General features: G+C 35.9%; 6 protein-coding genes across 8 annotated transcripts in view; 3 read left to right on the top strand and 3 right to left on the bottom strand.

Moving 5' to 3' along the window:
* LOC123677708 (kelch-like protein diablo) overlaps positions 1-3,492 on the bottom strand; it is a 9,464-nt gene extending 5,972 nt beyond the window's left edge. The window contains exons 1-4 of the mRNA XM_045614390.1: positions 3,280-3,492; positions 2,285-3,227; positions 1,551-1,752; positions 27-170 (exon numbers count right to left, since the gene is read on the bottom strand). Coding sequence (XP_045470346.1) covers positions 27-170; positions 1,551-1,752; positions 2,285-3,152 — 1,214 coding nt within the window. The 5' untranslated portion in view covers positions 3,153-3,227; positions 3,280-3,492. The remainder of the gene's footprint in view (positions 1-26; positions 171-1,550; positions 1,753-2,284; positions 3,228-3,279) is intronic.
* Positions 3,493-4,157: 665 nt separating this feature from the next.
* Positions 4,158-15,947, bottom strand: LOC123677689 (UDP-glycosyltransferase UGT5-like). Its single transcript, XM_045614366.1, has 7 exons — positions 15,924-15,947; positions 11,944-12,228; positions 9,682-10,104; positions 8,992-9,193; positions 6,796-7,021; positions 4,612-4,831; positions 4,158-4,554 (listed from the first exon to the last, which is right to left on the bottom strand). Exons 2-7 carry the CDS (start codon positions 12,135-12,137, stop codon positions 4,272-4,274), a joined length of 1,548 nt encoding a protein of 515 aa, XP_045470322.1. The 5' UTR covers positions 12,138-12,228; positions 15,924-15,947; the 3' UTR covers positions 4,158-4,271.
* LOC123677688 lies at positions 7,902-62,779 on the top strand. 2 transcript variants are annotated; one of them, XM_045614365.1, is made up of 24 exons: positions 7,902-8,049; positions 8,181-8,320; positions 27,052-27,467; positions 32,337-32,495; positions 33,503-34,535; positions 34,776-35,032; positions 37,323-37,503; positions 37,820-38,146; positions 39,977-40,218; positions 41,294-41,617; positions 44,149-44,363; positions 46,838-47,002; positions 47,126-47,303; positions 50,238-50,459; positions 51,129-51,305; positions 53,995-54,210; positions 54,758-54,896; positions 55,452-55,653; positions 55,709-55,924; positions 57,504-57,627; positions 59,343-59,484; positions 59,671-59,849; positions 60,269-60,493; positions 62,434-62,779. In XM_045614365.1, the coding sequence occupies exons 3-24, from the start codon at positions 27,060-27,062 to the stop codon at positions 62,677-62,679; spliced, it is 5,577 nt and encodes a 1,858-aa protein (XP_045470321.1). In that variant the 5' UTR covers positions 7,902-8,049; positions 8,181-8,320; positions 27,052-27,059; the 3' UTR covers positions 62,680-62,779. The 2 variants fall into 2 exon arrangements, with proteins under 2 accessions (XP_045470321.1, XP_045470320.1); XM_045614364.1 differs by lacking the exons at positions 7,902-8,049; positions 8,181-8,320 and adding an exon at positions 20,672-21,681.
* Positions 62,780-66,352: 3,573 nt separating this feature from the next.
* On the top strand, positions 66,353-69,709 carry LOC123678448 (retinoic acid receptor RXR-alpha-A). The gene is made up of 4 exons (XM_045615477.1): positions 66,353-66,635; positions 68,371-68,511; positions 68,594-68,689; positions 68,792-69,709. Exons 1-4 carry the CDS (start codon positions 66,434-66,436, stop codon positions 69,397-69,399), a joined length of 1,047 nt encoding a protein of 348 aa, XP_045471433.1. The 5' UTR covers positions 66,353-66,433; the 3' UTR covers positions 69,400-69,709.
* A 7,840-nt stretch (positions 69,710-77,549) lies between these two features.
* On the bottom strand, positions 77,550-241,322 carry LOC123677788 (retinal guanylyl cyclase 2). 2 transcript variants are annotated; one of them, XM_045614492.1, is made up of 16 exons: positions 241,181-241,322; positions 240,949-241,075; positions 197,472-197,624; positions 189,165-189,901; positions 175,941-176,117; positions 171,967-172,218; positions 159,861-160,020; positions 146,192-146,341; positions 135,892-136,204; positions 135,575-135,839; positions 117,109-117,301; positions 110,753-110,930; positions 106,684-106,695; positions 106,362-106,604; positions 90,868-91,159; positions 77,550-77,803 (listed from the first exon to the last, which is right to left on the bottom strand). In XM_045614492.1, the coding sequence occupies exons 2-16, from the start codon at positions 241,073-241,075 to the stop codon at positions 77,645-77,647; spliced, it is 3,411 nt and encodes a 1,136-aa protein (XP_045470448.1). In that variant the 5' UTR covers positions 241,181-241,322; the 3' UTR covers positions 77,550-77,644. The 2 variants fall into 2 exon arrangements, with proteins under 2 accessions (XP_045470448.1, XP_045470449.1); XM_045614493.1 differs by lacking the exon at positions 106,684-106,695.
* A 14,504-nt stretch (positions 241,323-255,826) lies between these two features.
* On the top strand, positions 255,827-258,139 carry LOC123678425. Its single transcript, XM_045615449.1, has 3 exons — positions 255,827-257,480; positions 257,568-257,903; positions 258,002-258,139. Exons 1-3 carry the CDS (start codon positions 255,885-255,887, stop codon positions 258,026-258,028), a joined length of 1,959 nt encoding a protein of 652 aa, XP_045471405.1. The 5' UTR covers positions 255,827-255,884; the 3' UTR covers positions 258,029-258,139.
* Positions 258,140-288,358: the final 30,219 nt, after the last annotated feature.

The following is a 288,358-nucleotide window of genomic DNA, read 5'->3' as shown; positions in this document are numbered from 1 at the left end:
TTTTATCATTATATGTATAGATATACCTTTCAACATGGTTCAAGCATTGTACTCCATCCTGTCCACCAACAGCATACAGCAAATTGTCAAGAACTGCAACACCTACACTTGTTCTACAAGAAGTTGTAGGTGCCACATCACAAGACCACTGGTCAGTTTGAGGATCATATCTGGAAAAAATATAATAATAATAATAATAAATAAGTCATTAATTAATAGGAGATATAAACCTTATATCTATTCTTACATATAATCCAATGAATAAAGAACAAGAAATTGATAAAATACTTATAAGTATAATCTATGTCAATAAATGACATGTTTCTTCAAAACAAATATAATGTACTGTTCAACAGAAACTATTCAATCGAATAATAGTTTTTAGAGAATTGCAAAACTTTAGCCTTTCTTTCAAATGTAGTTGTGTTCTTTTTCTCAATTTTTTCTGACAAGCGAATATACATACAAATTTGGAGCCTAAAAATAAACAGTCTTTTGGGTCTCTTCTTTTTGCAGTACCTTATAGATAGTTATCTGTATCTGATGAGATGAATTTTTGTAGATGTATTTCACACAATTTGAAATGAATACTGAAGGAATAGTAAGTATTTTTAGCTCACTATATGCTTCTGAACAGCATTCCTAGAAACTTTGTTATTAACTGCACCTCCAACAAACAGTATCCTGGTTGATCTTTAAATGGTTTTTATGGAACCATTCATCAGAATCAGCTATCACAACTAACTCTAATACCATCAGTGCTTTGGCATTCCAGATTATCTTGAAGAATGGATCATCTGTTAATAGTTAGGTTGAAACCGTGATCACAAATGTTTAATATTCATATCATTCATGAAAATAATGCACTGAACCTAGTATTGAACCCTGTGGTACACCCCATCGAATTATTTATTTTTTTGGGAAAGTATGCTATTCTACTTTAGTTGTTGCATCTAGTCCAGCAAATAAGATAATAATAAATAAGACTTCCTGATGAGAATTGCTTCCTTATTTATTCCATAATAAAGTTTTTTCAATATGAAATAATTCTTACCCACAATCAAATGCCTTTGAAATATTCTTTGACAGTATTTCCAATATTTTGCCTCTGTTCTCTGATGTTATGTTTTGATTAACTATGATTGTTTAATAAGGCCTTATCTTCAAAAAACGAACTAGATTGTTCTTTACAACTTCTTTAAATATCAATAGTAATATAAATTGAGATTGGTCTGTAGTGTTCAGGACATGTGGTATCTCCTTTTTATGAACTGCTTGTTTTTTATTCTTCTAGGAATACTCTTCCTTCAACATTCATTAAAACTTAAAATTTCCTCATTAACTTCACAAGTATGGTTTACATGCCATATACGTAGGATTGCAAGTGTTATGGTACGTAAAAAATGTATTATATTTTGTATTATATACAATTTTGTTGAATTTTTTGTTACATAAACATTACCATTATTATTATATTCAGAAAGTAAAATTTACTTGGTTAGTAACCTTTAGTTTCAGAAGATGACTTATTGTTACATTTAAAGCCCTACCTTTCAATACTGTTCAGATAACTTTGGCCATCATGTCCTCCTACAGCATATAACAAATCATTCAACACTGCTACCCCAACCCCACATCTTCTTTTGCTCATAGGTGCAACCATCTTCCACTCCATTGTCTGCGGATCGAATTTTTCTACAGATGCTATAGCATCTCCACTACACCATCCTCCAACCGCAAAAAGAACTTCACCTAAAAAATATTTCAAGTAAGTTATGTGTTTTCAACTATATTTTTATTTCAGATATCATTCAAATATATTTTCAGAAATGAAAGCAAAAATAATTGAATATTCAAAATTAATAACAGCACTTCTGAATCGCACAAGTTTTGAGGTCTCTCAAAGGCAAAGGAAGAAATAGGTTTGAGCTATTTGTTTAACATTATAGTGTTTTTTCTTGATTATCTATCAATCTATCTATCTATTTATTTCTTCAACATGTACTTGTTTATATACAAAAAAAAAAAATAAAAGGAGTAAGTCAACAAATCACAGAAATTACTGATTTAGCAAAAATTGTAGTCAATGTTGTTACAAAAAAGATTTGATTATATAATTATGATAATAAGATCAAACTCTATAGAATCAATTGATCAATCATTCAAATTAGTTATGTGAAATTCTACTGCTGCTAAATAATTTTTTTTTGTAATAATTTGTGCTTTTTCTCTCAAATCCTAATGAAATGAATATTTGCAGAACACCAATAAATATATTTCTTACCTCTTCTTGTTGGTTTTCTAGGCCTTGTTCTTGGTCCTTGCATCAAAGGTCTTTCTTGAGGCAAAAGGAGGTAATTCTTTGCTTCATCTACAAGATCTCTACACGACTCATCTGATCTCACTAATAAATCAGATCCAACTGTTCCAACAAGAAATTTGGGACTAAGAAGTGGCAATCTAACATGTTGTAAGACTTGAGGTAAATGCTGCCTGCGTTCTGACACATTGTACTTCACCCATAACATAACAGCATTGAAAACTTGCTCCTCAGTTCTCACATTCAATTCATCACTAGATATAATATCCACCAGTTGGCTAACAGGAAGTAGTAAGAATTCCTCACTATCCATTACTTCTTGAAAATTGTGCTGAGTAAATTTATCAGCAATTCTTAGTAATTCTCTACAAGAATGAGTATCTGCAAAAGCCCTAATTCCTAAACAATTTGAAGGATCTAATTGGCGTTTCAAAAATTCACAACATATATCCTGTATTTCAGTCAGTTGTAATAAACAGGCTGCAGGAAGAAGCATTTGGACATTAGATTCCTCAACTACAATATGAGATGTATAACAAAAATCTATAAGTAAATCCATTGCCAATTCATCAATATCTCTAATTGTAACTTCTGTTTGTCGAGATTCAGCCAATTCGCCAGTGAACATAGCTCTAAAATAAGGACTACATGCACTAAGAATGACTCTATGAGCAAATATTTTTCTAGTGCCCACATTCAAAACTACATCACATAATTCTCGATGCCTTCTGAGTAAATTCAACTCTGTGAGAGTATTTTTGGGATGTTTATCAGAAGTATGTGACAATCTGGCAGGAGATGGGGGTCTATCCCCCAAAGCCATTTCTCCCATTCTACAAGTGCCTCGCAAATGCGAGGCTAATTGAAGACGTAAGGGCGGAGACGCCCAACCCCACCCGGAGTCTATCTGTAAAATAACATCACTATAGAAGTTTTAATGAAGACCTTTCATTATTTACCTTCGTTGCTTTTATTTTCTCTGCAACTGAATACCTTCCAACCACTGGAAAAATCTTTATTATTTATAATGCAGTTACGAAGTTGAATCCATAGTTTTAAATAGTTGGTGAATCCTGAAAACAGTTAAAATGTAATATTTAGCAATATTCAGCTATCAAATATTTTCAATAAATACACTTCGATTCAATTGTGACAATGACAAATATTATGACAGATAGATGTCATATAACTGTTTTCTGCATTGAATAAAGAAACTTACCATGTTCTATGATCTTCTGTGAGTAGTTCAATGAACTGAAGAGAGTTCACTAAAGTAGGTCGAACAAACATTTGTAGTCTGTGGGTTATCAAATGGGGTGTTCCCCGAACAGAGCACAGCGACAGCAGAGAAGTGTTAAACATTAATTTATACTAACATCACGAAAAAACTACTGAGATAAAAAAGCGGAAGATGATGGTAATTTTTCACAGTAGGTAGCACAGAACACTATTAACTATTCATACGTTAAAAAATATTCATCAAATTCTTGAATATTCCAACGAGGGTTTTCGATAAAATATCAATTGTTCTTTTCGTCTTACGAATAGGTCCTAGACAAATTACCTTGATTTATATCAAGTATCTTTTGATTCTCACTTCTTTAAAAAAAAATTATGATTGATTTTAACAGTTTTGTAGGAGAAGAAACGCATATAAATGGCAATAAACATAATTTGACTCACGGTAGGTATAGAAAAACGGCCTTTGCTTCTTAAAACACGTTTCCTCTATATTATAGGTAGGATATCCTTTGGTCTACCGGACATTTTGCCGGGACTCTGAACTTTTTCTCTAGGGGGAGGAGGTGTTGGTAATGTATTGGTCATACTCAGGGTGTTTAATTTTTTTAAATTATAATTTTTTGCTTTTTAGCAAATTTCAATATTTTACTATTTACAGGTATTTCGTTTTATTTTTCTTAATTTTCATGAAGGCATGTGATTTCATGAATTACTGGTTTTTCACTTTATTTCTTATTCTATTTGGCAAGTGGGTCAAAATATACCTAAGTAAGTTATATAAAACAAATGCAATAGATATCAATACTGTTACAATAATTACTGAAATATCAACTAAGTAGTATTGATACCACGACATATCAGCAGATCGGCTTCTCAACTGTGGTGCTCCTTTGTGTCTCAAAACGTATTCAATCCAATAAATTGCTTCTTCTCGTGGCTTCAAGGGTCTATCTTTAAATTGTTCGGATAACTTTCTTGAGTTTTCTTTGTATCTGATATAATAAAAGAAATGATAATATTTGTCACAAGCATACGTACGTTATACTCACTTAGGGTTTCTGATTAAGTCCTCAATTATTTCATAAATTTCTTTTTTTGTCGTGCTTTCAATATTGAGAGTTAATCCAATACCTTTATTTTCAATATTTCTGGCATTCAAAAATTGGTCTGCAAACAAAGGTACACTGAGCATTGGAACTCCACAGAAAATTGCTTCTTGGGTACCCATTAACCCGCTATGAGTTATAAAGAATAGAATATTGGGTTGACCTGAAAATGAACAAAAATGCAATGAAGAAACATGCAAAAAATTGATGAACATTAATTTGTATATGTTTTGGTATCCAGATGAATTGAAACCGCATGCATTATTAGATAAAATAAAAACAACGGAATTTCCACTAAACTATTCATCAGGCTACATTTTTTGACTGTCAGTCGAAATAAATAATTTCGTGTGCTGATAAAATATTGCTTTTTGAAGGGAAATAATATAGTTGAAGTAAAATCTTGATTTTACTTCACTTCACTTTTACTTTACTTTGATGAAGATTTTCCGGGGTCTGCACCAGGAAAAAAAAGTTCACAATGTAATTTTGAATGACCGTAAAGTGAAGTTGATAGAGATAGCAGACACTGTGTAGATATCATCTGATCGTGTACATCATATCAATCACGAATATTTGTATATGAGAAACCTATGTGCGAAATGGGTGCCGCGCGAGCTCACAATCGATCAGAAGCAAAAACGCTTTGGATATTCTGAGCAGTGTTTGAAGCTGTTTAAGTGCAAAAAACCTGAATTTTTGCGTCGATATGTGACAATGGATTAAACATGGCTCCATCATTTCACTCCAGAGTCCAATCGACAGTCAGCAGAGTGGACTGCATACGATGAACCGAATCCAAAGCGAGGAAAACACAACAGTCAGCTGGCAAGGTTATGGTAACAGTATTATATTCATTGATTACCTCCAAAGGGGCCAGACCATCAACAGCGATTATTATATAGCGTTATTGGATCGTTTAAAGGATGAAATAGTTCAAAATGGCCCCATTTGAAGAAAAAAAAGGTGCTGTTGCATCAAGACAACGCGCCAAGTAACAAATCAATGAAAATAATGGCAAAATTGCATGAATTAGGCTTCGAATTGCTTCTGCATCCACCGTATTCGCCAGATCTGGCCCCCAGCGACTTTTTCCTGTTCTCAGACTTCAAAAGAATGCTCGCTGGAAAGAAATTTAGCGCAAATGATGAAGTAATCGCCGAAACTGAGACCTATTTTGAAGCGAAAGACAAATCGTACTACAAAAATGGTACGAAAAGTTGGAAGATCGCTATAATCGCTGTATCGCCCTCGAAAGCAACTATGTTGAATAATAAAATCGAATTTTGCCTAAAAAATGTGTTTTTCTCCAATTCTGTGGTTATTCCGTTCATTCTTCCACATCTTGTAGAACAAAATCGTGCGAGAATATATCAGAAACGCACAGTTTTCATGGTTATATTTTATTATTCTATGTTGGTACTCCGAACTTTCCGCCACGGTTTTATCTGTCAATTCATCAATTTGCCTTAAAGAAATCAGCTCTGCCAACCAACATTTTTCAATGCAAAAATCACTAAATTATATTTATGGAAATATTTAATTAATTTCAATGAAAATGCAATGAATTAGAGAAAATAATGTATAATACTCGTACAGAAGGCTCATTTTAACACTCGTTCATTCCAAAACTCGCCACTTCGTGGCTCGTTTTTGAATTTTGAACTCGTGGAAGAATACCAATGCCTTCTGCACTTGTATTATAAATAACTATACTATGGTAGACCGGGGACTTTTCAATTGCCTGTTAGTTTAGTGGAAATAACATTTTTTTTATTTTATCTAATAATACATAATATATGAGAATTTGGCCAATCGTGCAGTGCAGAACATCGACTCTACATTGATGAGAGAAAGATTGAGACTCCGGTCAGTCCGGTCATGTCCATGTGACCATGAAGGACAGAATAGAGAATTTTGAATTTCAACAAATTATAGAAAAGTATCGATTAGTTCAATAAGAAGCATCAATCAAAACTATGTTGTGTCCGGTCAGCTGATATATCATGCGTCTCCCTCCTATATGTTGGAGTTGGAGTAGTATCAACTGAGTCGATTCTTCTCTCTCTCACTTCGAGCTATTTATACATACTATGAGATCGTTGATTTTATCAAAGGTAAACTTACATAGTATATCCACTTGTGGCATCCATGGTTCCACATGAACATGTTTTGATACAATCAAATCTCCGGGAATCGAAGTTTTGTTTGCTTTCCATAGAACTTTTATATTTTGCTTTTCGAGAGCATCAAGGATGTTTTGAAGTTTATCTAATGGTAATGATTCTGATCCAACTATGGAACCAAATGAGAAGTATACGAATTTTTCGCTTCCTACTACATCTGATAGATCCTATAACAATGAAAACATCAGTTTCACTTCATACGTCTTTCCTGCAATGTATTATCAATTATCGAAATTTCAGAAAATTCTCAATGTTTCTTATATTGAATAACCTTTATCAAGGATGACTCATTTGAATTTTATTATTTGATATGTAAATAATAATTCCCGAATAAGAAAGAATATGCTAGTCAGTCTAATTCAGTGATCTCAACAGATAACTCCAACTGGTCTAACATCTTGAGCCATCAAGTTGAGGTTGGCTCATGATCATGTACAATGATCTAATACTAGGTAAATAGTAAATATAGTAAATAGTAAATTTTATTCGCCATCAAGAAAGAATTACATGGCACGTCATATAAACACATTCAGCAATATTACATAATGAGAAAAAAAAACATACTAACATAAATATAAACATCAGGAACACAGCACAATATATCTCAATGCAAGTTAAAATTTCAATTCATCAACACGCTGAAGACAACACAAGTCAGAACTCGAATCTCAAAAACTCGTCAACAGAATAAAATACGTTCTCCAACAACAAATTCTTGACATTTCTTTGAAGAACTGATTTTGGCAAACTCTTCATAGATTGAGGAAGCTTGTTGTACAGTTTAATGCACCAGTAATTCACTGCAATTTGAGTGGATTTAGCCCTATGAAAATTGCTCCTAAACTCATCTCTGTGTCTGGTGTTGTACGAATGGCAATCGCTGACTTGAGTGAAGCCATTTTTGTTTGAGTGAACAAATTTCAAGCACTCCAGAATGAAAACGGAGACAATGGTAAGTATCCTATGCTTCTTTAATAGTTCTCGACAGCTATGTGTTTTTGGTACACCACTCAAAATTCTTACTGTCTCCTTTTGTTTCAGGAAAATCCGATCAAGACCTGGACTATGCCCCCATATTAGTATCCCATCTGTCGCCACAGAGTGAAAGTTGAAAAAATAAGTCAGCTTACAGACATTATCGGTAGAGATGGCCTTCATACGCCTCATAGTAAAAAGGGCTGTCGACAGTTTCCTGGTAAGTAATGAGATATGCCCCCTCCAACAAAGATCATTCTCCTAGGTTATCTCAAGTAGGTTCAAACTACGTTTTTCTTTTTTGTATAAATTGAAATTCAGTCTTTGAATTTTATCTCTATTCAATTTTAGACCATTAAAGGTAAACCAGTCCTCCGCAACTCGCAGGGTCTCATTACACACACGCTCCAGTTCCTCCTCTGAAGAAGTAATATTGAGAAAAGATGTATCATCTGCATATAAACTCGTTGCGTCGCACGGAACATTTCCTGGTAAGTCATTAATGTACACAACGAACAACAACGGACCCAGTATCGATCCCTGTGGGACTCCCACATTTATCTCTCTAATTCCGGAGTTTATACCCTTCCATGTGACCACCTGCTTCCTATCAGTTAAGTATGATCTGATGAATTTCAAAGCTATACCTCTTACTCCATAGTACTCCATCTTCTCAAGCAGTATTTAGGTAGATAACACATAGAGAGAGAGAGGGAGAGAGAGGAATCGGCTCTAACAGAAAGGTCATCATTTTAAATCACGTTTTTTTTGGATTTCCTTATCATTGGTTGAAATTTAAACATCTTGACACTATGCTCAATCTTTCTCTTTCTAATGTTGGAGTCAATATTCAATTTTCTGCATCGCACGACCACTCAAGGGCACACCCATGTATTATTAGATCATTGATCACGATACAATGATCAGTTGATCGTTTTCATGATATAATGTACCTATTCTTATATCATGATAAGGAACAAATGTAAAAAAAAAATAGGAAAGCTCTGACGTGATACTCTCGAAAGATTTATCAATCTGGATGTTTATTTTATTTATAATTGCCTCTGATAGCAAAATGGATATATTTTAAAGTGTAGGTATTTATTATGTTATGGTAATAATTAGAAAATTTCCTTACATCTCTAATGATCTATATACCTACTTTTGGAAGTTGTTTTGGTTCCTTTATATGGATTCCTGCAATTTCAACAAAATTGGGAACAGTTGGCCTGGGATCATTAAGACTGAAATGACTGTTCACTAACATCAAGCTTGTATTCGATACAATTTCATCTAGAGGGGGTAAATCTTTTCCGAAGAATTTTTGAGCCAATTTGTTTTGATATTCCATGTGCATTTTATGCCTGGAAATGGACATAATATTGTAGTCACGAAGCTTGTTAATGATCGAAAGAAAAACCATAGTTGAGATAATTATTCGTAACTTATACAGGGTGTCCTAGAGTAGATGTAAATCGAAAATATCCTAAATTCAGATTAGAAAAGAGGAGCAGAAAAATAATTTCACTAAACGCTTTGCATAAATAATAAGTACCTATTTGCTGATGAAACTATGTTGAGAATGTGAAATAAAGAAAAAGAACATGTCAATTTTTCTGTATCATACTCGAGGTACTTATTTTTGAGTATATAATAATATCACTCAACTAACAATCTATTAATAGCTACCTCAGATAAGACAGTTCAAGGTCATCCAAATTTAGAAATGTGAGTTTATATTTATTTCAATTGAAACACCCTTGGTCTGAAAATCAGTATTTTCTAGTTGCCTAGACAAACAATTGTTTTCAGAGACTTTTTCCCTACAGTGTACTGAAATTTTGGAACTTACCTATATTTAGCATAGACTAATGTTAAGGTGTTCAAAATTTTCTCATACAGAGTCATATCTTGACCAAATTCTCCGAAATAAGTTGGAATATAGGAAGGGTTGTCGGGATTTCCTATACGATGTGATCCCCAAGGCAGATCTATGCTTGAAGTCAGCGCTACCACTGGTGCATTGAAGATGTGAGAAAAGCCGAAAAAGCAATCATCCACAAATATCTCGAGAAGTATGAGGTCGTAATGTTTTTTGGATTGCTTTAGGTTCTTCATAACATCAGTTTCAAAACTTTTTTCACAAATAAAATGACCACCACCTTCCTCCAAAAACATCAAATCAATCATTGCACGAACTGAATAAGCTCGAAGATCCGTGACTGACAAGGGTGAATCCAATAAATGTATATTTGGGATTTGATTGTGCTTTATCCTAAAAAAAAGTTTGAATCATTGTAACAAAATGTTTGGTTTGAATTCGTGAATTTGTATTCATAGATTTAGTGTGGAAAACTCCACATTTTTTATGAAAAGTAATTCAGGAAAAAAATGTATTTTAAGTGTAATTATTATTTTTCTTTTAAATTAAACAATCAGATGATGAACCATCATTTTCAATCCGAATAAAAGTTGTAGACATTCTCGATGCAAAGATGTTAAGATAAGTGAATTTGATAAAAAAATAATTTGTGAAATTCGTTGAAATCAGAAAAAATTATTCAATTAATTCTTCCAGGAATCCAGATTTCTCGGAAAAAGTAGGTAATACCGCCCTCCATTATTTGCCACCTCTCTAGAGCGGGCCCTGCGGTTTCAGGTTCTTCTGCTCAGTTTTGACTTAATAAAAAGCTTGAACATTTTGTTTTCTTCTCTTTAAGATTATCGAGTAAAACAATCGGATGAACCATTATTGCAAATTCGAATTCACCTACGCCGAACACTAGTTAATTTGATATAAAAAAATAAAAATATTATAAAATAATGGAATGTGGTATGAAATAATGAAACTTCTTATATTTTTTAAGAAATAAAAGTTGGAAATGATGAAATGAAATCGTTTATAGTATATTTTGCATCCCATTCTGAGGAATCGACATTCTGAGCGAAGAACTGAAAAGAAAAATAATCCAGAAGCCGCCCCAAGTGGCAATAAAATTCGGCAACGTTTAGCAAAGCGAACGCCGACAAGCCTGAATAGTGCATGTGTTGTTTTTTTTAGCGTGAATAACTCTTATTCAGCACCATGAAGGGATTACGCGACATTTGGATATTTATGTGTATAATGCATTGATGGTTTTTGATGTTATAATTCATTAAATTTGACGGAATTTCTTCCTGTTGTTGCTGACCGAATTAAATCTCATTCGGTACTTTGAATTTGTAAACATGTGATTTTTGTCGATCAAGATTGTATTTTGCCGCCCTAGGTGACCGCCTCCCCTCTAGCGACGGCCCTGACTGCCTTAAAAAATTAGTATATGGGAATATCTGAAGCAACTAGGCGGTTGCTATTGTAACATTTCGAGGTGAATAAAAACAATATACAGGGTGTTTCCTAAACATGCAGCAAAAATTCAGGGGGTTGTTCCTTGGACTATTTTAAGCATGTTTTGTCCTTGGATGATTTTTGAAAAACCTCTTTGTTTCGAAGATACAGGGCGAACAACATTTTTCATATTTTTAAAATTAATAATAGTTTAAATAAAAATGCGTACCGCACTGTGTTTACTAAGTAGGTACAATTTATTTTTAAATTTGTTTAACAACATTCCAATTACTAAAAACGGCCAGTTTTTTGACTAAAAATTGATAAGTGCAGATGGTAAAGGAATACAGATTAAACACGGTTTTCATTTGAATTCGTTTTGTGATGTATGTATTAGCAATTAACAACAACAATTAAGGGTTCGGCAGTCAATGAGGGGAAGATTGGATGCTTGTACGCTGGCTAGAGGTGGTCATTTTCAACAGTTTTTGTAGGTTGAGTTGAATTTTCATGTAATTTTTCATAATAAAATGTTATTATCTGAAATTTTGTTTCCCCTATATCTTCGAAACAAATAGGTTTTTCAAAAATCATCAAAAGACAAAATATTCTTAGAATAGTCCAAGGAACAACCCCCTGAATTTTTGCCGCATGTTTAGGAAACACCCTGTATAGATTTTGGCTTCAACAAAAGTGATGGACTAGGCATCTCAATGTTTAAGGTTTTACTTTCTCGAATGCCCAGTTTTGGTCTCACCAATGTTACCTACCACCAATGTTACCTACCTTGGTATTCTTTCTTCTTCTGAAAAAATAGTATATAAATCTATATGATGGCCTTTCTCAGCTAGTGATTTCAATATGGTCTTGGTCATCACAAAATGGCTTTTAACCGGAACAGGAAAAATAGCCAAAATATTCGCCCCATCAATATAAACAAAGAATGTCGTCAAAAATAAAATTTCGTTCCAAACCTTCATCCTCTCCTTTGAAGAAAAATTTGTTAATATCAATACCAGCGTAACATTTCTTGAGTTGAAGAATTCTTCATATGACAACACCAAAAAATCTCTGAAAAGTAATAAATATAGTATTTCAAATTTTTATTTTTGTTTAAAATTGAAATGCAATGATTTTTTTTAGTATAATCCCAGAAAACCTCCCTTTTGATGGCAAAACAAAAATATTTCTTGCTAACCAGCACTATTATACAGGGTGTTTCCAAATTAGACGTGAACCTTGGAGGACGTGTTAGTACGACTCATTTGCTGTCGTTTGGGTCATATTTAGTGATAAGTAAAATGAACAGTTTACGAGATATTTGAGTTCTTGTGATTTTCAGAAGATTTCTCCCTTTAACACTTTTTTCGTCATTTTTTTCTACGTTGACCAAATTTGATTATAATTTTGGATTATTTTCGAGGCCAGCGAGAAGTCCGGATCTAACACCGTTAGAAAAGACAAAGCAGCGATAAGATTGAGGATACATTTCAGGCAGAAAGTAACAACTGAAAAAAAAAGAAAGAATGCACAAGCTTGTATAAGGAATGGTAGAGCATAGTTACTAGTTTCTTTCAGTTATACAAGGTGTCTCAACAGAAAGTTTATATTTGTTTAGCTAATTGCGTGAACCAGTGGCGTCACCAATTTTGACGAAGTGTCAGTACAGTTCAGTCAATGGTATTCATAAGCCATATGGTTCCATATGGTTCATCATTTTTAGGCTCAATTTGAACGAATTGTCGGCACTGTGTTTTATTAAGTCACTGTAGGTCAATTCTTTTTATAGCGCCACCTTATAGAGATGAAAAGACGAAAGGGACCCATGCCGAGCCGAGTTGCCAGAATTATCTTAAACAAAATGTAATTAGTGAACACGCCAGTATTTTAGAAATCTTAGATTGCACTTCCGGATTGGGATACTATTCCACTATATTTTTAGTAGGTATAGGAACTTAGAGTGCGCGCCAGTCCTCTTGTTCTTGTGCTTATATGAAATATCAAGGAATATTTCTATTTAATCTTAACTCATTAGAGTATCTTATCTTATTGCGTTAATGGGAGATATTGATTCAATTTACTGATACTATCTGACATTAAAGAAGTTCAGGAGTCGAATCTTTAATTTTTTTCACTTTGCTTCAATATTTTCGGAAAATATGTAAACAATATCTTTTCAAACAGAATAATTACCTGATAACATTAACATTAACATTATAATTTCTTCTAACCAAACTTTTTTTTTCAGATTTTTCAAAGCAAATACCAATAATAGTGTGAAATTCAAACATTATCCATCATAGTTCATTTGTTATGTTATGTTTGTTGATAATAACAATAAGTAGGATATGAATTCATCATTATCTAATATTACGATAGTTAAATGTAACATGATCACAATGCAGTCAGCGTTGTTAGTTTTTACAGTCCAAATTTCATTTCTGAGAAAGAGCGATATCATCTTTCACTCTCATCTTGAAAATTGCTCAAAATTGAGCTCAATCTACCTGTGAAAATCAAAGGGAAATATTTGCAACAGTTTTATAGGTATACAAACAGAAAGAAAATTTGAAAAACGTTTTTTGTATTCTCTTCAAATTCAAACACCTATATCCTTCAGGCCGTTTGTCCGTAAATACGAGAACTCTAGGACGTGAAAACCTAGAATTTCGAATGCTGCTATTAAGTTTATTAATGGGCAAAATCCGACTAGGGCTTCCGTAAATATTGTATTGTTTTCTTGATAATTCCAAAACTACTAATTCGATCGATATGAAATATAAAATATACTTATTAGGCTCCATGCAAACTTTATATGGAATATTTAGAAATATTTGGTGACAGTAGTGAATGATTTTTTTTGGACAATCTTCCACAAGAGGAATAGCTCGGAAGAGTTTAATATTAATGTCATAAGATGCGCTACAAATAATTCTTTGAACATTTGCATTCTGGTCATTGATTGTATTCAACTATTTTTTGTTTTAGGTACCTATATTGAATAAATTGTTGCTGCCAAGCGCGGTACCAGGGGTCAAGGGGGTCATGACCCCCCCAAATGGAACCACCTAACACCACCCTTGGTTGTTGCGTTGTCTTAATTTTTTTACCAGAAATGAAAAGTTTTCATAACTTCGTTATTATCGGTGCTATCAACATGGAAAAAAACTTCCACTTTTTTCAGTAGAATCCATTGGTGTGCTCATTTGTTTTTTATTGCCATCAGTTTTGAAGTTATAGAACAAACTTTTATTTTTTTTATGTAAACCATAACAATTTCTATAACGAAGAAAATCCGTTTTTTTCCCATTTCAAGAATATCTAACATGATATATAATAAATTTCTTATTAAACTATAAAAATCATCAAAAGTTTCAGTTTCACATGGAAAATTAATCTAGTGCCTATTTTTGATATTCAATACAGTAACATTAATAAGCATGATTACCACAGAGGTAATAATTTAATAGATTTAATAAGATAATCTGTGAACTTCAGATAATTAAAATATCGTTAGATTTTTTTTTAATTTCTTCATTTTAAATTGATGAATGTTGTTTTTCAAATGTCATCTAAGGAAAAATCGAACGAAGTTAAATCCGGAGACCTTGGTGGCCATAGAATATTTTAATTATCTGAAGTTCACAGATGATTATAGATTGGCATTAGTTCGATTTGCCGTGTAAAACTGAATGTTTTGATGATTTTTATAGTTTGATAAGGAATTCATATATGTATCATGTTTTTTCGAAAAGGGAAAAAAACCAATAAAATTTGTCAAAGAAATTGTTATGGTTCACATTGAAATTTTGTATTATAACTTCAAAACAAATGGCATTAAAAGTAAATGATTACACCTTTGGATTCTATTGAAAAAAGTGCCTGAAGGATTATTTTGTTCCATGTTAATAGTATCAATAATCAGGAAGTTATGAGAAATTTTCATTTCACGTCATTTTCCATTTCCATTAAAGCTCGAAAAAAGTTGAATTTATGAGGTTGCGGTTTTCACCAAATTAATTCTTTGGAAAAACGAGCCGAATATGTGCCATTCATTTTTTTATAGCTCAAAGGAGTTCTGAGATCCCCCCATCAGACAACGAATTTGGGACACCCGATAAATCTTGATATTCTTACAAGTTCATTATACAACGAAAAATATTTTTGAAAAATATAATACTAATATAATGTCAGCCTATCATTAGTGGGTTCTATTCCCTAGACCAAACCTTTTCTAGGAATATATCTTAAAGGCTATAAAAATCCTAAAAACATAACTTTAAAATTACTATGCCAGCCATCTAGAGATAATTGGTCAATAAAACAACATATATAATTATTTTAAATGTTCGAAATTGTAAAGCCCTCAACTGCTTGCGGAATTGTACACCAACAAATAATCCAAGATTCAAAATATTTTTTTATACATCTGCCATGTAAACTGAAGGTTTGCGCACAAAACACCTGCTTCAAAAGCGGTACTATGCATACAAGGTGCTCTCTAATCAAGATAGACTTGCTCTCTACTCAGGAAGGTGAACAATTAATTCTAAGAGGCGCACATAATAAAATAATGATGGTGAGTTCAACGTGATGTAAAATAGTAGGTGAAAAAATATCCCAAACAATAGACAGGTTGAAATGACCAAATTCCAAACGTACCTTATGTGGTTTTCTGTGAATTGACGTCACTAAACTGATCTATTCCAACCAATATTTATTTTGGTGTCTTCGAATAAAGATAAATCAATATCAGGCACACTCACGTAATCGTTTCCGACAAATTCTGATCTTCAAGGATGAATTGATAAATGGGAAGATTTGAGTACCTATTTAGTTATTCGAACTAGAAATATTTGGGAGGGGGATATATCGGTTATCACAATGTACGGCAAAAGTTATTTATGTAATAACTTTAATTGGATTGAACATTTGGAAATATGAGAAAAGGACTCACTTGGTTATTTTGGAGCTCATATTGCGCATATTGCGCCCTTGGAGACCACATTATTGTAAATAAATATGAAATGGAATGATGTTATTGTTGTCGGTTAGTTTATATACAGGCTGAAACAAAAATAACCCAGCTTTTTCGGGGTGAAAGTTGAAAAATAAGTATAGTTTGATGGCACAAATGCATATATAAGGGAGATATATCCAAAGTTGAAAGAATTAAAAATTAAAATTCTCCGCTTAACTTGCCACCAGATTGGAATTTCGTGAAAGAATGTATATTGTTAAAATCCATTTTTTTAATACACTTCTACATTTCTGATATTATTATAAAGGTTGTTTTTAGAGGGTCAGGATTTTTTTGGGACAACTTCTTTCGTTGTATTCGTTTTGGTAAAAAAATAGAAGCATTCGATGAAGCGAAGAAATTTACATGAAAAGGGGTGCTCTTATCCAAATATAAAAAAATTGAACCGTTTTCGTGATATTTGAGTTTTTGTAGTCACATGATGTCAGCCGATTCATTCATCGCGAGATTCATCGAGAACCGTAGAAGATCTCCCCTAATATGCATTTTTGGCCATGAGTTTATTCATCAAACTATACTTAATTTTCAATGTACTATCACCCTCAGAAAGCTCGGTGCACATTTTTGATCCACCCTGTATATTCTATGATACGAACCTTCTGAAATTAGTCATGCTGCAATTGCAATGTAATTGTTGTTTGTTAGTTTATCTAGGTGGTTGGGTTTGATGATGCGATCCTCCTGAAATTCGGTTTGAACTTTCGAGTGCCTAATTTTTCGGAATATTTTCTTATTTTGTAAAATATGATATCCTGAACAAGAAAGTCTATGGGTCCACCTCAATCCTATGACTAGTTTTCGAAATGCAAGGTGTCGACGTTGGAAAATGGCATTTCTTTAGAGTATAACATTTCTCGTAGGAAAACATCTTGAATGAAACACTTTTGCGACACAAATATTGCTTACCCATAAAGTATAGTTATTTATAATACAAGTGCAGAAGGCATTGATATTCTTCCACGAGTTCAAAATTCAAAAACGAGCCACGAAGTGGCGAGTTTTGGAATGAACGAGTGGTAGAATGAGCCTTCTGTACGAGTATGACATTATTTTCTCTAATTCATTGCATTTTCATTGAAATTAATGAAATATTTCCATAAATATATTTTAGTGATTTTTGCATTGAATAATGTTGGTTGGCAGAACTGATTTCTTTAAGGCAAATTAATGAATTGACAGATAAAGCCGTGGCGGAAAGTTCGGAGTACCAACATAGAATAATAAAATATAACCATGAAAACTGCGTGTTTCTGATATATTCTCGCACGATTTTGTTCTACAAGATGTGGAAGAATGAACGGAATAACCACAGAATTAGAGAAATAATTTTAGACTGCTCTTCGGTGAATCAAACATTATTCAGAAAGAAATTCGTTCAGTTCATAATTTACCTTGTAATTGAAAAAGTCGTCCATGGATTTTCCCAATTTTTGTCATTACTCTTATTATTATAATTGCAAACAGTATTGGCTTCATTATGACCAGTTTTTGAGATACACATGGTATTATATATTAAGAGGGGCGATCGTTATTACAAAAGTTACATACCAATGAAAATTTCATACAGTGTAACCGTAAGAGACACGTTAGCGTTTACTTATTTGGTCATTGTACAATGAAAGGTATTGTCCCAAAATCAATGCTCACTGAAGTATCTCAAGAACTATAAGACTCTAGACAAATCATGATAGACACCCGGTCTCTTTTTCGAAATAATCAGATATCGGAAAGCAGATAATAGATCTGAATTCGTTCGATATGGCATATTGCTGAAATTGTATAAGCTCTATAAGCTATCATATCATGTAATAATATGGTGATATGGCGAGTGCTTATGACTGTTTGTTCAGACCTTTTCTTTTAATAAAACTCGAAAAACTGGGTATTAGAGTTAGTGCAAAAGAGTGGATAGCTTCATATCTTTCCGAGCATTCGCAGAGAAAGTCTATTGTTAAAAATGGCAAAGATGTAAAATCAGATATCATTGAATCAAATTATGGGGTACCTCAAGGCAGTGTTATAGGACCCATCTTATCCATAATTTTTGTAATAGATACATGTGATGTAATTGAAGAAATCCTAAAGTTGTTAACTTCTTTTGTTGATGATTTGATGGTTGGTGGAAATGATTTTGATGATATCAAGGCAAAAACAATATGAAATAAATTAAAATTGTGGTTTACAAAGAACAAATTATTTATGAATGAAAGTAAAACATCAGCTGTGCTATTTAGTGTGCAGATCGCAAAAAATGAGGGAAAATGTTTTGGATTTAAATGGTTGTAATGTCAAGATTGAAGAATCGATTAAATTTTTAGGGGTATATTTAGATAGTTTCCTTAAATGGTCATATCATATAGATTATCTGTCAGGGAAGCTATGTCGTGTACGATTTGGAATCAGAACATTATCAAAGTATTTGAGTCTAAATAATTCAAAAACTGTTTATTCTGCAAATTTTGAATACCTTTTAAGATATGGCATTATATTTTGGGGATCAAGCTCAGAGGTCAACAAATTGTGTTACAAAAAAGAGTGATGAGGTATATTTTTAAAATGACTTCAATTCAATCATGTAGGAGATTATTTAAGAGAAATAAATTGTTAACAATTTTTGGTATTTATGTATTAGAATGTTTGCTTTTTTTTCCAGAATGAAGATATTCTTTCAGTTCACATAATTGAAAGTAATCACCCTTTAAGATCGTAGAACTTACATTATTCTATACATAGGTTGTCTCTATCTGAAAAGCACCCATCTTACATGTGTAAAAATGTACAATAAACTACCCGATAGGATTAAACAGTTGAACGATTTTAAGAATTTTATGAAAAATGTCAAAGAATATTTGATTGTTTTGGAACCATATTCTCTGTATGATTATTTGAGTTAATTTTGGTATTTTAGTAGATTTTGGCAATTTGACACTATTCTTTTCATGTATAGTACATTGTGCAGACATATTTTGAAATGAAGAGTATTATTATTATTCTACTGGGTGTGCCATTTGAAATAAGAAAATGTGTTATATTTGAAATTTAAATTTCGTCCCAAAACCACTGTCACAACTGTCACTAATGTCAGTTATTCAACATGTTACCGAAAAGTAGCATAAAAGAATAGTTATTTATAATACAAGTGCAGAAGGCATTGATATTTTCCACGAGTTCAAAATTCAAAAACGAGCCACGAAGTGGCGAGTTTTTGAATGAACGAGTGGTAGAATGAGCCATCTATACGAGTATTATACATTATTTTCTCTAATTCATTGCATTTTTATTGAAATTAATAAAATATTTCCATAAATATCATTTAGTGATTTTTGCATTGAAAAATTTTGGTTGGCAGAACTGATTTCTTTGAAGCAAATTTATGAATTGACAGATAAAACCGTGGCGGAAAGTTCGTAGTACCAACATATAATAATAAAATATAACGAAAACTGTGTGTTTCTAGTTATTTATAATAAAAGTGCAAAAGGCATTGATATTCTTCCACGAGTTCAAAATTCAAAAACGAGCCACGTAGTGGCGAGTTTTGGAATGAACGAGTGGTAGAATGAGCCTTCTGTACGAGTATTATACATTATTTTCTCTAATTCATTGCATTTCCATTGAAATTAATGAAATATTTCCATAAATATATTTCAGTGATTTTTGCATTGAAAAATGTTTGTTGGCAGAACTGATTTCTGTAAGGCAAATTGATGAATTGACCATATTCACCGTCGCCATATTGTTTTGCGACAATACCAACTACCCAGTGTTCCCAACGGAGAAATTTTGAGTTTACTAGAAAAATACCGCTAATATCAAAAATACTATCAGCCATAGAGACTATTCTTCCACTGACTATTTCCAAAAATGAAGCGAAGCCTCCATTTATACACTCGGCCACAATTAATTTGTTCAGAAAACCACCTTTCACTAATGTTTTTATTTCCAAAAGGTGAAATTTTTGCAAAATATTGTCCCAAACAAGCCTATCTGACGTAGCAGCCAGAAAAGGTACACATAAACTTCACTTAGAAACTTTATATTGTGGAATTTTTCTAGTAAACTCAATATTTCTTCGTTGGGAACACTGGGTAGTTGGTATTGTCGCATAACAATATGGCGACGGTGAATATGGTCAATTGACAGATAAAGCCATGGCGGAAAGTTCGGAGTACCAACTTAGAATAATAAAATATAACCATGAAAACTGTGCGTTTCTGATATATTCTCGCACGGTTTTGTTCTACAAGATGTGGAAGAATGAACGGAATAACCACAGAATTAGAGAATGATATATTCTCGCACGATTTTGTTCTACAAGATGTGAAAGAATGAACGGAATAACCACAAAATTAGAGAAATATTATTGTTCTAAACTCAAAGGTCACGGGAGCCGAGAATCGAGAGAAATGTCAAATATAAACGATGTATTCGCCATCTGAAACAGAGAGAAGTTTTCTACTCATCTTAGGTATATTGATCTAAGAGTCACATTGAAAGTCAAAAAGACAATTTGACAAATTCCAATTAGTGGAATTGATGAAAGAAGATGCATATTTTAAAGGATTTTAAGACAAAATTAACGGAAGATCTTGGGAAAGTCGTTAGAATAAAAGAAGAGAGCCACGTCAAAGGGACCAGTGCACACTTATCGCCGGAAGATGCAAAGCGAATTGAAAGAGATCAACTGTCTTCTATCGACGAAGAAGCAGCAGACTGGTTAAAGCATAACGCAAAGAGAGGAGGCTATTCGGTTGATTCTGAAGACCCAAAAGATATTAAAATTCTCTATACCAGTAAAAAACTCCATTGGACAGATCTCGTCTCCAACATTGTTTTACTGACCGACGATCAATTCTGGAGGATAACCCTTCTTGCCTTCATATACACGGATTACGTGGTCAAGATGTATCAGATATGCTTTATCAAAAAAAATACTAACAACACTGTTTTTTTGATAGAAGTGCTGACTGATATCCTTTTCATTTCCAATTATATATGCTTGGTAACGATTTTTTTCTGGAAGAGACTCGAGCTGTTGGTTCGCCGCAGGTGCAGCATCTACAAATTGGCCTTTGATGGCTTGCTCCTCTTGCCATATCATATGATCTATTATTTCGTTAAAAAAGAAGAAAAAGTATCTTCTGTGTATGCTGGTTTGGCTTCAGTCTCATTCCTAAGGTTGTATTACTTTGAGGAATATTTCAACGAGAAGGCAAATAATGCAGGAGCTCAACATCGGAATTACTTCGTGGTGAAATACATCCTCTATTTGTTCTGGTTCACTCACACAATTGCGTGCATTTTATATCTTCTGGCTTGTCCCTTCGAATGTGAACAACCCACTGGATGGGGCTATGTTGTTAAGACTAAGGAACCAACATATGCCTGGTATATATTTGCTTCATATATGGCATTCATGTGTTTATCAAACAGTGGATTTGCAGAGTTCATTGCCACGAACCATTGGGAGAGGATAGTTATATGTAAGTGTTCATTTAAGCACGATCCATTTTTCTGAATAACTTATGCCCACTGAGCTTAGAGGCTAGAAAGTCAGCTTAAAGTTGAAATTACTTTTAGTGGTGCTTCACCGAGTTTTGTGAACGTCTATGACCTAATACTGTGGTTCTACCATAGTATGAGGAAATGATAGTAAGCCAACCGCCGTTTGACGGCAAGGAAATAGTCACCAGGGGTCGCTACTGTAGTTGGATTTGGATTTGGAGAAGTAACTCGATAATAGATAGCGCTGAAGCATGAGCTATAGATGGCACATAAATAATACGATAATTCATTCAGTGGCGTGGTTGAAAAGGGGTCGCATGACATTGCCAACAATTTTTATGTTATTATTAAGTTATCACAAATACACGCCATTGGCCTAAATGCTTATTACAGAGCAGAAAAAATATCAAAATATAGAAATCATCTGACCACTCTATTTCAAATATTTTAGTTCTTCAAAATAACACCGATTTTTTCAGAGGGCTCCACTTAACGAACCAATTTTTTACAGTAAAATTAGAGTAAAACCTGAGTACAACTAGATGGCGCTCAACATCAACAAAATCGAAAAAAGCACTACACTGGCTTACTATCCTTTCCTTATACTATGGTTCTACTACAGACCAATCCCAATGGGCACAGGTACGTTAATATAAAGTTGTGAAATGGTTATGTGAGCAACCGTTTATTATCAGTAAAAACGACTCGTGAAATAACATTTATTTGATCGAAGTATTATAGAGAGAGAGAGAGAGAGAAAAGTTTATTCAGTCTTAAACTATACAGTGTTGACCTCGTCAACTTACAAAGAAATACAAAGAAAAAAAAAATATAATTCATTTTACATCAGAGTTTACAGCTCCTCGAAGTTACTGTCCTGAAGAAACTCATCTACACTGTAGTAGCATTTTTTCATGAGAAAACGTTTGAGTCCACTCTTCTGTGCATTGAGTGTTCGATTATTAAAATTTTCTGGTAGCTTATTCCAGATTGCTAGTAGGCTATATGTTACGTTTCTCTGTGAGTATGTAAAATTAGCCTTTTCTTCAATGAGATAGTTTTTCCCTCTGGTATTATATGGATGTTCTAAATTTTTAAATTCGCTGATGTTATTGATTACGAATATTACGGATTCATATATATACATACTATATAGGGTTAGTATACCATGATTTTTAAACACTGTCCTACAGGTCTCCATTTGTCGCATTCCAAAAATTACTCTTATACACTTTTTTTGTAATCTGAATATCCTTTCACTTTCTGTAGATCTTGCCCAGAAGATTATTCCATATCTAATTGTTGAATGGATGTATGCATGGTAAGAGGTTAATGCAGCATCTGTTCCCACTGTATCTCGGACAATCCTTAGGGCATAGCAGTGGCGTGCTATAGTTGTTGCAGTCTTGTCTATCTGATCTTTCCAGTCTAGATTTCGATCAATAATTATTCCCAAGAAGGGTGTACTAAAAACTGTTTCAATTTTAGTGTCTTGATGTTTCAGATTGACTTGATCATTCCTTCCTCTGAATAAAACAAGTTTAGTTTTCTTTAAATTGAGCATTAAGTTATTGTTGCTAAACCATTTGTTGATGTTCTTCATGTCGTTCTCAAGACTTAATTGACACTCTTTTCCATCCTCAGCTTCACATACTATTGTGGTATCATCTGCAAACATAACCATATCGTTGTCTGTGGTTTGAACTAGATCATTCGTATATAGTATATGAAGTAGTGGTCCCAGAATAGAACCTTGGGGGACTCCGCTTTCTACTTGTTTTAACTTAGATGTTTTGATCTCTCCATCTTTACTCCTGCTTATTGTCCTTTGAGTTCGGTTGGTTAGATAATTTTTCATTAGGGTTAGTGCCACACCTTTTATTCCATATTTTTCCATTTTCGCTAGCAACCTCTGATGATTAACCATATCGAAAGCTTTTGACAAATCTAAGCATAAGGCCGCTGTGGTATATTGCTGATTCAATGATTTGATGATGGTTTTCAATGCCTGGTATATTGCATTTATAGTAGACCGACCTTTCCTAAAAGCACATTGTTGTTTTACCAGTATGTTGTTATCTTCAAAAAATTTGATAAATTTGTCGAATATTATTCTTTCGAAAATTTTATTGATATTAGATAGAAGTGACATAGGTCTATAGTTATCAAATACTTCCTTCTTGCCTTTCTTATGTATAGGTATTATGAGCGCTTCTTTCAACTTTTGTGGATATATTCCTGTTTGGATGGTTTGGTTAATTATATGTGTTAAGGGTATTGTTATAACTGTTGCACATTTTTTGAGGATTTCCACAGGTATTTCATCATATCCAACCGATTTTTTATTTTTTAGTTTCATGATGTATTGATATACTTCTTGTTCCACGACTGGACTCAGAAAAATAGTTTTACTGCAAGGCTTAATGTTCTTAATATTAGTCTTGATGTTTTTATTCTTGGCATTTGAGTTAATGAAAAATTAATTAATTCTGTCCAGTAAAACTTCTTCGTTTTCTTCAGGAAATGAGTTGAAAATAGTAACATGTGTACTACGTTTATTTGTTGCACTTTTTACTAGATTCCAAGTAGCTTTGCTTTTGTTCTCAGCTTCCATTATATATTTCCTATTACTGAGTAGTTTAGCTTGCTTGATAATCTAATAATATAATCCAATATCAATATTGGACTTTGTTCTTAAACGTACAATTACGGTTTTATTATATCAAGAGAAAAGTTAAAATATATGAACAATTGCTTATATATTTATGTATTTTACATAACAAAAGATAAATATGAATGAATTACTCTGATTCTATTTCTGGTACATTCTGACCATTTCTTAAACGTAGGTACAATTTTTGGCGGATCATACTCGACTCAAAATAATTTTTTGAGGGGATTGCGTTGTTTCATCCTGAGATCACTGATAGAATCGTCAGTTTGGCACTCAGTAATCTCTGCCAAAAACACCTTCAATTTCTATTGCGGAAGACTTTGCCTGTAGGGAATAAACTTAAAACTTACTTCAGTATTCTAACGTAAACTGACAATTTCGGCGTGTTATGGGCGACTTTGTTGGACTAGCAAAGAGTCCCTACAAATGTATATATAATATAGTAAACAACCACTTGTGTAAATGCTTGGATATAATGGATAAATATAAAGAAATATTATTCTTATACTTCCAGGTTACTCAAAATAGTTCTCTGTATCATAGATCATCTTCCTTATAACATACAGATGAGGAGGAAAACCCATTTTATCCAAAATTTTTTGTTGTAAATTCCACCGGTTTCCGAAATTAAATAGTTTAGGGACAATTTCTGAGCATTTTTTTGTCATTTGAACTTTCGGTTTTCTCGTAAATGGAACATTTTTTGAAAGTTTCTGAGGCAATGGTGAAATAACGTTGCTTGGAAATGTACAAATAACTAAGGATAATGGCGCATATAAAAACGTGGTATAGTAACATGATTCGATAGTAGTTTCATCATCCATTCAAAACTTATATTCCATCATCACTATCAACCATTCGAGTCAAAGAAAGGGTTGAGAGGTCGATTAAAAGATATATTCAACATGAGCGATGATATAATGTTGAACACAACAGAAACGTGTATGTTACCGACAGAGAGTATGAATGATATGTTTATATAGGGTGTTTTTTTCGAGGTATATAACTTTAAGTTGGCATTACTGTTCAAGATGACGACCGATTTAACAGCTGTCAAGTGATTTATTCTCAGTTTGGTTTGGCAATTCATCATGAATAGACTCACGCCTGAACAACGCTTGCAAATAGTGCAATTTCATTTCGAAAATAATGGTTCTGTGCGGAATACGTATCGTGCACTACGTCTATTAGCGATGAAGCGTACTTCTGATTGAATGACTACGTCAACAAACAAAACTGCCGCATTTGGAGTGAAGCTAATCCTCAAGTGTATGTCGAAACACCATTACATCCAGAAAAACTGACTGTTTGGTGCATTTTATGGACTGGTGGAATCATTGGTCCGTACTTCTTCAAAAACGATGATGAACAGAACGTTACAGTCAATGGTGATCGGTATAGAGCCATGATTACTAACTATTTCATTTCTGAATTGAACAACCATAATGTCCAGGAGCTGTGATCCCAACAAGACGGCGCAACATGTCACACATCTCGTGCCACAATCGATTTATTGAAAGACACGTTTGGTGACCGCCTAATTTCACGTTTTGAACCTGTGAATTGGCCTCCAAGATCTTGTGATTTAACACCGCTAGACTACTTTCTGTGGAGTATGTAAAAACATTGGTCTATGCGGATAAGTCACAAACCCTTGACCATTTGGAAGACAACAATCGCCGTGTTATTGCCGATATACGGCCACAAATGTTGGGAAAAGTCATCGAAAATTGGACGTCCAGATTGGACTACATCCGAGCCAGCCTTGGCGGTCATATGCCAGAAATCATATTTAAAATGTAATGCCATAAGATTATCTTGCGGACAAATAAAATTCATGTCAATCGAATAATCCATCGTTGTTTTATTGCAATTTAAAGTTCTATAGCTCTTGAAAAAACACCCTTTATCAACTTGGAATGGGAACGTAATGATATAGTTACTAGAAAAAGTGAAATAAATTTGTTCGATAGATAGGTGATTATTGAATGGTTTCAATGCAATGTTGAAATAACGTTCAATATCAGCATGTTAACAGTATATACAAAATAATGTAATATAGTTGAAAAAATACGTTGATAAAGATAAGTGTTTATAAAGAAACACGTTAGATTTTGAAACTGAAATGACAACGTTGAAAATTCAACCGGTAACGTGAATTTCAACGATACAACGTTGAACCAACGTACGTGAGTCTATTGGAATTTGTGTTTTTATTTTTCCTTGTTAACCGTTCGCAGTCTGTTTCCAGATTTCTTTTATTTTTATATCGTTTGCAATCGTTTGATAACATACTCGGCTCAAAATTCATCAATTACTGACATTTGGCAAAATTGTAGCACTCTGTTCCCCTGGATCAAGCTCACAAAAAGCAAAATTTTGGATGGTTATAACTCTGAAATCATTGCTATGATTTCGTCAGATCAGACCTTAAACATACTGTAATAATTTTCATCTTCAATAGCTAGTTCTTTTCTTTCGAATATAATTGTTCTTATAACAATTATGTCATATCGGCGGGTGTTTTGTTGATTGCTTGAAGGCTTTCAATACTGTGTATAGAAGAACGGACGGTATCTCAGAATACTTTCTCTGAAATTTTGCGGAAAACTGGAATAATAGAAATATGTATTACCACTATATGAAGATTATTTTACCTTTCCTAACTCTTCAGGTATCACTATGTGCTGTGGTTTTGTCGTTACAACATTGGTCCTAATAGGTGCCCTGAGTTCAGATACTGTAATCAAGTTGTTCCGTCTTGCCAACATTAGAATTCAGCTCAACGCCATAAAAAAGCACCTGGAGTTGATTGGCATGGAAGACACCGAAAGTGACCAAATTATGAGTTACTATCGTCTGTTTTGGAATAAGAAAAAGGGGGTGAAATATGCCAGTGCCATGAATCTCTTACCTCTACCGTTAAAAATGGAGATATCATTCGATATCAATTACTATTTGCTGCAGTGTTCACTTTTGTTCAGAAGTAAACCGGAACCCTTCTTGAGAACGCTGTCTTTGAACATGAAGCACGAGTTTTTCCAACCCGGGGAGATAATCTTTAAATGGAATGTGATCAAATACAAAATGGTGAGTTAAAATCATAGATTCAATTAGTTATTTTTCAATACGCGATAATCAATTCAGAGAGAAATGTGAATAGGTATAGAGTAATAATTTGGTTTCGGCGAACCACATACTGCGGAAGAAAAGTTAGGGAATTGAGACTTACAAACTTTCAGACTCGATCAACTCACTGTTACCCAGGAACTCATCATTAACTTTCTAATGGTCATACATTGAACGATAGAACTGTTTCATTGGCGTGAGAAATCAGATCGGAAAAGACGTTGGTTTGAAAAAGTAATAAACATTAACGTCCCTAGAACCGTACCTTGAGCAATTCCAATGTGGACAATAATTGATTGAGTATGGATTCTGAAGTTTCATATATTGAGTTCTGGAAAAGTAAGAAAATGAGTCAAGGATTTCAAATACAATTCAAAATTTCATTTTCTGAATTTGCATATGTGTTGAATGAATGCAGCACAATATTGAAAATCTCGAACGTATTGAAAGGGACAAGCACTTTTTAGCTTGTCAGCTTTCTAAATTTTAAACTTACAAGAATTTGAAATGGCATCATTTACTACTCGCGAATATGAAGACATGAATCCAACTAGATATAATAATAATAATAATAATAATAATAATAAATACTCTTTATTTCGGAATCGTCTCAAGTTCACAACATGAAATGAAATGAAATAGTGTCAAAAAAGTAGTATATTTTCTAGTTATTTCCTAAATAATCTTGTAGGCAATAGGGTTCCATATCCATCAACATCGAGAATATTTTCTTCTTAAATATTTTGTAGTTTGTGATGTTCTTTGTTTCATTTGGTAGATGATTGTATAATAGTAGACATCTGTATTCTGCTTGTTGTTGGGTTGTTGTTAGTCTATATTTGGGATAGTTATAATTCTGTGTTCTAGTTTCATATCTTTCCTTCAGATTCTTGTATTGTTCAAATAATTCATTATTCTTATGTATAAACAGAATGCATTCTTGTATGTATAAGCCATATAATGTTAATATCCTTTTCTGCCGGAAAAATCCTCTGCATGATTGGTTGTAATTCAAGCTGCATATTAACCTCACAGCTTTTTTTTGGAGTCTGAAAAGGGATTGTATGTTTCCAGATCCGTAAAATATCAGTCCATATCTCAATTTTGATTCTATCATTGCATAGTATACAGTTTTCGTTACTTCAGGATTTAGATATTTAGCTGTTACTCTGAAAGCATACAATGATGATGCAATTTTGTCTTCTAAGTTTGCTATATGTGTTTTCCATTTCATATCACCATCAATGTATATACCAAGAAATTTTGTGTGTTCTGATATCTTGAATTCTTGTTTGTTTATGTTGATTTTTCTAGGATTTTCTATATTAGAGTGTATTGGATGGAATAATATCATCTTGGTTTTCGTTTTGTTGAGTATTAAGTTGTTATTCTCTAACCATTCTTCAGTGTAGTGCATTATTTTTTCAGTTATACTCCTGAGATCAGGCCATAATGGTTGTACTGTTAGAAGGTTTGTATCATCTACATAGTGAACATTTGTTATTTCTGTTCGGTCCTCGATCAGAGAAATATGACCAAAGTCGTTAATATAAATGAGAAACATTACTGTCCCTGCTACGCTGCCTTGTGGTATCCCCATCTTGATTTGCCGTTCTTCTGATTTAATGTCTGATCCATTTATCCGAATTTTAACCTGCTGCGTACGTCCATAGAAATAGGATTTAATCCATCTTAATGCGTTTCCTTGTATTCCATAGTGTTCAAGTTTTTGGTAGAGGATTTCTGGGTCAAGACAATCATATGCTTTGGACAGGTCCAGAAATATTCCTAGTGCCAGTTCACAATCTTCGAAGGCTTCCATAATTCTTTTTATAAATTGGAATATTGCTGTTTGTGTTGATTTTCCTTTCAAGCATCCATGTTGGTTTGAGCCAAGTAGTCTTTTTGATATGAAGAATTCCATTATTTGCTGGCAGAATGCCTGTTCGAATAATTTGGCAAATGATGAGATTATGCTAATGGGCCTGTAATTTCCATAATCTTCAGGGTCACCAGTTTTGAATTTCGGTCGTATTTCTGCTGTTTTAAGTTTTGATGGGAAATATCCTTCTGTGATAGAGTTATTAATGATATATGTTATTACCTGAATTATTTCCTCTTTGGTATGTTTAATTGTTTTGTTTGAGATTTCATCTATTCCACTTGAGGTTTTATTTTTCAACTTTTTGATAATATCCATTATATTTTGTTCATTAATTTTTTGTGTTGTAAATATATGTTGTGCTTTGGTGTATGTCATTGGCCTTTTTTTCTGGTTTATGTTTTTAGTAAGGTTAGTAGCAGCATGTAAGATGTATTCATTAAATTCATTTGCTAAATTTTCCATGTTTCGTTTCCTAGGAATTTGGGTATCATAATTGTTTTTATGTAGAGAATTTACAATGGACCAGATTGTTTTATTTTTATTGTCTGAATTTTCTATGAGTTTTCCGAAGTTGTCAGTTTTGTTTTTGGTGAGCAGTTTATCATATTTTTGTTTTGTTATTATGTATTTATTCCAGAATTTTTTATTTTTAGTGCTCAGTATAAATAATATATCTAACTCATGTTTTGTTTGTTGAATTTCAATATTGTTGTGTTTTGGTTTGTGTTTTTTAGATTTTATTGGAATTTTTATGAGAGGACAGCTGTTATTGAAGTGTTCAAGATAAATATTATGGAATATATTAAATTGTTCATTAATGTTTTTTTGATCACACTCATAAACTGATGACCAGTTCTGTTGGGATAATGATTTTTTTAAATCGTTGAGGTTTTTTTCAGATAACGCTCTTATGTGAGTATAATTGATAGTTTTATTGAGTGAAAAAGATATTTTTTGTGCGAGGTGATCTGATATATGAGTTTGTAATATCTCTGTGCTATACGGAGAGTTTACTTTGACATAAATACCATCTAAGCATGTTGATGTTGAGTGGGTTATTCTTGTAGGTTCAAATATTGTTTGCTCGATTCCGAAGGTTTTTAGGAAGTTCGTCCAATCTCTTTTTGTTTTGTTTTCTTGTAGCATATTGATGTTGAAATCTCCTGTTATTATTATTTCATAGTTTTCCTTTGTGAGTTTTTCTAAAATAGGTGTTAACTGTGTTGTAATTTGTTCTGTATTTCCATCATTATATACAGCAAGACATATCCATTTTTTGTGGTCTAAGTGGTACTCTATGGCAGCACACTCAAATTGTTTTATTTTTGATATTTTCCCTATATCTTGTCTTTCCCATGATTCTATGTCATTTCTGACAAATATTGCAGTTCCTCCATGTTCTCCTAGTGGTCTACAATATTTAGCCGTTAAAGTGAAGTTTTTTATGGTGTGATGCATGATTTGTTTTTCCGTTTTCCAATGTTCCGAGATGCATACTATTTTTATATCTGGGTTTTCGTCTGTTAGTTTTTCTAGTTTTTCTGTTGTATTTCCAATTGATCTTATATTTTGATGAAAGATTGTGATTTTATATTGATTGTTTTGTTTTTTCTGATCATTTACAGTTGATTGTTTATGGGGGGTCTTTTGTCTAAAAAATGTTGTCCCCTTTTGAAATCAAATCTTGTGTATTTTATTCCAGTTGGCCAGAAATCGTTTTCATATGCAATATCTTTCATTTCAAAAGGGAAACCTAACATGATGCTGTTATAATGTATGTTTTCATTATTCCTCAAGTTCAATATTTTCACTGATATTTTATTCTCTTGTACTTTTCCTTTATTGGCGATAAATTTGATTATATCTGTCTCTGTAACATCTTTATGTATTCTTGATATAAACAGCCAGGCTTTTTTGTCTTCATTCAATTTGGATGATTTTAATGTTGTATTATTATTTATTCCAGTCCCTGTTTTAACTTTATGTCTTTTATTAACTTTATATTTGACTTCTTTAAATCCGTTCACATCATCTATATTTGTGAGCTCATGTTCCATTTGTTTATTTATCGTTTCTTGATTCTGAGTGTTTACATTCTTCGTTTTAAGGTTAAGTTGTTTATTATAGATACAGTCTAAGAGCTAGTGAACGGCAGGCCATACATATTTTAGGAGAATTTAAAATAAAAATGTTGTACCATAGTATAAGGAAAGGATAGTAAGCCAGTGTAGTGCTTTTTTCGATTATGTTGATGTTGAGCGCCATCTAGTTGTACTCACGTTTCACTCGAATTTTACTGTCAAAAATTGGTCCGTAAAGTGGAGCCCTCTGAAAAAATCGGTGTTATTTTAAAGAACTAAAATATTTGAAATAGAGTGGTCAGAAGATTTCTATATTTTGATATTTTTTCTGCTCTGTAATAAGCATTTACGCCAATGGCGTGTATTGGTGATAACTTAATAATAACATAAAAATTGTTGGCAATGTCATGCGACCCCTTTTCAACCACGCCACTGAATGAATTATCGTATTATTTCTGCGCCATCTATAGCTCATGATTCAGTGCCATCTATTATCGAGTTACTTCTCCAAATCCAAATCCAACTACAGTAGCGACCCCTGGTGACTATTTCCTTGCCGTCAAACGGCGGTTGGCTTACTATGCTTTCCTTATACTATGGTTGTACCTACCTACCAACCATGATGCGCGGAAGTGGTGACCTCACATAATTTTATGAACTAAAAAAGTATTTTAAGAAAGCTACCGTTTGGATATGTCAAAATACAGTGTTATAGCTATTCATAAAAGAAACGGCAAACGAGTATCACGGTTTTGAAGTAGTGGCAGTAATTTTCTAAATAAAATTTTTTTTTTCACTTAGGAAATATTAGGCTTTTATACTAATATTCTGATGAGGATAATACACCAAGAATGACTTTTTTAGATTTGCGTAGCTTCTGGAATTATCGAAGTACTTTCGGATGAAGATTACGAAAGTCCCATAATATCTTTTGGTAAAGGTTCTGTACTGGGAGAAGCTGCTCTGATTTTGAATCTACCCTCAAAAACCACAGTTCGAGCAGCAAATTATTGCGAGTTGCAGGTGAGGCTATCTTCAATTTTCTTTCTATTTTACTATACTACAACTCGAATAACTTCGGTGCCGAAAACAAAGTATGAAATAGTATTTCATTAAATTTTCACTGAGAGTTCGGATGAACTCCAATATCTGGGATGGCTTCAAGGAGATTGATTCCTCACTTCTACAAGTTCCTTGTCCAAAACAGATTTTGCGTTGGCTAGTGATGGCGAGGCATTTCGTCACCAGGTGATTCGGAGTTTCTTCCTCCTCCCCACAGAATCTGAACTCGTAATTTTCTGCTAGACCCGTTCTCATGAGGAGTTCCCTAAGGCGACAATGCCTTGTGAGAATCCTGTGAGGAGGTGTAGTATATTCTTGCTAAGATCCAGATACTTCTTGGATCTTGCACTGTCAAAGTTTTGAAGAAACTTTTCGGAATGATCCAAACCAGGAAAATTCCACCAGGTTTTTTTCCTTCTCCTGAAACCATTTCTTGTAAGTACATTTGCCTATGCCAAAGAAAGGTTTAGGGCCGATGAAAGGAGTTTGAGCTCCTTTTTGGGCAAGTGTGTTGGCCTCTTCATTCCCTCTAATTCTCGAGTAGCCGGGAACTCAGACTAAAAACACCTTATTATTCTCGCCTATTTCATTGAGTTTTCTTCGGCACTCCGAGACCATTTTTAGAATCGATGATTTGTGAGCTGAGTGCTTTAATGCAGCCTGACTATCAGAATGTATCTCTATATCACATTTCTGTTAGTTTCTTGTTAGGTTAATTACTACACATCTATCAATTGCAAATATCTTCGCCTGAAAGGCAATTGGACAGCGGCCTAACGATATTGAGCCTCTGTTACCAGTCCCAAATACTCTAGCAGCAGTCTTCCAGTCGTCCAGTGGTTTTGGAACCATCTGCGTACCATTTGATGGTATTTTATTTGAGAACTGGGATTGTGTACCCCCTTCTCTATCTTCTTTTCTTGGTATATGTTAGTGGATCAATGAAGGTTTTATCATTATTATTCCAGGTGCTGTACAAAGTTGATTTCGTGCAAATCATCAAGTTGTTCCCCGAAATCTACCTCCAACTAAGAGAAGCGATACTATCAAGAATAGACAATTTCAGACAGGACGAGTACAAGCTTGAATTCGTCTCAAAATTCACGAGTCTCAACCTTTATGTATCACAAAAAATGAATCTGTCAGCCATCAAAAGGGTTAAAAAGAGACTTTTGGCAGAGCCATTCGAAGACATCATACCGGAAGATCATCATGCCTGTGATCTTTATAAATACGCGGAAAACGTGAAGAAAAAAAAAGGCAGATATATCGCTCTAACCGAAAAGTTTCCCTGGGTTTTATCACCGCACTCTTCATTTTCAAGGGTTTGGGAATTCATTATTTTATTCGATGTTCTTATCATCGCTTTCCTTTATCCTTACTTCATCTCGTATCACAGGGGATTTCCGTACGCAGTGGCCAATGCTTCTTGGATTCTCGAGTTATTCTATTTCGCCGATATTTACATAATTCTGACAACGGCAATAGAAGGAAAAGACTATATCATCAATAAGTTCTCTTTGTTGCTTCACTACCATTTGCGATCATTCAAATTCCATTTGGAATTGCTATCAACCTTTCCGATAGAATATTTCTTCTTCAGAAGTAGCAATCAGATATTTTTCACAATGAAGTTGAATCGTCTGCTGAAATGCTACCGAATTTATACTTTTTTCAAAAAAACCGAAACTCAGTTCCTGGTTGCCAACATTTTAGCTTTGAGGTTGATCAAATACGCCATATATATTATTCTCGTTAATTATTGGTACGGTATTTTGCTTTATTCGAGTACTTGTTTCTCGCCGTTCTGCACCAGAGATGGCTGGTATAGAACACACCTGATATCTGATCAAAAAATGAAATTATCTAGCCCGTGTACTAGTTATCCTACTCTGATGTCCACCTATTTTGGACTCACGGTATTATCTACATTAGGCTTCGATGATATAACTCCAGGAAACGTTCAAGATATGGTCCTAGTGATAGTCGGAGTTGTTATTGGTAAGCGTTTACATAACAATAATACTAGATTATAGTCCAGTCAACTTGTGCTCACAAGGGCCCACTACGAGAAAGTTTAGGGTAGTTTTGATTTCTTATAATATCAGTTTTTCGTGGTTGACCTTCCTATAAAAAATTTCAATTTGTGTATTCTATTGTATAAACCTTACGACAGTATTATTTCCTTGATAACCAAACTGAAATCAAGCTTAACATTATTCATTATTTTTTCTTAACCAGGAATATTCCTATTTGGATTCTGCACATCAGAACTGGCAGCTACCATAACATACCACATTCAGATGAAGATCGATTTCCAATCCCAAATGTTTGCAGTTGAAAAATTTCTTATCGATAATAAGATGAAGCAAAGCATTAGATATAGAGTGATGAGGTATTTCGAGCTGCAATGGTACTATAACAAAGGGGTGTATTTTTGGAAAAAATGCCTTTTCCACAACGCTACAACGAAGATTCAGAAACAAGTTACATTCAAGGTAACAACTTTTTAAATGCGATTCCGTATGATTTTTACAAATTAAAGATATCAAATGATACACACTACAAATCTTCTCAGGGCCGATTCCACAGGTTACTCTTAAATCATAAGCTCAGCTTAAAGGGCTAAAGATTCACTTAGGCCCAGTTTCACCAAACAAGGTAACAACTTTTTAAATGCGATTCCGTATGATTTTTACAAATTAAAGATATCAAATGATACACACTACAAATCTTCTCAGGGCCGATTCCACAGGTTACTCTTAAATCATAAGCTCAGCTTAAAGGGCTAAAGATTCACTTAGGCCCAGTTTCACCAAACAGCACTTGATCCCAGATTGATTAAACTCCGCTTGTTACTAAAGCAGGCTTAACAGTGTTTTCTGTTTCACCATGCATCAACCCGTCCGAAGATGATCCCGATTAACCAAATCGCGATTAAATAGTCAAACCATTTGGCAACGTTGTGAACAAAAAGTTATATAGTGTTCTGTATCGTATTAGCAGTGATGACCACCATTGGCGCTAGGTGTCAGGTGTCATTCATTCATAACTCATAACATTTCAAATCATTTGTCATCTTGTAAACAAAAAACAAAGTTAATTTTTGCCGAAAATGTCGAGTGATGTGCTTCGAAATGTCGGAAACTTGCAGAAGTTGAAAAGAAATTATCCCATTTCACAAAACCACACATTCTGGAAAAAAAACTATATAAGTAATTTTATTAACTTATTTATTTTTATTAACAAGTTTAACTGCTTCTTAAATAATATTTCAATCAAACATATCAATAAATTATTCTTTGCAATGAATTTCATAAAACACAAAAACAAAGTTTACGTGTATTTTAAATGGGAAATATTGAGCCTATACATATAGTCATATTTTGATAAAATTGACCCAAAAATTAGATATTTCCGGAAAAATAATTATATAGACAAGAGTTCCATACTGATAAATAATTATTAATCTCAACTTGAAAGGTTATAATCCTCCAAAAATGGCCGATTAGTGCTAAATCGCGATTGGTCGATTAAATGGCGCTTTGGAGTGTGGTGAAACGCTACATTCCATTAATCGTGATCTAAGGCCTCACTTAAGAGCCAAGTCAAGATTAAAGCATTTGGTGAAACTGGGCCTTAATGCATTCCACGATCGCTAAGGGGATCTTAAATTACTCAGAATTTAACCCTAAGAATTGGGGTTTTAAAATGGAGAGTGACCACACCAGTGTTTTAGACATCCTAGGCTTAACCGTGATAAGTGGAGCTTAAGAAACTAATGAAATCTGTCATGTACAAATGAGTTTGAGAGTATTAGGTTTTTGTGTGTTTATTCTTTTTATGTATTATGTTATGATGATGATGGATAATGATTTTGATTTGGGTGTTGATGCCTATGCATATAGATGAGTTATTGCTATAATCGAACATGGGTTACCGTGACAAATTCGAAATAGAATTGATTTATTCCATTTGTATGATGACTTATTATTCTTTAGAAGATTCAGGTTGATAAAAGAGACTGTTTAGTATTTACTTCCAAGGATAGCACGTAAAATGAATGAAGCGTGGTCTCGTTTTTGGTTGGCTGAGCCTAAATATGGCGGCTTTTTGTTTACATTCTCCATTTACCTGATTTTTGGGATTCATTCAAAATGTAAGGACTATTTTATTCAGAAACTGTAGTATTCAATAGTTAAGAAAATTCGTTCTATATACATTCAAATACTATCAGGCCCAATAATTTTGATTATGACGTGTCAGTTCAGTTCAGTCAATTGTAATCTTAGGTTCTATGGTTCTATGTGCCCATTCGAAATTTTTAGGCTCAATTTGAACGAATTGTCGCCACTTTGTTAATTGAGTCACTATAGTTTGAATTCTGAAGAGCGCCACCTTACAGAACTCTAGTAAGTTCTAGCCAAAGCAACAGGTGGACTATCTCAAAAAGTATGGAACAATATCGAATCAGTGAACACACCAGGGTTTCTAGACATCTTAGATGTGAATAATTTCGGAACAATTGGTTTCCAGCAGTTTTCAAAAGCGAAATCGATACTTAACCTAAAATATATCCTTGGTAGTTGGTGAGATGTAGTCAACGATTTGAGTTACACTTAGTCTAAGCCAAGCTTGGTTGAGCTTGATTTAAGGGTAAACTGCGGAATCAGCATTCAATAGTCACACTGATCTTTAAATTTGCCTGATGGTTCTTTGGGGATATATCCAGAAAATCTAATCAACATAACATACTAAAAATTATGGTCGGGTGAACTCTTCTTTCAGGAGAGACTAGAAATTCTTTCTCATGTGCAGTTTTTCAAAGAGGCCGATGAAGAGTTTGTGGAATTGATAGCTACTGGAGCCAGAACTATAGTCCTTCCACCTGGAGAGATAGTAACATATGCTGGAGGGTCGAGCAGAGATATGTATATCTTACAAAAAGGATTCTGTAGCAAGGAAGTTGGTGAATATTTCACTACAACATTAGTTGATCAATAGAATTGTTTTATTCCGACTTTAGCATTTCCGTGTAGGAGAGAAATCTCATCGCAGTCGGCTTTTTCACTTCCCGAGAAACCTCCACTCATTTCTCATATTTCAAATTTTCGTTGTTAATATACTGACTGACAAAGAAACTGCAACACCCAGAAGGACCTGTTTTAATTTTAATTTTTTTTATGGTGAAACATAGATGATATAGCAAATTTAAACAGCTCCTTTTGGGTATTACAGTTTTTTTGTCAGTGAATATATTTACTATTTAGTAAATGTTTCTTCAGAACCTGGATTGGAGGAGACTCTATCTCCTGGTGAGCAATTTGGAACAAGAAATATTCTTCTTGGTTGGCCGAATCTCTACAAAATTACCACCATAACCCATGTGAAGTTGATAGCTATTAGCGATACTTTGTATTATTCAGCAATATCACTATTCCCTCAACAGAATGCCCTCATTCAAAAATCACTTCCTCCAGAGAATAAAAAGTTATTAGCAGATTTGCGGGCCAACTGGACCAAATGGGATTATAAATTGTCTGCGACCACTGCTGACGAAATAAAAAAGGAAAAACTGAAATTCAAGGCATGGCTAGTGAAGGCAATTAAAGGTGAATTAATATTGCATACTCCAAATTAGCATTAACTATTTTCACTCCATCCCTTTTTCTTTGTTCAAAATTCGCCACGCAATTGTATCGAATTGATATGACTCTAACTTTTCAATAACGCCGTTTTTATAAAAAAAAAATGAATAAAACATCTTAAAGCGTATTATGCCAATTGAAAAGTAGCCTTCTGATGCACAGATGGCGGTGCTAGTATTAAAACCATATGATTTTTAGTTAGTACCAACCTTCAAACGATATTTGTCAAAATTTGACAGCAGTCCGACCATAAATTTGTGAGATATTGCGTTGTGATTGTAGTCACTTTTTTTATTTGAAAAAAAAAATAAAAAAAAAGAATTTCGTATACTGTTAAAATATTGCGTTTTGAAGGGATAAAATACAGTTGAAGCAAAATCTTGGTTTGATGAAAGGTTTCCGGGGTCTGCACCAGGAAAATCAACCATCATTGATTGGTATGCTAAGTTTGAACGTGGTGAAATGAGCACCAAAAACGGAGAACGCAGTGGACGCCCAAAAGTGGCTGTCACCGATGAAAAAATCAAAAAAGTTCACAAAATAATTTTGAATGACCGTTAAGTGAAGTTGATCGAGACAGTAGACATTGTGAGAAACCATCTGAACGTGTACATCATATCATTCACGAATATTTGTACAAGAGAAAGCTGTGTGCAAAATGGGTGCCGCGCAACAACGTGTTAATGATTCTGAGCAGTACTTGAAGCTGTTTAAGTGCAATAAACCTGAATTTTTGCGTCGTTTTATGACAATGGATGATACATGACTCCATCATTTCACTACGGAGTCCTATCGACAGTCAGCTGAAAGAACTGCACACGATGAAGCGAATCCAAAGCGAGGAAAAACACAACAGTCATTTGGCAAGGTTATGACATCAGTATTCTGGGATGCGCAAGGTATAATATTCATTGATTAGCTCCAAAAGAGCCAGACCATCAACAGCGATTATTTAATAGCGTTATTGGATCGTTTAAAGGATGAAATCGTTAAAAAACGGCCCCATTTGAAGAGAAAAAAGGGACTGTTTCATCAAGACAATGCGTCGTATTACAAATTAATGAAAACAATGGCAAAATTGCATGAATTGGGCTTCGAATTGCATCTGCATCCACCGTATTGGCCAGATCTGGCCCCCAGCGAATTTTTCCAGTTCTCAGACTTAAAAAGAATGCTGGCTGGAAAGAAATTTAGCGCCCATGAAGAAATAATCGCCGAAACTGAGGCCTATTTTGAAGCGAAAGACAAATCGTACTACAAAAATGGTATCGAAAAGTTGGCAGATCGCTATAATCGCTGTATCGCCCTCGAAGGCAACAATGTTGAATAATAAAATCGAATTTTGCCAAAAAAATTTGTTTTACTATGGTAGACCGGGGACTTTTCAATTGGCCTGTTATTTTTCGTTACTTCAACACATTATGTTGAAGCGACGCTAATAGGCTACTGCATAATGCCAATATTTTTTCATGCAGAATCACCTCCTGAAGTATATCGCACTTATTCACTAACACCCTGTATTTTGCACGAAAAAAGAAGTATCATCAATTACTCGAAAACCGCTAGGAATAGAAACAAGGGAGTTAATACATAAATAACAAAAAGGTTCTACAAACCGAAAAAATTAATAATATACAGAATGTTCTCTTTGGAATATCGAAGTCTTAGTACTTTTTAATATACCTAAGCGGCAACACAATAGCGCCTAAAATATTTCAAATCGATAGAGCAGTGGTTCCTACCCAAGAAAACAAATTTTCAATAAAATTTTGCCTGAATGAAAATATTTTTTAGAATCCTTCATCTACGTACCTGATTACTGTTACAAAAACGATGAAGATTATGAAGAGCCATTCGAACGGCTTGGATTCTTTTATAGACTGAAATACATTTTACTCCCGATTTGCATTCTACCCCAAGGATGGTTTCTAAAAATATGGATGGGGATTAGAATCACTACCACCATTCTTTATGCACTTTTGATTCCATTTCAGCTGATACAAGCTCCGTATATTCCACAATTAGACCCATTGATGGTGAGTATGAGTCTTTTCTTAATCTCATCAAATGCATTACAAGGGACTACATAATAATATACAGGGTAATTCACCGCGATGGCCTATTATAGGTTTATGGAGAACTAATCATCATTTTGTGCTGAATATTTGCATGTTAGGATTTGAGATAATCTTTCGCCCTAAAATATTTTCAGAGCTCTACAACTTCCGGTTATACCGGAAACATACTAGTACTTCCTTAGTTCAAATGGCACACCCAGTATATTATTACATCATTAAATAGCTTTTTTGATTACAATTTCAGTAGTATGCCATACCTTGGGTAAAAACTCAATTGTTCATGAGTTAAGGGGATTCTTACAACTAAAATTCATCAAAACTCAAGATTTTCAAATTAGAACTTATATTTTGTATTAGGTATTCCAGTCGAATCTACGTAGAAAAATAGTGTGGGTTACTTGAGCAAACCCTAGGTATACCTAAAGTTAATACTGAAATGTGAAATTTAGTTATCGCAATGTCGAATTTAAGTTTCTTTCAGTGTTTACCGGAAGTCACAGACTTCACACATCAGTTAGAAATGGTAATTTTCCTCATTTAAAGTTCTTCATCGATAACTCTTGAAGTATTCATTTTAGGTATAGAGTTTACTTAAGTAACTCTCACTCTTTTCAAATGTAGAATCGTCTGATATAATGAAAAATATAGGTTCTAATTTGAAAATCTTGATTTTTGATGAATTTGAATTGTCCAAGTTCAAGATCTTCTGATAAACACCCTGTACATTTTTTGTCCAAACCGCGAACAGGTTCATAATACTACGGTTTTGTAGAATCGAGAATGATGAAGATTTTTTCGAAAAAATTTTTTTCTGCAGAAATATTCAAATAAATGGGTGTGCCATTAGAAATGAGGAAGTAGTAGACTGTTTCCGGTATAACCGGAAGTTGTAGAGATCTGAAAATATTCTAGGAAGAAAGATTGTCTCAAACCCCAACATGCAAATTTTCAGCATAAAATTGTGATCAGTTTTCCATCCTCATCCTTGAATCTTGATCTGTTGAAGACTTATTTCTAATTATTTCAATTTCAGATTATATTAGATCTCATCTCTTACATTGATCTATACCTGATGCTTTTCGTCGGTTACTATGGCGACGTCAATCAGCTGATCATTCATTCATGCAAAACCTCTGCCCACTATTTGAAAGGATCATTTTTCCTGGACGTCGTCCTGTGCTTTCCTTGGGAACTGATGGTGAAATTCTTGGTTCCTGAACATAATGAAGGTCACTCAGATTTCGGACATAAGATGAGCCCGCATTGGATGCACTGTAGTGTTAGATTGATCAAGATCTTTCAAGCATACAGACTTCCGAGTGTATTTGATTATCTTGAGAGCAATATACGGACGACTGTAAGTAATAATTCAATTAATGAAAATCTGATAAGGCGGTGTAAGAAATGATTTGCAGCTTGCAGCAAGAAAGTTATACATCAAATTGAATCAAGTTAGAGAATACATTGTACCGGGTTTTTCACCATAATTTGACCCCCCCTTTTAACTCTGTTACTGGAAGAGGTACAAAAAAATATTTTCTACAAAAGTTTCACGAAAGTTACTAGTGTTCTCTAAAATGATTTCACAAAACGAAAATGGGCAACATGTTGATTGCAACTTAATTTTTTCAAATGGAACACCCTGTATATTTTTCTATATTTGACTAGATCTTTTTCCCCTGACTTCGAATATATAACATATTTTTGGTTTATCTCTCTTATTCTGAGTACCACATAGTTTCAAATTTTAAGAACCACCTGGCATGCTCAGTAATCAGTTTTCAAGTGGTAGGCTGCGATAATTCAAAATGCCCTTTTTTGAGTTATCTCGTTGGTAACGATATGACATACGTTTCTCATTAAAAATTGGAAGTGGATGATTTAGATGCAACTCTATATTACTCTCCTTGTAGCTTTCTTATTTTTATTGTTCTTCACTTAAAGTGAAAACAATTCAAATTTTTCCACTTCTGTGTAGTGCATATTCGATGAATAGTTTCATTCAATGACTAACGTATGTCATATATGCCAACTCAAAAAAGGGTATTTTGAATTATCGCAGCCTTCCACATAAAAACTGATTACTTAGCTTGCCAGGTGATTCTTAAAATTTGAAACTCTGTAGTCTGTGGTACTCAGAATAAGAGAGATAGGCCAAACATATGTTATATATACGAAGTCAGGGAAAAAAGAGCTAGTTAAATATAGAAAAATATACAGGGTGTTCTATTTGAAAAAATGAAGTTGCAATCAATATCCTGCCCACCCTGTATATATTTCATTTTGTGAAATCATTTTAAAAAACACCAGTCGATTCCATGAAACTTTCGTAAAAAACATTTGTTTGTACCTCTTTTAGTACCAAAGTTAAAGGGGCGGGGTCAAATTATGGTGAAAAACCCGGTACATAGGCCTACAACTTTGATTTCATTATTCAGGGCTTTATTGTGAAAAACTGGTTATACATTTATGATTTAAAGTATTGCCCATCACTGGCCACTACTTTCTCCCATCTTTCGGTCAGCATTCGAATCTCGCGTTGAAAAAACTGGTCATTTTCGAAGCGATCCACGATTCGATTCAATTTTTTACTTCAAAACCGGAAGTGCTGGTTAAACAGGCCGTGTGCCATTGATCGAAACAAAGTGATAGTCCGAGGGAGCAACGTCTGAAGAATATTGCGGGTGGGGTAGGACTTCCCATTTCAACGTTTCCAAGTATGTCTTTACCACTCTCGTAACATGGGGTCGAGCATTATTATGCTGTAAAATCATTTCATCATGTCTCCCGTTGTATTGCGGCCGTTTATCTTACAATTCTCGGCTCAAACGCATTAATTGCGTTCGATAACGATCGCCTGTGATTTTTCAGTTGGTTTTACAAATCACTACGCTGAGCTGGTCCCACCAATACTGAGCATGACCTTGGAACCGTGAATATTCGGTTTGGCCGTCGACGTGGAAGCATGGCCGGGATATCTCTAAGATTTTCTGCAGTTGAGAAATCGTAATGAACCCATTTCTCCAGTCACAATGCGATGCAGAAATTCCTTTCGTCTTCGCCTTGCAAGCAGCTGTTCACAAGCAAACAAACGCTCGGCCTTAACTCTTATGGCACTCAATTTCCTTGTTTATGAATCATTCACATGAATTTCAGGCGTTTTGAAATGACTTGTTGCATCACTCCCAATTATCCTGCCAATTCTTGTTGGGTTTGACACGAGTCTTGATGAAGTAATGCCTCCAATTCTGCATCTTCGAAAACCTTCTCCCTTCTTCCTGCTGGACTTCGACGTCAAAATCACCGTTATTGAACCGTTGAAACCACTTTCGGCACGTTCTTTCACTAATAGTGGCATCACCATAGGTATTGGACAGCATTCGATGAGCCTCAGCCGCAGATTTCTTCATATTGAAGCAGAAAATTAAAACATATTTAATCGAGAATAACTTTATAATGTAGACACAAATCGACTAATATCTCGATGGCGTCTTCTTCATAAATTTTTTTGTTTCTTGTAATTTTAACGCATCTGCAATCGTCATCGAGAAAAAAGTGAAATCTTTTTTCTTCGCTACATTTAATAAAAATTCCAACAAAAGGTAGGAACCATTTATCAAAAAAAAACATTTCGAATTAAATCTTAATATAAGAAAAAAATTTTAAAAAGTCTTGAAACTTTAACGCTCTATACTTCGGTAACGAACCTTTTTCGAAAAAAAAACCGTCTTATTTTTACCTGAAAAATATGCCCTTGAAATCTTGATACTAAATTTTGAAGCACCCTGTATGGTGAGGCTGTTGATGATCTTATACATAAATGAATAAAGAGAAGTAAAAACACGAATATAAATATTGCAGGTTGAAATATTGCTTATTCTTTTTCAGGGTTTATACTTGTCTATCCTCAAATTCGTACCGTTTACAATAATATTTTTGAACGTGTGTGCCGCTCTCATGATGATCACTAGTTGCAAATATTATCATATAACAGAACTGGATCCAAAATACATTGTAGGCTCAATAGCAAAACCCCCAGGAATGGGAATGAAAAAAATTAGGGAATACACCATGTTTTGCAAGAGGGACTCCTGGATAGAAAGGTGAACATTAATTTTAGTAACTTAAGATGTAGTTTATATATTATTGTATATCAATTATTTTTGCTTTTTAGTATTTCGTGGGAAAATTGAAAATATCCTGAGCAATCAGTAGAATTTTCCATCCAGAGAAACTGTTAAATTCAACATTTTTTTTGCCGAAAGTAATATTAAGATTTAATCTGAGGAGGTTTCGATTCACTGCGACCTAATGGTTTGTTGTGCCCCCCATAACGTGATTTACAGCTCGCCTTCCATTTCCAGAGTTTCGATGAACTCCAATATCTGGGATGGCTTCAAGGAAGCTAATTCCTCACTTCTACAAGTTTCGTGTCCAAAGCAGGTTCTGCGTTGGCTAGCCATGGCGAGGCATTCCGTCCCCGGGTGATCCGGAGTTTCTTCCTCCTCCCCATAGAATCTGCACTCGTCATTTTCTGTTAGACCCATTCTCATGAGGTGTTTCCTAAGGCGACAATGCCCTGTGAGGAATCCAGTGAGGAAGACGACTAGCGACTATAGAGTTTGGTTTGCCAAAAGTAACCACAAACCAGACTCTATAGTCGCTGGTCGTCTTCACCTGTGTAGTGGACATGCACAGAAATACTTTCAGCTTTTATAAAATGACGAAGGTCTGTCCATCATGGGCTCTTACTCTAATAGTTTAATACACTGCTCAACAATTGATAGGGATCACTTACTTGTTCTAAATTTATTTCTGAAATATTCGCTCCAAGATTATAAATTTAGTCAGATATCAGAGTATTTTCAGTTGATAATATGGTTCACTTGAGAAAAGAATGAAAAAATGGAAAGTTGGAGAGAAAAAAAGACTTTATTAGGAACACTCAAAATTCTGTGTTTGAATAACATAAAAATTTTATGATGAAACCACAAGAAGGCTGAAGTTTCGGTTAAGCTAGTACCTAGTTGGTCCCCCACGAGCTCGTCTCAAGCATTCTACCCTACGAGGCATACTTTCGATCAAACGATTTATAAAATTTTGGGGCAAATTCGTCCAAATATCCCGTAAAGCGTTAGAAAGGTACTCCAGGTTATTGATCGGTTGTTCTAAGGTTGACAATTGTCTAGACATCTCAGTCCAGAAATGTTCGATGCAATTCATGTCTGGAGAGCGAGCTGACCAGTCCATCCTATCAAATCCTGTTCCCTATTCAAACGGGGATGTTGTACCCTCCTACGTGCTCTCAAACCATGAACATGTAGTCGTCGTCTTACAGTCTGGTTCGAAATTAGAACTCCTGTTGCAACTCTCAGTGATCTATTGAGCCGCGACGCCGGGTAAGTGGGATTTCTCCTAGCATTGAGGATCAAAAGACGATCTTGGGCAGCTGTTGTACTGCGCTGCCGACCTCCCTCATGAACATAAGCTACTGAGTCGTTTTGGATGAACCTATTCCAAGCCCGACTCACAACACTTTGCGAAACATTCAACCGCCGGGACACTTCTCGCTGGGACAAACCTTCCTGTATCCACCGTATGATTTGGTCCAGTTGCACAGGAGCCAAACGTCTTCTCGGCATGACTGATAAGCTGATATTGTTCTCATTTCTTCAATTATCGTCACCTTATGTGTTTGAACGAGAGAAAAAAACAGATTTAATAACAAACACCACATTGCTTTTCACTCCACCTGTAACAGCCTACAGATAATAATCGATTTTGTGAACAAGAGCCGATGAAGTGAGGAAGACTTTGATATAATCAACTCAAAACATCTTCCTTTTTCCTTAGAGAACATATAATGTACAGATATTCACGAGATAACTTGAAAAAAATACAAATGAAGAGAAGTTCATAAGTGATCCCTAGCAATTGTTGATCAGTGTATTTGAAGAACATTACTTGTTCTATTACATTCTGATTGACCCCTATTTTAGATCGGAGAGGATCTTCTGCTAGTGACATGCGCCATAGTTTTTTGAAAGGTTATATCCGTAATGAATTCCTCTGCTATAATGCTAAATAGTTTGAAGCTTTTTCTGTAGGTCGTCCTCATTTTCCGCAAAGAGTACTGCATCAACAGAGGATTGTGAACTCCAGATCGCCCATAATGTAATCTTTGCCAGTTTTGACTTTTCTTATAATATCATTCATTATGATATTGGACAGAAATGGACTCGAAAAGTCGCCTTGTCGGATTCCGTTGTTTACAGTTATTTTTCTGGATAGTTCACCATTTATTCGTGCCCGTACGCTGTTCTCAGAATATATGTTTTTGATGATCTCAATCAGATTCTTTATTGAGTTCGTAATAGACCAATTCTACCCACTGGTTTAGGAGATATTTGAAATTTATCTTTTCCAATAAAACAAAGAAAAATTATGCGATATAATGACACAAAGGCTCATCACAGAAATATTTGCCACAATCTGGTGGAATTTAATGATAGCGAAGGCATTGAAAAAATGAGTTATGCTCATGAATCTATATAAAATGGATTTTAATTTATTACAGATCATTATATCAAGAGTATCATACACCCCAGTCCATTTATATGATAGCAATATATTGGGCTACATCTACTCTGGTGGGTGCTGGTTTTGGTGATTTGACTGCTCAATATATAGATCACCTTATTATCATTTGTATAATGACGATGTGTGGCGTATTTTTCTTCGGGTGAGTTGAATAAATTCCGCCTATGATTATAAGGTGACCGGAGTACGAAACCATTTATTGTCTTATTTGAAACTGCATAAAAAAACTTCAATCCAAACTATCCCGATCTGAATCTTTTTTTAGATATGTTTTCGCCTATATATCGAGTTATACTTCTGACTTGCAAAGTGTGTATTCAATATACCAAGGTATGGTGACAGAAATGAAGAAGTATTTTCAAATAGAATCGATATCGAAGATGGTCAGGGAAATCAGCTTGTCGAATGCTTCATACAGATGGAAGAGAAGCGAGGGAATGGAGGTAAAAACATTCGTTGTACAAGTTCTTAATTTTATGGAAACTCTGAAATCGAATACCATAGTCTGAGTGTACCCTTAAATAGGAAGCATGTGAAGGTTAACTGTGAAATCGGCCCTCAATCAGCCTGATAACCCATAGAGAAAGATAAGGTTAATTGTGTGTGACAAACTCGTTCTACGATATAGTAGCATTAGCAATCTATCAGCATCCTAGCAGCTGCTAGGTAGCTGATTGGACCATGTACAGGGTGGGCAAATAAGCGAGGTAAACGGCTATATCTCAGGATCCACTGATCGTAGAGACTTGCAGTAAAAAATTTTACCATTAAAGTGTACAAGAGAACACACTGGAAATTGTTTTGAAGTTCATACCTCTACCGCTAGGGGACGTAATAGCTACCGTCGAGTAGAAAAATTAATTTTACTCGAAAATGTTTCATACGAAGTTGAAGAAAAAATATCATCAATGTAATCTTTGGAAAATTCTCTATCTTTTTGAATAGTCACTTTCGATTTTACGACATCAAATGAGGGTAGGTGAAAGGGAGAAATCTGACTGATTGAAACGCCTGTAACTTCAGTTTGGCTCAACATTCTTGAGCAAATTAGATCTCGTCTGAAAGATAATATCTCGTTGATTGAGGACAAAATATAGTCATGATAAATTTGTTTTTGCTGCTTTCGATAGGAGGCGCTAAGTCAGAAGTTCATTGTTTTGTTCAATTTAGTCCGAAATTTCAAATATAATGATAGGATTTTCTTAACAGAAACAGAAGTTCCATCAAATTTGCATGAAAAAACCTGGAGGTCCCAAAGCGATAGTTTCAGGCGTTTTGAAGTTATGGCCGACAGAAGATATTCCTCAACTGATGCACTGCGAAAAACCAAATTGTGTCATTAAGTTCCAACAGAAACAGAAATCCCATCAAATTTGTATGAAAAAACCAAAAAGTCGCAAAGCGATAGCTTCAGGCGTTCTGTAGTTATGACCGAAAGAAGACACAATTTAGTTTTTCAGTGCATCAGTTGAAGAATATCTATTTCGTCCATAACACCAGAACGCCTGAAGCTATCGCTTTGCGATCTTCTGGTTTTTTCATGCAAATTTGATGGGATTTCTGTTTCTGTCAGAACTTAAAAACACAATTTGATTTTTCGCAGTGCATCAGTTGAAGAATATCTTCTTTCGGCCATAACTTCTGAAAGCCTGGAATTATGGCTTTGCGACTTTCAGGTTTTTTCATGAAAATTTGATGAAACTTCTGTTTCTGTTAAGAAAATCCTATTATTACATTTGATATTTCGGAATAAAATGAACAAAACAATGAACTTCTGACTTAGCGCCCCCTATCGAAAGCAGCAAAAACAAATTTATCATGACTATATTTTGTCCTCAATCAACAAGCTTTTACCCTTCAGACGAGATGTAATTTGCTCAAAAATGTTGAGCCAAACTGAAGTTACAGGCGTTTCAATCAGTCATATTTCCCCCTTTCACCTACCCTTATTTGATGTCGTAAAATCGAAAGTGACAATTGAGAAAGATAGAGAATTTTCCAAAGATTACAGGGATGATATTTTTTCTTAAACTTCGTATGAAACATTTTCGAGTAAAATTGATTTTTCTACTCGACGGTAGCTATTACGCCCCCTAGCGGTGGAGGTATGAACTTCAAAATAATTTCCAGTGTGTTCTCTTGTACACTTTAATGGTAAAATTTTTTACCGCAAGTCTCTACGATGAGTGGATCCTGAGATATAGCCGCTTACCTCGCTTATTTGCCCACCCTGTACAATGCTTCGATATGAGTTCCCATTCGCGATAAATCTGAAACATAACAAAAACACATGTCTAATACGAAAGGTTGGTAATTCATTCATGAATAATGTTGATTAATATGATGAAATGAAAAATAAAGGGAAAACAGTGACTGATGTTCAATTGACAAACTCACTTTTAGAAAACAGCTAGTCTTCAGAGCTAATTTTTTATGACCACCAGAACCCTCGTCTTCCAAATGTGTGGCAATCTACCCATGCACTTTTTGAAATTGATCCCTAAATAGTCTGAAATAATTATTGAATTTTCTTTCGGAGAATTCAGAACTTAATACAAACTCTCTGTATGATTTTCTTTTGCTTAAATAAGAGCAGCTCTTCCATATTTTTTTCTGACTGTACTGTGTATCAGTGATCCATACCTATCCTGTAAGAGAACTGAGCTAGCAATCTCACCAACAATCTCGGTGACACATTGATATGAACCAGTGCAAGTGGGGTCATGTGCGACGGGCTTTAGCACCTTTCTTAAGTGTCCGGCAATGGATGATGAGATTTCTGAAGTTATTCCAAAGACAATGTTAAAAAATTGAAATTTATACTTCAAGGTACTATTTTATACAAAAAAACGACCAGCGACTATAGAGTTAGGGTTGTGGTTACTTTGGCAGGTAAAAGGGGGTAAACTGTTACCTGCCAAAGTAACCACAACCCTAACTCTATAGAAGCTGAAAGATTTTCTGTGCATGTTTCTTGTACAGGTAAAAACGATCAGCGACTATAGAGTTAGGGTTGTGGTTACTTTGGCAGGTAACAGTTTACCCCCTTTTACCTGCCAAAGTAACCATAACCCTAACTCTATAGACGCTGGTCGTTTTTACCTGTACAAGAAACATGCACAGAAAATCTTTCAGATTTTATGGAATAACAAAGGTCTATTTGTCGTGGGCTCTTGGGATATAGCCCATTGGACAGGATAAACGGACTTGAAGTACTAGTCTGCAGTCGTGATCAATCAGATGACTTTTCTAGTCTAGTGAAGCGTCGAATCCCCGCTGCTCTTGGATTCATCTCTATTCAACTTGTCTCTATTAGATCTGAGGGGGACATGGGTACCATTCATATGATCTTTTGGTAATCTATGCCATTCTTTCAGCCCAATAAAATACTTTCCATTCTCCACCCTGCCCTACACGAGGATTGCATGCTTCATTTATACGAAAATACATTAAAAGAAATTCCTCTTTTTGAAGGGGTGGATAGAACCTTCTTCAGGATAATTGGGAAAAGTTTGAGGGAACGATATTATATAAGAGGATCTTATATATTCAGAGAGGATGATGTAATCGATACGATATTCATTGTTCATAGAGGAAAGGTAAGGAAACGAACTATTTAACTTTTGGCGAGATATTTTAGATGTAAATACTCTGTTCATTCATTTTAGAATCTAAGCCATCTTTCAAATTGTTGAGTTTTCTATAAGAGCTCCATAAATGTTAATATCTACTTTTTAATATTTGAAACATGCAAAGTATGAAACTTGTTAATAATCAATTAAAATATTCTATGCAGGATATCCCGGGAGTAACTGTACATACTGTTATCAGAGGTAGAGTAGGACTAGATTCTTTCTCCGATTCTTTCTCCGATTCTTTCTTGAGATGCTCACAGCGAGCATCGAACACCCTCTATAGAAAAATTTCTAAATCGTTGATAACCATAAATTATTAAGGACTATAAATTTTCATTAAAATTTTTTGAACTCTCTGTTTCAAAACAAATCATAAGTAAATTAAAAATATTTCCAAGGCTGCTATGAATTACAATAATTTATAAAGACCCTATATTATTGTTTATGGTTTAAGCTGTTTTATAGATAGAAGACCATCTCAATCGAATATATAAATATACATATCGATAGTCCAAAGAGTTTTTTGTTACCTATATTGTCAGGAATGTGAATGATAAGTATCAACTTGAGAATAAGTTTTATCAATAAAAATAGCAATAACAAGTTCCAGTTATAATGCTCCGATATTTTCAGCTGGAGATCAAATTCTATCACAACTTTTATGAAGAAATGGTTACTTCCATTGGAGTTGGAGGTATGCTCGGAAATATTGGAAATCATGTGAAATCTAGAATGCTCTCTACAGCCACAGCTTTGACCAATATGGATACTTTGTACATGAAAACAGAAGACTTCTATCGTATTTTGAATGTAAGACAACATAAGAATATAAATTCATACCACACGTGTTAAAAAAAAATAATTATAGAACTTTATTGATAATTTTTATACAATTACGAGGTGTCTCAGAAGGTTTATGCAGGGTGCGGCACGGCCGATTGACGAGTTTTGACAGGTCATTGCTCGGGATGTGGTGGGGACAGGAAGGTACGAAAGGGGACTTTGTGTTCCTTAGAGTCAGTAGTTTTTAGTCAGCACCAGGATTTGGACCGGAGTGCATCGAGACTTTTCCGTTCGCACGTTTTACGAAAATAACCGTTCTATGATCGCCGCGACCCAGAGGGTATTTCGGCATTCCTGTCAACTTTTCAGTCCCCTCTGCAAATACAATCAAAACTTGGGCTCGCCAACTTGGGGAAACAAGAAGTAATCGACGAGGGCGAGGACATGGACCACCGAGAACAGTAAGAACACCGGAAAATGAGAAGGCTGTTCGAGTAGCAGTCGAGCATTCACCAAGACCGATCTTTGAGGATGATTCTGAACGAGGATTCATCATTCCACCCGTATAAAATTATGCTTGTTTTAGATTTGAGTGCTGCTGAACCGCAAAAATCTTTGTGAAGAAATGTTTCAGCGCATCTCCCCAAGAGCAACTTTTTTCAGTTGTGATGAGGTATATTTTCACCTTTCTGGAAGAGTGAATGAGCAAAATTTCCGGTACTGGGCTGCATTTAATTCTCTTCAATTCCATGAAAGACCCACTCCATTCACCTAAGGTCAAAGTTTGGTGGGCTGTGTCTCAATTCGGAGTGATAGGCCCTTATTTTTTCGAGGAGGAAAGTGTCACCGTCACAGTAAATTTCCTCATTATGTGTCAATGTCGGAAACCTTCCTACAGCCTGCACTTCTTGGGAAACACAATCTGGGTTACATCTGGTTCCAGCAGGATGACGCTACAGCCCACACAGCTCGAACTTCATTAGCTGTTTTGAGACAGATGTTCTTAGGGAGACTGGTCTCACTGAGAGGGGACATGGGTTGCCCAGCGCGCTCACCAGATTTTAGCATCTCCAACTTCTTCATTTGGAGCCACCTTAAAGATAAGGTCTTCAAACATCGACCACACACCCTGTCAGAACTCAAGCAGCGAATCACTGAAGAAATCCGGCCATACCGTTCGAGATATACCGAAGAGCGGTCGAAAACATCCAAAATCGACTACATTAGTGTGTCGCTGCTGACGCCTGTCATATTAGTGATATCGTATTCAGAACTTGAGCAAAAAAACTATATTTTTTACTGCTTCGAATGAATGAAACCGTTTTTTTCGAACTTCAACCATTTTTTTCAAATAGCCAGTTGAAACTCGTCAATCGGCTCTGCCGCACCTTGTATTTGTTTTGGCTTACAGTGACAACGTAACGATTCAGAAAGGCTTGGGAATTTAATATTTAGCCGCTATAGTTCATTCCCCTCCGCAGTCCTGATTTGACGCATATGGACATTACCTGTGGGGTTTCTTTGAATCTAAAAGTTACATTAGTATACCAATTGCAGAGGAGTTGGTTAAAATAAAATATTCGTAATTAAATGGAGCCATTATTATTTCACTAAATCGGGGACGTTAGGGCTCTATTAGCCTACCGGGAACTGCGACCAAGTTGATCTTTTGTTCTCACCCTAGCTATTCATACAAACCCAAGAAGGCCGCCGATGCTGTTGATGAAACCAACAACATCCTTAGGAGCCTTGACTATTATTTCGTGAGTATTCACAACTGACACTCATATGAGTGGTTCTTAGGCCAGTCAGCTCCGAGCATTTGCACACAATGTGTTTGGCTGTTTCTACCTCTTTTCCACAGAGTTTGCAGATCTCATCTGCTGACTTACCCATGCGTTACAACCTCAGCTGGTGGTAGCATCAGGAGCTTTCTTGTATAGGTCGGTGAAACCACCGCAAATTTCTTTGCCTGAGCTAGATCCGTATTCCTCCATAGGGTTTTCCTATTGTCCCCCTCCCATTGTTGGACCGCTGTCTCGTATTGGTATTTTTCAAGCTCACAGAAAAGCTCAAGAGCAACACGTGTTAACCTTGATGCCTTTTTTGCAAGTTCATCGGCTTTTTCGTTTCCTTCAATAGCACAATGCCTCGGTACCTATAGTAGAGTTACTTTATTGCCTTTGGTCAGTTCCTTTATGGTATTACGGTACTCTCATGTCAGTAGAGACACCTGGCTATATGATTCTAAGGACCTCAGTGTGGCCTGGCTGTCCCTAGTGATGTAAATACGCACCCCCTTGAGATTTTTTTTTGAAACACTCTTGGGCAAGTGAAGACAGCTAGTGTCTCTGTTTGCAGGATATAGGGCTCACTTCCCAATGATCTAGAGATCCTCAATACCTGTGCTTTTTTTCTGATTTTTATACATCGGTATACCATATGGAGGATTTTTTGTCCAAGCATACTTGCCAAGCCGTTATCAGGCATTCCAGTGTTAGATTGAGTGGGTGCCTTGAATGGAAGGGTATACTTTTGGTGATATTATTTTCAAGAAAATAGTTTATTTTCATAATAAATAAACATTTTTTCGACGAACGACTTTTTTTTATCGCTTCTTCACATTTATAAACTTTCTTTTGAGACATTTTGTAAAGTATTTAACACCTATCACTTGGTCAACTTTAACGAAAAAAATAACTCACTTAACTTTTAGAGATATCCGGAAATCAAGGATAAGATTGCCATGTCGTTCGCCAGAGAGGAACACAAAGACTTTTGTATACCCATAACTATGATCGATGAAGAGTCTGATTCTTTTCCAGATATACCTTCTGAAACATCAGAAGATAATGAAGATGAATCTTTGAAACCTATTTCTTCATTCGAAACCTCTCTATCAGAATCCTTGGGATATGACCAGAAGTCGAAGGTTAGTTCAATACTTTCGTATACATCGAAAATGCTTTCATATGTCAGGATTCTAGAATCGAACTAAATGGAAATTATGCAATTCCAATACAAAAAAAATTGTTCATAATTTGAACAAAAATTAGTTCAGCATTTCCATAAATAAACCTTCGTGAATAACCAAATTTAAATGAATTTTTAAAACTTCCTAGACCATTTAGATAAAGCAAAATAATAATTGAAGAAAATAGGTCAAATTCAGCTTAACTGTTTAAATTATAAATCACGTAATATAAAAAATGCACAATTCATGTTAATTCATACAGGATGGTACTGAATATATGCGACAAGCTTCAGGGGGTGATTCTACATAAAAAAGTGATGAAATGTTACCCTATAACTTTAGTTCGTAAATGCTTCGTATTCCGAGATAAGGGGTGTTGAAGTTTATTTATTTTTCGAGAGAAAAAATTGGCACGCCACTGGAATATTACAAAAAAAAAATCTTTTTTTAATTCCTCGTTCAATTTGTGATAATTTGTGAATCAATTTCATTGTTTCTTCTATAGATGAGTGGAGGAGACCTGAAACCACAGAAGAGACTCAAAGTAGCAAAAACTGAACTCATTACCCTTCTCTTCATATTAACCCCCAAAAGGTGGTTTAATATGGTAATATTACCGGAATCGAAAGTCTTATATGTATTAGGTAAGGATATTATTCATTCCTACTGATATGACAAAGTGGATGATTTTTTTTACTGATTATGGAAATTTTATATTTTACAAGTTAGAATCTGTCGAAGCACAGGTACGGTCTGTATCATTCAGAAAATGCTAACAGTTTCCAGGATCTGTTTCATGTAATTTACGGACCACTCGTTATTAGTCAAAAAAAAACTGAGCCTCTATGAGACACTTATTCTTCCAGAAATGTTATTTTTTAATCTGATAGGTATAGTATATCCAAAGTCACTTGAACTAGTCCATAAAAACGCTTGGTCATAGATGTCCCTTTGAAGAGGATACCGCGATCCGCTGAATACCGAGGTTTATTTGAAAGTATTGCTAGGCAATAAATTCACTGAACCCAAAGGAATCTCTGGGAACTTGGACAACCCTTGTATAATCGAAATATTCAGCTTCCTCCAAGTGACTTTGGATAAACTATAACACTGAAAAACATATTTATATTGTATTTATATGACATTCTTTTTTGGAATATTGATAATTTCTGAATGTTTAATGACATAAATGTTTTCAGCTCTACTTTGTGTAATTTGTGGATACCTTAACTTCATAGTAGTGACATACCAGTTTGCTTTTCAAGATTTTAACTTCATGTTAATTTTAATTATGGTGATTATCGACTTAGTGCATCTTTGGAAAATATTCATGGAACTTCACACAGCATATTTAAATCGTTTCAGCGATTATGTAACCGATAATAAGAGGATAAAGAGAAAGTATAATATAGGAACTAACTTCCAGATATAGAATGCACTGGAAACATTTTTGTAGATATTTCTCCAGAAAGACGAAGAGGATAGTTGACTTTGTGGCAAATGCTCCATTTCCTTATGCGGCTTTCCTTTTGCCAATTATATTCGGAATTGAGCCATACACTACATTCTCCGTTCTGAAACTTTGCACTCTGTTGAGAATTTGGGACGTTAAAGAATTTTTCAGTTGCAAAAGGACAAACTTGATGGTGAATCGTTTGGTGCTTAAGCTATTGTAAGTATGAACATATTCTTGAGAGCTGAAGTTACCACACCTTTGTTATATCGGAATTTATTGGATTTCGAAGACGAGATCCGAAACTAACCTGAAAATTTCAAGTTCATAAGTTTTTACGTTTGGGAGTTATCGTGTTTTTAAATACACATCAATGATCTGTTGGGAGCAACTTCATGTCCAATACACAGTTTCGTGGATGATAGTACCCTCCATACCGCCTTCTCTTCCAGGGCTCCAATACCAGCCCGCCAAATCAGTTACGAACGAGGAAGAAATGTTCATAACATAAATATGGACTTGGCAATAATTCTTGAATGGGGACCGAATAACTTGGTGGATTTCAATGCAGACAAAACACAAATATGTCTTTTCTCTAGAAAGGCCGATCTCAGTATGGCCAACATAAGCTTGTCAGGAGTAACTATATCTTTGAAGTCATCCATCTCGATGCTTGGTATCACCATCAGCAATAACCTTTTTTGGAAAGATCACGTGGGATCAATTGCCAAAAGTGCATCCCAAAAACTTGGTTTTCTGTTTCGTGCTAGGAGTTATTTCACTTCCAGTCAGCTACTTATGATTTATAAAGCACAGATACGACCTGTCCTGGAATACTGTTCCCATGCTTGGAGTGTGGCACCTAACCATGTTCTGAAACTGCTGAATTCTGTCCAAAAAAGGGCAATTCGTCTCATCGGTGATGCCTCGCTTACAAACTCGCTCACCCCTTTGGAACACCGTAGAAAAGTTAGCGATCTGTCTCTATTTTATAGATATTTTCATGGGCGATGCTCTTCTGAAATATCAACAATCGTTCCTCCTTTGGCAGTCTCTTCGAGGTTAATCCGTCAAGTTCAGTCTTCACACCCCTTTGTGGTCGCGTTGGAGACCTGCAGAACATCTCTTTTCAAAGACTCGTTCATCCAACGAACAGCAAGGCTCTGGAACACATTGCCTAGGGATGTGTTCCCCGAGGCATATAACCTTCATAAATTCAAAAAGAACACCGATTCTTATACCTTCTTGCCCTTGGTTCTCACGATGTTCTCTAAATATTACAGGATATCTCCTTTCGTGGGAACCAGAACAAAAAAAAAAGTAATGTATAGATAATCCGAACGAAGTTCGGATTATAGAAACATTTCTAGAGCGTGCAAGCTCATTTTCATAAAGAAATGCTGTACTTTATATAAAAATATGTATTTCTGCCCATCAAAGACATGAATTGAATTATATGGTCGTCTTTCTAGTGGACACTTTCTGAACAGGTTCTTCGTTGTCAGAGGTTTATTTTCTCTACTGACATCAGAAACTATCTCATCATCTTCCTAAAACTCTGTGCCTCAATTTTCTTCGTCATCACCTCGTGTCCATTTTTGATTTTCTCTTTCATCTATTGGATCATAGTACGATTTATTTTGTTCACTAATTCCACTGAATCAAAACCTTAATCTAGTCCTTCTCCTGATACTCTCAAAGGAATCGAATCTTCTGCATTATATTCTTCTGTTCGTATTGCAGAGTTCAAGCTGTTCGGATTATACATATCATTTTACCAATTGGTTTGTTGTTTCAGCTCTATTTTCGTTTGGATAGGCTTGATGGTCCATTTATTTTCGTGTGTTTGGTACATGTTTGCCTGTCCAATATTTGTTTGTTACACAGATTCCTGGGCTAAAATTTTCTACGAACGTCCAAGGGTAAGTTTATTCTTAATATATATAGGTGGGAAACATTTTACGGCTAGTTTACTAAATTTTATGTCCTATGCTGATTAAGAAATGACAAAGTGAAGAAAGCCCAAATTCATTTTTTTAATATATGTTATTTGCAAATGTAAATGGCCTATGTGCCCTCCATCAGAGCTTTTATGGAGTATGGGGCACAATAGACCATTAGATCGCAGTGCAACAGAACCCACTCAATCAAATCTTAATCTATTTGCAAATGTTTTGAGAAAGTGTCACATGAAAAATCATATTCGAACGTATCCCAATTTTAAGCTTCTACAGGTGCTTCTCTCCTTTAAAATGACTATTCTAAGAGATTATCAATTTATGTTATCAAATGCTCTATATAGGCACTGAATTAAGTTACACAGATACACAGTTCAGAAAGAACCCTTAAATGAATTTTACATTAAAAGCCTATCTAATTGATATAAGTACACATTGCTTTGAGAAATGTGCGTGCCTACCTTATATTAGTGTTTCTCTAATTCTGTGGTTATTCCGTTCATTCTTCCACATCTTGTAGAACAAAATCGTGCGAGAATATATCAGAAACGCACAGTTTTCATGGTAATATTTTATTATTCTATGTTGGTACTCCGAACTTTCCGCCACGGCTTTATCTGTCAATTCATCAATTTGCCTTAAAGAAATCAGTTCTGCCAACCAACATTTCTCAATGCAAAAATCACTAAAATATATTTATGGAAATATTTCATTAATTTCAATGAAAATGCAATGAATTAGAGAATAGTTATTTATAATACAAGTGCAGAAGGCATTGATATTCTTCCACGAGTTTAAAATGCAAAAACGAGCCACGAAGTGGCGAGTTTTGGAATGAACGAGTGGTAGAATGAGCCTTCTGTACGAGTATTATACATTATTTTCTCTAATTCATTGCATTTTCATTGAAATTAATAAAATATTTCCATAAATATAATTTAGTGATTTTTGCATTGAAAAATGTTGGTTGGCAGAACTGATTTCTTCAAGGCAAATTGATGAATTGACAGATAAAGCCGTGGCGGAAAGCTCGGAGTACCAACATAGAATAATAAAATATAACCATGAAAACTGTTCGTTTCTGATATATTCTCCCACGATTTTGTTCTACAAGATGTGGAAGAATGAACGGAATAACCACAGAATTAGAGAAAATAATGTATAATACTCGTACAGAAGGCTCATTCTACCACTCGTTCATTCCAAAACTCGTCACTTCGTGGCTCGTTTTTGAATTTTGAACTCGTGGAAGAATATCAATGCCTTCTGCACTTGTATTATAAATAACTATTCTCGGGTTTCTAAAGAAAGAACTCAGAACAATATCGTAATAAAAGTTCTCCTAATTCAACAATTAAGGTACAATTTTCACAATTGAATAGTTAGATGGACGAGAATGTATCAACTTTGTGTTCTATGATGGTTGGTTGATTCTTATCTAAATGAACTTCAATGAGCTGAGAACCATCCATATTGTGTATTCATTTCTGAAGTGATTTTTTTTCAAAAGCATTCAGGATAAATTTTTTTTTGTCCTATTGAAATATTTATTGTAGAATATAACGGATCCATTGTGAATTGCGTGGTGCTAGAAATATGTATTGACGTTTTATATTTTTTATAGTTGTTCAGTGGAAAAATTCTTTTCTGCTTTTACCAAAATTTTGTATATATTTCAGTCACAATTTGAGATGTACGTCATCTGTGTATATTTCATTGTTGGAGTATCAACAAACACTGGAATAGGTGACATATCGCCAAAAAGATACATAGAGATAATTTTCCTGATAATATTGATGTTAACAGCCAAGTTTATGATAGGTAATGAACCACATTTTTTTATTCAAATGATGAAAGTTCTTTCGACTCTCGACAATATTGGAGGGTCTACCAGCTCTATTGGCCCATAGGCTCTCTGAATGTATCAGCTCTATCGATCGCTCGAAAGCGGAGATCCTTACATTGATCAAACGATTCTACCAATTAGACGACTCATTATTTTTCAAGGAATATTCATCGGTATTGCTGCCAATATCGTGAGCTTACATTCGTCCTTTCTAACCAGATATGAGGAGAGAATATATGAATTGAGAGACCATTTGCTCAATGAAAATGTAAGTGATCATCAAATGGAGAAGATGTGGAATTATGTCAAGCAACTGTGGACTAAGAGAAATGGTAGACAGGTAAATGAAGAATTCGAATTTTTCCATTCAGAATGCGCTAAACATGAAGGTTTTAACCATATACTTATATTATATATCTACTGAAAAAGCGTAATATGATAAAGCCAAGTGCGCGTATATCATGATTCTCATATTAAGTAGGTATGATGAAAAATTGGTAACCTTCAGTTATTTTCCAAGTAAAAAATTGGAGGTTTTAAATTATTAAGAAAAAATTCAATAAAAATTTCAGATCAATGTACAGCGACTCTCTTAGACCTCTTAGAAGAACTTTTGTAGTAAGAACCATCAGTTGTTTTTTGTGTATACTTTATTTTTGTTTTCCAGCGCCAGTTCACACACAGCAGTGTTAATTTTTTAATCACCAGCGAATAGAATTTTACTTTCCGAATTGCCACTCACTTATGTTTTTTTTTCAGCTACCTAGAATAATAACTGAAACAATTTCTTATACGAATCAATGTACCCTAAAATACGATGTTTATGGTGAAGAACTTCGTAATTCTTACTTATTTCATAATTTGCAAGAACCTTTTTTGAGACAACTCTCAAATTATATTGTGCCAGTAATGTTTTTCCCTGGAAATTATATTGTTCAACATGGCGATTCTGATCAGTCCATGTATTTTGTTCATCATGGCCAGGTAAGAAAAAAATATATCTGTTTAGATGTTCATATTCTCTGTGATCACTAAATTCTTCATTTAAACGATATTGAAACGAATAGAAAACGTTTGTTTCTATCAACTGTTTTATCAGAGATCATCAAAGTAAAGAGTCGGTAAAACTGAGTAAAAATATTCTGAATAGTTTTTTCAGAATATTCATATTATGAACTTGCTTATAGGAACGGCCTGAGAAATTATTTTGATCATTCGGTACCGAAAGTAGAAGAAGCATTGTGAACTGACAACTTTTGGTATGACAAAATTTTTGGTATCTGATTTCAACCTATTCATCCTGCATAACTTTGGTTCCTTTTGTCTGTATGTATGTGTATCTGATCCGCACATCGTTATATATTGGTGTAGTAAACAGAAATCCATTATTTTTCCAATATATGCCTTTAGTTCTCTGTATCTCGCGTTGTATAAGTCTGATCGGGTTTCACTAGATGGCGTTAGAATTACCGTTCCGGTAATTTCGATATCAAAAATGCACCACCCGCTGGAAGGCCAATTGTCGAAAATGTTGATGAAATTATGGACATTATGGAGTCCAATCGTCATGTAAACACTGTTTCGCTCACCCAAGATCTAAAAATTGCAGATCTGAAAAACCGTTTGGAACCATTTTCATGAGGTTGGTCTCAAGAAGAAACTCGATGTATGGGTCCCACTCGAGTTAACGCAAAAAAAAACTCATGGACCGAATTTCCATCTTTTGAAGCGGTTGGTGACTGGTGATAAAAAGTGAATCACTTACGACAACGTCAAGCATAAACGGTCGTGATCAAAACGCGGTGAGCCGGCGGAAATGGTGTGGCCAAGCTAGGATTTACCACCAGGGAGGTCTTGCTGTATATTTGGTGGGATTGGCAGGAAATTATCTACTATGAACTGCTCCCCTATGGCACAATTGTTAACTCGGAACTCTACTATCAACAATTGGACCTTCTGAAGGAAGTAATCTCCCAAAAGCGGCCAGCTTTGGCTAATAGAAGAGGAGTTGTGTTCCATCAGGACAACTCCAGGCGACTCATATCAATATTGACTCGTCAGAAGCTCCGGGAGCTTCGTTGGAAGGTTCTTATGCATTCACCTTATAGTCCGGACCTAGCACCAAGTGATTATTCTCTGTTCCTGTCCATGGCGAACAATTTTGCTGGTGAAAAATTAGCTTCAATAGAAATTTGTGAAAATAGACTCAATGGTCTCATTTTTTTTGCAAATAGGAACGAGGGCTCCTATCAGAAAGACGTAATGGCAATCAGTTATCTAACAAAATGGCGCATTTTTGACCTAAATTAGATCATTCTAATTATGATTATTGAAGCCTAGATTTTCATGCAAAAATAATGGATTTCTTTTTACTACAGGCAGCTTATATCTACCTGTAGTTCAGCAACACTACACTTTGGACAGCATAAACCACTGATATGAGCCAAAGTATCAGTTAGGATCAGCAGTAATACTATGTTCCCATAATCAAGTAATAGATAAAAGATAAATAAATAAATCGGTCACTGTTGAATTGTTTCTGGGGCCATGGAGTTTAGGATTAACCTATATTATCCCACAAAGACAAACACAGTTAATAATCACAATCTTCAACTTTTACTACGGCTTGCAATGTCATCAATTCACTACTTAATTCATCAAACTATAATAACATTTAAAATTGTTACATAAAATTTAAAGCTCCAAAATGGGACGCAAGGAAATATGGTCGTATCGCGTAACTACAATTTTGGAACTGTAGCAATATTTAGATAGATTGAAAAATCTATTGTTAGTATCTAGTGAAAATTATAAGATAATTGCCATTATTCTCCCATAAAGTGAATATCCATATTATTGGAAATATTCAAATACATCTTTGAAGAAATAGGTATAAAACAAAAATAACTTTATTATTTCTGTAGGTTGATGTACTGACAGTGCATTCAAATTTAACTGAAACAATTCACGATATACTTCATGAAGGTGAAATGTTTGGGCTTCCCCAAGGATTATTTTATGGAATACCACATCACTTTTCATTCAGAGCTAGAACCACAGTTGATATTGGAGTCTTAACTTTGAAGGATTGGACGGATATTATGCTTTTATTCCCGAGAGCGAAGGAAATAATATATAAGAGAGCTTTGGCTATTTATACAATATTATAATGTTTCATATATTTGATAGTTTATAAACCATAAAAAAGAAACCTGCACTTCACTATAATTTTTTGTTATGAATATATCATGAATTAAACTTTTGAAACCATTCATTTCTTTGAATAATTGAAATCGGACATACATGCCCTTAATGTTTTTTGTTGAAATAACTTGATCTTTTATAAGGCAAAGTTTGTCGGTGGGCTATCAGAGCACCCTGTATATTATTTTGGGATTATTATAACTTCAAACAATAAAGTATGTGTAGAAGAATCTCAGTATTAGCAGAGGAAATGTGATAGGGACATCATATATTTCAACATACGAAGAGCAAATATATAAACCTCAGCAAAAACTTTGTCTACCCTTATAGATTTAGTCAATGGTTTGTGTTTTTGTTTATAGAATAAGCTGACATATTTATAGGGAAGGGTGGTGCAAATGAGACACCTTAAGGTTTAATGAGGTATAACTTTTTCAAAAATGCGAATAAAACAATGTTTATTGATTGAGTCACAACTTTAGATACTTATTCAATACATACAACACACAAAATTAACAAAATAATAATTATTAGGTGAGAATTTCTGACTGAAAAAAAAAACCTCAAATGCCTTGCCCCATATCGTGGGGCAAGTGAGTCCTTCTACTCTTCGTTCATCGAGACGCTATATCAATACACATTATTCATTTTTCATGAAAATTGTCTCAATTTGTTTCGTTATATTGTGATTTTTTCTTCATCTGACATTGTTGGTGGTTTTCCGGTAATTTATTTATATTTATTTATTCAGTTCATTCTAATTTTCTCTTTTTTATTCAAAGAACTTGGCCCAACATTCTCAAAGTCCTTATGACTGCTTTCGTTCTCGCTGATTTTGCTTTTTCTTTGAGTTGGTCTTTATAGGATGAATTTGTGATTATTTTAGTTCTCGAGACTCACTTGTCCCAATGTGTCATAAGAAGTGAAATTAATGTTTTGCAAAGTACGCTCATGTTTGGCAACGTACCAAATATCAAGTCTTATAACATGAGTTTGATGTTATATGATATACCTATCTATGAAATATTTAATATTTCCCTATAAATTATGACAAATCCTTGTTTAATTCACCTGAAATATAACAAAACAAATGTTGTATCACGATAAATCTCCATATCTACTCAACTTTCACTATTTTTCATTGACACCACGAGGTAATTGATTCACTCGTGAACTGTATTCATTTTTGCCGGATACATTGCCGGTCAAAGAAGATATTGCGAAAGACGCACTCTTCCCTATTGAAGGGCTTCATCTTCTTCCTAAGAAAATCTGTTACATCCTTCGATAAAAGAAACAGGGGAGTAATAAATGATATAGTTCTCATAAGATTGATTTAGATAAAGTAAGCGACCCATTCTGAAACTGAAAAGAATCTGAAACTGAAGTGGCCTACGTCAAAAAGTACCAGTAAAACGATTAAATGATGACAAGGGGGATATTTCGAAATCAGAATTTCATTGGGATTATGAGTATGAAATAAAAATTGGGCATTTTCAATTGAAAAAACAGGGTGGTATCGTTTTTATCCTTTTCTAACTACCTCACTACCGTGTTGAGTCGAAAATAATTTAAGCTTATGGGCTGAGTACTGTCGTTTACGTCAAAATTTGAATCATTCTCCTAACCCAAAATTTCCAAGAGTACTATTTGTAGTAAAGCGGATATTTGAAAATTATCGAAATTATTAGAATTATTATGCCTAGGGAATATACGTTAAATTCAAAAGAGTGATCGCGACTTATGTAAACTGAGCTTATCTTAGCATAAGGATGTTTTATTTTCCAATCAATGCTTTTCTTAGTTACCGTCTCACGGCCTTGGTGAAATCGATATATTTTTACGGATAAGAAAAATAATTTAGATATGGGGAAATCTTGACTTATCTGAGTTCGATAAATGCGAAAAACCGTCAGGGTCGTTCTCAGATGACGCAGCAAAAAGGTCTTAGGCGGAGTTGAAGTATGTTTCTTGCTGAGATCGACAGAAAAATGTAGTTTGAAGTAGAGGTAAGGACTCTTATTGAAAAAAGATAAAAAATGTTCTAACCAATGATCTAATTGACATGGTATCTTGAGGAGTAGTTGGGGGCGGTCTTAGATAAGAACGATGTTACGATTTTTGGAGAGGTCGAGAGAAGTTAGTATCACTTAGGGTTTTTTATTAAGAACGGTTAAATTAGGTCAGAAATAGTAAACTAGGAATTTTTTGGGATAAAGTTAGAATTTGTTTTGGATTATTTTGGAATAAATTAGGTTAGATCGGAGTTCGCGGATCGGGAGTGAAGTGTTATATAAGGAATTATTTGAGTAGTCCCGATTCTCCCAAATTCAAAGTTGGTATATTGTTTCGTTTGTTTGAATAACAGATTATTTGAGACATTTTTTTGTTTTTTTTTTAGATCGGAGTTCGCGGATCGGGAGTGAAGTGTTATATAAGGAATTACACGTTTCGAGTGAACAGTTTGAAAAAATTAAAACTAGGTTTAGGCAGGGCCTAAAATACTCACCTAGCATCGTGGGATAAGGGCAAGTTTTTTGGCTATTTACTTTTTATTTTATTTGTTGATGTTGGAATGTGTTTTCGATGAAAATAAGTTTGAGTATTCCCGATTCTCCCAAATTCAAAGTTGGTATATTGTTTCGTTTGTTTGAATAACAGATTATTTGAGATATTTTTTTGTTTTTTTATAAAATTTTGGCCGTTGAGTCAACATTCAAGGGATATTGTAACTTTGGTTATTTTTATTTTTCTTTATTATATTTAGTTTTAAAATTTATATTGATTTTCATGGACCCAGTAAACTAATCCTGTCCCAAAGAGAAAGAAAGTCAACTAAAAAAGACCTGTCCATTGAAGCGACGGGCCGGACTCACATAACATCTTAGTGAATTTACATAATTATTAATTCTCCGAGACCTCTGGAAAACCGCTCTTCCAGGGGTTAAAAGAACATCTCAACCGGAGATAAATGAACGAGTGGTCAACATTCTCTGACTAACCCGTTCATGACATATTGACTCACCCTCTCACTCTGACATACCGATCGAGTACTATTGACTCACCATGTATAACTAGGAAGAAATATTCAATAAAAATTCACTAGCCTTCTTTAATTTTTTTGTTCAAACATATCTATCAGTTTGTCGATGGAACTCAGCCATTTCTTGCTGAATGCTGAGTTGGCTCAAGCATGATAGACGCGTTCTTTTTGGTATACGCTAAAATTGTTTCGAATTTTGAAATAATTCATAATTACGCATTAAATTCGTGAATTATGTCTGAGGAAATCGATTTAACACCACCAGAATTAAGAGAAATGCGAATAATGTTGCAAATCATTTCACTATATCTATCCAAATTATATTGACAATTGACGTTTGTTGAAATTTGATAGGATAGAAAGTCAAGTGTAGAGGTAGAGAACCACAAAACGCAAAATATAACTGAAAACAATGATGTAATGAGTTCATTACAGCACTGTTTTTAGTACTGTAATGAACTCATTACGATTCTGAAACGGAGAAATGCATTTTGAAATGTTGTATTCAGAATACTGAAAATCGCATTGAGGAGCGCATTGGAATACATTGCCGAATGAAAAGATCATACTGTACAATCAGCGTCTACAAAAAACTTGACCTAACGATCATTAAAGGTGACGAGTGTTCAAATATTAAGAAGGCTCTTCAGGTGCGTTGAGTGTTGATTATTGTCCGAATGACAGGGAACGTCAAAAGGCCACGTGGCGGGGGTGGAAAACCCTCGAGTTTTCCTGTTTTTCTATTATTTTTAATAAGGCACCTGTCAGTCGCCTTAAATAATGGCAAGAGAGTATATAAGAGCAGTGATTTTTATATTTTTCAGTCACTAACATTACGGCGATTTGCTAAACGGGTATTCCTAGAAAACAGGAGTATGGGTGAGGAAAATCTGTATTTTTTCAAGAATTTGTTATTTTTGTGGATTTGAAGTGTCGAAATTAGGCCATTTTTGAAACAATATGAATAAAAACTTAACTCGGCTTGCAAAAGTTATAGACTCACTCATTAATCTCTTTTCAATCAATTCTGTCCGTCCGTCCGGCTGCAGTGTACCCGATAATTCTTCAAATACCTGGGTCAAGTTCGTTTATAGACAAAATCTCTCGGTTGATTTAGGATAATTTTATTCTATTGATAATTGAAAAATAGTCATAGTCAATTTTAAAATGGGAAAACGAATGTGCATACGAAATTTCGTGAGGATAATATATTTTTTTGTACAATTTTGATATTTCAAAACCTACTTGTCGGGCTCAATTGAAATTTTGTGTGGATTTTCAGCATTTTTTGATTGTAAATCGCTAAGGCGATTTGTAACCATTTCCCAATTATTGAACATAAAAAATTGTAAGTAGCTGGGACACACTGTATAATTGACTAAATGTTACAACACCGAAGAACAATGCTTTTAATAGTATCTCATATTAATGAATCTTCACATCTTGATAACTCAGAATAGTGATGATTATCCAGGATAAGGCTTTGTATTGGTATTGTAACAAAGGAAAATAAATGAGACTTTTCCGGTTCCTCTAGCGTCAGAACTAGCCTATAGAAGAACTTTTGTCTATTGAACTTTTTCTTTGGAATGACTTGGACATATAAAAAATTAAGCCAATTAAGCCACTTTCCTAATAAAGTGTGCGGTATCCTTTCCATTGGATAATTCATTTTTTCCAAAATAGAGAATTTTGAATGAAAAATATTTTTTTCTACATGATTTGGGGCTGATATAACACTTCAATCAACAATTTCCGTTTCTTACCAATAAAAACACTTTTTTTCTTGAAGGTTCGACTTTATTCGTCTACATAGTCACCTTCAAAAGTGATCATGTACCACCTCCAGAGCTCTTTCAACTTTTCAATACCTTTTCTGTAAAAAGATTCGTGTTCGCTTTCAAAATAGGGTTCAATCTTGCCAATCCCCTTCATTTGAGCCAAATTACATTCTCTGAAGCACCTTTAAACCGTCACTGTTGATGGAGTAAAATATGAATAACACTCATCAAAGTATTGCTTTACTTGCACAGTATTTTTTCATGAAAAACATATTTTCATCAATACACGAAACTCTCTTGTATCTTTTTTTCCAATAACAACAATTTTAGCATCGCTAAAGGCGCATTTTCACGATAGTACTATCGTGGTAGTAACTATCGCAGGAATCACCACCATATAAACTTCTTGATAGTTACAACAGCTCTGTCACAACAGTACTCTCGCACTATCACGATAGTACTATCCTGTAAGTTACTATCATCTCGTGAAAATAAGCATCTAACCTTGAATATCTCGATCTAGACAAGACCAGGACTTATTGAGTGAATTGTATCGAAAAAGGTGAATACTCAAAGGTTTCAAATATGTATTTGTTATTTTTATATGGCTTTTCGTTTCTTAAAGAGAATTCTCCCGAAAAATGATGAAGAACGAATGTCGAAAGTATCAAGTCATTCTATGATTTCATGGCATGCCAAATTGGAAGATTTGACTGCAGATTTATATTCAGAAGAATGAATCAAGAATATTCAAGCGAAATTTTGTTGATGAATTGAATGGCTACGAATTAGAATAATCTCATCATATTTTTTTCATTTATATTAATTTTTAGGTCGTACATTACCAATACCAGTGGCTTGCAGAGTATGCGGGGATAAATCCTATGGAAAACACTATGGCGTTTACTGTTGCGATGGCTGTTCGTGCTTCTTCAAGAGGAGTATCAGAAGAAACATTATTTATACTTGTATTTGTAAGTAAATAATCAATCTGAAAATCACCTTTGTTCCGATAATGTCACCAAAACTGAAATGGTTATCGAATAATATTTTCAGCTGGCGAAGGTAGATGCATCATAGACAAATCTAGAAGAAATTGGTGCCCCTACTGTCGCTTGCAGAGATGTTTTGCTGTAAACATGAATGTTAAAGGTGAGTTTAAATTCAACAGACTTAAACAATTATGGACTTTCTACCAAATATGGTCTTTACGTTGACGCTTCAGTAGGTACTAATGATCATTTTTCATTCTAGCTGTCCAGGAAGAACGTGGTCCAAGAAAACCAAGAAGCATGAACAGAACAGTAGATAAGCAACTTCTAGATGCGGATGTTGACATAACCTTCATTCGACTCCAAAAAGAATTGCTCCCAATACACGAGAAAGCCTCTCATGTTTTCCTGACAACAATAAAACAACTTAGGACAAACTCATCCTTCGGTATTCTCAACAAGGTGTCACAGAACAATATTCTGTCCCATCTGTGGGCACCACTCTTCATCTTGAAGTTCTCCTTTTGGTCTCTGGATGCCGACATCGATATTCCAAACTTCAGCAAAGTTTTCATGCGCTTACATGATTTACATCTGGATGTTGTGGATGTTGAACTACTTGAGACTATTATGTTGTGTAGGTCTGACCTTTTGGACGACCCTCAGCAGGTAGATCTGGTGAATTGCGTTCTTCAGAGAAGTATGGATGGTTTGGTGGTTAAATACTCTTATAATTTTAGGAGGTTCACAGCGATTTTATTGATGATTCCTGTTTTATTATCATTTAAGTCATCAGTTCTTTATAATGCACTTTTTCGACCTATTATAGGAGATGTTCCTATCGAAAGAGTTATTGCAACGATTCAGTAGTTGATTTTTTTATTGGAATTTACTTGATGAAATTTAATATTTTCCTGATCAAAACAAGAAACAAATTAATAGAAATAAAAATGACAAGATTGTAAAGCAAGGAGTTTGAATCTGAATTCTTCAAATGATTCACATTTGTTGTGGTATTTTTTTAAATTTTGTCTTTGTTGTTACATACAATATTGAAAGAGGAGTTTTATTCTCGGTTTTAATTGTCCGAATGCCCTGAATACACAATTTTGGAATAAAATTTTATGTGCAAGTCTGGGTAATATTGTTCATTAAATAAATAAATCGAAATGGATATTAGTAGCTAGAGAGTTGACGAGGAGAATGAATGAATAGAAGGTAAGGTTTTACATTGAAATAATACAGGGATTCTCTATTTCACTTTATTATATACATGTAAATTACAAGAACAGATAATATTGTAAATCTATAATAATAAAAAATAACAACACTCAAAATGTGAGAGCATATAACATCAACATTCATTATTCGATCTAAAATTTAGGTATAGACCTGAGATTGTCTATAAAGTTTTGTATCTTTTTTTTTAAGACAACTGTAGGTACATCTAACAGTCAATGTGGACATTAAAACTATGAACAAAACATTTAAAATTGTTCGAATATGTTTAGTCTTTATTGAAGGACACAGAAAAATTGCTTATCGATTTTGAGGACATTGCAAGATGTGGGACATCTCAAAATTTATTCGAAGTAGGCTATTTGACAGAATAAAAAATATTGTCCTATTAGAATGCCGAAGGCTTTACAGACAGAATTGGAAAACTTCTGGCTTTTTAGATTTGGTCTAGTCGTTTTTCACGTAATGTTTCTCTTATTACTGCGGTAAGCATCTTCAGAGGTTTCTGGCTAGCATTGTAACTCGACGCTAGATTTCTCCGATATGAATGATGATTCTCTAATGATGTGGTATTTCGGGTACTTATTCTCTCTCCACCGAGAAGATAAGGGAGTCATCCCCCCCACTGCTAGTAACCAGAGCTGTTGACTGAAAATTTTCAATTCTGGTGATATTGTCTTATTTATTAACATCTTTAGAGTTCATGCTTTCGGAGACGATATTTAATCTGATTGAAAAATCTCTATAACTTAAAAAATTCGTACCAATCGGTACCAATTCACGATGTTATCTCATCACGAAATAACAATCTCGTGATGAAAAACTAACTGTATTGGCCGAGCTTATGGTGAAAACATCGAATTCTTACTTCAAAGACTTTGCTATAGTAAAAATGAACCAAAGTAAGTCATTGAAAACATAGGACATTCTAAACAATCTAAACAACATTGAATTCTAACCTCAAACAGTTAGCTATAACTAGTAAGAATGTGATGAATCATAGTATCCAATTTTCGCAATAGAATTCTAACAAATAATAATTGAGAAATATTCATGCTATTTTGAAATAACCACTTTTTACGTGTTCAAAAATATCATTGAATAGTAGTAGAAAATTTTAAATATCTGTCAAGTAGCCCATTGTTCAGAATCTAGGGAGTAATTCAAGACACCCTCTGGCGCATGAAAAAAATATCGATAAAAACAAGAACGGATTGAGAATCAATGTCTGTTCTCTAATTTTTTGCTTTGTTATTTCCCACATCTTCCAATGCACGAGAAATTATGTGCGTTGGTTGTCTTAACGACAGAAGTAGAGATAGTTAATACTTCCAATATGTAATGGGAATCATCCAAGTTTGGGAGCTTCGGTCCAAACACATTAAACCTAATCGCTCCTAGTGAGAAGTTTTCTTTGAGCGGTGAACAAAATAAACATTTTCTCAGACGGAATGGGAGATAGGGATACGCCTCGATACCGTTGATATTCATTGTTTCCAGCAATGTTTTATCTTTAGGGACCAAAGGAAGGTTTCTTTGTCTCTTTTTTGTGCCATGCAGCGAGGGTAGGTGTATTTACAATCGATCTTTTGTTTGTATTTAAACAGTTCGAACGATACCTTCTTTAGTGTTCTGAACTCGAAGACGTGTAAGAAAAGTAATTATTCTTCAAATGGGAGAGAGTATTAGTCAATTGAAACCTTCAAAAAGTACATTGGATTCCATGAGTGTTAATTTCCAGAAATATGTGAGCCTCTATGTGAAAAAGATTGACTAAGATCGGTTTTGATTTTCTTTGATATCCAGAAACCATAGAATCACTAAAATGGTTCATATTTGATTTGACAGCAGACGTCACGATACCTAGGTTATATCAATCTGACAATCGTTGTCAAGTTTCTTATTATAGGTTAACCACAGTTTGTAAGACATGTTTGGGTAAATATCATAGAATGGGGTGAAAGATAACAATTTATTGATCCACAAAGGTTGTTCTGCAATCAAAAAAATGTTAAAATTACAATTTTGATATGAATTTGTGGCATTTAAACTACCTAAATGTGAATATAATTGAGGAGGCACTATCCTTGAAAGAAGAATCAGATTGAAAAGTAACCTTCACCAATTTGAATTCACTATTTGTAACAGTAAACTTTTTTCACAACAAGTTGTAAATTGAACGTAGTCAAACAGTATAGCGAGCTACGAAGCAGTAAACTATTCAAGTCCAAAGTTTCCACGTTGACTTCGTTGATGTATCAAATTGAAATTGACTTAGTTCAAAGAGGAAACTTTGGAGAAGTTGTTCACAGGCTTCAGAATGGAATGATGGTTTGTATTCGATTAAAAGGAACTCACACCGTTCAAACTATCGAGGTGCTGTTTCGAAATTAAAACAGAACAGTTGATGAATAGTTTCATGAAGCAATATTAAGGGTAGGTACACGCGACATGATTTACCGTACTTTATATCCTTCTTTTATGGAAAGATTAGTTAGTCGTTTCGAATAATTGTTTATTTCAGAACCATGAAGAGCTATGTAAGGCTCAATATACACGATACGATTTAGTGTACAACAATTCTATCGTGTATTTTGACCATTACGACTCATACCTTACGTAATATCGAATCGTTTTTCTTCAAAGAGTTTATGAAGGCTCAGAAAAGTTTCAAGTCATCGATTGCCCCAGTGAAAGACACAACCCTCCGAAATATATAATTCATTCTAAATGACGGTGTTAGGTAAGATAGTGAGTCGAAGATTGTACCTTTCCAAGCTTTTTAATTACAAGAAAAACTTCCTAACGCGTTCGAATACTTCCTTTGTTTCAACAAGAAATTATCAGAGACGAGTTCCAGCCCATAATTGAATTTTAGGGATCCTGTTCCAAGTTCAACGTAGAGGGTCCAAACTAAGCAGCACTGTTGGTTAACGTACTTAATATCTGAGAGAAACGGACAATTAAGGAAAAGTTTCAATCAAGTGCAGAACAGGCAGCATCAAAGGGAATTCTTTCTCTTCTGACTTTTGAGGATTTCAGAGTACGAACTTGTGGTGAACACGAACTGGGACTTTTTTTATTATCGTTGAAACAAAAAGGGTACAGAATTATCAATGGTCGAATTTAAAATGGAATAACATGAGATTTCATGAAAATGTTGGCAAAATTTATGCGAAAAACTGAGTGAACTAAAACCAATTTGGAGAAAAAAATTGTTAAACAAGTCTTGTATTTCATGAATTAAGTTTGAAGTAATCATATCTCATTTAAATTGATTTGAAGATTAATTGATAAGAGTAGTTTTTCCTCCACGATTTCGTGCTAACTTATTATAATTATTTATATATATATATATATATATATAATATTAATTAATAATATTAATTAATATTGCAAACAAATTGAGGAATTCATTCTATGAGTTATTTGAGGTCGGAAATGACTCCAAATAACTCAGAGATTAAAATCTTGAATGTGTTCGCAATGTTTATGGCACATCCTGTAAACTCGGTATCTTCATTCATTTCAATAGAAGTTTTTCGACAACTGGTGATTTTTGGTTCAAAATAAAGAAAAAGATACAAGTCTCGTATAATAGGCTATTTGATAATATTTTTGACATCCCCATAGATCAGATTTTTAAAAACGGTATGCATTCAACAACTGTTATGAAATATGCGATAAAAATTCTTACTCATTACCATGTGATGAAAGATTACCTGGATAAGGCGAACCTACGATGACGTCAATTTTAAGTATATATTCGTATCATTCTCGATCTTTTGTGTTGAGTGTTTTACTACGAATTTCAACATTTTCTTCTATAAAATATAATAATTAATTCGAACGTCTCAGAGTTTTCAATAGAGAAAGATCATTGCATTTAATTAAACAATAAATTTTAACCTCAAAAAGATTGCTATAGTAGAATATAATGAAAGGAAGTAATCTTTGCAATGAATACCTACTATGTTTATGACTTAGATCGAAAATGAAATTCACCAAAGAAAACTGTTGAATTAATAAATAAAACTAACGCTTTCGTTCAAAAACTTTATTGTTTATACTTCCGACTGACGTAACTAAAGCCACGTCACGTGATATTTCATTTTGACTGTCTATTTGAATGTTGTTTTTGAATCGAAAATATCTAATTTTGATGTGCTCAATAAAAATGAAGATTAAGTACTGAATAATTGGAAGAGATTTGAAAAATCTGCCAAATATCCTATTGTGAGAAGAAGCGATTAAATGAAATTCAAGTTTAAATTTTGTGGTTTCAGATCGATCTACCGGGTGTCCCAAGTTATCGTATACTGGTAATATGCACCTATCCAGCTTATTTGGCATGATAATAAAGAAATGAAAAATTGCTTTGAATAACATCAAAGTACCTTTGCAATGATGTACAAAATAGGTTCTTACATTTGACAGTCCTGTGGTAGCTACCCCTCACTTTTTATTTTCAAATGGCACCCCCTGTATATTGTCAGTTATGTTGGGTGTCATTCTATTTGGAATACAACGATAGCACATACTTGGTATTTTTTCAGTAATAACTACAAAAACATCAATATTTTGTGACTTCCCTTACGTTATTTAATTATCCTTAATAAAAATGAAATGCCTCCACCCAAATTTGTACAAACTTCACATATGAGAAGTACATAGATGAATTTTTTATTTTAAAAAAAAACAATGTTTTTTATAACGAAAAACTTGCTTCAAATGTTTCTTCGTTTTTTGAATTGCAAAGTAGGTATTTTGGTTGCAATTCATACTTTACAAAATGTTAATACTTTCGTTGTTATCAATAAAAACTACCCATCAGTATGTGCTATCGTTGTATTCCAAATAGAATGACATGCAGTTTCCACTGACAATATACAGGGGGTGCCATATTTGAAAATGAAATGTGAGGGGTATCTATCACAGGGCTGTCAGATGTACGAACCTTTTTTATACATCATTGGAAGGTACTTTGATGTTATACAAAGCTATTTTTTCATTTTTTAATTATCAAATAAGCTAGATACTGTGATAACTTGGGACACCCGGTATAGGATAGCAGTTTCGTGAGTGTAAACATTTACTCACGTAGTCACGTAAATCTAAAAATTGAAACTTCCGGCTCGGAAAAAAAATTCCGTTGAGGAAGTATAACCCCATAAGGCTCGACGTAACAGAAATGGCTTTAGACCAAAGCCCCTGATAAATCAGCTCGCTGCATGGCCCGAATTTCTTACAGCATCCGGCTGTTCGAGATAACCCCCAAATGAAATAACCATTGCCTATCTCCTCCTTCGATGCCTAGATAAACTGGATATAAATCACCTCGAATTCAGTCTAACGCCCTTGCCGATACAAATTCGTCCTGCGTGGGACAGTGGGATGTAGAGTAGCAGGGCGATTGAAAAGGAAATATCCTCTCGAGATAAATTAGAGGAGGTCAGAGCTGAATAAGTTCAGGATGGAAGAATCCAGTGTAAAACAAGACGTACTGCTTTATTTTATCATCGTTTTTGGTGTTTTGTTATTGTAGAGGGTGGAACTATGGTCCTTTGAGAATTGCATTGGTTGTACAAAGGAGACAGGATGTTTTGTTCACGAGTTTTTCATTTGGTTTTGTTATTTAAATTAGGGATTTATATTTTCAATATACATCAGGGTTTTCCGAAATAAGGGGAGTGGCTATACACAGTTGATCCAGTTCAAGGCTTAAAATAAGAAAAGTTATTCTTGACAGTCCTTTGACAATATCGATGATGTTAAGGCTTACACAGAAAAAAAAAAGAATTTCTTTCGATTAACAAGTCAAATTAAAGAAGTTAAAATCACTCTCGTATTTCTCTTTATCCACAATAATATATTTTAGTGCTTCAAGCAGGATAACCAACATTTTACAGTCCTTCGAACAAAATAAAACATTTTTGGTACTTCGAGCCACAAGAAGCAATCAATCGACCGAAACGTTCTTTGTATCGAACATCGAGTAAACCTCTTTATGCAGGATTTTCAGATCCTTATTCCTTCAGGGAACATTTTCGAACCCATGATAGTATGATAATCACTTACATCTACATGCAAGGAAATGCAGCTAGCTTCACACACTGAAAAATCATCGTGAATGCTAAACTCTAACCAAGATATTGAATCAATTGGATTCCCATGACTGAATCTTCGGAAATAATGCCGATGATTTTTGATTTAGAAACATCATGTATCGGGTCCCAAATTCATTGTCTATTTTCGGGCTTGATTTTTTAGATAATTAATTTGGTGAACACCACAACATTATAAATTCAACTGTTTTCAAGCTACAAGAGAAAATTGGAAAAACAGATGGATTCTACTGAAAAAAATGCCTGTAGAATGTTTTTGTTTCACGTTTCAGTAATGAAGAAGTTATGAGAACATTTCATTTCACGCCATTTTTCAATTTTCTCTTATAGTTTAAAAACAGTTGGATTTATAAGGTTGCCCTTTTCACTATATTGATTCTTTCAACAGTCGACCTTGAAGATTTGCCATTCATTTTTTTCTATCTCAAAGGTATTCTGAGATCCCCTCACTAGACAATGAATTTGGGACACCCAATACAACAGTCATTAGTGATCAACGAAGTGCTGGGAATCTCTTGAATCAACTTGACAATAAGTCAACTATTTGATATTCAGAAGGATCAAAATTAGATGGCAGTTCTGGGTCTCAAATTGAGCTTTCTATCCAACTAGTTAAGGAACATACTGTTTTGCTGACAGAAACCTCCCAATTTCTGTATACGTGCTCAAGAATATTTTGAAAAGGAACAAACGCACACATACATTGAAACAAATAGTCACGCTGACCAGGAAGTGCCGAAATATAATAAAACATTTGGATAATACAGCACATTCTACTATGGATGCAAGAGCATAGTGGTTTTTAAGGCATTGAATAATTCGATGAAAATGCAACAAGGACATCAGAGGTGAATTTGCTGAACCTGAACTCTTCTGGGAAGCAGTTTGGTATTACTAGCTTATGAATTAGATATCCTTTTGGAGGTATACACCTGTTTTTCCACTAGGGATAATATTCATGAAATTTTCTTCATCTTCCATATAGAAGCTCATCGAATGCTCATAGGGCATTGTCAGTATAAATATTTTCTTTTACCATCTGTTGGCAGATTTTACAAATCTGACATGAAAACAGCTGAACCAGAAACTATTCAACGTTAAAAAAGGTCCTGCGTAAAAAGTTCACTTCAAGGATAAATCTTCACGAAGTGCAAGCCAAGTCAACATTCTCATATGATATGTCAATATCGTAGACCTCTTAGATCTCCTTGAAAATTGTTAGCATGGCAAATAAAAAAGATGAAGAGATGATTGAATCTTGAGAGGTTTCTTTCTGTAAAAAAAGGCCCCTCAATTAGAACTGCGATTGCGGGAATTTGGACAGTTTTCTTTTTTCAAATCTTTATTTTAAAACTCGCCGACGTTTCGGAGACAAATTTCTCCTTTTTCAAGGATGTGGGGACAAAAAGTGAAAATAAATGTTATTGGAAATTGAGATCCCTTACTTCAATTTATTATTTCCAATCATATTGGACCCTGCAGCCACCTTATTCTGGAACACCCTGTGACTTCTTGAACCACTAATTGAATAATCTCTTCCAAGTTAAATTTTGGAAAATACTGCTCGCGTTTTTCAATCTCAAATAGACGAATCGATAGCTCACACCAATATTCCAACCTCTTTTGATCTTACCGCCAATTGGACAATTCGCACCCGACCTACCGTAACTTCCATCCGGAACAAATCCAGCTCTAACCCCGTTTCATAGTTGAGGACACAGAGAAAAGATGCATACACCTCTCCTTCAGGCTCAGTGCAGCAGAGAGTCCACCGATATGGAAAAAGATCCCTGCAGGGTGGAGATGCTGGTCGTTGGTGTCGCAAGATTCGTCGGTCTGAGCGGTATCTCCTCGATCTTCTCCAGATCAGCGGCTCCGGCTGAATTCTGCTTGCACAGTTTCGGGCTCATCTGCGAATAAGATTGCGAATTGAAGTGTTTATCTAACACGGTAGGATTGGATGGTGGGGGATTTACAACGCGATTTGTCATGTTACGAGATAAAAATACTGGGGGATAGGTGAGATTGGATTTGGAAAACGTTTCTTGGCTTATTTCCAAGTTTGTGGAAATTATTTGGAAATTTGGAATTGATCTCTTGGATACATTGCTGAAGTCATGAAATATCGATATTGAATGTAACGGATGAAGCATATAAACTGATAATTTTGACAAGTAGACTCATTCAAATTTGGGGAAGATAAACTACTAAAAGATTGAAAGGATGGACTAGTTTAGTGATGTTGATAATACTATATTTGACACGATAGAATTAAAATATAGAGCAAAACTGATAAATCAGTGAAAAAAATTTTGAAAATCCATCAATAAATGACTGAGAAATAGATTATTTAAATTTACGTATTTTAGCACGGAACGTCTTTGGTCTCCGACTCGTCTGTGACGTCACGCCACTTGCCTGTGATCGCTACACCATAAATTACGTTTAAATACTTAGCCGCGCCAAGGCTCTCGCGCCGTTTGTTGTACAGTGTAGTTTTAACTCGAGTTTTGTTTTTATGTCACCATAATGGAAGAAGGCTTCGTGAAAGGACAAAGTGACAATTTGCCTAAGGTAGATATATTCGCAGTTATGGAGTTTTTTTCTTCAAATCCATCTTATGTCAGTGCTGAAATAAAAGGAGTTAAACTTTTCAAGTAAGTATCTATTTTTGAGTTTGCTTCATCATGGTTCAACTTATAACGATGATTTATTAAAAAAACGTTTCATAAACAGTTTGTAGTTGAGCACTGAATGTTGAAGTCTATCCATTATCAATGGCAAAACATATTTATGTGATGAGTTAAAAGTAAAAACAGAAAAAAGTAATGTTTACTGTCCGTATACACACATATGAAGTAGTTTTAGGTCCAATTAAGTCACGCCTCATTAATTTGCACCACTTCTTCCTTTGATTCATGTCATTTGGTACATGAAAAAACAATTTATTGGGGTTTTTAATTGTCGTAATTGCACACATAGGTACAATTCCTATTTAGTAGGATTTTTTTTTATTTCAGCCATCTTGTAACGAACAAAACACGACACGAACGGTACAAGTGATTGTACACCAATGAATTCGTAAGCACTCTGCTAATACCAGTCGCCTCGTGTAAGTGGCATGACGTCACACACTAGACGCTGCGTACTATGAAATTATTCTTCCAAGCGCAACTTCAAAGTCCCATAACTTTTTCATTTCTAGAGATATTTCAATGATTCTTCCACATTTTTGTTTCATTTTACTTACATTTTTAGAATTAATCCTTAACAAAAAAATGAAAACTAGTCCATTCCAGAAAATTTTCACCAAATTGAAGAATAGAATCTTCTAAATTAAATTCTATATTTCAGAATGTTCATCAATTTTGATGTAATATGTCAAGGTGATTTTCTCAAAAATTCATTGAAAGAAGAAGAATATTTTTCATTTCTTGGATAAACAGGGTTTTTCAATAAGAGGTTTCATTTTGAATAGCCAACTATTTGGGCAGCTGTCACTTTTGATGCTGTCATCTTTTCACATTTGACAAGTAATGACGTAGTTTCCTTTTTAATAATGATTAAAAATGAAACGATACAGGCTTCAAGGGTGCATTAAAACTGTTGAAATTCATTAATGTTGACGATAAACCCAGATTAGTCGATTCCTCGTCGATCTTGGGAATTAGGTATTGATAAATTAGTGAATATTGGAATTGAATAAAATTCTTTAAATTAATGGTTTTTATTAATTATTTCTCGATATTAACACACAGTTATATTCATTTTAATCGAATACGAATACAGCTTGCCAAAAGGTAAAGTAACTCGTCAATAATTCTTGTACGAGGAATTATTGAGGAAAATCCTCACACCCGTCGATTTTTAATTTCAAAAGCAATTTATCTTATGCTTTTTTGAATTTGATCTTTCTCACCCCCTACGTCCCGCACCCCTCTACTTAATTTTTTCAAATGGGAATATATGGATTGATACATCAAATGAAAACTCTTAGAGAAATTGTTGAGGGTTAAGGCCGTCAAGGGTAAAAGCCCCCAAATTCAAAACTGCAACCATTTCTCAAACTTCGAAAATATAAATCAGCGGGTAGGAGAATATTTCTCAATATTTATTATTTCAAGAATAAGAACCTGACACCAATCACAAACTGCTAAATTTGTAATAAAAAATAGCTTAACGAATTCTTTTTTCAATAACACCGATCAATGTGCAATCGAATGTCCTTTTATTTGATATATCACAATTCATATATTCCTATTTAGAAAAAAGTAGAAGGATGTGGAGCGTAAATTCAAAGAAGGATTGGGAGATCTGCTATTGAAATTGAAAATCCATGGATTCGTGAAGTTTCCTTAATAATACATAATTAGTAAAAAAATAATGATCTGATTGCAGTTACTCTCTAATCACAAATTGTAATTATTTCCTAAGTTTTTAATAAAAAACGGCACATCCAATTCTACTTTTAGCAACATCGCTGAATAGGTAATCAAATTACCTTTCACTTGATGTATAATAATACATATATTCCCATTTGAAATAATTAAGTTGAGGGATGCGGGGCGTAGGGGGTGAGAAATATCAATTTCAAAAAAGCATACGATAAATTGCTTTTGAAATTAAAAATCGACGTACATATAATTCTTCGTACAAGAATTATTGTCGAGTTATGTTATTTTTTTTGCACTCCCATGTATTCAGTTCGGTATTCAGCATCATTGAGAATGCAATTATTCCTAAATAAATATAGTGTGATATTGAATGATGATGATTATTAGTGGAAATTCAAATGAATTATGTATTTCCATTAAATAAATATTTGTTTGTTCATATGACCAATAAATAATTCATCAATTATTAAGCATTTTCGATAATATCAAGTGAATTTATCTCCCACTGTAGCATTAAAAACGTTCACGAACGCCTGTTCATTGGGACAACGGAACTGTACGTAATATGAATTTCAACTTCAACGAATTTGTTCGTTGACACAATAAAAAGTACATTGTTTTAACGTACGGAAGGTTGATGAACAGCATTAATTGATATTACGAACAATATTTTTTCAGTGATACACCGTATTTTTAAGGCTTAGGTCTTAAGGCTTTTAAAGTTCAGTTAACACAAAATCTCCAGCCGGTATCTTAGCTGATTAGGTCCTTGGTATGCATCAAAAGGATACGGATTTACATCGAAATGTCATCTACAGTTATGAGGCCAATTTTACCTAGTTGCCGTTTATTTTCAAGGAGACGGCGCTACATGCACACAGTCGACGAAACAATCGCAACTTTGTAAGAAAAGAGTCCTGGCCATGGGCCCCTCAGAAATTTTTCTCAGGGGGGCCAAAATGAAAATTATTGAAAAACGATAAGGCGTCCATGATTGTCATTGAAAACCGGAAAATTGTTGAGAATCCATTACTTTCTTTTTTCCATCCCTTTGGATTGAGAAAGTAATATTGAGGGTGTTGTGCTGAAAAATGAGGCAATCAAAATCACAGGGGGGGTCATGCCCCCCCTGCGGGCGCCCATGGTCCTGGCAGTGTCATTTCTCGAAGAGGTTATCACAATTGACCACCGAGATCTTGTGACTCAACATGTTTAGACTTTTTTCTTTGAGACCACGTGAAAGATGAGGTCTATGCCAATACTTCAATCGATTCAAGACTTTAACAATGGAATTCGTGAAGTTATTGAGGACATACAGCAGAAAATGTGGGAATGGTGAAGAATTTCATGGAAAGGATATAATGCTGCAACCGTAACCGTGGCGGCCATTTGACTGATATTGTTTTCTATAGTTAATGGCACACCTTCCTCTTTCCAATGAAATAAATATCCTTTGATTACTCTTAAAATATTATCCTTTGTTTTTCAATATCAAAATGAAATCTCTTATTACCTTTCATTACTTAAAAGAAATTTTCACATTTGATGGAGGAGGTATGAATCCGAATTTTTGAATGATTTATGTTCATCAATTACGAAAAATCCAGCAAAATGTGGAGTATAAATACTGAAATATTTAACATTTTGAAAATATTATTTTTGACCTTCTGATGTTCACAAAATTCCGGTAGAGTTTTCGTGTCGATATTTTTCGAATTATTGGGAAAGACAGAACACAGATTTAGAATCTAGGATGATAATGTATATTCTGAAACAAGTTGCAGAAAAGGCTCCTATTCCAACACGAATGAGAATTTCGAAAGCATAAGTTTTGGAATTGCCTTCTGCAACGATATTTTCTCTATTTCAGTCAATTTTTGTGGAATATTGCCGAAATTCAATGAAAAATTCAGATTATTATTCCTAGTGACTTTTGTATCGTATCTTGGCAGTTGGTGTGACTGTTACGAAAATTGACAGATTATTGAATTCAAATTTGAATCCTACGTCTCGAATTTTGTACCTAATAATCAGTAGTTACGCATTAAATTCAAGTGTGACGAAATCGATTCAACACCACCAGAATTAAGAGAAATTGAGAATAATGTTGCAAATCTAAATTATATTGTATTGCCAATTGAAGTGTGCTGAAATTTGTTAGGATCGGAAGTCATTGTAGACAACCACAAAACGAAAAATAAAACTCATAACAATGCTGTAATGAGTTCATTACAGCCCTGTTTTTAGTACTATTATGAACTCATAACGATACTGAAATAGAGAAAATATATTGTCCATGCTTATCCTGAACAACTCTAACTTGTCAATATTTTCAAAGTTATAAATCAAACTTTCAAGTCCAATTAACAAAATTCTTTCACCGACCAAAAACGAATTCCCGAAAATCAACGCTCATAAAATCCCACAGACAACGGAAAACCAAACATGAAGACATCCCACCAATTTAGGTGGAAATTAACATTTCCCCAGATAGCTCCCGAGCACACGGAGGGCATATCAAGTTCTGACCGGGAGTTCCAATTCAATTACTGGCAAATCCTCTTAGCGAGGCCTGCAGCAGGATCAGGCCGAGTTAGATCCCTGGGTCCAAAGATGACAGATTTCAGACTACAAAGCTCACACAGACTGGATGCTGCGTATTCGTAGACGACGCGATGTCACGTCGAAAAATCCCAGTAATTGACAACATCATCCCGAGTTTCGTGAAGTTCTCCTTTTCTTCATTTTTCGCTCTTCCTTATTCAGCAGTCGGGAGGGATATCGTGAGATGCGATCTCATTGCCATGGAAATCGGAGGAGGAATACGACTCGGCGGAAACGTTCAATTATTAGTGAATGGTGGCAATTTTATTCATCCAACTCGACAGATAATAGTCCAGGAATATTCGGTTCTTATACTCCAGAGTGAATTATCGTTACGTTTTCAGTTGAATTGAATTTTTTTACATAGTTTTTTAGTTCTGCACGGCTTTCGAAATCTGAATGACTGTCTCTTGTGGTGTCTCTCTTTTTAATCTACCCATAAACTTTCCTAGAACTCACGTGAACTAATACTCTGGTATAGTATATCCAAAATAATTTAGAGGAAGCCAGAATCTTTTGATTATACAAGGGTGGCCCAAGTATCCAGAAATTCTTTGGGAGTCATGGTATTCATTACCTGGCAGTATTTTTAAATGAACCTTGGTATTATAGCGAATCACCAGAATGTGTATAGGTATTTGGTTGTGTCTATTGGCTAATATAGTCCACGTTTTACCGCATGCCGATTTGGTCACTTTTATTGGCAGCAGCTGTTACTTTTTTATTATCTTTCTAATAATTCACATACATCTGTGGAGTCCGTAGGTGGAATCATATAATGAGCATGTTCACTAAGTTTTAGTTCCATGTGTAACTGATTTTTTTTATTTGGATGAAGTATACTCAAACTCACTTAAAAAATCAGAATATTTCTAATATTCAGGAGTTTTCCTGAAATTCATTAGGGAGCAGGGTCAGCAGGGAATTTATTATCTTACCAGTCCTTTCCCGGTGTGCTAGTTGATTGTAATATGAAATAGTATGTAACGACATAGTATGAGGAAAGGATAGTAAGCCAGTGTAGTGCTTTTTTCGATTTTGTTGATGTTGAGCGCCATCTAGTTGCACTCACGTTTAACCTCGAATTTTACTGTCAAAAATTGGTCCGTAAAGTGGAGCCCTTTGGAAAAATTGATGTTATTTTGAAGAACTAAAATGTTTGAAATAGAGTGGTCAGAAGATTTCTATATTTTGATATTTTTTCTGCTCTGTAATAAGAATTTACGCCAGTGGCGTGTATTTGTGATAAACAAGTACAATGCTACAAGTTATCATGAAATCACTAATCAGGTCTAGTCGTCATGAAATGATATCTCTAGGTTTTTTCAGGATTTATGAATGGAATAAACTCCATTTTCCGGAATATCGATATTGCAATTGAATGTATTTGAAGAATATTCGATTGATATTGTTTTGTCATAGATTGAGTGAGAATAGGTAAAGTTTCTATCAACATTAATTTCCTAATGTCGTAAGTTCCAATGAAATTTCTCAAAAGCTATATTTAGCATTTGACAGTTGGTTTCGATCATTTTTCCCAACCTTTTACGATTCTTCGAGTTATGTATTTTATTATTCGACTGTAATAATTTTTTCTGACCGAAAAATCAGCCCACGTTTTTATGAATATTTGAAGAAAAGTTTACCTTAAACAACCAAATTATATTGAAATATCTCAAATAAATTATTGAAAATTATTGAAAATAAATAAAATCATGTTTTATTTTTATATTTACCTTATATTTAAAATTGAAATGAATATTTTCGGGTTGTAGTTTGTGGATTGAACATATCAATGGATTTTTAATATAGCTCAGGAGCTTGAAATATTAGAGGTTTCCTAGTAATACATCTTTTTTGGTTAAAATGAAGGAAAAAACTTGAAAATTGGAAAATTCAGTTTTAATATCAAATAAAAGAAATTTTATAAAGAAAAGTTCAAGAGTTGGTAGAGACAGATGGAATTTTAGTTCTTCTATACACATAAGCAAATAGCCACTCTCAGTGCTGTGCAGCTTTTTTTTATAAAGTAAATAAGCTACTTTATTAAATCCAAGCTCAACCATTAACGAAGAAAGAACTAAAAATGATTTTTTAAATCAGAATCGTTGTTATCCGTGTTTAATTTAAACTCTTCCTTATACTATGGTAACGATTTGGTCACTTTCATTGATAGAAATAGTACACGTGCTGTCGCGTAGCGATTAGGTCGCCCCTAATGTTGGTAGTTGTGCTCATTTTCAACATCTCATCATAAGAACTCGTTTGGAAAGTTATTTTAAGAGCCGTAAAAGGAAAGTTATTCATAATATAAGTCAGAAGGCATTCTTTTTCGAATAAAAATTTAAAAAAACGATCCAGCCGCAAGTGGCAAGTTGTTAAATGAACGAATGTTAGAATGAGCCTTCTGTAGGAGTATTAAATATTATTTCTTCTAATTCAATGATTTCCCATTGACATTAATGGAAAATTCCCAGAAGTATAATTCAGTGATTTTTGCATTAAAAAATGTGGGAAGGCCGAACAGTTTTCTGCATTACAAATTCGACAGATAATAGAAAAATCTATCACATTCTAGTTGTTTAGATGCTGCGACAGGGGCGTACTCGGATCAGCTCATTACTTTTTTTAAAACTGAATTCATTGGGTCTTTGACAACAAATTAAAAATCATATATTCCAGGCTGAAAATTTCCAGTGTCTCAATGGAACCTTACAATTGAAAGATTGTTGTATTTTACAATTCAATATATGAAATTCGTTCAAATATTACTTGAAGGGCCTTAAGATATCAGTAACAAATCCCTGGAGCTGTTACTGAATATACTCTCCAAATGTTTTCACTGTTTTATCACCAATTGTACGTTTAGATGAGTGATTATGTTCCATAATATGCCCGTGCAACTTTGTTTTTGTAGTAAGTTTTCACAATTTTTACACATTCAGCAGTAGATAAACGATTCGTATTGTTAAATGACTGTTATTACTATTTCACTAAATTGGAGTTATTATGGCTCTGTTAGCCTACCGAGAACTCCAACCAAATTGATCTTTTGTTCTTAACCTTACCTATTCATACAAACCCAGGGAGGCCGTCGATACTGTTTACGAAAGCGATGACATCCTTGGGAGTCTTGTGGGTGGTTTATAGGCCAGTCAGCCCCGGCTGTTTCTATCTCAATTCCACAGAGACTGAAGATCTCATCTGATGACCCACCCATGCGTTACAACAGGTTTTTGCACCGACAGTGTCTTGCTAGCAGTCCCACCATTACCCGATGCTCAGCTCGTGGTAGCTTCAGAAGTTTTCTGGTATAGGTCAGTGAAAGCATCTTGCCTGAGCAAGACCCGGAGTATTCCTCCAGAGGGTTTTCCTATTGTCCTACTGCCTTTGTTGGACCGCTGTCTTGTATTGGTATTTTTTAAGCTCATAGTAGTGCTCAGGACTGAAAGGTGCCAATCTTTTTTGAAAGTTCATCGGCTGACGTTCCGGATTCATCAAGCCAAGTAGCTTCACATTTTAACCAACTACTTGACTTGAAAAATCAAGCTCGTGAAAAATTACATACTTGAGCTAGACTTGACTTGATTTTAGATATTTTTAGCTTGATTCGATATCAAGCTACTCGATATTACTTGAGCTCAATGTGCACCTGTCGCACGGCATATATTTCTGCAATCTCGTGCGAGCTTAGGCTAAATAAGGGGGGATTCTTCGAGCGCCGAGAGACTGAAGCATTCGCCAGTGTGACTTTGTAGTTTTCCCACATTTCTATGAAATCTATTGGTAGATTTCAGAAATATCTTTGCAAACTTGGAAAAAACGGCCAAGGATTTTTCATCAACGCCAGCAACTTCCTTTGAAAGACAATTTTCCAGAGGTGCTCTTACAGTTACAAAAATCCGCAATATGACAAATCTATAAGATGCCTCATGTGTCTTAGATCCTAGATGGAAAATTATGCATTTAAACAAAGCCTGGAGATTTATCAATACCAAGAAACTTTATTTTTTCATTATTTTTTATTTTGTTGCGTTTAATAGTGATTCAATTTATGTTTCTATTTCAAAAAAACTGATATTTTCTTTCATCCAATAAGTTTAATAAATAAAAGTGTTTTTTGCAAGGTTCCAACTCATTTAATCATTTTTTAATTGATGTGACACTACACAATAAAACTGCTAAAAATCGAGTAGCTTGATATGATTCAAGTACTTGATAAATAAATACTTGATATGACTTGAGATTGAAAAACTACTACTTGACTTGAGCTTGATTTGAAATCAAGTCAATCTCAAGCCAAGTAGCTTCAAAATCAAGCCAAGCCGTGAATTCCTAAGGATTATGCAAACCGGATCACGATATTGACAACCCAGTACTTTCGAAAATCTAAATATATGCGTCACATTTGCCGCAAAAGTCACCATTCTCCACCTCGCTGAGCGTAGACCTCTCGGCGGCCTACTTACATAAAAAAACACCCCTTTGTCAGGTCCGGATCCGGCCAATCGTCACCCACCCGCATAATTTTTTTTCAACAATGGACGCGCGACGTCTTCATATCCGGAGCGGGTCCTAATGACACCAATTTTTTTTTTCGGGGCGCGATTTTTATCGCTCGAACTTTTCGTCGGGCCCGTAGCCCGATTAATCAGATTTATAGTTGGCGAGTTTGTTCGGAGGCCTTAACTTTTCCGTAATGGCGGGAAATTGAAGGAACGGGGACCCAGCCGACTCAGTTTTTGCAAGGCGAGCCATGAATATTGAAGAGTCGATTGGCCTTTCGAGATTTGGATCGATGGAATTTTGTTGCGTTTGCTCAAGGAAAGGGGCAGGGGGGCCCGACTCCCTTAAATTCTGCTGCCTCCCCCCCTAGAATTTGACATACTAAGGCTAAAAGATAATCAGAACTATAGTTTCGCTTTACTCTGGGCCCAAAAAAAAAAACCTATTCGCTCTTGGCCACCCTTGTTTTTGAAAGCTGGAGTCACCACTGCGTTTGCTATTTGTCATTGCAGAACAATTTGGTTTTTCTGAATCAGTGCTGGAAATTGTCCTTAGTCTATTCTTTCATGAGGTACCTACAGGGGGGGGCGTCTTATGCCTTTATCAACACCATAGAGTAATAAACATAGATAGAGGAAGTAAACTCAATTTTTAGATATCCCCAACATAGTTAGATTACGTTGTCGGATTGTGATATACTTTCAAATCTACAATTATTCTATATCATTATGAATGTATACTATATTGAATGAAATATATTTATTTGAGCGATTCCCGATTAAATATGCAAATTTGAATATTTAAAATAGGATATTTTTACTATTTGTCGAATTTATAACAAGCAGAATATTTATTATTTTCTGTATCTACCTGCTGAAATCCGAGGTTTGGCAACTTTTGCTCTTCTTGTGTCATCGGTTGTTTCACGTCGTTTGGCGCGCTTTTAGTTTGTTCGCTGAATTTCTGATATATTTAGATATTTATTTTAATATACTTCGAGTTAATATGAAACGGTGATTAACTTTGGGACATAAGAAGTGCGTTCTTCATGGAGAAATTTGCGAATTGAGTGCATATCGTATAACTGATATGTTTTCATTTCCGCGCACTTTATGTCAAACTTGATAGTTCATTTTGGGGACAAAATTTGCTTACTGAAAATGACGTATGCTCCCTGTATCTATGTTAATTACTCTGAGATCAACACTGATTTAAACTAAACAAATTGCCTCCATTCGTTCTAAAAGCAGATACCTGCAGTTAATTATGGAAACAATCAGTGGCGAACCAAAACATAAGTCTTGAGGAGGGGGGAATAAAACTTGAAAAAAATTGGTTATTCGCTTTCAATGTCCTTTGAATTTACTGACACTTTTTGTGATTGAATTTTCCCTGTCGAAGGGTCAACTGTTGTATTCAAAGTCAAACAACACGAAGGTTCACCAGCATCAATTTTCCTTTTTTTGAAAAAAAAAAATTTGCTCATAAGTTACATTAGTTACATCCAACTAACAGTAAGAGTTAAGCACGGAATATAATAGAGTACATAATAGACAAATTTCACGTCATCCACCTCGAACTTATCAACGGAATATACTAAACCTACTGACCTATCTTTGTGAGTGCAAATGTTAGTGTACTAAGTAAGAGAATCCAAAGTGCCAACAACGATATTTTGTGCGACGAAGAAATAATAAGATATAATATGGTATTATTTATTTACTTTAGGGTCCTAAAAAATTGCTATCAAGTGTGCCGACGATTCAAGTCGAGTAGTTCGGAGCTTTCACTTCAGGAACTCATTGATTTTTACCCGATTGTCTATCATCAATTTGGCATTTATAGCTCGTATGTACATAATGATGATTGTGCCGAAAACTGATCGAGCCCTTGGATATAACCACTGGTTGATGATTTCGTTGATTCAATTTTTGCACGATTAAATTATTGAGCGTTGTTTCTGATAATCGATATAACTCCTAGGAGGGGGATATTTAAAAATAAACGTCGTCCACGTCTATATCTTCCAATTCCGGTCATGAATAATAATTAATCATAACTCGATAGCGCAATCCATTCATCGTTACAGTTGCACCAGTCTCATTTTCGAATAAGTAAGGTCTAATCATATCTAACAGTCGGACGTTGACGACGAAGAGGCTCTTCAACAATCATTCCTGGATTTTCCGAGCCAATAATACTGCTCATTAACGTGGCCTCCAAGATGAAAATAGTCCTCATCACTGAAGATGATTTTCAGATAAGAATCCGGATAATTTTGATGCATTTCAAGGACCCAATCAGCGAAAATACGACGTTGCAGGTGATCGACCGGCTTGAGATCTTGTGTTAACTAAACTTTAAGAGTCTTAAGACCTAAGTCTATATGCAAAATACGGTGTAATGTCGTTTTTAGAATGCCTAATTCCCAAGATCGACGAGAAATGGACAAACTTGGATGCACGTCTACAATAAGGGCTGCAGCAACAATATGTTATTGAACGACACACACGGTTTCGATTCTTCACATCACTATCTAGTCCCAACAGCTCAAATTTTTCAACTCAAGATTTACTACTGCCGGCCGAGAAGTGCTTTAGTTTTGCGTACTTTGACTGCAACATGTTCACCATTTTTGTAGTGGATTCCAAAAATTTCAATGCGTTGTTGAAGCGTGTATTCCATTTCTAGTGTTGGCGTAGTTTTTAACTATAAAATGTCGAATGATGACAGCTTCAAAAGAGACAACTGCCCAGATAGCGAGCTATTCAAAATGAAATCTCTTATTGAAAAACCTTGAATCAACTCAAGGAACTGATAGAAAATTGATATTGATTTTTCGATTTTTTTTTCTTCCGACGGCAATTCCGTTAGTTATCATTATTTGGTAATTTTTTCATGTTACTTACACCTGTAATTGGGCATGTGCCTGTTGGATGTAATACATTTAAATAAATAAATATCGAGAACAGCGCGCACCTGAAATCATGTGTTTATGATCAAAACCCCCGATGGTCAGGGTAGGAAAGAGTGTATACCAACATTAAACCATGTTTCTTTCTCTTTAAATGAATAAACATCATTATTATTATTTATGAATAATCCCATCATTTCTTTGAAAGTTGTGACCTACTTATGAAAGATATGACTTCACCTAGTTTATTTCCTTAAATACTATCGAAAGACCATTTTATATTGTAGAAAAATAATCGATTTTATGATGTTTTGAAAACCATCCAGACCTTCTGCCGCACTCTATCAACTAAAACGTTTAGTGCTTTTCAATTTGCAGTTTTTTTTGTTGTAGTGGCTCTTTGCTAATATGATGGATGGTGCTAAAAGTTGCACACTCCTGCACAACTTTGGATATAATCTCAAAAATTGGCAGAAAACATCTCCCTAAATTATTATAAAGTTTAGAGCTATTGATCCCGGATTGAGATACGCATGAAGCAAAGAAAAGACCTTACCACTCTCAAGTAATCTTCATGTCTCGACTCCTCCGTCCTGTCGAGGCTGAACTGTCTTCTCAGCAACTTCCCCGACCTGTGCTTTGGACTCAGGCACTTGTAATGGTTGTACGGCGTGCTGAGATCCTCATCTTCCACTCTCCTCCTCCTCCTGTAGCCGCAGGACAAGGAGGACGTGGAGGCGCCCAGAAGAGCGGCTGCCACCTCGCTGGCGGACACAGGGGTGCCCAAAGACATGGGAGTGTCGCTGGAGGTGCTCTTGATCATGCTCAAGTTGTGCTTGGAGGCGTAGCTGTTGAGAGAAGAAGAAAGAAGATGATTTGATTTTAGAGTGAAGTCTCAGAGTGGTCGTGTTTCATGATTATTGAAAATATGTGTGGTAATGAGTTCTATTAGTACAGGGTATCCGAAATTCGATTCTCACTGACAGCATCTCGAGAACTGAGAGACTTAGAGAAAAAATCTTCGAGAACCCCCATTCTCGAAATAATAACATATCGGAAAGCAGATCATAGATATTTCTATTCGTTCTTGAGTTATAGGGTGTTTTTGGAAAATCGATGTTTCAAATATTTCGCTATATCTTTGATTCTGTTCGAGATATTAGAAAAATTCTAGAATTTTTTTCAATAATTTTTATGGTTTATACGTACTCATAAAAGATCATAGAAATCAATTATAGTCTTAGAGATATAGAGAAAAGTTGGTGTTGCTTAAATGGGACACCATATTCTTCAAAGTAGTTTTTCATTCGCAGATTTGCCAAAAAGCATTGATATATTGATATTGAGTTTTTCGAGTACATTTTTTTTATGGAACACCCTATATGTATATAAATATTCCTTAATTATTTCGAGATTTGATTTATTTTGTGTCCATTGTAAAATGGTATCAAGTCATATACATATGGAGTGTCCCATTCAAAATATCAACTCTTCTCTAGATCTCTGAAATAATAATTAATTTTTAATTAAATGAGCCATTCTATATATGACTTGATTACAATTATACAATGGACACAAAATGAATTGAATCTCGAAATAAATGAAAGATATTTATATGTTAGGTGTTCTATAAAAAAATTCAGAACAATCAATATCTTTGAAACAGATGGCATTTTTGAAAAACTGATAACGGGATGATTTCCAAAAAAACTGCGTTGTAAAATATAGAATGTTTCATTAGAGAAAAATAATTTTTACTCTATGTCTCTGAAATTGTAATTAATGATGTGTTATGATTAACATATAAAACATAAAAACTACTGAAAAAAATGTTCAACTTTTCTCACGAGTATGGGAATTTCAAGCACAAGCCTAATAGGCGAGTACCGCAAACACACGAGTGAGAAAAAGGACTTTCTCCACATGCGTCACATAATACCTACTTTTCCTACAACTGATATGGAAAGTAGCATATTCTTCATAGCTTCAATTCCAAAACTATGTATTGCTCATACTGTGAGAAATATTATTGCATACGACACTTTGCCCACACCACGCTTGGTAGATCAATGAAAATGGGCTGTTGAGAAGTCGTTTTTAAGGAAACGCAATAAATGAAAATGGCCATTGGTTAACAGTATCTATGCATTTCTTACGTTTCCATAGAAACGACTTTTCAAAGCCCAACTTCATTTATCTATCAATCAAGGTGTGGGCAAAGTGCCGTGAGAAATAATATTTCTCACAGTATGAGCAATCCTACGTAGTTTTGAAATTAGGTAAGCTATGAAAAATACGCTACTCTCTATAACAGTTGTAGGAAAAATATACTGTGCAACATGTGGAGAAAGTCCCTTTTCTCACTAGAGCGTTTGCGGCACTTGCCCTTAAGGCTTGTGCTTCGAATTATCACACTCGCGAGAAAAGTAGAACTTTCTCCACTTGTTGCACAATATACTTTTTTCTACAACTGCACAAATTTAAATAATACAAGTAATGTATAGAATATCCAAAGTCACTAGTCCATAAAAATGCTTGGCCAGATGTCCTTTTGAAGACGATACCGCGATCGACTAAATACCTACCGGGGTTTATTTTGAAGTATTGTTAGGCAATAAATTCACTGGTCCAAAAGGAATTTCTGGAAATTTGGACAACGAAATATTCTGACTTCCTCCAAATGACTTTGGATATACTATACCTGATTCGAATCGAAATGGCGTTCGTTGACAGTATCCTATGCATTTCTTGAGTTTCTATATAAACGACCTTTCAAAAGCCGCCCAATTTCATTGGTCTATCAAGCGAGGTATAGACAAAGTGCGATGGGGAATAATATTTCTCACAGTATGAGCAATACATAGTTTCGAAATTCAGTAAGCTATGAAAAATACGCTACTTTTTATAGCAGTTGTGGGAAAAATTATTGACCACATCATATTTAGCAACGTGTCTTGTATTAGATGTGTTATTGAAGCGATTGATGATCATTACTTATTTATCTTCCTCAAATCGATTTTCCAATAGTGGAGTACTTTCCTCATGATGTATTCACTTTGAGTATGGTCCGTATATCGCCTAGAATTTCAGAGTGGTTTTCAATGTTTCAGGCAACCTGCTTCGTATTTACGGTCCACTTGACAGTTATTGGTCAACTAAATTTTTAATTGACAGAATTTTGGAGGTTATAAATGGTTGATCTCTTTCAATTTGTAAATAACCGATAGTAATTAATGGCTCTGCAGGGTTTTTGTTTCATAATTAAAATAATGAAGTTTTTGAGTGCTAGATGTCATGTAAAATATTCATAAACAATAATCTGAAATTAAAATGACAACTGCCAACCGGAGTGGACGTGGTTGCCGAACCTAACCAGAATAAAAGTACGGTTGCTCTGGTGACAGATAACTCACCGAAGTTTGGGGAAATAGTCACAGGTTTTTGATGAATTTGACATATACGGACCACCAACTTACTAATCATAGTAACCAAGGTGATATACGGAGCATACCCTTTATATGTTATATAGAAGGGGAGAGAGTATTCACACCGGTGTCTGACACCGGTTTCCAACTTGAATGTCTTGGACATCTTTAGTCCTGCTCTGACTTTGGCGTTATTTTATCTTCTCAAACCCTATCTCAAAAGTAAGTTGGGATACACATAGGAACCCTTCTTCCTAAAATAAAATCAGCTAAAGATTTACGCCCCTAAGGCCTATTAACTCATTCCGAAAAAACCCACCCTATGCAATTAATAAAAACCTCACAGCGAATGATACGGCTCAAGGATTTTATTCAAATGATAAGTTTGCCGAGCGAAATCCGCTCCACGGCTAATTCACAGCCTGAGTTTCCTTCATACTTCAGCAGTCGCGCTCCAACACCAGGATGAAAATGACACCCTTTCTCGAGTAATTATGCCCCACTTAATATCCTTTTCAGTTGCGCTTCGAATGTGCTTAAAGTCCTATAATGGTTAACTTTTACGGTTTCACACATTATTCCGGATTTATGCGAGGTGCACTCCGAATTGTTCTGCGCACTACGTTGAGACGCGCGCGACACATACATACTGTAATGATCGCGGATGCTCTAACGGGCGGAAGGGGTTCTGAATGGCTCTATGTTGGGTTCCGAGGCGTTTTTATTTATCGCGCTGGATGAGTGTTGAATAACTCGAATGTTTGTGTAAGATTTATCGTTTGCACTTCGAAATTTCGTGTTGGTGCGTACGCGGGTGTGGATGAGGGAAATATCGTCGTGGGTGGTGAGCCTTAGCTTGTCATTACTAACCAGAAACGAGGGTATAGAAAAAATTTTGTGAGAAATTTATGGGAACCGGAAATTGAACTGTGTCTCCTGTTCAACAACAAACTATCAACTGAAATCTTATAATAATGGGTGTTCTTTTAGCAGAATGAGAAGTTTCGATGGTCGTGGCTCGAAAACTGAGGATGGACGAGTGGGAGCCGGTAAACACGATCCCTCAATCCAATTAGCCATACTAATGAGTTTCTGCCCTTCAGTGTTCCATGCAGAAACTCTTGCCCTAAGGGAGTTCGTTGCGCTTTGAACGGAACGCAACTACCGAAGAGCAGAAATATATATAGTATTCGACAGCAGAGCAGTCTTGCTAGTACTTGACTCCCCACTAGTTAAATCAAAGTTAGTCTGGGAATGTAAAACGCCCTTTAAGGTACTTGGAGAAAGAAACTGAAGGCCAATCTAATTTGGGTGCCTGGCCATTAGGGATTTGCGGCTAGCAACTTGACTGATGCAACCACAGGAATGAAACTTGGCACAACTCTCCGTTCAAGGATTGTGATCTGTAGTGCAAAGTGTAATCACAAACGGATGAGCACTTGCGGAGATTCAGGTCATTTTGTGTCAAAATCAAGTAATTTTTTTCTATGGTTGTGATGCAACCACAGAAATGAAATTAATCACAACTCTTCATTCAAGGACTGTGATCCTCAGTGCAAAGTTTCATCACAATCGGAAGAGTACTTGAGGAGATTCAGGTCATTTTGTGTCAAAATCGAGTAATTTTTTTCTATGGTTGTGATGGAACCACAGAAATGAAACTTGGCACAACACTCCGTTCAAGAATTGTGATCTATAGTGCAGAATGTAATCACAATCGGATGTGTACTTGCGGAGATTCAGGCCATTTCGTTTCGAAATCGAGTATTTTTTTTTATGGTTGTGATGCAACCATAGAAATGAAATTTGGCACAACTCTTCGTACAAGGACTATGATCCTCAGTGCAAAGTTTCATCATAATCGGAAGAGTACTCGAGGAGATTCAGGTCATTTTGTGTCGAAATCGAGCTACTTGACTTGATACTCAAGCTACTTCACTTGGAATCAACTCAAGTTCGAATCAAGTAGTAGTTTTTCAATATTAAGTCAAGTACTTAATAATTGAACTCTTGACTTCACATTGAACTTGAGTTGATTTCAAGTGAAGTAGCTTGAGTATCAAGTCAAGTAGCTTGTATATCAAGTCAAGCCGTGAATCCCTACTGGTCGTTCTGGGATACCCGGCAATGAAACGGCAGGCCGACTGGTCAGGAAAGGGGGTTAGTCTCCTTCACCGTGCCAGAGCCATTTTGTGGCTATCCAGCAAGTCATCAAACGAGGGCAGTTAAGGAAAGGGAACAAAAGAGGAAGCTTGCGTTCGAACAATCGATGGTCGAATACAGGCCAAGTGACTTTCCTCCTACTCGACGAGCTGGACTAAAAAAATGATCTCACTCAGTAAATTGGAACCGATTGGAACTGAGGAAACTGAGGGATGAACTCACGGGACAAGGTCCTGTGGGGTATCATCTGAAAAACATGGGAAAAAGGTCTGAAGATACATGTTGCTTCAAGAAGCCACTGAGACGGACAAGGCTGTTGGTTTTCAAAGCCAGAATAAGTGATGGACGTAGCACCCAGAAAGGTGTTAAAGTTCATCGAGACAATATTGCCTGACTGGTAAACAGCGCGGGGATGCACAATAGATCATTGAGTCAAGTTGCATGCGAGGTCGGATGATCTTTCGACCCTCCTCTAACCTGGTCTAAGGTTTGGCAATTCATCACGAATATTTAAATGCCAGAACAACGCTTCCAAGGGACCTTTGTATGGCTTAATACCTGCCTGCGATCTATCTATTCGACTCGGGAGTGTAGCGATGAATCCATGTTTCATCCACTGTCACATATTGACGCAAAAAATGCTATCGGAATCGACGATTCGTTGTTGATTTCTATTGGTGAGCAAGCACATAGTTTATTCTCCACATCTGGCTCCCAGACTGGCTTTTTACAAACTTCAAAAAAATGCTCCATGGAAAGAAATTTGGCTCTAATGAAAAAAATGATAGCTAAGATGAAATCATATTTCGAAAGCAAAGACGAAACTTTCTACAGAACAGTTAGAGAAACGTTGGAGTTTATGTATCACTCCTGCAGATGACTATGATGACGAATAAGGTCAAATCTCTATGAAAAAATTTGTATTTACTGATGGTAAGGTCCAGGTAGGGATTCATCAAGCCAAGTATCTTGACATTTTAACCAACTACTTGACTGTAAATCAAGGTCGTGAAAAATGACATACTCGAGCTTGACTTGATTTTAGATATTTATTGCTTGACTTGATATCAAGCTACTCGATATTACTTGAGCTTAATATGCACGCGTAGCACTGCAATCTCGTGCGCGCTTATACTAAATAAGGGGATTCCTCGAGCACCCAGAGACTGAGGCATTCGCCAGTCATTAGACTTCATTAGTAGTTTTCTCACATTTCAATGAAATCTATTGGTTATAGATTTTGGTAGTTTCAGAAATATATTGGCCAAAATGGCCAAGTATTTTTCATCAACGCCAGTATCAGATTTATGCTCCATTTTGTCACTAAACTGTGATACTCGCTTGCGCGGTCACAACCTGAAGCTGAAGAAGGAACGATTCAATTCCACTGCGAGGAGAAATTTCCTCCCCAATCGGGTTTTTGAATATTGGAATTCCCTTCCGCCTAGTGTTGTGAATGCTCCATCTAGAAACTTTTTTAAAAATCGATATGACGATATTTAGTTTTTTTTTATCACGCTGGAATACCTTTGCTCTCATCATTGTTCTTCATTTTTTTGTTTTTCTTTTCCTAAATATTTTTGCTGTTTCTATATGTCTGTTAAACACTGCTATGTACTTCTCTTATGCCCAACTGCTCGTATGACTGTAATGCTCTTTATGTATATTGAATCTCACAGGACCATGTCCTTGATTCAAATCAAATTATAATAATAATAATAATATCTCAGCTCCTGTTGAAAGACAATTTTCTAGAGCTGCTCTTACAGTTACAAAACCCGCAATAGGTTAGGCGACAAATCTATAAGATGCCTCATGTGTCTTAGATCCAGGAGGAAAATTATGGAATCAAACAAAGCTTGGAGGTTTCTCATTACGAAGAAACTCTTTTTTTTTATTTTTTCATGATTTATAGTGATTTAATTTAGGTTTCTATCTCAAAAGTTTATATTTTCGATTCTTTTATACAATTAGTTCAATAAATAAAAGTCGTTATCAGTTCAATTTCATATCGTATAGAAGTAAATAATTTTCTCGAAAGTAAAAAGCCAACTTTCAATCTAAGATCACTCCCATTAACGACCCTGATTAAAAATGAAAAAGTCTCCCTGATTGGAAGGGATATAGACAAACGAACTGCTGATTTAAGAGCCGATAACTTGAGAAGCCGTACGCCAGAATTACGGTGCGGCAAACCTACGCGAAAAACGAAAAAGGATTTCTTGGAACTGACGAAAAACCCATTTCATGAATTTCCCGTATTCATTTCCTCCAAGCGACCAAAATCAGATGAAAGGAACTCATAAAGAAGTGGACTTGGCGATCGTTCCCATTTTCCTCCATTCACTGAATCAGAAATCAAACGAGTCGAGTCCAGAAATAGAAATCTCATTGAATAGAGTCTTGCTGGGAGTTTCACAGCAGCATTTGTCGAACGGCGAAATGTGAAATTTATACGATGAAAATTTGGAATTACAGATTGTACAAAGTTCATTGTTTGATTACAATCATAATCCTTTTTAGAGCTTTTGTCATGATGCTCCTGTTCTATTATTAATAAATAATAACAGTACTTTATTGCATATGCAATTGGCCATCGACCAAGGGTCCTTCAGCCTGTATTTCAACAATTTTTAGTACATTGAATTTGTTTAAGGTAAAAGGTTATTATTATTTCATTTTTTTCATATCAAACTTTTGATCTTTGCTATAAGTGGGAGTTCTGGATGTTTTCTCTTAGATGTATTCCTTCTGTCTTCCTGGTATGGAGAAATCACTTCATCCAACTGAAGTAACCTATTATAGAATGCCTTATTCAGTCTGCTCATTCTTATCTCAATAGGTTCTATTCTAGTATTCAGATAAAGTAGATTGTTTGGAGGATTATGGAGTGGATTTCTAGGATGTCTCATTCGGGTTATGGTTCTCAATGCGGTGGTTTCTGCTACTGTGAGATTTTTAATTGCTGGAGGCTTGCAGTTGGCAAACACTGGGTGTGGGTATTCTAATAAAGGTCTACAGATTGTTTTATATATTATTGATGCACTTTTGATGTTAATGCCTTGCTTTCTGTAAACTAATTTGGAAAAATATTTGGCTCTTGATATTGTTTTTCTCTTCATCAACTTGATGTGTAGGTTGCAGTTCAATTTACAATCAATGTTCATTCCAAGGTATTTGATTGCAGGTACAGGTTTTATGCTTTTTCCATTAATCTTTTAATGCAGGAGAGATTTTGTGGTCGAAAATTAAAAACTGCGACTTGTTTGGATTAATCTTCATTCTCCATATCCGGAACCAGTTGGAGAGTTCATCAAGGAGTTCTTGAAGCTTCTGCGTGCAAGTTTTTAATGTTTTTGCATGGGATACCAGAGTTGTGTCGTCTGCGAATTGCAAAATGTAAAGGGAGTTCATATTTTCTCGGATGATATCATGGCAGAAGAAATTGGAAAGTAGTGTCGAAAGAGGAGAACCTTGAGGAGTGCCTTGCTCAGGTAGAAAGTAAAAGGACATAAATAATCCAACTTTGACAGCCAATGTCCTGCTCTCCAGGAAGTGCTTACACAGTTCAATGAGATGGGGTAGGAGGTTGATTTTATGCAACTTGTAGAGTAGTCCTCTATGCCATATACAGACGAAGGCTTTTTGTATATCAAGATTCAACACTGCAGACTTCATTTTCTTAAATAAAAGCAATATTTGTTGTTGAATTTCTGGGTTGTGGTATTATTGTTTGTTGACGATTATTTTGTGTGTGTATAGCAGATGTTGATGGTTCATTGTTGACAACGATTTCCATTTGGGTCGGAATATTTTCGTTGTTATTTTCTATCAATAGTGGTTGTTTGAAAACGATGTCTGGTGATTGATTCTCATTTTTTTTCTTCGTAGTTCGTCCAGTGGTTCTTTTTTTGCGTTTTTTATTTGATATTTGTTTCCGTTTTCCTCTTCATCTGATGCTATAGTTGAAGACGAGCCACTATTTTGAGACATCACTGTCTTGTAGAAGCTTCAACTTCTAAGTAAATTTATTCGATAATTTTAAATCAGTATTCTAATTCGAATTAATCGCTAAATAACTCCTATCGGAACGGCACAGAAGTGATCGCGTCTGTTGCTCGATCGGAACTGTTCTATTATTATTTTTTGCCTTTCTTATCCTCAGCTGCATGTTTTGTCCAGCTTTTTCGAATATAAATTGAATTTCTCCACATATATTTCTCTAGAATTGAATTTCATCTCACCAAAATTGTGAGGTACTTCAAAGTATTCGCTCAAAACTTTGATACGAAATAACCTCATAGTAAAAGTGCAAAGGAGTCAAATCACAACCCCGCCTCCCCCTAGCGACGGCCCTGGCAATGAAGATATTTGATCAGCATCAAGTGTTTTACAATATATGAAAATTCGAGCAAATTCAACGAAAGTCAATTTTTCTTCCATCCCTATCAGCGTGAATTATATTCGACATATTCTTCCAAAACGTTAATTCAAACCACAACGTCTCAGACATTCTTTATGTTGAAGTTCAACCTGAAAATTAGTTGGCTGTATAATTAAAAAGCATGACAAATCCGAAGACAACTACTGAGAGTAACTCAGATTCCTTACGGTTATCAGCCCAGGGGGAGCACTTCGAAAGAAGAACCGCTGAAATAAATTCAAGGCAGTTCGTTGCTGTAATTGTTAACGTCTCATCCCACGACCTGAGTTTTCAAACAATTAACACCGTCTTCTAAAAGGAGGGGGAGAGTCATTCTCGTCTCAGTTTTGTTATTCAGATCGGATTGAAGCAGGGGAAAAGAGAGAACGAAGATGGGGAAAATCACGGATCGAGTCTGACTCCGTAGTTTTTTTTTTTTTTTGTGAAACGGAATGACGATGAGCATTTCTGCGAGTCGTTGTGTTGAAATAAGAGGAATATCGTAAGGAAATATGGAAGTAGAAAATTCCGAGTATGATTACTATGGCAGCGTTCATTTCGAATTTGAATTTCGTAATGAAATATTCGCTTTCATATCTGTTGTGGAAAAAGGACGACTTGTAATTAGTTCTGGGAGTTATATTTCTTCATTCTTTTATTGAATTTGTAGTGGAACATTGTCTTTCACGAATTTAATATTCGTGTCTGTGGGTAGATATGCATGATTTATATATTTTCGAATTTGGGTTTAAGGCGCTTGCTGAAAGTATCAGAATGCCAAAAGTCCAAATCATATTCCGATGGCAGTGAGCTGTAGAAAGAGCGAACACGGTCTATCGCTACTCACCACCAATGGCAGCACGTTTCCCTGTGGTTAACACTTAATCTAGACTTCTGCCAGTCCGATATTTCTTATTTATCTTCGGTTGATTTCCATCATTCCTTTTATAATTTGATGACCCTCCAAAATTCAAACTATGAACACAATCTTCTAAAACATACGTAACGTGTTTTATTGTTGCTCCATAATTCTTTCAGCGAATCTCTCTTTATCTAGTAAAATCAGTTATAAATAATAACTGAAATGGCCTGTATTGATTTTTCACTATTAGATTGCGATAGAATAGTTGAGTTCATTTTCCTGAAATCGCGAATTAAGAATAATAATTAACATAAATATATGCAGACTACCTCGGTAGCGCAGTGGATTAACAGTTGACTGTGGTACCGAAGGTACCGGGTTCGAATCCTGGTTAGGTCATGGATGTTGTGTATGTCTGGTGGTGGATTTGATAGAGTTTAAAATACAAATTTGAATGATGACTGGATAGTGATTCACTAAGGTCAAAAAACTAAAATAAAACATATATGTATTTGCGATTAGATTCTTACTTATCGGATTTGCGTACATCTGTTTGTTAATATATACGATACGCGGTGTGAATTTCCTCATCGAAATATCTTACCTCTGTTTATTAAAAGTTTCATTTTCCGTGGCCTTCACGAGTATTACGGCCCATGAAAGTGAAGTTTGTTCAATCCCTCCTGTTTCTAATTCCGTTAATCTGGTGAATTATAACTTTCTTTCTTTCTTTTTGACAATTTTGTCAAATTTGTGCTCTGGGTATACTATTGACATTAAGAGGATTATTTTTTGCTCAGGTTGCGTTTCGAAGACTAGTTGTTAGCGGGGTATCTCAGGGATCCGTGTCGGAGCCTCTTTTATTTTTGCTCTATTTGTCTGATTTGTTGATTCATCTTCCGCGGCTTTCTTTGATGATGGCAAGGTGTACAATGATCAAAAACTCTGTAGTTCTCCAGCGTGACTTGGACAGTATAAATGAGTGGTGTGCTCTTTGATTATGACCCCTTAACAAAAAAAAATGTTCGGTTCTTCATACTGAAAGAAAACACCCCCACAGAGAATACTTCCTAAACGAAGTCAAGATCATGTGTACTTCTAGCCAGCAGGATTTGGGTATTACCATCAACCAGGATTTAACATGGTCGAATTACATTCATAGTATTCATTCCAAGGCATCCCGACTGGTCTATCTTTTCGAGAAAACGTTCAGGGGGTGTGATCCAAAACTTAAATTCCTTTTATAATGGAATATGGAGATGCTATCTGGTGTCCTGTTTTGAAGATATAAATTTTGATATAGATGTGGTCGAATCCATCCAGCGTAGAGTAACTCGGACTCACTTCCTTTCAGGATCCAAGAACGCGTGGTGATTATTGTGTCTTTCAGAGCGTTGTAGAGGTTGCTGGGTTGTGATTTGTCAACTGTATTCTAATTGAATCTGAACTGCCACTTACACTATTTAAAGAAAATTTCAGGACAACACAACGTTAACATGTTTATCAAATAGAGTATTCGACCTGGAGTCTGTTGGCACGTCCAGTTCGGTGAAAAATTTCAAAAACTCCTACGATGTCTGGTACCTTCGTGGTCATCCATTTGTGCGCGATATGCAGAGAAGTGAAAATAGTTGATAGTTTTGAACATTGGTGCTATCTTTTGGTGTTTTGTTGATTTACGTATTAATGCCACAAAGCCACAAAATTCAGTGACCCGCGTACGCGAAGAAGCGCTCAAATTTCTCGAAATGTCTTCAAACATTTTTGGACTAGACAGAAATAGTCTCGTCACTTATCATATTCCCGAAAAAAAAATGCTAACACCCTGCTAATCAAAAAATGCTCCATTTGATTCCTAGGTCTCTTTGTATGAAAAATCGCTGGCGAACAATCGCTAAATCACGCAGACAATGAGAAGTAGAAGAAGAACAAAGCCTTCGGGAATGAACGTCGAAATTCCTAGCGCTCTAATTCCAGACTGCACACGCCTACGCGAATCAGCTCGGTTAACATGAAAAGTCCCCATACCGCATCTCATAATCCTTGATCCTTCCTCCTGCAATCTCTGAAATGTTCGAGTCCGAGAATGGATCCGTTCTACGTGCCTCGCCAGATCCATAGAAACCCCGTTTTGTCATAAAGCAAGTCTCGCTCTAATTGAAACTCAAATACCCACCAGTTCGCTGCGATACTAATAGAGAATGATGCCAGCCTCCCTAAAGCCAATTTGCTTATGAGCATTAGACAAGCCGTTCCATTCATCCTGTTCTTTCGCGCTTGGGCCGTATTTTGTGCTCGAGGCGGTTTGAATTGGGCCAGGAAATACGTTATGAATGTCTGGATTTTGGACGGAAGCGCAGTTTTAGGATTCCGTTGCATTTATTGCGGGGACGAGAGTTTTATTTTTTGTGTTTGGTATGAGAAGCATATAAGGATATTGAATCAATTGAATAAAAGTTTAATTAGGATATAATACAGACAGTATTTGATTGCTAAAGACTTTTTAGAACTGTGATTAAGGATAGACGAAAACCATGACAGGGACTGGCGATGGAGTCTCAACTGCTGGCACCAAATGTTCACTATCGTTGTCCAAGTATCTTTCAGGCAAAGACACTTGCAATAAAAAGATGTATGGAAATGAACCTAGTGAGGAACTATCAGAAAAGTGATATAACGATACATTCTGATAATCTGCAATCGAAGAATTGAGCTACCATAAATAACATCATAACATAATAACAATAATGGTATTGGAGTGCCGAGGAAAGTCAACGAAAAAGGCAAGAATAACAAGGCCTGTTTACTCTGGGTTCAATGTAACTCGAAATTTAAAGGTAATGAAGAGGAATGCCTGGAAAGGAGCCAAATTCTTTTCGTTGGCACATAATCTTTTTGTGGTATAGGTGCATTTACCTATACCAATACCTATACAAGTAAGAGTTTCAGGAGAAGGAAGCAACCTAAAGAGAAACACCCTGACGGAATCGTTTTGGATTGGATCATTCCAAAAAGTTTCTTCTGCGAGATCTAAGAAGTATCTGGATCTTAGCAAGAATGGACTACACCTTCTCACTAGATTCCTTACCACCTCAGTAAGCAACTCATGAGAATGATTTTATCAGAAAATGACGTGTGCAGATTTTGTCGGAAGGAGGAAGAAATTCTGGAGTCACTGGTGACCGAATGTCTTGCCATCGCTAGCCAACGCAAAAAACGCTTGTAGAAGTGATGAATTAAACTCCTTGAAGTCGTCTCAAATACTAGAGTTCATTACAACTCTGGAGCTGGAGGGCCAGCTGTAGATTACGGCAACTAATAGCCAGAACAGCTTTGATGGGACACAATAAACCCTAAGGTTGTGGTGGAATGAAACTCCCCTTAAATCTACATCTATAGGGACCGTTGAAATATTGTGGATTTTGTGAATCAACCAAATCCATTATACGTTGTAAAATGTACTAATATGGTAGAGATCTTTGTGGGAATTATTAGGCTGGTTATAGGAAAATTTTTTGTTTTTCCAACATGATTGCATGCAGATAACTTTCAGATTTAAACCATATAAACGAATGAAACTCCCCTTAAATCTACATCTATAGGGACCGTTGAAATATTGTGGATTTTGTGAATCAACCAAATCCATTATACGTTGTAAAATGTACTAATATGGTAGAGATCTTTGTGGGAATTATTAGGCTGGTTATAGGAAAATTTTTTGTTTTTCCAACATGATTGCATGCAGATAACTTTCAGATTTAAACCATATAAACGAATGAATCTTTATTCGAAAAATTATACTATACTGGTTATTTGTGTAAGAGAGAATTATGGAATTCGATCTCGATCGCGAAATATCATAGGCTTGCGCGTAAACAATGTCGATACTGATGGCTCGGTCCATAACGCAAGATACATATGTATCGAATATAGATTTGAAGATTGATTCGTACCTAGGTCGCAAAATTGTGCTTAACTTTTCTCGATATTTTCTGACCTTCCGCTCTATTTTCTTGAATGTTTACGCTTTGAAACACCCGCATTATTCATCGCTTTTGTCTTTTCGCTTTCGCTGGAGCTGATAATCTGCACCAAGGGTCCTGTGAAGAGCTGGGATTTGTTCCAGAGATGATTTGTTCTTCAACCAGATGCCCCATTTGGTAAGTCATTATTGTTGACCTCAAATTTTACATTATTATTTTGCAACATTATTAGATATTTCGATGTCGCTCCAATTTCATACGCTCGCAGATACAGTCCATTTTTCTCTTAAATCTTACTGCGCTATCGGACGTAACATTGGTAGAAAAGAAGATAGTGGAAGACGAAGATACTTCGGATATTGTTTTGATCAAAGCGGTCAACAACTATGACGATAAGTGCAGAATACGGAAATTCTTATCTCCACGAAATAACTAAAATTGATAAAAAACTCAAGATGTTATCTATGGTACCATTGACATGTTCTTTCATTATTAAGCACAATCTTTCTTGTGATAGAGCATATTTTTGGTGTCACGATTTTCATGGAACTTGGCCAACTTGGAACATTGAAGAATTTTGAATTTTGCTAGAGGAGAACAAAAAAGAAACACTATCTGGAAGAGAGAGACTTGTGTAAAGATAAAATATCCGCGCCGTGTTTTAAACATAGCGTTTGCAAAAAAGCTGCTTTTCCGTGAGCAAATAGTAATTTACGTAACAAGTCCGGATAATATATTTTTTTTAGACGAATAGACCAAATTCCAGGACGAGCGTAAGCTCGTCCTGGAAGTCTGTGAGTCCAAAGAAACCATTTTCGGGCGTGTTGCGTACAATATTTTTTCGGCAACCATGTAAAATAACACTATCGCTGCTGCTTTCCATATTTTATTGCGATTGCTATCAAAAAACATGCAAATTTTTGACAACTAATTTCATATGAACTGTCAGCCATTATCTCGGTTGCTATGGATTCTATGATTCTTTTCCGGCCTAGTCCGGGAAGTACGTACTTTCCGGACTAGGCCGGGAAATACTACTTTCTCAGAGAAGAAGCGTCCGGGAAGTGCTCACTTCCCGGACGGTTGACGAAAAACATTATTTTCTGAGGCATCCGCATAAAGAGTTTATGTACTTTCTTTCATTTCCAGAATAATTATAAGTAGATTACCAATTCACATGCATAAAACACTTACATCTCGGCCAGCTGTCCAACATTCTCTTCCAAGGCTTTGGCGGAGGCCAAACTTGAAAACTTGGACGATTCCATCGACTTGATGAAGGAAGGATTTGTGTCCACTTTCTTAGCATGTCGTTGGTCATCCGGTGGTTTCAGGGACTCCTTCGACGCTGCCAAGCTGCTCGCAGAGTTTTCTGGTGGATCGAAAGACGAGGTCTTCAACATCTGTTCTTGGTTTATGATGAGACTCTCGTCCAGTCTACAAAAGGGGAATTAAAACCTTATAATATCTATTGGTTCTATTGGTTTTTTAGCTTTTTGAATTATGGTAAACTCACCCATGACTTTCCCTGTACGCAGCAAAAAAAAAAGAATTTAGTGAAACCAATGATGAAGAGAGCTGAGATAGATCAATGTATCAATAAAGGTTGATATTTACTTAGAGGTCTGAATGAGCGGCAATTTTAAGAGTGTAAGATTTCCTTCAGACAATTTTTTCCTATTTATTTTTTAGACTATAGAGTAGATATTTGCCTATTATTTGAGAAACAACATCTCATGAATGATGGCCTGAAATTTCCAAAATCATAATGAAGATACATAGAGACATAATTTTAAAATGATTATTGATAGATTTCATCAACAATCCTTTTTATTATTTTGAAGTATTACCTGTGAATTTTGTACTTATTTAATAGCTTGATTTGATAGTACATTCAAGTTCTAAGTGTGGAGGAATCCTTTCGAAAAAAATTTAAATCCTGCATTTCCGTTTTATTCCTAAGAAAGAATCACCATTGCAATTCCAGAACATTCTGAGCATATAAGGGTAGGTATCGATGCATAACAATAGCAAAACAAGAAAAAAGGCGATAATAAATTGCAACAAGCGTTCCTGGAAGCCCCACATGAAATCTAGAGGCACGTCGACGCATAAAGATCATCCTAGAATTAATTCCGGGAATTGGAACGACAAAAAGTATATACGTGATGTTTCTGCTAACGAGTTTTGGGGGTGGAACGGACGGACACGTAGAACCGTCGAATGGTAATTCCGATCGGAGTTCGAGGGATCTTTTGTAGCCAAGGGCGATAATGGTTAAGCTGGAGAGGTGAAAAGAACCCCGGGAAATCTCAAGATTCTGACCTGGCTAGAGGTTTAGACTAGGGCTGGGACATTTTCGCCTTTTTGTATTCGAATATTCATCCATAACTTTATTCGATTATTCGAATAATTCATTCAAACAACTATTCATGCTTGATTATTCATGAGTAGTCATGAATATTCAACTATTCGTTGATTATTCAGTGATTATTCAATGATTATTCAGTGATTATTCAATGATTATTCAGTGATTATTCAATGATTTTTCAGTGATTATTCAATGATTATTCAGTGATTATTCAATGATTATTCAGTGATTATTCAGTGATTATTCAATGAATATTCAGTCAATATTCAGTGATTGAACTCATGTTTTAATGAACCAATAAAATCCGAGCGTTTTGATGAGTGAATATACCCTTTGCGACGTGGTATAATCGTTTTGGTGTTTTGCCTCTCGCCATATACGCTCTATTAGTGTGACGTCACACACCGCCATTTTTGGTTCTCCTGTCAGTGTTCGGAATCCAAACAAATAAATTGTTATTCAAATTAGTACGGTCTCTTTTAAGGATTGGCTTATTTTCATAAATAAGAGTATTTGAGGAACGATTTCAGTATTAATTGATAGACCGAAGGAACGAGGTTAATACCAGTAACTTTGAATCCTGTATCATTCCCCAGATTTTGTAAAAAGCCGTGTTTATTAGTTGAATCTCAAGTTCGAACTTAAGGCATTAATATCGTTTCTTCTGTCTATCAATTAATAGTAAAATCGTTCCTCAAATAATCTTATTTATCAAAATAAGCCAATTTCTTCAACGACAACGTACTAATTTGAATGACAATTTGTTTGTTTGGATTCCGAACACTGACAGGAGTTTATTTATAAGTTTAATTCAATGGTATCTATCAATTTCAATATTATGTAATTCCCAGTAATTTTAATATTAATAAAACGATTTGTCCATAGTGAATCACAAAACCTTGTTTTAATCATTCCTGAATAGTGAGTCAAGTGATCATTCAAACTTTCATTCGTAACTTCATAAATATCCAATTACTCACTGAATAGAAAACTATTCACTGAATAATCAGTGAATACTCAACTATTCACTGATTATTCATGAATAGAAAAGTAGTCATTGATTATTCAACTATTCAGTGAATATTCATGATTATTCGAATAATGCAAAATGCAATTATTCGAATAATTATTCAATGATTATTCGAATATTCAAATCATTCATTCATGATTCCCAGCCCTAGTTTAGACTGAACTGGCTGTAGATCGTTTCATCATAATTGTAAGTTTTTGATTCAGCTGAGAATATTCTCAAAATATAAGGTTCAGTTCATTGATGACGACTTTGTCCTCATATTCGATTCTGTCCGTCCGTCTGTCTGTGAACACCATAAGTCCCGGACGGAATGATTTAAAAACTTGAAATTGTCAGGGTAGATTCGGAACTTAAATGACATTCTTAGTTGAGTTTGTTAATGGGCAGATTCTGATTAGGGGTTCCGTCAATATGGTCGATCGAAGTTTTGTTTTTTTGCTGATGATTTCAAAACTGCAAATTCGATCGAGATGAAAATTGGCACTAGGGTGTAGAAGGACTGACTTCAAGACCCACGCAAAATTTCAAGTTAATGAAATAATCAGAAATTTGGAAAATTCAAGAAGAATATTGGGGAATAAATACCCGATATTTCCGTGATTACATATTCCATATCAGGTTGAGATTTCGCGTGTGTATTTAGAATAATTATTTCAAACAGAATTTCGTGTTTATAGAGTCACCAAACATAAAGAAAAACTCGATCAGGATATCGAAAAAAACAATAATTACGTTGAAATAGATCGTCGACCTAATTGAAATGACATAAAACAACAACCCTGAGCTTTATGCAAAATGCAAAAGAATTTCGAAAAAACTGAGTTGTACTCAAAGGTAGTACATTCATGAGCCAATTGAGAAGATCATGAAGTTCATTTGAATTCATCAGAACCCAGGATTTTAAAATTAAAACCTACATTTTTTATTATTCAAGTCAATTCTACGTTTGAAAAGTGGAGGTTACTTGAACGTAGCCTAGACCTTAAATGAATACTTCAAAAGTTATCGAGGAAGAACTTTAATTGAGGAAAAACCATAATTTCTAACTGTGTGGAGAAGTCTGTGACTTCCGGAAAATACAGTCAGTAACTTAAATTCGATGCTTCGATAACTAAATTGGACATTTCATGAATTGCAATTAATTATTCGTAATTGAAAATTTCATTGGGTTATGGATTTCTCAACAATCCCAACGAACAATTAATTACAATTCATGAAGTGTTGAATTTAGTTTTCGAAACATCGAATTTCAGTTACTTTCTGTGTTTTCCGGAAGTCACAAACTATTCCGCACAGTTAGAATTTGCGGTTTTTCCTCATTTAAAGTTCTTCTACATTTGAGGTATAAGGTATGTTTAAATAAACCATTCCCCCTCTTTTTATACGTAGAATTGACTGAAATAATAAAATATATAGGCTTCAATTTGTGAATCTTGAGTTTTGATGAATTTGAATTGTACAACTTCATGATCATCTCATAAACACCCTGTATATTTTTGGTCCAAACCACAAACAGTCTTATATAGTACGTATTTGCAAAATAAAAAATGAAAAATATTTTTTGAAAAAAAATCCTGCAGGAATATTCAAAACAATGTGAGTCCTTGTCGCTACCATTTTTTGCATATAAGAATCCTATTAACTTATGAACCGTTGAGTTTATACCCAAGAGTCCCAAGGTATGGCATAATGCTGAAATTGCCATCAGAAGAGCTATCTAATGATGCAATAATACACTATTACCACCATTTGAAATAAGGTAGTGTTCTGTTTCCGGTATAAGCGAAAGTTTTAGAGATCTGAAAATATTTTAGGGAAAAAGATCATTATCTCAAACACGAACATGCAAATTTTCAGTACAAACTCATGATTAGTTTTCCATAAACGTATAATATGCCATCGCGGTGAATCATCCTGTATAGGAGGGCCACGGTCGATGGCACCCTAGATTTTAACGAAAGGTACGATTTATTGAAAATTTTGTTTCTTGGATAGCAAACTACTTTATCGATCTAAAATATTTTCAGCGCCGCTGTGTACCGCTTATATCAAAAAGTACTGGCAACGTTCACCATCAAAACATTCACATAATAGCAATTTTTCACTTCAATTATAAGGAATACACAAATATCTGAAATTTCTTCCATAAGTGTCACTTATGTGACCTTAACATCTACTCACTCGACCGGGGGAGGATCAGGCAGCTTCTTGTCGAAACCTTCCTTGCCGAGCAACCAGTACGTGTGCATCGTACCCTTGCCCTTCACCTCCGTAGGGCCCCTGTACTCCAGCTGATACCCTCCTGCTTTTTCCAGCTTAACCTTGGTGGCCTCGGACAAGTGGATGCGCCAGGCCGCTCCTGAAAATGGAAGACAGGATGCTGGATGAGTGTCCGAGTTGGGAGAGATAATGTCAACAACGATCAGTAGAGGTTTTAGCGTCGCTTTTTTTCTTCTAGAGGATGATGTACGAGAGACATTGGCGTTGATTCTTGAGATATCGATTTGGGTTTTCTTTTAGATTTCAGAGGATAAAGAGGAAAGAGGCTGAAAGCGAGAGTCTTGGAGTTTAGGAAGGATCTATGAATGAGAATTCCAGAAGGACAGTGACAGAAATTTTTTCGCGCTCATTGAGTAATAACAGAAAGCATTTCAGGGTTACTAAATCTGTAAAATTGGGTTTCTAGAAATCGTGATTATTTTATCATTTATTATGTGTGTATAGAATTCTTCATTACATAAAAGGTTGTACAACAGCTTATTAAAAAGTGCTATAGATACATCACAAAGCGATATTGCATTGTATGTTGCTGATCGATCACATTAAGTTTGTGGTTTTTTGTTTTATGAAACCAATATGAAAATTTGGAAAAAATCGATGTTGATTTAGTACCGAATATGATTTTTTTCACGAACACAATATATTGTGTTGCCTATAAGAAACTTTTTAATTTAAAAATTTCTAGCTTGATCTGGCACATCATATAAACCATAATTTTTTTTCTCTATTTCTGTATCGTAATGAGTTCATTACAGTTCTGAAAAACAGTGCTGTAATGAACTCATTACAGCATCGTTTTCAGATATATTTTTCGTTTTGTGGTTGTCTATGCTGACTTCCAATCCTATCAAATTTCAACAAACGTCAATAATTGTCAATATAATATAATTTGGGGATATAGAGAAATGATTCGCTACATATTCCCAAATTCTCATAATTCTGGTAGTGTTCAATCGATTTCGTCAGACATAATTCACGAATTTAATGTGTAATTGTAAATTATGTCTAAATTCGAAACATACGATTCATATTCAAATTCCGTAATTTTCCGTCAATTTTCGTAACAGTCACACCAACTGCCAAGATACAATACAAAAGTCACTAGGATATATAATCTGAATTTTTCATTGAATTTCGACAATATTCCGCAAAACTTTACTAAAATAGAGAAAATATCGTCTAATACTCGTTGCAGAAGGCAATTCCAACACTCATGCGTTCCAAAACTCGCTCCTTCGTCGCTCGTTTTCGAATTTCGCATTCGTGTTGGAATAGGAGCCAATTCTGCAACTTGTTTTAGAATATACTATTCTCTATTTCAGTATCGTAATAAGTTCCTTACAGTTCTAAAAACAGTGCTGTAATGAATTCATTACAGCATCGTTTTCAGTTATATTTTTCGTTTTGTGGTTGTCTATACTGACTTCCAATCCTATCAAATTATTTTCAATAATGGTAAATATAGTGGATGGATATAGTGAAATGATTTATAAATTATTCACAATTTCTCTTAATTCTGGTGGTGTTAAATCGATTTCGTCAGACATAATTCACGAATTTAATGCGTAATTGTAAATTATTTCAAAATTCTAAACGTACGATTCATATTCAAATTCCGTAATCTGTCAATTTTTGTAACAATCATACCAACTACCAAGATAATAATAATAATAATAATAATAACGTTCATTCATTTGTAAAGAAATGAATGATTCATTTGTAAAGAAATGAAGGATAACGTTCATTCATTTGTAAAGAAAAAAAAATACATTTTTGTACCATCATAGGTTGAATAAACTCAAACTATCGAAAAGTGTAAAGATACAATAAAAAAGCCACTAGGATATATAATCTGAATTTTTCATTGAATTTCTTCAATATTTCACAAAACTTGACTGAAATAGAGAAAATATCGTCTAATACTCGTTGCAGGAGGCAATTCCAACACTCTTGCGTTCGAATTTTGCATTCGTGTTGGAATATGTGCCCATTCTGTAACTTATGTTAGAATATACTATTCTCTAATTCTGTGGTTATTCCGTTCATTCTTCCACATCTTGTAGAACAAAATCAACAACAATATCAGAAACGCACAGTTTTCATGGTTATATTTTGTTATTCTATGTTGGTACTCCGAACTTTCCGCCACGGCTTTATCTGTCAATTCATCAATTTGCCTTAAAGAAATCAGTTCTGCCAACCAACATTTTTCAATGCAAAAATCACTAAAATATATTTATGGAAATATTTCATTAATTTCAATGATAATGCAATGAATTAGAGAAAATAATGTATAATACTCGTACAGAAGGCTCATTCTACCACTCGTTCATTCCAAAACTCGCCACTTCGTGGCTCGTTTTTGAATTTTGAACTCGTGGAAGAATATCAATGCCTTCTGCACTTGTATTATAAATAACTATTATTTAACACCCAGTTATAGAAAGCAATTCATTAAATCAGAATCAGTTAATGACCAATCAAATTTTATGCCTCCATTATTTCAATGGCAGTTGCACGAAAGTCATTCTCTGTAATTTTCGCTCCATTAGTTATTGACTTGCTAACTAGCGCATTAAAATTTAATGAGCGTTCCTGCAACTGGATGTAAGTCTTATAGTTCTCGAGATGCTTGCAGTGGGCATTGAATTTGTGACACCCTGTACAATCGTTAACCGTAAATGGAGGATTTTTCGAAATTCGTTATTCTAAACTTTATATCTTCAGAACTATAGGTTACAGACTTTTTAAATATAAACGTTTTTCTTAGATTAACATACTAAAATGTGGTGTCCGTATCTGGCCTCCTCCGAAAATGACAGTCTGAGAGGAATAATCTGTTTACTTCCGAAATAATAGACAATTGAGAGCATTTTTGTAATATAGTACTTTAAATCAACGAACAAGGTGGTACAATCTACATATTGGAACTTTTTTGACAAAGAATTTCTAGCAATTTCTGCAGTCTAGTCCAAATATCATCCGTACATTCTTCCAAAGATATTCCACTAGTTTGCTCGTAATTTGCAGGTGATTCTTGTTGCTTGTTATTTTTATAAGGAATAATGTTCTTCAAAAATTAGCTGGCTCTTCAGGGGGGCTGATGACACAACTTTTCGTAATGCAGCTTTGGCCTTGATATTTCTACAGCTGAATACTGTTGTTCTATTTGGTTTAATATTGCCCATGTTCGTAAAATTGTTTCACAGCTTGAATCGGAATTATTAAATTCACACCTTTAAATTGGTTGCTAGTGCTATCACTTATACTTCCACCTCATATTCGTAGACAGGTTGCAGTCACGAAATTTTGGGATAAGTTTCATTTCTAGTATTTTCTCAAGATAATACACGGTAAGCCAAAAATATTCCCAAGTAAACAACTCTATGAACTAGCCAAAGTACCCGATATTAGGCAGATATTTGCGCTGAAGATCATTATGAACATCTTTGAGGGAAAAATTCATATAAAAAAGAAGGATCACCGATATCGTACCAGAGCAGCTGATAGAAATTTTGAACGCCCAAGATCAAAGAAAAGGCTTGGTCAAGGATGCTGCGACTACATAGCCCCAAGGCTGTACCCCTTAGTACCCGATGAAATAACTAAACTAAAAAATAAGAGATCTTTCAAACTAGAAACAAAAAATGGATTATGAAATTTGATAGAACAAAATTACATGAAATAATTAATCAAAAAACTTTATAAAATACTCGATTTCGACATTAATACAAAATGGATTTGACACATACCCGGACTTGACAAAGAAAAAAAAGAAAAAAAACCGTTACATGATCTTCGATTTTCACAAATGCAAGCTCGTATCTACGATGGATAACACGATTTATGGGAGTGTATATAATTAGAAAAACATATATTTTGTGGCAGAATTAAAGAAAAATATTTATGTTAGCACTGTGCACAGTTAACTTAAAAAAATTAACTCTACAGTAGTTTAGAGTTTGTTTAATGTATTTATATTTCTTGAATAAACTCTCTTATTATTATTATTATTATCCGAACTTATTACCAATTGTATCTTACCTCCCAGATACCAGTCTGTCAGATAAAAGTCACGCAAACCTTTATGGATTGAGATGCTCCTTCAATATAATGAAAGTGACAAGGAAATTTGGCTTTCGGAATATTATGAGAAGGTTTATACAATAAAATATTTCCGAAAAAATCGTACGGAAGAGGAAAAAGGCTTTCCTCTTTCCTCCGACCGAGCGAACTATCATAGAGTATAATTTGACACTTCGAAGGATGTATTTTTGGTTGCCTGACAGAAAGTAGGAGATTGAATTGAAAGGAAAATGATTGTTTCTCATTGTATTTTTATTTCATATTTTAAGGTGTACAACTTTACGTCCGCCATTTTGCAATAGAAGGCTGAAGCGGTAAGTGGTAGTCGAAATAAATAGATCTCAGATGTCAAACAATAAGTTTGGGTATTTGTAAACACAACGCAACCGAAATATTAATCGTTTCAGCATCATAAAGTTATTCTCTATTTACATATCAGCTTACGAGCCAAATTCTCTGGAGGTTTTAATTTTCTGTTTTAATATGAAGAAATCTGAGGCTGAGGCTCATCAAATGCTCTCAAATACCTATGGTGAGCCGCTATTAGTGAAAGAACGTGCCGAGAGTGGTTTCAACGTTTCAAGAACGGTGATTTTGACATCGGAGACTAGTATGGTGATGGACGAGAAAAGGTGTTCGAAGATGCAGAATTGGGACATTACTTGATCAAAACTCGTGATGCAACAAGACATTTCAAAATTCCCGAAAGTTGTGGGAATGATTCAGAAACAAGGAAATTGGGTGCCGTACGAGTTGAAGCAGAGAGATGTTGAACGGCGATCTTTTGCTTGTGAACAGCTTCCTGCAAGACAAAGACGGAGAGGATTTCTGAATAACAATGTAACTAAAGACAAAAAATGGGTTCATTGCCATAATCCCAAGCGCAGAAAATCATGGGGATATACCGGCCATGCTTCCACGTCGACGGCCAAACCGAATATTCACTGTTCCAAGGTCATGCTCAGTATTTTGTGGGACAAGCTCGGCGTAGTCTATCATCACTTTTTAAAGCAATCACAGGCGATCGTTAACGAACGCAATTAATGCCTTTGAGTCGAGCATTGAAAGACAAACGTCGGCAATACAACGAGAGACATGATAAAGTGATTTTATATCATGACAATGCTCGACCCCATGTTGCGAAAGTGGTCAAGACATAGGTACCTACTTGGAAACTTCGAAATTGGAAGTCCTACCCCACCCGCCGTATTGCTGCCTCGAACCATCACTTGTCCAGATCAATGGCAAACGACCTGGCTGACCAAAATTTCCGGAACGGATCGGTTCGGGGATCGCTTCAAAAAAAGACCAGTTTTCTCAACGCGGGATTCGTACGCTGCTCGAAAGATGGGAGAAAGTAGTGGCCAGCGATGGACAATACTTGGATCATAATAGTTATTTATAATACAAGTGCAGAAGGCATAGATATTCTTCCAAGAGTTCAAAATTCAAAAACGAGCCACGCAGTGGCGAGTTTTGGAATGAACGAGTGGTAGAATGAGCCTACTGTACGAGTATTATACATTATTTTCTCTAATCCATTGCATTTTTATTGAAATCAATGAATTATTTCCATAAATATCATTTAGTGATTTTTGCATTGAAAAATGTTGGTTGGCAGAACTGATTTCTTTAAGGCAAATTTCAAATGAATTGACAGATAAAGCCGTGGCGGAAAGTACGGAGTACCAACAAATAATAATAGAATATAACCATGAAAACTGTGCGTTTCTGATATATTCTCGCACGATTTTGTTCTACAAGATGTGCAAGAATGAACGGAATAACCACAGAATTAGAGAAATATATAACCAGTTTCTCACAATAAAGCCTTGAATTTCGGAAAAAAAACCGGCGAAAGCAAAGTTGTTTCTCCAATTTTTTTTCATAAGTTACACCACCTAGGCGAAGGCCAGTCTAGTTAGTTATTAATATAAGAATTATGAGAAAAATTTACGACAAAACCAACGCAGTAGATTAAGGATTAAAATTAAACCACCTTCAAACATTCCCAGCGTCTCAATCACCAATCCAAACAAAGTTCACCCTAAAAACGGCAGCGTCTAATCAGTCCGTACCATAACGAGCGAAACACCAACCCCTCCAACCCTTAGTCCATAATCTACCCCTTATCACGCGACGCCCGGGTGCGCGCCCACATACACACTCACCTGTTGATTCCATCCTAGAAGCCGTGTTGACGGTGTCGCCAAAGAGGCAGTAGCGGGGCATGGTGAGGCCCACGACGCCCGAACAGCAGGGGCCCGTGTGCAGCCCTATGCGTAGCTTGAGGGGCGTGCAGGGCAGATGTCTGATCCGGAACTTGCCGCTCTGGTGGAGCAGATCCAGGGCCATCGTGGCGATCTGAAACGGAATCGATCGGTTAGAAGTTAGAACTTCGGTTTTTCTATATACATACTAGGTGAACCAGTAATGATGAATATTCTTTATGTACTCAAAAAATAAATACACAATATATTAAGCCAATTGAACAGCCCCCGGCTGATGCACAGATGGCGGTGCTAGTATTAAATCCATATGATTTTTAGTTAGTACCAACCTTCAAATGGGGGTGCTAGTATTAAATCCATATGATTTTTAGTTAGTATTTGATATCAACCTTCAAACGATACGTGTCAAAATTTGATAGCAGTCAGACCATAAGTTTGTGAGATATTGCGTTGTGAGTGTAGCTACTTTTGTTATTTGAAGAAAAAGATGGAAAAAATGAATGTCGTGTACTGATGCAATATTGCTTTTTGAAGGGAAAAAATACAGTTGGAGCGAAATCTTGTCTTGATGAAGAGTTTCCGGTGTCTGCACCAGGAAAATCAACCATCATTGATTAGTCTGCTAAATTTAAACGTGGTGGAATGAGCACCGAAGACAGCGAACGCAGTGGATGCCCAAAAGATGCTGTCAGCGACTAAAAAATCAAAAAATTCACAATATAATTTGAATGACCCTAAAGTGAAGTTTATCGAGATAGCAGACATTGTGAATATATCATCTGAACGTGTACATCATATCATTCACGAATATTTTTACATGAAATGTGTTAATGATTCTGAGCAGTGTTTGAAGATGTTTAAGTGCAATAAACCTGAATTTTTGCGTCGATATGTGACAATGGATGAAACATGGCTCCATCATTTCACGCCGGAGTCCAATCGACAGTCAGCAGAGTGGACTGCACACGATGAACCGAATCCAAAGCGAGGAAAAACACAACAGTCAGCTGGCAAGGTTATGGCAATAGTATTCTGGGATGCGTAAGGTATAATATTCATTGATAACCTCCAAAAGGACTAGACAACAGCGATTATTATGTAGCGTTATTGGATCGTTTGAATTATGAAATCGTTAAAAATGGCCCCATTTGAAAAAAAGGTGCTGTTTCATCAAGACAATGCGCCGTGTCACAATGGCAAAATTGCATGAATTGGGCTTCGCATTGTTTCTGCATCCACCATATTCGCTAGATCGGGCCCCCAGCCACTTTTTCCTGTTCTTAGCCTTTAAAGGATGCTCGCTGTAAAGAAATTTTGACGTCTATTTTGAAGCGAAAGACAAATCGTACTACAAAAATGGTATCGAAAAGTTGGAAGATCGCTATAATTGTTGTATTGGCCTTGAAGGCAACGTTGAATAATAAAATCGAATTTTGCCAAAAAAATGTGTTTAAACTTTGGTAGACCGGGGACTTTTCAATTGGCCTGTTAGAAAGACGAATATTCTTTATTCATTCAAAATATAAATTTCTTCATCGCTGTATATAGGAGTCATCATATTCTTGAATATTTCAAGACCCCAACTGATTATCTTCGCCACTGGTAGAAATAAAATTTTTTCGTCAAAGAACAATTTGATACAGTAGACCCTCGTTAACTCGAAGCACTAGGGGGTCAATATTTCTATTCGAGTTATACAGTTATTGATTAAATTCGACTAACAGGGGTAAATCAAATGAAAATTTAGTTATAGAAATGAAGAATAGTGATAATTATTCCTTATAGCAGGAGTATAATGTACATATTTGGATGAATTTAAGGAAAAATGAATTGATATTAGAAAATTGCAAAATGAAATAAATCAACGTTTCTGTGCGTTGACAATAATGTCAATTGACAAATTCTGAATATTTTAAGAGTTTGTCTAAAATAGTGGTTTGTTCTCTGGTTAGATAATTCTGGCGACTCGACTCGGCATGGGTCCCTTTTCTTTTTATTTCCTTAAGGTGGCGTTATAGAAAGTATTCACCAATCAATTGATTTAATTAATTCAATCAACGGCATCATTTCAAAATGTTCATTTGTTCTGTCAGAAGTAGTTCATTGTTGATTCAACTTCAAAATGACATTGCCAGAAAAACGACGTGAGCGCCGCCATAAGAAATAAAATAAGGAAATCAAGTGAAAAGGAGCCAATGCTATTCAAAAAGGATGATCCCTTCAAAAATCGCCACTTAAATCTCAAGGTCTTACAAGAGTTAGTGAGCACACCGGTGTTTCAGACATATTAAGATTGTCTGATGAAGGAGTCTGATTTAGATAAGATGTCTAAAATACTGGTGTGTTCACTGATTAGACATTGTTTCAGTTTAAGATAATTCTGGCCACTCATCTCGGCATGGGTCCTTTTTTTCCTTAAGGTGGTGCTATAAAAAGAATTGACAAATCAACGGCATCATTTCAAAATTTTCATTTGTTCAGTCAAAAGTTGATCAACTTTTGATTCAACCTCAAAACGACATTGGCAGAAAGACGACGTGAGTGCCATGAGAAACGATACGGTAATCAACTGAAAAAGAACCAATACCATTTAAGTCTAAGTAGAAGAATCAAAAGTCGCCACTTTAATCTTTAATTTTTCAAGAGTGAGTGAGCACAACAGTGTTTTAGACATGTTAGATTTAGATTCCAAAACGTCAAAAGAGTCAATTATTTCAGAGTGCTATTGTTCGTTTATTTTTAGGCAACAGTTTCAACTAATTTTTCCTGACAAATTAGTGCAGGAGAAATTCATTCGAATTTTTTAAGATTGTTTCAGAAATTTGGCGTCAAGACCCATTTCGAACAAGCTCAACACCTCTGAGAGGTCGCACTCGCACAGAATCTCAGGAAAATCGGAATAAAAACATAAAACATTAAACAAAAAATGTATTTCCTATCGTTTTCACAAAACTAAACGATGATAGATTAAATATTATCGATTCACCGACACGTTGCGACTTGCGCGTTTAAAATTAACTGCTGACTTGACTTCGAGTTATTGAGGTAAGAAGGTAAGAATAGTAAAATATAATCGCATAATAATTTCGAGTTATACTTGTGAATTTTTTCTACTTGGAAAGGATTTTTTGAAGGGATTGAAAATAATTCGAATATTTCGAGTTAACAAGTATATTCAAATATCCCTGAGTACTGAATTTCATTGGAATCCGCCATGTTTTGACAGAATAGTTCCAAAATCATTGTTTTTTAGCGAATCTTTCTCTTCAAGGTTACCCGTTAGGATGCAAGTTAGTAGATGAATTAGATGATGAATCTGAATACCGCGTATACATGTATGGTTTATGTGTATTGTGTGTTGCCTATATGAAATCATTAATTTGAATTTTCATGAATGTTTTGGCATATAATTCGAAATTTGTAGACATCTAGTCTTCATAATTTAGCTTTTAATTTGTATTTCAGGACTATTTTCGCAGTAAAATCCTTTTATTGGCGATTATTCTCAGTAAGAGCACCTTACATAATACTCACTAGTACAAAAGCGATCTCAGTTCAAATAGCAGTATGCTACTTTTATACTTGTCCTTCCGTTACTAGCCACGGGATTACTAACTGAGTACTTGTTACTCTGAATTGTCCTGAGGAAGGTCCCCGGACCCACGTTAGAAAGTAACGCTGGTCGTAGCCAGTCAGACACGTACTCATCCAGCCAGCCCAGGTTAAGGTGTAACTGGTAGAGCATGTGTTGTTCGTCGGAGCAAAGTAATGCTAGTATCACTTTCGTGACAACACAATGGGGCCTAGACCGGAAGGACTTTTTTGATCAATGAAGCTTTGAAAAACGACGAGAAAAAAAAAGATACGAATATTAAATTTTCGCACCTGTAATTGGAAAAATTTTACAAAATTTTAAAATATTACTAGCTTGATTATCGAGTAGCTGGAACGCGTGATATTAATATTACTGATCTTCAAAGCTATAAAAATGTTAAAAACCATTCTTCAGTAACGATGACACCGGCGAATACCCGGATATTTTCACGCTGCATCGATATTCAAAAATATTGTATCGTTGCTAAGTGATTTGTATTTTATGCGTTAATATGATTGGTTGGAATTTTTTGAGGGAAATAGCCATTAATATTTATGTGCCCATTTCTAACCTTCAAAACCGTTTGGTCAGTTTGTTCAAACATGGAAATACCGAAAAATCTATTAAAAAAAAATCAAATACTCTGAATATTCGAGAAACAATCCACGCGCCGAACAATTATGACAGTTAATTCAATAGAGTATGTCACAAAAATTCGCAATTGAAATGATGAACTACGCTATTCGAGTAATGGAACATAGACTGGTGCGCTGCTGGGGAAGTTGGACCTCTGTGTAACTCAATTCTAGCCAAAATTGAATCAGGGATTATGCAATTATCATTTGGACGATGAAGTTAGTTTGGCAGGGCTCCAGAGCTATGGAGTTTGATTAACCTCAGCCAATTTGAACACAGGTGTTCGAGGTTATATCAAACCCGATTGTGTATTCCGGTTATTATATTCTGGGATAGAAAAATTTTTTAATATCGATGTTGCAAATGGATAAAAATTGATGATGTGGGAAGTTTCCATTTAACTATTTAACATGACAATGGAACTTTGTGATTTTTGTTGAATGATAAGCCTGGAATTATATAAATTTTGTATACAGCAAATATCGATTGCATTACATACCACGGATTGTTCTGTTATATTCGGGTCCCACTTGATAATATAGAAATGAAATAAATAAAAAAAAAATAATTGCAATGAATGGGCAGGGCTGTCGCTAGCCAAACTGCCGCCCTAGGCAGAGACCCATTTTACCGCTCTAACTCTGCAGAATGTTAAAATGTTGGTTTGGGAATTTTTTTTCGAAGATTTTGTTTGGAAGTTTGTAGAACTCCACACTTTTTCATACAAAGTATTTCAGGAAAGAAAAAATTCAAGTATAATTATTTTTTATGGATTCAAATTTTATATTTATTATGATATTATTATATTTTTATTATTTCAGTCGATTCTACTTAGAAAACTAGTGGGGGTTACTTGAGCAAACCCTATAGCTAAAATGAATACTTCATGAGTTATCGAAGAAGAACCTTAAATGAGGAAAAACTACAATTCCTAACTGTGTGGAGTAGTCTGTGACTTCCGGAAAACCCAGAAAGAAACTAAAATTCGAAAACTAAATTTTACATTGCATTAATTACAATTTATTTTTCGTTGGGCTTGTTGAGAAATCCATAAACCAATACAATTTTCAATTACGAATAATTCATTACAATTCTTGAAATATCAAATTCAGTTATGGAAACATCGAATTTCACAGACTACTCGACACAGTTATAAATTGCGGTTTTTCCTCATTTTAAGTTCTTCCTTGATAACACTTAAAGAACTCATTTCAGGTATAGGGTTCACTTAAGTAACTCCCAATATTTTTGTACGTTGAATCGACTGAAATAATAAAAAAAAAAAGGTTCCAATTTGAAAATCTTGAGTTTTGATGAATTTGAGTTGTCCAAGTTCATGATCTTCTTATAAACGCCCTGTACATTTTTGGTCCAAACTGCAAACAGTTTTGTAATAGTACGTATTTGAAGAATAAAAAAAATTCGAAAGAAGCTTTTTCTGCCGAGATATTAAAAAAAAGTGAGTCTTCATCACCACCATTTTTTTAAAAGAATCCCATTAACTCAAAACCGTTGAGATTTTACCCAAGGTATGGCATATTGTCATTAAAAAAGCTGTCTAATGATGCAATAATATACCGGGTGTGCCATTTCAAAGCTGGAAGTTCTAGAGGTCTGAAAATATTTTAGGGAGAAAGATGATTTTATTTCTCTTTCATTATAATTCACTTTGAGTCAATAGTTTGTAGGCATGTTATATTTATGTTTTTTCTGTTTATTGTGAACACAAAATAAATAAACGTTTTCTTGAAGGAAGAAATATTATTCTTGATTTTAAAATGTTCCTTGTTTTATAAGTATTTATTTTTGATATAATAATTTATTTATTTTATTTATTTATTTAAATTAACGTGTCTCGACAGCTATGGTCATTGACACAAGATCACATTGAAAGTAGTCAATATTACATCAAAAAAGATTTAAATAATAGAGTACAGTTCATTATCTTTGAGAAATCGTATGGTTGCTTCGATCTGGGTGGGTGAACTTAGTACATCATGCAGGTGCTCTTTGATACCATATCGTCGGCGTGCATCTCCATAGTATGGGCATAAAGTTATTAGGTGTTTCACAGTCAGACGTTCGTCGGGGCAGTGTTCACAGTTAGGAGCATCTCCTGAAGACATAAGAAAGCCGTGGGTTAGCTTTGTGTGTCCCATTCTAAGTCTTCTCGCCACTATTTTATCCTGTCTCTTCATATCTAACTTTATGGGGTCGTGCACCATTGGTTGGATAGCGTGCAGTTTTTGATCGGTTGCATCCCATTGCGCCTGCCAGGCATGAAGAGCTTCCAACTTGATTTTATTTCTCAGATCGGTGTGGAGCTGCATATCTATTACAGGGGAGTCAGAGGTTCGCGCTAAATTGGCTGCTGTGTCTGCTTGATCATTTCCAAGTATGCCCACATGGAGTTGAAGCCCACACAATAGTGATTGAGGCGTTTCTGTCTTCCATAATATTATGACACTCTTCTTGGATTTTTTACACCAGTGGGTTCTTGGAGAAAATATTGGTGATGGACTGTATTGAAGACAGCGAATCTGTGAGGATTCCAACTTTGCTACCAGATGTTATAGGCGTAAAGAGTGATTTGTAGATTGCATACAGCTCTCCTGTATGTATACTGCAGATGGGTGGTATCTTAAATGTTTTTGGAGCTCCGATATAATAATTGATGTAGGTATACCAAATTTTTTCTTCAGTACTTCAATAACATCTCAGAATCCATTAAAATATGTGTGCCCAAGCTCAATGCTTGTCTACAATACAACAAACGTAGTCGATTAACTGAATAATGTTGTCCATAAATTCCTCCCGAATTCGAGTATCTTTCCATGCTCAAATGGAATAACATGGAAGACAAATGACGTAAGGAACGTCAAAAAATAATATACAGTGTTGCCATTACAACCCTTTCAAATTGTATCATTCCGATTCATATGAACATTTCTCGCGGAATGGTCTAAAATCGAAATTAATAAACCAAAATCGGATTATCTAGAGCTATTCCTATCTGGGTCGAGCTGAATTATTCTGCTCGTTTCGAATTCGAATGGGCTAAATCGGATCGAAAAACCCAGACCGAGCGAAAGAGAGAGAGAGAGAGAGAGAGAGAGAGAGTAAGCGTTAAATTGTGTTTCGTTTGAAACAAATCCAGTCGGAGTTTTGGGCGTTCATATTTCTTTAATATTTTATTGTTCCAGTGAATGCTCACGAACCGACGCCGTACGTTATTCTCGTGTCGACGCCTCCATGATTTACCCTCCTTTTTGGACCGTTCAAGGGTTGTGCCCTGGTTTACGCAGTGAGCGTTCAAAACTTAAAGACTCAATTTAAAGATTGACGCTCACTTATAGTCTAATCTAACATATTGGACATTGGAGGCTCTAGAAGATTCTGATATTGGGACGGCTGTCTTTCTGGATCTTTCGAAAGCTTTTGGTATTCTAACTACGGACACATACTGCATAAAATGAATTCCTATGGAATAAGAGGTATCCCACTTGAATGGTTTAGATACATCCTCTCAAATAAAGTTTTCTTGACCAACGAGGAAACGCAGGTCATCTCAGATCCACTTCCAGTTGAATTAGGTGTTCCACAAGGGGAAATTTTGGGTCCATTCATTTTCATAATTTTTATGAATTATCTAATTGCTGAAACAGCCCCAATCACTTATTGTTCCCTAATAAATTATGCAGATATGACCCACATCTTTTTAAAAGCCACAAAAATTAGTGCTTCAAAAAGCCTCGTTGAATCTACCATCAAGAGTGTAAATGAGTGGTTTCTAAAAAATCAATTATGTATGAATATTCAGAAGACAAGGGCTTTTATGTTTCATACCAACCATGCAAAAATTTAAATTCCTCAATGCATTAGGACAGTTGATTTTGAGCTCCCACTGGAAGCAAACAATAATTTCCTGTGTTTGACCATAGATCAGAATTTGATCTGGGGTGATAATATCACCAACTTACGTGGGAAACTCGGCTCCATCTGTTACTCCCTGGGTGTCTTGAGTAAGTACCTTGATTCAACATCCTTGAAAACAGTCTATCAAGCTGTTTTTGAATCTAAGATAAAATACGGTATCATTTTCTATGGGGCCTCTTCTGGGACTATTTTCAAAACTCCAAAAGACCATATTCAAACTGGAATTTAGAGAATCATGTAGAAGAAAATTTTGCGAAAATAAATTACTAACAGCGTTCGCCATTTACATCGAGGAATGTCTGTTATTTGTCTATAGGAATATAAAATATTTTGAGGAGAAAACCATTACTAAATATAACACAAGAAGAACTGAATTGAAATACCTAAGACATAGGTTGACTTGAACTGAGCGAAACGCTGAGTACTGCTGTACAAAATTTTTCAATAAACTATCACCCCAAATAATATAATAAGTTTATTTACCATAAACTACATACATCCACAGAGTCATTTCGACTGTACGTGGTAGGAATTCGTTTACAGGTTGCAAACTTAAAACTAAATGATCTATTCTGACAAAACATCACTTTGTGTAAAAAAAAAAACAAGATTTTCTATTTAAGTCGTAATCGGTTTAGAAAGTCACAATCGGTATAAAAAGTCATAATCGGTTCAACAAGTCGCAATTGGTGTAATAAAAAGTCACAATCAGTACATAAGGTCACAATCGGAACAAAACATTGAAAAAATTACATACTGCTCAGGTTAATGATTCCGTGAATAGTTTTTTTATCTGTATTCAATATCCATTGTTTAGCACTTTTTTTGAATTTCACATAGTTCTTAATTAACATGAGTTCTCCCGGAATGAGATCCATCAATCTTGGGGCAATATGTGCGTAGTACCGCTGCCCAATTTTTTTTTTGCTCCTAGGCCTGCCATATCTATTTTCTCCTCTTGTGTTGTAGTGATGCTGTAATGTATCCATGGGAAGTTTTTTCCTGTATATATCGCATACAATTTTGAGAGTGTATATTTGCCGGGCGTCCAAAACTTTTGACAATTCATATATCAGGTGGCTGGGGTAAGTAATTTCTTTTTGATACATTATTTTCAAAATGCGTTTCTGCAATATGTTGACTTTTTTCAGTTGATTATCATAGATTCCAAATTCCATATGATATTTGCGAGCTCACCAAACCATCGTATAATATATGCAAGTTTTTTCTGTCCTCCACATATCTTGTAACATATTTAAATCTATACAGCAATCCTCTCAGTTTTCTGTTTATATATTTCACGTGCTCATCCCACTTCAAATGTCGGTCTATAACAATGCCGAGATATTTTATAGAGGCTGTTTCTGGAATAGATACTGTAGATGAAATATTCAGTTCTTTGAAATTTGGTAATCCTGGGGTGTATGACGTGAACGGCAGGTATCTGGTCTTTTCTACATTTAAAGTGAGCAAATTATATTGAAGCCATTGCATAATTTCCGAAAAGTCTACCTCGCTTATGTGTTTGAGATTTTCCCAAGTTTCACCTTGATGGAATACGGCAACATCGTCAGCAAACCCAACCATTTCCCCTCTAGTCCGTAGCTCGAATAGGCTATTCACATATATCAAAAATAATAGTGGTCCAAGAACAGTTCCTTGAGGAACTCCATAAGTAACCACACGCTCTCCACTTCTATGTCCGTTAATTTCCACTATTTGTTTTCGGTTAGACAGGTAACTCTTCATCAAATTATATGCGACACCACGAAAACCATATGCATAGAGTTTATCTAAAAGTTTATCATGAGATACCGTATCAAATGCTTTCGAAAGATCTATAAAAATTCCCAAGCAAGGTTGTTGTTCATCCATACAATTATAGATCTTTCCTATCAGAGCCTTCAGCGCATCCTCTGTAGATTTACCTTCCCTAAACCCAAATTGATTTTTTGAAAGAATCTCATATTTCCCCAGAAATTTCACCATTCTTACCTTCAATATTCTTTCAACTACCTTAGCTAAGGTGCTCAGCAGTGTTATGGGTCTGTAGTTGTTTATTCTGGATTTATCTCCATTTTTATAAATCGGTCTTATAATGCCGATTTTAAGTATGTCCGGAAAGATTCCCTCAGATATATAAAGATTCACCAGATGTGACAGAGGTTGTGCAATTTCTCTTCTTATCCGTTTTAAGGTTTCTGCTCGCAATCCATCAAATCCCACTGCCTTTTTCGATTTCAACTCAGCAATTATTTTTTCCACCTCAGTAGGATCAGTCGGGGAAATGAAGAACGAATGCGACAAAAATGGTATTTCAGGAGGGATTTTTTTTGGCGATTGAATTTTCTCAGCGTAAGACCTGCCCAATGAAGTGTAGTAATTATTGAATTTCTCAGCAACATCAGTACTATCAGAGATTTCATCATCAAGAAGCTCAGCAAACTGAACATCTGGTTCGGGTTTCCTGTCATTACATAAATCTTTCACTTGGGCCCAAAGTGCCTTCGAGTCAGACTGTTCATTATGTATATATTCTTGCAAGTATTTTTTCTTTGCTCCAATTATTTCATACTTCAATCTGTTTCTGACCGATACATATTCCTGTTGAAGAGATTCATTGAGTGGTGTTCTTCTCAGCCTCATGTACAGTGAATTTTTCTTATTTATCAACTTGAGCAAAGCAGGTGTCATCCATTTCTTCCGTCCGACCTTCTTGTTATTGAATTGAATTGTCTTGGTGTTGTCTTCTATATATTTTTTTAAAAGCAGAGATAAGATAAGAGCAGAGATGATCCTGAACAGTTAAAAGAAGCGGATTTTTTTAGCTGTTACTAAAGATAGAACCATATTCACTGAATGATTTTTTTTAATGTTCAATGAAGATCAAATATTTTGACCCTGTTTTATTTCGAGGTATGTGTAACCTTTCTCTATTTCGAAATAAAGAATATTTCTATTCTATTTTGAATTTTTGCATGTGGTAGAAAAGGACGGTTAATCAGAGAAACGTTTGAGATTGCTTCACTCATTTTGAAAAGTGATGAGTTCTCGAAAACGCTAAGAAGAGAGGAGTAGTTATACTTTGGCAGATCACGAGATTTCCATGTAGTATAAACCCCTCTTAAATTTCTCTCAGTATTTACAAATGATCACTGATTGTGATACAAAATTTAACAATTTCTAAACGTTGTTGAAGTCTGTATCTTTCCATGATCGAATGACATAACCTCTGTACACAAATAATGCAAATGACATAAGAAATGTCAAAAAATTGTACACAGTGATGCCATTATAACCCATTGAAATTATATCAATTCTTTTGCAAACCCCTTTATGTTTAAGTATACAGGGCGCAATATGCGCATGAATGACCAGCGCTCCGAACTTTTTGAAGTCAAAGTGCTACTTCCGCATTTTCTTTCCCCTATTCGAAACATTTCGCTTTCGAAACAAAATAATAATCCATTGCGTATAACTCACAGTGTGCGGAAAGTTATCCAAGAAACCGAAAATTGAATATTCCCGGAATTTTCCGCCCAAAACTATCCAACAATTTCCGGTCGGATTCATTCAAATTCCGAGCTATTCGGAAGATAGATAAAAGTGCCGGGTCGATGAATAGGACCTACGTCTGTTTCCGGACGTGCCCCGAATTCCAACGCGGCGTTCTTCTCCGAGAGAGGTGGTGGGGTGGTGTAGGGGGGGGGGGGGGTTGAAACATCGCCCCCCCCGACGCAGCCGATGGAAATCCGATTATGCCGACTGGGAAGGGGAGAAAATGAATTTCCAAATTGCTAACGACGGGGGATGAGCTGTTATTGTCCGATTACTAATTTTGACGCTCTCTTCAGCAGTCTGCGAACATTGCAACTGACACCCCGTTATTCATTTGTTTTTATTGCCGTTCGCGATCGTTTTCTGTCCGCGACAGTGTATACGGGGACGTCGATAGCGCGATGGCTGGAAAAACAAGGATTTTCTTACGAGGAGGGAGAAAGCCGTATAAACGTCGGAGGTAGTTTGTGTTGTTTATCCGATGTTTCGTGCATTTATAACTTATACTGGGTTATCCTCAGAGGAAAGAAAAGATAGAGGTGCCCTTAGAAGTAAATAGCGTTGGATTGTAATCAATTGCAACAGCATGATGATAAAGTGAGATAGGACAACAACAAACCTGCAAAATTGACAACTAGAGGGGCGGTAAACATTTCAGTGGCGTAGTCAATGGTTCTCTTACTGCCTCTTATTAAGTTTTCGGTGCTGAAATGTTTGGAACAAACATATGCATATTTCGGCAAATTGTTCATTTGCAATATTAATACGTGGCACAATATTTTGCTAAATTCTCTATTTGAAGGAAACCTACAAATGTTAGCATTGAATTAAGTTTTCGATATCTCACAAATACTACGCCATAGACGAGATATATTCTACGCCTATGGACTCAAAACGTGAACTAACCTATGATAGGTTAGGTTTTCATTTCCGATGTTTCACACACTATACATGTTTTTCGAGTGAATGATTAAAATTAACAATATGTAACTTAAAATTCACAAACTTGTATGAAATAACGCCGATTACAAACGTGAAATTAAAATGAACAGTTAACCCTTTACGCACCTCTAGTTGACACGTGCAATAACAACAACAGAACCGTGTTGCCAAATTCTCAGAATATTCGCAAAACATCTATGCCACAGAACGGAGAAAAGATTACTTCTTTCTCAGAATGGCAACGCAGTACATTATAAGTGTTTGTAAACAAAAATGTTATAGCGATGTCCACAAATGCTATAAGGCACCTCTATCTTTTCTTTCCTCTGAGGGGTTATCCAAGTCGTGATCTTGTTACAATGACATACGTCAAACAGAACTGTCATCTGAAGCGTCATATGTCAGTATTCAAGATGGCTTCTAGTGAAGATGATGTGGAGTTAGATAAAAGTGAAAAAAAATGCACCCATTGTACGAGAAAAAGACAATGTTCAGTGTGGAAAATGCCTGAAAATTTTTTATCCATCATGCCTGGATCAGGCAGCAAACCGTTAAGATGAGGTTTGTAAAAATATACAAGTGGGGAAGATGCCGACGGGAAGACCCAAGGTCTATAGATTTAGACAGGTTGTCTCGTAACTTTCAACCAATCAGCGTCAACCATTCGTGACGTCACTCGGTTTACACATTCAAATAAATAACATTTGATTGCAATAAAATCGTGGGTTTTCACGGATTTTCTTATTAGATTGATCGCGTATATCGTTTGTAGCCTATCCTAAATTGTCTTTAATATCTTCAATCATAAAATAGCTACGATAAAATGTCTGTCAATGATGGCCAATAGCTATACAGACACTCTATAGACCTTGACAGACACCGGATGACGTGTTACCCCACTCTTCAACCTAAGTTACGAGACAACCTGTGTAATCTACAGACCTTGGGGAATACCTATGCCATACGGAGATTTAATTGTCCAGTATAGAACCGTGATTTCAGAAAACGAATATCTGAAGAAATTGTTGAAAGAACGCCTAGAAGAACAATGTTAGTTCATTAGAAAAGAAACCCGACAAAAATTGTATAATCAGATTGTACAAAAAAATATAAATATAACGTTTATCGAAAAAAATACCATCGGTCTCAAAATGGAGGAAATGTCATCGCCACTAACAATAATAACCCCAATTCGGAGGTTGCCAAAAGTAAACGAACGAACAACAATACCAACAACACAAGAAAAGATTCAAATAATAGGAAAATAAAATGGAAGAGAATAGTAAAGAAACGAACAAGAATGATTGGCACATCGGAATCTGCAACAAATAATGAGATACATGCGAAATTTCAAGGCAGGGATACTCAGAATAAAAAATTATGGCTTCTCATTTCGAAAATCAAGGAGTAGACTACTGGGAGCCAAACATTTACAACAAGCTCACCAATGCATGTAAATTTTTGATGCTGAGAATAAATTTTATTATTTAGTAAACGATTTAACAATATGGATCGTTTATTAACTGTTTTGTGCATAACGAGCAGATTATGGTCGACATAATCTTCCATCTGAGCCAGTGGCGGCTCGTAGCACAGGCGAGGCTAGATGAAGGAATAAATTTCCACGCCACCTTCGTGCTTAGACACCTGAAATATTTTTTCTTGAAGCAAGAACTGAAACTTATAAATGAAAAACATAATATTGTGTATTTATGAAACAACAAAATTAAACTTTTGCTTCTTTGGAGTAAAATGAAAAGTTGAAAAATCCGTTTCGGAGATATTCAATTTTTTGACTACATTCATTGAAATGTCACGACTTCTATATAATTATTCTTCCTTAAGTTTTTTGTCTTTTCAAGTTTTTCCTCATAGCACTTTCCTTTCACAAGATATTTAACTTTAATTGTCATAGATATTCCGATTTAAAGTTTTCATCTTGTGATGCTAATTTTGAATGCAAATCTACAGGTTGATATTTTTTTGGAAGGGTACCCACTTCTTTCCTCCAGAACTATTTTTCGGTGAACCACTGGTCGTTTTTGAAAAAATGTAAAAATAAACTCTGGTTTAGTCCAACACTTTTTGTTTTGTTGTCTCGATAACGAGAAAAAATTCAAAATAGCTCTGTGGTAATCTTTTTATTCTTAAAATTATCCAAAAGATCTCTCATTTTCCTTCGTAACTCCATTCACGGAAAACCCTGTATAAGGTGTGAATTGGTAATAAAAAAAATTATTTTGAGTAATTCGGTTCAAACTTCGTTATCAAACCTCATTATCTCACATAACACATATGAGAACACCTCCCCTAAAAAAAGGTCCTACATCCCTACACCCTTTGTTATTGGTGAGATAATTTTGCCCAAAATGTGTCGACCTCATGATGATCGAGTCCTTTAAGAGATAACTCGTAGGAGATTTTAACGATGTTGTACTCCGCACATAATGGAAAAGTCCAAGCGTTAAATCGAAATAAAAATTTGATCTATATCCCAAATGAAAGTATGTTTTATTTACGTTTACTTTCGGAATCATAAAATGGATAACCCTTCATAATTGATCACAGGTCTTGAACATTACTCTTCTCAAAAATGATGAATTATACCCTTATTTTATTAGCTCGGAGAATGTGAAAGGCAGCTGGCGTTTAACCTCATTCCCTAGGGAAAAAAGGTGTAAAAATGGCGAAAGAGCATGAAGAATAATTTATAATCAATCCCATTTTGTCGAAAAAAACACAAGGTGGGCAAAGACATCAGTTCCATTAATATTAATTATTGAAAATAAAACTTAATATTGCTTTTTCTGTGAATACTTACTAGAGAAACAGTTACGTTTAGTTAGTTTGAAGTTCTTCAATTGCAGTTTTCGTGAAGTAGATATACAAGTGGTGAGTTGGTAAATTCAGTGAATTTGTTGAACTATAAGGATCTGATGAGGAAAAATTGTATTATTAAATACAAAAATTCCGAAACGTACGTCTGTGTTCATGTTAATTTAGTTATTCAATTTGTCAACCGTCTACTCAATTTGTACAGTTTTAGTTATTTTGGATTTTTTTTTGGTTGGTTACTAATTTTGTCATTTTCAGAATTGAAATTTTATTCCAAGACAAAAATGAACCAAATATATCATGAAGATATATTATTCTGAAGGAATAGACACAAAGTTGTCAATATTTGGTTATTATTGTGGGTTGTGGTCCTTATACTGTGACTAAAGTAGTTCATGGCCAAGGACAAATCAGGGAAATAAAAGAACGGGATAAAAACACTTATTCAATTCATTTCCAACCCACTAAAAATGTGTGAAGAAGATGATATTTAGATCTAATCGTTTTTAAGGGTCGCTGGACACTTGAGTCGTTGCAAGTACTTTTTCGTCGGTCTCGGAAACATATGTGACAATCTTAAATCTTCTCGTTGTCGGTGCAAGTGTTGAACATATGTTGTAGTTGTAGACTGGTCTGAACTCAATTGAATTATTCGCCCTGAAATGCCGATTTTTATGGGCATTCAGACCGTTTTAGATTCGACCGTTAGTAAAGCCTTTCTACAGATCCTTTAGGGGTTTGGCTTTGGTAATTCTAAGTTTGTACACCGAACTCTTCAGTTAATAGGATTTCTCTTCGAAATTCATCTTTCGGACTTATATTACATTATAATGAATATCCTTCATCAAGTAGACTGAATAAACTCTTTCATAAAAATAACACTAATCCCGATTTGAGTCCTATACGATTGTACAAAAATTCAAGAAGAAGAAGGAGGGAATTCCGTCAGTTCGACTCTTTATAACTATAAACCGAGCTGTAAACCCTTATTGGAAGTCAGACAGAACTCCAACGCTTTACTGTTGGAGAGCCTCCAAACGAAAAAAAAATTCGTACCATCCGGAATTAAACGCAGACATTTTCCACGATACAACCACGATCCTCAACACGAAACGACGTTTTTCCATTTTAACGCCAGACTCTTTATTAGTTCTCGAACGAGCTTTTCAACGCCGTCGGAAAAATGCGCCGTATCAGCGCTCCCAGAGGTGATATATCAATTTCAGACCGTTGACAGTGTATTTCGTCGAGCGACGTCGCTCAAAGGAAGACGGATGCACCATTATACATCATGCATTTCGATATTTCCTACATCACCTCCTTCGAGACGCGCAATATGCCCATTTGCGTGAGTCGAAAATCATCATTTTCCCTTTTAAACGATCAAAGGAAAGAGAGTGGAAGATCTAGCTTTGATGTCTTCCGCCTCGACAACGTGAACGACGCGATGCTGTTATTCTTGAAACATACCGGAGATGGCCTTTGGAAGACGTAAAATATTCTGTCAATCATATTTGGAGTTATCTTACTTTCAAACTAATGGGTCTTTTTTACATAGGCGTACAACTTTGCTTCCGCCGTTTTTTTCCTTATTTCGAGGCTTTATTGTGAAAAACAGGTTATACATTTATGATTCGTATTGTCCATCGCTGGCCACTACTTTCTGCCATCTTTTGTGCAACGTACAAATCCCGCGTTGTAAAAGCTGGTCATCTTTTGAAGCGATCCACGAATCGATCAAATTTTTTACTTCTTCACGAGACCGAAAGTGCTGGACAGCTCGGCCGTGTGCTATTGATCGAAACGAGGTAGCAACGTCTGGAGAATACGGTGGATGGGTTAGGACTTCTCCCATTTCAATGATTCCAAGTATGTCTTGACCACTTTCGCAACATGGTGTCGAGCATTGACATGCTGTAAAATCACCTTATCATGTCTCTCGTTGTATTGCGGCCATTTGTCTTTTAATTCTCGGCTCAAACGCATCAATTAACCGAGCATGACCTTGGAACCGTGAATATTCAGTTTGGCCGTCGACGTGGAAGTATGACCGGGATATCCCTATGATTTTCTGCGCTTGGGATTATCGTAATGAATCATTTCCATGACTTTCAGGCGTTTCGGAATGGCTTGTTGCGTCACTCCCAATGACCCTGCCAATTCTTGTTGCGTTTGACACGAGTCTTGGGTCAAGTAATTCATCCAATTCTGCATCTTAGATAACCTTCTCTCTTTCACCGCCATGCTGGTCTTTGACGTAAAAATCACCGTTCTTGAAGCGTTGAAACCACTCTCCTCACGTTCTTTCACTAATAGTGGCCTCACCATAGGTATTTGAGAGCATTCGATGAGCGAATAGCTTTGCGATGCAGACACAAATTGGCCAATACTTCGATGGCGTTGTGTTTACAAACACCTAAGCTTATGAAAGCTACGATCTATTTATTTTCAATACCACTTACCGCTACAGCCATCTATTTCAAAACGGTGGAAGCAAAGTTGTACACCTATAATATATAAGACAGAAATATTGTTGGAATGAATTTTTTATTATTATAGTATAGAAGATTATTTTATGGCATTTATTTTTTAATATTTATTGTTCGTATATGTCGCTGCGGCTAAGAGTTACAATCATAGATACCAATTTTTTGCGGTTCTACCAGTATTGAGCTAGAGACTGTGGATCTACCAGCTATTAATCTAGCGTTTTGTTGATATACCAACTATTAAGATACATATTAAGGTTTTTCCAGGTATTGAGCTAAATATTGTGGAACCACCAGCTGTTAATCCAGCGATTAGATGTTGATCAACCAACTGTTAAGCTATATATTTCGATTATATCAGCCCTCGATCTGCAGCTTTCGATCTAATTCAATCTTCAACCGAGATCTAACTCACCTGCTCTGCGTGATCTGTAATCCTTACAGGCAATCCTCCGACTACCATATAGGCGTCGCCGATCGTCTCCACCTTGTAGACGTTGTAAGCGTTTATCGTGGCGTCGAAACAGGTATACAGGTCGTTCAGAAGGTCGACCACCTGAAACGGTGTAGAGTGGGCAGATATGGTGGTGAATCCTACGATGTCCGAGAAGTATATTGTGACCTCATCATATTCCTCAGGGTCCACCGGCAGGCCTATCTTCAGTTTGTCGGCCACCGAGCTAAAACACGGGTCAAAATGAGTTTCTTGCAACAATAAGTGGTAGTTCTTACCTGGGCAACATCCTGTTGAGCAACTGTTCCGTCTTCTTCTTCTCGATGTCAAGCTGTTCCGTTCTTTCCCTAATAAGCTCCTCCAGGTTGTTGGAGTACTTCTCAAGCATTTGAAACATGGTGTCCACAATGTTCACCTTCCTGCCGTGGTTCAGCTTCTTGAACTGGTCATTGATATCGTTGAAATCTGGCCTCTTATCTGACTGTTCTGCCCAGCACTGTCGCATTATGTTTATTGCTTCGGGGGGAGCTGCGCCCTTGCTGACCGAAGGTCGAATCAGGGGTGGGGGTTTCTTCACCTTCTCTATGATTTCTGGAAAGGTTTAGAGGTTTTCTTAGGATCAAGTATGATAATGATTAAAAAGTAAAATAACTTATTTCCGCTTTATATATTTATTTTCACAACAATTGTTTCGTCATGATAACATGACTTCGTCAGGTGAGCATGGTAACTGATAAGTATGATAAGGTTGAGTTGAGATTGAATGTGGGGATCTATTGATGAAGTAAACTTTGGTTCTACATATGTCTACCATAATTATAAATGTGAACACGTCCATAGAAGATTTGGTGAGAATTCAGAAATGTTTTGCCCAAAAGTGTACAGATAATAAGAATAAAAGTCTTTATTCCAAAAAATATACATAAGATTACATAGAGTGAAATGTTTACTATCTTATCGAAATGGCGAGATCCAGTGCACCAACGGTCAACTGTTCAATCTAATCTGAACACAAAAAAAAAATTAATTTGTAAAATCCTTAAGAAACATGAAAAGAATGTCAAAAATATTCCCTTACTTCGTTCAGATAACTTGGCTCTACTCATATTAAATTCTGAATTCTTGTTTTTTTTTTCCTGAAAGAATCCTTTGTTGAATGAAAATTGTCGAAGCATTCTTGACCTGTGGCCAAAAAGATTCATTGTAAACCTGTTTGTAGGCCGTTTTATTCACTCCAATGCTGAAAGCAGAATTCTGACTAATTGAATCTAATTTCTTGACCAGAATTTGGTCATTGCCGTTAACCTAACCTAACCTATCCTAAACTTCTTCAAAAAAGTCTTGATATTGGTTTCCGAAATTTCCAAAGCTATTCGACCTACGTAGATCCATCGTATTCGTACAGCTCCTTGGATAGGACGATCCTTGTTGAATGCTCTGGTACCATGAGAAACTTTCCTGAAAGTTCTGCTGATTTCGCTATTTTCGTTTTGTAACGAGTCAATATAACGATCTTTATTTGTTGTTGTTTTGTTTACATAAACGATAACCTTCGAATCAGATGACAATTGTGTTTGCGCATGTGCAGCATGCGTAGAAGGATGCGCCTCCCCTACCATAGATTTGCACGATTTTATATTTTTTAATCCAGCTAGGCTTGTCCATCTACACAGCGAACATTTCGTTACCTTTAGGACTCTATCGAATTCATCAACCACCACCAGACATACACGACATCCATGACCCGAACCCGGTACATTCGGCGCCATAGTCGATTCTTCAGTTGACCATACCGAAGATTGTTTGCACAGGTTATCTAATCTTGTTTATTATTTCTCTCGGTTTTTTGTTTCGAACTTGCCTTTTTTGTAAGGATTTATATGTTTTGGATTTTCTTTTAGCAATCTATTGTTTTCAATCAGGATTAGATTTTCGCTATTAGATTAACTCAAGATATGCTACCTCAATTTTAATAATCCTGTTTTCAGTTGGAAGTTTCTTCTACCGGCTACTTTTCATCTAATGTTGTTTCCTGTTGGCACTTGGTAGTTTTTCAGTTGCAGTTTTAATCAAACACATTTTATGTATTTCGTCACTTATATAGTATAGTACTTCGCAGGGCGTGGTTGGTGATACCTGGCCGGCTGCTGTCACTGTACAACTGCTTTCTGCTCACTGGACATTTTCCCGACAGTTGGAAGGAGGCCTCGGTCTGTTTTCTTTTGAAGTCTGGGGAGCGTCCTCTACAGGATCCACCGTCTTACCGTCCTATAAGCCTGATTTCGATTTTAGGCAAAACCCTTGAGCGACTGATGCTTTCTCGACTTGCTCGGGTCTTACTGGATCCTGATAAGTCCTCCCCTCTTCAGTTCGGATTCAGGCCTGGCCTCTCTACGGAGGATGCTGTTCTTAAACTAGTCGACTTTGTCCGGAATTCCCCGGGTAAATATGCGGCCGCTTTATTTTTAGACATTGATGGTGCCTTTGATAATCTTTGGTAGCCTTGCATCCTCCGTCGTTCTCGGTTGGTTGGGGTTCCTCTGGATCAGTTGCGTCTGCTCGAGAGCTATCTTTCTGGCCGGCAGGTCACTTTTTCCCGCCAGTCGGTTTTCCTTCGACGTGCTTTGTCCCAAGGCTGCCCCCAAGGTTCCATTCTGGGACCTTTTCTTTGAAATCTGGTTTTTGATGAGCTGCTATTTCTCCTGGCGGGGGACTGTGGCCTTGCCATAGCGTATGCAGACGATCTAGCCCTGGTTGTTAGCGCTGACAGCCGGCGCTTGCTCGAAGAAGTTGTTCAGCGCCTTATTGATTTGGTGCTTGAGTGGCTTTGCCGTAACAGGCTTTCCATCTCCCAGGGCAAGTCTGTGGCAGTGCTGTTGAGGGCTCTCTCGACCGTAGACGTCCTCCGACAATTCGATCACCTATGGGCTCGTTTCGGTGGTCATCGGATTATAGATACCTTGGCGTGGTGGTTGACTCTGGCCTAACTTTTATTCCTCACGCTGAGGCCTTGTGTCAAAAGACCCAGGTGATGGCTTCCGGGCTGTTCCGTCTTCGACGAGCACTAGGAGGTGATCAGGTTCGGTCTCTGATCATCTTCTATAAAGGTATTTTTCTGCCAATAATTTCTTATTGCGCCTCCGCATGGTATCACCGCCTGGGTCATTTCCATGTCCGACGGATCATTCTTTCGGCACAGCGGCATTTCCTCCTCCTTATTTTTGGATCGTATCGAACTGCAGCCACATCTTTTCTTCAAGTTGTGACGGGTAATTTACCCGCACTAGTGTGCATCGTCGTTCATCGGGCTGCAGCTTATTTTCTGAGGAGAGGATTTGAATTTCGTTTCGGAGAGCTCTACATTCCATCCGTGTCCTTGGACGACCCTGGTAGGGCCTCTGCGATCCGTCGGTCCATGGATGTGTCACTGCGCCATTTCTTCTCTTGTTGGCAGTCGGACTGGGAGACGTCTGACTCGGGACGTTGTACCTTCGACTGGATCCCCTCTGTTCATTCTATTTCCAACAACCCTTGGTTCCGCCCAAGTTTCCCTCCGTCCTGTTTTATTTCAGGCCATGGTCCCTTCAAAGGCAATCTGTTCAGGCTGGGTCTGGTCGAAGAGGAACATTGTCCATGTGGACGCCCACAGTTCAGCGACCACATCCTTAGGAACGGTCCCTTGTTTAGTGACCTCAGGGTCATTTACGGTCTATCTGTTCTCGAGTCGCCGGATCTCAGAATGGCCGATTTCTGTACATCTCGGATTAATTTTGGCCCTTTGTCAGCATTCGCGGCTGACGCTATATGTCGTCTCAACTCCTGGCATTCGTCCAAATCTGACATTCTTCCCCGGACAGCAATAATGTGAATGAGCCTAAGCGTAGTGATGAGCACTGCTTACGAACTACATTTTGCACTGCTGAGTATATTTACACTTATATGGTAAAACAATTGCACTTATTTTCACAATTTTCGTCCATAACTCTTCGCAACTCTACAGCGACGTGTAATCAACAACACCTTGAGCTTGAATGATAGTTAATGAAAAATCTTGTCTGACTCTCCTAGGGGCTTCTCAGAAAGTTAGAGCTTGTACGAGAGAATCGAATGTGTTCGATGTAGGCTTCATTACTATACGCCTGGGCACACCAACAAAGGGTAGTTGAACAATCCTATCCCTGGGCTCGAACTTCTGACTCTAAGCTTAGGATCTACTCACCACTGGATCAAGAATGAAAGAATGAATGAGTTGTTTATTCGCTCAAAAATATACAGCAGAAACATTGAATTAAGGAATAAACAATAGTGTCTCGATAGTTGTTTCGAGATAATAAAAAAGGAAAAAAATATAGATACATGAATTAAGCAGGGCAAGCAAACAGTCCAAAATCAACAATGACAACCTGGAACAATAAGACCCACAACCACCAACAGCAATTCATAATCCACCAAAACAGCAGCATCATCTGCAATAACCCAATTTCCAGATTACACACACGCACACACCTGGTCACACCTTAGCTTCGCATTTGAACCAGATCAGCAACCGTTTCATGATTTAGTCTCATAATAAAAGACCTCAACTACTTCCTGAACCGTGGTAACCCAGTGACAAGTTGAATCTACCGAGCGATAGAATTGTACAAATTTTATGTTCACTCTATTTCAGGTTATAATCCATCATAACACCCAAATATTTTTCTTAGGTAGTATGGTATGCCGTTCCCCCATCGTATGAACCTCAATGGAGTCGAATGTAGGAGTCCTAGATTCATTACAACTGAATGGCAGGTAGTATGTTTCCTCCGGTTAACGGTTAATAGGTGATGTTCAAGCCAGAGGCACAACGGTCCTGAGCTCTTCCCAAGTATTTGCCTTATAAAAAACTACAGTATCATCAGCAAATACCAGAATCTTCCCTCCATAACGTACTGCAAACACTCCATTGATGTATAACTGAATATTATTGGACCCAGACTTGTGCCCTGGGGAATCCCGAACTAGACTGACCTCCCATCGCTCATTTTGCCGCCCACCCTCACAGACTGGGTTGTACCAGCTAGGTAGCTTCTCAACAAATTCAAGGTACTGCCTCTTATACCGATACCTTCAACGTCCGCAGCAGTAACTCATGGCTAACGGTATCGAAAGCTTAGGACAGATCTATGAGCAAACACAAATTGGGCCTGCCCTCATCCAAAGCCGTGGACACCATCGAAGTCAGAGCCAGCATAGCATCCTCCGTGGACACCCCCTTCCTGAAACCAAAGCTGCTAATCTTCTTTGAAGAACCTTCTCCATTATTTTCGCAAGATGAGTTATTGGTGAAACCTTTCCAATGATTCCTTTAGGTCCTCTTGAGTGAAAAATTCGAAATTTTTGGATCTCTAATTGGAACTGGACCATTTTTAACACATCATATATCAATTTTGAATCCATATAATCCCAAACGAGTTTGGTAATGTTCGAAGGAAAATATAACAAGAGCAAATATAAGCCCCGTTAGGAAGTGGTGGTGGTTTTAATGAAGCGATATTTTCTAATCCCCGGATATCGGAACGGTGATATGCGTTCTCGGAATGTTCGGTGACCTTTCGCCCCTACGGCGATCGATTTTTGTCTGGGAAACAACTGGAAAACGCGTGTCAATTAGACAACTATGGTAATTTGCACGTAATTTGATACGTAGCGGTGGTGCACGTACAATAATAGATGTGGAGGCAGTTTTGGATCTTTCTTATTTATTGATTCACTCGTGTATAAAGTGCTTTTTGAATACGTATCATAACTTCCTTCAGGGATGTGGTCTGAATTTAGTGAATACACTGTGCAACAACGTAACAATTTTTGCGAATAGAGTTCGATAGCAAAAGAGGTTGCAGTATAGGGGTCCATCGACCTTAATTGTGTCAATCCTTACTTCTGGGTCTGGAATGTTTATCTTGCATACAGAAACTCCAGCTGTAAGAATATGCACTAAAGGGTGTTTCAAAAGAAACCTCAATGATGTGCACATTTACCAAACCTTCAAGAAGGATAGTCAGGTTAAGCTGAAGACCACATAGCAAAAAATTTTTATCGACTTGTGAGTGCTGTAAAACAACTGAATACAGATCACAAATTTACTTTTTTATGGATGCCAGGGCATAGTGGTATTCGAGGTAATGAATAAGGCTATGAAATTGGATGTTCCGACATGAATCTCCTATGTGTTTAAAAGAAAGATATCACTTAATGACTACATTTCAGCAATTGCAGCTGAGGAATAAGATATCCCTCTAGAGGAATATACTTAGGCTTACGCTAGCTAACATATTTGCTTCCTTTTACTTAAAAAAGCTCATGCACCTACCATGAACTCTCTTGATTCCGGCCATAATCATAAATCGTAGCGTGATAGCGCAACTCATTCACTGTAACAGTTGTATAGTATATCCAAAGTCACTTGAATTAGTCCAAAAAAACTTTTGACTAGATGTCCCTTCGAAGTGAATACAACGATCCGCTAAATACCGGGTTTTATTTAAAAGTATTGCTTAGCAATAAATTCACTGGCTCCAAATGAATTTCTGGAAACGTGGACAACCCTTGTGTTATCTAAATATTCTGACTTCCTTCAAGTAACTTTGGATTTACTATACCAGTTTCATTTTCGAATTAGTAAAGTCCAATCGAACCAATATTCCAAAAACCGCGCCAAAGATTGAAACCTTGAAGATGGAGAGGCTTTTTAACAGCCATTTTTGAATTTTCTGGGCCCCAAATGCAGTAATTCTGCTTATTAAACTAGCAACCGAGGTAAAAATGCGCCTCATCACTGAAGATAATTTTTCGATGAAAATTCGAAACATTTTCAAGAATCATTTCAACAACCGAATCAGGGACATTGTTGGTGATCGATCGGCTTGAGTTAGGTACTGTTTCGACTTAACTTTAAAAGCCGTAGGCGATTGAATATTGGTATCTATTGCATGATCTAATGCTCAACCACGATAAAACTGAGCTCATCTTCTTTTCTAACTCAGAAAATTGGAAATCTTATCAAATTCTTCAAATGATGAGCCGATTGAACTGAAAGATCATATCAAATTTCTTGGCATAATCATTAACAAACGCCTCGAGTGGGCCAAACATATCGTCGAAATAAAAAAAAATAAAATAAAATAATGATAATAATAAAAATAATTTATTCCTCCTTCAAGACATCATACAAATGTATAGGAATAGTCAACGAGAAAAAAAAACACAACATATTGAAAATATAAACAAAAACACACCTGGTAAGAGTGAGTATTAAAAAAGTCTCAAATGATAGAATTAGCAGAGAACTCTTGAATAGTATAAAAGCAATTTTCAATCAAAATTGATTTTACTCTTTTTTTGAATTGTTTTTCACCAATTCTCTTGAAATGTTTAGGCAAGTGATTATTGTATATGTGCATTGAATTGAACAATGCAAATGCAATACATAGAAAACATGAAAAGAGATTGACAAGTTCAATACTTTACATCACCAACTTGTCTAAACATTTCAAATTTTTCTACCAGTTTCAATATTGCCGCTTCACGATGACCTACAAGTGCTTTTGTTTTGCGGACTGTGACTTCAATGTTTTCACCATCTTTGTAACGAATTTCAACAATTTCAATGCGTTTTTGAAGAATTCGACGTGATAGACGCATATGATTCGACGTAAAATATAGTAAACGCAGCGAGTTAGATAATTCGATAATTAGACTATTAACAATTAGACGGAATAAAATAGCTTCGATAGTTCGATAGACGAAAGTTCAGTGGCTGTACATTCAATTGAAGTTGAATTGTACATTGTGTAAATAAACAATAGTTAAGTTCCGGCGGCTTTTTTATATAAACTCCTAGGCAACGATATAAAAACCCTACATAAATGTATCAAAAGTATTTAAACTCCAAAAGAGGGTTCGTATTTCCCTCCACGACCGCTACAAAACCTTCATCATCGAAAACAACAATCCCAAAAACCCACCCTTTGTATTTCTACATCCATCTGTTGTTTTCGCAGCGGGATTCATTTGATTCAAAATCGGATTTATCTGTTATTCTAATCGCAGAGCGTCGTGGCACGATCTCAGATCCTCCGCCATCCCCCTCTCCTCGCCTCCCTTATCCGCGTCGCAGGGCGATTTCCCGCAGGGGAAGTGAAAATGTCCAGATGTTTCCACGGGCAAAAAAGGAACCGGAAATAGCGGTCGAACCGGCTCTTTTATGCCCGGTAACCACCACCCTCATTATCATTTATTCCATCCGCCTCGTTCTCGGCGTCGCGACGCCTTCGGGAACGGGACCGTAAATTTTGAGTTTTTCCATTGTTGCGACATTTTCACCCTCAATACTGGCGGTTTGGAGAAGTGAGAGGGGGGTGTTGCATCGTTTTGTGGTACTAGCAAGAGGTCTGTTAGATGGTCTACCTTCGAAGTGGTTGCACGTTTTTGTATTTTTTTCATGAGACTCCCTACGAAATGGGGTTTAGTCTACGGAAAACTCCTTTCGGAAGTGAATTCGGTTCCAAGCACATACCAAGTGCAGAACACTTTGCACGTGTTTTGACACATCATCATACCTCTAGTATCTTTAGTACCGAGCTACAAAGATGGACAGTTGTATTCGGCAGGGATTACTGAGTGTCAAACTGATGATTCCATCAGGTACTCTGGGATGAAACACTGCAAAACTCTAAGGGAGAGCACACCCTCAAAATTGCCTGAACATGCCTCGACAGAGTTGAAACACTGTTTTTGTTTGTGGAAAAAATACTATGCTAGCAAAGCAATGACTTCATAAGTGTTATTCAGGCTGATCTCCATCGACAACAACGGTTAAGGGGTAGTTTGCTGACTTTAAACGTGGTCGAAGAACCATCCACGATGTCGAACGCTTTGGTTGCCCGAATTCGGTAGTTGTTTCAGAAAATATCAAAAAAGTCCACGGAATGGTTTCGAGCGATTGTAAATTGAAGTTAGGTGAGATAGCGATGGAGTTGGTGATATTAGAAGACTAGCATTTATAAATCCATAAGAAAGCTACAACGCATCGTCGATTCCGAACGCAGTTTGAAGCAAAATGAATAGGAGATTTTTGGAACGAGTGACAGTTGATGAAACATGGATTCATCGCTACACTTCAGAGTCCAAGAGAGCGTCAGCTGGATGGAAAGTAGCCCGTGAAAGCCGTTCAACATGATCAAAACGTCGAACCTCATTTCGCAAGGTTATGTCTTCCTTTTTTGGAAGTTGCATCCAAAAAAACTCAATAAACGTTTACGAAACCGCCTTAACGTATTTTCACTTTATATTATTTTCCATTGAGAATGAGCATTCTAGAATGATTCTTAATAATTTTTCAATGATGGCAAACTATTATTTATGCGAATTTGTCTTTGGGTAAGAATCTTCGAAGAAACGTTATGAAAATGGTGAATTCAAAGTACGTTCACTCTTGAAAATCTCAGAAATGTAAAGATTGATGACGTAATTCTCAAATGAATTTCATGATATTTTTTTAATTTGAAGAAGAATCGTAGTTATCTAATTTTCCATCAAACCATCAAGATTCATTCCTAACCTAACCTTACCTAACCTATTAATATCTGTTAGGTAAGTGATACAGGGGAGAAGGAATATCGGAAGAAGGAGAATCTCCTGGTTAAACAACTTGAGACAGTGGTACAAGTGCAGTTCTGTTGAACTGTTTAGGGCTGCAGTGTCAAAGATGATGGTAGCCATTTTGATAGCCAAACTTCTTAGAGGAGATGGAACCCGAAGAAGAAGGTTAGGCCCGCCATCAAAACCAAAACCATCAAAAATCATTTACTAACCTAAAATCTATATAAGGTTAGGTTAGGAATGATTTTTGATGGCCTTTAATGATGGCGGAAAAGTTTTTATGCAGAAGTTCACGGTTCTCTCACAAATTGAAAAATAGTATCAAACTATTAGTACGCCATCATTGAAAACCATCAAGAATCATTCTAGAATGCTGATTCTCTTCAAAAAATAATAAAAAAGTGAAATATAGGAGGCAGCGGTTTTGTAAACATTTACCAAAATCTCTTCAAAAAAACACCAAGACCTTATTACAAACTAATGAGAACTATGGTCAAATCCTACTTCCAATTGATTCACTAGCAAGCTTGTTCGTTAGTATCTGGCTCCTAGTGATTACTGGCTCTTTCCAGACCTCAGAAGAATGCTAAAAAAAAATTGGCTCTAATGAAGAAAGAGTGATTGCAGAGGATGAAGCCTACTTCGAAACCAAATGAAAATCTTTCTACAGGAAAGGTATTGAAAATTTTTCACTCTTAAAAGTTGACTATGTTGACTAATAGAGTCGAATTTTTTAGAAAAAATGTGTTTTTGCTAGTAAGACCCTGGATTTATTGAGTAAAATGTTAAATACTACTCAGCTCGAAATATTTAATCAATCATCGAATAGGTAACCTCGGGAGGCTCTGGACTCTAGCTCAGATTCCAAAACAAACTTCTATACGAATCCCTTCATCCTCAAAACCCCAACATTCCATCGATTAGCTCAAAACTCACCTTCAGGCGTCAATGCCAACATGCAGAAGGGTTCGCCACGCACCACAACCTCCTGAAGGATGATCCCGAAGGAGTACACGTCACCTGGCTGCGTCCCCTTCTTCCTCAGGCTAGAATGCCTCAGCAACTCGGGAGCGGTCCACAACAACTCTGAAACAAACGGACAAACAGGTCAGCAAGGGTTCTGCAAGCTACGGTCGCTCGAATAGAAAAGTTGTTGAAAAAGCGGGCAATTAGATAGTATGTACCTTCGTTTGTGCATCTTAGGAATCAATAATATACAAGGGGAATACTAAAAATTTTCATTTACACGATTTGGCAAGCTGTTCATCATAACCTGTATATCACTGGTCCATATCAGATATACCGTTTGAGAAAGTATGCGTTAGTCTTGGCACCTCTAGGTTTCTCGTTTCTCAAGGCTAACAATCTAAACAATCTATGTTTTGGAAATGAGATGAATATTTTCCTCTATTTCAACTGCAATATATATATATATTTTTTTTTTTTTTTTATTAACTGTTTATTGCATATTTACAATCTACTTATATAGTAATTAGTAAATGTTATAAGTATTGGTTCATGGCTTGAGTCGGGTACCATCCATCAATGGTTCTCCGTACAATCATTCCTCCAAGAGGTCTTCGGGCCAGGTTCTTTTCAATCTCTTCTCCAAGAGGGGTTGGGCGAAAAGATTGCTTATCATTATATTTTCATGATTTGTGGTTCGGTCCTTGTATTTGTTGATTCTTGGCGTTATTGTATCTTTTATTGATTTTATTCTCAGATCAATATATTTGAAAAAAAATCTTTGTTACTCTTTGTTCTATGCAGGATGATGCAAAATAGGAAAAAGTAGTAGTTATTCCACAACTGAATTCAAATTCAATAGTCCGCCTTACCAATACGCCTAAGCATCCCTAGAATCAAGTCATTAATAAAATTTTCAGGCATATCTTTCCATTCTGAAAAATTGAAGTTGAGTTTTGGCGATTAGATATTATTCTCCCCTCCCTTAGTAATCACATGCCATGCTCAATTGGATTTTAATCTGGTGAGTTTGCTGGCCATTTTGTTCTCTTGAAGAATGTTTTGAAACCTTCGTGTGCGGTGTGGTGAGGCGTTATCATCCTGATAAATGGAATTATCCCTAAAATCGTTTTGAAGAGGAGCAAAATGATTGGTTCAATGATGTTTTCTAGGTAGATGGCGCAAGTCATTGTTCGTTCAACGATGATGAGTGGGGTAGATTATACTCCCCCAGCTTATTATTGATCTACTTTGAAAGGGCACAACTTTTCGGGCGAAACTAGTCGCTGTAGTCTGCCTGGACCTCTCCAAACCCTTTCTCGTCGACTATCACTTTGTAAACCGAATCCTGACTAGTCCGGGAAAAGTACGAAAAAGCCATTGTAGTAAAAGCCAGTCTTAGTGGTGTTCTACCGAGTGCCGATGCTACAGATAAAAAAGCTGAAGACACCTTACATTTAAAATAGAAAAGTACAATGTCACCATACGGAAAATGAATTAAGTATGTTTTGATCCAAGCCTTGATCACACTTGTGACATTGTACAGTGGAATGTTCATGTTAGGAAAAATATTATTAACTATTGATCTTCAGAGCAAACTATGACAGGACCTCACGCAATAGTTGCGCCAACTGGTAGCAGAAAAACGGTAGCCCCCATTCGAACTTATAACGACATACAAGACAATAGCACTCCGATCAAAATCAATCAAGACGAACGAACAGGACAGCCAACATGAAGAAGCGCTTGGGCTTAGCCTTGAGCCAAAGATACCAACACGAAAAAACTACCTCTACGAAAAACTGTGGAAATCCACTCAATCCTCCGAATCAAAGTTCGAAACAGATTATGCCCGAGTAGAAAAAGCAGTTGGAAAAGACCCTTCCAATTAATACAGTCGAAACTGCACCACCAGACTTTCCATTAAAACTTTTCCCTAAATGAAATATAGCGCTCTTGTTTTGACGTAGCTGGAGAGGCGTCCAATGTTGACAAACATCAGTTCGATCCGAGGCTTTCTATCGGAATCGAGAGAGAATGGAAAACAGGTTTGGAAACGCGGCGTTTTCCATATCGCGCTGAAATTAATTTGAGATCGACTAAGATGGAACAATTCGTATCTGGGAGTGTTTGCTAATCGGGAGAAAATTCAATTTCCAAATAGGCAAGTTGTTGGGAAATGAGTTTCTGGAGTGGCTTGAATCTGGGGTGATTGATTGTTCAAAGGGAGCGGGAGAAAAAATGTGAGAAATGTGAAAAGCACGCGAAATTCAAATTTGTATTCATGTGAAGGGTTATCCATTTCTGTGATCCGGAAGTAAACGTAAATAAAACATACTTCCATTTAGAATATCGATCGAATTTTTATTTCAATATGCTCGGACCTTGCCAATGTTTATTATAAGACATCATTCAATTGTCCTTCGCGTTGCGTGATCTTTTTCAGGAATCCATCTTTGTCAGACAATAGTCCGATGATTCATAATCACGATCCTTAGCATAATCCCACAAAAAAAATTCAAAGGCGATAAATCACAAGATCTTGGTTCCAATTCACATTGTCGAAATGAGAAATAACACGTCCTGGAAAATATTCTTGCAGTCTTGCATTCTTGCGGGTCTTTTTGTGTGGCTTTTTGCCTCCTGATGGACAACATCTCTACCAATTCCATATAATTTATTTCAGGTCAAAAAATCGGTAATCATTTGCCTATAACGATGAGAATTGACGGTTCGGGTGACACCTTTTTGATTTTCAAAGAAGTCAGGAACAATCACTTCACCAGACTAAATTGTACACCATACAGAGACTTTTTGTGTATGAAATGGTCTCTCAGTAGTCACATGAGGATTTTTTCTACCCTATATGCGACAATTTTACTTGGTACATAGCCACCGAGTAAAATATGTGCTTCGTCGCTGAAGAAAAATCGTCATCCAACAAACATTTTTGTTCTATCACCCAATCGGTATATGTTCTCCGCATTCCAGTGTGAGCTATATTCAGTTCTTATGTCAACTGAACCTTATAAGGATGGAGATGTTAAGCCAAATGCAGAATACGACATAGCGTGCCGTAAGAGAGGCACAAATTCTATGCGCGACGAGAAATAGATACAACACTTTCAATTACAGCAGTGATATATTCGATCGAGCGTGCATTTTGATGATATATGGGCCTTAAGACATCCTAACATATCCAATATCTTAAAATTTTTCCACTGTCTTACCAATTTTGGCCCAATTGTCGATGTCGACCATTATCTGCTCGTAATGCACGAACGTACCTATTACATAATCATTATTTTTTAGGTAAGTTCTCACATCTTTCACAAGTTCAGCAGTAGATGAACGATGCATATTGTTAAATGGCTAACTTTCAACTAAACATATGACGCTTCGTTTGACAGTTCTATAATTGACATATTTGGATACATGGATTTTCTGCCGTGGCTATTGCATTCATTGGGAGTTATCTGGAGGGTCGTCAGCAGTATGTAGAAACAGATCGAGATACGTCTGGGGTAGGAAATGTGGATTGTGGCGTCCCGCAAGGTTCTGTGTTGGGGTCTCTTCTGTTTTGTATCTATACAATTTACATAACACGTGATATGAAATTCTGTAGAGAATTCAGGTATGCTGATAACACGCAGATTTTGCATTCATTTCTTTCCAGCTTGGTACGTGATGCTAATAATAAAATAAACCATGATCTTGACTCCTTGGTACAGGTGTCAAGAAGGCATCAACTCACATTGAATCCACTGAAAACTAAAATCGTGATTTTTGGGTGTCCTTATAGACAAGGAGCTTCGATTCAGTGGTCATGTTCAGTCTTGTATTCAAAAGGATTATGCTAGTCTGAGGATGCTTTACCCTCATAGGCACTCTCTCTCGACAAAACTTAAAATTTTGTTCACAGATGCTTTGGTCTTGAGCCACTTCAATTACTGCGACGCAGTTTACGGGCCATGTTTAACTAAAGTAGATTGTGACAGGATACAGAGAGTACAAAGATCTTGCCTACGATTCATGATTCATTTATGGTATAAGGAAGTATGATCCTGTTATACATAAACTTAAGACATGTAAATGGCTTGATATGGAGTCTAGGCGTGAACTGCATGCTGCTGTGTTGTTCCATTCGGTTATTATAAATAAGTGTCCACCGTATCTATATAATAAGGTTCGTTTTCGTACTGATGTCCATTCTCTGAACTTGAGATTTAGGGGACTCCTTACTCCACCACAGCATTCTACAGCTTCATTCACTCGTTCCTTCTCATACAGAATTTATCTACTTTATAACCGAATTCCAGTTAACTTCAAGTCTTTGCGTCTTGCCAGTTTCAGGCGGAATTATATGGAATGGCTGCGCGGACGTCTGTATTAGTCAGATGTAATTTTTATTTTCATTTTTAGAATGGTTTTAATATTGAGAATGTATGACACCTTTGATTTTTGCTTTTTTCTCTTGTACGGAACATTATTTTGCATGTTTTTTTCTCCAAATTGTTTTTTCGGGACTTGATCTTATATCAGTTTTACTGCCTCAAGTTCCTTTCTACATCATTGAAAATGAGCTTATCTCTTGATATAATGTTACTTTATTGTATGTTGTGGATAAATTGAGATTCTTATTATTATTATTATTATATGTCATTGAAACAGGGCTGTAAAATACGGACCAAGAATGGATAACCCACTAATTTTGTCACGGAATTTCGTATATAGAAACTTTCCAATAAAAACGATAGAATTTGAAGTTGCAATTCATTCATTCATTTGTGTTTAGTAGGTTAGGTTAGATTATGCCCTCTCCCGAAGTCAGCACCATGTCGTGGTGGAAGGTCTTCTAGTAACTTCCTGCTGAGAAGTAGACAGTGAAACTAAGACTGACTAGAAAATGTAGCGTAGCTAATACCAGCCTGCTACACTCCCATATCTCAACAATCCCGAGTTCCTCAAAAAACCACATTCCTGGCAATACCTCGCCCACTGCTAAGAACATCCTCTAATCTCTACCCTTTCAAGCGACAGGTTCTAGCCTAACGGGAGACACGAGAAGAGAAACAGAGCAGCCAGCCAGTCGACCAGAGAGGGAGATAGAGGCGCAGAACCAACCGGACAGGGACCATGAACGTAGGTGGAAATCATTTACAGGTCTAGCAGAACGAGGAACAAGACGCCGAGAAGAAAGTTTAATTCTCGGTATTCACTATTCGAGCAGTAACCATGACATCAATGCCCTCGAATCTTAGGAAACGAGGATAACAAAATAGTTATTTATAATAAAAGTGCAGAAGGCATTGATATTCTTCCACGAGTTCAAAATTCAAAAACGAGCCACGAAGTGGCGAGTTTTTGAATGAACGAGTGGTAGAATGAGCCTTCTGTACGAGTATTATACATTATTTTCTCTAATTCATTGCATTTTTATTGAAATCAATAAAATATTTCCATAAATATCATTTAGTGATTTTTGCATTGAAAAATGTTGGTTGGCAGAACTGATTTCTTTAAGGCAAATTGATGAATTGACAGATAAAGCCGTGGCGGAAAGTTCGGAGTACCAACATATAATAATAAAATATAACCATGAAAACTGTGCGTTTCTGATATATTCTCGCACGATTTTGTTCTACAAGATGTGGAAGAATGAACGGAATAACCACAGAATTAGAGAAAAGTACGTTAAGTCTCTGCTCAACCCCACTTCTCACAGTCGAAAGTACTAAACTCCCTTTAAAAACCCCCATCCTTATAACTTCCCCCCACAAACTGAGGCTGTTCATATGCTGTGAAGACTTACGGTTTGCGTTAGTTGTGCAAGTTCGCAAAACCAGGACCAAGAGTCTCCTCGTGGTGATAAGTTCTAAGGGAGGAAGTTTGCCTACCAAGTCCCTGTGGGGAACTACCTCAGGCTTGTTTTACGTAATCAGAAGTATGGGGGAAACCTCGGAACGAAGGAGGTCATAGGTGGGTAGATGCCCCACATTTTTCATTACCTACTAGATGACTCTACCACCTTCAACGAATTGTTCCTCTTTTATCACATACCCCACTACTGCAGGACAGCATGAATTAAGAAAGTTTTTCTACCGTAGAATACCAAACCCTTGCTGAGCCGGCCATACTGGGGCCGAACGTGAAAGAGGAAGGTTGGCGTCCTTTCTCTACGAGTTCGGCGGAGGTATGATAGAGGTTTTTAGTGAGTATGCCTTTAAGGACAGCCTCACATTACACAACAGCTGCCGACAGAGTTTCACAATTGTGGAGATTTGTTGGGTGTCCATAAGTTGAATTTCCCTCCATTAAAAAAATGAGGTTAGGTCAGATTATTCCAGTAGGTTATACCAATGAATCATGGAAGATACAAGCATCAACAACGCAACGTTTAGAAATTGTTGCAACAAAATCATTGCTCGTTCGTGAATACTGAGAGAATTAGAATAATTCATGAACGACATTATTCAGTTAATCGACTCACCATTCGTCGTATTGTAGACAAAATTTTCAACAGAAATCTATCTTACCCGGCATGTACGAAATTGTTAGATGATATTGATATACTATTCCTCCTATACAGGTTGAATAAGGGGCAACACCAAATTGTTTTTTCTTTTTGAAATTCTAATAAAAGCCATATTTAATTAATTTCTAATCAATCATCTTCCCTCGATCTTAATAACTCATCATAACACCGTCAAAAATAGTGTCGAAATTTACAAGTGGAAAATTCCACCCTGTACAGGGGTTGATAACCAAACAATGAGAGGAAATCGATTAGCTCCCATTCATGGCCCGAGATTCTCATTTGGTAATAATTAGGGATCAGCTGCTTTACATCCGTTTCGCTATAGTGTTCGAGATTCCAATTTCTATGGATTTACCTGATTACACATTATGCAGATGTAGGATAAAGTCGTAAAACGCTAGTGGAATTCGATGCTCACAATGCCATTACCCCTCATGTTATCCAATATTCAGGGAGCACAATCGCATCACCAAATACATACGATACAGATTCAAATCAATTATTACCAGTAATGACAATCGGTCTAGCTGTGGAGTCCTTTATTATGGCAAATGCATGTCGTTATTGTCATCGTAAGCGATTTATGAACGCATTATCTTGTAGATATTTCAACAGATGATTCCAGGGATGATATCTAGGGATTCACGGCTTGACTTGATATTCAAGCTACTTGACTTGGGTTTGACTTTGAACTAGGGATTCATCAAGCCAAGTAGCTTGACATTTCAACTAACTACTTGACTTGAAAATCAAGTTCGTGAAAAATTACATACTTGAGCTTGACTTGACTTGATTTTATGTTTTTATCGCTTGATTTGATATCAAGCTACTTTATATCTCTTCGGCGAGACCTGTTGGAAGTGGAGTTCCACAGGGTTCTGTTTTGGGTCCACTACTTTTTCTCCTCTACATCTCTGATTTACCCAAGATCTTCAACTCTCAGTGCTCCCAATTTGCCGACGATACCAAATTATTCGGTAACCCCAACGTGGCAGCTCATCTGATTCAGGAAGACATGGAGAAATTGAACCATTGGTGCCAGGATTGGAGGTTGCCTCTGAACTACGAGAAGTGTGTTGTTCTACACTTGGGTGCTCGCAATCCCCGTCGTCAGTACTATATAAACAACAACCCCATCGCTACTTGTAGTAGTCATGCTGACCTTGGTGTAATTGTGTCAGAGAATCTAAGCTGGTCCGACCACATTCTTCAGGCGGTAAACAAGGCCAAAAGAACTTTATTTATGGTTCAGAAAGCTTTTGGTAGATGTGATCCCTCGACCTGTGCTTTCCTCTACAAACTTTACGTGAGACCCATACTGGAGTTTGCTGGCCCTGTGTGGAGTCCATCATTGAGTAGAGACTCGGCATTGTTGGAGAGCGTCCAGCGACGGGCAACTCGTTTGCCCTACGGCATCTTACGTCCCAGTTATGGTGAAAGACTGTCCATCATGAATCTGTCCACGTTTGATGACAGGAGGCTGCGTGGTGATCTCATCATAACTTTTCGTGCTCTCCACAACTTTTTTGGAGTTGACCTCAGTGGTCTCTTCAAGTTGAACCTGGACGACCGTCTGCGAGGTCACGCTTTCAAGCTGAGGAAGGAAAGTTTCAAAACATCCCAAAGACAGTTCTTCATCACAAACCGCGTGTTTACCGTTTGGAACTCTTTACCTTCATCGGTGGTGAACTCAGTTTCTGTGAACTCTTTCAAGAACAACTATGACACCTGGTTTCGTCGCGAGTGAGTGCTACTTGTGGAGCTGTGAATTACTTTTTCTTTTGTAATGCATTTTTTTTTAAGTTTCGGTGTATTTTTTCATATATTTCAATTTTTGTGAGTTTATAGGCTTGGACTCAACTCTTTACCTTGTAATAATAATAATAATAATAATAAGGTAGCGGTAGGTGAATCTCTAGCGATTCACCTATCAGGAGAGTTGAATCGACTCCTGCCCACCGCAGATTCCAGGAGCTCTCTGACCCGGGAAGCTGAAACCTGTCGAAGGGTCCCTGTCCAGGGTAACGGACGAAGCCGTGTGGAAAGCAGCTCAAGAATTCTCCCACCGTAGCTCTGCGGATCGTAAAAAGCGATCAAAGGCCGTCTCCTCCACGACACGGAGGAACCCATGAATGATGGTGAATTTAAGGAATAGGAATATAGAGCCGCTGCCTGAGGTTCGTCAGGGCGTGTCTGGAGCCGGCGCTGGACATGACAGTATGCGGGACGTCGGTGACAGAGTGCTAAGGAGACGGGCGTCTGTCGAACAAAATGCTACGCCTCCACAATCTCAACATTCTAGGAGAAGAATAACACGAGTTTCTCCGACCGCTGAAGGTGCTGCGCAGGATCCCCAACCAGCACTCACCCAAGCAGGTCTACCAAGAAGACGCATGAAATGGACAAGTTCGATAAATGAAACGATCATGCGCATATATTATGAAGTGACTAATATGGAAGAGGATAAAATAGGCTACCGTCAAAAATTATTTGCAGAATTCCACAGAAACTATCCCGAACTTCAAGTTTCTGAGCAAAGAGTAGCCGACCAATACCGGGTCATATTGAGAAATAAACTTGTACCCGATGAGAGACTTAACACCATGAAAAATGAAGTCCAACTGAGGCTACAGAATAGGAACCTCACTAACAACGAAACGACAATTGAAGAAAACTACGATTGTGCTGAAAACCAACACAACGTCAATGCACAAATGAATTCTGAGGAACAAAACAACGCAGATGTGTTAGCAATAAGTGATGCTCAACGACGGAATATATATGCTGCACCCGTCGTAAATCCAGAAGAAGGCCAAAGAGAACTACTGGAGCGATTATTTGCCACAATGAATAGATGCGTTATAGATTTTGAGGGCACAGATCCATTGAGACGACCGCTTCTACCAAGATTGAGGACATCTAAAAAACTATCTCATCTTCTGGTCATGACCAACAAGGAGATTATACCCAAGTATCTTTCTGACTACCATGATCTCGAATCATTACACCTCATCATATACTGTGCAGCATTTTCAATAGCAACAGTGCTAGGTGTGAAGCCAAAACCTAAAAGTCAGCAACCAGCCAGAGAAAAACAACAAAATAAACCACATTGGCAAAAAAGGCTAGAAGACAAAGTTCATAGCATCCGCCAAGAAATTGGGAGGCTCACCCAATTTGCAAAAGGTTCGCCGTCTAGAAGATTACAAAAAATGGTGAATATAATAATGGATCGTCACCGGCAACATACAACGTATGATCCAAACAATGAAAATGCTCAACAAATTTTAGACACACTGAAACAAAAACTCAGTGTGTACTCCGAAAGACTCAGAAGATACAATGAGAGCTATAGAAGAAAACAGGATAATATGATTTTTGAAAATTCCGAAAGAAAATTCTATAGAATGTTAAACAATAATATGTCAGCAACACCAGGAAGTTATCCAACCGTCGAGGATATTGAGAAATTTTGGACAGATCAACTGGCTACACCAACCCCCTACAACTCCCAGGCTGATTGGATAAGAAATGAAGAGAAATCCTGTGAGACAATGGAACAAATGCCGCATAACGCAGTTTCTATAGAAGAATTCAATGAAATATTGAAAAACACACACAATTGGAAATCACCCGGCCCAGATGGAATCCACAACTTTTGGTTGAAAAAATTTTGGTGTATACACGGCAGGCTAGTTGAAACCATAAATGATGTTATAAGTAATCCAACGGAAATACCCAAATTTTTAACAACAGGGACCACTTACCTCTTACCGAAGGATATGCAACACTCAGCGGATCCATCAAAATACAGACCAATTACATGTCTACCAACAATATATAAAATCGTCACATCATGTATAGCATCTCGTATCTACAAACATTGCGAGACAAATAATATAATGACAGCACAGCAGAAAGGATGTTCCAAGAATGCACTAGGATCGAAGGAACTGCTGATAATAGATTCCATCATATGCAACCAAGCCTTCAAAAAACACAGAAATCTTTTTATGACATATTTTGACTATAAGAAGGCCTTCGACTCTATTCCACATGGGTGGCTGACAAAAATTTTGGAAATATACAAGATCGATCCAATTACAATAAACTTTCTGAAGTATGCAATGTGCAACTGGAGAACGAATATCGAACTCTCTACAGCGAACATAATTACTAAAGATATTCCAATAAAAAGGGGAATTTTCCAAGGAGATTCGTTGAGTCCCTTATGGTTCTGCTTGGCGCTGAACCCCCTTTCTAAACAACTGAATGCTACTGAAAAAGGTTTCAATGTGAAAGGAAACAGAAATAATATTGCACTCAATCATTTGCTATACATGGATGACCTCAAACTTATAACAGGCAACAAAAACCACTTGCAAATTATGGTCAAACTGGTGGAAAATTTTTCGGAAGACGTGGGGATGAAATTCGGATTGGACAAGTGTCGTACTATTAGCGTAGTGCGTGGAAAAATCCAAGATGAACCGATAGCTCTCTCCAATGGACAGGAGATAGAAGCAATGAAATCGGACGATCTTTATAAATACCTAGGAATGAAACAAAACCGACGAATAAACCATCAAAGAATGAAGGAAGACTTAACAACTGAGTTCATTAGGAGAATCAACAAAATTTTGAAAACAAACCTCAACAGCAAGAACATGACGAGAGCTATCAATACATATGCATGTTCAATTCTTACATACTCTTTCGGTATCATTCCATGGACCAAAACAGATATGGAAAACCTGCAACGCAAAATGAGAACCTTGATGACGAAAGCACACAAGCACCATCCGAAAAGTAGCATTGAGAGGACGACACTGCCGAGGAATAAAGGAGGCAGAGGTCTGCTAGACATCATGGAACTTGCCCATGGTCAAATTGAATGCCTACGAACATACTTCAAAGACAAATCAGGCACGTCAGAGATCTACAAAGTACTGTGTGAAGCAGACGAATCAACACCTTTACAACTGCACAAGGAGCAATTGTCATACAACCACCAGACAATCCAAGAAAAACTGCAAAGATGGAGAGAAAAGCCCCTACATGGACGACATTTCAACGAGGTGAACCAGGATCATGTCGACATTGAAGCGTCGAACTATTGGCTCACATCAGGTGCGATGTATCCAGAAACGGAAGGATTTCTTTTAGCCATCCAAGATCAAGTGATCTCAACAAAAAATTACTGCAAACATATCATAAAGGATCGAACTATTACTGACGATCGTTGCCGTTATGGGTGTCCAACGAACGAGACAATCCAACATATCACGGGAGGATGTCAAATGTTTGCAGGAAATGAATATAAAGAGAGACACGATGCAGTAGGAAAGATACTACACCAAGAAATGGCAACTAAATTAACACTAATTAATTCTGAAAAAGTGCCATACTACAAGTACCGACCGGAAACCATCCTGGAAAACGAACGCTATAAACTCTACTGGGATCGTACAGTTTTGACTGATAAAACAGTCCCTCACAACAGGCCAGATATATTGCTAGTTGATAAACATCAAAAGGCAGCAATACTCATCGACGTAGCAATACCTAATAACAACAACATGCGTCAAAAAGAGGTCGAAAAAATTTCAAAATATAGGGACCTCGAATTTCAGATAAAGCGCCAGTGGGGAATGATATCAACGAGAACTATTCCAATTATCATCTCAACAACAGGAATAGTACCCAAAAATCTCAAGAGAAATATCAAGCAACTAGGACTTAGTGAGTATATATGTAATATAATGCAAAAAGCTGTTCTTTTAGGTACTGCAAGGACGGTGAGAAAATTCCTAGGAAGCGAAGGACAGGTCCAGGGATCGCGTGTAAGAGGACCAGAAGTTCGACGAGAACCAGGGGGACCACAAGGACCGGACACGACCGAGCTCTGCCCTTCTGATATTTTAAATATCTGGGATTGAGTGAATGTTCCTCTTAGCGAGGAGTGAGAAGCCGACGGCGAGGAGAAATCCTACGCGTATAGGCAAAAGTCGGGATAATAATATTACTTGAGCTTGATAAGCACGCGTCGCACGGCATATAATTCTGCAATCTCGTGAGCATATAGACTTAATAAGCAATAAGTCAAGCAATAAAAATCTAAAATCAAATCAAGTCAAGCGACGAGAGACTGAAGCATTCGCCAGTGGGATTTTATAAGTAGTTTTCTCACATTTCTATGAAATCTATTAGTAGAATTAGAACTATGATTTCGGGAATTTGGACAGTTGTTTTCTTTTTCATAGTTCTAATTTTGATTCCATGGATGCTAATAGTAACAGTATATTAGTAGATTTTGGTAGTTTCAGAAATATCTTTCCAAACTTGGCTAAAATGGGCAAGGATTTTTTATCAACTCCAGCATCTTCAACTCCTGTTGAAAGACAATTTTCCAAAGCTGCTCTTACAGATACAAAAACCCGCAATAGGTTAGGCGACAAATCTATAAAATGCCTAATGTGTCTTAGATCCTGAATGGAGAATTATGAAATCAAACGAAGCCTGGAGGTTTCTCAATATTGAGAAACTTCATTTTTTGTATTATTTTTTATTTCGTTTCTTTTTCAAAAGTTGATATTTCAGGTTTTTTATTGATGTGGTACTACACAATAAAACTGCCAAAAATCAAGTAGCTCGATATGATTCAAGTACTTGATAAATAAATACTTGACTTGACTTGAGATTGAAAAACTCCAACTTGACTTGAGCTTGAGTTGAAATCAAGTGAAGCTCAAGCCAAGTAGCTTGAAAATCAAGTCAAACCATGAATCCCTACTTTGAACTCAAGTTCAAGTCAAGTAGTAGTTCGACCATGAATGTTAAGTCAAGTATTTGATAAATTAATACTTGATTTCACATCGAAATACTACTACTTGACTTGATTTCAAGTCAAGACCATGTTAAGCAGCTTGAATATCAAGTCAAGCCGTGAATACCGCACCGAGTAGTGCACCTCCTGAAGGGGATGGAAGACACAATAACAAAGCCTAGATGAAACTAACACAATGCATTCTGAAGCATTTTGGCGCTCCAGAAGAGTATGGAAAGGACACTAGTCTAGCACCTTGAATATGAAATATTTACCTTTGGCTGTCTTGGTTGGTGGCGGGATGCCTTGGGATTCGTAGAAATCCGGAAGGCCATAATCTGCGATCTTAAGGACCCATCTGGCATCAATGACACAATTTCTGGATGTGAGGTAACCATGAACTTTGATGGGAGTTGAATGAAGATACTTCATACCCTGCGAAAAAATTATGATCTATATTTAAACTTCAACGAATTCATTTCGTGTTTTCAATGAACATAAAATGTGATATCTCGAATAAAGGTAAAGCTTCGCTCGTATAACTTCCATAAAATAATTGAAAAACCTCAGTAATTGATAGAAGATGCCTATGAATCCAACGTTGTCGCTCAACGGAAAAGATATGATTGAGAAATGTAAGAGACAGAAGAGCATAGACTTTATATCATATTTTTCATTGGATTGGTTGTTCAAGCTATCCCACAAGGCATTGTTGCCAATTTGTGCATAGATTCCACTATTTTTGAACACTTCATTCAAATACTTCCTATGGTTTATTTTTGAAATATCATGAATGAAACCCATATGAATTGATTTTAAATTTGCATTTCAAGTAATAACCCAAAGAGAATTTCCTATTCAAAGTAAAATGAATATTTTAATTTTACCAAGAAGAGTGTGATTTTTCGCGAAAATTTATCCTTTTCGGGTTTTTACAATTACATAATTGAAAAAAACATTTCCATTCTATAATCTAAAATAGTGTGGGATTTTCATTTTGAATTTATATAATTTTATGTTTAAGACATTGCTGTGTCAATAGGACTGTCATGTATAGTCAAATTGTTCGTTTACTTTTCTCATCTAAGAAGAAACCACACTTGTGGTGTGAAGTGGTTGAAGTTACCTCGAGCGCCAGCTATTCGAGCTATTTCGAGTAGAGAAAAAGCAAACCTCACCAGGGTAACCTCAATCCAAATACAAGGTTCATGGGCGTAACGAGGGGGGGGTTATTGGGGACGTAACCCCCCCCCATTGATCAGAAGGAAAAATTTTTTTTGGCAGAACAATAAAAAAATAACTTGGAAGATTTGCTTTTTCAAAGTTGTTATTGTGGAATTACAGAAGTATCATTGTGAGAACAAAAATATTTTCAAATTGTACTACATGAAAAAATGCTTATTTGAAGTGTAAGCAATTTTCTCATTCATCAGCTATTTAAGCAAGAATGTTGAAGAAATTGGTTGAGATGGTCAATTCCGCGAAATGTTTTACTGTTCTTGCAGATGTAACGACAGACATCTCAACACAAGAACAAGCATCAATCGGCGTTAGATACCTCTATACAACAATGATATTAAGGAAGATTTCCTTCAGTTTGTACCTGTTTCTGATTTAACTGGTAAAAACCGTGCGACAGTCATTTTGAAATCATTACGCGAGTTTGGAATTGATACAAAGTATTTGAGGGGGCAAGGATATGATGGGGCCGCTGCAATGAGTGGAAAATTCAACGGAGCACAGGCATATGTAATGGAAGAGCATCCAACTACAATATATGTCCATTGTGTATCACATAGCTTAAACCTTGCTATAAGAGCATCATGTTCAATTTCTGAGATCAGAAATTGCTGTGGGACTGCAACAAAACTATGTGTGTTTTTTAACACCCCAAAAAGAATGGAGGTTATTACAAGAGCAATTGATAAACTGGTAATCTACTCGTCTAAAACAACTCTGTCCAACTAGGTGGGTTGAGCGCCATGATTCAATATTACTAGTTCAAGAAATTTTACTGCTGTCCAGGAGGCTCTTGAAGAAGTTTCACAGTGGAAGGATGTAGAATCAGCATCGATGGCATTGCAGCTTTTATGTGCACTTCAGAGTTCATCCTTTATAATCAGTTTGCAAGTGATGGCTAGAGTATTTTCCTTAAGTTTACCCCTTGCTCGATTTTTGCAGCATGAACATATCGATCTTTTAAATGCTATGAACATGGTGACTAATCTAAAAGGGACGATAGAAAAAAATCAGAACCAATGCTGAAGAAGAATTCGCAACCATATTTAACGCATCAGAGACTATGGCTGAATTACTCAGTACCTCAATAAAAGCCCCAAGAAGAACTGGACGACAAACTCTTAGGTGCAACATTGAAACCGACAATCCTCAATCATACTTTAAGATATCCCTACTTTTGCCATTTTTAGATCACTTTTTAAGCGAATTAAATAGTCGCTTTCTGAAACATCAAGACGTACTGAAAAGTTTTGAGTGTCTTATACCGACCTCTACCAGTAATGCTGAAGTCACCAGAACACAGGAAGAAAGTTTTAAAAAGCTCCTGAATTTCTATCAGGAAGATATTCAAATTGGTGACATCGCTGCCATTGGGCAACTCCATATGTGGTACGAGAGGGTGAAAGATTTGAAAATTAGCTCAAGGAAGGCAATCAATTATTACACTGCCTGCCATCAGGATGTTTTCCCCATTATCAACACCCCCCTGAAAATTCTTATCACTCTTCCTGTATCGACATCATCCAGTGAAAGGTCCTTCTCATCTCTTAGAAGATTGAAAACATACTTAAGGAACACAACTGCCCAGAAAAGGTTGAACGGGCTTGCTATGCTCAATACTCACAGAGAGCTAGATATCAATGCTGCTGAAGTGTTGGACGAGCTGCCAAAAACACCTCGCCGTCTTGAATTTAGACTTTCTTGAATGATTGTATAGAGGAGCGTGATAGCAATTTTCACTTATACATTCATATTTTAGAATATTTTCAATCTTTTTTTAATTCTTACACGTATTTCATTGTTTATTGAGTGTAGCATTCAATAGTAGAATATATATTGTGCCTGTATGATGAAATAATTTTTTTAAAAGAGTTTTTCTCACAAATCTTCGAATGGAAACGATATCTAACCCCCCCCCCCTCTTTTCACTTCAGTTCAGGTCACTCGCTAAAACTTGCCACTACCCATAACCCCCCCCATGAGTCAACTCTAGTTACGCCACTGACAAGGTTTCCTGTGTTATCTGGGGTGGAAGCGATAAGAATGAAACAAAAATCGAATTTTTCAATAAATTACCCCCTCTGAACTGTAAATTATTCATAAGAATTTTACTTTGTTACATACCGAAGTGAGACTAATTGAAAATTAGACCAGATTGCGAGCTCTTTCAATTAACAATGGCCAGCCAGGATTATGTTCTGGGTTAGCTCAGTAATGGAAATGGTCTGGACTCTCGACACCTCTCTCACCTACCCTTATGTTTGCACATATATGAGAAAAGCGACACGTGTAACACCCCAACCCACAGAAAGCTAGTTTTCTAGAATATTCTCTTTAGGAAAACAACCATTTCATCTGTACTAACTGTTATCGGTTGCAAAATGCTCATATCTCTTCGATTCACGTTGTTTAATTCTTGATTACACAGTGTTTTTGTGTGCCAAGAACGCTAGTTTTGGAACTTGGAATAAAATTAATCAATCATATCCAAAAAATGTAATAAATGAAAAAAAAAACGATGAATATTTAAAAGGAAAAAAAACAAATCAAACTTCTTTACATTAAAATAGTAATAAGGTACAGTAACATTTATTTGCAATGGCTTATTGTAGCTTACCGATTGAATTCAATATTAACTCTTGGGGGTTGCTCAGGGTTCCGTGTTGGTGCCTTCGTGTTTTATACTCTTCATTAATAATTTGCCTTATTTCATTATATGATACTAATTATGATACTTAGATGTCGGTCTCAGCTCGCTAATTGTCTCATTATTAATATTCCTTAGTCTGAATTGATAATTTTATATACATCATGAATGTAGAAAACTAAGCTCGTTCTTCTAATCTATTTGACAGATAAGGGACTAGATCCCTCATTGAATCCGTTATAAATACTCATTACAGCTTGTGTTATACCCATATTGCCTATAACAACATAATTTGGGGAAATTCTGTGGATTATAATTCATATCCCAGAAACGTCTCATTAGAATAATTTTCCGAGTTGGTTTTCCTCTGTAAACCTCTATTTGTTGCCAATAGTATTTTGACTGTGCCTTCTATATTTATGTATAAAAGCTTATTATATGTGAGAGACAACATATCTGCTTTTAACAAGATGTCTAATTTGCATTCTTACTTTCCGAGAAGTACCAAAACTCTATCTTCGCGTTCAGGAAATTTGAAACATTTTCATTTCATTTCTGCATCAAGCTTTATAATCAGTTGCCTGATTCTGTCAAAGTGAATAGAATTCATACATCGTCAAAAGTCTTTTCGAGGTTTGGAGAGGTTCAGGCAGACTAGAGAGACTCAATTTCACCAGTGAAGTTATGACCTTTCAAGTAGGGATTCACGGCTTGGCTTGATCTTCAAACTACTTGGTTCAAGTTCAAACTCAAGAAGCTTGAGCTTGACTTGAGAACAATGTCAAGTCAAGTATTTATTTATTGAGTACTTGACGTAACATTGAAATACTACTATTTGACTCGAACTTGAGTTTATTTTGAGTCATCAAGCTCAAGCTACTTCAGCTTGTATATCAGTAGTTTGAATATAAAGCCAAGCCGTGAATCCCTAATTTCAAGGGGGAACGACTGGTGCCATCTACGTAGAAAACATCATTGAACTAACTATTGTTCCTCTGCGCAACGAATTTGGAGATAATTTCATCTATCAGGATGATAACGCCCCATCAAACCACACTCGAAGGGTTCAAAACATTTTTCAAGAGAACAATATCCAGGGAATGAACTGGCCAGCAAACTCAACAGTCATAATTCCAATTGAGCACGTAGGGGATTACATAGGGAGAGCAATATCCAATAGCCTTTTCAGGAATTAAGTTCAGCCCTTCAGGAATAATGGAACGATATGTCTGAAAATTTCAATTGATGCCTAGGCGCTTTGGCATTTGATTGAAAGAAGAGGTGGTATTACGGGCTATTGAATTTGAATTCAGTTCTAGAATCAATATAAGCAATCAAAAATAAATAATCGATAAATTTAGATTTTTTCGCATTTTTCTTTTTTGTCTCATTCTTCATGAAACAAAGATTTTCTATCATATAGATATATTGCAGTTGAAATGGAGGAAACAATTCATCTCATTTCCAGAACATAGATTGTTTATTTCTTGAGCAACCTAGAGGGACCAAGACTCTTTACGAAGTGTGTAGTATAATCGCTGATGATTCGTAAGGCACATTATGTTGTGAAAGAGTATTTGGATGACAGAAATATGTTTTCCTAAAACTGCTATGAAAAGTGGCGTATTCTTCATAGCTTCTCAATTTCAAAACTATGTATCGCTCATACTGTGGGAAATATCATTTCTCACGGCACTTTGCCCACAGCTCCTTTTGTAAACCAATGAAATTGGGCTTTTGAGTCGTTTCTATGGAAACGTAATAAATTAGCACATACTGTCAACGAAGGCCATTTTGATTTGAATCAAGTTCATTACTTGAATTATTGAAATTTGTGCAGTTGTAGAAAATAGTATAATGTGCAACAAGTGGGGAAAGTCTAACTTTTCTCGCGAGTGTGGAAGTTTGTGGCACGAGCCTGAAAGGCAAGTGCCGCAATCACACGAGCGAGAAAAGGACTTTCTCCACATGTTGCACATTATACTATTTTCTACAACTGCACAAATTTCAATAATTCAAGTAATGAACTTGATTCAAATCAAAATGGCCTTCGTTGACAGTATGTGCTAATTTATTACGTTTCCATAGAAACGATGAAAGGCCCAATTTCATTGGTCTACCAAGCGAGGTGTGGGCAAAGTGCCGTGGGGAATAATATTTCTCACAGTATGAGCAATCCATAGTTATGAAATTAAGTAAGCTATGAAGAATACGCTACTTTCCATAGCAGTGGTAGGAAAAGTATAGTGTGCAACAAGTGGAGAAAGTCCTTTTCTCGCTCGTGTGTTTGCGGCACTCGCCTTTCAGACTCGTGTCACAAACTTCCACACTCGCGAGAAAAGTTGAATTTTCCCCACTTGTTGCACAATATACTATTTAATTATTTTATAATCATATGACTTATTTTACGGAAAAAATATAGATTATATGACTTGTCCTACATTATGTCCAAGAGAATCAATAAATAATAATCCGACTTTTGCCTATACGCGTAGGATTTCTCCTCGCCGTCGGCTTCTCACTCCTCGCTAAGAGGAACATTCACTCAGTCCCATATATTTAAAATATCAGAAGGGTAGAGCTCGGTCGTGTCCGGTCCTTGTGGTCCCTCTGGTTCTCGTCGAACTTCTGGTCCTCTTACACGCGATCCTTGGACCTGTCCTTCGCATCCTAGGAATTTTCTCACCGTCCTTGCAGTACCTAAAAGAACAGCTTTTTGCATTATATTACATATATACTCACTAAGTCCTAGTTGCTTGATATTTCTCTTGAGATTTTTGGGTACTATTCCTGTTGTTGAGATGATAATTGGAATATTTCTCGTTGATATCATTCCCCACTGGCGCTTTATCTGAAATTCGAGGTCCCTATATTTTGAAATTTTTTCGACCTCTTTTTGACGCATGTTGTTGTTATTAGGTATTGCTACGTCGATGAGTATTGCTGCCTTTTGATGTTTATCAACTAGCAATATATCTGGCCTGTTGTGGGGGACTGTTTTATCAGTCAAAACTGTACGATCCCAGTACATTTTATAGTGTTCGTTTTCCAGGATGGTTTCCGGTCGGTACTTGTAGTATGGCACTTTTTCAGAATGAATTAGCGTTAATTTAGTTGCCATTTCTTGGTGTAGTATCTTTCCTACTGCATCGTGTCGCTCTTCATATTCATTTCCTGCAAACATTTGACATCCTCCCGTGATATGTTGGATTGTCTCATTTGTTGGACATCCATAACGGCATAGATCGTCAGTAATAGTTCGATCCTTTATCATATGCTTGCAGTAATTTTTTGTTGAGATCACTTGATCTTGGATGGATAAAAGGAATCCTTCCGTTTCTGGATACATCGCACCTGATGTGAGCCAATAGTTCGACGCTTCAATGTCGACATGATCCTGGTTCACCTCGTTGAAATGTCGTCGATGTAGGGGCTTTTCTCTCCATCTTTGCAGTTTTTCTTGGATTGTCTGTTGGTTGTATGACAATTGCTCCTTGTGCAGTTGTAAAGGTGTTGATTCGTCTGCTTCACACAGTACTTTGTAGATCTCTGACGTGCCTGATTTGTCTTTGAAGTATGTTCATAGGCATTCAATTTGACCATGGGCAAGTTCCATGATGTCTAGCAGACCTCTGCCTCCTTTATTCCTCGGCAGTGTCGTCCTCTCAATGCTACTTTTCGGATGGTGCTTTTGTGCTTTCGTCATCAAGGTTCTCATTTTGCGTTGCAGGTTTTCCATATCTGTTTTGCTCCATGGAATGATACCGAAAGAGTATGTAAGAATTGAACATGCATATGTGTTGATGGCTCTCGTCATGTTCTTGCTGTTGAGGTTTGTTTTTAAAATTTTGTTGATTCTCCTAATAAACTCAGTTGTTAAGTCTTCCTTCATTTTTTGATGGTTTATTCGTCGGTTTTGTTTCATTCCTAGGTATTTATAAAGATCGTCCGATTTCATTGCTTCTATCTCCTGTCCATTGGAGAGAGCTATCGGTTCATCTTGGATTTTTCCACGCACTACGCTAATCGTACGACACTTGTCCAATCCGAATTTCATCCCCACGTCTTTCGAAAAATTTTCCACCAGTTTGACCATAATTTGCAAGTGGTTTTTGTTGCCTGTGTTAGGTCATCCATGTATAGCAAATGAGTGCAATAGTATATCTATTTCCTTTGACATTGAAACCTTTTTCAGTAGCATTCAGTTTTTAGAAAGGGGGTTCAGCGCCAAGCAGAACCATAAGGGACTCAATGAATCTCCTTGGAAAATTCCCCTTTTTATTGGAATCTCTTTAGTAGTTATGTTCGCCGTAGAGAGTTCGATATTCGTTCTCCAGTTGCATATTGCATACTTCAGAAAGTTTATTGTAATTGGATCGATCTTGTATATTTCCAAAATTTTTGTCAGCCACCCATGTGGAATAGAGTCGAAGGCCTTCTTATAGTCAAATAATAATAATAATAATTATTATTATTATTGTGTACACCGATATAAACTCAGAGATATCGATCATACCCGAAACGCTACCTTGTCTACGCACAAAGAAGCAGACTGGAAGACAATATATCTTTTATCTTCAGTATATCTGAAGAGACTTGTAGTCCCGTGCGTGCCTAATTCATCTGAAATACGACCTTGCCAGCCTTCCAGTTTCCGCTAGAACGGGCAACATCGACCGTTGTAGCATACGTTATTAAAATATGAAGGGGGGCTCGGGAACACACATACCATTCCTGCAGGATGTATTTATATACTTCCAATAACCTGCCGATGAAACATGCCGTTATTGATACGATACGACGGTGTATCCCGAGGGCATCGTGGACAGGGCCGTCGCTATGGGGTGGGCGGTCGCCTAGAGCGTCGAAATTCAGGGGCGGCATTCAAAGCGAAACAAAATTTCAAGTGTAGAAATTGTACCAAATAATGAGAATGTAATTCAGTTTCGTAGGCGTTTTTTCGCATATTCGAGGCTTTATTGTAAAAAACTGGTTATACATTTATATTTCAAAGTAATGTCCATCGCTGGCCACAACTTTCGGGCAGCGTACGAATCCCGTATTGAAAAAACTGGTCATCTTTCGAAGCGATACACGAATCGATCCAATTTTTTACTTCTTCATTCATAAGACCGGAAGTGCTGGTCAGCTAGGACGTGTACCATTGATCGAAACAAGTAATAGTCTCGCTCCTTCGTCGCTTGTTTTCGTATTTCGCATTCGTATTGGATTAGGAGCCCAATCTGCAACTTGTTTTATAGTATACTATTATCATGTCTTTCGTTGTATTGCGGTAGTTTGTCGTTCATTGCTCGGCTCAATGGCACTAATTGCTTTCGATAACGATCGTCTCTGATTGTTTCAGTCGGTTTTAATAACTCATAATACACTCCGCCAAGCTGGTCTCACCAAATACTGAGCATGACCTTGGAATCGTGAATATTGGATTTGTCCGTCGACGTGCAAGCATGGCCGGGATATCCTCAAGATTTTCTGCGCCAATTTTTGGTCTCCAGTCACAATGCGATGAAGAAATCCCTTCTATCTTTACCTTGCAAGCAGCTGTTCACAAGCAAACAAACGCCGTTCAACATCTCTCGGCTTCAACTCGTACGGCACCAAATTCCTTGTTTCTGAATCATTTCCATGACTTTCAGGCGATTTGAAATGGCTTATTGCGTCACCCCCAATGATCCTGCCAATTCGTTTTGCGTTTGACACGAGTCTCGATCAAGTAATGCCTCCAATTCTGCTTATTCGAAAACCTCCTCTCTTCCACCGCCATGCTGGTCTTCGACGTCTTGAAGCTTTGAAACCACTCTCGGCACGTTCTTTCACAATGAGCGGCCTCACCATAGGCATTCAATGAGCCTCAGCCGCAGATTTCTTCATATTAAAGCCGACAATTAAAATCCCAGCAAATGACGATAATTTGACTCGTGAGCTGACATGTTTTATCGAGAATAACTTTATGATGCAGACTCGAATCGACTAAAATTTCGAAGGCGTTATGTTTACAAACACCTAAGCTTATTGCATGATATCTGCGATCTATTTATTCCGACTACCACCTACTGCTATAGCCATCTATTGCAAAACGGCGGAAGCAAGGTGTACACCTAATAGAAACAACAGACAAATTTAACATAAAAAACCTTCAAAAGTACCGCATTATGCGTTTCATTCATAAATATCTCAGATCCCCTTTATAATACCTACTTTTTCCGAGTTATTGACGCTGAATCAACAGGCTTGATTCAGGAATAATTTTTAATTTCAAATTTCGAAAAAGAATGTTGATCCCTCCGAGAAGAGCAAAATTTTGGAGAAACGAACTCAATTTCTTCAAACTTTTTTTCGGCACTGAGAAGTACTTACCAAGGAAGTAAGTCATGTTGAATAAATGGCATTTATAAAAAGATTCGCTGGTATACCAAAGCGTTACACAAATAGTTTTGTGTCTAATGATAAAAAAGGAATTATGAGAATCGGGGAGTATTCTTTAGGAATTGTTCCTTTAGGAAAAACGGTTGGAGCTGATTTTGAAAAATCGAACTAAAAAAAATGTCTCTACCATTCAAAAATATCGGAGTAGGTACAGAGATACGATAATGCGAGTAATTCCTATGAAGGGAAAAGACAAAGCTTTATTGGCTCAGCAATCCTAGAATAAATTTAATTTTCTGTGAAGGTTTGCAATTTCTTTTGTGTGTATCAAAAACATTTTTCAAAAATATGCCTTGAAGTATTTCATTCTGGAGAGTTGAGATCTGTTAGGGTGGCAAGAAAAATCTGCATAGCGTGGCAGTTTGGTTAGCGACGGCTCTGATCGTGGAAATGGAAGAAGGGTTGCCGGTTATTATTATTATTGTCGAGGGGGTAATCAGAGACAACATCGAAAATCAAACATGTACTGATAATAACAGTGATGATATTAATGTTTATACAGGGTGTTTCCTAAACATGCGGCAAAAATTCAGGGGGTTGTTCCTTGGACTATTTTAAGCATGTTTTGTCCTTGGATGATTTTTGAAAAACCTCTTTGTTTCGAAGATACAGGGCGAACAACATTTTTCATATTTTTAAAATTGATAATAGTTTAAATAAAGATGCGTACCGCACTGTGTTTACTAAGTAGGTACAATTTATTTTTAAATGTGTTTAAGAACATTCCAATTACTAAAAACCCTTAGATTATTTCCTATGGGGCCATCTAAAATCATTAGTTTATACCACTCCAGTAGAAAATGTGGAAGACTTGCGAAATCGGATCATTGCTGGGTGTAACTTAATAAGAAATGATCCTGGTGTTTTTGAAAGGGTTCGGCAGTCAATGAGGAGAAGATTGGATGCTTGTATGCTGGCTAGAGGTGGTCATTTTCAACAGTTTTTGTAGGTTGAGTTGAATTTTCATGTAATTTTTCATAATAAAATGTTATTATCTGAAATTTTGTTTCCCCTATATCTTCGAAACAAATAGGTTTTTCAAAAATCATCAAAGGACAAAATATTCTTAGAATAGTCCAAGGAACAACCCCCTGAATTTTTGCCGCATGTTTAGGAAACACCCTGTATAAAGAGTGTAAGTGAATGCGTTCTGTATGAAATAATGATTACTGTTTGCTATATAGAGTGTTTCATCATAAACTGGAAAGTCTAAACCGAGAGAATCATTTTTGCCTTATGACATACCGGGTGTCCCGGGAATAACTGTACATACTCTTATCAAAGGTAGAATAGGACTAGGGGAGTACGGATTGATTATAAAAAATTCATTTCTGCCTTTCCTCAGAAAACTTCAGGGTGACTCATATTCACGTAAATAATAAACCATCTTCTGAAGCAAACTTATCGGCGAAATTTGTTGAAACTTGGGATGTTATTGACACATGTCAAGGCCGAGTCAGATAGATATTGATTATTTCCAGGAGCAGACTCACTCATTTAAAGTTTTCACGTTGAAAATATCACTTTGTATTTCGAATTTGATAGGAAGTAAATCGATTATTACATTAGAAGTATGCCTAGACCTGTATATGAATTTTTAAGGCATCATATTATAAGTTTTTGATATTTTGGATTTTTCTGAAATTTTGATCAAACCTAACTCTAAGACACAATTATACACAAAATTGTTGTAATTAAATCATTATTATTGGAGCTTCATTCTTGTTTGTTACTCAGTATACAAAGGGATTCCTCGAGTCGGCCTGTTCTGTCTTTGCAGTACTGTATCAAATTTAAGTGGGCATAATTCAATGTGACATGCCTTTGCTGTAATCTACTCTGAGTAATCATTCGATTTCTCAGCTCGATCTCTCAATGAAAACTAGGAAGAAAACAACAAACACTCCAATTTCCACAAATAAACGAACATACAACGTACCATCAATTAGTTACGCGATACAGTCGCTAGAGGGCGTCGAGTGTCGAGCGTCAAGACTCTCACCTCGTCTACACGGCTAATCCGGGTCGAGGGACCAAGTGGCACTCACCCTAACTAGATCCGTGAGTAGACTCAGCCTGAAGGACCAATCCAGCTTGATGTCGTCCTGTTGCAACACGTCTTGCAACGATCCCCTGGCGCAGTACTCCGACACCAGCGCTGCCCTCGGCGGTTCGGCGAGACACCCGATCAGCGGGTTCAGGTTCTCGTGTCTGAGCCCGTGCAACACGATCAGCAGCTCGATGGCCTTGTCTTTGATCTCGCCGGCCTGGCGCACGGGTTTCATTTGGACCAGATCGCCCTGGAATAGAGACGTCGGTTAGGGAAATTGAACGTTCGACAGCTTGGGGACTTAGATTTTATAGAGAAGGGAGTGGATGATACGGTGTTTTGGGATTTTCGATCGCTAAACTCTTTATCGTCCGTTGGAACGTTCTGGAGCTTAGCCAGAGACCGTTCAACCCAATTCTTGTTATTTTTAAATCCTTGAAAAATTTGTTCACAGAGAATTAACAAGGTACCTCCCAAATAGCACTTCATTGAAGCCATGTTGCAGATTTTTTAACAATGCTATCAGTTGTGGAAACACTTCATTATTTCAAAAGTTATAGAGTAAAAACTATGATTTAGATTAATTTAGAAAAAATTTTTGAAACATTTTTCCGAGAGAGTCAACTCTTGTTGATACCAGATACATATTCGAAATTTAAGTATGTTTTAGATGAGCGTTCCATCTACAAAACACATTGTATTTGAGGGGTCTGTGACCTATATTTTCTGAGATATAACGTTTCTTGTAGAGGTGCAATTTTTATACTTAATTTTTTCAACTTGCGAGTTCGAAAGTTTTGAAAACTGCAAATGCAAGAAAGAAAATATTGAATTTTTTAAAATCAACCTTTCCAAATTGATCAATTATCAATCTAAAGGAAATATCAAAAAACAAATAATTTTTTGCGAATTCGAAAAAAAAATTTTAGCGAACCATTTCGCCATACAACAATAACACTACTTTATGTCCTAATTCGAGATCGTAGATCACAAAGATGTCATCAGTTTGATATAATTTCATTATTCCAGAAGTTATAACGTGAAAATTTAAAATTTGAAAAAAATTATAAATCATATTCATTTCCTCAAGGCGGTCTTCTGCTAGTGTTATGTACGGTTAATAATTTTTGGTATGTCCTAGATCTATTTTCATTTATGAAGAACGTTTATATTCAAGCGGTGTAGGTTATTTTTTTTTCAACTTAGGATATAGAAATTTTGATTGAAATTGATATAAAAATTGTATTTAATTTACTTCACAAATTTGTCTATCAAATGTGAACACCCCACACTAATCAGTGCTTTGAGCATTCTGACAAGTGACGGATGTGGCATGAAAAGTTATATCAGAATATATTCGATTCAAAATACTTATGATGACCCAAGAAAGAACTTATCGTCGTGCATAAAAGTAGTATTTCACCAGCACATTTTCAAAATTTATTACACAGGTAAAGTCATAATATGAATGATATACTCACGAACCTAAAAATAATTTATTTGTCGAATGCCCAGAGTAATAAACATAGATAGAGGGAGCATTTATATCAAATTTGAAATGAAGTGCGCGGAAATGAAAACATATCTTCAGTGTTACGATATTTCACTAAATTCGCGAGTTTCTCCACAAAGAACGCACTTCTTATGTCCCATAGTGAATCAACTCTTCATATAAACTCAAACTATATTGAAATGAATAAATCAACAATTCAGAAAACAAACTTCAAGCGCACAAAACGACGTGCAACAACGGATGGCATTAGGAGAGCAATAGTTGCCAAACCTTGGATATCAACAGTTAGATACAAAAAATAATAAATATTCTGCATGATATAAATTCAACAATTAGGAAAAATATTGGATTCCAAATATCTATTTCAATTTGCATATTAAATATATATATTTCTTTCAATATTATATACATTCATAATGATATAGTAAAATTGTGGATTTGAAAATACACTGCGTAAAAAAATTAATGCACATTCTGAAAATCTCAATTTCAGTGAAAGTTAACTCTACACTGACTTTATAACTTATTTTTATGTTCTCTCGGGAAGGTTTTGAACGAAACAAGACACATTAAATGGAAAAAAAATTCAGGATTTCACCGAAACTTATGTGAAAGAAGAGAAATAAACAATTTTCAAAATACTGGAATGCTGATAAGTGATTTAATACTTGGTATTTCCACCCCTTGCGTTAATTACAGCTCGGCAACGACGGTTCATACTCAAAATGAGTGATCTTAAAATGTTCTGATCTAATCCTTCCTAGATTTCTCTGAGTTGGATTCCTAAGTCATTAAGATGATTTTCTGAACTTCTCAGCCTTCTATTGAGGTTGTTCCCAGCCTGCTCAATCGGATTGTGATCTGGACTTCTTGCTGGCCATTCCATTCGAGAGACTTCAACCTCTTCAAGGTACTCCTGAACGATGCTTGCACGATGGGGTCTGGCATTATCGTCCATAAAAGTGAAATGTTCACCAATATATGGGGCAAATGACACTACATGCTCTTCAAGAATGTTCCTTATATACCTATCAGCATTCATAGCTCCATTATCAACAACCACTAGGTCTGTTCGAGCAGTCAGAGGTATTCCACCCCATACCATTATCGATCCTCCCCCGAAACCAGTAGTATTCAGGAAATTGCACTGAGCATATCTTTCATGTGGACGTCTGTATACAAGGGATTGTCGATCACAATGGTAGAGGCAGAATCTAGACTCATCTGTGAAGAGAACTCTTTCCCAATCAGCCTCTTCCCAATGGATATGCTCTCTCGCAAAATCCAAACGCGCCCTTCGATGGGCTGGGGTAAGAGCTGGCCCTCTTGCCGCGACACGAGGCCTTAAATCATATTTTCTGAGGCGATTTCTTATTGTCTGAGTGCTAAATTGCACCCCATGAGTTTGCTCAAGCTGATTTTGAAGGAGGCGAGCGGTTGCAAACCGTTGTCTCAACGAAGAAACTCTCAAGTAACGTTCTTGAATGGCAGTTGTTACCCGTGGTCTACCCTGTCCTGGTCTTCGGACATTCATACCTGTCTCCCTGAATCGCTGCAACATTCTGGACACACTTGTATGGGAAACTCCAAACCTTTCTGCAATTCTTGTGTATGTCCACCCTTCTTCTCGCAAAACTACCGCTTGGGCACATTCCTCTTGGGTCAAATTGGCGTGTTTCGCGTTGCATAGCGATCGAGTGTAAAAAATCAAACGAAAGAAAAACTATTGATCACTAGAATCGATCGAAAACAACTGATTTCAGAATGGAGCCAATTCATTCAAAATCTGATAATCTCATCTTATTTTATTCCTGCTGGGAAAAAACATCTGTATTGAAGAAAAACGTTGAAAGTGGATAACATATGCATGCATTATTCTGATAAAAATAATTATCATTGAGAACACCTTCAGTTGTAGAATAAATTTGAGATTTCCATAATGTGCGTTAATTTTTTTGAGCAGTGTATAACACAATCCGACAACGTAATCTAACCATGTTGGGAACATTAAAAATTGCGTATACTCCCTCTATCTATGTTTATTACTCTATGGTCGAATGCAACAGTGTTGCTTATATCCCACTTCCAAATCCTTATAATGCCATAATCGATTCGCCCCTTATTTATGACCTAGTTACTTTCTAATAAAAAATCAATTTTTTTTTTAAAGATTGGCTCTACCGAAACTCAAGCTCCGGTAAAACTGAGCGTAGAAATTCATAACTTTAACGTCGCAACTAATAAGTGGAAAGCTAATACGGAAACACCCCCACGCGCGGGTGGATTTCCATTAACTCCCCCCTACGCTTAATTAATTTTTGAGGGATATCCGATTTTCTCGAGGGCAGCATTTCCCCACCTTCCTCGAATTTCGTCTCTAGTCGTCTCCGCGATCTCTTCCACACCCCTCTTCACCCTTCTGAAAGACCCGCTTCCTTCCGAGTTGGGACTCAACTTACGTTGTACCTCACGCGGGGGTCGACGATAATCTGTCTTGCCAGGTTGGGGCTCGAGCCCCCTGCACGTAAAGGGGTTCTGCCTCCCAGCAGGAGATCCGGCTTCTCGATGTTGGGCAGGCCGAACTCCTGCATCTGTTGCAGCCAACAGCAGAGCATCGCCTCGATTCCTTCCTCCACCTAGAAAAAACATATAGATTTTTTTATAGAAGAAGGTGTTGTATTCTGGGAGTTTTTAGGGGTGACTGGCTTACCCTTCGGGGGTTGCTGGAATCTCTTGAGAAAATAAAAATAAGGTTACTCTATAAAAGGAAAAAGAGGAAACCGAAAGAGAAACACTATGGCGAAATCTTCCAGACATGGTTCACTCCAAAATGTTCCTTAGCTACTTTTACACTGCAAGATACAAAAAGTTTAAGGATCTTAGTTAGAACACCCCCCCACTAGATTCTTAAAGGTCATTGTCGCCCTAGGAAGCAACTGATGAGAATAGATTTATCAGGAATTGACGAGTACAGATTCTGTTGGGAGAAGAAATGAGCTCCTGATAACTTGGTCACAGAGCAGAATATCCCTTCATTGCAAGTCAATGCAAAAATTCTTTTTGACAAGAAATTCGTAGAAGTGATTACGTAACATTCTTAATCCGTCTCAGATACTTGTTACGTTATTTTTCTCAACAAGTGAATTATTTTCAAATATTCTCTAGATGTAACATAAATAAGGTAAAATGAAGCTCGCGGCTTAGCTCTAGTGGAGAAGGGGTGGATTCTATAATTTTTTTCTTAATTTAAAATGAACAGCTCAATAAATAGGGGGGGCGCCAGATAGTTTTAATAATATCAATCGAATATAAACAAGATTCCTACTTTTCTGTAAAATTTCCAAAACTACCAAATTACTAAGTACTTGAAGAGAAAAGCGTTATATTTATGATATGAAATGTAATTAATGAATTTGAATTGAGTGCACTTAAGTATGAACAATAATTTAAAAGAATGAATGCCGGCTTTCATTTACAGAGAATTTCACAGATAATGGTATTCAGATAATGGTATTCACAATAAAATAATAAACTGTAGGATTTTAGTTAAATTTCAGAGTCTATATATGGTCCAATATGGTTATTCAATATATTCAAAATAAATGATTAATTTTGGCAACTTTCTCTAATGAAAATAAAAGGGTTGTACTCATCCAGAGGGAGAAGTCCAGTTGATGGAAATGTTGAATTCGGTTCGCTCCCAACCGGTTAGAAGTTATTCCAACCCTCAGTATAAGGCAATGGGGGTGCCTATGTCCAAGGGATGTCTTTGCATCAACCAACACGCCAATAATTCAGATTGATCCACTTATATATCGAATCAGTAAAATATTCAGAAGAATTGAAAGAATTGAAAGCCTGCAATTAAAACTCATGAAGACAATCATTTGAAATTTGTACTCTACATTACCTAAGATGGAGGGCGGCTTTTATAGAAATTTCTATCAGAGTATGTAGAATTTTTATCCCGTACAAGACGGAAATTCTGCTTGATTCCAAAACGTGATATAACTATCCAAAATAATCAGCAAAATTATGATATTATCTGCAATTTTCCAAATAATCCAACTCAAATGGTCGAAGACAGAAAATCTTTATTCGGATTAGCTGAGATGCTCTACACTCGAGAAATACGGAAAAATGAGTTCCAATTGATGTACCTATCTATATTTCACAGATGGGATTCAAAACAAGTTTTTGCGACTTGACAATTTGACGAGAAAAGATGTTATATTGGTTGCCTATACTTGAGGAGCGGGAAATGATATATTTATTTGAAATGACCACCCCAACACAATTTCTGGCAATTCAATACCAGAATCGCGAACAAGACAAAAACAATTAGAAAGTGTACCTGACGATTCCACTTCAGCGGTACATTCATTCTCCAAGCAGAAATAATATTAAAATAAAAATTATAAAAAGAAAAAAAACGTTACAACTCCCCCCCAGGTAAAATGAAGAGTTAAGCAAACTCTTCAACAGATCCTTCCTTCAGATCATTCACGTGCCATATTCCACAAGACTTACTCGAATCATCCTCCAGTTCATAAGACCAACGACCAAGCTTAGATTTTACCCTAAATGGACCGACATATCGAGGGCTCAATTTAGCAGAAAAAAATTTAGACTTATTTGATAGAGCATGATTTTTATGCCAGACGATGTCACCAACATTATATTCTACGGGACGTCTTCGAAGATTATATCTTCCCTCGGAAGCTCTATAAGCTCTTTCCAATTTTTCTTTAACTTTATTGTATAAATGTAAAAAGTTACCAGACCTATTCAAATCGACGTTATCACGGACCACATTGATATTTTTATCAGGAATCGTTATATCATGAAGATCTCCACGAATAATATGTTCACGCCCAAAATTTATAAAATACGGAGTGAATCCTGTGACTTCATGGACTAATGTGCGAATGGCACAACTTGCAGACGGAAGGAATAAATCCCATTTCCTATGATTTTCTTGTACATAACAAGATAGAGTAGTCTTAACAACCCTATTAACTCTCTCTACAGGATTATGTTGGGGGTGGTAAAGAGCATTGAACAACATTTTCACCTTATATTTATTGCACAAGTCGGTAAAGTGTTTTCCCCTGAATTGAGTACCATTATCAGCTATGATATACTTTGGCACACCAAATAAAAGGAATACATCATTTTCCAAATGCTCGCATATCTTCAATGCGTTCGCCGATCTTAGCGGAAAAGTTAAGACAAACTTTGAGAAGTAATCAGAGATCACAAATATAAAACTATAACCCTTCGTAGATCGCGGAAGAGGTCCCATCAAATCGATACTAAGCATCTGAAAAGGTTTCGTTATAGTTGGTCGACTACCCAATAAACCTGCTGGACTTTTTTGAACTGATTTATGACCTATACATATCTTACACTTCTTAACAAAACAACTAACGTCAGAACGCATTTTAGGCCAAAAATATCTTTCACAAATTTTCTTATATGTTTTGAAAACACCAGGATGGCCACTTGTCGGAACACAGTGAATGGCATGAATAACAGACGAACGATTTTCTTTGGGTACAACAAGTTTCCAATTCAAATCATCACCTGACAACACAGAAAAATCACACTTACCATATTTAAATATTTTATCATTTTCTACTCTCCATTGTGGAAAGTTTAAAGGACTATCAAGAATTTTTGATCTCATTGATAAATACCACTTATCTTTAACGGTATTAATATCAAAATCAGAATGATCTTCCTCAGGAGTAATACTATCTATTACCGGGACAGAACGAGATAGAAGATCAGGAACAACATGATCCTTGCCCTTACGATGTATAATCTTGAAATCAAATTGCTGTAAGCGAACAGCCCATCTACACAGTCTCCCATTCGGTTCTTTTAAGTTGTGCAACCAAATTAACGAATGATGGTCGGTCACAACAGTAAATGACGTACCTTCCAAGTACGGCCTGAGCTTTTCCAATGCCCATACAACGCATAAGAGTTCTTTCTCTGTTGTGGAATATGCACGTTCCTGTTTGGTCAGTGATCGACTAAGGTAACAAATGACCCTTTCACCTTGATCAGACTCCTGGGAAAGAACGGCACCAAGACCATAGTTACTTGCATCAGTCTGCACAATAAATGGCAAGCTGAAATCAGGACACTGTAATAATGGAGCACTAATAAGATATTCCTTCACAGAATGGAAGCTGGCTTCACATTCTGAATTCCAATTCCACTTGGAATTTTTACGCAGCAGCTGACAAAGAGGATTTATTCGGGCAGAAAAATCGGGAATAAACCTCCTATACCAAGAAGCCATGCCAATAAATGACCGAACTTCTTTAACACAAGAAGGTCGAGGAATCCTTAAAATAGCTTCAACCTTCTCAGGATCCACTCTGAGACCGAATTTATCCACAACATACCCTAAATAGCGAAGTTCAGACCTACAAAACTTACATTTTTCTTTATTAACTGTAAGTCCAGCGTCAAATAGTCTCGAAAATATTTTTTCAAGGATTTCCATATGCTTCTCGAAGGAGTCAGAAATTATAATAATATCATCGAGGTATACGAAAGCATACGGTTCCAAATCAGGACCAATCACCCGATCAATAAACCTCTGCCAAGCAGCAGGTGCATTCTTTAAACCAAATGGAACGCGTTTAAATTGATACAATCCTCTATTAGGAATCGTGAAAGCTGTATATTCCTTAGAAGATTCTTTCATAGGAATCTGCCAGTAAGCTGACTTTATATCGATGGAGGAGAGATATTTTGCTCCCTTGAGGTTGTCCAAAATCGCAGAAACAAAATGTAAAGGATAGGCATCTGGTTTCGTAACTTTATTCAATTTCCGGTAGTCCACACAAAACCGATATCCACCTTCTTTTTTGCGGACTAATAATATTGGCGATGACCACGGACTACGAGATTCCTCAACAATACCCAAATCAATCATTTTCTGAAGTTCAGAATCAATATGCTGTTGAACAACATGAGAGACGGGATAATACCGTTGCTTTATAGGAGGAGAATCCGTTTGTATCTCAAATTCCGTGAGATGTGTACATCCCAACCGATCACCTTGCAATTCAAACTTTTTATTTATAAATTTATCCAAAGTATCACGTTGTGCGTCAGATAAGTCATTACTATCGGTGATTTGACTTTCGGATTTATTCTGCACATTTATTTCATCACAAGAAAACTCCCAACAATCCCGATTCAAGTTTGGTACTATCTCCATCGATTTCCAAAAATCTAACCCTAATATTAATGAATGTTTCAGCGATGGAACGATCAAAACGTTCACAAGTTTAATTTTACCCTTAAGCTCCATGGGAACACAGACCGACCCAAGACTTTCACAGACATTTCCATTTGCCACACTACAATTCGGTGCGTCCTCACTATTCAAATTGATTCCAAAAGGCTTCAATAATTCCCAACTATCATTTCCCATGATAGTCCTAGTAGCACCTGAGTCTAGCAAACCAAGAAATTCTCTTCCGAAAACTTTAACCTTAAGGTAAGGTCTTTCATCATGACCGGAGTGAGAAATTATAAAATCCAATAAAACTTTTTGTTCTGAAGTGATATGAGAAGTTTGATCGAAACTAATGTGTTCTTTGGTAGAAGCATAATGATCATCGGGGTTCTGCCGTCTACCTTCGGAAGAGCCCCTTAATTGTTTTCCGACGCAGTGGTACGTGAACATGTTTTACAATCTCGAACAGTAACACCAGGAAAACCGCATTTATAACAATGTTTGGTTTTGGTCGCTCTACAAACCCGAGATGTATGACCGAGCTTCCTACAATTCCAACATGTAACCGATGATACCTGTGAACCCATATTACTAGACGACGAAGATGCCCCAACATATGCTAAATCTGGTTCAAGATCAGTTTTTCGACGTAAAGGCTTCGAGAAATTTTCTACAGAATGTTTCTTTATTTCTAATTTCGAACAAAGATCAATGAGATGATCTAAGGAATCTACCTCAATTAATCCAAGATGGAGCTGGAAGAAGGGAAGTATATTCCGCAAAACTAAGCGAAGCTGTACAGATTCAGGAACATTATACGATAGGCGCGAAAATAGAGTTGTCATACAAGCCACATAAATACCGATGTTTTCATTTTCTCCCTGTGTGCGTTTCTTGATTTCTTCAAATAACCGATCGTCATAGTCGTGCGGAAGGAACTGTTTCTTTAAGGCCATCCCGATATCATTCCAATTATTGAATTTCTTTTTATTTGCTCTAAACCAAGTTAAAGCTGAACCACGAAAAAGGTCAAAAGCCGATTCAAAAAGTTCTTGTTCTCCAATATGTCTAGAAACTGATAGTTCGTCAACACGTTCAAGAAAAGCTAATACCGACATATCTTTACTATCTCCAGAAAATTGGAGGTTCCATTTAGTAACAGGAATCGATTTTGGATGTAATGCGCTAAACTCAGTTGGATGTGACGTTTTGTTTTTAGGTGTCGAATTACAAATATTACCATGTGCTGCTGTTTCTTCTTCAGAAGATAAATCGTCTTCCAAATCAATATTGAAAAAACTCGGATTCAATATGCTCGCTTCTTGAAATTTTAAGTTTTTAATACGAAATTTCAACTTAGGCATCAATGTTAACGCTTGAGAAAGGAGACTACTTCTAAGTTTAATTTTATCCGACTCAGTTGGATTAGTCCTATCTATTCTTTTCATAACGTGAGCTATTTTTGATGAAATTTTCTTATACGCCGTGGTCTTATCATCACCTTCGAAAATTTCAATCGAAGAAACTATTTCCTTTATTTTATCCTCAACAATTTTAAACTCCTCATCACAATTCAACGCATAAGCAGGGTAAGTTAATGACTGACCTGACCGTTCTAATTTCAAAACATTCCTAAGACAACTTCGCATCTTGTCCACTGTACCCACATCTTCAAAACCTCTTATTTTCAACTCATACTCAAGCTCATCTTTCGATAGCCTATTACATTCCCACTGCAAATCCATATCGATACAACTTGAATGAAAACACAAAAAAAGAGAAAATTGCACTAAACCAATTGAGAAAATTGAACCTATAGCCCAAATTATTAACTAAATCAAATGAAGTCAGGACTTCAGGAACAAAAAATGAAAAAATATCGAAAATATTCCGAAGAATTTTCGAAACAACTTTATTGGCGTGTAGTGTATGCAAACCAAGAATTGACCGAATATGAAATCAGAATACACAAAAACCCGTTGTAATGGAAGCGATAATGAATCTAACCAAATGTTAGCAGCAAAAAAAAAAGAAGTAAACAAATCTAATCTGCACTAAATGAAGTTTTTCAATAATCAATTAAGTTAAACTAAGGTATATTTTTGGATTAAAATTCAGAACTAATTTATCAAGAGGAATTATGGACCATATATTCAAAAAAAAAGGGGCCTCACACGTTGCGGTGCCAATTATTTATGTTACGTTATTTTTCTCAACAAGTGAATTATTTTCAAATATTCTCTAGAAGTAACATAAATAAGGTAAAATGAAGCTCGCGGCTTAGCTCTAGTGGAGAAGGGGTGGATTCTATAATTTTTTTCTTAATTTAAAATGAACAGCTCAATAAATAGGGGGGGCGCCAGATAGTTTTAATAATATCAATCGAATATAAACAAGATTCCTACTTTTCTGTAAAATTTCCAAAACTACCAAATTACTAAGTACTTGAAGAGAAAAGCGTTATATTTATGATATGAAATGTAATTAATGAATTTGAATTGAGTGCACTTAAGTATGAACAATAATTTAAAAGAATGAATGCCGGCTTTCATTTACAGAGAATTTCACAGATAATGGTATTCAGATAATGGTATTCACAATAAAATAATAAACTGTAGGATTTTAGTTAAATTTCAGAGTCTATATATGGTCCAATATGGTTATTCAATATATTCAAAATAAATGATTAATTTTGGTAACTTTCTCTAATGAAAATAAAAGGGTTGTACTCATCCAGAGGGAGAAGTCCAGTTGATGGAAATGTTGAATTCGGTTCGCTCCCAACCGGTTAGAAGTTATTCCAACCCTCAGTATAAGGCAATGGGGGTGCCTATGTCCAAGGGATGTCTTTGCATCAACCAACACGCCAATAATTCAGATTGATCCACTTATATATCGAATCAGTAAAATATTCAGAAGAATTGAAAGAATTGAAAGCCTGCAATTAAAACTCATGAAGACAATCATTTGAAATTTGTACTCTACATTACCTAAGATGGAGGGCGGCTTTTATAGAAATTTCTATCAGAGTATGTAGAATTTTTATCCCGTACAAGACGGAAATTCTGCTTGATTCCAAAACGTGATATAACTATCCAAAATAATCAGCAAAATTATGATATTATCTGCAATTTTCCAAATAATCCAACTCAAATGGTCGAAGACAGAAAATCTTTATTCGGATTAGCTGAGATGCTCTACACTCGAGAAATACGGAAAAATGAGTTCCAATTGATGTACCTATCTATATTTCACAGATGGGATTCAAAACAAGTTTTTGCGACTTGACAATTTGACGAGAAAAGATGTTATATTGGTTGCCTATACTTGAGGAGCGGGAAATGATATATTTATTTGAAATGACCACCCCAACACAATTTCTGGCAATTCAATACCAGAATCGCGAACAAGACAAAAACAATTAGAAAGTGTACCTGACGATTCCACTTCAGCGGTACATTCATTCTCCAAGCAGAAATAATATTAAAATAAAAATTATAAAAAGAAAAAAAACGTTACATACTGAAGCTCATTAGAACTCTGGAACTAGAAAGTAAATGTGAATGGTACATTGGTGCGAACAGCTCTGATGGGGTACAATACATACAACTGTATATAATGAAAAGAGACAGAGATAAGAGGTCGTCAAGAGTGGACATGACTCTTTTTTCCTTACGAAACGGTTTCAGCCAGTTTACTCCTTACCGTTAATGAGTTAGGTAAGAATACGTTTTTTTCAGTTCGGGTTCCTGGTAATCCAGAAACCAAAGGAAACAAAGAGACCAATACACTTGCCAGAAAAGTAGCATAACGCTAGTTATTGACCTCTAGCCTTCTTCTGATATAGGACCTTGCACATTCAGGAAAGAGCTTCGTTGAAATAGGAAACCGAAAGAGAAATACTCTGACGTAATGTTTCATGGATGGATAACTCCAAAAAATTCCCTAGGAACTTTCATATTGCAATATTCAAAAAGTATCTGCATCTCAGTAACATGTTACAATTCATCACTGGTTTCCTTACAAAGCATTGTCGCCTCAGGATGCACCCAATGAGAATGGTTTTATCAGAAACTGATGAATGCAGATTCTGTGGATAGGAGAACGAAACTCTTGATCACAAGATCATAAAATTATTCGGCATTACTACAGATTGCAGAAAATGCTTTGAATGAGAAACTTGTAGGAGTGAGGATGTGATCTCCTTGAAACCATCTAAGATACTGATGTTCATTAGAACTGTTGATGGTGCAGTGGTGTCATGTGTAAAACTATAAAATAAAGATTATCAAATCGCAAAATGAGGTATATAGCAGAAAACTTCAATGAATTGAACAATTAACTGAAGTTCCATGTAGTGGCATGAACGGTTTACACATAAACGGCACGAATACATTCATTTTTATGAATGTAAAGATAACTAATTGTGAGATGATCGACATGAAGGTAGGCAGATCCAACACCCACATTCTTCAAAATACCAAGCCAACATTTTGTGCAAATGTTCAAGATCCTTGAAAAGAAAAGAAAGTTTGAATGAGGAACATGAAACAACGTAGGTTTCAGTTCAAAATGTGCAGTAAGCAAGTTTACCCATAACTTTTTCTGATTTCCTTGATGATGTAAGTCATCGACCTGTCTCTTTTCAGTAGTGATTAATAATTCAAAAAATATAATTATTTTGGATAATAATCTTGTGACTCGAAAGTATTTACTATAAATACAAGAATGAATTGAAACGTTTTATTAAATAAAGTAGAATTTGATAATCAAAATATTTTATTTCCCAAACCAGAACTACACATCCGTCATCAACTCTCTTTGAAAAAATAACTACGAATCAAAATTTCCCAATTGAGGAAAGAAACGATAGTAAGACGAAGCTAGAACTGAATAATCCAAACATCAACTCACACATTGAGCTTGGAGAACCTCTCAATCAATTATTGCTATGTCTATTGATCGTAAAAAAGTGAAAGATTCAATAACGCTTGAAAACTTTGCATGTTCTTTGAAGCAAGCACAAATAGAACCTGATAGAAAGAAGTCTAACTTCTGTCAACTTGAGTAGGGTTCTTCCTTCGATATTTACGACCCCTAACTCACAAACTCGATCAAATCCAATTTCCAAAGTTTACACGGCGTCCCATAAATCAGCAAAATCCACCAGGGGGAGGAACGGTTACCTCCAAGATAACCCCCGTAATCCACCGGTCATTCGAAAGCCAGGACTTGAGAGAGCCGTATACGTGAAAAGCTCGTGCAATAACTCACCTACACGTTCCCTGTTTCCGATTTACAAGGGACCGGAGGTATAAAAAACACCGGACAACAGTCCAGCTACGCGAAGAAGGCTTAAGACGTTGGAGCTTAATCTTTCCTAATTCCCCCTTTTAGCGTTTTCTCTTGGACGTCTGTGTGTCGCTTTAAGGACCAGAAGTAAACGTCGATGTCAGGGTAGGAATGGCCCTCAGTACAATTTGAAATTGCAAAGCTTGAAACTCGCAGGAAACAAAAAATAGAAATACTCCCCTATAAGGAGCAATTAGACCTGGATGATCTTCTCCTCCCTACAGACTTCCAAGATATTTCTATTGAGTTAGCAAGACGTTATGAAGAACAAATAGTGTAGCAAAAGACGTGTCAGCATGTCATGATCCTGTATAAGCAGTTCCAGGGGATTTTTGCCTAGAAAAGGTAACGAGAGAAGTGATATTGATTGGCCACGTCCTAATATGGATTTATTTGTAATTTTTTTCTTGAAGTGTAGTTTTAATGGTGTTTACATTACCAACAAACACATCATCAGAAGACACATGTAATGAAAAGCAGAGCTTCGTATCATCTATTTGTCGAGCTGTTTTAACAATTGGTGGTCAAGATATCAAGACCCATGAACTCTTGATTGATTCATACAAATTTTTAGCTATATTTCTAAGCTTTTCATGACTCTAGATTCTGAAGAATTGTTGAATATATTATCAATATCATCATTGAGAAGAGAAGAAAAAAATTTTCATCAAAGCTGCTATCAAAAACCAAATGCGGTGCAAATTCAAGACATTGATTATTATTCTCCTATGAGAGTCCACTCATGAATTCTTCAACATCTAGGACATTCAATTCGTCTACTACTGCAATGCAAACTAAAGTCGAAAAAATCTGTTGAAAAGCTCTATGGCGTTTTTGAATTGATACATTAGAATGTTTTTGGGAAAATGTTAATAGTTGAATGTGAGTTGAGTGTTGAGAAAATAATGCCAGTGGATTTAGAAGTTTTCAACAAAGTTGTGCAAATGTATTATGCTTGAAGCCTGATCAGTCATGTGTTCTTTTACGCAAGCGAAATTTTGTAGTACTACTGCAGTATCGAAATAAAAAACTGAAATGCTACTATGTCAAAAAAGTACTAGGAAATGAAAGATAAACTATATGAATAATTATTTAAAATTTTTCAATATGGAAAGAAAAAAGTTAGCCGCATGAATATCAAGAAATAAAGAAGGCTATTTCATAAAATCTCAGTACTTTTATGACAGGATATATGCTGTATTCAAATCACATATTGAAAAATAAGCATTGGTGAATTCTATCTACTAAAAAATGTAAAGAGCCAAAACTATTAACTATGTGTAATATGGTATTGAAAATCATGTAATAATACCAATGTATCAACGCCAGTGAATAGTTAATGCCTCAAGGGCATCGACTTCTCTTAATACCTGTAGTGCATATAAACTTTTATGTCATACCAGTTGATTATTTCTCCCACAAATGTGAAATTCCAATTTAATTCATAGGAAATATTGATGTATTGATTTTCTACGAGACAACGCTCCATTGAAGAAATAGAAAAAAATTAAAAAGTTCCCAAAAAAGACAAATAAAGAAAAGTAGAAAAGTCATGGCCGAAAAATTCACGGAAATCCTATGAAAAAGGGGAAAATTTTGTAGAGTATATGGCAGAAAACTGTGTGGAATGTTTTTATGCAACTGTACTGGTCGAATGCATTATCGATCTTCCGGAAACATTTCCTCCGAATTATAAATATTCAATGGTGAAGAAGACTTTGATAGTAAATAAAACTATCAACAACGGTAATTACCATAAGAAGAAGTATTTTTTAGTATTATTGTCATGAATTGATGAGAGTTTAGGCAGTGCCCATAAACTAAAAAAACACTTACAATCAAACAAAATATGTAAGAAAATAAAAAATGTTCGACGCTGAAATAAACGAAAATAAATAAATAGATCAACCCAACAAGGATCGAGAGGATATCTGTCAAAAAAGTCCAAAGTTTTGGCTAGAGAGAATGTTCTGAAATTCATTGATGTATTTGGTTTATGCCGACGGCAGGATATTGTGCTAGTTACCAGGACCGACGCCAGGAGCAGCATACCGGACATTTTGATGGGGAGCCAAATTGGAGGGGCGCAAAGTCAGTTAATAAACAAAAACTTTTTGCACCTTTAAGTACTACGTCACCTTTTCATTATAGACTTATAAATAGAGCGCCGTACTTTCAAACAATGCTGAACGATTTTTGATGAAATCGACAAAACGTCGTTTGATAAATTTGACAAGGATTTAACAGAGGATCCTTTAAAGAAAAGTTATATAAATTAGGTAAAGCAGGGCGGCGAAATTTTATTTTACTGGGACGCTAAACTGTCTGGTGGCGGCCCTGCTAGTTACTCACGTAGAAAATAAAAGTCAGGTCTTTTGGTAAATGTACCAGAGACAAAAAGGAATTAAATGCACGTTTTCACAATTATTAAAGACAAAGAAATGAATATGTTAGAGCTGATAAGAGAATTACTTAGAAGAAGGGCTTCTTCTGAACTATAGTCGAGGCCGTTGTACTATACAACCAGTTAGAAAAACACATTTGGTAGAATAGGTATCGTTACGAAATATGTGGGTTTGTGCGATCCTGAAGAATAAACATGTCACTGTCTGCGTCGAACATCAGCAACTCTACTTGCAGAAGCTGAAGCCTGTATGTCTACACTCATACACATCATGGTGGTGGGAAGATTACGTCTGCTACTGAAGGAAATAAAAGGGGCCATAGTATCTTCCAAAAACCAATTTTCAGAAATGCTGGGAGGGATACCTCCTGAGTTTGGTTTTTTCCACAAAAAAGGGGTAACCAGACAATAAAACATGAATGTTCGGTACAGGAAGTCAAAAATTCATGAGATCCTTTCAAATATGTTATTTTTATATAAATTCGAATGAAAAGTTTTCATATTTGATAGCATAATGTACACAATAATAATAACTAAGCAATAAATTCAAAATAACAAACTGGCATGACATAAAACCAATAATGAAATTCAACCAAACCTACTACACTTCCTTCCAAACCTGCCTTGCAGCAGTAGACCTCGAACAATACTTTCCTTCCTTACCCTTCGGGCATCCGAAATATTAGGGAACACGAAATCCGTGGCCGTCAAGATCACCTTGTACGGTCCCTTCATCACCTTCTTCCTCAACAATTGGTTCCTCGCGAACGTCGCAACTCCCATCAGTACCACCAGGAACAAACAAGAACACCCCAGTATCAGCAACACACTCACAATTTGCGCGATTTCCCCCTCACAGCCCTCACATTCTTCCGCGCGTGCGTGCTTCACCTTCCACTCTTCCAAGTTGTCCGTCACCTTCACAAGGTCATAGTTGGACGAGTTCTCCTCGCGCCTGAGCCTCACGAGCAGGCGCAGGCTATCGTTGGCCGTCAGGTCGGTAACGTAGAACTCTTCAAGGTCCGAATCTCGACGGAAACGCCCGATCGTGTCGTTTCGCGCGGGGGTGGGGCTTATTATAGGATCACAGACGGAGAGGGAGGATTTGAGGTGGTCTACGATGACGTCACGCGAGGTTTTGTTGTAGTTCGAATTGTCGCTGAACACTAGGAGATGACTACGGGTCGTTGGACCTACGATGTCGGTGGAGAAAGCGGTGAGGTTGTCAGGAGACGAGTAATCGTAGGAGGGGACGAGTCGTAGGACTTGTTGCCAGGAGGGAACGTTGGCTGTGTCCATCAGGACTGTGACTGTTCTGTGGTCCTGTGCGATGTGTAGGGCGTCTATTGACTGGAGGACTGTCTTTCCTGAATCGTCGGCCGGGAAGCATAGGACAATAGCTGAAAAAATACAGTGTTTGTCAATAGTTCTGTCTCAGGTTATTAGTTGATAGATGATTGCTGTATAGTCGTCAGCAAAAGAGGGATGAAGATATTTCAAAATAAATATAAATAAAAAATTTCTCTGATGAACAAATCAAGGCACCTATTATTGAAGCACCCGATCACATAAACTTAAACTAAATTCGAAAGATATTGGGATCCAAATACTCAATAACACATCTTCAAAAGCCTTGACAGTTACCTTGTGAGCATCCAGAACTAACTATGGGTGGATCTATGGCCAGTCAAAATTGCCAGAAATTTGGACAGCTGACCTACCCATGTGATACAAAATATATTTGCATCGATAGTGTCCCCCCACCATTACTTGACGCTCAGCTGGTGGCAGTTTCAAGACCATCCGGTATATCTTCTTCGCCTAAGCAAGACGATAAGTGTTCCTTCAGAGGGTTATTCTTTTCTCCAACAACCATTGTTGAACGTTGCGTTATTTCGGTCTTTTCCAAGCCCAAAGAAAGGCTCAAGACCAACAGGTATTAAACTTGATGCTTTTTAGCAAGTCCATGGGCTTTTTCATTTACTTTAATACAACAATGCCTCGGTATCCATAGTAGATTTACTTTATTGCCTCTTGCCAGTTGCTTTATTGTATTACGACACTGCCATGTCACCGGAGACCCCTGGATATATGATTCCAGGGACTTCAGTGACACTCAACGTAGCATAGCTGTCCATAGCGATATAAATATGCGCCCCTTTGAAGTTTCTTCTGAGACATTGTTGAGCACACGTATTGACTTCTAGTGTATAAGTAATCAGTTTAGTAGAATTCCGCATATTGTTGCAAACTTTTTAAATTTGCCTAATACACATGAATTCAAAGGACGTTGTTTCTGTCGGTCATCTGCAACAATTTTGGACAACGCTTAGGGATTCACGGCTGTGCTTGATATTCAAGCTACTCGATTCAAGCTCAAGCTCAAGTAGCTTGAACTTGAATTGAAATCAACTCAAGTTCAAGTCAATTGGTAGTTTTTCAATGACAAGTCAAGTATTTATTTATTAAGTACTTGACTTAACATTTAAAAACAACTACTTGACTTGAACTTGAGTTGATTTCAAGTTAAGCTTAAGCTACTTGAGCTTGAGCTTGAGCCAAGTAGCTCGAATATCAAGCCAAGCCGTGAATCCCTAACAAATGCTCGAGAAGATTAAATTTCTTCAAAGAAACATGGAAAAGAGAAATTCTCAACTATTGCCGAAGGTATACAATATATATGTTATTTGGAGGTGGAATTGTCGAAGACAAGAATCTGTAAGTACTAATATTATCGAAGAAGAAAACAGCAATGTCGCTGACAATTCAGGTAATGTAATGGTCAAATTGAGAGCTTCTGTTGAGAAAAACAATACGTTTTAGGTAAAGTTCAAACTATGTTTTTAATTATACACACTGCAACATGCAACATAACTATAAATATACAAAAATAGATCTTGTATAATAAGCGTTTCATACATATATCTAATAATATATTCGATGCATGTTCCTGACGTGAGTTCGTTTTAAGAGGGAGTTGACCTACTATCCAAAGTGGACCTATATGAAAACCAACAGGTATAAATTGTGATGGCCTGGACCGGAAAAGTAACTTTTTCGGATCGAAAACAGTCCGGAAAAGTCTGTTGCCTAGCGACGGATCAGAATACTGGATAAGCGTATTTCAAGATCTTAATTTGCTCCAAAAAGAAGTCTTTCTTGAACGGTTTCAGATATGATAATAATATAATAAGGAAGTTTATTCTTTAAAATCCAATTACAAAGAGAATTATTCGAAACATGGATAAAACAATTATCCATCGAGTCGGCAATTGGTGCTGCCTGTTGACGATAAAAAAATTAATAAAGATTCAAATCCCAGGTAAAATAAACATCATATTTCTTATTCTCTCTGAACAATCTACAAGAAAAGCATAAGGAGATTATCCTTTTACAATGAGTAAACAATTACTACCAATAATTGATATAATAATAAGTCCTAATCGATGTACAGTCAGTCAAAATCAAATATAAGTGGTAATTCTTGTTGATTCTTTCAAGAAATATTTCGAAATAATTGAATTTTTTTTTTATACTTCTGATATTAAGGACTAATGTGGAAAGAGTTAATACTCGTAATATATTATATAACAAGAGTTGTAGAAGCATATTACGTACGACTAGAAAAATCCTAGGATTGCGTTATTGTCTTACGACTCAAGTTGTGTACTATACTTTATCTACGACCGCATTCATTTCCATAAAAACTTAGGCAAAACCAAAAACTAGTAGCAAATCGAGACACAAATACGAAACGTCAAAAGGCTATCCGCTACGCGGACTGTTTTTAAATCGTTTCCTTGGCTACCACTAAAGGTTTTATCTCATTGGTTTTTCGCCGTGCTGAACACTTCAAAGAAGCTAACGTATTGGTTGTTGATCGTGCTTTTTGTTTACATTAAAGTAAACCGCACAGTAAAACGTTGCATAGTGATTAAAATAGACAAATACATAGTTGTCGAGATATACGAATTTTGAAACTTTCTGTAGGGGTAGTAAAAAAATAGTATATTCTAAAACAAGTTGCAGAATGAGCTCCTATTCCAACACGAATGCGAAATTCGAAAACGAGCGACGAAGGAGCGCATGAGTGTTGGAATTGCCTTCTGCAACGAGTATTAGACGATATTTTCTCTATTTCAGTCTAGTTTTGTTAAATATTGTCGAAATTCAATGAAAAATTCAGATTATACATCCTAGTGACATTTGTATTGTACCTTGGCAGTTGGTGTGACTGTTACGAAAATTGACAGATTACGGAATTTCAATTTGAATCGTACGTTTCGAGTTTTGAAATAATTTATAATTACGTATTAAACTCGTCAATTATGTCTGACGAAATCGATTTCACAACAACAAATTAAGAGAAATTGCGAATATAATGTCGCAAATCATTTCACTAAATCCAAAATATATTATATTGACAATTTGACGTATGTTGAATTTTGATAGGATTGGAAGTCTGTGTAGACAACCACTGAACGAAAAATATAACTGAAAACAATGCTGTAATGAGTTCATTACATCACTGTTTTTAGAACTGTAATGAACTCATTACGATACTGAAGTAGAGAAAATAATTTTTAACATCATAATTTATAAATACGATAGAATTTTTGTTCTTGTTCGTTTTATTTTTGTCTTCTTCTTGTCGTCTCTTGGCTAACCTTGTTCCTCTTGTTTTACGTTCCGAGTTTGTTCATATTCCCGAATTCATTATGTCCGTTTTCCTCTCTTCGTTAAATTATTCTTCTCCTGTTTCTAACTAGTTCGTTGAGTATGCCTTGCCTTCAACAAACATTGTTCTCTTGAATCCCTTGATATGTGTACCTTGTGTTTCTGCTTGTCTTTATCAAGATATTTTCTCAAAATATTCAAATCACTTTATTGCTTAGCAGTAAGATCATTTGCAATTGCACTGGTACATCCCTTAAGACGCTTTCCTTTCTCCTCAAGATAATTTCGTTTTTCAGTAGATTAGAGACAAATTGAAAATTCACCGAACAATTTACGTCTTTTCCAACTGTGTAAAAATACTTGTATTTTCACATCTAATAATTCGTTGAATGTATTGAGTAATGTATTCTGTGATTTCCTCCGCATACCAAAAACCATCAGATTTTTACTCCTAAAATGCTTCTCCAATTGAATGGCTTGTTTTCTTCTTCAATTTGTTACAGTTTAATTTGAAATGGTTTTATCCATGATATTTTCTGCTCTCGGTTTCAGTTGAACTATTTTCAAGCACAAATCGCATGAAACCTCTGATTTCCTCCAAGACATCTTGTATAGTACTTTTTTCCAACATCATTATCGTTGAAGTAAATATGCGGTCACGCATTCATCTTTAGTGGTAATGCACATGTTATGTTGTTTTATATCTTATTAAATCTTGTTGTTCACATTGTTTTCCTGTTTTTTACTGCCAACCGAATTATTTTCCTATATTTTATTGATAAAATCCCATGAACAAAATGTATTATAGTGAATTAATTCTATATTTTGTGGTTGAATTTGCTGTAGGTAGGTACGTTTGAAAGAATATTGCGAGGAGCACTTATAAATCGACTTTTCACTGGGTAAACTACATGTATAAAAAATATTATGGGGTAAAACTCAAACTGACACATCTAAATATCCTTCTCTGCACTCTTCCCTCGAGGAAAAAACAACGTTAAAATGAAATGCCATTAAGAATTCGCCCCAACAATGAACATCTTTGTCGTCAGCCGAATGCCGAAAAATAAATAAAAAATGGCAAACACTCCCAGATGATTTTCCCCAAAACGCGAGTTGACGTCAGCTCCAACATTAAAATCTCTTGTTATTCCAGCCAATCCCCCGCCTCCCCCCGTTCACGTTGATGAATAATAAATCAGCCTTTTTCCTTATAAGAAAAAATCTCCCGATGCCTCAAAAAATTGGAACGAATAAAAGTGAGGAGGAGCGAGAAAATTATGCTCTTCCAGGGATAATGGAAAGGAAGCTCTCATGATGATTTTCGGGAGACGAGAGGGGCGAATTTAAATTGTTTGCCGAAATACCGACGGCCTCGACGTCTAAGGGATTCCACCCACGACGTGAATTGTTCATTAGGATGTAATTTGCGGCGCTGTCGTGGTTTTCGTGAAAATAGGCTTTTTTATGAAGAGCGGCGACAGGAGACGCGAATGGAACTTCAAAAATCGTAGAATATGGCACGATGTTTATAAATATGTACTTAAATGATGGAACTCATTGTACTTTTATATATTACAATGAAATAATGAATAGGAATACAATTTGAAATTATTTTAATGGCAACACTGTGTATTATTTTTGACATTTCTTATGTCATTTGTGTTCAATAGGTTATGCTTAAGATGCCTAGAAACTCCCTCTTTAAGGTGGCGATCTTCAGAATTGTTCGAATTTCCGACATCTGTGTGTCGTCGTTCAAAAATGAAAAAAATTTTTGAGAAACTGCAAACTTTCATAATAAATTACAATTCAATTCCTATCGAACTCATAATGATATTATTGGAATATGTATATACATCTACTTCAATTTCTCCGATTTCCTACTGTTGTCCAATTGATAGACTTTTCTCCCTACTGCATGTCACTTTTTCTTCTACTTGGTTCTTTGAAACAGGTATTTCCTCTTATCTGTCATTCTTATTTTGATTTGTAGTATTTTTCTTAATTCCTTATTCCCATGCTCTTTCAGCGTCTTTATCGTCTTATTTCTTTGTTTGTTAACCATTTCCTCAATAGTTTAATTTTTCAATTCCTCTGAAATTTGTTGGTTGCTTATATAAATTGGGCGCCAACCGCTGTTCTGGATAACTGTATTTAGTGTACTTTGCAACTGTTCTTTATTATTGTCTTTCGTATTATACCAGGTTACTCCTGCATACGGAATGCTTGGCATTAGCACTATTTTTATTATCGTCATCTTATTTTCTGAGGAAAGTTTACTTTTCGGATTGAACAACGGGTGCAGTCTACCGTGCAATTGCCCCGCCTTTTTCTGTTTTCTTCTATGAGTTTGTTGAAGTTCATTCTTTCATCTAGTATTACTACCAGATATTTTGCTTCCTTTTTCTATCCTAACTTCTGATTTTCTATTCTGACGTTTCCTGCTTTTTCTTTCTTTATACTGTTAATCTTCCGAAGTAGATTGCAACTTTTTTCGATGTATTAACTCTGATCTCTATTTCTTGGAGTATTCCATAAATTTATCTAGGTTTTTCTGTAACTCCCTAGTAATTGTTTTCCGCATTCTCCTGTGATAGTAAATAGCGGTGTCATCTGCAAATTGAGCTACCTGCTACCTTGCATCTATTCATTTTTGCCATGTATAAATTGAACAGCAGCGGTCCTATCACCGATCCTTGGGGAACTCCAGCTTTAATTTCTCTGAACGTTGACCTGGTACTATCGATATTCACTCTAGATTTCATATTATCCAGGCACGATTGTCTTAATCTCATAAGTTGATTGGAAATTTCATCAACTTCATTTTGTATATCAGGCCTTGATGTCACATTTTATAAAATGCCTTTTCTACATCTAAATATATTGCACCAATATCTGTAAATAGGTTTATTTGCTCCTTAATATTATCCGTTAGTCGTACCGGTTGGTGGATCATTGAATGCTCTTTGCAAAACCCAAACTGGTGATCTGGAATTCTTTTTTTCTTCTACGAAAGGTGTTAGTTTTCTTTGAATTAATTTCTCTTTCAATTAACTACCTAATTACCGATAAAAGTCTTATGGGTCTATAATTCGTTTGGTCTTTTTTGTGTTTTCCTTTCTTCCAAATTAAGATTGTATCCATCGTTTTCCATTCGTTTAGATAATATTCTGCTTCTGAATCTGGCTATTTCAACGATTTCATCTCGAGCTTCTCCTGGTAAGTTTTTAATTGCTTAATTGTGTATTCCATCAATTCCGGGTGCTTCATAGTCGTAGTTCGTAGCAGAGACACCGGTAGACCGAATCAATTCGAACACGCCCACTTTTACCTCCTTCCCTTAAATCGATATTGGAAAGGGAATTGTTCAAATGACTGAATGATACTATCTTCATTTAACTAATGAAATTTTATATCTGTTCTTCGCATTAGATATTTACAATTTCAAGACGTATCGTTACCACCACAGTACCTACTGCTTTGTAGGAAATCATTTAGATCTACTTTTCCATTAGAACTACCACCAACTTGCACCTACCGTTCGAAAAAACTACCAACTGGTTCTAAATACGCTCTATTAGTGATGACGTCACACACCACTATTTTAGTTCTTCTGTCAGTGTTCGGAATCCAAACAAACAAATTGTCATTCAAATTAGTACGTTGTCGTTGAAGGAATTGGCTTATTTTGATAAATAAGATTATTTCAGCAACGATTTTACTATTAGTTGATAGACAGAAGGCACGAGATTAATTCCAGTAAGTAAGAACTTGAAGTTCAACTAATAAACAGGGCTTTTTACAAAATCTGGGGAATGAAACAGGATTCAAACTTACTGGTATTAACCTCGTTCCTTCTGGATATCAATTAATACCGTAATCTTTCCTCAAATACTCTTATTTATGAAGATAAGCCAATTCCTTCAACGACACCGTACTAATTTGAATGACAATTTATTTGTTTGGATTCCGAACACTGACAGGAGACCCAAAAATGGCGGTGTGTGACGTCACACTAATAGAGCGTATTGGACTTACGGGCTCAACTAAACCACGTACTGTCCTCTCCTAACATGAACCCGCTGAATCAACAGGCCTCCCTCGAGAAATCGCCGCAATGAAAAAACTAACAATCGTAACGTTGCCATTAAATCGAATCGGCAATAACAATCGCCACCGGAAATTACAGTAAACGCCAACAAATTACCGCGTTTCCTCGACGGCCTAACAAAAACGACGCCGGGCCTCTTTTTACGTCCGTAGGGACGCCGGAACGCCTGTTGAACTCACCTGTGCAGGAGTGCCTCTTCAGGACTCGCAACTTGTTCTCGATCTGTCTGGCGGTGGCGCTGCCCCCGATGATTAGGGAGTGACGGGGGGTGATGCCCACCTCCCTCAGACTGAGGTCTATGGATTGCGCCACCACTGGCCACCAGCCTCTTCCTAAAAAAGAGAAATATAGGTTCAGTTTATTGAATAATTAATTTTCTCTATCTCTTAGTATTTGAATGAGTTCATTACAGTACCAAAAACAGTGCTGTAAGAAACTCATAACAGCATTGTTTTCAGTTATATTTTTCGTTTTGTGGTTGTCTACACTGACTTCTGATCTTATCAAATTTTAACACACGTCAGTTGTCAATATCATATAATTTGGATATAGTGAAATAATTTGTAACTTCATTCGCAATTTCTACTAATCCTGGTGGTATTAAATCGATTTCGTCAGACATAATTGACGAATTCAATGCCTGATTATAAATTATTTCGAAATTCGAACGTACGATTCAAATTCAAATTCCGTAATCTGTCAATTTAGGTAACAATGACAACTGCCAAGATACAATACAAAAGTCACTAAGATGTATAATCTGAATTTTTCATTGAATTTCGACCATATTTTACAAAACTTGACTGAAATAGAGGAAATATCGTCTTATACTCGTTGCAGAAGGCAATTCCAACACTCATGCATTCGTATTGGAATACGAGCCCATTCTGCAACTTGTAGAATATACCTATTATGCCATGAAAAAAGTGGTTCTTTATTGCAATCCTCGGTAATTCCGCTTCTATATTTTACATCTTTCTTTTAGCGCTCGTTCGTTGAACTGATTTTGTGTTCGATCATTATGAAAATATTCATATGGATGTAGAATATAGAACAACTATATATTGTCCTGTGCGAAATTTATTGTTCATCGTGTAACTATAGGAACATAGCATATTCAAGAAGAATATCGAAAAAATTACACTACGTCTTTCACGAAATCAACGGACTTGATATTTTGATTGTGGCTATGAAATATCAATTTCAAGCTGTGTGCGAATTTTGAAACTAGTAAGAAAATTTGTGAAGGATATTGAAGAAAAATACTAAATACAAAATATTTCCGTGATTATAGATGCGAACAAGTTGATATTTTGTTTATATTCCCAAATTAGACGTAAACTTTGGAGAACGTGTTAGTTTGACTCATTTGCTGTCATTTGAGCCATATTCAGTATAACCAAAAATCAACAATTTACGAGATATTTGAATTCTTGGGATTTTTAAAAGAATTCTCACCTCACTTAATTTTCGTCAATTTTTTCTACATTGACCAAATTTGATTATAATTTTGGATTATTTTCGTGGCCGGCGAGTAGTCCGAATAAACGAAGCAGCGAGAAAATTGAGAGTTGATTTCAGACGGAAAGTAACAACTGAAGAAGTAAGAAAGAGGGCACGTGCTCGTGTAAGGGATAGTGGAGGTCATTTCGAACATCATTCATGAATACATTTTCTATTGAAATTTTGAATTTAATAGCAATAATAACAAATTTAATTCAATGCTTTTTCTCCATTTCAAATCAAAATCTGCTGATACAAAACTAATGTCTACACATTCTAACTTTTTTTTTAATTTTCGTTCAATTTATTCGATTTTTTGAAATAATTTTGTCATACATATATTACAATTATTACAAAGTTGCGGACAAATTCATATTAGAAATTTACTATTTTTTTCTTCATATAACAACTTTCAAATCATTCTTATAAACAGCTAATACAGCATAATTTTGCTTTTTTCATACATATCATATTCTTTCCTGATGAAAATAATCAAAAATTCCAATCAAATGTGGTCAACGTAGGAAAAATTGATGGGAAATGAGAAATCGTTTGAAAAACACAAGAATTCAATTATCTCGGAAACTTTTGATTTTCGGTCAACAAATAAATATGGCTCAATCGACAGCAAATGAGTGATACTAACACGTTCTTCAAGGTTCACGTCTAATTTGGAAACACCCTGTATAATATTATCATCATTACAAGCTTTGTGCAGAATTATATATTCATAGCACAACCATAACCATTGAAATTAAAAAAAAAATAAGGTTCTGGATCAGATGATGAAGAATTTGACTTTTATTTTTATTATTTTTTTGTGCCTCTCTGAATACCTCCACCCTTTTGGTACTTGTTCAAATGAGATTTGTTTATACCTAACTTATTTCCAAGTTCTACCATAGTAGATATTCAAATGAGAAATCTTTCTTCTCCTCAACTTCAAACGAGAATAAATTCAATGAATAGTTTCAGATCTACGTGGATAACGAGATAGTCAAAATCCATTTTATGCTGAAGTTCCCAGCAATATCTGTTTTGTTGAATATTACCGACTGTTAATCAACAACCATCCATCTCTTCCCGAAGTACTCTAAATATAAAATTTTAATCATAAAAAAGTTATTTGATACCATAAACTAATTTTTTCCCTATATTGCGCCAACTTTAAAACATAAATTTCAATACTAAACCTGCAATTTTCAGAAGTTACGGGAGTCATCTGCCTTTGCATGCATGCACAAATGCAATTCCTTCAAGCGAATTATGCATTGTCCCGAGAATATTATAGCGCTTTAACTCTCGTCCAAATCCAGAAAGGTAAGGCCGCTTTCACGCGGTCAGGGTTATAGTTCGTGAGAGAATCTGCACTAGTATCTACTAGATTCAATATTGAAATTTCTTCAATCTTAACAAAGAATATTTATTTGCGATATTCAGGAGCTGAAGGTTACTCACAACATGAAAAATCATAATAATAATAATATTTATTCACCATATATATATCTTGTTCTCTACTATATTTCCTTAGAGAATATGAACCAAATGATCCTATCGAGCTGTGGTTGCTTATTATGTCTTAACAGATACACAGATGGTACTCAATACTAAAACCACGATGATAACTGGCGCAGGAGACGCTGAAGTAATCGGAACTGCCACAAAATGCTCATTCCACACAATTTTTTGGGAAGTAATACTCAGTAATCTTGAAAATTTTGAAACTATGCATGGAAATTCAATAATTTGTTGGTTTTCTTTAGATCTTTGATGATTTTCATTTAGTGAACAACCTCGTCACCTCGTGAATAACACAACTTCAAAACACGGTGTAAATATCTGTAAATATTCATTATTCTCACTCATATCAATTGGCGCCCCACGTTGGGTGCCAACTGATGATTTCTATCACTTATGTTGGAATATTTCCAGATGTGGGCTGGGTTCTAGTTACAATAAGAATTTCGAGTTCAAATTCAGAATTGTATATATTTTAAAAACACCAAACCTAAAATGCTCACTATCGTTAGGCCGCTGTCCAAGTGTCTTTCTTTGAGAGACTTACAATCGATAGATGTGTGGAAATAAACCTAGTAAGAAACTATAAAAAATGGGACAGTCAGGCTGAAATCGAAGCTTTCAGCTCACATATCTCGAATCTGAGATGGTATTGGAGTGCCGAAGGAAACCCAATGAAATAGGCAAGAGTCTGTTCTGTCTGAGTTCCCGGTCACTCGGGAACCAAAGGAAACGAAGAGGCCAACATACTTGCCAGAAAAGAAGCACAAAGTACTTTCATTGGCTTAGATCTTTTATGTGGTATATGTAAATGTACCTGGGAGAAATAAAAGCAAAAGGAAATTACCGAAAGGGCAACACTCTGGCAGAATCTTCCTAGGTTATTATTATTATTATTGAAACTAGGGTCGTTGTGGCTTGGTTAGCATTCTGGAAACTGCGACCATGTAGATCTTTTGTTCTTTACTCTACTCATTCATAGAAACCCAAGGAGGTCGTCAATGGCATTGACAGAACTGACAACCTCCTTAGGGGTCTTGGCCGTTACCTCACGGGTATCCAGGACCGACTTCCCCATATGAATGGTTCTTAGGCCAGCCAGCTCTGGACACTTGCATACCATGTGTTAAGCTGTTTCTGCTTCTGATTCACAGAGCCTGCATCTCATCTGCTGACTTTCCCTTACAGTACAAATGATGTTTGTACCGACAGTGCCCCGTCAGCAGTCCCACCATCACCCGAAGCTCGGCTCGTGACAGCTTCAAGAGCTTTATGGCATAGGTAGATGAAATGATCACAAATTTCTTGGCCTGAGTAAGTACAGGAGTGCTTGTTCAGTGGGTTATCCTGTTATTCAACTCCCATTGCTGGACTGCTGCCTTATATTGGTTTTTTCATAGCCCACAGAAAGACTCAGGTCAGGCAGGTGTTGACCGTGGTGATGTAGACATGCGCCCCCTTCACGTTCATTTTAAGACACTCCTGAGTGCATACGTGAACAGCTAGTATCTCGGTCCGTAAAATAAAGGGGTCATTCTCAGGGCTTTAGGGATTCTCAGTTTAGGATATATCCCAATGCCAGTGCCTCGCTCTGATTGTGATCCATCGGTGAACCATATGGATGACTTTTTGTCCAAACGATTTATGAGACTTATTGCACTAGGACGGTTAGTTATGACAAGGGCCTTTTAAATTCGAAGATGGTTAGCATAACATCCGATGGTTTTGCCAAGAGGTTTGAATCTAGTTGATTCAATATCCTCATATGTCGAACCCAGTTTCCATGTGGGAGCTTTCCATTGAGAGAAATTCTTTTTGCTTCCAGCAGGCCACAATCTTTCTGGGTTGGACCATTCCAGAAAGTTTCAACGAAATTTTGATACTGCAAGATTTAATTGGATCTCAGCAATAATATGCTTCATCTCCAAATACTGGATTCCTTACAGAGCATTGCTGCCTCAGGAAGCACCTCATGAGAATAAATCGATCAGAAAACGGTAAGTGCAGATTCTGTGGGGAAAAGAACGAAACTCAATCACCGGGTAAGGTCATTGCTATCCAGCGCAAGACAAGAGACAACAGACTTGTAGAAGTGAGGAGGTATTAACCTTGAAACGATCCCAGATATTGGAGTTCATTAGAACACTGGAACTGGAATACGACTAATAGCGCGAATAGATCTCATAGGTGCCACAATACACCATAAGGTTGCGGTGCATCAAATCCAATCCAATTTGAATTCAATATCCTAACAATATCATACGATTTCTGAACCATCGTTCAAACTTTTGAAATTTTCCAATGCAACGTGTTGAATACAAAGAGAAGTATTGAACTGAAAGACCTAATTTGTCCAGAAAGCGTGAAAGGATCCTTAGTGTGCATTGTTACCTATCCCGTTGACAATCTAAAACTTCGATCATGTGAAAGGGGCCTAACGCCACGTGGAATCCCATTCGTTGGGTCAAAGTTTATAGTTATTCACTGACATGAACATAACTCAGAAATGCATCACGTTCGGCTCTAAAGTAGCTAGCAATAATATGCCATGGACCGATCTAAACACGATGTACGAGCATGTAATTGGACTGTTACACGCTTCAACCGGTTTCTGAGAGCACTACGGAAGCAGGAATTCTTCCGAGTCATTGTATATCTGCCTGTTAGATCTGTTACCGAATTGATCGTATAGCTCGTTGGCTTTGCCGATATCTGGAAGGGACGTTGTGTTCGACGGGATCGTGGAGAAGAGGAAATTGATGAGATCCTTAATCCCGATCCTTTGTGATTACTTCGGTGATAATGAGCGGTAGGAAAAGTTCTTTCTTCTCAAAAGTCGAAATTCTTCTTTAGTAATGACAAGGCATATTATCGAATTAAATAAAAAAAGTTTCACGAATTTGAAACTTACGAGAATTGTGCCTTTGTCACTATATACAGCTGCAAAAAAACGCAACAAGTTGATATTTGATAGAATTTGAAGTTTCGTAGTTTCATATTCAGCTCAATTTTTGAATTTTTTCAGTAAATTGTTAATTGTAGATAAAATCATTAATTTCATCTTCCATATTCAATCTTTTTTTGAATGCTGACTTATTAGTCACTATTCAGGGTTACTCAGGAGTTTTTTGTTGAACCCTAATTTTGAAATATTCTGTGGAATAATTTCGTGATCAGAATTTTTCAAAAAACCAATTCTCATCGAGATCCAATCTCTTTCAATGCTTTGTTTTTTGGTTTATGGCTTTGAGTGTGCAAGTTGTCATCAGCGATTTATTTTAAGAAATATAATTTTCCTCCAGATGCTATTCGAAACCTTATTGACAGTTAGAACCGATGTATGCAGGCATTAAATAAAAAATATTAATCTGTATTAAAAAAAAATTGTTTTTTGATTTTTTACTTGAATTCAATAAGTTTGCCAATGAGTTTTGAACTGATTATCATTTTAACTGAACAACATATTGTTGCCTTCTCATTAGTACACTTAAAAACTGAGCTTTCTCGGTGGCGCTATGACACAATGAGCAAAGCCATATCGTTAAAATTTTTCATTACCACGAATTGGGTGAACTGTTTATTTCTCACTTAAAGATTTACTAGTGCACTTGAAACCACAAATAAAAACGAAATGTTGAAAAGCGATGGTTCTTGATGAAAACTCGAAATTTGAAAAAAATGGACCACAAAATTATTCCACAGGATGTTTCGGAATTTGGGTTGAAAAAAAACTTCTGATTAACCCTGAATAGCAACTTATAAGTCAGCATTCAACAAAATATTGAAAATGCAAGTGGAAATTCCCAAAACTAAAGTCTCTTCTCGGCCATCAATAGTAAAACTGGCAAAAAATTTGGTGTATTGAAACGAGTTGCATCGCTCAGTTGAGAATATTGCTGCTGTAGTTCGTATATGAAATGACACCCATCAACCGAACATTACTGTATTCTTCTTCAGGGCATTAAAGCTTACATCGAAACCTACCACTACATATTGAAATAATTCTATTTATTTACTATTCGATAATTTCATGCTGAAGCATATAATTGCCAATATTACAAGGGGCCATAATTGTTCTAAAAACAAATTCAGTAAGTTGAAAGAAGCAGAATATTCAATTTCAAGTTTATTTTCAATGCAAAAATCTAAATGAATCAAGTAATATATGAAAAATTTACACAATTGAGAAGTAAATGTTGAATAAACAAATCAATGCGAGAAGTTCGAGTAATAATTACAATCTTTGTTTCATAAAAAAGTCTTAATTACCGCACAGAGACTAATTGGATTAGTTTCGGATATAATCACATTTCAGGTGTAGGTACACATTATAGAACTAATTGAATCGCAATTGGAGTCCAACTTATCCATCATCCGTTGAATAACAAGTCATAACATTCTCTCGATTCATGCCTTCATTTTCATACTCATGGCTCCAGAAATATTGAACTGAGTGATGCATCAATATTTTTTATGGTAATAAATGTTACAACGCAAACTTTTTCCATTATGATAAAGGAATTGCTTTCGGTCTGAATGGACTGCACATACAAAGTAATTTGTTTTTAATCCACACAATTTATTGGGAAATAATACTCAGTAGGTTATCTCGAAAATTTTGAAACTATGCATGGAAATTCAATATTTTGTTGCTTTTTTTTAGATCTTTGATGATTTTCATTTAGTGAACAACCTCGTTACCTCGTGAATAACACAATTTCAAAACACAGTGTAAATATCTGTAAATATTCATTATTCTCACTCATATCAATTGGAGCCCCACGTTGGGTGCCAACTGATATGATTTCTATAACTTATTTTGGAATATTTCAAGATGTGAGCTAGGTTCTAGTTACAATAAGAATTTTGAGTATTCAAATTCAGAATTATATATATATTTTTAAAAAACACACCAAACCTAACTAACTGAAATTGATCAATTCTATCAGTTATTTTGAAAATAAAAATTGAGATTTGTGCTGGGTTCTAGTCACACAATATAAATTTTGAGTATTCACATTTAGAATTATATATATTTTTTGAACAAAACAACAAACCTAACTAATTACTTATATTGAATTGTTCGTTATTCAATGTCCTTTTGAATTACGTAAAAATTAAAAAAAATATAAAATGGATCCGGTCCTTACTTGACAATTTCCACTGGATTATAATCCAGTGGAAATTATTTTGTATTATTTTATTTAATTACGTAAAATATATTGATAATTCAAATTTCATTTTCTTTGTTCTGCCTTCAATCAAACTTATAAGATTCTTCCGCTCGCAGTTTTTTATTATATTATTATCTATTTATATATTCCATTTCCTTCAATTTTACAGAACCTTTTAACTGCCCTTTTTCAATTTTTCTTTTTGACGTTCCCTTCGAATGTTTTCGCCGCAATCGTCGATCGAAAAAGACCTTGCTTTCAGGCTTCGATGATCTATCTTCATTTTTGCCATGCTACTACTTTCCATAGCTTATTATTTACAAAAATTTTCGTCAATCAAATATTTTTCATTTTAACTCTCAATCATAAATAATATAATAGACTTAATTCTAATTTTGAATATATTAACATGAATGATTATTAATATTTGAACATATTATCTATGAATCATTAGGTTTTTTCCTAGTTATATCTTTATTTCAATTAGGGAATTTTTCTTATGGTTGGAAAAGCTTCAGTGAGAAGGTTTCCAGGGGTAGCATAGTTCATTATGAAAATTCAAAATGGCTATATTTTTTCACCGAATCGAATAAAAATAGTAAAGGAAAAAAGTGTTCGTTTGACCTCAAGAATCCACTGTTCACATGAATATATGTACGAGTAGTTAGAGACTCTCTCTGTATACCAATATTTGACTTCTAAAGACATGTTTCGACGAAATTTTTTTTTCAGCGAAAAGCCTCCTGGAAAATCAGCATTGCCCGAATGCAAATGGGGTGAAATCCTGCCATATGCCACAAAGCTCCATAACCGAGTTCACACCGAATAATTTACGGAATGTCGGTCAATCCAAATGTCGCCACTCCACCGCTTTGGAGACTGGAGAGTTGTCCAACTCCAACAGTTGAGAGCATTTCGGTCTGTTCCAGAGAAACTTCCGCTCCATAATTTGCGCCAAAGTTGCTGCCATTAACAATATCGAAATAGGACGCCTACCCGTAAAAGGAAAGTAGTCGCGCGTTCCATTATAAATGCCAGTGGCGGCTCGTCACGTTTAGGTCGGAAGGAAACGTTTCTTCGAAAAAAAAAGTTGTGTCAGTTTCGAATTTGAATATACTGTGCAAATCTCGGAAATAATCCAGAATCAAATTCTTCATCTTAGTTGATTACTATATTGGATGCTGTTCTTGATTCTTGAAGTGAATAAATTTAACCCTAGTAATGTAAGCTCTCGGCCGGCCAGCTCCACGGGATCCATTCATTCCACCACGGTCAAACACACTTTCATAATTTTCGATTGTTTTATTAAATTTCTGGATGCGCGAACATAATTAAATCAGGTTCATCTAATAGAAAAATGAAAAATCTAGCAAGAATCAATATTTCGTTCATCACATAGACTACATCTAGGGCTCAATTTCAGAATGGAATTGAAGAATTTCATACCGGCCAAAGAGGTTTTGGTGATTTTCATATTTCCGAATGAGCGGCCAAAGATGGAATTTAGTCCATTTTATGGAGGATTGAAAAATTTATAAATATCGAAATTTTCGTTCACATTGGTTCCCCCTAAGGGCCCAGCTCCAAGACCTGAAAGATATGATATCATGCCAGCCGAATAGTTTTTCGTGATTTTCATGTTTTTCGAATAAGCGGCCAAAGATTAAATCAGTTCATATTGAAGGAAATTAGAAAAGCTGTGAATCATGTGAACTATTCTTTAACTATAAAAACTATTCTATAACTATAAAAACTATTCGGCTGGCATGATATCATATATTTCAGGTCTTGGAGCTGGGCTCTTATGGATACCCAATGTGAACGAAAATTCAAGTATTTATTTTAAAGTTTTTTCATGAAATGGACTGAATTTCATCTTTTCCGCTCATTGGAAAAACTTGAAAATCAGAAAAAAAAATCAAATATGAAAAATACGAAGATTGAACTAATAAAAATAAATCATTTTCAATATGTATCAGTTTTTTCAGATGTCTCTTTGATATCTAATACATTCTCAATATCGAATTCAAAATAATAACTAAGTTTTTACTCGAGAATTCTTGATAATATCTTCTTCCACACCTTGAATTCACATTCAAGAGTTATTTTTTTGGCTGCTTCTAAATCCATTTCATATCTTTTTTTGATGATGAGTTTATAGGAATCTTAATTCTTATTGTATGATAATAATAATAACAATAATAATATAATTTTGTTTAGTTTCTGAAAACAGTCGAAGAGTCATTCTTCATCTTCTTTATGTGCCGTCTCCTTTAAGAAGGTTGGCTATCATCATGGCGATTTTTATCTTTGAATTTGCGGATCTGAACAACTCAACAGAGCTACTGTTGTACCACTGAAGAGTCATTACTCCGATCTATTCTCGGATCTATCGAACACGTGGATGATGAGAACACAGATTGACGTTTGAGAAGTCTGTTACTCAATCGGAAATTTTGCCAGTTCTTTCTATTGCTTCGGAACCTTTTCAGAGTAGCATAATCGCATATTTTTTTTATAACCAAGCAATCCCAGCATCATTGGGCAACGTCGTCTATAGGAAGTAGGACGTGTTCATGCCATGACACTTGATACAAAGATAATAATATTTCTTTGTATCATGGTGTTCCACTAATATAATGAAGAATTGTGTCAATAGAATTCGAATTTTATGGTTATCCCTGAGAAGCAACCCTCAAGAAATTCTTTCTTTATTAAAATTGTCGATCGAGGAAATAAATGCTGCTGTGTTATAAATAATGAACGACAATACATTAGATACTATAATACGTAATGTTCTTTCGCCTACTCCCCCGCCTCTAGCTGCGTTAGTACGCTAGGACATTATTACTCTTCAAACGCGAGAGTCCAAGTTGGTATCATTGGTTTGATACAGCATTTGTCTCCTTTTATGAGTTTGCTAAGTATAACTTTTTGATTGAACTCCTAAAATGAAGCCTTCAACATGGATGGATATGTGAATGAAATCTTTGGCATCTGGTCTAATGGTGGAAATCATTTGAACACCCTCTCAAATGATCTCAATACTAAACACATTTTGGATAAGTAAGGTCCAATCACACCACCAGCCCAAAAACCTCACCAAACAGTGACACGTTGAAGATTGAGAGGCTTTCAAACAATCATTCTTGGATTTCCCGAGCCACAAATGCAACAATTTAACTGACTCTTCGAGGTGAAATGGGTCCTCATCACTGGAGATGATTTTTCGATGAAAATCAGGATCATTTTTAAGCCTTTCGAGTACCCAATCAGCGAAGATACAACGTTGCTGGTGATCGACTTGCTTGAGTTCTTGTGTTAACTGAACTTCAAAGGCTTGAAAACCTAAGTCTATATGCAAAATATGGTGTAAAGTGTTTTGTGGAATACTTATTTCCAATATCAACGAGGAATGGACAAAACTGATGAGTTTCTTCAACACTACGGATTACAGCAGCAATATTTTCAGTTTTTCTTCTCATCACTAACTTGTCTGACACCTTGAATTTTTCTACCAGTTTCACAATTACCATCCGTGAAGGTGCTTCACGACGACCCAAAAATGCTTTAGTTATGCAAACTATGACTACACAATTTTCCCTTAATTTTGTATTGAGGTTAGTGGGACATCATTCTACCGATTGTCAATGAATGATTAAGGGTTTTCCAATAAGATGTTCAATTTTGAATAGCCCCCTGTGGGGGTAGATGTCACTTTTGAAGATGTCATCTTTTGACATTTAACAGTATAACTACGCCATTACTAAAAATGGAAAGATACACGTATTGAAATTGTTAAAATTCAATGCCATTTTCAGTAATGCCGTAGTTCTACTGTCAAATGTCAAAAGAAGCTCATTGAAATTGTTAAAATTCAATACGTGTATCGTTCCATTTTCAGTAATGGCGCAGCTATACTGTCAGATGTCAAAAGATGACAGCTTCAAAAGTGACGTCTACCCCCACAGAGGGCTATTCAAGATGAAACATCTTATTGGAAAACCCTTAGTCATTCATTAAATCAATCGGTAGAATGATGTCCCACTAACCTCCCTGCAGTGGCCGTCACTGGCGAATCCCCACGTAATGAATTCACGATGACGGACATGGCGCGAATCTGATATTCCCGTTGGCCAGTCAGGAACACAGCAGGCAATTCGACCAGCGTCCTAATTGATTGTTGCCATTGAAGTATACCGAATGGTTAATTGGCGTTTGTATGTCGTGCTGGGGTATTAACAGTCCACAATGTGTGTAACTGGAAATGGGGTTGGAGTTGTCCACCACAGGGTATCACACGCTGGTTAACCAACGGTTCTATTCGAGCCATTTCGACGACCTTACTGGTGATCAGACTTTGAAGGGAATTCATCCCTGAATCGAAAAGTCTTGATGGAAATACTGTTCAAGATTAGTATACACTGTGGACGTTGAGTATGGAACAAATTCAGACCATTTTGAGAAATAATCCTGAAACACGTCGATTTCTGATTTTAATTTACCGTATTTTAATTAATTACTTTCGAGTAATGACGCCACCGTCATTTTTTTTTAATGGAACACCCCCATTTTGTCTCAATTTTCTGATTACTTTAGCTGAGCTGATTCCAAAAATGTATCACATGTTGATTCCAATTGGTACAGAGTACAGGGTGGACAAAAATAATAAATTGAATCTAAGCAATAATTAAAACATTCACGAATACCATAAATATTGTAGTACTAAACTGTCATTGAACACCAATAAATTACTGAACAAATAATGACATTCCTCAAAAAACTAGACGACTATGTTTTTTCAAATTGATAAGAAATAATTTCTATCATATTCTGTCTGTAGACCACAAGTACCTACCAAACATGTTTGGAAACATCTCATTTTCATTAATCTAAGAATGTAACAAACTACAGGGTGTTACATTCAAACCAATTGCTGCTAGACAATAAGTATTTTTGATAATACTGTTCATTTAACTGATGAAGAATGTTACGCGTTACTTTATGAGCACACACAAAACTATTGTATTTTTGTCCACCCTGTACCAATTGAAATCAACATGTGATACATTTTTAGAATAAGTTCAGCTAGAGTAATCGGAAAATCGAGACAAAACGGGGGTCATTTAAAAAATGACGGTGACATCATTACTCGAAAGTAATTCATCCTGTATATTAGATTATTATTTCAAAATACGGTAAATTGAAATAAAAAATCGACGTGTTTCAGAATTATTCCTTAAAATGGTCTGTTTAGCTAAAAATAAATTTGTTCTATACTTTACGGACACAGTATGTATGTGAGCTATTACCAAATGAACTAAGGAAAGCGAAGGACAAGAATAACCTAGAAAAGGATAGGAAAATTGGCTTAAAAAAATAGTAACAGATACCATGAATAAAATAAGAGAATATATGACAAGAACAGAAGGGAATACGATTTCAAAGTTGGCGACTCAGTATATGTTGAAAATGGTAATAAACTGAATCGAAAAAAATTATACCAATTAAGAATTGGACCTTATATAATATTGAAAAAAATATCAAAATCGATTTTTGAAATTAATACAGGACATAGAAAATCAGAATCGAATTTGTTTCATATTTCTAAATTGATTCCGATTCCTAATATAGAAGTAGCAGATGAAGGATGATATCGATTGTTTAGTAGTTTTGTACCAATACTGTCTTCCTAGGGGGGGAAATGTAAGGAGACTGTTGTATGTTATCAAGTTCATTTATGTAAGTGACAGAAATAATTCAAACTGAATTTTGAATTAAAGAGAATTTGAATGTTGAATTGAATTGATTGAATAATTAACTTAGAATGTTGTTTCTTTAATTTCAGGTATGTTTTATAATTAATTAAATTGTGTTACTACCTGTTGTATTTTCCATGATAAAAAAAATAAACTTTAATTTCAGAGAAACACTTCAATTGATTATTCAATAACAGTTGTTTTTTTTGGGATATAACATTATATGTATATTATTATTGCACTGATGTCTTCAAGAACCAAGTTCAATACTCTTTTCGATTTTTTGATGAACATGGAAAAAGATAATAAGCATCGTGAAAACTTCATTTTTTACAATGAACGTTATTTTCCGCAAAGCGACGGGTCACGTAAATTCGCCAGAACTGGTTTGGAGTTGGCCCATCCAGCGCTGCTCGCTGCTCACTTGAAGCGACCGACGATGAGCCTAAACGAGGACTTGGAAATTCAAATTGCATTCTGGATACCGACGAATTGAATCACGGTCTTGCCTGTTGTGTTTCCAGTTAAGATTAACCGACGGAATATACAGCGAAGTTTCTAATTAATTAAGGTATCTTCTCGCAGACTTTATTCAAACATTCATCTCCTTCTCTTGGGATGAAATTTGCAGCCTCTTCCTCAGCGATTCTGTCCAGATTAGTCTTTCAGGATCAGAATGGAAGTTGTGGTATCAGCTGTGTGTGCTTTTTCACATCGAACCACTTAATTCGAGACTATTCGTTTTCCTTACAACGAGTGTCATTCAGTTAATAATCATCCAAATTAATACCGGTGTAGCTTTAATTAGGGTGCCTTGAAGAAGTAAAAGCTGGAGTGAAGAAAATATTTGTACAAGCAAATTGAATACTTGAAGCAGGACTGCCGTTAGACATTTTGGCGTCGCGGCAAAATAAAATTTCGCCGCCTCGCTTTGCCTCATTTATCTGAATTTTCTCTAAAGGAATCTCTGTTATTCCTCTCAGTCATCTTTTCAATTTCATTAGAAATCGTCTTTGCAGCCTCTTCCTCCCGATTCGGTCCAGATTAGTCTTCCAGGATCAGAATGGAAGTTATGGTATCAGCTGTGTGTGCTTTTTCACCTCGAACCACTTAATTCGAGACTATTCGTTTTCCTTACAACGAGTGTCATTCAGTTAATAATCATCCAAATTAATACCGGTGTAGCTTTAATTAGGGTGCCTTGAAGAAGTAAAAGCTGGAGTGAAGAAAATATTTGTACAAGCAAATTGAATACTTGAAGCAGGACTGCCGTTAGACATTTTGGCGTCGCGGCAAAATAAAATTTCGCCGCCTCGCTTTGCCTCATTTATCTGAATTTTCTCTAAAGGAATCTCTGTTATTCCTCTCAGTCATCTTTTCAATTTCATTAGAAATCGTCTTTGCAGCCTCTTCCTCCCGATTCGGTCCAGATTAGTCTTCCAGGATCAGAATGGAAGTTATGGTATCAGCTGTGTGTGCTTTTTCACCTCGAACCAATTAATTCGAGACTATTCGTTTTCCTTAAAACGAGTGTCATTCAGTTAATTATCCAAATTAATAATAATAATAATAATAATAGCGTCGAACTATTGGCTCACATCAGGTGCGATGTATCCAGAAACGGAAGGATTTCTTTTAGCCATCCAAGATCAAGTGATCTCAACAAAAAATTACTGCAAACATATCATAAAGGATCGAACTATTACTGACGATCGATGCCGTTATGGTTGTCCAACGAACGAGACAATCCAACATATCACGGGAGGATGTCAAATGTTTGCAGGAAATGAATATAAAGAGAGACACGATGCAGTAGGGAAGATACTACACCAAGAAATGGCAACTAAATTAACACTAATTAATTCTGAAAAAGTGCCATACTACAAGTACCGCCCGGAAACCATCCTGGAAAACGAACGCTATAAACTGTACTGGGATCGTACAGTTTTGACTGATAAAACAGTCCCTCACAACAGGCCAGATATATTGCTAGTTGATAAACAACAAAAGGCAGCAATACTCATCGACGTAGCAATACCTAATAACAACAACATGCGTCAAAAAGAGGTCGAAAAAATTTCCAAATATAGGGACCTCGAATTTCAGATAAAGCGCCAGTGGGGAATGATATCAACGAGAACTATTCCAATTATCATCTCAACAACAGGAATAGTACCCAAAAATCTCAAGAGAAATATCAAGCAACTAGGACTTAGTGAGTATATATGTAATATAATGCAAAAAGCTGTTCTTTTAGGTACTGCAAGGATGGTGAGAAAATTCCTAGGAAGCGAAGGACAGGTCCAAGGATCGCGTGTAAGAGGACCAGAAGTTCGACGAGAACCAGGGGGACCACAAGGACCGGACACGACCGAGCTCAGCCCTTCTGATATTTTAAATATCTGGGATTGAGTGAATGTTCCTCTTAGCGAGGAGTGAGAAGCCGACGGCGAGGAAAAATCCTACGCGTATAGGCAAAAGTCGGATAATAATAATATATTTATTGATCCCTTAAGACATACAAAATGCATAGGATAAGTCAATTGGAAAAAAAAGAAAAATGAAATTTCTGAAACTAATTCTACAAACAAAAAACTTAATTAAGCTGTGACAACACACTTGTCATCCAGATACTCCTTAACACTATAATAACATTTGTTATGTAAAATACATTTGATAGTTTTTGTAAATTTTATTTTATTGAGCAACTTAACAGTATTAGGCAGATGATTGAATAATGTTATGGCCTGATATACTGGGGAGGTTTCATATTTGGCTGTTGTATGTGATGGAATGTACAAAGTAGCATTATTTCTGGTAGAGTAACCATGAAAACTGGATAATGTTACCATTAAGTGTTCATGTTCCTTGATATAGGCTAAACATCTATAAATATATAGAGAAGGTAGCGTTAAAATCTTATGTTGACGAAAGAAAGGTCTACAGGAATCACGTGGGTGTAGGTGGAAAATCAGACGCATAATTCTCTTTTGAATAACGAACACCCTTTTAGCATCGACAGAGTTACCCCACAACAGAATATTATAGTTCATATGACTATATACCAAGCTATAGTAAACAGATATAACCGACTGGAATGGTAATGAATTATTTATCCTACTAATCGCATAGAAGGAACTACACAATTTTTTGCAAACAGCATCCACATGGAAATTCCACCTTAAAGAACTGTCCAGATGAATACCTAGAAACTTTATAGTCTCTTTCGATACAACATCTTGGTCGAGGCATCGAATAACTAATCGATTATTATTAATATTTCTGATACTGAAATAAATGCATTCGGTTTTGTTTGCATTGAGAATGAGCGCATTTGAACGACACCAATTTACAAAATTGAGAATCAATGTATTGCAAAGCTTAGACAGTTCCTCAAGACTCCGAGCCGAGATCAACACTGACTTATCATCAGCAAATATAATCATTAATTCGGATATAATGTGTTCAGGTAAGTCATTAATGAACAAAAGAAATAACAACGGACCAAGGACCGAACCCTGAGGCACTCCCAAATCGACACTAAATTTTTCTGACCAACATTTATCAACTCTAACAGTCATCCACCGATCGGTTATGTAGCTTAAAATCCACTGGAGAAAAACACCGCGAAAACCAATGTTATATAGCTTGCTCTCGATGAATTTCCAAGGAAGAACATCGAAAGCACGCGAGAGATCAAAGAAGAGACCTGCAACATGAAGGCCTCTATCGAGGCTCTTGTACACGTAATCAGTAAAGGAGAATGCTGCAGTCTCTGTGGATCTACCCTCTCTAAAGCCATGCTGGCAGTCGCTTATCACCCCAAAACGGTTTAGAAATGAGATCATACGACCATACACGATTTTTTCAAATACCTTAGAGAACACACTTAAGAGTGAAATGGGTCGATAATTGGCTATATTGCTGGGATCGTTTTTCTTCAAAACAGGTATAACCGAAGCAATTTTTAATATAGAAGGAAACTTGCCTGTGTTGACAGATAAGTTTATAAGATCAGCCATAGGTTTGGCAACAACATCAACCATCGCCTTCAATATGCCAACAGATACCTGGTCAATTCCTGTACTTTTCTTGTTTTTTAAAGTCTTCACAATTTGAATTATCTCTTCTCTCAGGACTGGATAAAAGAAAAAAGTGTTCATCGAAAGGGCAGATGTGGTGCAAACCTGAGACACAGAATTACCAAAGTGATTCAATATACTGACCTGCGCAATGGAACTGAAATAATTTGCAAATATATTAGCAACAGCAGAAGGCTCAGTATAGGATGTTCCATCTATACTCAGACCTATAGTATTATTTGTGGCACCTCTCCTACATAATTCCCTATTGACCAAGTTCCAAACAGTTTTAGTTTTATTCGTGGATGAATTAATGGCATTTTGATAAAATTCACATTTTGTTTTTGATAACAAATTCCTAAAATTAGTCTTAGCTTGCTTGTAAATTCCAAATGATTCACTCGATCTCAAATTTTTGTTGAGCCAATTCAAATTTTTCAAATTTATACTGAATTTCTTAATCTCATCATTTATCCAGTTCTTATTTATTTCATTTGGGGATCTAGAGTGAATCATGGGACAACTTAAGTCTATACAATATTTAACAATTTCAAAAAAAGCTCTGAAGCACACATCAATATCAGGACTCAAGAAAATATTATCAAAGGATACAGTTTCCATAAACAAAGCAAGATTATTTAATGAACGAGGTGATACATTTCTGACAAATCCTCGCTCATGAACTGTTTTTGCGTTTGCAGTTGATTCATTAATATAATCCAAGGCAATGACTTTGTGATCACCTAAATGACCCTCAAAAGTTCTAGAATTGCAGGAGTCTGACGGTGCATTCGTCAGAATATAGTCAATTTTGGATACAGATTTTAGATTGTTAACATTGATGTATACTCTAGTAGGATCTGAGGAAGTAACCCTCAAATCAAAACATTGTAGTAAATCGTCAAGAAGTTGCTTACGTGGACAAGTTGACATTAAATAATTTATATTGAGATCACCACACAAAAATATAATGTCAGCTAACTTTAAACAGTGCTGCAAAACAAAGGATAGTCTCTCAAGAAAAAGGTCAAAGTCACTATCTGGTACTCTATAAGCACTTATGAAACAATATTTCCTACCATAATTATTAACTTTCACACCGCAGAATTCAATTTGCTTTTCAACAGACATTTTAGAGATGCCAATATCACTCACCAATAGGTCAGCAATTAATACCGGTGTAGCTTTAATTCGCGTGCCTTGAAAATGTAAAAGCTGGAGTGTAGAAAATAAGCAAATTAAGTGCTTGAAGCGGGGCCGCCATAAGACATTTTGGCGTCCCGGCAAAATAAAATTTCGCCGCCTCGATTTGCCTCATTTATCTGAATTTTCTCTGAAGGAATCTCTGTTATTCCTCTCAGTCATCTTTTCAATTTCATTAGAAATCGTCTTTGCAGCCTCTTCCTCCCGATTCGGTCCAGATTAGTCTTCCAGGATCAGAATGGAAGTTGTGGTATCAGCTGTGTGTGCTTTTTCACCTCGAACCACTTAATTCGAGACTATTCGTTTTCCTTACAACGAGCGTCATTCAGTTAATAATCATCCAAATTAATACCGGTGTAGCTTTAATTAGGGTGCCTTGAAGAAGTAAAAGCTGGAGTGAAGATAATATTTGTACAAGCAAATTGAATACTTGAAGCAGGACTGCCGTTAGACATTTTGGCGTCGCGGCAAAATAAAATTTCGCCGCCTCACTTTGCCTCATTTATCTGAATTTTCTCTAAAGGAATCTCTGTTATTCCTCTCAGTCATCTTTTCAATTTCATTAGAAATCGTCTTTGCAGCCTCTTCCTCCCGATTCGGTCCAGATTAGTCTTCCAGGATCAGAATGGAAGTTATGGTATCAGCTGTGTGTGCTTTTTCACCTCGAACCAATTAATTCGAGACTATTCGTTTTCCTTAAAACGAGTGTCATTCAGTTAATTATCCAAATTAATACCGGTGTAGCTTTAATTCGCGTGCCTTGAAAATGTAAAAGCTGGAGTGTAGAAAATAAGCAAATTAAGTGCTTGAAGCGGGGCCGCCATAAGACATTTTGGCGTCCCGGCAAAATAAAATTTCGCCGCCTCGATTTGCCTCATTTATCTGAATTTTCTCTGAAGGAATCTCTGTTATTCCTCTCAGTCATCTTTTCAATTTCATTAGAAATCGTCTTTGCAGCCTCTTCCTCCCGATTCGGTCCAGATTAGTCTTCCAGGATCAGAATGGAAGTTGTGGTATCAGCTGTGTGTGCTTTTTCACCTCGAACCACTTAATTCGAGACTATTCGTTTTCCTTACAACGAGCGTCATTCAGTTAATAATCATCCAAATTAATACCGGTGTAGCTTTAATTAGGGTGCCTTGAAGAAGTAAAAGCTGGAGTGAAGATAATATTTGTACAAGCAAATTGAATACTTGAAGCAGGACTGCCGTTAGACATTTTGGCGTCGCGGCAAAATAAAATTTCGCCGCCTCACTTTGCCTCATTTATCTGAATTTTCTCTAAAGGAATCTCTGTTATTCCTCTCAGTCATCTTTTCAATTTCATTAGAAATCGTCTTTGCAGCCTCTTCCTCCCGATTCGGTCCAGATTAGTCTTCCAGGATCAGAATGGAAGTTATGGTATCAGCTGTGTGTGCTTTTTCACCTCGAACCAATTAATTCGAGACTATTCGTTTTCCTTAAAACGAGTGTCATTCAGTTAATTATCCAAATTAATACCGGTGTAGCTTTAATTCGCGTGCCTTGAAAATGTAAAAGCTGGAGTGTAGAAAATAAGCAAATTAAGTGCTTGAAGCGGGGCCGCCATAAGACATTTTGGCGTCCCGGCAAAATAAAATTTCGCCGCCTCGATTTGCCTCATTTATCTGAATTTTCTCTGAAGGAATCTCTGTTATTCCTCTCAGTCATCTTTTCAATTTCATTAGAAATCGTCTTTGCAGCCTCTTCCTCCCGATTCGGTCCAGATTAGTCTTCCAGGATCAGAATGGAAGTTGTGGTATCAGCTGTGTGTGCTTTTTCACCTCGAACCACTTAATTCGAGACTATTCGTTTTCCTTACAACGAGTGTCATTCAGTTAATAATCATCCAAATTAATACCGGTGTAGCTTTAATTAGGGTGCCTTGAAGAAGTAAAAGCTGGAGTGAAGAAAATATTTGTACAAGCAAATTGAATACTTGAAGCAGGACTGCCGTTAGACATTTTGGCGTCGCGGCAAAATAAAATTTCGCCGCCTCACTTTGCCTCATTTATCTGAATTTTCTCTAAAGGAATCTCTGTTATTCCTCTCAGTCATCTTTTCAATTTCATTAGAAATCGTCTTTGCAGCCTCTTCCTCCCGATTCGGTCCAGATTAGTCTTCCAGGATCAGAATGGAAGTTATGGTATCAGCTGTGTGTGCTTTTTCACCTCGAACCAATTAATTCGAGACTATTCGTTTTCCTTAAAACGAGTGTCATTCAGTTAATTATCCAAATTAATACCGGTGTAGCTTTAATTCGCGTGCCTTGAAAATGTAAAAGCTGGAGTGTAGAAAATAAGCAAATTAGCAAGCAAATTAAGTGCTTGAAGCGGGGCCGCCATAAGACATTTTGGCGTCCCGGCAAAATAAAATTTCGCCACCTCGATTTGCCTCATTTATCTGAATTTTCTCTAAAGGAATCTCTGTTATTCCTCTCAGTCATCTTTTCAATTTCATTAGAAATCGTCTTTGCAGCCTCTTCCTCCCGATTCGGTCCAGATTAGTCTTCCAGGATCAGAATGGAAGTTGTGGTATCAGCTGTGTGTGCTTTTTCGCCTCGAACCACTTAATTCGAGACTATTCGTTTTCCTTAAAACGAGTGTCATTCAGTTAATTATCCAAATTAATACCGGTGAAGCTTCAATTAGGGTGCCTTGAAGATGTAAAAGCTGAAGTGAAGAAAATATTTGTACAAGCAAATTGAGTGCTTGAAGCGGGGCCGCCGTTAAACATTTTGGCGCCCCAGGAAAATAAAATTTCGCCACCCTACTTTGCCTCATTTTTCTGAATTTTCTCTGAAGGAGTCTTTGTTATTCCTCAGTCATCTTTTCAATTTCATTAGAAATCGTCTTTGCAGCCTCCTCCTCCCGATTCGGTCCAGATTAGTCTTGCAGGATATGAATGGAAGTTATGGTATCAGCTGTGTGTGCTTTTTCACATCGAACCACTTAATTCCAGACTATTCGTTTTCCTTAAAACGAGTGTCATTCAGTTAATTATCCAAATTAATACCGGTGTAGCTTTAATTAGGGTGCCTTGAAGATGTAAAAGCTGGAGTGAAGAAATTATTTGTACAAGCAAATTGACTGCTTGAAGCGGGGCCGCCGTTAGATATTTTGGCGCCCCGGGAAAATAAAATTTCGCCGCCCTGCTTTGCCTCCTTTATCTGAATTTTTTCCAAAGTAGTCTCTGTTATTCCTCTCAGTCATCTTTTCAATTCCATTAGAAATCGTCTTTGTAGCCTCTCCCTCCCGATCCGGTCCAGATTAGTCTTCCAGGATCAGAATGGAAGGTGTGGTATCAGATGTGTGTGGTTTTTCACATCGAACCACTTGATTCAAGACTATTCGTTTCCCTCACAACGAGTGTCATTCAGTTAATTATCCAAATTAATACCAGTGTAGCTTTAATTAGGGTGCCTTGAAGATGTAAAAGCTGGAGTGATTAGAATATTTGTGCAAGCAAATTGACTGCTTGAAGCGGGGCCCCCGTTAGACATTTTGGCGCCCCGGCAAAATAAAATTTCGCTGCCCTGCTTTGCCTCGTTTATCTGAATTTTTTCTAAAGTAAAAAAAGAGTATGTCTTGTTTTATTAACTGATCTTCGAGAAATTGTCTGGTTTGCCGGTGTTGGCGTCAGCCCTGTTTGAAGTGAGCAGTCAAAATGAAAGGAAAATTAATGGATAAATCACTGTTATTGCATTATTCATCAGTTAGAGTATTTGAAAGCATAAAGTCAACTACTTTGTCAATATTTAAATTACTGGAGGTTTTGGTGTAGTCATCATCTCAGTGTAATTCTGACTGCTTCATCTTGAAAGTAGCTCCGGTTCACGAAAATAGAAGTCTCTTAGAGAAAGTTTTCTTTTAGGGATTCATTGTCTGCATTTGGTGATATTTCATAAAAACTGAAATTTTGTTGAATTATAATTAAATAGAATTGCGTATAATAATAATATCATAACTCACTTGATGAATTGCAGTCTTCATCTGCGTGAGTTATGACCTACATTACCGTTCGTTGAATAATATACTAGTTCCTATGGTTGTCTTTCCATTTAACTTCTAGTTGTAACCATGGCATTTGTTTATATTTCGAAGTTCGTTTTGCTGTCATCATATAAATGAATGTCATCACTGTTTTCTCTGAGAAGAAATAATGGAAATGAATAGTAATTTACCAAATAATATAATTGAAAATGCAGCCAAAGCGACAAATAATATACCCGGAACTAAAACCGGTATGTCAAAGGGATTTAGTATTGTAGAGGAAGAAAAAAATAGGAGCTTTGGTGCTGGTCTGAAAATATATACATATTCTTAAGACCCAGTTGAGTGAAGAATCTCAGATTTTTCCTCACGTTTCGAAATGGTCGGTGCACCGTCCAACCTGTTGGCAAAAATACTATAGGAAATGTGCCTTCGATGATTGCCAAATACCTAAAATTGGATAATGCCAAGGCATATACAGGACATTATTTGAGACGGACTTCAGCAACTCTTTTAACTGAGGCCGGTGCATCGTATGAAACCTTAAAAATGCACGGAAGATGGAAGAGTGCATCTGTGGCAGAAGGTTACATAGAGCAGAGCATTTTCTCCAAAAACAAAGTATCGACGATGATTGTGAATTCGGTTACAGACTCTAAATGAATTTTTCAGGTGGTTCTCTTATGAGAGAACTTACAAGTAGTTCTCGCTTCAGAGGTTTCGAAAAAATCTGAAGATCCACTTAAATCATTTTTCCGGGAAATTCGAAAACTGTACAGGGTGGGCAAATTTCGATGTTTTAGCACTACAACTTTTAAACCAGATGAGATAGACAAAATCTGATACCCCATTCTCGGTCTCTTTTTCTGAGGAACTAACAAGGATAGTATTCATTTTTGGCCACCTTCTTTTGTTTTCGAGTTATAAGCAAAAATTGGAAAAATGGCGATATCGAAAAACATTTATATCTCCGCTAATACTGATGATAGATCTCTGAAATTAAAACATTATATAGGCACTTTTTTACGTAGAATCCAGTGGCGTGCTCGTATTTTCAAAAGGGTTTTTAATTACGAAGCTATGACCTAAAGTTGTGTTTTTTCAAATGGGAACACTAGATTTTTGTGCCATTTTCTGAAAGCTTAATTTAAAAATTTAAAAGTTGTAGTGCTAAAACATTTAATCTTAATTTGACTTTGTTGTTGTAGTTTGTTGAGTTGTCACTTGTAGAAGTACCAAAATTCTGGGAAATAAATAACTTCATTTTCAGGTTTTCCTTCTAGCACAACGAGCGGGCATAATGATCCATAACGCCCGCTTAAAAAGCCTTAGGGCATTATAAGTGTATTTATAGCAAACGTTTTTGAGATAAAATAAACAGATAATGTACAAGTGAAAAATAAATGACATTTATTATTATTATTGTTCTGTTTTCATCATCATCAGCGAGATGATACTTATAGTAAGGGCAGCGCCCCTAAGGCATCCCAGCCTCACCCGCCACTGCGTATAAAACGAAGTAAAAAAGCAAAATCCCCCATCTTTCTTCCAGTAATCCAATCCCATTCAAGAATACCATTTATTAGAAAATCGAGCGGGTAAATTGGTTTCGGACCGCAACACGGGGCCATCATCAGGAATTCCTGAGCGTCATCGCGAGCTGGGAGTTCCGACGGAGGTAATATAAGGGTGCCTTGGAGCACGGCGAACTTTACGACGACTTTACCGTCGCGACTCCCCGGCAGAGAAATATCAACATAATCTATTCGAGTTTATTACCTTCTCTCTGTTCCGGTTTCCACAGATTTCTCGGAGGGAAGTTTGATTTATGGTCGAGCTCGCGAAGGAAATTTTCCGGCCGATATTTCCCGGGAAAATCGTACCGTTTTCGATATCGCCGCTCAGTTGGCTGTTTTATTCGGCGAGGTTACTAAAGTTCGGGGGATTTTAGTTTTCTTGCTTGAGTGTAAAAATAAATGGGACAGCACGGAAGTTAGTAGTTTTTGAGCTTTCGTTATTGCATGCGTCTAGAGGTATACAAAGTGAGTTTTAAGTATGGAACGCCTCAATGGACTAGTTTTCATTTTTTTGTTAAGGATTAATTCTAAAAATTTAAGTAAAATGAAAAAAAATTGTGGAAGAATCATTGAAATATCTCTAGAAATGAAAAAGTAATGGGACTTTGAAGTTGCGCTTGGAAGAATAATTTCATAGCAGCGTCTAGTGTGTGACGTCACGCCACTTATACGAGGCGGCTGGTATTCGCAGATTGCTTACGAATTCATTGTTGTACAATCACTTGTGCCGTTCGTGTCGTGTTTTGTTCGTTACACGTTGGCTGAAATAAAAAAAAATCCTACAAATATTGTATTGTGCCTATGTGTGCAAGCACGACAATTAAATTATTTATTTATTAGCCATTATTTATTAATTATTATAATTAATATCATTATTACTATTATCTGTGTAAAATCGCGTTGTCTCAGGAATGACACCTATTTAGATCGTTCCGAACCCTTACCGACAATATTTAAATCTTTAAATTCACACACAAAAAACAACATACTTCACCACTGACATTGCGAACTGCCCGTCAATATCAATCCACTTAGATAGAATTGATTCATACCGGATTTTATACGGGCATTAAACATTACTTTTTTCTCTTTTTACTTTTTTACTCACATAAATATGTTTTGCTATTGATAATGGATAGACTTCAGAAACCAGTACTCAACTACAAACTGTTTATGAAACGTTTTTTAAATAAATCATCGTAATAAGTTGAACCATGATGAAGCAAACTCAAAAGTAGATACTTACTTGAAAAGTTTAACTCCTTTTATTTCAGCACTGACATAAGATGGATTTGAAGAAAAAACTCCATCACTGCGAATATATCTATTTTAAGCAAATTGTCACTTTGTCCTTTCACGAAGCCTTCTTCCATTATGGTGACATAAAAACAAAACTCGAGTTAAAACTACACTGTACAACTACAAACGGCGCGAGAGCCTTGGCGCGGCTAAGTATTTAAACGTAATTTATGGTGATCACCGGCAAGTGGCGTGACGTCACAGACGAGTCGGAGACCAAAGACGTTCCGCGCTAAAATACGTAAATTTAAATAATCTATTTCTCAGTCATTTATTGATGGATTTTCAAAATTTTTTCACCGATTTATCAGTTTTGCTCTATATTTTAATTCTATCGTGTCAAATATAGTATTATCAACATCACCAAACTAGTCCATTATCTTGGAAACGGGTCGTACGATCTTTGTAGATTTTGGTGTGCAGGGCTCTTGTGATATGGCCGATATTATGGTGGTATTTCCATTGTCATATGATTAATGAACTTTCGTATTTAAAATGTATCGTCCTGTGTATTTTGTTTTTTTTTTTTAAAGAATATTATTCATTCAATATTTTCTGTACTCAAATGTCTTAATTTAGGAGTTATATTTACATTAACTTCGTTGAAGTTCAAATAAGTAATGCATTTAAATGGCAATGATGGAATAAACTCGCGTTTTTTTCAAACCTACAATAACAACTTCATATTGTTACTGACAAAATCATCGGAAATTTTTATTTTTACTCCTCCGAAATAATGATAATTATTAATTATCCACTATTATTATATTTAATGTCTATCAACATTATTTCAGCATGACAACAATAACTAGGCAAATTTTCCATTGATCAATCAATTATAACGATCGTTAATATAAATCTTCTTGGCGTTGGATCTCCAAATTTTTATGAATTTCAAAACGTTTGAAAGAAAATAACATATTTTATTCGGAGAAGTGATTTCACATGGTTAATAATTACCAGCATCACTCGGCGGTCAAACTCGCAACTACCCATAAACTCGCAATTAACCATAAAACTCGCAATTACCCATAAAACTTGCAATTACCCATAAAACTCGCAATTACCCATACAACTCTCAATTACCCATAAACTCGCAATTATCCATTACCCACCTCACTCAGCGGGTAAACGCAGGCTTGCCATGAAAAGCGACACTTTTCCTACTTATGAAATAATATACAATTAGTTTGAATGATATTGTTTCAACTTCAGCGAAGATGTAAATGTAAATGTAGCTTTCACTCCAAAATCATGGCATTTAGGTATAATAAACATTACATGGAAAATATTCAGTACTTTTTAAGAAACAGGAAAACTGGATAAAAAACACAGCGTGATCCTGAGAAAGTTCATTATTATTTCTGAAAAAGTGAAAATCTGACAACAATGTGAATCCCACCGTAACATCGGCCATATCACAAGATCATAGCACGCCGAAATCCATAAAGATTGTGCGATCCGTTTCTGAGATAATTGAGGCGTTCCATACTTAAAACTCACTCTGTATATTGGTATTACATTATTATTTTGAAGCTATCATCTTTTGGCGTTTCAGAGGTTAAAATTGCTAAAGATGGAACGATAAACGTTTCAATTACACACTGAATTTGTTCAAATTCCTTACAAAAATGGTTAAAATTTTTCAGTAAAATTTCACCGTAAAGCACTTTCTCAGTCGGCAATAGTGAAACTGTTGGAATAATTTCAGCTGTTGACACAAGTTACTGATGTTAAGAATTGAAACCGTGTGCGTCGCTCAAGTACAACTGAGAATATTGCTCTTGTAGCCCAAAGTGTTGACGAAACGTTGGTTTGTCGATTCTTCGTCGATCTTGAGAATAAGGCATTCCACAAACGACATTACATCGTATTTTGTATGGAGATTTAGGTCTTGAGGCTATCAAAGTTTAGTTAACACAAAAACTCAAGCAAGTTGACCCCAAGCAACGTCGTATCTTGGCCGATTGGGTCCTTGAAATGCATCAATATGAACGAATTTTCATCGAAAAAGGCTACATAAGCTGGATTGCCGCACTGTTTGATGCGGTTTTGGGCTAGAGCAACTATTACGGTAATTGGAATGCGCTAACTATTATTATTGATTTTTGAAGCCCGGAATTGGAAGATATTGATGTGGACGATGTTTATTTTCAACAATCAATGAAACAATCGCAATTTCCAAAAAAAGTTTCCTAGTCGTGTTATTTTTCGAGAAGGTGATCACAATTGGTGATCAATATCTTGTGATTAACACATTCATACCTTTTTAGGACCATGTTAAAAATAAGGTATATTCCAATGGTTCCCAATTGATGCAACACCTGAAAGATGGAAGTTATCTAGGAGATACAGCCGCAAACATACGAATTGGTCATGGAAATTTTCATGAAAAAGATATGGTGTTGCTACCGTAGCTTTGGCAGTAATTTGACTGATATCGTTTGCTATACTTAATGAGTAACCCTCCCCTTCACAATGAAATAAACATCCATGATTTCTCTCGAAATATACTCGTTTTCTTTATGAATATCAAAATGAAACCTCTTATTGGACAACCCCTTTGTAACAAAGTCTCAATCAATACCTGAGTGCGATATAATCACTTTAGACCGTTTTAGACTCTAAATAAGTGAAACATAGATATTTGAAGAAACGATAGGAGCAATGAATCGGGCGAGCAAAAAGGAAGAATATTCATTCAGAGCAGAAATAATTGATTCAATTCCCTTTCTGGAATCCTCCCGCCTTAAAATGAAATTATTGGGCAATTAAGGCGATGCCTGAAGGGGGAAGACGAGGAATATTCGAATTTTCCCTCCAATCAACATCGCGACATATTTTTATTGCGTTGTTCGCATCAATTCTCAATTAGGTCCGACGATCGATTCTTCAGATGTTGTCTTTCTCGGAATTTATCTGTCTAAGGTGAAGGAAGAGAATTTTCAATGATGAATGCTGCATTCACAGGTGTCCCAAATTCGAAGATGCATTTTTTCTTTCGATATTTGGAGGATATACATTCAAAATGAAAACTATGAAAATTTCAAGATGGATGAACTTTTTTCCCTTTTACAATTGTGGAGCTTTTTTATTGAAAGTAGTAATCTAAAATAAAACTAAATATCGATAACTTCAAGTGAAAACTTAATTCAATAATATAGTTATTCGGGTAACAAGTAGGATTTAGAATAATTTTAATAAATATTAATAATGCACGAATGAGAAAGTTTGATGAAATGAGTGACTTAATTATACAGGGTGTTTCTAAAAAACGAACCCCGTCTCTAGCATAGGTAGAAAATTCAAAATTAAATTTGCTGAATAAAAGATTTTCGTAACGCCATTCAAGATGAAGGGCATTACAGAAAAATATTCAACACATTTTATTTCAATTTTATCGAAACTACTGGCAACATTGTAATGAAATATCATACGAATATGTTTTGGAAGCTTGTACATCCTATGAATTTGTTTTTATATCTGACTCTCATAGAAGGCGCTTGTTACTCAGTTCATACCAAGTATTATTGAAAATAACTTTTTTAAGGTTAAGTTAGGTTCTCTCCCGAGGTCAGCACCTTGCCATGGTGGAAGGGCTTGTAGTAACTGTCGGCTACATTCCATATACCTCAACAATCCCCCATACAAAACATTCTTGCCAATACCTCGTCAACTCCAAAAAACATTCTCAAATCTCTACCCCTCCAAGTGACAGTGAATGTAACACGGGAAGAGAAGCAGAGCAGACAGATGGTTTCTCCCACCAAAGAGGAGGTAGAGGCGCAGAACCGACCAGACAGAGGTCATAAAGGTAGGTGGAAACTATTGACAGGTCTAGAAGAACGTGACACAAGAGGCCGAGATGGAAGCAAGAAGATGCCAACATTTTAGACCAGGGTCAACGGGAGTCTCCTTGTGGAAGATTAAGTTCTAAGGAAGGAGACCTGCTGACCAAGTAGGGAACTACCTCAGGCTTAAGTTCCGTAATCAGAGCTATTAGGGAAACCACGAAACGAGAGAGCTCATAGGTGGGTAGTTGTCTCACACTTTTTAGGCTATCTACTGGATGGCTCTTTCACCAGAAACGAATTGCTTTTGCCCTATCCCACACTTCTAGGGCAGAACAGAGTTCCACAAAGACGGGCATGCGACCGTAGAGTACCAAACGCTTATAGAGCTGGCCGCACTGAGGCTAAAAGCGTAAAAGGAAGGTACGAACCTTTTTCTACGAGTTCGGCGTAGGTGCCGACAGCTTCATACTTGTCGAGATTTGTTTGATATCCATAAGGTGGATTTCCTTCCATCAAAAAAAAAGTTAGTTTAAAATAGGTTATGGATTTTTTTATCAAGTACGTGAGAAATCAAGTATATTATATGAAACTACTTGATTTTTAGCTGTTTTATTGGGTAATGTATATAATCAAGACAAAAAGTTGAAATGAGAAGAAATTTTGCAAGAAACAATTTTGTTTATGAAACTTTTTGTAATAAAGAATGAAAAATAACAACTATGTCATAATACAAAGACAAATGAAATCACTTTTAAACATAAAAAAAAATTATCAATATTGAAAAACCCCAAGCAATGTTTGATTACTTCATTTTCCATCCAGAATCTAAGACGCATTGAGGATTTTCCGTCTAATATATTGGGGGTTTTTGTAATAGTGCAGCTCTGGAAAAATGTCTTTCAACAGTAACTGAAGATAATAACGTTGATAAAAAATCTTTAGAAAATCAGAAAATTTTCTATTTCATCAAGCCAATCCATTTCATAAAGCCAAGTGATTTCATTTGCTCACTTTTTAAAGACTTATTGAATAAACTTAGGAGATTGATATCAAACTCACTGTATTGATGCTTTGAAGGATATTTTGTCGCGTACGAGCTTGCATAAATATATGCCGTGCGACTCGTGCGTATAAAGCTCAAGTAATATCAAATCAAGTCAAAGGTCAAGTATGTAAATTGTCACGAGCTTGATTTTCAAATCAAGTAGATAGTTGAAATATCAAGCTACTTGTCTTAATGAATCCCTAAGCATGCAGTCAACTGTATTCCTAATGGGACCCACAGACGAGCAACTTAGTCACCAACCAAGTTGCCAACTTGTCCAAGTTGGCGACTAAATTACTTGTCTGTAGGCTAGTTGGTGGTTGGTATTCCAAGTTACCAACTCAGTTGCTCGTTTGAGGGCTGGTTAACTACCGAACAACTGTATTGGTGCTTTGAATATGATTATTTTGTCTAGGCGTTCACAAGCTTGCAAAAATATATGCCGTGCGATTTATGCTTATCAAGCTCAAGTAATATCAAGTTGCTTGAAATCAAGTCAGGCAATAAACAACTCAAATCAAATCAAGTCAAGGGTAAAGTATGTAATTTGTCACAATCATGATTTTCAAGTCAAGTAGAACGTTAAAATATCAAGCAACTTGACTTTATGAATCCCTAAGCGTGTAGTCAACTGTATTCCTAACGCGAACTACCGAATTACTGTATTAATGCTTTGAAGATGATTATTTTGTCGAGGCATGCACGAGCTTAAAAAAATATGTATGTCGTATGATCCGTGCGTATCAAGCTCAAGTAATATCGAGTAGCTTGATATCAAGTCCAGCAATAAATGAACAATTCAAATCAAATTAAGGGTCAAGTATGTAATTTGTCACGAGCTTGATTTTCAAGTCAAGTATATGGTTAAAATATCAACATACATCGGATGATGAAACCTTAATGGCCCATTTCACTTCTGCCTAAACTTTGATTGAATTTTAAACATTGATTACTTTCTGATTTCTCTTAAGAAACCAGAAGAAAGAAATCAGAAGATAACTTTCTGATTTCTCTTAAGAAATCAGAAAGTAATCAATGTAATGTTTAGGCAAATGGTGCAGATGGCCATAAGCGTGTGGTCCATCCCTAACGCGAACTACCAAACAACGCGTAATTTGGTCGCGCCAAGTATTCCTACGGTATTTCCACGTCCGAAACGTGAAAAAACCCCAACGCAATCCGCACCGCAAAACGCGAGACCGCGGTCTGACGATTGGAACGGTTAAATTGGAAACTGGTTGGAGCTTTGTTTTGCGCCGAATAATTGCTTTTGGGCTCTCCCATAGCCGCCCATGCATCCGCGCGAGCGGACGCGTCCGTTAATGACTCGTTCCGCCGTGTGTTTAATTACGGATCCGGAATGTTCAATCGTCGGAACAACTGAAATCCGAATGGAATCTTGGAACACGTGCAAAAGCAGAAAGGGGTTATTGGGTGGTTCGTTTGGCTGAAGGGAGTATGGGGGAATGTTTAATTCTCGACTGACCGGGAAAACAGACCTTGTTATTCTTGCTTATTTTGTTGAATTTTCTTTGGCAGTCGAATATGGATCCATATTTTCTTTCCCCTCGCCATAAAATCTGCACTCGCCATTTTCTGAGGCTTCCTGAGGCGGCAATTACCTTTAAGGAATCTATTGAGGAAGAGTAGCATGTTCTTGCTAAGATCCAGATACTTCTTAGAACTCACACTATTAAAGTTCCGAAGAAACTTTTTGGAATGATCCAACTCAAAAAGACTATGCCAGAGTGTTAGTTTTTCGGTTTTCTCCTTTTTCTCTTCTTTCCTCTTTCTTCTATGTTCATTTACTTATACCATAGATAGCTTGTGAGCCAATGAAAAGAGTGCACATTTTCTAGTGAGTAAAGTGACATAATGATTTTCTTTAATTCCCGACTGACCGGGAATCCAGACTATACAGCCTTGTTATTCCTGCCAATATCGTTGAGTTTTCTTTTTTACTCCAATATGGGTCAGGATTTTCTTTGTTCTCCCCATAGAATTTGAACTCGCCGTTTTCTGAGGCTTCCTGAGGCGGCAATTACATGAGGAAGTGTAGCATGTTCTTGGTTTAATAAAGATACTTCGTAGACATTGCAGTATCAAAGTTCCAAAGGAACTTTTTTGGAATGATCCAACCCAGAGAGATTCCACCAGAGTATTTCTTTTTCGGTTTTCTCCTTCTCTTCTTCTCTCCTCTTTCTTCTAGATTCATTCGCATATACAATAGATAGGTTCGGAGCCAATGAAAGAAATTTAATAATTATATTCAATCGTTGGAACAACTGAAATCCGAATGGAATCTTGGAACACGTGCAAAAGCAGAATGGGGGTTATTGGGTATATGAGGGAGTATGGGAGAATGTTTAATTCCCGACTGACCGGGAACACTGACTAAAAAGACCTTGTTATTCTTGCTTATTTCGTTGATTTTTTTGGCACTCCAATATGGATCCAGAGTTTCTTCCTCCTCCACATAGAATCCGCACTAGCCGTTTTTTGAGGCTTTTAGAGGCAGCAATCCAGTGAGAAAGTGTAGCATGTTTAAATACTTCTTAGATCTTGCAAAGTGCCGAAGAAAGTTTTTGGAATGATTCAGCTTTTTTTCTGGAACTCTCTCTTCTAGGTTCTCTTACTTATACCATGGGCCAGTGAAAGGAATTTGTGCAACTTTTTCTCAAGTGTTGTGCCTATTCATTCTCTTCAATTCACGACTGACTGAGAATCCAGAGTATTGAGCCTTATTATTCTTGCCTATTTCGTTGAGTTTTCTTCGGCACTCCAATATGGATCCGAAGATTCTTCGTTCTCCTCATAGAATCTGCATTCCTGGGGCGGCAATCCAGTGAGAAAGTGTAGCATGTTCTTACTAAGATCAAGATATTTCTTAGATCTCCCAGTATCAAAGTTCCGAAGAAACTTTTTGCAATGATCCAACCTAGAGAGATTCCGCATGAGTGTTTCGCTTTCGGTTTTCTCCTTCTTCTGAAACTCTTTCTTCTAGGTTCATTTACCTATACCATAGGTTCTGGTATAATGAAAGGAATTTGTGCTCCTTTTCTAGCAAGTGTAGTGGCCTACATTTTATTCAATTCCCGACTAGCCGGAAATCCATACTATTCTTGCCTATTTCGTTGAGTTTTCTTTGGCACTCCAATATGGATCCGAAGGTTCTTCCTTCTCGCCATAGAATAAGCATTCGCCGTTTTCTGAGGTTTCCTAGGGCGACAATGTCCTGTAAGGAATCCAGTAAGAAAGTGTAGAATGATCTTGCTAAGATCATGATGCATCTTAGATCTCGCAGTATCAAAGTTCCGAAGAAACTTTTTGGAATTATTCAACCCAGAGAAATTCCGTTAGAGTGTTTTTTTCGGTTTTCTACTTCTTCTCTTCTCCCCTCTTTCTTCTAGGCTCATTCACCTATACCATAGATAGGTTATGAGCCAATGAAAGAAGTTTGAGCACATTTTCTGGTAAGTGTAGTGGCCTATGCTTTTTCTTTAATTCATGACTGACCTGGAATCCAGACTATACAGCCTATAGAATCTGCACTTGTTGTTTTCTGAGGCTTCCTGAGGCTGCAATGTCCTGTAAGGAATCAAGTGAGGAAATGTAGCGTGCTCTTACTGAGATCCAGATACTTCTTAGATCTCGCAGTATCAAAATTCCGGAGAATTTTTTTGGAATGATTCAACCTAGAGATATTCCGCCAAAGTGTTTCTCTTTCGGTTTTCTCCTTCTTCTGAAACTATTTCTTTCAGGTTAATTTACCTATACCATAGATTCTGAATCAATAAAAATAGTTTGTGCACCTTTCCTGGTACTGGTTCCTGGTAGCGATGGTGAGGCATTCCGTCAACAAGTGATCCAGAGTTTCTTCCTCCTCCCGACAATCTGCACTAGTCGTTTTCTGCTAGACTCATTCTCATGAGACATTTTCTGAGGCCTTTACAATACCATCGTAGAATCGTTGATACGTGATTGCAGCCCGATTGATAGAATGTATCGCTTCATCACATTGCTGATAGTTTCTTACTGAAATAAAAATAGTAATAGGGACGGTAACCTGAAAGGACTCCCTTCTTCTCTATCACGTAAGCGTCACTACCTTTCTCGCTCACATTGAATGAATTGACTCTATCCGTTTCACTCCAACTGAAACTGAGAATGCGGTAACACCATAAAATAGCTGGTTAGAGGCAACAAAATAACTATGGGTACCAGGTCATAGTGGTATGAAAGCCAATGAACTTGTATAAACGGCAGAATAAGGGTAACACCTGATGGACCCCAACCCTTCTGCAAGATTTGAAAAAAAACTGCAGGCTGCAGGTATATAACAATTATATCATATCACATATCAGTTTAGCAAAGGTAACTCAAGAATAAAATTTTCCATTGTACGAACGAAAATGTTCGTGGAATTTTCTGGTCCAAAACAAAGAAGCAATTGCCAGGAACTGAGTTTGAGTTATTGTGATGCTGCTCATTGCAATTGTCAGTATGAGTAACTTTTGGTCACATAGTCTTATAGGCAAATTTACAGACTCTGCAAATCAAACATGGAAACAGCTAAACATCCAAATGTTCCAAACTGCCATGCTTCTGGGCAAACTAATTCTTAGACTTGAAGAAATGTAAGAAGATCAAGCCAATATGATGTAGATATGTTATGAATCTTGATAATTAATCTAATATAATCTGTGTTCACTGAAAAAATACTAGTGTCTACGTTTCCCCTTCCAAAAGTTATCACATTCTCACAGACCATCACCGTAGAACATTAATTGCGTAAAAATGAAATAAAAAATTAATCCACAGCCGTCAAAACACCACTTGAGTTGTTGATATTATTCGATGCTATTAAGCAGATGTCCGACAAGATAAATAAACATGCCGAAGTGATTATCGAGGTTTGTCTATCCCAAAAATCGATTATATTGTCCTAGTCCAGGCTACAACATCAAACATGTATTTGCATGTGAAGCCAGTTGCAGATTTCATTCAGTGTGTACTCACAATTTTACAGAATTTCACTGAAAATGATTGTGTGATAAGTGTCATTGGAGGTGGAATCTATGATTTACCTGTATGGCGGGCTAATCCTGAAATTTGGCCATATTTCGATCGTGGTTCAAGAAAACCGAGCTTTTACTTGATAGAAGACGATCAGAATTTGAATGATAGCATTAATTTTCTAACATTCACATGGACTTTCAATCCTTCAGCAAAGTTTATAATAATATCTTCGAACGTTACACCGAATATGACGAACTTCTTCGCAAAGGAATTCATATTCAACATAATCTTTTTGGACACATCGCTTGGCCAAATTTTCACATATTTCCCTTACAAAAACCTCACCGAAAATACTGAAGACGAATTAGTTTCAGTTGGATTTTGTAAAAACGACGTAGTAGAAATGATCGAAGACCCTTTTCCTTTGAAACTACCAAGAAGATGGTCAAACTCAACCTTGAACTTGATGTACGTACCCACCGAAGTCTACGCTATCTGTCACTCTTGCTTAGATCCAGGAATTGAAATAGAAATATTCCAGATAGTCGCAAAATTCTTCGAGATCAACCCTGATTTTCTGCCACTCAGCAAAGAAACCGACGGAGAGCTTTTTGCTACGAAACAACAAAACGTCTTGTTTGGCGCTCAAGATCCGCAAGACAATTTCGAATGTACCTACCCCTACTTCAGAGATGTCGTTGCCTGGTTTGTACCATCTTCGAGGCCAATACCAAGATGGAAGTTTTTCTTCAACGTTTTCAACAGCCAAGTTTGGATATTTGGGTTTGGTACTATACTGGCTATAACTGGTGTTTGGGTTCTTGGAGAAACTATCTTGGAAGACTGTAGCGTAAGAGGTCTACTAGTAGCCCCAAATTTACTTTTCCGTTGGTTCTTGGAGCAGATCTACTCTTTCAAAGTTAGGTTTGTGTGCCACAGACTCCTCAAGATAAACATACTCGTCTTCTCTCTTCTCATGAACTTCTTCTTCAAAAGCCAGTTCACCTTCCTCCTAAACGGTTTGAATTACTACAAAGGTGTGAATAGTTTCGAAGACATCTTCTCGAATGGGTTGAAGATTGCTTGCACCGAATTCAATGCGAAAGGGTTTTTGGTAAGAACACGTCCAAACGTAGCTGAATACTTGAAGAACCACCTGGTAGTTTGTAGAGGCGTGGACTGTTTGAACCGGACAGCTTTCGAAGGAGACCAAGCTTCCTTACAACTAGCTAGAGTTGCTAAGAGAAAGAACTTCGTGAACGAAGATACAGGTCATCAATTAGTTCAGCAACTAAAGTATCCTGCTTATGAAGTGGGGGTAGCAGCCATCTTCAACAAGGGCCATCCGATGTTTCCAGTCTTCAACACCAACCTCCAACGACTGCTTGAAGCAGGAATAACTGAACAGGTGGCGTCTAAGTATAGCAACTTCCACAAGACCCGAGAGAGGTCGCTGAACGCTACGCAACGTCTGCACTTCGGTCACATACTGGCACCCTTGTGTATATGGATAGTTGGCGTTGTGTTGAGCACAATGACGTTCGTTTGGGAGAATGTTTCGTCGTCTGGTGAAACTTTGGGAAGGCTTGATAACCGCGGTGATGATGTATTGTTCGAAGGTATGAATATGGGAATTGTACGGCAATAAATTTCGAAGCGACCGTGTGTTTGTTGTTTCGCAATGCGTATCGTGGGTCTCCTGTAACGTTATTTTCATATTTCCGTGGCAAAATACGATTTTAAGTTTCATCATGTATGGAATTCGTGACGGAGAATAATATATATATAATAACGTATCAAGGGCGTAGAAATGAGGGGGTACTGGGAGAATATGGAAAATAATGTGTAGTTGAAGGCAGGTACATATCAAGACATATCATTGTGAAGCTATTACATTTTTCGATGTTTCCCAATGTTCTACATATAATGGTTTATAATAAATCAAGGTAGGCGATTAAAGTTGGTTTTTTTCTTCCTTTCACAACTAACTAGTCAGTTTCAAATCGATTGAACAGGAATTTTTTTGAAGGCAAATCACAATTTAAGGCAACTCTCCCAATTCCCGCTATAATAAAATTTTTCATTGCTCGATAGCAGAATCGCAAGAGTTGCACTAGCCTCATTTTCAAAAACCGCACCAAACAGTGACTCTTTGAGAATGGAGTGGCTTTCCAATAAATCATTCTTAGATTTTCCTAACCCCAAAATCGACAGTTCTGCTCATTAACGTAGCCTCCAAGCAGTGCCGTATCCATTTCAACCAAATTTCACATCATTCGGTATCCATCTTAATCTAACAATTCTTCTATATTCATCTCACTTCCTCTTTAAGAACTATACGGTCTGCGGCATGCCTAACGCGCTTCCTTTTCTAGCGCTTTATCTACATCGACGCGTCGAGAAATCGAGAATATTCCAACGCCTTTGATGGCTACTTTTAAAAATAGAATAAGAGAATGCCGATACTGCAGAGCAAACTGCAATTATTCTGCACTTTTTTCGATAAGATTTTTCATTTTGTTAATCGACTTAACTACTACCAGAAGGCGAAATAGATCTAGCGAGACCGAGTGAGTCATTTAAATTCCCAAGGCAAATGGATATATTCAAAGTATTTGTGATTTTGTAAATTTTTTAATAGATCATACATAATTAAAGAAGTAAAGAAATCTCTTCCAGGTTTGAGTAAATGTCTTGTGACTATGGATGGGGTCGGAAAATCAAATCGGAGGTTTTAAAATACATGGTATGAAAAGTACGACTGGCATTTGAATGAATTAGTAGTAAATGAGTATTTTGTTGGCCGTGCATTTGCAATGATATTAACAATAGATCAGTTTTTTATGGTAGATCTGAAACCATACAGAATTAATCAATCTATAACACCACAAGCGATGTTAACTCATTGCTTTACACACTTATTCAATTTTCTTTCAAGTAATGCGTGCAGTTCAATTCAACAGGTTAATTTTTTTCAACTTTTTCAGGATTTTCATCATATTATCATCAATTAATAATTATTAATAAAAATTTTATAATGATTATTATGCAATTGACAAAGTTAAGTTCACTAGATTGACTAGTTTGTCCATATATGTATACAATTACAATAATAATAATTTTTCTGCTGATGTGCCTCTCCATCTTATACTGTCACTAGACGCCACTGGTGTGTTGCATAATCTCAAAACTAATCAAAACCTTATTATGAGTAAGCTAATTTCTTTGGAAAACTTCCCCAAGAAAAGGAAAAGTGATGCAGGCTATTCTTAAAGTTTTTCGCGTTTGAATACAACAGCTGACACTTCTACAAGTAAAAATCAATCTCAAGAAGCGTCTGTAAATTCAAAGGATATTAGAAGTGAATGACCAATCCTTTTTTAGTTTATAACCCTTCATCCCTCCAAGCTCATATCTTGGTAAGCCACTGACTCCGAGGTGAGAATGTGTCTCATCAATTAAGATGATTTTTCGATGAAAATTTTCACCATTTTCTTATTGAATTTCAACAATGCCACTGCTTCGTTGAAACATGTATCGTTTTTAGTAATAGCGTAGTTTTTTCTCGTCAAATTTCAAAGAAGCTTTAAAAGTGACAGCTGCCCAGATAGCGGGCTATTCAAAAAGAAATCTCTTAATGAAAAACACTCTAGTTGTAGCGACGTAAAAATCAGTTCGATTGGAGTGGAAATAATAAGCCTTTCTGAAAAAAATCTAGTGTTTTTCCTCAGTAATATGAAAACCGTTGTAGCGTGCATCTTTCTCGTCCTTGGAAAATTAATCATTTCTTTCAACCTTTCGGAAAGGAATCTCGGAAAGGATTCGCTCATTGTTCAGTCTCCCTCGATTTTGTCGTAGATGCGATAAGACTTTTTCACGCGCAGAAAGAACCCGAGTTTGATTTTGTCGACGGGCGAATTTCCTTATTGAAACGTCAGCCGGATTTCCGGTTAGTCTATCAGGGGTTCCGTACCTATAGAAGAAGCAGGTCTGTGTCTTGATTAATGGAATAAGGACGGTCGTGGGTCTTGCGATGATAGGGGCTCTGATACTCCTAGTCTTCACCCTACTCGACTGCATTGTTTATTTTTCTCACCTGTGCTGTGGAGAGGAACGAGTGGAAAGGATAATGAATAATAGAAAGAGATTTTTCTTCTTTTCGTAATAATATTATGTAGGTGTAGTAAAGAGAAATCCAATATTTTTCGAATAGATGAATTAAGTTATCTGTATCTAGCGTTGTATAAGTCCGATCGGGTTCCACGAGATGGTGTTAGGAAGATGAGATTTTATACTAGAAAAACTTTTCTGACAGTTTTGTGATTAGTTGACTCGGTTTAGTTTTAGCCCCCGTCAACGCTTAACTAGGAACATAACAACAAAAGCCCTACAGAATATTTCAATAGAGATTGCACATGTTAATTGTGATGGTGTTAACATTGTTATCCAATGAGACACCAAGATGTTGTAGCTGTGTTTGGTGAAATTGCCAGGGAATTCTCCTCTATTAACTGCTCCCCTATGGTCATTTGTCAACTCGGAACTGCACTGTTAATAATTGGGCCGTCTGAAGGAAGCATTTGGCCAGAACGGGCCAGCTCTGACCAATAGGAGAGGAATTGTATTCCATCAAGGCAACGCCAGACCACACACATCGATAGTGACTCGCTAGAAGCTCCGGGAACTTGGTTGGGAGGTTCTTATGCATCCACTTCATAGTCCGGACCTGGCACCAAGTGATTACTATCTATTGCTATCCATGGCAAACAATTGTGCTGGTGAGAAATTCAATTCAACAGAAGCTTGTGAAAATCGACTGTCTCAATTTTTTGCCGAAAGGGACGAGGACTTCTATTAGACAGGCATAATGGTATAACCTTCAAAGTGGAAACAAGATATCGAACAGAATGGGGCATATTTTTCCTAAATCGGATCATTTTTAATATAGTAATTAAAAAAAAATATTAATGCGAAAAGAATGGATTTCTTTTTACTATACCTCACAATTGATCACTATAAAATAGAGTGAACAGCTCAACGGGAAAAGGGTACAATATAAAAACATAAATATTCAGAATTTAATCAAACACATTCATAGTACCCGCTAACATGACTATTCTTTCAAATGCTGTGAAAGGACAAGTTCTCATGATGAATATCTGGAGCTGCTAGCGGTAGATCTCAACTCCCACAAGTAAACAGCTATACTCATCAAAGTTCCAATGGTCCACACGGTCAATGGAGCCACAACATTTTTGAATCTGAGTCTCCTAGCCGCTTTCAAGTTCACTTTTTTACCAAAACGAAAGTTATCGTACTTCGAAGCGATCTTGTCCACTATACCAGCTTCCACAAGATACTGCAGCTGCCTGTCGAACCAAGGTAACATCGGATGACCCCTGTTAAAAAACGCCACCAACTGAGTTAGATAAGTCGGAGATTTGAGTTGCTCCAGAAGAGGATGTCCACCTCGAGAAATGTACCGTTTACCAGAGAAACGTGCCACACCCATCAAAGACAAAGATGCCATGTCTTTGTCGAACGCTGTTCTTTTCAAGCAATCGTTGGACCTGCACAACACCAAATTCTTCTCTAGATACTCTGCCATCTCATCTGTATCGTTGAAAAATTTTGTTACAAAATCGGTACAACCGATCTTCAAGCGTTGGGAGAAAATATCACCAAAAGTATTTACCCCATCTTCATAATTGACTCCGTTCAGAAGATACGTAAACCTGCTTCTGAACAAAAAGTTCATCATTGTAGTGGCGAAGATGATGTAAACCTTAATTAATTGGTGGTAGGAAGTACGAACCTGGGCAGTGTGCGTCTGTTCCAAAAACCAACAAAACATGATTTTAGGAACTAGGAAGACAGTTCTTAAGGTTACTTCTTGGAGTAGTACAAGATTGCCAAAAATCCAAGCTAAAGTCATGGACACCAGTATAGCAGCCCAAGCTAACCAAACATGTAAAGAGAAGATGGTTAATATGTATATCCATCTAGGCAGATTTTTTGGTGAGGGTACAAACCAGGCCAATCTGTCATTGAAATAGGGATAGGTATACTCCAACTCTTTCCTGAACAATTGACCTCCAAAATAAACATTCATATCATTCTTCAAAAACAGGATAATATCTTTATTGAAGTTGTCGATTTTGTAGAAATCGATGTTAAGTTTGAAATGATCTCCTAAGGTGGCAAATATGTCTATTTCCAAACCTCTTTCGTCACAATCGTGACACATGGCATAAACTACTATTTCTGAATATAAAACGTGAAGTGTTGAATTGGCCCAATTTTTAGGAACTTTGTTTGGAAATGGTTCACATGACAGCTGAGGTATTCCGTTACTTGTACAATTGCCAATAGTTACGTACTTAATGTCATTCTCAAAAGGATTATACGTTGTTATTTTCCCTGTAGAGATCTCAACGAATACCGCATTAACTATAAATTCTGTAGATAAATATTCCAGGAAATCGTACGAAAATTTCGTTATGATGAAAAAGAAATATCCCCTAGCGTTGAAATTTTCTAGGTTTATAAGGAATTTCAACTGTTTCTTCAGCTCAGCTTGAGAACTACCTTCCACCAGATAGCAGTCTGGTCTACCGTGAAACCTCATTAAATCATGCAAAACAGCTTTAGATACGTAATCGTATCTGCTAGAAAGAAGACTTGGAAAACGTTCTCTACTAGCCAACACCAAGAAACCACCACAAGTACAATTTTCTGCTATCATAGCCACACACTGGACTATACTGAGTATACTTTCGATTTTGGGTATGGAGAAATTCATTTCAATCCGATACAACTGGTCAACTGGAACCAACCACTCTGAAACCGACACTAAATGATACAAAGTGGTGTATTCAGAATCAGAATCGACTTGTCATTCTGGTCTGCCACCATGTTTACTGAGTTGATTTGTTTGAATTGTAATCAGTGTTGTTTGCCTATGATAATTGACAAGTTAGCGTTGGACTCCTGGTTTAGACGCATTAGATGCTGGTGGACTGTTATTCTGAAGTTATTGGACGTAGTGCGATGAATTAATTAATATATTTTATCGAATAAGCAATGAATGATGTGTCTGTTAATCAGTGAAGAAGAAATATTGCTTCAGCTGGTAGAAATCACGAAAATGTTGTTATTGGCTAGAACTGTTGAATATTTAGTTTCAACAAGTGAAGTTAGCTCACCTATCAATTCTCACAGTTCTTCCTTGCAAACTAATCAAGTTTTACAACATTTCTCGTGCTCAAGAAAATTTAGGGTAGAGTGGTTTATTTGGCTTTATTTTTAGAGATGTTAATTTCTTTTTTAATTTCTATAACTGTCAAAAGCAGCTTCATAAATATAAGGAAACTTTCTTTTTGGTCCGCTACATATTCTTGAAAATAATGGAGCTCAATATTGAACCTTGAGGGACCCCAAATCTCAATGTTTCCTCTTTGACTGTGATATTTCCTTTTACAGTCGAACCTATTGTTGTCTATTAGAAATTAATGACGAATTCATGGTTCAATGGTGGATCTCTAAACCGTCAAAAAGATGTTTGGATCTGATACTGATGGCTCACAGTGTCAAACTGTATATCATTAAACTTATTAGGAGATATATCACTTCAATACTTAAGAAGTATTTCGATGAAAAAAAAATTGTACTCACTGCTGGAGATGATTGCCACTGATTTCCACTGCATACCTCCTACCAAAGCTACAAATGCCTTAGATATAGCCAATATTGATGGACTGAAAGTTCTGTAATTGGTCATGTCTCCAAAATCCCTGGACATCTACGGAATAAACGAAATAAGATAAATTCCACCAAATTTTGACTTTGGAAAGTTTAAATAAGATATAAATTTTGTCTAAAGTAGAGTGAAGATTCTAAAACTCACCTGAGGACAGTTCCAGGTGACAATACTGGTGTTATAGAGCGTAGACGCGAATTGGACCAAGGCACAATCCTCTGGCTCGAAAAATCCCACCACAAGCTTCTCCGTGGATATCACGTGGACTAGATCTTGGGATCCTAACTGCCACGTGTCTGAAAATTAAGGAAAATTGGACTGATCTGTAAAAACATTCAGTTTTTCAAATTGTTCAAGTTAATGTATGTACTCTGTCACACGATTTAACCCAAACAACATCCAAAAAACCAAAAATGCGTCTAACTTATGCTAACCACTGCATAATTACTACTGAAAACAATATTGTTCTCCAATTTCATGGAATCCTCTATGATCTTCCACTCGGTCCTAAATCCCGAATGGTTTTTTCAAACGAAGGACTTCATTCTATTCCACCATATACAGGGTGATTCCGAAGGAGACCGTCAGATTTTATGATAAGTTTACACTAGTCAAGGAAGTTTCGAAACAATATTTGATTTATGGTTGGAGGAGCCTTTATTGAGAGTCTACAGGGTGATTCGTCTGATTAGACCGTTTTTCCTTTATTCATAACTTTGGTATGGCTTGATCAATATTGATGAAATTTTCAGTGTCGAACAAGATGATTGTCTACTCTCAATAACTCTAACACTTTCCCAAAAAGGCAGTGTGGGAATTATGAAAAACTCAAATTAAATTTGGAGGAAGAAAAAACACCCTGTACATTCCGTTTTCAAAAATTCGCTAACTGCTTCAGATCTACCATAAGTTAACATTACTGGAGCGTTTTTATTTTTTTTTGACAAACGTTGAGTTTTCCTAGAAAAACTTTTTAAAGATGAACAATATCGTTATTTCGCTCCAAGGCAGTGAGAATATTCTGAACTAGATAGTGAAGCTGTATCGTCCAATGATACAAGGCTCGTCCGAATATATGAAAGATAGTTTTCATCAAATTGAGAATTTTCCATGACAGTTGAATTTCCATTTCAAATCAAGTTCGGTAAGATCCATGGTTACCATCACAGTGAACTACAAAAAAAGAATATTAAATAAATAATTTGTCACAAGTGGTGTATTTCAACATACCACAATTTTTTACTCATGCGGAATATGCAGATATGATTTTTGTTTATGCTTTTTATAACGGAAATGGAAATGAAGCCAAAATGAAATACCAAAGACGATTTCCCAACCGACGTCAACCAAATAAAGGTACTTTTGGACAAGTATTCCATTATTCTAAAGAACATGGGTAATATCCTAGTAAGGCAGAGCACATTGATAAGCTTACTCAAAATGAAATTTCCAATCAAATTGTTGAACAGGTGTAGGAGGAAACGTCTATTCAAAAAAGAAGAAATCATTTCGAACATTCCATGTAAATTTTGTGTTAATCATTAGTTTTGCCTTTCATAATATGTTTCGAATGTTTATTCTGTATTAGTTGTTGTAGATTTTTTGATTCACGTAGGTACGTATAAAGATATTTTCTGGATTAAATGATTTCATACATCAGAATATGAGTGATTAAAAATGAATTTTGAATTTGGAAAAACTACTTTAGAACTCAGGAAGAGCTTTGTATCATTGGACGATACAGTTTTACTATCTAGTTCAGAATATAATCACTGCCTTGGAGCGAAATAACGATATTGTTCATCTTCAAAAAAATTTTATAAGAAAACTGGACGTGTGCAAAAAAAAAATAAAAACGCTCCAGTAATGTAAACTCATGGTAGAATCTGAAGCAGGTAGCGAATTTTTGAAAACCGAATGTACCTGGTAATCTGAACTTATCATACTTCCCACTCTGTATTTCCGAAAAAGTGTTGGAATTATTGAAAGTAGACAATCACATTTTTCTACACTGAAAATTTCATCAATATTGATCAAGTCATACCAAAGTTATTAATAAAAGAAACATCGGTCGATTCAGACAAATCACCTTGTAGACTCTCAATAAAATCCCCCAACCATTAACCAAACATGGTTTCGAAACTGCCTTGACTAGTGTAAACTTCTCCTAAAATCTGACGGTCTCCTCCTGAATCACCCTATATGGCGATCTTTTTCATCTTTCAGTATATTTGGCACTAAAATAACTATCAGCTTATCTATCGATGAGATAAAAACCCCGAATTATGAACGTCGAATGACCATAAATGTAGGATCCAGTTACTTATTGTTTCCCTGTAAATAATTGCGATGGTCAACCGGATGCCTGGAGACCTATTAGTTTCTTTTAGTGTCGAGGGCATGACAGTTTCAATTGATTTACAGGGAACGAATTGTTATTGTACATAATGTAAAAAGGATGTGTTATTCTTCGAGGTGTCGAAGATATGTCAAGAGTTGTAAATCTTGAAGATATTTATTGGGGGGTTGATAAGGTTCGAAGACAACACGGTCGTGCCAGATGGTTACATCTTTTTCTCAGGTTCTAGTCCTTCTAGAATATTCGATTTCCAGGAATCCGCGAAGATCTTTGTGGGCGGTATGGCAAAAGCTCTTATTGGACTAGGAGATGGTACTTTCCCCTAAGGGTGTGGCCAAAACGAAAAGAAGGGAGGTCAATGTTCGAGACAGGGTACTTCCAATCGGAAGAGAGCACAGTTCAAATTAAGCCGAAGACGGGTACAGTTCAAATTAAGCCGAAGACGGGTACAGTTCAGATTAAACCGAAGACGGGTACAGACAGTACAGTTTAACTTAAGTCTAAGACGGGACACAGAACAAATTCGGTCGATCAACTTAAGACGTACGACGTAAAGACGGTTCGCGGACTAGATTAAGACGAGTCGCGAACAAATCAAAGACGAGACAACCGAAAACTTGAAGTACGACGAAGACGTGATAAACGAAGACGTTTCGAGTATTAAAACTAGAGTTAAAGACGAAATTCAGTACCGTAGTGAGAAACTTGTAATTAAGACGTAATTAAGATCTTCTCAATAGTGAGTTTGTACTGTATAAGTGTGGCTTTGTAAATAGATATAAATAATTCAAAAGAGTTTAATTATTACAAATCCAACAAAGTCACGGAGAAAAAGACGAAAGGCCAGGTAATCGAATCATACCTCTAGACGATCGATTAACCAAGCCTACATAAATACGACTCCTTAATTTATCGAAAATCACGGTTATTTTCGCGTTATAAGCAACGATCCCTGTTTGGACACCCCTGGAGATATAAAATCACCGTAGCAACATCCATCCCTGGACGTTTTCCGGGCTATGTATCTAGAATTGAAATCAATTCCGTTCGGTGCCCCGGAAAAGTACATAACTCTCCGGAGCCGTTGTTTTAACGGATGCTGAGTACAGGGGACGTTGTCTCGGGCTGGGGGTTTATCGAAATTTATCGTCCGTCGTATTATGTCGCCTAGGGAAGGCGCAAACAGTGGCGAAGAAGGCTTGCAATGAAAGATATTCCGTTTGGCGAGAGTATCTAGCGCTTCCAGTCGGAAAAACTCAGATTTATCTGATCAATCGAGGAAATTTGCAGTCGAGTTCTCGAACAAGTAGTTCGAGCCATAAGTGTTACTTATGTGACATGTAATTCCGATAAATTCAATCGGGCACACAAAAACACATTATTCTGGATGAATATAACTTCATAAATCAGTTCGATCAATTTACAAAGGTTTCAATTTATTCACTATCGCCAGGGATGGTTGTGTCAGTGTTTCAGTGAGATATAATTCCTCTAATTGTTTTGGTATCTATATTTTGTCTTGATATTTGAAATTTCTGTTTTGCTCATCGTTATATTTTGCTTTAACTGTTCATTCATTTCATTCATATTCATTATCATTTGATCGAAAATATGTTATCTGACAAGAGACTGCATGTTTTTGTTGATGACAAAAGTAGTACATAGTTTCAAAACGTTGAATAATGGACTTCCGCAAGGATCGGTTTTGTCCCCTATACTTTTTAGTTTATTTTTCTGCGTCATCCCTACTACCTTATCTGAGAAATTCATCTAGGCCGATGATCTGCTCTTGTTTTTCGTCATTCTGATCTCGGAAATATTGAAAATACTTTAAATGAAGATCTAAAAATAATGGAATAGTATATTATTTCACAAGGAGGAGAAGTGTCACTTTTCATGGCGAGCTTATGTTTCCCCGCCGAACGGAGTGAGGCGGGGAATTTAAGCGAGCCATGAAAAGTCACTTCAACTCCGAATGAAATATGCTATTTTTTTTTCAAACGTTTTGTAATTCATACAATCAAATTCTGAACAAAATCGTACGAAAATATATCAGATTTGCACAGCTCTCATGGTTACATTTCATCATTTTATGTTGGTACTTCCGACTCTCCGTCAGCCGTCAGGGATTTATCTGTCACTTCATCGTTTATTTTCATTTCTGCTCAGAAGTCAAGTTGTGAACAATAACAAATACAATATCTACTCTACATCTAGTAATATCGAAATTCCTGGAACTTTCCTAAATAGAAATATATCAAGTAGATCCTGTGTTATCTCGAACTCATCTAATAGTATAGAAGAATCTAAGTATATATAAAACCGCTTGCACATATACGTCAAACTTTAAACGTAAAATCACAGCCCAAACGGGACCATCTAGAGCAAAAATGACAAGAATAAGACCCCCCTCAAAATCGTCTGGAGATCCCGGGAAAAATCCCAAACCTTCGATTCTCCCCGCGGTTTTCGAGTATACGGGGTGTTTCGGATCATTTTGACATTTCAAGTCCCATATTTCTGTGGTATCTGTGGACAATTCGGCTGTCAGTGTCATGTTAATAATAAATATTCCATTTCGATATATGAAAGTTCTTGAAAAAGTTTGCAGTTTCCAAAATTGTTATTCAATATTTAAATAAATGCCGACAGATAAAATGCAAAGTCTTCGGCGAATCGAAAATTCGATAGATATTTGTCAAAATTTGGAAATGAACATTTATATCATCGAATGCATTTTCCTCAATTCAGGTTTGTTTTAAGTGTTTGTATTATTTGGAATTGATTGGATGAATGTTACTTTATTTCAGGAATTTTTCGTTTATTTTCCACAAACTATAAAACTACATTCCCTTTCGTGAAAATTTGAATTTATTGCGACAGAAGATAGAACTACCAAAGAGAACAGAAGCTTCATTCATCAATTCAGTCTTGGATTGGAGTAAAAGTTGTGCTACTATGAAACAGTATTAAACAGATAGAAAAACTCCTTATAGATAATTCACAATTGGCTTTATTACTGGAAAAAAAGAGCCAAGTTAGTCAGATAACATTCAAAAGTTTCCATGTGTTTTTTGAATATCTAAAATATACACTTCTACGACAGAGGAGTGCAAAAATATAAGTGACCACTCCGTTTTTGGAGAATTTGAGTGCAGTGCTGTTGAATTTATAATGAATAAGTCAAATCTTTCATACTAATAATTTCAACTATATATACCCTGTTATATTATTTTCCGCTCAACTGAAACATGTATTAATAAACCTTGGAAATTAGAGACTCTCAAACTTATAACCTGATTTCTCAAAAAGGTTTCACCAAGATAAGATATTATAGGTAATTGCTTATGAGGTAACATAGGCCATGGGTATTTGAAAGGCAAGTCTATTCATTATGTCTCTTTTTAGTTGGTTTATTATAGCTATACTGAATATTTCTAAAAATAACATTCACTTTAGATGTGAATTAATTAAATTTGGACTTATGCATCATATCATATATGACTATGAAATTGAGAAAGATATATTCTTCTAAATTCCATTATAAGTCTTTTGAATAGTACTTTGAAGATATTGATTTCAATAACGTATGGAATATATCAGTTGAAATACTAGTCAAAATGTTACGACAGAAATAAATTTTGAAGGATCATTCAGTATATGAAGAATTTTAAAATGGCAGTCACTTTTGAAATTGGTATCAATTTTCCAGCAATTCAATGAAGGTATAAAATACTTTAAAAAGCAGACTATTTATTGAAAATTTCCATGTCATGAATGATTAAACTTTTATAAAAATGTATATACCTATTTGTTCACTAAAGTTTCCAATCTTTTAATCGTTATAGGAATAGGTGCTATATGGCCAGTTCAAAAATGCTATCCTACTGATTTATTCATTGCTTTTCATTTTGGTAAAAATTAAATTATTCATTGATTCAGATCCAAAGTTAACATTTGAAAAAATCAAGTCAATGTAGATATCGAACCCACTAATATGGGTCAATAGTATTGGCCGATACAATTTTAGTACCGATTTCAAATACTCAGTTCCTTTTGACTGAAGTAAAAATTGAACAATGATCTTTGTATCTTGAAATGAGTTTTGCACTTTTCTAGTGTTCAACAATGAGATAATTATTAAATTGACTCAAGAAATTAACAGAGTATGCTATATCAGGACTAGTTAATACTGCTAAAGATGTTAATAAACCTATTAATTTCTTATATGGTTCATCATTACAACTCTCTTTTGTTGAATTAAAATTCCATTTAGTTTTCACATGTTCACAATCAGACATGTTGAATTATTGCAATACATATTTGAAGAATATAATCGATAGCGTTACTACCTTTTCCATAATTTCTAGTAATATTCATCCCTAATCATTTTTTAGCTTCCCCTAATTTCTTTATCATAAAATTTTCTATCAGAAAATTCATTCAGAATTAACATTAGTTAAAACAAAAAAGTCATCCACGTACAATGCAACAATAGTAAGCCAGTTATTTTTTGATTTATGTAAATACTATGATCAGTTGTTGATCTTTTGAAACTTATATCTATCAAAATTTTATTTACTATATAGGACATAAATTGCCCTGTTTAATTCACTTCTGAGTAAAACCCAGAGTCACAAGTCTCGTTCTATAACATAGCATCAATACAATCTTCAGATACTAAAAAACTCCTTAGTTCGTCAGGAATTTCCAATAGGTCCTTCAAATTGTTGCAATTATATTGTATTTCTTCACAAAATATGGAATAGAAGAATAATTTGCTGCTCAACTGAAAAATGTATTGATAAACCTTGGAAATGAGGGACTTCTTATAACCTGATTTCTCAGATATGGGTATCCGAAAGGTAGATCTATTATTCATTCTGCTTCTTTTCAGTTTGTTTATTACAGCTATACTGAATATTCCTAAAACAAAAATCTCACTGTAGGTCTTTTCATAGATCTTACCGAACGATTATGTAAATTCAATATTTGTCAAAACTGAAAATAAACATTGAATGCAATTTCTTTATTTCAGGTAGTATTTCTATTAATGAGTCAATTGAATAAATGTAACTTCATTTTAGAGCTCACAAGTAAATATCCAACGGAATGATAGCCCTTAAAATATATCTATTATTCATTTTGAATTGACTTACAAGAATATGAATATTTTCATCGGCAAGACATAAAATGACAAATTTTCTTTCAAAGTTGAAAATCAGAGAAAAATATGCTAATAATTGTCTATTGTAACTATTAAATAAACAAAAAAAAGGACCATAAAAAGGATTACAACTTAACTAACAAACATAAACTTTTTTTGTCAATTTTTCCCACCCAATCATCAATTAAATTTGGACTTATGAATCATACATGTCTCTATAAAGAAGAAATGTGCTAATTTAAAATCTTGGGATTATATTATTATTCAATATTCTCTAAAAAATTTTTACAAACCTATAAGCATGAATAACTTTCTTGAAAGACTGACGCTCACATTTTGATTATTCATTTCTCCCAAATTCTTCAAAGAAAGAAATTGCCATTCCTGGAAAAATGAGATCTGAGAATTTGGTTGATATCGGTTATTTTTTATTCATTATTAAAGAATACAATATACGATTTATATTCGAACAAAATTTTGAGACATGCGTCTGAGTTTGACTGACAATTATGGTCATAGAGAAATCTTTGTTTATGGTTATGACTGCGTTCGGCAAATCCACACTAGGGATGGGCAAAGGTCAGAAAACTATCGATATCTATATATTGTATCGATATTTTCTGACACTATCGAAATGTATCGAAATATGTAAGAGTAAAATATCGATATATATCGCTGTGATATTTTGGTGTGAGAAAATTCTGTTCATTTGAATAAAGTTTTTCTATCATAGAGGATAATAATAAGATTCAGTGGAAAACGACATATTTAGTAGTTTGCTTCCATTTTTATGGAGTATTTTGTCCTCCTGAACATTCATAGGGACATTGATGTTGACGAGGACGCTGTGATTACAAGGTTTTCAAAGGGTTCAAAGTTTTAAAGACCAAATTAGATTTTGTGATGTAGTTGCCAATTGTCTTCTTTTTTTCATATTAAACAATCTAATTTTTTTTAAATTTCTACCTGAATGGTTAAAACCCTGATAAGTAAATAATGGTATTATAATACAACAAATACATAAGGGTAAAACTTTTTTGGCGAAATTCGAGGCTCTATTGTAAAAAACTGGTTATACATTTATAATTCAAAGTATTGCCCATCGCTGGTCACTACTTTCTCCCATCTTTCGGACAGCGTACGAATTGAAAAAACTGGTCATCTTTTGAAGCGATCCACGAATCGATCCAAGTTTTTACTTCTTCATAAGATCGGAAGTGTTGTTCAGCCAGGCCATGTGCTATTGATTGAAACAAGTGATAGTCCGTGGGAGCAACGTCTGGAGAATACGTCGGGTAGGGTTGTGGGGTAGGAATTCCCATTTTAACGTTTCCAAGTATATCTTGATTACTTTCGCAACATGGGGTCGAGCATTGTCATGCAGTAAAATCAATTCATCTTCTCTCTCGTTGTATTGCGGTGGTTTGTCGTTCAATGCTCGGTACAAACGCATTAATTGCGTTCGATAACGATCGCCTGTGATTCTTTCAGTCATAATACACTACGCCGAGCTGGTCCCACCAAATACTGAGCATGACCTTAGAACCGTGAATATTCGGTTTGGCCGTCGATGTGGAAGCATTGTCAGGATATCCTCATGATGTCATGCGCTTGGGATTATCGTAATGAACCCATTTTTCGTCGCCAGTCCCAATCCGATGCAGAAACCCCTTCCGTCTTTGTCTTGCAAGCAGCTGTTCACAAGTAAATAAACGTCGTTCAAACACCTCGCGGCTTCAACTCGTACCGCACCCAATTTCCTTGTTTCTGAGTCATTCCTATGACTTTCAGGCGTTTTGAAATGGCTTTAAGTGTCACTCCTATTGATCCTACAATTATTGTTGCGTTTGACATGAATCTTGATCAATTATTGCCTCCAATTCTGCATCTTCAAGAAACTTCTCTCTTCCACCGCGATGCTGGTCTTCGAAATCAAAATCACCATTCTTGAAGCGTTGAAACCACTCATCTATTTCTTTATTTATTTAATCAAACGGAACAAGCCATTTTACAGATGTACCAGAAAATAACTAAACCTAGACATAAACAATATCGTTGGTACGTTCTTCCACCAATATCGTTCTCACTATAGGTATTTGAAAGCATTCGATGAACCTCAGCCGCGGATTTTTTCATATTTTAGTAGAAAATTGAAACCTCCCGCAAATGACGAGAATTTGGCTCGTAAGCTAACATGGTTAGTCGTGAATAACTTTATGATGCAGACACAAATCGACTAACATGTCAATGGCGTTATGTTCACAAATACCTAAACTTATTGTATGACATCTACGATATATTTATTTCTCTAATTCTGTGGTTATTCCGTTCATTCTTCCACATCTTGTAGAACAAAATCGTGCGAGAATATATCAGAAACGCACAGTTTTCATGGTTATATTTCATTATTATATGTTGGTATTCCGAACTTTCCGCCACGGCTTTATCTGTCAATTCATCAATTTGCCTTAAAGAAATCAGTTCTGCCAACCAACATTTTTCAATGCAAAAATCACTAAATGATATTTATGGAAATATTTCATTAATTTCAATTAAAATGCAATGAATTAGAGAAAATAATGTATAATACTTGTACAGAAGGCTCATTCTACCACTCGTTCATTCCAAAACTCGCCACTTCGTGGCTCGTTTTTGAATTTTGAACTCGTGGAAGAATACCAATGCCTTCTGCACTTGTTTTATAAATAACTATTCTACTACCACTTACCGTTACAGCCATCTATTGCTAAACGGCGGACGCAAAGTTGTACGCCTTATATAAATATTCATATGAATATCTAAATATGAATATTTTTGAGAGGTAAGGCTTGATATCGGTATAATCTGGGATTTGGTCCCATAGAAATACTCGGCCCATAACGGCGAACCCCCTCAAAATTTAAGGCTAGGACCGCCCTTGATTTGTCGTCATGGAAAGTTATTTGCATCAAATATTTTCATGTGAACAAGGGCCAAACGGTATGTTGTAGGAAAAAAAATCATACAGAATTCCACCCCAGAATCAGCATAGTATACCGAGTGAATCGTCTGAAATCAACTAACGATACAAGGTTTCCGAAAAAAATCTTTTATTTTCTAGAGGGATACCCAGTGAAGGATCTACCGGCATAGTGACGGGGTCCAAGGGGCGGAGCCCCTTCGGCGAGCAGAGCGAGTTTGTATCATAAAATGGAAGGTAGAATCAAGCAAAATTATTACATCTCGTATGGCTCTACTATTTACATTTATTTTGCAGAACTGTTGAACTCTCCAGGGTGAAAAGATTCGAAAATACTATTATGTACAATCCACACATAAGTATTTATATATTTAATAACTGCATTGGATATCCAAAAGGATTGAAATAACTAGAAATATTTTTGATGAAGAATATTGTTTACAATGTTTTCTTTACGGATAAGTTATCGTAAAGAATTGATGAAATATATTGTAACATAACTAACCTAACAATTTTAGCAGATATATAATTAGTGTTCAGAATAAATGATTGAGAGAATTATAATTCTCATCAACAATATGAATGCACTTATATTTTTGATTACTAAAGAAGAATTACTGCAATTGTGCTAATATGTGATTTTATGAAAATAAATGAGATTTGTTTTGATAAATTCTATTCATTCTATAATAATTTGAAGATTGAATGAACTCTCATAGTCCAAGAAAATGGCCAATGAAATACGAATTTTGAGGTTAAAACTTGAATTTTGGATATAAGTTACTTTGAAGCATCTAAAAACGAACTGTGAAAGGTTTTTTTAAATTCACCCCCGGGAAGGGGTGAAAAAAAATAAAAAAAGGGGTTTTTTTGAAATTTTGGGGAAATGGTAAGTGTTAGAAAAAAAAGTTTCGAATAAAAGTTGTAGAGCGTAAAATTTTACATAAAAATGTTCTCACAACTTTTTTTCCTAAAATTGAAATTAACTGAGATATGGTAGCTAGAAGCTAGGGGATGATAACAGGAACTTTAAAAAATCATAAGTTGTTGAAAAATTGAAAAAACTCATAATTTTTTTTTTAAATTACTTATATGATTATAAACTTTAATTCTAGAGAAAAATTTTTTTTTTTTAATTGTTTATAAAAAAGTTATAACAATTTAAAATTTTTATTTTCAAATTAAATCAACTTTAACTGATGAAAATATATATATATTTTTTTTAATAGATTAATATTTTAAGAAATTGACCATACGCGTTGAAATTTAATTTTTACCTGTTCTTTTCAAGCAGATATAAAATAATTTACCTGGTTAAAGATATTGTGTGGCGGCCATTTGCTTTCACTACCGACTTCGGTACCTCATGCGCATGCGTCAGTTGTTCTCAATGCGCCAGTTGTTCTCTGTGTGTTTACAATATTCTCCATTTGTTTTGAGTGAATTGATCTCTGTGTGTTTACAATATTCTCCATTTGTTTTGAGTGAATTGATCTCTGTGTGTTTACAATATTCTCCATTTGTTTTGAGTGAATTGATTAGTGCTGTTAATTTGGAAAAGGTAATTATTTAAGTGATGTTCAATTTTATATTGAGAAACCGCATGGTCAAAACATAAACACATGCTTTTTATTTACTTTGTTATAAAAATCACCATCAATCATTTTATATTATTTAATTTTTTAAATACTATTGTTGAAGTATCTACCTAGATTAGTTGATAATGAATTAATTTTGTACTTTTCTTGTTTATATAGGTTGAAATTTCAACATGGATCAACAAGCATTATGCAGTATTTGTGACACAGTTTTGATCAATGACACCGACACTGTTGTTTCAGTGAAAGAGAGAGGATTAAAAAAGTTGATTGAGAAAAGCATTGAGAAGGAAGACAGAAAAAGCGAGTTATGGCTCGGAAAGATTGAAGCAAGTTTTCATGAAAAATGTAGGAAGTCGTATCCTATGTCTACCTCTTCAATTAAGAGAAAATCAAAATTATCTACTGATCCATCTTCATCACATTTTACATCATCTGTAGTTGGACCAAGTATACTACCAGCGTCAACTTCAACAAATTTGAATTTTGATTTTGTAAATCTATGTTTTTTTTGTAAAATGTCATTGGATCGCAAGCATAAACGGGTCCATTTGATAGCTAATAAGTACACACAAGACCAGATACTGGATATTGCCAGGAGGCAAAATGATGAGTTTAGTACTGAATTGATTAAACGCATTAAAGACATCAACCTAGTTGACTGTAAAGCTAGTTATCATCATAAATGCTACGTGAATTTTAATAAGCTCGTGAAGGAACCAAAAATCTCTACCCTTAAAGAACAAACAGCTAGGATTTTTAATCGAATTTGCAAACACATTGAAGAAAGCTGTCAGTATACATTTAGTTTGCGGGAACTAAAAGATATCATGGGAGATGATCCCTTGAGTAACTTTGTTTTATTTCGAATGTTGAAAGAAAAATATAAAGATGATATCTTCATATCTCATCATCGAGGTAAGGAAGCAATGATCTATCATAAAACATTCGATATTTCTAAAATTTGTAGCGATTGGTTCACTGGTGATGGCGATGAAATGGATGATTTACAAAAGCAAACAATTTTGAATGTCGCTGTCAAAATACTCCGTAATGAAATTATTAAACACGATTCTCGTAATACATCGTACCCTCCTGCGTCCAGTTTTCTTGACGATGTTGTGTCATCAATTCCGCCATTATTAACTTCGTTCCTTGGAAATTTACTATGCAAGGATAACAGTGACCAATACAGTGATAATTTTATTGTTAGAGATTCAATAGCACATTCCATCGTCAGTTATTTACGTCCCAAACAATTTATATCATCTCTCCAATTGGCAGTTGGTTCATATGTCCACAGAAAAACTGGTTCCAGACTAATTGTTGATCTGTTGAGCAAATTAGGTGTTTGTGCCTCATATTATCACATTCAGTTGCATGAAGCTTGTACAGTTATTAATCCTCCAGCTCTTAAAATTAATAGTGATAAGCCATTTGCACAATTTGTGTTTGATAATACTGATCACAATGCTAAAACATTAGATGGTAAAGAGACTTTTCATTGCCTTGGTGGAATAGTAGCGTATACGCCTGAATCGTCTATAAGCTTCGAAGAAAATATTGTTAAATTTAAGAAAATGCCAAAACCTCAGGAATTAGTATCAAAACACGTTATTCCCCAATTACCTTACGGGTCTTTTAACACTAAGGCTCTACAATCACTAGAATTCATTGCGATAAAAAACATTCCAGTGAGAAAATCACCTGTGATATCAACTTATTATTCTGCGTATCTTTGGGCCAAGTTCTTCGAGGTTAAGAACGTACCATCTTGGAAAGGATATATGGAAGTTTTGTCTTCCGGGATTCCTTATACAATGTCGCAAATTGTTTGCTTACCATTTATAAATGGACCACCGTCAAATTTGACGACATTAAATAGTTCTTTACACTATGCAGCAGCTGAAACTCGTAAATTAAATAGACAGACATGTTTTGTCACATATGACCAGCCATTATATGCTAAAGCTCTTTCGATAGTACAAGAATCGAATAGTGAAGAATTAAAAAATGTTGTCGTTCGTCTTGGTGGCTTCCACCTGTTAATGTCATACCTGGGAGCAATCGGTTACATTATGTCTGAGAGTGGAATTGAAGATTTATGGACAACAGTCTATGCAGGTGATTCTGTAAAGAAAATGTTAACTGGTCATGCTTATGCTAGAGCGTTGCGAGCTCATATCATGTCGTTCACCGCACTTGGTATTATAATTTGTAGAAGCTTGAAACCTTCGGATGAATTCCAAGATTCTATTAAAAAGTTTTTCGGTACGTGGGATTCAGAACCTCCACTTCTAACAGATTGTGATGACGAACCAATAATAACTGATATGTGCGAAAGATTTGTACAGCAACTGGCAGTGATGGAAAAAAATGGTCCAACATCTAAATTATGGATCCAGTATTTCAAAAGCATTATTATTGCATTGCAATTTTTAGAAGCGGAACGATTAGGCAATTGGGAACTACACTTACAAAGCGTCAAAGAGATGTTACCATTCTTCCATGCAAGTGGACATTATCCATATGCGAAATACGCTCAAATTTATTTGCAACAAATGGCTGACCTCGAGTTAATTATGGATCCAGGAGAATATGACGAATTCACGAAGGAAGGTTTTTTTACAATTCGTAGATCCGAAAAAGCATGGGCTGGAATTTGGTCAGACATGGTTATTGAACAGACCCTAAATCTTTTCTTCGGTACTGACTTGAAGCATGGAAGAGGTGTTACTTCCAGTGTTGTAACAAGATATTTAGTAGCAATGCCATCAGCATTCAATATCATGGAATGTTTAGAGACATATTGCAAGATTGAATCAAGCAACAGTGAACAACATGTTGATATTTCAAGAAGTAGAATCACAAAAGATGAAGTAGGAATTAAAAAATTTTTGTTTTGGCTTGATGAAAGAAATCCATTTGAGGTTAGAACTTCATTAGTATCACTCTCTACTGGAATCATAGGTGGACCAACAATTAATTGTCATAATGCAGTAGAAGTTGGATTGCAAGGTATAGCTACCATGGTTGGTAAAAATATTGATAACGTTTCTTTGTCTAACGCGTTCAAAGTGAAAACACTTGCAAATGCGAAAAGTGGTATGCATATTGGCGATGATTTTGTTGCTGTCGACTCATTCTTGTTAATTCAGAGAATATCAGTATTTTTTCATGGCAATGTTGAAGAAACACGCAATGCATTGAAGTACGAGTTGTCACCGTTTCCTCTGAGCTTATTCGACGAACATGGATTAATGAGAAAAACACCAAAATCAGAATTGTATAACGTTTTCCAGCCATACATTCAATCGCCTGCCTTAATATCTGGATCTGGATCAATTTTTGTAATTGATGGTGGCTGGCTTCTGCATAGCTATGTTTGGCCGCATGGAAAGAAATACTCAGACATTTGTTACCTTTACTACTCTTATCTTATTAAACATTTTGGATCTAACGTGACAGTCATATTCGATGGCTACTCGAAGGAAACAATAGGAATTAAGTCCTACGAAAGATATCGCAGAAAAGAAAAATGTGTTGCTGCAGATGTTGAGATTTCTGAAGATAATCTCGTGACCTTGACCCAAAAGAAGTTCCTGTCCAATATTGCAAATAAGAAACAATTTGTAAACTTACTGAGTAATAATCTTCAAAACCGTGGTATTAGCACGAATATAGCTTCAGAAGACGCGGATCTTTTAATTGTCAAAACTGCAATCGATTTAAAAAGAAGAAGAAATCAATCCGTGACGATAGTTGGTAATGATATTGACTTACTTATCATTTTGATTTCACTTGTCTCTGACGAAGAGGTAATATACTTTTATAAAATGACACCAGGAAAACAAGCTAATGTTATTTATTCTACGGAATACGATAAAAATTTGAAGCCTTTTTTGCTTTTTGCGCATGCATTTGCAGGTTGCGACACTACAAGTGCAATTTTTAAAAAAGGAAAAAAAAGTATAATATCTTTATTGAAAAAAAAATCTTATTTGCAAGCTCTAATTTCTGTTTTCTATGAGTCTAATCGTTCAATTGAGGAATTATACGCAGTATCTGAAAAAATTATATTCCATCTCTATGGTCAAAGTATTACAGATGAACTGACACTTGGTGAATTAAGATATAGGATATTTTCATTATCGGCTGCTGCTTTTAAAAAAGAAGTTATCTTAGCTTCTTTACCACCGACTGAATCAGCCCTACGAGAACATACAAAACGAGTGTATTATCAAATTCAACAGTGGTTAGGCAACAATCTAAATCCGGACGATTGGGGTTGGAGAAGAACCTTATTTATGATGATACCTATCATGTCAAACGCGGAACCAGCACCAAAGGAGTTAATAGATAAAGTAAGTTTCAATTCACACCAACTTATCTTATTTTAGTGTTATCCAATAGTAATAATAAATTATTCATTTTGCATTTTATTTTAACAGGTTTCTTGTAGCTGTAAAACGAATTGTTTATCAGCTCGATGTGGTTGCAAAAAAAGTGGTTTAAAATGCAATAAATTTTGTAAAAGTTTCCAAGGCCAAAGCTGTGATAACGCTTCTGCAAGATCGTTTAATCTTGAGGATGATGAAAATGAAGATAAAGAAGATGAAGAAAGAGATGATAGTGATGATGAAAATGATGATGATGGAAATGTTTATGAGGATGAAAATGATGGTGAAGAAGAAACTACTGTCGAAGACGGAGAACAAGAAAATGAAGCTATATGTACAGGACGTAAAACTGTTAAAAACACTCGTTCAAAAGTATCCACACAAAAGGTATAATATCAATCAAATAAAATTCTTCTTTAGTTAATTTTTACGCTATGGACGATAATTTTTTTCTTGTATTCTTCACAGATTTTTTGTGATTGTAGAACCAATTGTGCATCAGCAAGATGTAGTTGTAGAAAAAGTTCTCTCAAATGTAATGAATTATGCAAGTTTTGTCATGGTGATACATGCAATAACAGTATAAATGCAGGCGTTGATACCAATGAAGATAGTGAATATGAGACACAAAAGCTAACGATAAAGACGAAGAAACACCTACTGAAGAAGAAAACGAAGGAAGCTCAACTGTTAGAGACAGCAGTCCACTTGATGAAATTTATATTAACTTTGAAAAATTTTAATATAATTTTTGGAATTGCAAAATCTATATTTTTTTATTTATTATATAATTAGAGAATCAATTACTCTTAGGAAGTTTCTTCAAATTTTTTTAATTGTAATACAATTTTGTAATCTATTAAAAAAAAAAAATATTTTCATCAGTTAAAGTTGATTTAATTTGAAAATAAAAATTTTAAATTGTTATAACTTTTTTATAAACAATTAAAAAAAAAAAATTTTTCTCTAGAATTAAAGTTTATAATCATATAAGTTATTTTTTTTCTGTCTTCTTTTTCTGTCTTCCTTCTCAATGCTTTTCTCAATCAACTTTTTTAATCCTCTCTCTTTCACTGAAACAACAGTGTCGGTGTCATTGATCAAAACTGTGTCACAAATACTGCATAATGCTTGTTGATCCATGTTGAAATTTCAACCTATATAAACAAGAAAAGTACAAAATTAATTCATTATCAACTAATCTAGGTAGATACTTCAACAATAGTATTTAAAAAATTAAATAATATAAAATGATTGATGGTGATTTTTATAACAAAGTAAATAAAAAGCATGTGTTTATGTTTTGACCATGCGGTTTCTCAATATAAAATTGAACATCACTTAAATAATTACCTTTTCCAAATTAACAGCACTAATCAATTCACTCAAAACAAATGGAGAATATTGTAAACACACAGAGAACAACTGGCGCATGCGCATGAGGTACCGAAGTCGGTAGTGAAAGCAAATGGCCGCCACACAATATCTTTAACCAGGTAAATTATTTTATATCTGCTTGAAAAGAACAGGTAAAAATTAAATTTCAACGCGTATGGTCAATTTCTTAAAATATTAATCTATTAAAAAAATATATATATATTTTCATCAGTTAAAGTTGATTTAATTTGAAAATAAAAATTTTAAATTGTTATAACTTTTTTATAAACAATTAAAAAAAAAAAATTTTTCTCTAGAATTAAAGTTTATAATCATATAAGTAATTTAAAAAAAAAAATTATGAGTTTTTTCAATTTTTCAACAACTTATGATTTTTTAAAGTTCCTGTTATCATCCCCTAGCTTCTAGCTACCATATCTCAGTTAATTTCAATTTTAGGAAAAAAAGTTGTGAGAACATTTTTATGTAAAATTTTACGCTCTACAACTTTTATTCGAAACTTTTTTTTCTAACACTCACCATTTCCCCAAAATTTCAAAAAAACCCCTTTTTTCATTTTTTTTCACCCCTTCCCGGGGGTGAATTTAAAAAAACCTTTCACAGTTCGTTTTTAGATGCTTCAAAGTAACTTATATCCAAAATTCAAGTTTTAACCTCAAAATTCGTATTTCATTGGCCATTTTCTTGGACTATCAGTCCATATTTTTGAAAGTACAATTATTGAAAACTTTGATTGTTACATTAGAATGCATAATATATGCCTGCATTGAATGATAATCCAGGTATGAAGTGGTTACGTTTGTAGTACCTTTGTCAACTGTATTTATAATGGGAACGTTCAAAATTTGACTACTCGATGCAAGAATATAGCTAGCCAAAATTTTAGCAATATCCAGATTTTTCTGTGCTGCAGTTCTACATAACTTTCAGCAACAGAAGAGCTCTTCCATCCTCCATGTCATTTCAAGGATATTATATTTTCTCCTTTATTTAGCAGGTGAGAGGTAGATAATTATTTATTGTTATACTGCTCAACTCGATTCTTCTGAATGCACCAGAATATCTGATAATTAATATTATCTGCAATTTTGTCCACAAATTATGATCATATCCTGCCAAAATTCAGATAAGATAAGATGTGATAATATTGAGGATGATATACATATCTTGACATCGAGGAATTCAAAAACTTTTCTATGTCTTCAAATTCTAAAATCTCAGATTTTTTTGGAATTTATTTTCTTGACAAAGATTTCAATAAAGGTTGTCATTTCGAATAATTCGATTTCGAAAATCAATATTATGTTATCGGTTGAGTACCTATACAACAATACAACGAATGGGTTTTCTCTTCCACAAATTTGACCTCATTGAGCCATCAACTTTTGAACATAATTCTAACCGTCCATTACTATATGGTTTCAATTTTCATAATGCAACATTAATCAATTGTACAATATAACTTTGGTCAATAAAAATGACGTTTGAATTAGAATTATTCATTCTTGTCCTTAGTAACCAATTAATCATTTCCTTAGCAACCACTTTTCCCTCCGCCGGAGGGAATAGTAATTTTTCGGCAACCGTCCGGGAAGTGCTCACTTCCCGGACGCTTCTTCTCTGAGAAAGTAGCATTTCCCGGCCTAATCCGGAAAGTACGTACTTCCCGGACTAGGCCGGAAAAGAATCATAGAATCCATAGCAACCGAGATAACGGTTGACAGTTCATATGAAATTAGTTGTCAAAAATTTGCATGTGTTTTTATCGCAATCGCAATAAAATATGGAAAGCAACAGCGATAGTGTTATTTTACATGGTTGCCGAAAAAATATTGTACGCAACACGCCCGAAAATGGTTTTTTTGGACTCACAGACTTCCAGGACTCGCTAACGCTCGTCCTGGAATTTTGTCTATTCGTCCAAAAAAACCATATTTTCCGGACTTGTTACGTAAATTACTATTACGTAACAAGTCCGGAAAATAGGGTTTTTTTGGACGAATAGACAAAATTCCAGGACGAGCGTAAGCGAGTCCTGGAAGTCTGTGAGTCCAAAAAAACCATTTTCGGGCGTGTTGCGTACAATATTTTTTTTTCAAACGTACAATAACAACGTCTTTTCTCGACTGACTGGATCATCGAAAAGTTCTACTTTTCCTCCGCCGGAGGGCAAAATACTTTTTTCGGCAACCGTCCGGGAAGTGCACACTTCCCAGACGCTTTTTCTCTGAGAAAGTAGCATTTCCCGGCCTAGTCCGGAAAGTACGTACTTCCCGGACTAGGCCGGAAAAGCATCATAGAATCCATAGCAACCGAGATAACGGCTGACAGTTCATATGAAATTAGTCGTCAAAAATTTGCATGTTTTTTATCGTAATCGCAATAAAATATGGAAAGCAGCAGCGATAGTGTTATTTTACATGGTTGCCGAAAAAATTATTTTCTTGAGTGGCGTTTATGCCCTAATCCGAATAAAACAGAAGTTTTCTGTTCATTTGAATGATCAATAAAAATATAGAAAATTGAAAGTAACCTTCAATAATTCCATCTTGAATCATAATTATACTCCTGAATATCGTGGAGTTAGACTTGATTCTTCTTTGAATTTCAAGGTCCAATTGAAAAATTTGCGTATGAAATTGAAGTCAAGGAATAATATTCATCAGAAATTAATTGGTTCTTCATAGCACACTTCGTACGGCAGCTTTGGCCTTGTTATTTTCTGCTGCTGAATATTGTTGTTCTGTTGCTCATCCTTAACGTTTCTATGAGAATTATCAGTGGAACTATTAGATCTACACCTCTACATTGTGTAGTAGTTGTTGTAGGTTGCAGTCGAATAATCTTGGGATAAATTTTATTTCTACTTATTTCCAGTTGTATCTTACCTCCCAGATACTAGAACTTCCAGATTAAAGTCACGAAAACCTTTATGGATCAATACTTTCCTTCAATCCAATGAAAGTGACAAGAAAATTTGGCATTCGGAATGGATTACTTGTAATGACTTCAACAAAAATCTTACAGTTGATTCTTCAGAGAAAGTTCCAGGTTTCAATCTCTCTAGGAGAAATTTGTGTAATTCAAATCAACTTAGGACTGGTCATGGTAGTTGCAATAGAATGCACTTCAAATTGCATTATATTGAGAGTCCACTATGTGAGCATGGTGTAGGTAGAAGAATCCATTGACCACTTGGTAGTCATTCAGTTTCAGATCCTTTTCCATAATGAGCCCCTAACTACAAATTAATAAAGTGAAATCTTTAACATTTATTTCTACTTTCTGGTTCTTAGTCAATTATAATATATACGTCGGCGTCGTTAACGTTTGGTGGAAAGGAAGAATAAAAAAGATATTGTTTGGATGAAGAAGAAGCTCCAATATAAATATGTCATCTTATTCGAAAAACAAATACTCAAACCAATAACTGCACCTATACGGGGGAGTTTTTGCAGAGGTTTTTGTCTGTGCTCTTGTATCATACGTTGAAATGTATGATGCCCCGTTTGCATTTCCTCTGCTAATACATATGGTTGTGTACTGTTCAACAATCAAATAGTTCAATTCAATTAAGAGTTATAAAGGAATTTTAGGAGTGGAAGTGATACAGAACTGATTGAAAACTATCACTAGCTATCTATCAATTTCAGAACTATCCGAAGCACCCATCTAGGTAACTTCTATGATTCAAAGAACAAATTGTATGCATCAAACTTCCCAATTATCGATCAGATTCGTATTTGCGTGTACTTGGAATTGATTTTGTTGAACTGGGTCAAGAATTGCATGTTTTGAAGTCATCACTATTCATCACTTGATTGAAAATATCGATTTCATGCTTATTGGATGTTCTGATAGGTCATTTTCAAATGGCAACACTGACAGAATTAAACATGAAAACGAACAAGGAGTTTGAGTCATGAGTGTTATTCATGTGACGAGTATTACTGTCTTAGGGTTACATGAAAACACACGAAAGGATGTCTTCAGTTGATCTATCAGTTAATTTCCAAACTTCTTTTCGTCATAAGTGTTATCTATGGGAAGAATATAACTTAATCCTTCAGTTAATCAAAAAGATTCCCAAACTTTTATTTGCACTTAGAATGGTTGTCAGTACTTCTGCTTCAGTTATTGCTTGCCGATCTGCGGATGTGTCTCAAGATGTTGTTGTTTTATTTCTCTGTTGGCCACTTCAAATCTTCTGACGAACAAAATTGACACTTATGGCAGCTAAGAAAAGTTGGTCGATGATATAGTCTGAGAGCCAGTGGACGGCAGACCACACATATTTTGGGAAAGCCTAAAATTTCCTCGGTGAGTCTGTTGTACCTACCGACAATGAGGTGAGGGCTAACTAAGCGCAGTTACGGTGGCCTCAGCTGCAATCAGAAGCGACAGGTGTAAAAATTTTATTAACTAAAAAAGTATTTTAGGAAAGCTGCCGTTTTGATATGTCAAAATACACTCTTATAGATATTCAAAAACGAAACACTGAGGAAATCTTAGGCGTTCCTAAAATATGTGTGGTCTGCCGTCCACTGGCTTTTAGACTATATCATCGACTATCTTTTCTCAGCTGCCATAAGTGTCAAACTTTGTTCGGCAGAAGATTTGAACTCATCAACGGAGAAATAAAATATCAACATCTTGAGACAAATTCGCAGATCGGCAAGCAATAACTGAAGCAGAAGTACTGACAACCATTCCAAGTGCAAATTAAAGTTTGGGAATCTTCATGATTAAATGAAGGATTGAGTTATATTCTTCCCATAGATAACACGTATGATCCTGGCTAGGTCATGGATGTTGTACATGTCTGGTGAGGGTTAGGTTAGAGCCTAATGACCGTAACAGTCGATGCCTTCAACAAAAATTAAAAAAAAACACGTATGATAAGTGATCGGTAGGTACAACAGACTCACCGGGTAAATTTTAGGTTTTCTTAAAATATGTCTGGTCTGCCGTCCACTGGCTTTTAGACTATGTCATCCACCAACTTTTCTCAGCTACCATAAGTGTCAATTTTGTTCGACGGAAGATTCAAACTTGTCAATGGAGAAATAAAATATCAACATCTTGAGACAAATCCGCAGATCGGCAAGCAATAACTGAAGTAGAAGTACTGACAACCGTTTCAAGTGCAAATAAAAGTTTGGGAATCTTTATGATTGAATGAAAGATTAAGTTATATTCTTCCCATAGATAACACGTATGACAAGTGATCGGTAGGTACAACAGACTCACTAGGGAAATTTTAGGCTTTCTTAAAATATGTGTGACCTGCTGTCCACTGGCTTTTAGACTATATCATCCACCAACTTTTCTTAGCTGCCATTAGTGTCAATTTTGTTCGGCAGAAGATTTAAACTTGTCAATGGAGAAATAAAATATCAACATCTTTAGACAAATCCGCAGATCGGCAAGCAATAACTGAAGTAGAAGTACTGACAACCGTTCCAAGTGCAAATAAAAGTTTGGGAATCTTTATGCTTAAATGAAGGATTAAGTTATATTCTTCCCATAGATAACACTCATGACAAGTGATCGGTAGGTACAACAGATTCACCGATGAAATTTTAGTGTATCCTAAAATATGTGTGGTCTGCCGTCCACTGGCTCTTAAACTTATACTCACCATTAACGATGGAAATCTTCAAATCCATCTCCTGGAACTCTTCCTTCAGCCAATCCAGATTCCCTGAAGGGAGAGATCTCTCGGTAAGAATCACGTTTGCGACAGGCGTGGAGGAATTGTTTTCGTGTGTCAGCACTGGCCGGGTACAGGCCAACAACCCCATAAGGAGAAGGCCAGACATGTCACCCTCTTCAACGAGGCATGGCACTTAGTGCCGCTACGGGCTCAGCTTGGATCTTCCTGCATGTTTGCGGACAGTTTTACGTGACGGCGGGCATGCTGATCGGCTGTAAAAAAAATGACAGTTTGAGTGACTGGGGAAGATGGAATTAGCGGTTATGAGGAAGAGCAAGTTGTGTCACATTTTGGAAGCTTTGATTGTCTAGGTTTTACCTGACGAAAATTTGTTCCAACGAATGATTTATTTGATCCTACTCCTTGTAGGTCACATCCCTATCTGTTGGCATGAAGAGTCATACTTCTCTTCCGCATAAAATATACAAACTGACTAAGGAACTGCAACACCCAGAAGGAGCTGTTTCAATTTCAATTTTTTTTTGTTGGTAAAACATAGATATAGCAAGGAGTAAATGATTGAAATTTGGAGAAAAAAACGAAGGGTTTACAATTTATTAATAATGTGTTTGTTCACCGCGATTATCTATACACTCCCCAACACATCTCAGCATTGATGCAATAAGATGATATATTTCTTCTTGAGGGATACTATCCCAAGCTACCTGTACTTTATGTCTCAGAGCCGCCAAAGTCCGAGGGGAGTGGGGTAAATTTCCAAGCCTTATACTCATGATGTCCCAAACATGCTCTATGGGCGAAAGATCGGAGGATCTGGGCGGCCATGGCAAAAGATTCACATGGGTCGCTTCGAAAAAGTTTAAACTAACTCTGGCAACATTAGGTCGGGCATTATCTTGCTGAATTATTGGATTCTCAAGCCGGTTTAGGTAAGAGAGAACATATGACTCCACTATTTCTTGAAGGTAACGCATCGCTGTCATGTTACCTCGAATAAAGCCTAAAGGTGGACTACTTGCATGTGCAATAGCACCCCATACCATACCGCCTACTGTCCGATATACATGACGCTCAACATCAAACTGAGATTCACGTTTTTCTCCCCGACGTCGTCTAACCCTTCTTCGGCCATCATGTGCTCCCAAGGAGAATCAAAATTCATCAAAAAAGACGACCTGATGCCATTCCATATTCCAATGTTGACGTTCTCTGCACCACTGTAATCGTTGCCGGCGATGCTCAACCATCGGAGAGACCTTATCCGGCGGTAAACCGTTGGGAAAGTTACAGGATGGCCTTGTTCTCCTAACCACTCATCAGCCAGAGATCGATTTATCGCAAATCGGTCTCTAATAGCCATAAGTCTTAGACGTCGATCTTGAACTTCATTTGTATCCCTTCGACGTAGGGTGCCTACTTTTCGAATTAAGGCATTATCAAACCACGTTTGACAACATCTCATAACAGTAGTTGGTTTTCTGTTCATACAGTTAGCGATTTATCGCAATGACAACCGCGCCTCCCATAGAGCAATAATTCGACCTCTTTCAAATTCATTTAGCTCGCGATAAATTCCACGTACACGTGCTCTAGGCATTTTAACAACAACTAAACATCGACTTTGGATCTCTTCGAGCAGCTGGTTTGTTGTAGAATTTTAAAAACTTGCAAAAAACAACTACAATATTTAAGTAACAAAAATTGTTCACATAAAAAAACCTTCACAATTTTTTTCTCCAAATTCAATCATTTACTCCTTGCTATACTATATATGTTTTACCAAAAAAAAATTAAAATTTGAACAGGTCCTTCTGGGTGTAGCAGTTTCTTTGTCAGTTAGTATAATACACTATTCTATTGTATATCCAATTACAATGTTATTCGTTTTGTAGTCCCCGAGAGTAAACATGAATACACGCCTCCATTTAGAATATCGATTAAATTTTTAGTTCATTATAATACTTGGACCTTTCCATTATGTGTGGAATACAACATCATTTGAATGTCCTCCGCGACATCTCTGTAAGGACTCATCCTTGTGAGGTAATTTACTTGCTGGCACATTTCAGGCAATATCTCACCAATAACTGTTGGTTTTTATATCGTCAATCTGAGGGTTATCGGCATACACGATACTTCGCATTCCCCCCCAAAAAAATCCAAAAGTGATAAACCAGATGATCTTGGTGGCTGAAAAAAATTTGTAGTCATTTGGCTATGTCGATGAGAATAGACGATTTGAATGACATGTTCTTCATTATCAAGATGGGTCAATCATAGGGATTCAGGGCTTGACTTGATATTCAAGCTTCGGACGACAGTTCTGTAAAATCCTTACCCTGACATGGATAAACTAGTAGTTTTACCCAGTTGCAGGGAAGTTCATTAAATTTCAATATCGTCATTAAAATTTTAATCCCCCAATACGAGAAGCCTATTGGCTCCCTATGCCGTTTAATGGAGGATTAAAATTCTAAGCGACATTAAATTTTAATAAACGTTCCCGCAATTGGATGTGTTTCTATTATAGTAGGAAATCTCCAGCAATTTTATTTATTAATATAATTTATTAAGGATCACTGGATCAATGTTTTTTGAGTTGCATACAAAAAAAAAACCTTTTCCATACAGCTATCGAGCGAAGTGGACTATCTGCTATAAATTGTGCTGAGAGTTTCACCTGTGACGAGAGAGATAATCTCCATTTTGATATGGGCTCCTTCGGCATCTCTGACGACCCGATCTTCTCTGAACCTCAACTGTAATATAGGTCGCTAAATAATTGATGAACAACCGCCCGCCTCCATGATGCTGGAAGCTCCTTTGATGAATCTGATTGAAGTGGAACATTGTGGAACGAATGAACATGTTGCGTATTTCACATATGACCTTGAAGAGCGATTCATGGAGATATATCTGAGTTGAAATTGGCATAATGGAACTTCACGAGTGATAAACATTTATATTTTTTCTGACAGTGACAGCATAACAATTGATATTGCTATCAACTTTTTTGAACCATATTGGAAAAAATAGGGATATCATTAATCTGAGATCCATTTTCGACTTTCTAACTTGGTGATCATTAGCATCATAAGACGCTGAAAAATAAAAATTATAGAGTTTACTTTTATTGCCTCAAATCCAAAAGTAAATTGAAAGAGTAGGAATATAACACTCACTATAGATATACATTAAACGATTACAAAATATTACAATTGATAGTGGCATAAAACTTCTTATATTTCTTTATGAATGATAAGATAGAAATGGAATCATTTCTCCAATATTTTGCATTCGTCTAAGGAATCAAGATTCCGAATGGAGAATTGAAAATAAAAATTATTTGTGAAACAACAATGAGCAGCCTAAAGAACGGCGGAGTCGGCAGAGTTTATGAGAGAGAGGAAGCCGACAAGTCTGACGGTGCATGAATTTTAGCATCAAAAACTCTTAAATAAGCACTATAAGGGGAATAACACATTACATTCATGAATGTAATACAAAGTGCTTCGATGGTTTTTTATGTTGAATTTGTTTTATGTTTTGATATTTTTACTGCTTGTTTTTTCTGAGTGAATTAAATTCACATTTAGCACTTTGAATTTCTACACAGTGATATTTTTTGTTGATCAAGCTTGAAATGCCGCCCCTGCCTACTCCTTAGCGATGCCCCTGAAAAGATTAAAGCTTCGGAACCTAGAGTTCTAATAACCTGGGTCATCGAAGTGACTGAATGCAATTTTCTGAACACCGACATCAAGTTTACTTGTCTCTGGTTGATGTTCTTTACAACTCCTGGTAGACCGGCTTTCCAGTGGTCTCTTCTTATTGTAGATTCGGCCCGTCGCTTTAATGGACAGGTCTCATTATTGATTTTCTTTCACAGGATTTGATTCTAGGTACCTAATTAAAGCCAAATTGATTTTAAATTAAATTGTATAATAATTGTATATATGATACAAAAATTTTACGTCAGTTGGCTCAAAAGCCAAAATCCCTCTGATGCGTACAAGTACATGAAAAGTATTGATTTCTCTAAAAAAACAGCCAAAAGATCGTTCAAATTTTTTCACTTGCCCTTATCTCGCGGTGCTAGGCTGGTATATAAGCCCTACCTATACCTAGTTTTTACAATCTTTTTCATTCGCACGAGACGTGTTATTCCTTTTTATCCACTTCACTCTCGAACCTCGAACTCCGAGCTAAACCTACTTCAATGATAAACTTTATTAAAACCCCTATTAACGTACTTCTGAACTAACTCTTCCTTCCTTCGAATCAGAACAATTTCTTTTCCACCATACTACTTAAAATTTTAATAGCTCAACTAAGGATTCTTATTTTCTCGATACCTTGACCTTTTTATCTGTCACGCAAATGTTCAAAGAAATTGTTCTGTTCCATAAGTTCTAAGACCCTCTCTTTACGAGTCTCTAAGCCATAATGCTGTTTTTTTTTTTCGTTCCCTTCAAAAACGTAACTTCGGCTTATCTCAAGTCCGCCCAGAAGTTGCCCAGAATACCACCCCCAGTTTGATCATTCGTTAAATTTTGTCATTGTTCATTCTCAAAGCATTCGCCATCAACCTAGTTAAAGCCATCTTATGGCTTATCTGGGAGCAAAAGAACTGTGCAACCTGCTGCCTGAACTCAGATAAGTCAAAATTTCTGGGTAGTTAATTTTGGTTCCTCGCCTCTCTTAACCCTGAACTATATATCGAATTCACCAAGGTAGTGGCGAGACGTCTCGAGGTGACAGCTAAGAAAAATAATAATCGATATTGAATAACCTACTGCCAAGATAAAATTGGATTACGCTAGTCTCGTCCGCTCTTCTGAATATAATCTATTTCACTGTAACTAGGTAATAGTTTGAATAATTTATGAATTTCCGATTATGTGTCTGGATCTTGTTCCAATATCTATTGGAGGTTAAGTGACGCAACATTTTTAGAGACCGTAAATAATCAAGTAAACTGGATAGTGTGAAGAACAAGGATTATCAAGAACGATTCATAGCGTATAAAGCATGTAATTTCAGAATCAATAGGGTAAAATACCAATCCATCAACCACTACTCAAACTAATCTGTCACTCAAACCACAGAGTTCTTCATCCAGTGTCGCCAACTGTGCCAAGCACAAAATTAATGGAGAGTTAGTGAGTTTTTCGTCTTGAATCGCGTGTCTAAAGGACTTTTCTCACTTGCTCGGAAAACAACCATTAAACGTGAATTTATCAGCAGAGTTGTCCGCTGCCAAACCCGACGTTTCCTCGCTTTCACGAACAAAACCTTCATCAACGTCTAACGACTTATTAGCTCCATGATGAACAGCATTAAACCCGAAACAATTATGTCTCAGCCTTCCCGAGTGGAAACCATTAATCAAAGTCACTCAATGAACGGTTACAACAAGTCAGTGCAGAAAACTTTTCGATTCACGGTGTACAGGTTTAAGATCGCAGCTTCATAGCGGTTCATAGCGTAACTAAAAGATTTTCCAATAAGAGGTTACATTTTGATGTTGAAAAAATGGTATATTTCAAAAGAGATCAATGGATATTTATTACATTGTAAAAAGGAAGGTATGTCATAAACGATGGGAAAACCATATCAGCTACATGGCCACTACGACTACAATTGTAGCACCACATCCTTTTCATGAAATTTTCCTTGGCTAATTCACACTTTTAGGGCTGTGACAGACCAATTGAAAAGTCCCTGGTCTACCGTAGTAAAAATCATTTTTTTGGCAAAATTCGATTTCATTATTCAACATAGTTGCCTTCGAGGGCGATGCGCAGCGATTATAACGATCTTCCAACATATCGATACCATTTTTGAAGTACGATTTGTCCTTCGCTTCAAAATAAACCTCAGTTTCGGCGATTACTTCTTCATTGTCGCTAATTTTCTTTTCCGCGAGCATTCTTTAGAGGTCTGAGAACAGGAAGAAGTCGCGGGGGCCAGATCTAGCAATACGATGAATGCAGAAGCCCAATTCATGCAATTTTGCTAGAGGTTTAATTGTTTTGGGATACGACGCATTGTCTTGATGAAACAGCACCTTCTTTTTCTTCAAATGGGGCCGTTTTTTAACGATTTCATCCTTTAAACGATCCAATAACGCTATATAATAATCGCTGTTGATGGTCTGGCCCCTTTGGAGGTAATCAATGAATATTTTACCTTGCGCATCCCAGTATACTAATGCCATAACCTTGCCAGCTGAATGTCGTGTTTTTCCTCGCTTTAGATTCGGATCATCGTGTGCATTCCACTCAGCTGACTCTCGATTGGACTCCGGATGAAATGATGAAGCCATGTTTCATCCATTGTCACATATCGACGCAAAAATTCAGATTTATTGAACTATAACAGCTTCAAACACTGCTCAGAATCATTAACACGTTGTTGCTTTAGATCGATTGTGAGCTCGCGCGGCACCCATTCTGCACACAGCTTTATCATGTACAGATATTCGTGAATGATAATATGATGTACACGTTCAGATGATATCTTCACAATGTCTGCTATCTCGATCAACTTTACTTTACGGTCATTCAAAATTATTTTGTGAACTTTTTGATTTTTTCGTCGGTGACAGCCTCTTTTGGGCGCCCTCTGCGTTCACCGGCTTCGGTGCTCATTTCACCACGTTTAACTTAGCATACCAATCAATGATGGTTGATTTTCTTGGTGCAGACCCCGGAAACTCTTCATGAAGCCAAGATTTTGCTTCAACTGTGTTTTTTTCCCTCAAAGAGCAATATTTCATCAGCGCATGAAATTTTTTCACATCTTTTTTCAAATAATAAAAGTAGCTACACTCACAACGCAATATCTCACAAACTAATGGTCGAACTGCTGTCAAATTTTGACACGTATCGTTTGAAGGTTGGTACTAACTAAAAATCATATGGATTTAATTCTAGCACCGCCATCTGTGCATCAGACTGGAAACTTTTCAATTGGCCTAATATGTCTTCGATAATGTGGAGCATTGGCATTGGCCTCAAGAAAACAGCTAAAGGTGTTAAATAACAAGATCTCGGTGGCCAATTATGATTTTCCCTTCGAGGAATAACACGGTCACGGTAAATTTTCTTACAAAATTACAATTATTTTCTTGCTTTTTGTGGAACGTAGCGCTGGCTTGTTGAAAGCAAACGTCGTTCCCATAAATATCCTCCAATATTCATTCACCGTAACAGTTTCACCAGCATCATTTCCGAATTAGTAATATCCAATCACACCACCAGCCCAAAAACCCCAACAGACAGTGAAACGCTGAGGATGGAGAAGCTTTTTAACAATCATTCTTCATTTTCCGATTTCCGGATTTTCCGATCTCCAAATGCTACAATTCTGCTTATTAACGTATCCTCTGGGGTGAATCACTGAAGATGATTTTTTGATGAAAATTCGATGCATTTCAAGGACCCAATTACCGAAGAAACGTCGTTGCTGGCAATCAACCGACTTGAGTTCATGAGAGTTTTTTTTACATTTTAATGGCCTCCAGACCTATGTCAGACTACGGTATAATGGCGTTTGTGGAATTTCCAATTCTCAAGACCAACGAGGAATTGACGAACCTGGGTTTTCGTCAAAACTACGAGCTTCAGCAGCAATATTCTCATTTGATCTTAAGTGACGCACACAGTTCCATTTCTTCACATCACCAACTTCTCTTAACAGTTCAAATTTCTCCACCACTTCCAGTATTACCGGCCGGGAAGGTGCTTCACAACGACCCAAAATTGCTCTAGTTTGGCGAACTGTGACCACCTAATCTTCTCCAGTTTTATAGTGAATTTAAACATCTAATCATAATCTCAATGCGTCTTTGAAAGGTGTATCGTTCCATTTTTATTGATGGCACAATTTTAACTTGTCGAATGTCAAAAGATAACTGCATCAAAAGTCTCAACTGTCCAGATTGCGGGCTATTCAAAATAAAACCTCATGTTGGAAAAACCCTGTATAATCCATATTCAAAAATCAATTCAGGTTATTTTCAAGATTATAAATATTATGTAAAATGTTTCTGATTCTTTCTTTATGATGTAATACACAAAAGATTGAGATATAAGACGAATCAGTTCAATCGAAAGATTATGCTAGCAATTTTATGAAAGGGCACAAATGCTAAATAAGACCAATGAAGCTAACTTGAACTGTCAGATAGAAGAGTGACAAAAGCCTTTGCTGAATAATAACATCCTAGTGTATAGCTGGGAAATCGAAGAACTGGAATATCCTAGTTTCAGGAGATTGTGATTGAAAATCAAGTATTTCGGTTACCTACCTAACTATTCATTTAAATCCGAATTAATCGAAACGTGGTGTTCACAACACCATTTTTGCTTATTCCCATGAAATAAATATAATCAAATCCCACACTTGTAGTTAAGGAAAATTTCATATAAGTATTTCCCTCAAAAATCAAGCACAACATCCAATATAGTAATGAACCAAGACCAAGATGAAGGATTTAATGCTGGATATTCTAGACTTGCGCATTGAATGCCTATCTTCACACAGTATATTCAAATTCGGACGTCAACAGACCAATTGAAAAATTCCCGGGCTACCATAGTGACACATATTTTTTCTGCAAAATTCGATTTTATTATTCAACATAGTTGCCTCCGAGGGCGATACAGCGATTATAGCTATCTTCCAACTTTTCGATACCATTTTTTAGTACGATTTGTCTTTCGCTTCAAAATAACCCTCAGTTTCGGCGATTACTTCTTCATTGGCGCTAAATGTTTTTCCAGCGAGCATTCTTTTGAGGTCTGAGAACAGGAAAAAGTCGCTGGAGGCTAGATCTGGCGAATACGGTGGATGCTGAAGCAATGATCGATTGTGAGCTCGTGCGCCACCCATTTTGCCCACAGCTTTCTCACTTTACGGTCATTCAAAATTATTATGTGAACTTTTTTGATTTTTTCGTCGGTGACAGCCTCTTTTGGGCGTCCACTGCGTTCGCCGTCTTCGTTGCTCATTTCACCATGTTTAAACTTAGCATACCAATCAATGATGGTTGATTTTCCTGGTGCAGTCTCCGGAAACCCTTCATCACGCCAAGATTTTGCTTCAACTGTATTTTTTCCCTTCAAAAAGCAATATTTTCTCACCACACGAAATTATGTTTTCCATCTTTTTTTCAAATAACAAAAGTAGCTACACTCACAACGCAATATCTCACAAATTGAGGGTCGGACTAATGTCAAATTTTGACACGTATCGTTTGATAGTTGGTACTAACTCAAAATCATATGGATTTAATACTAGCACCGCCATCTGTGCATCAGACCGGGGACTTTTCAATTGGCCTAATACACTGTCATCTAGCCTATTGTCATCTAGCCTATTGTCATCGATCAGAAAAATATCCTCATCCTACTTGATATTTAATACACTAATCAATTCATTCATAAGGATGTTCATATTCAAAAGCACCGAAATAACGATTCATAACAAAAATAGATATCTCAACTACAGTGAACCAGATACCAACCCAACCTCACAAAAAAGTTACTACCTACTTTTGTTTAATCGCATGCAATATCCGCAAGAGGGAGCCGCTTCCTAATGGCCTCTAAACTTTGTTGTCAGTCCCGCCAACGTGCAAAAGGTCAAACATCAATTACTATGAAGCATGGCGACAGTTTGCAAATTTGACTTCAGCAGAAATTCGCGAAGAAGAATAACCCTCTTCGTATAGATAGATTTCACCATGAATAATTCATGGATTCAGTGTTGCCATACCTCGGAATAGCAATAAGCTGCTCTATGTCTCCTTTATATGAGAAAGTTTGGGCAATGAAGTGTAGGGTATCGTTGAGGGCAGGTAACTCCATTTCAGGCTCCGGGTCTTATTTATATTTCCGTGGGGGGAGGATTCGATTACGTTTCGAAAATTGGTTTTCCTACGATCGGGCGGGAAGCGAACGTTCCTGCACTGGGTTGAGTGCTGGAAGTGGATAGTTTGGAAGGAAATGATACCAGTAAATTAAGTTTTCATTTTTAGTAATTGCTGGGAATTTTACTGAAGGTATTCACGGATTTGTGAATGAAAAATTATTGAATTAAAGCACTGGCTTTCACGCTCATTTTCAAAGCTTATTTTCAGTATTAATAACTCAAGGACATGAACAATTGTTCAAAAAAAATTTATAATAGATTTCGAAAGCTTGCTTGGAAAAGATCGTTGTCACAAGCGGAGATCTGATGCCTATAAGTTGGAGAAAGTTGTTAAAATTTAACAATGTTCAAGGGTTATTCGGATAGAACATTTTTTGCAAATTATAGAAAAATACAGAGCAAAAACAATTAATCTAAAGATCGTCGTGTGTTTATGTCACAAATGGAGTACCACAGGGTTCGATTCTGGGTCCACTCATGTTTCTGATCTATACTGCTGATTTGTGTGAGACTGTTAAATTTTGCCGGGTTCATGCTTTTGCTGATGATATTCAGGTTACCAGATATATGAAGATCTAAATTCCTTGGCATTGAGGACAAGAAATCATAATCTACACTTGAATCATGATAATTCTAATTTTTTGATAATTGGAAGCACTAACTTCATCTCCAAGCTTGATGCGTTTTGTATCAGGGTTCTCAACAATATTTTAAGGCCATTGAAAACAGTTAAAAATCTTGGGTTGTATGTTGATTCTCAATTGAAATTCACACATCAAGAGAGCCCATTTATTCCTCAGACTTTTTTTTAGTAGTCGAAATTTTCTTCATGAACGTATGATAATGAAGCTCTTTGATCAACTCGTCTTATCATATTTTAATTTCTGTGATGTTGTTTATGGCCCCTTCCTTGATGCGTTCGACTCATGGCGTATACAGACTATTCAGAATCGTTGTTGTTGGTTGGTGCTGAATTGGAGGAGGACTGTTACAACCTCTGGCTACTTAAGCACATAAGTGTTTGGATCAGCATAAGGAATCGCCATAGACTTCATCTATCATGTTTCATTCGTAAAATCATTTAGCTGAGACAAACCCCATATCTGCATCAAAAAATCATATATAGACGAAATGTGCACAGTGTCAATGTCAGCAGTTCGTCAGGTGTCAGTATCCCACGCCACATAACATCTAAATTTAGGAGTTCCTTCTCATATCAGGCCCCTTTTATTTACAATGATATCGATCATGATATAAAAGGAACATCATTGAATGTTTCAACCGGGGTTCTTCTGCTTCATAAATGCCAGTATATAATTGTTTATTTTGTAGTACACCACCTATGGCCAATCAACTGACCTCGGTTGATGTATTGGAGTGATAAGTAAGTTTTTTCTTTGATGTTTAAGCCTCTGCAGGCGATTTTATCCTATTTTGCATCGCATTTCTTCCAATAGGCATATTATCATACCATTGAACATTTTCAGCTCTCCAGTGATGGTTTGTTCTTAGGAATAATCTGTTTTTATTCAAGAATAAGGAAATTTGGCGTTCGGAATGGAGTTTTTTTAATGTCTTCAACAATATTCTATCGTTGATCCTTCAGAGAAAGTTCCAGGTTTCAATCTTCCTAAGAAAATTTGGTGTACTTTAAATCGACTTATATCTGGTCGTAGACGTTGCAATGGTATACTCATCAAATAGCATTCTATTGAAAGCTCACTATTAATATGAGTAGGGGAAACGATTGACCACTTGGTGTATAGTTGTCCAATTTATAAATTTCAAGGTGGTTTCCGAGATATCCATTCAGTTTCAGATTCTTTTTCAGAATGGGTCACTAACTTTTGAATGTGGATCAATATGATGGAAACTATAGCATTTGCAACTCCTTTCTGGTTTTTTTTCATTTCCACATTTAATTATAATATAATATGTGTCGACAATTTTTGGTGATGAGGAAGAAAAGTTTTTGTTTGGGTAATTCTTTACTTTAACGCCCCCTCGTATTTTTCACTTTTCTGTTATTTTTCATTGAAAATATGCATTTTACAATGATTCTTGATGGTTTTCCATGATGGCAAACAAGTATTTTTGCTGATTTGTTGAACGGGATAGGGAGTGAACAGGGGTGCTGGGTGGGTAAGAATTTTTGAAGAAACGTTATGAAAATGGTGATTTCTAGGCACGTTTACTCTTAAAAATATCTAACATCTAAAGTTTGATGACGTCATTCTCAAAAACAATTCAAAAAATTCTACAAATTTTATTCAAAAAGATTCAAACGTAACCTAACATAACCATAACCTAACCTTATATAACTACACACCTGTAATTCTGCAGTTTGATGACGTTGTTCTCAGAAACGAAATAATTCAAAAATTAAAAAAAATATATCTAAAGTAAATGTAATTCAGCATAAAAACTAGTTCGCAATCATTAATTACCATCAAAAAATAATTCCTAAACCTTAAGTCAGCAACAAAATAAAAGAAGCCCACAACATCAGTTCACCGTCCAGCACCAATACAATATCAGTGATAGCAAAAAAGTATTTTTGCTGGAATAGGGAGTGAACAGGGGTGCTGGATGGGTAAGAATTTTTGAAGAAACGTTAAAAAAATAGTGATTTCTAAGCACGTTTACTCTTAAAAATATCTAACATGTAGAGTTTGATGACGTTATTCTCAAAAACAATTCCTTCTATACGAGCAAATTAGTCTTTTTCCCAAACAAATAAACTAAGCAAAATAAAAAAAAAATTTAATACCTTATTTCAAAAGATGCTCTGGCATAAAAATCACTTTACGGCATCTAAAAAGATTTCAAAGTCCGCAGATACTCTTGACCGGCATTTTTCGCAAAAAGCGTGACACGACAACAGCCCATGAGCTATAAGGAATTGCCGCTTCACAACTTTATTCAAAATCATCTGGTTAAACTCAATATTCGTGAAAGAACTCTCTTTGCAGACGTTATAGCCACAACTCTTTACTACTGGCAGGAGATCAACCATTGTGATCTGCAAATGAATTGAAAAAAAAAATCCAAGCGAACTTTTCCGAAAGAACAATATTTCAAGTTATAAAAGTTCGTAAGTTACTTACATTTTAAATAATACATTAGACTTCTAGATAGGTAGTATTCAAAAAGTAGTCACTTTGACAATCGATGTCAATTTGTAGAATAAATGTTGACGTCAGTTTGACAGCCGTTCATAGAACGGGATGGATTACAATTGGACCAGAAAGATTGATGACAGGACGTCTGTTGGTTCAACTTGTTACCACTAAAAGCACCTATCCATCTCCAGATCATTGCTACTTCCTCCCTCTCTCGTAGTTTTCCAACCCTGGCCAACCGAGATAGATACCTGTCTCTGCCCCAACCAACCTAATGGTCCATTACCCCATCTCGTGTCTGTTTTCATGACGTCCCTTTCATATTTAATTTAAAAACCTCTTTCGCCTGTTGAATCTAACGGAAAATACGCGACCCTCATTTTCGGCCCTCGTCACCGTCTATTTACCCAGCCGGAAATTCTGAGGACGCAAATTGGAACCACTGAAATATTTTCAACGAACCGTTGAGCGTCATCTGCAGTAATGTGAGCGGGGCTTTAGGAAACGACCCGACTCGTATTTTTCACATCCCTGAGGAGAAAAAAAGATCGTCGGGAAAGGGTTAATCTAGTGCTATAAATTCTGGGAATGTTTTCCCAGTGGTCGATTAAACTTCAATTGGATTTTTGCTGTTATTATTATCGTTATTATTTTTTTCATAAATAAGGACTAATAAGTAATAACAATATAAACCTTTCATATGATCTCTAGGGTTGAATATAACGTCTACTATTTTAAGAAAAACCACTCAAACAGTATAGACCCCTATAGAGATATAAAGTAAAAATATAAGGTGGTATTCCTTGTAGATGAATGTCTCAGAATAAGTAATTTTTAATTTGAATACAATAATTAAGTTCATTAAACGCTTTGTAGGCAAGCTACAGGGTGTTCAAGTTTCCAGTTTGATTAAACGCTCGTTCCCCGAACAGATTATTCACGATGTATACCTATATTTCTCTAATTCTGTGGTTATTCCGTTCATTCTTCCACATCTTGTAGAACAAAATCGTGCGAGAATATATCAGAAACGCACAGTTTTCATGGTTATATTTCATTATTATATGTTGGTACTCCGAACTTTCCGCCACGGCTTTATCTGTCAATTCATCAATTTGCCTTAAAGAAATCAGTTCTGCCAACCAACATTTTTCAATGCAAAAATCCCTAATTGATATTTATGGAAATATTTCATTAATTTCAATAAAAATGCAATGAATTAGAGAAAATAATGTATAATACTCGTACAGAAGGCTCATTCTACCACTCGTTCATTCCAAAACTCGCCACTTCGTGGCTCGTTTTCGAATTTTGAACTCGTGGAAGAATATCAATGCCTTCTGCACTTGTATTATAAATAACTATTTTCGATATAACTTTGAGCCGGAAATGAATTCTCAAAAGATAAGGTTTGACTAACGTAAGCTAGGAGGGGCTGCATACTCTCCCCTCCCGAAAAATACCAACAATTAAGAGGAAGTTCATCAATGGGAACATGTGTCTAATGGATTTTCGTTTATTATTCATAACCCAGCATCATTTATAGCTTCCATCGGCAACTTCAATGTATAATAATTTGTTGGGAGATGCATCTCAAAGATAACCGTAAAATTAGAATGTTATTGCCACCAGGTGTAGTAGTTCAGTAGTTGAACGCCATGATTCAGATAAATATTATCATTTATTTGTATCAAATATCATAGTTGAACACGTCCTACAAAAATACTTCCTAAAAACAACGGAGATGCCAACGGATGCTGGGATTGCTCCGTCATGAGAAATCAGGCACGGATCCAGGGGGGGAGAACTGGGGGAACGTCCCCCCCCCCAAATAACCCGGGCAACTCTTAAATTTTGCCGACCTTCCTAGAATTTGACATACTAAGGCTCAAATAATTACAAGATCAGCAAAAATTTCACCTTCAATACATTTTGTGAAAACCCATATTAATGAATGGCAAAAAATGACTTTCCAAAATGGCGGAAGTGTCTGGGTTCCACATTTTCAGTATTTTGAGTATCTAAAAGTTCCCCCCCAAAAGTGTGGCCTGGATCCGCGCCTGTGAGAAATATGCAATTATGCTACTCTCAGGGCCGGCGCGAGCAATTTTGGAGCCTGAAGCAAAGAATTTTTTGGCGCCCCTGCTGAAAAAGTATCAATAAACAACCTCCCCCCAACAAAAAACATCACCTGCCTCGATGATAATTCACCATTTTTGATTTCTCTAGCGATTTTGCTAATCGTTTCTTTCTAAAGTCATGTCCACTGGATTTCTTTTTTTTTCGGACATTTTTACCTACAATAAATTCCTGGATTTCTTCAACGCCGATGAACAATGCGTAAGTATCTGATACTCACATTCACACTACAAGATACAAAGGGCGGTAAGACATGCAAAGCTTCGAAAACTAAAAAATGTTCCGCTGAAAACATTTAGCATATATCAGTAACTAGTTTCGAGTTCAGAATCGTAGGAATTTTCCTTATGTTGAATGTGTAAGCAACTTCCACGTAATTCGAAGTGTTGTTTTTCGTCTTTGTGAAATATATTCCATCCCTCATTCAATTAGGGTAATAGGCAATGCTGCTTATATTGGTTGGGTTGCCATTTGTTATTTATTGAACAGGCGGCTTAGTAATGACGGTTTGGAGATTTTTATTGCAGGGAATTTTGATAAACGCAGCAAAGCGGACCAACCTCATGTTGTTTTTAAGAATCAAGACTATATTTTTTCAGAAATATGAAAGGGCGGCCACAAACTGGGCTAAATTGCCGCCCATCAAAAAGAGGCGCCTGAAACAGTCTGCCAGCCCTGGCTACTCTGAAAAAAAGGTTCCGAAGCAATGGAAACATCTGGATTAAAAATTTTGGATTGCATAATAGATTTCTCAAACATCAATCTGTGTTATCATCATTCACGTGTGTGATTGACCGAAGTACTTACTCTTCGACTGATTTAAAAAAATTAAATGAAATAGATTTTGAAACCAACCAACGAAAGAACCCTCCAATGTGAATTCAAGATGTGGAAAAAGAAATAATCGAGGATTCCTGATTCACAACTAGATTGAAAATCAACTTGAAACTTCCTAGTGTATGAAGTAATGTTATGAAAGCTTGTACAAAATATTGTAAATATTGTTTGAATGTTGAAGAAAAAATCTACTCATAGGGTAACAAAAAAATTCAACAAAGCAACTCCTTCATTTGAAAGAAAATTGAAATGTTTCTGAGAATTTCAATCAAGTTATAGCCAATTTCAGAAAAAAAAATTTTAAATATGTTGACTGATTCAATTCATAATGTTCTTGAAGAAAGTCTACAAACAAATCTAATACAAAAATTGATGAAATAATTTCTCAATATTGTCTGGTTGTAATATAAGATCCTCATAAATTATTGGGATATCTAAATGACCATTGAAATGTTCTTCATCAATTTTGAGTATTATTTTACTACTATATTTTTTATAAATTGTATATTATCATTTCTTATTTGAACTTAATATACTCTTTTCACACCCACAATAAATAAATCGAAAATATTCCTCAACTTACTACAAAAAACCCTGTAAAATAAATGTTTGGAATAAAAAATTTGATAACCTTGGATTTTTATCTGATCTTACTCTCTATCCATTCAGACTCTCCTGTTTATCTCCGACCCCTGTATATACCTAACCCATGATATTTACGACGTTCTCATTAATTTATACGGTTGTTTTCTCCCGGCAATATGATTAGAACAGACATATTCCATCGATTTGCAATAAAAGGAAGAGTTATTCAACTCCAAGATATAAATTTTATTTCGGTCGATTCAGAAATATAAGGAAAGTCACAATAAAGCTGTCGAGAACTCTTATTTGTACAGTTCAGGCCTCAAAATCGTGAAGGGTGGATTCGGACTAACTTTTTTATCGATTTGTTGATTAATTTCAATACGAAACTATAACTGCTTCAATATCGTACAAAAAATATTTTTGATGATTCATCAAGAGTTGCTCCGAAAGAAAAAGTTCAACGAATATTATTCCAATAAATTTTTTAATGACGATCAAAAAAACTTCGATCTAAAGAGAGTAACTCACTGCTTGAAATATGTAGATTCGAACCAGTAAATGCAAATTATCTTGAAATCATCAAGTAATACCCAAAATTTAAACCGATCCTTTCGAAACCTATTTTTGAAAACCAGATTTTTGTTAGGCTTTTCTTAAGGGTTGTAGCACCCTAAATAAGCTGTTTAATTTCATATGAAAAATCCCACTTTTTTTTTAGTTATTTTATCATCACCTCCTCAAAATATTGCTTGAGATTTCTGGTTCACCTTGTGTACCATCAAAATATTCGTCGATTTGTGTCTGCATCAAAAAGTTATTCTTGATTAAACATGTCGGCTCACAAGCGAAACTCATTTACGGGAGGTTTTGATTGTCTGCTTTAATAGGAATAAATCTGCAGCTAAGGCTCATCGAATGCTCTCAAACACCTAAGATGAGGCCGCTATTAGTGATAGAACGTGCCAAGAGTATTCAGAAACAAGGCAATTGGTTTCCGGACGAGTTGAAGCCGAGAGATGTTGAACGGCGTTTGTTTGCTTGTGAACAACTGCTTTCAAGGCAAAGACGAAAAGGATTTCTACATCATATTGTGACTGGAGACGAAAAATGGGTTCATTACGATAATCCCAAGCGCAGAAAATCATGGGGATATACCGGCCATGTTTCCACGTGACGGCCAAACCGAATATTCATGGTTCCAAAGTCATGCTCAGTATTTGGTGGGACCAACTCGGCGTAGTGTATTATGAGTTGTTGAAACCGACTGAAACAATCACAGGCGAATTTATTCGTTTGAGCCGAGCATTGGAAGACAAACGGCCGCAATACAACGAGAGATATGATAAAGTGATTTGGACCCCTTGTTACGAAAGTGGTGAAGACATATTTGGAAACGTTGAAATGGGAAGTCCTACCCCACCCGCCATATTCTACAGACGTTGCTCCCTCGGACTATCACTTGTTTCTAGCAGTGGCACACGGGCTGGCTGACCAGCACTTCCGGTCATATGAAGAAGTAAAAAATTGGATCGATTCGTGGATCGCTTGAAAAGATGACCAGTTTTTTCAATGCGGGATTCGTACGCTCCCCGAAAGATAGGAGGAAGTAGTGGTCAGCGTTGGATAATACTTTGAATCATAAATGTATAACCAGTTTTTTACAATAAAGTCTCGAATTCGGGAAAAAACGGCGGAACCAAAGTTGTACGCCTATGTACAATTTCAGCAATGTAAATATGGTCCCTACCAATCAAGAAACCAAATTTTCAATGAAATCGTACCTACTGATATGAACATCTATCGATTATTTGAAAATTTTAAGAATTGGGCTGGATTCTAGTTACTTAAATAATTTTTGAGTTTTCAAATTTAGAATCATATTTATTTTTTTTAACAAACACAAGAATAACTTAACTGACTACTTATCTAAGCCTTTCTAAAAATATTTTTCATTCGATGTCCTTTTGATTAAGTTGAATCTTCCTTCTAAAATTCCATTATATTCTTTTCCAAATTTCATTTTCATTGTTCTGTCTTCTATCAAACTTGTAATATTCTTCTGCTTCCAGTTTCTTATTATTTTTTAATTTATTCAATTTATTCAATTTCACACTTCTGCCTTTTATTTTATTTTTCTTATTGACGTTCTGATCCAATGTTTTTCGCCGCAATCGTCGATCGTAAACTTTTTTCTCCAGCATAATTTTTCTACCTTCGATGTTCTATCTTCATCTGTGTCATTATCTATGAAACTGCTTTCTATGGCTTATCTATCAAACGGCTATCACTTGAATTTTGGAATTTTCATAAAACACATTTTCTTCAATACACCATATTCATTAAAATTTTTCAAATATTTCTAAATAACATTACAAAAATTTCAACTTTGATGATTTGTAATTCTAATTTTGAATTCATGACCAATTTAGAAAAACTATCTATGAATATTTTCAATTTGAATTTGGAAGTAATCAATTGGTTCTTTCCTAGTCATATTCCTATTTCAATATTAATTCCTAAAAAACCATAACACTATCTTCCGTTCTCCGTAAATGTCAAGGATACCATCGACCGTAGCGCACCCTGTATATTCCCGATTCTCATCATGATGTTATGGAATCCGCTGGGAGAAGTTATTATGAAAAAATAAGAATCGATCGGCAATATTGGCTATGATAGATGACTTCCTGATATTGGAGGAGCGGTGACATACTTCGAAGTTTCAATTTAATAACGCAATGGTTTCAGAACAGGCAAACTTCCTATTGAATCTCTTTCGACGTAAATGATGAATTTCATCATTATTTGTAGGGGTGATGAAACACTTGGAACACTCCCTTCATATCTGAATTTATTTTATTTTGATACTTTCTCATGAATTTATACCAAAATTCTTGGGTTACCTTACGTTTGTCGAAATGAGACATTATGAGATAATATAAGTCAAGAAGTGTATTATAAGTAAGTAAATTTAATTGGTTTATGTAACCAATGCTGGTTTATGTAACCAATGCTATTACTGAATTTAATTTCAACTCAACAAGAAAAAAATTATAATCGAGAAATAATGCATAATACAATGATTACCAAAAACTGAATTACAGTTTAGAGCAAAATCAAAAATGCATTAATATTCGGTGTATCCTCTCTTATTGTATAGTAAAGTGTCAACGTGACTGTGCATGGAAACAATAAGGAAGTTAATGGTATCTATTGGGATGTTATAAATGCCCTAACATAAGCAATAAACATTATAATAATAATAATAATATATATTCATCGTCAAAGTTTACATATACATAAACATACATATGAGGGACTAATGAATATTCAAAAAATGGAGAAAACCAAGTAAAATGGTTTTCTGTGAGTAAAATCACAAATATTACAAAATTTTACATTAGCCTTAATGTGTAGGTAAGTAGATGCAGAGTATCATTCCATTTTCGGTCTTTTCTCATTCCAGTGTGAATAGTCCAATTCAGGTTCAGTGTCGCAATTCGGTGATCCATATCCACATCCGTGTATTATGTCACAATTCGGGTAAATTCTCAGTTATCGAGTAGTTGGTCAAGATTCGGGTAAGTAATATTTACACACATATACATATATATATATATATATATATATATATATATACATACATATATACACACATTTATTTTATTATTTATTTAGAGTTTATAATATTGTAGAGCAGTGTTCTTTCGGTGTTTTTTATCCATATTTTTAGCTTGTATTTAAACTGATAACAATTTTGGATATTCCTTATATCTTCAGGTAGAATGCTGAATATTCTTGGAGCCAAGTATTGGTTGCATCTTTGGCCAATTGTCTTTTCAGCTCTTATAGTAGTGGGACGAGTACCTTTTATTCTCGTGGGATATGTATGAGTAGAGTGTGTTATATCATTTTTATTTTTATGATTATCCATCAGAGTCTTAAATGCATATAGTTGTGCCAGATCCATAACTTCCGCTTCTTTATACGTCCATTCACTGCTGTACGTTCTGCTTTTTCTTAGGATAATTTTTAAGAATGATTTTTGTATTATTTTCAGCCTGTTGAGGTGGCAATCATATGCTGCACCCCAACCCAGAATGCCGTACGATAGATGGGACTCAATTAATGCGTGATAGAGAGTCTTCATTTGCTTGAAGTCCAAAATTTCGGCCATCCTTCTAAAACGGCCCAGCATGAATCGTATCTTTCGTACTACATTGTCCACTTGAAGATCCCATTTTAGGTGACGGTCATTATTAACAAGGATAGACTAAATGTTAGAAATTTATATAGAGGGTGTCCCTTCCCTACACATACTCTTACCAGAGGCAAAGTAAGACCGGAATGATATTAAAAATTTTAAAAAAAGTTACGGAGAACACTAGATTTCTGTGTTAAGTTTTCATAAAATGACAAAACTTTGAGCCATAGCTACTTAATTGAAAACCCTGTTACAAAGACGAGCACGCCACTGGATTTTACGTGAAAAAGTGCCTCGATGATGTTTTAATTTCAAAGCTCTATCATCAGTATTAGCGGAGATATCAATTTTCTTCAATATCGCCATTTTTCCAATTTTCGTTTATAACTCGAAAACAAAAGAAAGTTTCCGAAAATGAATACTACACTTTTAGGTTTCTCAGAAAAAGAAAAAGAGAATAGGGTATTAGATTTTTTCTATCTCCTCTGGTCTAAAAGTTGAAGTGCTAAAACATCGAAATTTGCCCACACTCTAAATTAGTGCAAAAAACTCAATATACCTACATCATGAAGGTTAAGAACTGTCGTACACGTGACATAACTATTAAAATCATGAAATAGAACTGATTGAAATATAAGACATCTCAAATCACGACAAATAAACAGACACTAAGAAGCTGAATCGAGCCATAAAACACCTCATAAATTAGGCAAGATCAATATTGCCGGAGGCTCATTGAAGTTCATCTGGGGGCATTATATTAAACACTCGGTAAAATATCTTCAAATTACGTCTCCAGTATCAGGAACAATAAATTTCAGCTTCAGGGCACATTGAGACGAAAGGGGCACAATGAAGGAAGGTCGAAATTATTAACGTCATTAGAGCGTATAAAGCACGTTCGACCCAAACGTCGTTTCCTTCATCTGACAGTCTAATCTGGCCAAAACTGACGACGTAGCAAATATCCGCCGGAACAATAGACACTTCAGTCTATGAATAATCATAAGTTTGCGATTGTTGTTGAGGGGTTTGTAGGTCCCAGAAGCCTAATTATTGGGGTGCTTTGATATGTACGAAATAAGAACTAAACCTGAGAATTCAGTGGCGTTTATGCACTCTCTTGTTAGTTCTTAGTTAAGGAATGCGCACGTGCTCGAATTACTTTCTATTTGTTCTATACTTTGATGTTTGACATTGATATTGATTGTGAAAATTTAATTTAATTTTTTCAGATACACCTAATACTTTTCATCAATAAACACGAATAATGGAACATATTGATAGATAACATAAAATGATAGAAACTGTTACTCATTAATAATGAAATTCTATGCGTCGCACGCGCACTTCTATATTTTACCTGAGCCCTTATGGTGGATTTATGCACCGTACCTAAGAACTAAGGACTAAGAACTATAAACTAATGGTGGATTTATAGACCAGTCCTAAGAACTAAGACTAAGCCTAAGAACTTAGAACTAAGAATTGAACGCTAACAAATCAATGAGGGCGTTTATGCAGGTTTCCTGAGAACTAAGAACTAACACTAGTAGGCCAACTGTTAACTAAGAACTAAGGGCTCAGATGAAATATAGAAGTGCGCGTGCGCCGCATAGAATTTCAATATTAACGAGTACCACTTTCTATCATTTTTTGTTCTTTATTCGTGTTTATCGATGAAAAGTATTAGGTGTATTTGAAAAAATTAAATTTAATTTTGTTCACAATAAATATCAATGTCAACAATCAAGATTAGAACAAATATAAAGTAGTTCGAGCACGTGCGCATGCCTTAACTAAGAACTAACAAGAGAGTGCATAAACGCCACTTAATTCTCAGGTACTCATCCAGCCAGCCCAAGTTAAGGTGTAACTGGTAGAGCATGTGTTGTTCGTCAGAGCAAAGTAATGCTAGTATCACTTTCGTGACAACACAATGGAGCTTAAACCGGAAAGACTTTTTGATCAATAATTCTTGGAAATAATAGCAAAGAATAGGTAATAATGCTAGAATGTGCATTAAAAATTTTCCATTGATAAATTTATTCTAGGTTAAGTGAAATACACTGTAGTAGTGGCTATTATTACCCCTTATTATAGACCTCTTTAAAAACTTTTGAAGGCTACTGAGTAAAGCGTAATTTCTCAAAATTTCGAATTTGAAACGTTATATGTTCAAAACTATGGATCACAGAACCAGCGCTGCCGCCAAACATTTTAGCGCCCCGGCAAAATAAAATTTCGCCGCCCTTTTTTTATCTAATTTATTGCATTTTCTTCAAAGTAATCTTTGAATCACCCCACAGATTTTCTCCTACTGTTAGAAAGGGACATGGTAATATCCAATCTCCATTAATGAAGAAGGTAGAAATTAGTTGATTCTCTAAGGACAAAATTTATTTGATGTATGAAAAAATGCCTAAATACTAAATTTCATTTGAATCTGGTAAATTTTGATGAAATATTCCCAAAATTACAGTTTTTTACGGGTTTAACTCTTCAAGGTTACATGCTAGGACTCAGGTTAGTGGATGTTCTTATGTATATCATGTATTGTGTGTTGCCTATATGAAATTATTCATTCCAATTTTTTGCTTTCTTTGGGCTCATACTTTGTGAATTTGTAGGAATATTTTCTTGATTCCCTTAATTTTTTTTGTTTATTCATATTTTAGGTCATTTTTTTTATTTTAACAACATTATATCAAGGATAATTCCCAGTAAGAGCACCTTACATAATACTCACTAGTACAAGAGCGGTCTCAGTTCAAATAGCAGTAAGCTAGTCAATTTTACGTCCTTCCGTTACTAGCCACGGGATTACTAACTGAGTACTTGTTACTCTTAATTGTCCTGAGGAAAGTCCCCGGACCCACGTTAGAAAGTAACGCTGGTCGTAGCCAGTCAGACACATACTCATCCAGCCAGCCCAGGT

The sequence above is a fragment of the Harmonia axyridis genome, chromosome 4 (genome assembly GCF_914767665.1).
Source record: "Harmonia axyridis chromosome 4, icHarAxyr1.1, whole genome shotgun sequence".
Classification (NCBI taxonomy): Eukaryota; Metazoa; Arthropoda; class Insecta; order Coleoptera; family Coccinellidae; genus Harmonia; species Harmonia axyridis.
The sequence above is the reverse complement of the archived record's forward strand: the minus strand, read 5'-3'. Positions and strand labels throughout refer to the sequence as shown.

What these genes read in the sequence shown, in the direction of transcription:
- LOC123677689 (XM_045614366.1), bottom strand. Translation starts at nt 12,137, where the DNA reads ATGAAGGTTTGGAACGAAATTTTATTTTTGACGACATTCTTTGTTTAT. An exon ending in GAAGAAGAAAGAATACCAAG is followed by an intron (nt 10,105 to 11,943) that starts GTAGGTAACATT and finishes ACTTTTTTTTAG; the next exon opens with GATAAAGCACAATCAAATCC. An exon ending in TTAGTCTATGCTAAATATAG is followed by an intron (nt 9,194 to 9,681) that starts GTAAGTTCCAAA and finishes GTCCATTTCCAG; the next exon opens with GCATAAAATGCACATGGAAT.
- LOC123677688 (XM_045614364.1), top strand. Translation starts at nt 20,745, where the DNA reads ATGCATATTTTAAAGGATTTTAAGACAAAATTAACGGAAGATCTTGGG. An exon ending in ATGTGATCAAATACAAAATG is followed by an intron (nt 27,468 to 32,336) that starts GTGAGTTAAAAT and finishes TGACTTTTTTAG; the next exon opens with ATTTGCGTAGCTTCTGGAAT. An exon ending in ATTCTGTAGCAAGGAAGTTG is followed by an intron (nt 37,504 to 37,819) that starts GTGAATATTTCA and finishes ATGTTTCTTCAG; the next exon opens with AACCTGGATTGGAGGAGACT.
- LOC123678448 (XM_045615477.1), top strand. Translation starts at nt 66,434, where the DNA reads ATGACAGGGAACGTCAAAAGGCCACGTGGCGGGGGTGGAAAACCCTCG. An exon ending in CCTAGAAAACAGGAGTATGG is followed by an intron (nt 66,636 to 68,370) that starts GTGAGGAAAATC and finishes ATTAATTTTTAG; the next exon opens with GTCGTACATTACCAATACCA. An exon ending in CATTATTTATACTTGTATTT is followed by an intron (nt 68,512 to 68,593) that starts GTAAGTAAATAA and finishes TAATATTTTCAG; the next exon opens with CTGGCGAAGGTAGATGCATC.
- LOC123677788 (XM_045614492.1), bottom strand. Translation starts at nt 241,075, where the DNA reads ATGTCCAGGGATTTTGGAGACATGACCAATTACAGAACTTTCAGTCCA. An exon ending in ATATTTCGGATGCCCGAAGG is followed by an intron (nt 176,118 to 189,164) that starts GTAAGGAAGGAA and finishes TGTTTTTTCTAG; the next exon opens with GTGGAGGAAGGAATCGAGGC. An exon ending in ATGAAGATTACTTGAGAGTG is followed by an intron (nt 77,804 to 90,867) that starts GTAAGGTCTTTT and finishes TCTTATTCGCAG; the next exon opens with ATGAGCCCGAAACTGTGCAA.
- LOC123678425 (XM_045615449.1), top strand. Translation starts at nt 255,885, where the DNA reads ATGCCATCAGCATTCAATATCATGGAATGTTTAGAGACATATTGCAAG. An exon ending in CAAAGGAGTTAATAGATAAA is followed by an intron (nt 257,481 to 257,567) that starts GTAAGTTTCAAT and finishes TTATTTTAACAG; the next exon opens with GTTTCTTGTAGCTGTAAAAC. An exon ending in CAAAAGTATCCACACAAAAG is followed by an intron (nt 257,904 to 258,001) that starts GTATAATATCAA and finishes TTGTGATTGTAG; the next exon opens with AACCAATTGTGCATCAGCAA.